The following is a 202,679-nucleotide window of genomic DNA, read 5'->3' as shown; positions in this document are numbered from 1 at the left end:
ATATTCTGAGGAGTAGGGATGAGCCGAACACCCCCTGGTTCGGTTTGCACCAGAACCTGCGAACGGACCGAAAATTTGCACGAACGTTAGAACCCCATTGACGTCTATGGGACTCGAATGTTCGAAATCAAAAGTGCTCATTTTAAAGGCTAATTTGCATGGTATTGTCCTAAAAAGGGTTTGGGGACCCGGGTCCTGCCCCAGGGGACATGTATCAATGCAAAAAAAACTTTTAAAAACGGCTGTTTTTTCGGGAGCATTGATTTTAATGATGCTTAAAGTAAAAAAAAAAAAAGTGAAATATTCATTTAAATATCGTACCTGGGGGGTGTCTATAGTATGCCTGTAAAGTGGCACGTATTTCCCGTGCTTAGAACAGTCCCTGCACAAAATGTCATTTTTAAAGGAAAAAAAGTAATTTAAAACTGCTTGCGGCTTTAATGTAATGTCGGGTCCTGGCAATATGGATGAAAATCAGTGAGACAAACGGCATGGGTACCCCCCAGTCCATTACCAGGCCCTTTGGGTCTTGTATGGATATTAAGGGGAACCCCGCACCCAAATTAAAAAAGGAAAGGTGTGGGGCCCCCAGGCCCTATATACTCTGAACAGCAGTATACAGGCGGTGCAAACAAGACAGGGACTGTAGGTTTGTTGTTAAGTAGAATCTGTTTGTAATTTTGAACTGGTACATTTTTAACGTGTTTAGCTCCAGCCCAAAAATCTATTTTAAGCTTTTTGGAAAACATAGGGAAGGGTTATCACCCCTGTGACATTTGTTTTGCTGTCTGTGCTCCTCTTCAGAAGATTTCACCTCATTATTTGTCCCAATGACAAATGTTTGTGAAACAAGGATTGGTGATAAAGCATCAGTGGAAAGGAGAAATGTTTTTCCCATATTAACTCTTACAGGAGAGAATTTCCCTTCCTAGGGGTAGATTTCATCTCACTTCCTGTTGTCTCCTTCCGTTTACAAGTAGGAGTGGTTTGTAAGTTGGATGTTTGAAAGTAGGGGCCTGCCCTATATACTGAGCAGAAATTTGGGCCTTAGGTGTTGTTGTGGCCACAACACTGTAAGCCCTCACAGGGCCCTGCTGTGAAATATTAGATCAAGAATTGTAATTACATGCCCCTGTTGAACAGGGGCTGAAAAATTGGGCCTTAGGCACTGGTGCTGGTGCCACAACACTGCAACCCCTCACAGATACTCTAGTTGGAACGCAGGAACGAGCCCTGCTGCAAAGTATTGCATCAAAAATTGTAATTACACGCCCCTGTTAAACAGGGGCTGAAAAATTGGGTCTTAGGCACTGGTGCTGGTGCCACAACACTGCAACCCCTCACAGATACTCTAGTTGGAACGCATTAACGAGCCCTGCTGCAAAGTATTGCATCAAAAATTGTAATTACACACCCCTGTTAAACAGGGGCTGAAAAATTGGGCCTTAGGCACTGGTGCTGGTGCCACAACACTGCAACCCCTCACAGATACTCTAGTTGGAACGCAGGAACGAGCCCTGCTGCAAAGTATTGCATCAAAAATTGTAATTACACGCCAGGGGCTGAAAAATTGGACCTTAGGCACTGGTGGTGGCGCCCAGAACCAAAAATGTTCTTACAAGCTATCAGCGTGATCATTGAGGAGAAAGAGGATAATTACTCAGTATAGTCACTCAGCATCAGCATAGGCAGTCTTTGAAGGGATCTGAGATTTCAAAAAAAATTATTCGGTTACATCAGCATCAGGTGCTTGGTAGCTGGTGGTGATCCAAGACTGATTCATTTTTATGAAGGTCAGTCAATCGACCGAGTCGGTGGACAGACGCACCCTGTGATCGGTTACAAAGCCTCCAGCAGCACTGAATGTGTGTTCCGAAAGAACGCTGGATGCAGGACAGGCCAATAGCTCAATTGCATACTGTGCAAGCTCTGGCCAGTGATCCATCCTCAAGACCCAGTAACCCAGAGGATTTTCGGTGGGAAAGGTGTCCAAGTCAGATCTTGCCCCTAGGTATTCCTGCACCATGTAAAACAGACGCTGGCGATGGTTGCTGGAACCGATCATACCTTGGGGCTGCGGACCAAAAATTGTCTGAACGCATCGGTCAGGTGGCCACCTTCTCCACTGCTCCTTCTTTGACTGACCGAAGCCTCAGCAACACGCTGTCCAGAAACAGGAGTTTTTTAACCTCCCAGTCTCTGGGAACGCGTTGCACAGACCTTTCTGTAAGGCCTCCCGAAGATGTTTCATCCTCTGCTCCCTCTGTGATGGCAAAATAAGGTCTGCAACCTTACCCTTGTAAAGTGGATCAAGGAGGGTTGCCAGCCAGTATTGGTCCTTTTCCTTGATACCACGAATACGAGGATCCTTCCGCAGGCTTTGCAGGATCAGGGAGGCCATGCAGCGTAGGTTTGCTGAGGCATTTGGTCTGGAGTCTTCTGGGTCACTAAGGACGACATGGTCCACAGCCACCTCCTCCCAGCCATGTACAAGTCCATGTGTTTCTTGGGACTGATCCCTTAAAGACTGCTGCTGATCAAAAATTCTTGATAAAGCCACCCAACACAACAGAGTATGGCGACCCTGGGTTGAACACTTCCTACCAACGGACATTGCTGAAGACCTAGTATCGCTTTAAGTGGGCATGGGCACCACCCCTAGACTCTATTATGACTCCTGTACCCGCGCGGGCCCGCCGGCATCTCTCTCTCCCCACCCTTCTTCTCCTACCCACAACTCTCTCGCCTATACCCCCTCTACTCTACCCCTTCTCTTTATTTTACCTCTTGATTCCACCATACCCTCCAAACCTAAAAATAGGTAATATACTCTGTTACATGTATTACTTTTGGGGGCCCCCCCATAACTGATGTTGGGGAATGGCCCAAAAAAGGGATCATAGTCCCCTTTAATCTTTCATATATCTCCATGTTTAGTTCCAGCAAGCCGCATGACTTAGAAATATATACGCTACCTTAATACTCAGCTTTCCTTAAACCAATGTTCTCCGACATTATTTTTATGTACACTGCCATCTATTTGATAGAAACTATGTATGGAACTTAATGTAGCAGATGTATGTGAAATTGCCAATAAAACATTTGAAAAGAAAGACTGCTGCTGATACTGAGTGCCAGGCTCCACCTCCATGCTGAAACAATCCTCCTCCTCGTCCTCTTCCTGTGTGATCGGCAGGCACGCAGGAACACTGTCTGGATAAAGGGGGCCTTGAGAGCTAAGGAAGTCCTCCTCTTCCTGCCTCTGTTCTGCCTCAAGTGCCCTGTCCATTATTCCACGCAGCGTGTGCTCCAACAGGTGGACAAGGGGGACAGTGTCACTGATGCATGCACTGTCACTGCTCACCATCCTCGTGGCCTCCTCAAATGGTGACAGGACAGTGCATGCATCCCTGATCATGGCCCACTGGCGTGGGGAAAAAAAAACAAGCTCCCCTGACCCTGTCCTGGTGCCATATTCGCACAAGTACTCATTGATGGCCCTCTGCTGCGTGTGCAGCCGCTGCAGCATGGCCAACGTTGAGTTCCACCTGGTGGGCATGTCACAGATTAGGCGGTTCTTGGGCAGGTTAAACTCCTTTTGGAGGTCTGCCAGCCGAGCACTGGCATTATATGACCGGCGGAAATGCACACAGACTTTCCTGGCCTGCCTCAGGACATCCTGTAAGCCCGGGTACCTGCCCAAGAACCGCTGCACCACCAAGTTAAGGACGTGAGCCAAACAGGGCACATGGGTCATTTGTCCCTGTCGGAGGGCAGAGAGAAGGTTGGTGCCATTGTCGCAAACCACCATTCCTTCCTTAAGTTGGCGTGGCATCAACCACCTCTGAACCTGCCCCTGCAGAGCTGACAGAACCTCTGCCCCAGTGTGGCTCCTGTCCCCCAAGCACACCAGCTCAAGCACCGCATGGTATCTTTTGGCCTGCATACTTGCGTAGCCCCTTGAACGGCTACGGAGCACCGCTGGTTCTGAGGACAAAGCACAGGAAGAGGCCATGGAGGAAGAAGAAGAGGAGGGGGTGGAGGAGAGAGGTGTGTCACAATCATTAGTGGCATTTTGGAGGCGTGGTGGCGGAACAACCTCCAACACTACTGCACCTTGTCCTGCATCCTTCCCAGCTGCCAGCAGAGTCACCCAATGCACGGTGAAACTTAGGTAACATCCCTGTCCATTCCTGCTGAACCATGAGTCAACGGTAATATGCACCTTACCGCTGACTGCCCTGTCCAGTGAGGCCAAGACATTGCCTTCCACATGCCGGTAGAGAGCCGGAAGTGGCGTTTGGGTACCTGCCACTGAGGAACCGCACATTCCACAAACTCACAGAAGGGGGCAGAGTCTACCAACTGAAAAGGCAGCAGTTGAAGTGCTAGGCCAAGCTTGAATTTTGTCAAGCTAGCATTCAACTGCTGGGCATGTGGATGGCTGGGAGCGAACTTCTTTTGGCGGTGCAGCAGCTGGGGCAAGGAAATTTGCCTGGTACAATCTGACGTCGGTGTACCGAAAGCAGATTGCCCACAAGTACTTAGCTGTGACACACCTAATTCTACACCTTCATTCCTCTCAGTGCAGGTCTCAGAGAGGACTGAAGGTATAGTGGGGTTGGAGATCTCAGCTGATGAGGAGCAAGGAGTGGGTCTTTTAGATACGCTTGCCAATGAACTGCATGGCAGGTCAACATATGTCTGGTCAAGCATGTGGTGCCCAAGCGGGAGATGTTTGGGCCATGCGAGATACGCTTGAGACATATGTTGCAAATAGCAGCGGTGCAATCTGATGCACTCATCTCAAAAAAAGTCCACACCAAAGAACTTTTTGAATAACGCACAGAGACTGCAGCGCCCTGCACATGCGGAGCTTTGGGGTGTGATGCAGTCAGTGTGCTGCCCTTAGGCTGGCCCCTGGAGGGCATCCTGCCTCGTTGGTGATGTGCCGCATCCTCCTCCTCTCTCCTATCAGGCACCCACATTGAGTCAGTGACCTCATCATCCCCTCCCTCCTCATCACTGGAGCAAACCTGGCAGTAGGCTGCAGCAGGGGGAGCATGACTGTCAGATTGCTGTCCTTCTTGGGCACCCCCTCTGTCCGTGCTCACATTACTGCCTTCATCTAGCTCAGTATCATCATCAGAGCCTTCCAAATGCTGGGCATCCTCCTGGAGCATGTACCCAACACTGTGGTCAAACAGTTCGAGGGACTCCTCAGGAGGACATGGTGGGGCTAGGGAAGGAGTCACTGATGACATTGAGCCAAGGGAAGAGGCCGCTGCTTTGCCAGACAAAGTACCCTGAGCATGGGTGAGAGAAGATGAGGAGGATGAGGACGGCTTGGTCATCCACTCGACTAAGTGTTCCGCATGTTGCGGCTCAACACGGCCAGCTGCTGAAAAAAAGGCCAAGCGTGTCCCACGGCCACGTGCTGATGAGGATGCACCGTCTCCACGACCAGCACTGTTGCCCCTAGACACAGAGCCTGCTTGCCCTCTTTTATTGGCTTGTGACTGTCTGCCTCTCCTTGTTGGCCTTCCAGACATACTAATGGCCTGTAGCTGCAATAAGCTGGGATATATATATATATGTACTGATACTGCAGCTAGCAAAATCAGCTGCCTGCCTGTAGTATGAGAACACCACCAACCTTCTACAGGTAGCTTTAGCTAAACACTGTGCAGAGCTCGCCAAAAAATAACTTGTAGCTTATTTAGCTGCCTGCAGTAGTGATAGGATCAGGAAAACACCACCAACCTTTTACAGGTAGCTTTAGGTGAACACTGTGCAGAGCTCACACTACACTAACTTGTAGCTTATTTAGCTGCCTGCGGTAGTAATAGGATCAGGAAAACACCACAAATTTCTACAGGTAGCTTTAGGTGAACACTGTGCAGAGCTCACCAAAAAATAACTTGTAGCTTATTTAGCTGCCTGCGGTAGTAATAGGATCAGGAAAACACCACCAACCTTCTACAGGTAGCTTTAGGTGAACACTGTGCAGAGCTCGCACTACCTTAACTTGTAGCTTATTTAGCTGCCTGCGGTAGTAATAGGATCAGGAAAACACCACCAACCTTCTACAGGTAGCTTTAGGTGAACACTGTGCAGAGCTCGCACTACAATAACTTGTAGCTTATTTAGCTGCCTGCGGTAGTGATAGGATCAGGAAAACACCACCAACCTTTTACAGGTAGCTTTAGGTGAACACTGTGCAGAGCTCGCACTACAATAACTTGTAGCTTATTTAGCTGCCTGTGGTAGTGATAGGATCAGGAAAACACCACCAACCTTCTACAGGTAGCTTTAGGTGAACACTGTCTAGAGCTCGCACTACACTAACTTGTAGCTTATTTAGCTGCCTGCGGTAGTGATAGGATCAGGAAAACACCACCAACCTTCTACAGGTAGCTTTAGGTGAACACTGCGCAGAGCTTGCACTACACTAACTTGTAGCTTATTTAGCTGCCTGCGGTAGTGATAGGATCAGGAAAACACCACCAATCTTCTACAGGTAGCTTTAGGTGAACACTGTGCAGAGCTCGCACTACACTAACTTGTAGCATATTTAGCTGCCTGCGGTAGTGATAGGATCAGGAAAACACCACCAACCTTCTACAGGTAGCTTTAGGTGAACACTGTGCAGAGCTCGCTAAAAAATAACTTGTAGCTTATTTAGCTGCCTGCGGTAGTGATAGGATCAGGAAAACACCACCAACCTTCTACAGGTAGCTTTAGGTGAACACTGTGCAGAGCTCGCCAAAAAATAACTTGTAGCTTATTTAGCTGCCTGTGGTAGTGATAGGATCAGGAAAACACCACCAACCTTCTACAGGTAGCTTTAGCTGAACACTGTGCAGAGCTCGCAAAAAAATAACTTGTAGGTTTAGCTGAACACTGTGAGGAGGACGCACTACACTAATTTGTAGCTTTAGCTGAACACTGTGCAGAGGCCGCACTACACTAACTTGTAGTTTTAGCTGAACACTGTGAGGAGGACGCACTACACTAACTTGTAGCTTTAGCTGAACACTGTGCAGAGGTCGCACTACACTAACTTTAGCTTATTTAGCTGCCTGCGGTAGTGATAGGATCAGGAGAACACCACCAACCTTCTACAGGTAGCTTTAGGTGAACACTGTGCAGAGCTCGCCAAAAAATAACTCGTAGCTTATTTAGCTGCCTGCGGTAGTGATAGGATCAGGAAAACACCACCAACCTTCTATAAGTAGCTTTAAGTGAACACTGCAGAGCTCGCACTACACTAACTTGTAGCTTATTTAGCTGCCTGCGGTAGTGATAGGATCAGGAAAACACCACCAACCTTCTACAGGTAGCTTTAGGTGAACATTGTGCAGAGCTCGCCAAAAAATAACTTGTAGCTTATTTAGCTGCCTGCAGTAGTGGTCTCACTACACTAACTTGTAGCTTTAGCTGAACACTGTGCACTACACTAACCTGTAGTTTTAGCTGAACACTGTGCAGAGGTCACACTAAACCAACTTGTAGCTTTAACTGAACACTGTGAGGAGGACGCACTACACTAACTGTAAATAGTCTAGCTGCCTGACTGTGGTACTAATAGGATCAAAAGAACACCAGCAATTTTCTTCAGGTAGCTGTAAATACTGTAACAAGACAAGCCTGCCTGTCAGTAGGAAGATAACAGGAACGGATCTAGCTAAACTGAATACAGTGTATACATATATATATATGCAACACCTGGGATGCATATATATACACAATACACTGTAAGTGCAGCTAACTCACTGACTGTCCTGCCTAATCTAGCTAACTCAAATGATATGACACTGTCTCTCTCTCTATCTCTCAGCACGCCGGAACACACTACACAGGGCCGCCGTGCAGGCGGCCTTATATAGTGTGGGGCGTGTTCTAAACCCCCTGAGCCATAATTGGCCAAAGCCACCCTGGCTTTGGCCAATTACAGCTCTCTCTACCGACGGCGCTGTGATTGGCCAAGCATGCGGGTCATAGTGCATGCTTGGCCAATCATCAACCAGCAATGCACTCCGATGCCGCAGTGAATTATGGGCCGTGACGTGCCACACGAATTTGGCACGAACGGCCCATAACGTTCGCAATTCGGCGAACGTTCGTACAGCCGATGTTCGAGTCGAACATGGGTTTGACTCGAACGCGAAGCTCATCCCTACTGAGGAGTGAGTACCAAGGAATGGAGATACCATATTGTCTGTACAGCAAACGATTAGGATGCTAAGTTAAATTCAGTTACTGTTAAAAGATTTATAGTCCACTTGCAGGTTTGTTAAGATTGCCATGTTAGTAAGGTTGTCTTGTTTTTTTTTTTTTTTTATAAAGAGACTGTCTTGTCTTAATGTCATGTTAGAGAGAGAGTTTCAGTTTTAAGGGGATTCTGTCCTGTAAAATACACACTGCCTAATGTTGAATGCTGCCTGTCAGGGATAGTGGGAGACTGTCCTTTTAGAGGCAGACTGCTATATGCTATATAACAGAATTAAAACGATTATGGGGTTGATTTACAAAAGGCAAATAGATTAGTAAATGAGGCAAGGCTTCACTTTGCAAAGAATACCCAATCACTTGCAAGGAAAATATTTAAAAAAAACAGCATTTTTGCTTGCACATGATTGGATGATGGAAGTCAGCAGAGCTTCTGCTCATTTACTAAGCTCTGGAGCAACTGCACAGTTGCACAGTTTTTCTGCCTTTGGTAAATCAACCCCTATGTAACTCTGCCCTGAATGGGAAGCATGACATAGTCTTTTTATTGCTGTCTATAGCAATCTCCCTCTAGCTCAGAAACAATTTTATTCTTGAGGGACCTTTTAAAACATTTTAGGATCTTGGGCAGGGGTCTACTGTTATACACACCCCGGAGTGTAACCCTAATTCCCCAACAGGACGAAAGTTAATGCTGACCAGTGGGGATCTAGGCTCCACCCTTGAACATGTGGGGTGGAGAGTGGGACCCAGCAACATCTTCCACATGCCCTTACAAGTATCATATCCTTGTTGTTTACCTCCCATGGTCCTCCCCCAGGCATGTACTGGCCATTGGGACTACAGGGAGTTTCCTGGTGGGCCGATGGCTCAGTGGGCCGATTTCAGTGACAGTGGACCGCTGCCTCCCTCCGGTCCTCTGTCCCCCCCGCAGTGCTCACCTCCTCTCCCTGGCTAGTTATGCAGCGCGCCTGAATACAGACATGATGCTCAGGAGTCAACACTGAGAAGCTCATCATACGATCTGGAAGGAGGGCGGCCTCACTTTCCTGCCTAATGTTGTCCCATTGGGGGGGGGGGGCGCCAAACTGATTCTTTGCCCCAGGTGAAATAATGTCTAGCTTCCCCACTGGTACTGCCTATAAGAGAAATAATGTAGAACGGCTAATGGCTAGTGGGGGGGGGGGGGCTTGGGTGGCAAGCCGGCATAGGAGAGACCTGTCAAAGTGGGCCAGTCTGGGTGAAGTCCAGGGCCAAATTTTTGTCCCAGTCCAGCCCTGTCCTCCCCACTTACAAAAAGTCACTTGGGAAGGGCAGAAGTGCGACCACTGCCATCTTGGCAACCAATGGACCAATGAGGGTGAAAGCACAGCCCCCACCATATTGTTGATTGGCCTGGCTGGGTCCAGGGAACCCACACTCCTCTCCCAGTGTCATGGAGCAGTGTCACGCTGAAGATCAGCTGCCGCCATCCACTGTAGACACCTGTTCTTCGACATATTATTGTGAAGGTGTGTAAACATGCACGCACATACATGAACTGGAAAAAAATAGCAGTCACCTTCAAAATAAAAGCGATGCATGTGTATTGCCTGCATGGCATACACTTTTAAATTCTACTTTTCAACTGACCTTATGTGGGCCAGGCAGGGACAGCCCAGGGGCCATAAAATGCCCAGATGTGATCTTGGGGAGATCTTGGGGAGATCAGGGACAACACAGGGGCCATAAAATGTATATACAACAATAATAAAATAGTGCATTCTAATAGCCTGAATGACAGATTTTTTTTTAAAAAGTACTGAATTTCCATTGGTGTACAGTGGTAATATTAACTTTTCATATGTGCTCATTACAAAACTCACCCGGCATTGGTGCTCAGTGCGCCAAAACATTGTTTTGGAAAAGCTTTAACTTTGCATTGGTGCTTAAAGAAAAACTTTATTGATTTGTAATAGACAGACTATCCCTAACAGGTAGCATCTGTTTACTCATACTCACCTTCACAGGGTTGTTGACTGGCCACTAGGCCTAAATACTGCATCTTGGATGGAGGTCATCCCAGAGCTTTTTGTAGGCTATGGCTGCATCATAGAAAAGAGAGCTGAAGAATCAATGCAAAGGTGAGTAGCTCTAAATGGCCAGTGACAGAGTTTGCTTAATTGGTGTCTATATCTGTCTGGAGCTTTAAAGTGCTACCAACAATTGCTTTTCATACCTGAGTAACTTCAGAACATTCACAACATACAGCAAGACAGTCATACAGGACTTGGCCGTGGTAGTTTGATAATTCAGAACAAAGAATAAAAAAAAAAATTCAGTGAGGTCTTTCACATGTCTGAGTTAATGAAAAGAGGATTACAAAGAAAAGGCTGAAATTACCATGAAACGTATTTCTGATTTTCAGCCAAGAATTCTAGTTACTTAACTGTATCATGGTGACAGAAAATAAGCCTAAGGGGTAATTGGCATGCTGTTTTATGGGGGTAGAAATTGCAGGGGGGAGCATGTCAGCAAGAGACAGAGAAAGAGCAGTATACTGATCTCTCCAGTAAATGGCTGTGCAGGGGGCATATCGGCACAAGTCTGACCATGAGAGGACTGGCAGGCTGTGTTCAGAGCACAGCCAGAAAACTGATCACACTGGGATGGGTTAGTTTTCATGCCTGGTGTGGTCAGTTTGAAATAGCAAAGCAGAAAGACTGTCAGGATCACCAAGTATTTCACATAAAGTTAGCAATGCAAAAAGAACAGGATACTTTTTAACACAAATACATGGTACAACAGGCATATATCAGGAATATAAAATATAAAATGTTGTGGTAATAAACACTTTACGTAACCCCTGATCATTAATGCTGGGGGAGGGTTTTTTTTCTAGTCCCACTGACACCAATGATTGGGAGTATTTTTCCGACAACACCAAAAATAGGGCAACATTTCTCTGTGACATCAAGAATAGGAAATCATTCCTTTGCTCTGTCAACAACAATGGGGTACCATTCCATTAGTGCATTTGTTAATCCCAATGTCAGGGTTTTTGTTTTACTCCCACTGACACCTGGGCCCACATTAATATGGGGGCATGTTTAACTCCCACTGTCCACCAATGCAGGGACAACCTTACTCCCATTGATGTCAGGGTATTTTTTATTACTATTGATTATTGATGTTGAAGCATTTTTTTACTCCCATCTACACTGGCGCTTTTTTACACCTACTGATAACCAATGCAGGTGCATTTTTTACTCCAGTAACACCTATACATTTTTGTTATCCCCACTGACATCAGGTGAATTTGATACTTTAATGCCCACCAACGAAGTGGCATTTTTATTACTCCTACCAGTCACAGTCCAACTCCCTAAAACATATATGATGGACAGTGAAGTGTCCATTTTGTCTAAAAACGCTAAGGCTACTTTCACACTGGGGAGTTGGGGGCACCGGCGGTAAAGCGTCGCTATTTTTGGCGGTGCTTCATTGTGGTTTTTGCAGCGGTTTTCGGCCGCTAGTGGGTTGGTTTTAAAAAAGGGTTAAAACTGCCCGCAAGTTTAGTAGCCTAAAGACTCCTGTACTAACCTTCTGCAGAGATATCTCTGCCTAAAACACTGCAAAGAGATAATACCTCAGTATTTCACTGGTATGTTATTAGAGTTGTGTTAAATAACTGTAAAGTGAAGCACTTTAAAAATTATAATTCTATGCTCAACCCAAGAAAAAGTGATAACAGGCAGTTGAGTAGCCGAAACCAAAATGGTGTGGGTATTGCCATTATGATGTACATTGTGAGTAAAAGGGATATAAGGGAGCTTCCTTATATGAGTAATATAACCGACATAGGGGCCTATGATGTTTACTCATTACAGAAATATCTTCCAGTATTCTTGTGACTGTTGAAAGTATAGCACAGATGCTTTTAAATTAAATTACAGAAAGTTTGTTTCACGACACTCATAAGGGTGTTTATAATAACAGCATTGCAACATGAAAGAGGTTGGACTAACGGCATTTGTTTTGTCTAGTATAGAGTCTTACGGATATGGGCTGCAATTATATGTTGTTTGATGAAGTCGGCTTGCAACCCAGCAATGTTTAAAGCACATCCACTCATGCTATGAATATGTGGAAACTTTATGATTGAAGTAACTCATTTTTCATTATATTTGTATTCATTAATGCAAGAGCCAGTGTATTGTCACATCAAAGTACAAAGTTTAGGCCGAAGGCTGTTTGCTAGACTCCAGCAAGCATTATGCAGCAAAGTAAGCACTTAAGGTAAGCACTGTGCAGTTGATCTTTTGCTTAAGCCCTGTACACACGATCAGAATATCGTACAACAAATACAGCTTTCGATAATCTGATCGTTAGTACACAGCTTTTGTCCAAAATTTTCTGATGGGAGAAGCACGATAATTTTTCTCATACGATACCAGATCGTACGATTTCTGATTTAATCAGTACAGTTTTTGTCCGAAAATACAATACATTACATCACTTCCAAATGATTTATTCTGTTGTACGAGAATTTTCGTACTTTAGTAACCTATTCGTTTTCGATATGGGGACTAGCATCCAAAAGAAAATGGACATTCATTCATCCGATAATCAAAGTGATCTCGTGGCGAATCCGCCGCAGAGACCACTTTTATCTGAAACTGGACCGCTCACTGAAGAAGAGGATACCGGGGTTATGATAGCTAGCTACTGCCATAACAACGATATCCCTCTTCAAAGTGCTGACGTATATCAGTTAATATTTCATCATTATGTAATAAATAAATTCATCCATATAAAAAGGACATTTATTCTCATAAATAAAGCAGATGATACACTCACTACCGAAGAAGTCTACGCCTTGACGATACGTGTATAGGGGGCGGATCCAGCGTACTGATGTCACATCGTGGCCATCTCAGGAAACATTGATGTTTGCATGCCATTGCCAGCTAGCATGGCTTAAAGTGCCTTTCTTGTGAGTGTATCGTCTGCTATTTTTATGAGAATAAATGTCCTTTTTGTACGTAGAGCACTAGATTCTGTCCTTTCTCCCCTCACATATATTTCATTTGATGTGAGTTATCAAGGCTGAGTTTGAACCCATAGAAGGGGATTTTAATGCAGAGGATTTAAAGTGTTAACACTACGCCAATTATTTCCATCATCCCTAGAGGGGAAAACTGCTGATTTTGACCGCTGGTGAAACAGGGGTCAAAATGTGAGGTGAGCAGCCTATGACACTGGTGGAGGCGAGCACGAGCACTGTTGAAGTAATTCCTTTGTACTTGTGGGGGAAGAGTACATCTTGAATTTATCACAATCAATCACTGGTCATTACATGTTTATGGACTTTGTTACACACACACATATATATACTTTTGAGATTTATTATTTGTTTTCTGATGATGATTCATTACCAAGCACTTTATCATTAGGAATCACGGTTTTTAATTGATTACTTAGTAGTGTAGCACTGTTTATATTACTTTGTTTACACACAAATATAAAATATAAATATAAATATATATCTATATATATATATATATATATATATATATATATATATACCACAGTACATGTCACAGTACATGTTGGCATTCATGGTTCCTTCAATGAACTGTAGCTCCCCAGTGCCGGCAGCACTCGTGCAGCCCCAGACCATGACACTCCCACCACCATGCTTGATTGTAGACAAGACACACTTGTCTTTGTACTCCCCACATGGTTGCCGCCACACACGCTTAACACCATCTGAACCAAATAAGTTTATCTTGGTCTCATCAGACCACAGGACATGGTTCCAGCAATCCATGTCATTAGTCTGCTTGTCTTCAGCAAACTCTTTGCGGGCTTTCTTGTGCACCAAGGGCAAGGGGTACGCAGAGTGCTCTGTCTCCCGAGTGCTGTCTCCCACACAAATACAGTCCCAGGCTGTAGCTGTGTTGCGTGGCACTGTGCTACCAATGGGGGAAGTGGTCCACCCCATGTGTGTGTGGGGGGTTGTCAATCCAGCGGCGGCAGCTGCCTGAGGACTTCTCATCAATGGAGACCATTGCGCTGCCCGGAAGATGTTTCCCCCCGACCAGGGCTGACTGACCTGGGTCAGTAGGTGGCCCCATGTTCTCCCATCTCACGGCTCCTCCCCCTCTCCAGCGCACCTCGAGTGTCCTGTGTGCCATGTGTGAAGATGCCTGCTGCGGCTCCCTGATCTCCACTCCACACTGCAGACAGGAAAAAAAGTTGAGTCCTGCCTGCTTAGAAACTACACATGCCAGCATGCCCAGCCATCAGTGCCACCTTTCAGTGCCTCCTATCAGTGCCTCCTATCAGTGCCACCTATCAGTGCCGCCTATCAGTGCCACCTCATCAGTGCCACCTATCAGTGCAGCCTCATCAGTGCCTCCTATCAGTGCCTCCTACAAGTGCAGCTTAATCAGTGACTCTTATCAGTGCCTCCTATCAGTGCAGCCTCATCAGTGTCGCCTATCACTGCAGCCTATCTGTGCAGCATCATCAGTGCCTCCTATCAGTGCAGCCTCATCAGTGCCTCCCATCAGTGCCGCCTCATCAGTGCCTCCTATCAGTGCCTCCTATCAGTGCAGCCTCATCAGTGCCTCCTATAAGTGCCGCCTATCAGTGCAGCCTCATCAGTGCCCCCTATCAGTGCAGCCTCATAGGTGCCTCCTATCCGTGCCTCCTCATCAATGGCGCCTATCAGTGCCTCCTATTAGTGAAACCTCATCAGTGCCTCCTAACTGTGTCACCTGTCAGTGCCTCCTATCAGTGCCGCAACATCAGTGCCCATCACTTTCACGAGACAAGGGTATTTAGGATTTTTTTTTTTATTTGCAGGGGTGCTTCGCCATAAAAGGTTGAGAAACACTGATTCACTGCATTAATTTGAATAGACTCCCCTATTATCATTGTTATTCACGATTTATATAGCGCCAACAGTTTACGCAGCGCTTTACAATGTAGAGAGGGGACAGCAAAATTACAGTACAGTTCAATACAGAAGGGACAGGGGGGGCCTCCCCCTAGAAATGACTCTTCTTGTCAGAAAATATCACATTCTTTTACTTTTATTTAAGAAGCCACACATTTTTCCAGCCTTCACCAGTAGGCACCATTGCTTTTTTTGTGGGGAAGACAGATGGCAGTCTCAGACCCCATATAGATAGCTATTGTGTAAACCAAAAAAAAACGTAAATAAAGTAAAAACAATGTATTAGCTGAAAATGTTCTTAGCTTGAAAAGAATGAATACAGCCATGATATTTAAGAACTGGCAAGCTGAAATAGATTACATTTTTGTGCTTGGTTTTATCTATCCTTTAAATTGTAAGTCCAGGCAAAAACGAAATAACTCTAAACCTACTCTCTGCCACATTCTAAAGCTTATCTATCTAACCCTGTAAAGCACTTACCTATTCTGCAGCCGTTCCGGTCTGGTTTCCAGCGGCGGAAGCTGTGTGCAGGAGACAGCCGACAACGGCTGTGAAATGGCTGTGAAGTGACATCATCCATAGACTTACTATGGGCTTCCGTTGTCAGCTGCCTCTATTGCATCTGCCTCCACACTGAAGCCACCACTGACAGCTGATGCTAGGACCGGACTGGATAGGCTGCAGAATAGGTAAGTATAGCAATTTTTGCTTTACAGGGATAGATAGATTAGGTTTAGAATGTGGCAGGGAGTAGGTTTAGCATTAGTTAGGTTTTGCCTGAACTTCCACTTTAAAACCAGGCTCCAGCCATATATTTTTTGTTTAAAGGGCGGGAAAAGTTAAAAGATCTGACAGTTTTTATTTGCTGAAGTTGGCTGAACGTAATAACTAATATGTAAGTGTTGTGCAGTTCATTTGGTATCTAATTGTAGCTTTGTATAGTACACATATATACAGAAATATGATAGTTCTCTATTTTAGCCTTGGTTGAAAACAATATTCTGCTACCTATAGTGTCTCTTTTTGTATCATAGTATACTGTTCTATGGTAGGAATTAAAAACTTGATTTGTTAGGGATGTACCAGTAATTAGTATATCAACATATAAGAAAATACCAAGACCCTAAAAAAAAAATACTTGCACACCCGGAAGAACTAGAATAACCAGTATGAAGTCAGAAGCTCCTACAGCATTCAATCAACACCTAAGAAGAAAAAAGAACTGGAGGGCTTCTGGTCCCTCATCAGCTTTACCTTCAGGAAATCTCTTGTTGACTGTCTGTCTCCAAAGTTCCCTAAGGGGTGGTTTGACATTAGTCACCTCTGCTAGAATTTGACATTTTTATTGTTCCACTGAGAACCTGGAATGCAGCTTTATTGCAACTCATTTTTAAAGTCTGAATACATGACCCTGATCATTTACTGAAGCACCTGTATTATCTAGGTACTCCCTTGAAATTTCACAAGGTGTTTGCAAAAGCTGTAATTCCTATCAATAACAGACCTGAAGAAGACGCCAGTAACTAAAACATGTCTTGTACACAGCCCAATATGTTCTGTTGGGTAAAGAACAACATTCATGGTTTTTGACTAGCAGACGTGTCATCCAAGTAAGGTGCAGGGTTTCTGGCACCAGCCAGCCAGAATACGTCACCCAAGCATGGAGCTTGGAATGTGAGCCTACAAAGTTGCTCAAGTCTCAGTCCCTTAGTGCTTTAGGATATCTAAAAGGTTCATTGTTTTAAAGAGGGTATCTTTAATGAAATGAGTACAATATCAAATATATTTAAACAACTTTAAAGAATGCATATGCCTATCTAATCAGTCCAGTTCTACTGATGAACCTAATTACATGGGGACATGTAAAAAAAATCTGAATCATAAAAACCCTTTTATGATACATTTTGCGTGTTCTAAAATGTATTCAAACCCAAAAACTAATTAAATAAATACAATTAAATATATTGCAGCTTACCATTCCTTATATGCAATGGCATTTGTTTCTTTTTTTCAGTCTTCTTTTCTTTATTTTCACCTGGTAATCAGATTAATAACATACTTCCTGTCCCGGGATGGCTATGCTCAATGACTATACTGTATCTATGAAGGGAGCCAGGGTTGTCCCCTAGGACAGCACTACACACACATCTTACTCTCCTCATTATTATTATTATTATACAGGATTTATATAGCGCCAACAGTTTACGCAGCGCTTTACAATATAAAAGGGAGACAATACAGTTATAATACAATAAAATACAAGAGGATTAAGAGGGCCCTGCTCAGAAGAGCTTACAATCTAATAGAGTGGGGCAGGTGGTACAAAAGGTTGTAACTGTGGGGAATGAGCTGATGGAAGTGGTAGGAGATTAGTTGGAGACGTGATAGGCTTTCCTGAATAGATGAGTTTTCAGGGATTGCCTGAAGGTAGCAAGAGTAGGGGATAGCCGGATAGATGGAGGTAGCGAGTTCCAGAGGATGGGAGAGGCTCTGGAGAAATCCTGGAGATGAGTATGGGAGGAGAAGATGAGAGAGCTTGAAAGCAGGAGGTCTTGAGAAGAGCAGAGAGGTCGATTTGGGTGATTACATACCAGGTCCACTTTAAACCTTGGGTCCATCTAAAAAAAACTACTAAAAAACGTTCTTTCATTTCAAACACTAGCAGAAATTTATCACAAAAATTGTCCTGACTAGAAAAGTTTGACATCTAATGTCATGATGTTTTGAATTATAAAAACATGAAGAGAGAGATTTATTAAAACTGGTGCACACAGAATCTGGTGCAGCTGTGGATAGTAACCAATCAGCTTCTAACTTCAGCTTGTTCAATTAAACTCTGACAATAAGCCCACGTTCACATTGGGCTGATTTGGAATGCAATCTGACATGCCGGAAATTACACCGTCTGAATCGGTTCCCAAAAGTAGTTCCTGTACTACTTTTGGCGACTTCAAGGGCGATTTGCCCGTGCATGAACCAGCACAGATGTCTGTCAAATCACCCCCGAAGCCGGTTTAAAATCATGCGAGTTCAGTTGATTTTAACCCGCATCAGTGTGAACCTGGGCGAAAACCTAGAAGCTGATTGGTTATTATGCACATCTGCACCTGATTCTGTGTACGCCAGTATTAGTAAGGCCACTTTCACACAGACGTTCCGATTGGGTACGCCTGTCCGTTTTTCACGTGAACCCAATCGGAACTTCCATTGCTCTCTATGGAGCGACGGATGTCCGCTGACACCCACCGACATCTAATCCACCAAAAACAGACAGGGATCCATTCTAGTGGATCGGATGACAGCCATATGGAAAAGGGTAGGTGGCCCGTTTCCATCCAACTGCCCCATAGAGAATAGTGGGCTGTGTCCACGTCCGCTCTGCATAGCGGGGCGGACATGGACCTATCATCCGCCTGCTCAGTGGGAATCAGTGAAGAGACCCCTCCACACTCTCTTTCTTGGTGACAATGGTCATTAATACAAATAGAATCTCCGCAGTTGGGGAACAGACAGCAAAAAAATCAAAACAAAAACTTTGCCAACTCTATTCAAAACTAAAATAAAAAGATTTTGCCTAGAGATACACTTTAAATAAACTGAAGTGAGATGAAATGGAAGAACCACCTAAAAGTGACTCTATTCTGATAATTACTAAGACTAAATAAATTAATAAATCAAAGACAATCGCAGCTATTGTAACTTGCTCACGGGTGTAGGAGAAGAATACTATCTTTTCATCAAGTGTTGCACAGAATCATATATATATATATATATATATATATATATATATATATATATATATATATACACACATGTATATGAATCTATAAGGTTCAAATACGAAGAAGAGACTCCTGTTCTTTATGGCCTCATTCACTCGAATGCATTTGTAAAAACTCCTGGCATTTTTCCATGTCTGTTGAGTTGCTACTTGCCTGTGCAGTTGGCAACAGAAGTACTCTAATAAAAAAACAAGCACATGCCTACCCACATTTGGGGAATATGTCATATGTATCATATGCACATGTGTGCATTTTTATGTTGGTGCATGAAAGCATCGGGGTATATCTAATTCAAAGCACATGTAGTCATTCAATTGTATGGCTGACTGTACATGCACCCGTAGCTCCCCGGACATGGAAAAAATGTTAAGCTCGTTTTTTCAGCCTAAAACCACCTATGTGCACAAGGCTTAAAGGATAAAGTTTGAAATCAAGGTGTACAGTAGCTGCAGATTATCAGGTCCCATAGAATAGAAATGTTGTCAACTGTTATGTAACAATACGTAATACTGTATGTCTAAATAAAGGAGAGGAAGCAGAAGGACTGTCAGCATAGTTATTACACCACTAGGGACCAGTGTTAAGTCACCCATTCATGGATTAAAATCAGACTTTTGTACAATCAGCCTGTTGGAAAATAAAATCGCGATTAGCGCCACTGGCTATAGCCGTTGGCGCTGCTCACTGTATTCTGATGGCAGGGAAGGGAGTGGGAGAGGGAGTGGGAGGGACAGTGGGAGGGATACTCCCATCTACATGGAGTGGGAGAGAAGAGGGGAACAGCAGTTCAGGAAACTGACTTTTAACCTTAATTCTGATAACTACCCTGTCCTCAGTGACTCACCAATCTTTCAAAGCATCTTATATCTTAGGGTCTCCTTGTAAATTCTAAGCTCTCCTACCCCTTACATTGCCACAGCAAGCAAATGAGCAAGTGCTGAAGGTCTAGATATAAGTAGATCAAAAAAAGAGATGTAGAATAGATGCCGAAAAGGTGTTTGACAGGGTGGGATGGAGCTTTCGCGAAGAGACATTAAAACAATGGGGGCTTGGTCCACTACTTCTGGATAAAATAATGGCTTTATATCATAATCTAATGGCTAGAATACGTGCAAATGGTGATATATCTGACATAGTGCTTATTACTAACGGAACACGACAGGGATGTCCGTTATCCCCACTATTATATATATTAGTTATGGAACATCTAATGATAGCGATTTGGAATAACAACGATATACAAGGAATAAAAGTGGGGGAGATGGAGTATAAATTGTCGGTGTATGCAGATGATTTGTTATTATACATTACAAATTCGTTGGTGACACTACCAAACTTAATATTAGAATTCAAACGATTCGATGAACTGAGTAACTTTAAAGTGAATTATAACAAATCTGATGCTTTGAATATTACTTTGTCAAATACTATGGTGGAACTTCTTAAAAAGAATTTTTCTTTTAAATGGCAGGCAAATGCAATCAAATATCTCAGAACTTTTATTCCTAAAGAGATGAACAAACGACAGGAATATAACTATCTTCCGATAGAGTGCAAAAAATAACAAAGACACTACAACATTATGATAAAGGAATTTTTTCCTGAATGGGTAGGATAAACATCATAAAAATGGATATACTGCCTAAAATCATATATATTTCAGACGATACCTATATTTCCTTCAACAAACATCTTGAATCAACTTCGTAAGGCTATAGGGAGTTTCATTTGGGCAGGTAAACCTGCCAGAATTAACAGAATAGTATTAAACAGGCTAAAAAAGGATGGAGGTCTAGCTCTCCCAGACATATCGGTATATCTCAGATCAATATTTATAACTAGGATTGTGGATTGGTTTCATAATGCAGATTGCAAACAAATTTGTGAAACTCGAGGAAGAGATCACAGTTATAAAATTGAAATCATTACCATGGATTAAGAAGGAAACCCCTGGATGGCGATATGCCCTCCTTGGTTGTATCAACTTTGAAAGTGTGGGACGAGTTGATAAATCGGGGGATAGGATCTACTTATAGAGGTCCAATGACTCCCCTCTTTAGCAATCCAGAATTCGCACTAGCAGTGGAAACCAAAACCTTCCTTAAATGGCAGACTCCATTAATACGGGCAACTCCAACAATACATCTTCTCCTTGATGAAGGAGTCCGTACTAAATTGACAGAGTTAGAAAAAATATTTTTACAAGAGCATAGACCAACACACACTCTATCTAATGTTAATAAATATTTAATCTCAGAAAATAAAGAGCAAGAGATACATTATATAAAAAAATGGGAGGAAAAGCTAGGGACTGTTATCCCCAGAGTAAAATGGGAAAAAGCAATTATATTAACACATAAATTATCAATCTCTACTAGACATCAAGAAAGAAATTATAAAATCTTAGCCAGATGGTATAGGTGTCCAGTAGATATGCATAAAATAAATTCGGATAACGAAGATGTATGTTGGAGATGTTGCGTGGCAAAAGGCACGATGTCACATATCTGGTACTTCTGTCCAGACGTCCAGTTATTCTGGGAAAAAATATTCAAAATATATATGGCTGTGACAGGGATAAACCTACAATCAGATATACAAGTGGCAGTATTGTCAATGATCCCTGGATCGGTGAAAAGTATAAAGAAGGGAATTCTAAAATATTTCCTAACTGCAGCACGAACCATTATAGCCAGAAAATGGAAAAGTAGAACAGCTCCCTCTATAGAGGAGTGGGAGTGTGAGATGAGCGAGATGCGTTCCCTGGAAGAGAGGATGGTAATGGAAGAAGGTTTAAAAAAACAGATAATAACAACATGGCAAATTTGGGAAGAGTTTAGAGCATCGTCATTGCTCTTGAGGGAAATATAGGATTCAGAAAATTTTAGGCTGAATAGGGGGAGGAATAGGCCGTAATGCCCTTATTCCCCCTATGGGGTTTTTTTTTTCTCCTTCTTTCCTTTTCCTTTTGATATATATGTGAATGGTGTATGATTGTGTATGACTGGTGAGGTGTTGGTATGATGTGTAAAAGTGTGTTAATGAGTAGGGATTTAAGTTAGAATTAATGGAATGTATTTAAGAACATATTCAGTATTAGTAAGCAAGGGTTATAGGGATATGTGTAATGATCTGAATATGAAAGTAGAGGATAACTTAAATTCACTATAGATAATGTTATGGATGTGTATATGTTTTATAAAAATTGTAATAATGTTTTGATAAATAAAGATTATAAAAAAAAGAAGAGATGTAGTAGTATTAATTATAACAACCATGAGTTTTTACATATATGATTACATAAATATAGTGCTCCTACGAACAATTAATCTACTGTATAACCCAATACAAACATCTTAAGGGTACTTACCACAGTACTATTGTGTGAACATCAGACATTCCTGGCCGAAATACGCAAGGGTGGGCTGTATAGCACTATTTTCCTGTATTCGCGCATATGGGCACTGATGAAGTTGCACTGATAGGTGGCACTGATGGGCACTGATAGGCACTAACTGGCACTGGTAGGTGTTAGAAGTTTTCTTTTATCTAATATTTATCAATTAACAAATATTAACAAGAGAATGAATGGATTTGGTCTTTATAGAATGATTGACTTTGGATATATTTGTCTTCCCGATATGGAAAAGTGAAATATATGGATTTTTATATTTATGTGAAATTATACATTTTAATAATAATCTGTGCTTCTCTTTGGAGAGCTCACACATGGTAATAGTTAGGGTTGAGTGAGCTAGCTCTCACCTCCCCCATCACATGAGAAGAAAGGTTTCACATTTCTTAAGATGCAAAAGTTTGTGTGTGTATATATATATATATACTATATATATATATATATATATATATATATATATATATATATATATATATTATAATATAAGTTCTTTATACGATAATATCTCTTGATTAAGATATAAATAAGAACAAGAGCCTTTCATTGAATATAATATACATACTGATTTATGCAACATTATTTGATATATATGATAGATAAAATTAGATTGTATAAGTATATGTTGTACATATGGTTCATATTAATTTCCAGGGATTCCTATGGTATGTCTGCATAGCTTTTTCATCTTGTATTTCAACAGCCAGGGGAGGGGAAGCTATGTCTCATTAGAAGAGTCTGTAGGACAATAAGACTCAGAGGAACTTTAAACCAGCCCTTTTAAAGATAAAGTGGGGGTCAGATTTTAGGAGTAAAAACTAGGTACAGGGGGGCGTGTCTGACTTCCGGTATGTGAGGAAGCTTTTCTCCAGAGCTCCGACCGCGTTATCATCCTGACGAATCCTGACGACCTGTAGGTTGTATCATTCCACCCCAAAATAACCGGAAAGGATAACGGATAGCCTCAGGCACCCAGAGATGGTGAAATACGGGCCGAGTGTGGAACCGACGCCCGCAGAGAAGCTGGCGAAATATGCACATGAGAATTCCCAAGATGGCGCCCGGCGGGGGAAAGCGCGGCCTAGTACAGCAGCTCAGCCAGATCGTGAGTGGACCGAGGGGGATAGTGACTGGCTGGATCCGACAGACCCGCTGGCTCGTCCCCTGCCCTCTCCAGAATCGGAATCTGAGGAGAGCGGCTCCGGCACTCAGGGTGGTGAACCGACGCTGTTACAAATTATGGACACCATTAAGAGCTGCCATGCAGCTTTATCCACACAAATTGAAACTATCAGAGTGGACTTTGCACTGCTCAAAGATGATGTGCAGAAAGTACGGCAGAGAGTCACTCAAACAGAACACAGGATCAGTGCAGTGGAGGATGATCTTAACCCCCTACTGATACAAGTCAGAGATCTGTCGGCGGACAACAAGTCTCAGGAAGCCAAACTAGGAGACATTGAGGACAGGCTGAGAAGGAACAACCTTCGGTTCCTGGGATTCCCGGAAGGCACAGAAGGGAAAAACCCGGAGGAATTCCTGCTGTCTTGGCTTAAACAGGTATTTGGGGCAGAGAATTTCTCCCACTTGTTCGCTATAGAACGTGCACACAGGATCCCATTGAGAGCCCCAGTCCCTGGGAGGTATCCTAGACCTATGTTGGCACGCTTTCTGTACTTCAGGGACAAGGAAACCATCTTGAGAAAGGCCCGCAATCTACCTGAGCTAATGCATAACAATAACAGAATCTCCATTTTCCCAGATTTTTCTGCAGCCACACAGAAACAAAGGGCAGCATTTCAAAGTGTGAAACAGCGCCTGAGAGAACGCAGCTTACCATACAGTATGATTTACCCAGCTAAACTCCGGGTGGTTCACAAGGGACAGACACAATTCTTTATGTCACCTAAGGAGGCGAATAGATGGCTGGAATCCCTGGGACAGGGGTAAAGATGTGATGATCTAGTCGGCTAGAACTATCAGCAAAAGACACATGGGAGATATCTTGGGAAGAAGCGATAAACAGAATCCTGTTGTGCTACAATCTGTACGATATTACCAACGATCATTATACCGGATGGATGCCAGCTTACAAGATTCTGTGAACATTCAACCAGACAGGAACATTAATATGTTTTCTACAAATAACGCGGTTTAGGGGTCAAGCTCTGTGAACCTACGCATACCTATTCCTAAAGCTTCCTGACCGGCTGGTACAGGAAGAATACCCCCCCTTTAGGAAACAATTTTCTTGGAGTTAATGTTAGGGGTAAAAGTCTGTGGGAAGTTAGGGGCTACAGGCAGGGTGGGGGGACAGGGAGTTCGGATCAATTATGTTGATCGCAAAGGTGTTTTTTTTCTATTATGGTTTTTTTTTTTCTCTTCGTTCTGGTTCTGGTGTTTTTTTATGAAACTACAGGGCATCTTGCGGAAACACTGCTGCTTAGGCAATGTGAAGCATGGTTTTGGACCAGGTGCAGTGTTCGCAAGAATGGACTTCGCTCTTTTTGTTCACCTTTTTTTATTTTTGGCTATGCCGTTTGTTTATGTTGCTGCAGGGTACCTTACATATTTAATGTCGCTCAGGCAATGGAAAGAAGGGTATCAGGAGGGGGAAACAAAAAATCTATATCTGTACTTAAGTTTATGGTATCACTTACTGGCACTCATAGATAAGAAGTATATACCTACATATTACTCTATGAAGAAAAATGTAAAGGATAAAGGTGTTAAACACCCCCGAGGGGGTGGACCTGATGGGTTAATACTGCTCCACAAACCAAATTTTGATGTTATTATGCCTTGTTCTTACGATGACGCAGTCCCTTAATATCCTCTCGTGGAATGTGAGGGGTCTCAACTCTAAAATTAAGAGAGCTCTAGTATTTAAATACATCCTAAAGCGAAGGCCACATATTATATTCCTCCAAGAATCACATTTAGTGGGGTCCAAGACGCTAGCCCTTCATAGGGCTTATGTGGGAAGAGCATTTCACTCTACCTACTCCAGTTACGCCAGAGGGGTTTCTGTGCTACTGGCCAAGTCCCTTCTTTACACAGTCAAAACGGTTAAATCGGATCCTATGGGTAGATATGTGGCGCTCGCTATAATTATTAATAACCAACCTTATACCTTAGTGGCGGTATATATACCACCCCCATTTACAATTAAGGTGTGGGAGGGAATGATGGCTGAGGTAATACAAATGGCGGAAGGTCCAATAATTTTGGCTGGAGATTTAAATGCTGTGTTATCCACGGAAAAGGATAGATTCAAGATGGCTCCGGTAGGAGGCTCACCATTAGAGGCCTGTGTAAGACCATATGACTTAGTTGAGGCATGGAGGTGGAAACACCCTGATGATAAAGAGTACTCATGTTTCTCCCCCACCTTTAATACACTTTCAAGGATAGATTTGTGCTTTGTGTCCAGGGACCTATTACCAAGGGTGCTGGATGTTCAATATCTGCCGAGGGCCATCTCGGATCACTCACCCATGCTTCTATCCATAGATATGGAGAAGCCAAGGGGCTATGTGGTGTGGAGGTTAGCCCCCTTGTGGCTTGATGAGGAGTGCTTCGAGAGGTCTACTGCGACATCTATTAATAATTTCTGGTTAGAAAACAGGAATGAGGTTCCGATTGGGGTCACGTGGGATGCATTCAAAGCCACACTCCGGGGATCCATATCAGGTGTAGTCAAACAACTGCAGTCAGATAAAGGTTGGAAGGTCAGAGAGGCGGAACAGAAGGCCACTGAATCTGAAGTAGAATACATTAAAAATCCCAACTCAGACGCCTATAGGATATGGAGGGAGAACATGAGAAACCTAGATTTGCTGATGATAGAAAAAACTCAGAAAAAACTACTTTACCAAAGTCAGAGGATCTTTGAATTTGGAGATAAAAACAGCAGACTAATGGCATACTTGGCGCACTCTCAGCAAGCTCCAACCTCTATCCCAAGAATATGTGACACAGATGGTAAAATCTGTACATCGCATGATGATGTTGCAGATGCATTTTTGTCATTCTACAAAAATCTTTACGAGTCGAGGGTAGACTATGGGTTGGAGGAGGTTCGGACATATCTAGCCCCAATACCCCTGACAGAGCTCACAAGGGAGGTAGCAGAAGAACTGGATGATCAACTTACAATAGATGAAGTATTGTTAGCTATAAAGTCCCTGAAACCTAACAAGACTCCTGGACTGGATGGTTTCCCAGTCGAGTGGTATGGAGCATATGCGGAGACTTTGGCCCCTAAGCTGGTTGAGATGTATGAAGATGCGTTTGATAGAGGTATTTTACCAGAATCATTGAGAGAAGCACTGATAGTGCTGATTCCCAGGCCGCACAAGGACCATAATTTATGCGAATCATATCGGCCTATATCCCTTATTAATGTCGACGCAAAAATTCTAGCTAAAATTCTAGCGAAACGTTTGAATAAAGTGATAGCATCTATTATTCATCCTGATCAGACAGGATTCATTCCTGAGAGGTCAACTGCCATAAATTTGAGACGCCTTTATACCATACTGCAATCAAAAGGCCCTACTCCCGACACTCGGGTGGTGGTGTCACTAGACACCCATAAGGCGTTTGATTCGATAGAATGGCCGTACCTCATAGCGGTCCTTGAGCGGTTGGGTTTCGGCCCAAGATTTGTGAAATGGGTCAGGCTCCTATATGCGGAGCCTAGGGCTAGATTGAGGGTTAACAACTCTATCACGGGAGCCTTCAACATAGCTAGGGGCACACGGCAGGGGTGCCCTTTGTCGCCCCTGCTGTTTGCCCTGGCAATAGAGCCATTGGCGGCACTGCTGAGGGCAGATAAACAGATCAAAGGCTGCAAAATCAACGAATGGGAAGAAAAAACATCATTATATGCAGATGATATGCTTTTATATTTAGAGGAGGTTGAGGGGTCACTACCCATAGCACTAGATAGAATATCTGACTTTGGAAGATACTCCGGGTTCAAAGTGAACTGGAGTAAATCCGTAATGTTTCCCTTTGACTCTGCATATGTCCCGAAGCTCCTCCAGGGGATATCACTGGCTGTGGTCTCCAGGTTTCGATACCTGGGAGTCGAGATACAGTTACCGATAAAATCGTATGTGTCGATTAACTTGGTGCCGGTATGGAAGTGTCTGAAGGAAAGTGCACAGACCTGGGCTAAATTACCCCTAAGCCTCTTGGGGCGAATCAACATATTTAAAATGATTTACCTGCCCAGGTTTCTGTACCTACTTTGGCATGCACCGGTATATATTCCTAAGAAATGGTTTATAGAAATAAATAAAACATTAGTCACTTTTCTATGGGGACCTAAACCTGCCAGAATATCTATGGAAACACTTCACTTACCCATAAGGTCAGGCGGACTGGCTTTTCCGAACCTCAGATATTATTACCTAGCTGCCCAATTAACACATGTGCATTGGTGGCACTTCCCACGGTTGAAAATAGCATCGGTGGCCACTCAGGCAGCCCAGGTTCACTCGTATGAGGCACTAATCAATGTCCTATTTAGAAATGGGCCATATCCAAACAAGGGATCTAATATTTTGAAACTCTCATATAAAATATTTCATATATGTAATAAGTTATTGGGAGGATCTGGCTTAGCAGAATCTCCTAATGCGCCGCTGTGGCATAACCCGCAGCTCTCAGAAATAGCCAAGATTCCGGATGGAGCATGTTGGGCCATCTACGGGATAAAATATGCACGTCAACTGTTTAGGACTGGAGTCTTTAGATCCTTTATAGATTTGAAGACGGAATATGACATACCTAATACCTTTTTTTTCAGATATCTACAGTTGAGACATGCCGTTAGGGCGCAATATGGTGGAGTTGAGGTAAATCTCTCCCCATCAGCACTGGAAAAACTCATTGCTGAAGCTGATCATACAAAATTGATCTCCAAATACTACTCAGCCCTGCTGCCATCTTCTTCTTTCGGGTTGGACAGGGTAGCTATACAGTGGAAAGCAGATATTCCATCCCTTACAGAGGAGACATGGCAGGAGGTACTGGACACTACGGTGTCATCAATGATCGCGGCTAAAGACAAAATGCTTCAATTCAATTACCTACATAGGATGTATTACACCCCAAAAAGACTGCACAGAATGGGAGGGAGGGATTCCCCGGAGTGCCCCCGTTGCAAAGCGGAGGAGGGAGATTTCTTCCATGTGGTGTGGCAATGCCCCCAGATCATGGTGTACTGGGGGGAGATCCTCGCATATATGGAGGAAAAGCTTGAATTCCCTAATATATATTCTCCGGCCAGGTGTCTCCTTGGAGACCTGGAGATGGAGGATCTATCCGTATCACAGAAAACCCTTCTGCGCATATTATTTTGTTATGCCAAGAAGGCTCTGGCCCTCAAGTGGAGGGAGCAGAACCCTCCCTCCCTAGGGGACTGGTTGAAATTAGTTAGCAGTGCCCTTCCAATGTATAAACTCACTTACCAGGCTAGAGGAAGTAATAAAAAGTTCAATAAAATTTGGGGGAAATGGATCACAAACATATCAGGAGAAATTGATGTATAAAAGTTTTTTGGTTAAAAAAAAATGTGTATGTGAAGGTGGGATAGTAGGGTGGCATGAACCAAACCTATGCTAAAGATTTAATAATAAAGTACACAGAGCTGTTGGAAATGTAAGGGACCAACCAAAGAAATAGTACAATGATACATATGAGCAATGTTTTTTTTTTTTTTTTTTTTTTTTTTTTTTTTTCTTTTGTTGTTGTTTCTTTTATTTAATAAAAATGCATTATTATTTGTGAGGCTGACAAATATTGGATATAGACGAATGTTTCCAGTTTACTACATTTTGTAATATAAGCAATTGAACTGTAAAAGTAAATTGTGACATAAAGATGTAAAAACCTGCGAATTTCAATAAAATTTACCCTTTAAAAAAAAAAAAAAAAAAAAAAACTAGGTACAGAAGCACAGTTGGGCAGATTTGCTTCAGACACGCCACGAGGAAGCTTCACACACACACAAAGACACTTTGGATTCAATCTTCATCTTAAGAATATAACTACATTATTGATGTTATTTTTACATTCTACATTTTGATATTGTTCCTGTAATATGTTGCTATTTTATTATTAAATCAATTTTTGAGTTTTTACACAAGAACTGAACAGACTTTCTTGGAACTTTTCTCATCAATATAAGTTATTGAATATCGATAATATTATACCGAAATAACTATATTTAATAGTAGGCGACACTGATAGGCAGCACTGATAGGTGGCACTGATGATGAGGCACTGATGGGCACTGATTGGCAGCACTGATGAGCACTGATAGGTGGCATTGGTGAGCATTGAAAGGTGGCACTGGTGGACACTGCTTTACAATGCTGATATGCACTGGTAGGTGGCACTGGTGGGCACTGGTAGGTGGCACTGGTGGGCACTGCTTAGCAGCAGTGGGTCTGGAGTGTGCAGGACTGATGGCCTGTTTACTCCAGACATTAATTAGGTTTTTTTTTCTCCTCACGCTGTCTGCATGAGGAAAAATAAAGCAGATTACTGGCTCTGTTTACATCACATGATCAGCTGTCATTGGCTGACAGCTGATCATGTGGTATGGGTCCGGAATCGGCCCCTTACTCCGATCTGTGATCAGCCGAGTCTCATTGACTCGCTGATCACAGAGCGAGCCGCGTGTCTCGCAGGGGGCATACAGGCAGCTCATGCACAGGAGGATGTACCTGGACACCCTCCTGGTAATATAGGCCTATGCTGTAGCCGTCTTTCGGTTATAGCGCAGGCCTGAAGAGGTTAAAGATTTTTCTAGCCTTATTTTAATTATGGTGGTATATAAGATTTGTATATGCTTGTGTGTACAACCATCTACCCTTATCTGAGCCTCCCTCTAGTGGTGGATGAGGTTAACACTTCACACCTACCCATGAGCCTACTGTACATTGTGGTTTGAAAAACTGACGAATAAAACCAAGTGTTGCAGAACCTTTCTTCTCTATGGTTCACTCCCGCCATCAGGTCCTCTATAGCTCTGATTTCATCGACCTTACTTATCTACAGGCCCATTGAGGGGGCAGAGGTCACCTTCCAACATAGTGGAAATCAGGCTTTCGCCATGTTAAGGAGATGTATAAGTAGCAACTTCTTATAACATTTGAGAGGCATTAGCGTCAAATGGATTAGAAAGGCGCTCCCCAACTGAACATTGGTCAATTGGAAAATGATCATGAATTTTATTCCAAAAGTCTCATAGAATACAGCAGTCCCAAAAAACATGTAGTAAAACCCTTCATGCGGAATGGCATGAAGAGGGGGATTTTTGACTAACAGTGATCTTCCTCCTGTGACATCAGATGTAAGATTTTATAGGGGTTACTTGTAAGCATCAACTGCTACCTTTCTAACCCCCAGTACTTGATCTGTGTTATCTTCACATACACACAGATTTCTATATATGATTTTCTTAAACAGTCTCCCTAGTGGGACCAATCTCCAACCCCTAGGTCTCATAGCAGCTACATTGACTACTATGGCTATAATTACATCACTGATGGAAATGTTCTTTGGACACCTTCCCATAGAGATTCATTGATGGAGACTAAGAAGGCTGTGGGTCTCATCCTAGTATTTCTGCAGTGCCTTTGAAGTTTCCTACATTTAATGGTGTTATAAAGTGGGATTAAAATTGTTTTTTGGGGGGATTTACATAGTTTTACAAATTACTATGACTTATTTATAAATAAAAAGGGAGAAATAACGATGACACAAAGCAAGCTTTTACTGAGAGTAAAACTGATCGATCGCTGTTGAGCAGGGACTGCCAGACACTGATCAAAATTTGACCAGTCCCTGCTGAACTGGTCAAATTTAGATCAGTGTATAGCCAGCTTTAGAGTCAAATCTAAATTAAAGTCTATGAGGGGCAAATTATGTTAAAGCTGAACTTCAGGATAAGCAAATATTGCCTAAATCGTGTCATATGTATTCTAACTTGCATCTTGGTGTGCTTTGCGTATTTCTTCCAGATCTGTGCAGGTGAAACTTTGCCTCTGTGAAGATACTTCCTGTAATACAGACCGGTCACAGCTGCTCTCTCATCTTGTGCAGGGAGGCTGGTCTCGTCTCTGCCCCTCCTGTAGTTTTCTATAGGCAACCTGTATTGGGGGAAGCCTACTGGGCCTCTCCCACAACTCTGCACAGTCTATGTACAGCACAGAGATGATGTCATCGCTTTAATTTACAAGGAAATGCCTGGGTTTGCAAAAGAGTTTGGTGTGCACAAAGTGGGTTTATATCCTATGTGGTTATTGAGGAATATATATATATATATATATATATATATATATATATATATATATAATTCAGGTTTTTGTGCCTGGAGTTCAGCTTTAAATTCTGTTCATTTTTAAAGCAAACTACTGTAAAAAATTATGGGAAGCTGGACACTGCCATGGGGGACACGTACTAATACAAAAAAGTGACCTTTTCAGAGGGAAGAGCAGGCCTTTCAATGCAGCTTAAAGGGCAAAATTAAAATTGCAAATTAACTTTAAATAAGATGTTTGGGGGGATGCCTTAAAGGAGTTGCGTTTTTTCACCCTAATGCATTCCATGCATTAGGGTGAAAAACCTTTTGTAGTGCAGCAGCCCCCCAGAGCCCCCCTTTTACTTACCTGAACCCGATTGTCCCAGCGACGGGGACGAGCACAGCAGCTCCAGTCGCTGTCTCAGTTCCTGATTGAATAGATTGATAGCAGCGGGAGCCATTGGCTCCTGCTGCTGTCAATCAAATCCAGTGACATGGGAGTGGGGGGCAGGGCCAAGTCCTGCTGTCTGTGTCAATGGACGCAGCAGGACTCAGAAACATGCCCACACGAGTGCCCACATGGAAAGCGGCTCTCCGCGGGGGCACTCGATAAGGAGGAGGAGTCAGGAGCACCGCTGGGGGACCCCCGAAAAGGAGGATCGGGGCCACTCTGTGCAAAACCCTTGCAGAGGAGGCAAGTAAAACATGTTTACAATCACTTTAAAACTGTAAGTGGGATTATGGAACAATCACAGAGACAGCATTGTAAGAACATATTTGATGTTTGCTCTTTTTTATAACTACTGTAGCTTGGCTTATATACAGCAGCAGCACCCCAATCTGATTAATTTCAGTAAAAAATAAAACTTTTTTTCTAGTTGGCCTTAGCAGCGATGTCTGATTTTCCATCAAACTATATTAGACTCACTTGGACTGGCAGACAGAAATTGGCCAGTAGCTTGCTGTGGCTGTCCCTGCTCTCAATGATGCAAACCTGTCCTGCCACTGGCCAATTTTTATCAAGCTCATTAAGGCTGCATTCACACCTGAGCAGAGCAATTTTCAGGTATTTTCTTTTATTTGAGGGTTTTCAAGCATTTTTGTGAGCATATTAAAGCATTTTAGAAGCATATTACAAGCATTTTACATCTGTATTCTAGCTTCAGACCTTTTTGTTTTAGCCAATGGAAAGCACTAGGGGAGGAGACCAGTTATTACAGGCTAAACAACACCTGAAATACCATTGAAAAAATGCTCAAAAATACTCAATTTGTTTTCAGGCATTCCCATTGAAGTCTGTAAGTCCAAAAATGCCCCAATCTGCCTCACAAGTAGCTAATATAGCTTTTGGAGCTTCAGGCCGTAAACTGCAGGCATCTAAGTGGATATATGTGAACAGACACCAATGCAGGCCTCTTGAACCCATTGGGAAAGAGAGCCCTGACTGTTGGGGGCATAACCAGGGCGGAGTATGGTGACTAGGGGTCACGGTGGATTGGTGGGGGGACGGAGTGGGGTTGGGCCTGAGCTCACTAAGGTGGTTGCCCCAGGGGATTCTGGGCCTTTTTGGTGAAGAAGATCGGTAAGAGCTGTGGCTGAACCCCACCCTGTCCCTCCAACCATGGACACCGAGCTCCTTCTGGCCAGGGTCCGAGAGATGGCTCTTCAGGGTCAGGCAGGGTGGCTTTTCTCCCTCCTGACCCCTGGGGATTCCTCTCCTATTCCCACACCTGACCCCCCTCAGGATTCCCCCCCCAGGGTTAGAAGGCGAACTCGGCCGCCTTCCCGCCTCAGCCCCAGCCCCTCTAGGGCCTCCTATTGCCCCCCTCCACATCCGTCCTCTTCTTCCCCCCCTCCTGCTCCTGTCTCTCCCCTGCCTGTTCCGACGGGGAATCACCCTTCCTCTGCCCCCCCCCGTTGTCTTCCGGCACGGAGAAGGTCCCCTGCGCGGGCTAAGGCCTCCACTCGGGCCTCGTCGCGCTGTCCCCGGTCACGCAGCCCCCGCTCCAGCGTTCACCCCGCCCCCCCCCCCTCTGATGTGGGAGGCGGCCGGGCTGGAGCCGCAGCGCTCCCCGGCCCCCTCACTCATACTCGTAGTGCTGCCGCCAGCGCGGGGGGCGGGGGGGTCCTGAGCGGCCGACCCGCTTATTCCTCCGCTGGGAAATCATCGGGCGCGAAGGGGAGGAGGAGGCGGGTCGGTCCGCCGGCCGCCGCTGCGTCCTCCGCAGCTGTCCTCGGAGCCGGCGATGATCGCTCTGCCGAGGACTTGGAGCCGGTCCGGCGCCATCTAGTGGACGGAGTGCTCCCTGCGCCTGACAGGGCGGGAGTTTTGAATATCCACACACCACAGCTGGGTGCTTGGTGCGCTGGGCAGCGCAGCAGTGTGGTGTGTGGAGAAAGCAATGATGGGCCACAGCACTATCCCCCTGCGCCTGCCTGGGCAGGAATGTTAGCACAAGTGCAGGATCAATCCTGCGGAGTTCCTTCTGTGCCCGGCAGGGCAGGGGACATGTATCTTCCTCCCACGTCCCAGGATGCGGGGGTTGACGCGAGGCACATCTCCCCTGCGCCCGGCAGGGCGGGCGATGTGTGGTTGACCCCTCCCCCTCTGATACCCCGTGCCCACCGGCAGCCTCCTGCGCCCCGCAGGGCGGAGGCCAGCCGGGTGCGTTTGACCTCCACCCCGTCGGTGGGGCAACCGTATCCCTACGTGCCTGTCCGGGCTGGCGGTCCTGATGGGATGCCCGCATCGGTTGCCCTTCCTCATCCCCCTGCGCCCGTCAGGGCGGGGGATCTCGGCTCCAGACCCGGGCTGGCGGCGGCATCCGCTCCGGGTCAACCAAGAGGAGCTGGCAGGTGTACCTGCCGTTGCTCAGCCTCTGTCCATGGTCAGTCGGATTCGAACGGGTCCGTGGTTGGACCCCCGCCCTTGGACCTTTCCCTGAGTCGGGACAGCACAGCGGATTACGCAGCCCGCCTACGCTTGCAGTCTTCTGAAATCGCCTTGGAATCGGATTCGCCGCCAGGCCCGATGGCCGATCGTCCATCACCCGCGATGCCTCCTCGACCAAGTGAGTATGACTGCGAGTTAATTTGGGGTAGAGCTGCTGATGCTTCCGTATCGGGCCCGGAGGATCGCATAGCGTCGGTTGTAAAATCAGTTCTCTCCAGTATGGGTGTCTTGGGATCGCCCCACCCCACCTCCGCTTATGGGGGTGCGTTGTGGGCTGTGTCGCCGACGGGTACCCACTTGGCGGAAGAGACAAAAGAGAAGATATGGCGTCGCGAATTCGTCGACTTTCTTACCCTCGTTCCGCCGGATAGGGAGACGATCGACAAATCTCGACGGGTTGACGTATCGGCGCAGGGTGACAAATCCAAACAGCTTCCTAGGACGTTCGGGAACTGGCTGCAGGGGTTTTGTGCCTATGCGGGAGTGCTCAGTGAGCGGTTCCCGGAGTTGGCCACTTCGTTATTTTGCTATTTGGACCTTATTTGGGGTGCATACAAGGTCTATGGGGGTCAGTGCTGGTTTCATTATGACACTCAATTTCGGCAGAAAATGGCGGCACGTCGGGAATTTCGTTTTGATTGTCAGGACGGTAGCCTGTGGTTGCTGCTTATGTGCCCTCACAGGCCTTCGTCCTTTCAGTCCGCGGTCGGCGCCCCTCAGTCCGGAGCGTCGGCCGCTCCAAAGAAGGGTATCTGCTGGCTTTTCAACGAAAGCCACTGCAAGTGGTACTCCGCCTGTCGTTTCAGGCATGAGTGCTCCAGTTGTGGAGGGGCTCACCCCGCCAGTAAGTGTTTTCGAAAGGGAAAACAGTCGTTTTCCAGACCCGGAACCAAGACTGACCTTCTTAAGCCGGAGGACGCCGGTGAACGTCAGAAAGATGCTTCCCTGGCTAGACCGGTACCCCCTTCATAGAGAGGCCCTGATTCTGCGGGACGGTTTGGACCGAGGTTTCTGGATCCCCTTTACCCCGTCGGACGCCCCGACCATGTCTCATAATTTAAAATCAGCGGAAGAATTCGAGTCCGTCGTGGCCGAGAAGCTCTGGAGGGAATTGGAACTGGGAAGAATGGCAGGCCCCTTTGATCTCCCTCCTTTCCACAACCTGAGGGTATCTCCTCTCGGTGTGGTCCCAAAAAAGGCGGAGGGAAAATTTCGCCTCATTCATCACCTTTCCTACCCTTCTGGCTCCTCGGTGAACGATGGCATTGACCGGGAGGAATCCAGAGTGCACTATGCGTCCTTTGACAGAGCGCTTCAGCTGGTCAGGGCAGCGGGGCAGTCTGCCCTTCTGGCAAAAGCGGACATTGAGTCCGCGTTTCGCCTCCTCCCAGTCCATCCGGACTGTTTCCACCTCCTGGGTTGCTACTTTCAGGGTAGCTATTTTTTCGACATGTGCCTCCCTATGGGTTGTGCCATATCGTGTTATTTTTTCGAGCTATTTAGTAGCTTCCTTGACTGGGTGGTCACCCAGGAGGCGGGTATTCAGTCCATTCTGCATTATCTTGATGACTTTCTTTTTGTGGGTCCAGCGGGCAGTGGGCAGTGTCTGCGGCTGCTCACTGTTTTTCAGGATACATGCCGGCTTTTCGCCGTCCCACTGTCCGCTGACAAGACTGAGGGTCCCGTCACAGTCCTGTCATTTTTAGGTATTGAGATAGACACAGTGGCGATGGTTTTTAGGTTGCCTAGTGACAAGTTGTCCAGGCTCCTCTCGTTGGTCCGTTTGGCGAAGGGGGCGAAGAAATTACAGCTCAAACAGCTACAGTCGTTGCTGGGTCATCTGGTTTTCGCCTGTAGGGTGATCCGGATGGGTAGGGCCTTCTGTAGGCGACTGTCATGGGCCACGAAGGGCATCACTGCCCCTCACCACTATGTCAGGATCACCAAGCCTATGAGGGATGACTTGGGGATTTGGCTATCATTCTTGCAGACTTACAATGGACAGTCGTGCTGGTTGCGGGAGGAAGTACCGAACTCACAGCTGGAGCTGTATACCGATGCTGCAGGCTCCTGTGGGTTCGGCGCTTTCTTTCAAGGGGACTGGGCTGCTGAACGCTGGCCGGCCTCATGGGCCCGCATGGATTTGTTGCGCAACCTCACCCTGCTGGAGCTGTTTCCAATTACTGTTGCTGTTGAGCTCTGGGGTGAAAGGTTGCGCAATCACCAGGTGGTCTTCTGGTCGGATAACATGAGTGTGGTGCAGGTGGTGAATAAACAGTCAGCCAGTTCTCCTCCGGTCGTTTCGTTGCTACGGTTTTTAGTTTTAAAATGTTTACATTTCAACATCTGCATTAGGGCTAGGCATGTGCCGGGTACCTCTAATGATATTGCCGATGCTCTTTCTCGTCAACAGTTTTGCCGTTTTCGAACACTGGCTCCGATGGCTTCTTTGGAGGGCCTCCCCTGTCCGGCCCACTTATGGAACCTCGTTTCCGGCGTTTGACTGAGCTCCTCCGGTCGTCGCTTTCCTCGCGGACGTGGGCGGCGTACTGTCGGGTTTGGCATGAGTGGGTCCAGGCGTCGGGCGGTGAGTTTAACATTTATTCTCCGGATGACCGTCGTTTAACCTTATTTGCCTATTTATTAGTTCTATCGGAAAAAGGCGTTTCCGGGTCGACGGTTTCATCCGCGTTATCGGCCCTGTCATTTTGGTTCCAGCTATTAGGGTGGGAGGATGTAACGAAAGCTTTTCTTGTCCGGCGGGTTATCCGGGGTTGGAAGCGGGTTACGCACCTCCCGGATACCAGACGCCCTATATCTGTTCAGATTCTTTTGGGCATCTTGTCTCTTCTTCCGAATGTATGTTTATCGGAATATGAGACTCTCCTTTTCAGGGTAGCTTTTTCTTGGGCTTTCTTTGGTGCCTTTCGAATTGGCGAATTGGTGTCAAAGTCAAAATTGATCCCGGGGGGCATCCTATGGGAGGACGTGGCGTTATCGCATCGCAGTGTCACGATTTTCTTGCGTTCATCCAAGACTGATTGTTTTGGCAAGGGCCGCCGGGTAGTCTTGCATTATTGCGGCGGCCCCTTTTGTCCGGTGTCCCTGGCCCTCTCTTTCGTGTCTTCGCGCCCCCTGTCCCCTACATTTTTTGTCCATGCTGATGCAACTTCTCTCAGCCGTTTTCAATTTTTGCGCGTTTTTCGTCGTTGTCTGGAGATTTTGGGTTTTCCTGCGAAGGAATTTTCCACCCACTCTTTTCGCATTGGCGCAGCGACCGCCGCGTCGGGTTTGGGTTTCTCTGATACGGAACTTCAGCGTTTGGGTAGATGGGAGTCTTCTCGTTTTTCTCTGTATGTCCGACCACATCTGTTGTGTTGATTTCCAGGTTCTTTTCCGGCACAGATTTGGATCCTCGGGGATTCTTTCGTATACTGGGCCGCTCGCCGGGCAGAGATCCGAACTTACGGCAGGAACTTGGGATTCTCATACGATGTGGCGAGGATACGTTGGATCGGGTTGCGTGGGTTACGTTGGACTCAGGTTCTTCAGGAATGTAAGCAACTTCGTGCCCACGTTTCTGGTCCCATCATCCTGGTCATACATGCGGGTGGGAATGACGTTGGATATATGCGATCCGTGGACATCATATCGGCTGTAAAAAGTGACATTGCACAATGTTGTGATTTCTTTAATAACCTGACAGTTGTTTGGTCGGAAATCGTGCCCCGCTCGGTATGGGCGCGTGATGTCCCTGGCCCCCTTCTAGAACATTTTCGTAGGAAGGTCAATGCCCAAGTGGCTAAGTTTGTGCGCCAGATAGGGGGTGTAGTGGTCCGCCACAGGGACCTGGAGGGTGATAATCACGATTTGTTGCGGAGGGATGGAGTTCATCTGAATGATATCGGGCTGGATATTTTTAATTTGGGTCTCCAGAGGGGCGTGGAACAGGCGCTGGCTGCGGTGGGGCGCCAGTCAGTAGCTTACTGACAGGCGGGTGGCGGTTTTTGGTGACCTTGCCAGCAAAACACGGCGGTAAGAGGTACGCCCTTCACGCTAATTGGGAGATAGACGGCAGTCCGGCACTTATGGTAAGGACAGGCCCCTCAGTTATCTCCCTTTCCACCAGTCGGAACTGAGTGCTCACAGTGCTACTGTGACTGGCACTGTGGAATGTTAAATGTATGTTTAAGTTGTTAAAGAGTTGAATTTAATAAAAGCTGTGGCCTTGCCCTTTCCAACATGAATGGTGGTAAGTGGTCTTTATTGGATGGGAAGAAGGGGTTAAGGTCTAAGTTGGATGGATCATGGTATGGACCTGGGTTTATTGCACCTCAGCAGTCATGCAGGCCTCTTGAACCCATTGGGAAAGAGAGCCCTGACTGTTGGGGGCATAACCAGGGCGGAGTATGGTGACTAGGGGTCACGGTGGATTGGTGGGGGGACGGAGTGGGGTTGGGCCTGAGCTCACTAAGGTGGTTGCCCCAGGGGATTCTGGGCCTTTTTGGTGAAGAAGATCGGTAAGAGCTTCCCACCCTCCCGCCCTTTATATGGTTGGTACGTCACAGCTTTCTGCGGTTTTTGGTGACCTTGCCAGCAAAACACGGCGGTAAGAGGTACGCCCTTCACGCTAATTGGGAGATAGACGGCAGTCCGGCACTTATGGTAAGGACAGGCCCCTCAGTTATCTCCCTTTCCACCAGTCGGAACTGAGTGCTCACAGTGCTACTGTGACTGGCACTGTGGAATGTTAAATGTATGTTTAAGTTGTTAAAGAGTTGAATTTAATAAAAGCTGTGGCCTTGCCCTTTCCAACATGAATGGTGGTAAGTGGTCTTTATTGGATGGGAAGAAAGGGTTAAGGTCTAAGTTGGATGGATCATGGTATGGACCTGGGTTTATTGCACCTCAGCAGTCATGAAATACATGGGACACACGAGGCATCTGTAAAAGCCCCTCTGAACACCAGAAAAATGCTGCTTAAAAAAAGTGCCAAAAGCCTTGGACACGTTTAGGTGTGTTTAGGTACATCTAGTGTTAGAATGTTAATGTATTCTCTGGGCAAAAATATGAATTTATTCTGGCCATTGGAATTAATTAATGGCAAAGCGCTAGATGCGTTCTGTGTTTGTGTGTTGGGATGCGCTTAAGCTTGTTACGTGTTTTTTCTGCTCTTCCTCTCCTCTCCTGAATGCGCCTTTGGTGGGGGGTTTTTCAGCCTCTAAATGCTCCTCTTCTAATATGCCTTTAAATAACTTTGTGTGCATAGACACATAGAGGTTGATTACCAAAACCGGAGCATGCAAAATCTGGTGCAGCTCTGCATAGAAACCAATCAGCTTCCAGGTTTTTTATTGTCAAAGTGTAATTGAACAAGCTGAAGTTAGAAGATGATTAGCTACCATGTACAGTTGCACCAGATTTTGCACTCTCCAATTTTAGTAAATCAACCCCATAGCCTTACACAGAGGTGCTTTTACAGGTTGAAAAGAAAAAAATGACCAATACTTGTAAAAGCAGCATTTTTTTGAGAGTTTTGGAGCTTGAAGCCTCAAGCTCCAAAACACTCAGGTGTGAGTTGGGCCTAATAGTTAAGCTGCTGCAGATGATTCCGCAGTGTAATATTGGCATGCAGCAGGACAGTTTTAATAAGGGAACATTGGCTGAAATGTACTGTACTTGTTCTAAGTTAGTGACTCAAAGTATTGAAGCAAGAGGCTCAGCATTATAATAAATATATGAATAGTATTTCCAGAATAAAAAGTCAGCAATAGCAGATTGTATTTTTCTCTCAGGAAAGGCTTCCTTCACCCTCTTTGATGTGAATTCCCTAACTAAGCTCTGATGCAACCAGTTGCAAGTCACATCATGTGTTGAACAAAGGCCATCTGAGTGTACCTAAAGTGTCATGTGATCTCAAAATAAAAAAAGTATCAGTGCGGTAAGAGACATTGAAAGAGATGATTTTATGTTTTATGGCAAATGTACAGAACTGCTGCTGAAATGAAATGGTACACTTTGGCATTTTAAACTGAAAATTACACACGTAAATGCACACATGGGGGTTATTTACGAAAGGCAAATCCACTTTGCACTGCAAGTGCACTTGAAAGTGCAGTCGCTCTAAATCTAAGGGGTAGATCTGAAATGAATGGAAGCTCTGCTGATTTTATCTTCCAATCTTGTGCAAGCTAAAATGCTGTTTTTTATTTTCCTTGCATGTCCCCCTCGGATCTACAGCGACTTTACTTCCAAATGCACTTGCAGTGCAAAGTGGATTTTCCTTTAGTAAATAACCCCCATAGTGTGAAACAGTGAAAACTTTAAATCAGAGGCCTAATAGAGAAATAGACTTCAGCGGTGTGTTCTGCCAAACGGGGAATAATATGGGGCAATGATTCAAAAATGGAAAGAGGTAAATTGTAGCACTTACCCCTGGAGGAGTCGCTTGGTATGATGAGTTTTCTGTTCTTTGCCATGACTCTGAAAACTGCTTCATCCTCACTGACACATCAGGTTAGGTATTGAGATCCTGAAAAACACCTTTGAGCTTCAGTATTAGTATACTACCCACAACTATATTAGTATATAGCAGTGGTTCTCAACTCCGGTCCTCAGGACCCACTAACAGGCCAGGTTTGCAAGATAACTGAAATACATCACAGGTGATATCATTTGCTGCTCAGTAGGGATGAGCCGAACACCCCCCGGTTCGGTTCGCACCAGAACCCGCGAACGGACCGAAAGTTCGCACGAACGTTAGAACCCCATTGACGTCTATGGGACTCGAACGTTCGAAATCAAAAGTGCTCATTTTAAAGGCTAATTTGCATGGTATTGTCCTAAAAAGGGTTTGGGGACCCGGGTCCTACCCCAGGGGACATGTATCAATGCAAAAAAAACTTTTAAAAACGGCCGTTTTTTCGGGAGCAGTGATTTTAATGATGCTTAAAGTAAAAAAAAAAAAGTGAAATATTCCTTTAAATATCGTACCTGGGGGGTGTCTATAGTATGCCTGTAAAGTGACGCATGTTTCCCATGTTTAGAACAGTCCCTGCACCAAATGTCATTTTTAAAGGAAAAAATCTCATTTAAAACTGCTTGCGGGTTTAATGTCATGTCGGGTCATGGCAATATGGATGAAAATCAGTGAGACAAACGGCATGGGTACCCCCCAGTCCATTACCAGGCCCTTTGGGTCTTGTATGGATATTAAGGGGAACCCCGCACCCAAATTAAAATAAGGAAAGGTGTGGGGCCACCAGGCCCTATATACTCTGAACAGCAGTATACAGGCGGTGCAAACAAGACAGGGACTGTAGGTTTGTTGTTAAGTAGAATCTGTTTGTAATTTTGAACATTTTTAACGTGTTTAGCTCCAGCCAAAAAATCTTTTCTAAGCTTTTTGGAAAACATAGGGAAGGGTTATCACCCCTGTGACATTTATTTTGCTGTCTTTCCTCCTCTTCAGAAGATTTCACCTCACTTTTTTGTCCCAATGAAAAATGTTTTTTGAAAATTTGGGTTTTTTTGTGGAACAAGGATTGGAAAGCATCAGTGGAAAGGAGAAATTGTTTTCCCATATTAACTCTTACAGGAGAGAATTTCCCTTCCTAGGGGTAGATTTCATCTCACTTCCTGTTGTCTCCTTCCGTTTGCAAGTAGGAGTCGTTTGTAAGTTAGATGTTTGAAAGTAGGGTCCTGCCCTATATACTCAGCAGAAATTTGGGCCTTAGGTGTTGCTGTGGCCACAACACTGTAAGCCCTCACAGGGCCCTGCTGTGAAATATTAGATCAAGAATTGTAATTACATGCCCCTGTTGAACAGGAGCTGAAAAATTAGGCCTTAGGCACTGGTGCTGGTGCCACAACACTGCAACCCCTCACAGACACTCTAGTTGGAACGCAGGAACGAGCCCTGCTGCAAATTATTGCTTCAAAAATTGTAATTACACGCCCCTGTTAGACAGGGGCAGAAAAATTGGGCCTTAGGCACTGGTGCTGGTGCCACAACACTGCAACCCCTCACAGACACTCTAGTTGGAACGCAGGAACGAGCCCTGCTGCAAAGTATTGCATCAAAAATTGTAATTACACGCCCCTGTTAGGAACCGCACATTCCACAAACTCACGGAAGGGGGCAGAGTCTACCAACTGAAAAGGCAGCAGTTGAAGTGCTAGCAATTTTGCCAAGCTAGCATTCAACCGCTGGGCATGTGGATGGCTGGGAGCAAACTTCTTTCGGCGGTGCAGCAGCTGGGGCAGGGAAATTTGCCTGGTACAATCTGACGTCGGTGTACCAAAAGCAGATTGCCCACAAGTACTTGGCTGTGACACACCTAATTCTACACCTTCATTCCTCTCACTGCAGGTCTCAGAGAGGACTGAAGGTCTAGTGGGGTTGGAAATCTCAGCTGATGAGGAGCAAGGAGAGATCCTCTTTGTTCTTTGGTGTGGGTCTTTTAGATACGCTTGCCAACGAACTGCATGGCAGGTCAACATATGTCTGGTCAAGCATGTGGTACCCAAGCGGGAGATGTTTTGGCCACGCGAGATACGCTTGAGACATATGTTGCAAATAGCAGCGGTGCGATCTGATGCACTCGTCTCAAAAAAGGCCCACACCAAAGAACTTTTTGAATAACGCGCAGAGACTGCAGCGCCCTGCACATGTGGAGCTTTGGGGTGTGATGCAGTCAATGTGCTGCCCTTAGGCTGGCCCCTGGAGGGCATCCTGCCTCGTTGGTGATGTGCTGCCGCCTCCTCCTCCTCCTCCTCCTCCTCCTCCTCTCTCCTATCAGGCACCCACGTTGAGTCAGTGACCTCATCATCCCCTCCCTCCTCATCACTGGAGCAAACCTGGCAGTATGCTGCAGCAGGGGGAGCATGACTGCCAGATTGCTGTCCTTCTTGGGCACCCCCTCTGTCCGCGCTCATGTTACTGCCTTCATCGAGCTCAGTATCGTCATCAGAGCCTTCCAAACGCTGGGCATCCTCCTGGAGCATGTACCCAACACTGTGGTCAAACAGTTCGAGGGAATCCTCATGAGGACATGGTGGAGCTAGGGAAGGAGTCACTGATGACATTGAGCTGAGGGAAGAGGCCGCTGCTTTGCCAGACAAAGCACCCTGGGCATGGGTGAGAGAGGATGAGGAGGATGAGGACGGCTTGGTCATCCACTCGACCAAGTCTTCCGCATGTTGCGGCTCAACGCGGCCAGCTGCCGAAAAAAAGGCCAAGCGTGTCCCATGGCCACGTGCTGATGAGGATGCACCGTCTCCACGACCAGCACTAGACACAGAGCCTGCTTGCCCTCTCTTATTGGCTTGTGACTGTCTGCCTCTCCTTCTTGGCCTTCCAGACATACTAATGGCCTGTAGCTGCACTAAGCTGGGATAGAACACCTGTAATTTTCTTCAAGTAGCTTTATATACTGTAACCAGACAAGCCTGCCTGTCAGTAGGAAGATAACAGGAACGGATCTAGCTGAACACTGTGAGCAGGACGCACTGTACTAAATGTAAATAGTCTAGCTGCCTGACCGTGGTACTAATAGGATCAAATAGAACACCTGTAATTTTCTTCAGGTAGCTTTATATACTGTAACCAGACAAGCCTGCCTGTCAGTAGGAAGATAACAGGAACGGATCTAGCTGTACACTGTGAGCAGGACGCACTGTACTAAATGTAAATAGTCTAGCTGCCTGACCGTGGTACTAATAGGATCAAATAGAACACCTGTAATTTTCTTCAGGTAGCTTTATATACTGTAACCAGACAAGCCTGCCTGTCAGTAGGAAGATAACAGGAACGGATCTAGCTGAACACTGTGAGCAGGACGCACTGTACTAAATGTAAATAGTCTAGCTGCCTGACCGTGGTACTAATAGGATCAAATAGAACACCTGTAATTTTCTTCAGGTAGCTTTATATACTGTAACCAGACAAGCCTGCCTGTCAGTAGGAAGATAACAGGAACGGATCTAGCTGAACACTGTGAGCAGGACGCACTGTACTAAATGTAAATAGTCTAGCTGCCTGACCGTGGTACTAATAGGATCAAATAGAACACCTGTAATTTTCTTCAGGTAGCTTTATATACTGTAACCAGACAAGCCTGCCTGTCAGTAGGAAGATAACAGGAACGGATCTAGCTGTACACTGTGAGCAGGACGCACTGTACTAAATGTAAATAGTCTAGCTGCCTGACCGTGGTACTAATAGGATCAAATAGAACACCTGTAATTTTCTTCAGGTAGCTTTATATACTGTAACCAGACAAGCCTGCCTGTCAGTAGGAAGATAACAGGAACGGATCTAGCTGAACACTGTGAGCAGGACGCACTGTACTAAATGTAAATAGTCTAGCTGCCTGACCGTGGTACTAATAGGATCAAATAGAACACCTGTAATTTTCTTCAGGTAGCTTTATATACTGTAACCAGACAAGCCTGCCTGTCAGTAGGAATTTAACAGGAACGGATCTAGCTGAACACTGTGAGCAGGACGCACTGCACTAAATGTAAATAGCAGGAACGGATCTAGCTGAACACTGTGAGCAGGACGCACTGCATTAAATGTAAATAGTCTAGATAGAAGATAACAGGAACGGATCTAGCTAAACTGAATACAGTGTATATATATATATATGCAACACCTGGGATGCATATATATACACAATACACTGTAAGTGCAGCTAACTGACTGACTGTTCTGCCTAATCTATCTAACTCAAATCAAATGACACTGTCTCTCTCTCTCTCTATCTCTCAGCACACCGGAACACACACTACACAGGGCCGCCGTGCAGGCGGCCTTATATAGTGTGGGGTGTGTACTAAATCCCCTGAGCCATAATTGGCCAAAGCCACCCTGGCTTTGGCCAATTACAGCTCTCTCTACTGACGGCGCTGTGATTGGCCAAGCATGCGGGTCATAGTGCATGCTTGGCCAATCATCAGCCAGCAATGCACTGCGATGCCGCAGTGAATTATGGGCCGTGACGCGCCACACGAATTTAGCGCGAACGGCCCATAACGTTCGCAATTCGGCGAACGATCGAACAGCCGATGTTCGAGTCGAACATGGGTTCGACTCGAACACGAAGCTCATCCCTACTGCTCAGTGATTGCAGTATTCTAGTCTGCATCTCCCCCAAGGTAATACTTAAAATCTGGCCTGTTGGTGAGTCCTGAGGACTGGAGTTGAGAACCACTGGTATGTAGGATTAGGAAATAGACACCAGACTACTTAGTTGTGAATAAAGTAAGTACTGTATATTATCACAAGGCAAGTAAATGGCAATGCACAAAATTCAATGACCAAGTAAATGAGTTGAATGCAGTAAACTAACTGATGTGAATGCTAGAGCATATGTATATTTTCTGAAAGGGGTACCCCTGGGAGGCAGTTGTTCGTTATCTGGCACCTGACCTGCAAACGTCAGCTGGCTAACGGTGGGACCCCATTTGTATGGTGGTGCACTTCTTACTATCCCTTTTTGTCTGCATGCAGTGATCTGTTTTGGAGCTATTAAGCAAATAGGCAGTCTCCTGTTGTACTAAACTACTAAACAGTAGTGAAATAAGCACAGCCACAATCACTCACCAGTTCTGGCATCCAGCAAACCTTATCACTCATCTATCTCTGGTTTTCAGGAGCCTGATCCTCAGTGGCTCAATCCCCCAGCAATTTTGGTCCTCAGTGACTCAATTCCCAGCACTCTGGTCCTCAGTGACTCTCTCTCTCTGGTCTCTGCACACCATGGAGTGTACAGCTCTGGTCCCAGCACAGTAAGAATAGGTTTTTTTCTCTATTGCCAAGGAAAACTGCTCACTCTCCTCTCCTCTTAACGGGCTCTGTTTGGGAATTTAGGTTCATTACCCTATTCACTCTCATGGCAAGGTCCTTTCCCAACCTACATTTCCCACAGTTCAGTGCCACCTGCATGAGTCCTTTCAGTTTCTCAAGTCCAACAACTCCCCCTGTTGGGAGGAGGCTGAACGTGCTGAAGTGGGCATAAGAATCCGTTTAGGCACATAAGGCAGCTGCAACACTATGTCCTTACAGCTGTTCTCTCTTTCTCTAGCCAAGCACTTGGATACAAAAAAAAGTTTGGAGATGAAGGATATTGAATTAGCAATGTGCTTTAAAGAATTCTAAGATTTAATGATGCTAGAACTTCAGAACTGGTAGGGCAAAAAAATAAATAAATAATACAAGTTAGTTAATACAAATTAGTAAACAATGTCCTAAAAGGTCTGATGATCTTGAAAAGACTAACTGTGCTAATATTGTTTCTTTGCAATGCAATATATATAACGTTAGATAAGTGTGCTCTTGATTTATTAGGGTTTGCATTGGAAGAGTTAGCTAAGAAGATCTCAAACCTTCCAGAAGAATAAAAAAATAATAAAATGTACACAGAAAAGATTAATAATAATATAAGTAATGAAGAGAATGATTATAATTAGGAAACAAAAATAACAGAAGAGTGATAAAAGAGACTTTAGATTTAAGATACAGTACAATTGGTTGGAGAGTGACTGCCTGACTGCCATACAGAGCTGTCACACACTAACCTGTAAGCGCCTGCAGGCTTTGGCCCTCCTCTTCCCCACACCTCTACTTGCAGTTGCTTTCAAAAGGAAAGGCATACATGCGCAGTTCCAGAGACGGTCGATTGTTAATCAGCTGAACTCAGCTCAGGCGGGGGGGGATCCGCTGGTCAGGTGCACAAGGAGAGGAGCGAGGAAGAAAAAGCTCAGGTGGAGTTTTTACAAGCATTTTTCTGCTGTTTATAGACAGTAGGAAAACCTGTGCAAAACAAACAAAAAAAAAAAAAAAGGTGATGGTGTTTTCTCAATTATATATATATATATATATATATATATATATATATATATATATATATATATATATATATATATTACATTTCTTCCTTCTATTCACCCAAAGCTTTACAATGAAGCTGATTTACAGAATTATATATTCTCATAAAAGGTGCCTGGTCAACTTTATGCTGATAAATGAGGTAAAATATTGTATTATCCTAACTGTACAGTACAGGGCACAAGACTTGTATTCATAGACCATGGATTATATGCAGACTACCTTCACGAGATTGGACACTGGCAAACATTTGCTAGGCATGCCCCTAGAACACACTCATATAACCCTGCCCATTTTTTGCTAAAGCTTTCGGGATGAACCTCTTCTCCTCCGGAGAAGTATTTTTCTTTTTAAACCATTCTTTTTTGTAAATTCTTTATTTATTTAACAGGGTATATCATGCGGTGATACAGAAGGCTCAACAAGAAATGTTACAAAGACAATACATGTTGTACATCTCTACACCCCTATTATATATAATCCTAGGGGAATCTTTCCCAAACTTCCTTCCCTGGAGCAATTCAGGATGTATGTGTATAGAATAGGAGACCTCCGCCCCCCCGCATGACACCTTTAATTTTTTTTTCCGGCAATCGCCTTATTTTACAGGATTAGGTGTACAGTTGGAGCCGGTTCACCCCCACCCTAGAAAGTCTTAATCCGACGCAACCGCATCGGGTAGGATGAGAAACAGAAATAGGAAATGAAAAGGATAGAAAGAGGGAGATTAGAATGTAGGGAAGAGGAGAATCTGAGAGGAAGTGAGAACATGGAGGGTAGAGGAAGAGAGAGAAAAAAAAAGAGGGGGAGAGGAAAGGGTACATCTCCCCTGACAGTCACCTCCACTCCTGCCGGGCAGTTTTGCAATTATCTCCCTTCATGGGGGTCGGTTTATTAGCTGTCCATATTCCTCGGAGAAGATGAACTCGTGCCAGTAATACCATTTTTTGGAGAATTTCTCATTTAGGCCTTTTTTGGTGGCCACCAAGTCCTCCATTGCATGAATGTCTGCTACTCTTTTCAGCCACACTGCTACCGTCGGTGACTGGGTCTGTTTCCAATACAGCGGGATGCAACCTTTTGCCGCCATGAGCAAGAATGGTAGTATGGATTTCCTGTAGCTCTTGGTTGGGATTTTGTGATGATGCAGAAGGAAGAACTCGGGGGAGTCCGGCAGGTCGTGATCTGTGAATTTCTGGATGATCCGGTACACCTCTGTCCAGAAAGGCCGTATTAACTTGCATGACCAGAAAACATGTAAGAGTGTTCCCACTTCCTCTCCACATCTCCAGCACAGATCTGTGGACCGAGGTAACATTTTGTGTATCTTAACTGGCGTGTAGTACCAGCGGGATAATACTTTGCCTCTTAAATGCAGCTGGTGGTGGTAAGGAGCTAATGTAGTGCGAGAGCTGGATCTTGTGCCAAAAGGAGAGTACTTGCAATGCCGGATCATCTATGATTTGTTGTCTAGTTTTCCATCTCCCGTCTATGAGAAAATGTCTAGCCTGAGATCGGGGTGAGTGGAGAGGGGAGAGGCGCAATAGACAAGTCTCCAAAAACCCTCCAGGCGGTCAGGGCCGGATTTCCCACAAGGCCACCGAGGCCAGGCCTCGGGGCGGCAGTGGTACAGGGGCGGCGCCGCGGCCGCCCACAGGCTATTTTTTTTTTCGGAGTATGGAGCACGGCCGCAGCGGCTTGTGTTATCAGAAAGCCACTACGCTGTGGCATTCTGGGAGCTGTAGTCCAGACGAGCACCCTGTGATTGGCCGAACAGGGTCATGTGCGGGCGGCCGTCATGGGCACCTTTGATTGGCCCAGGGGAGCTGGTCACTGTGGAGGCGGGGCTGCTCTGTGGGTGATCTGCTGCGGGAATCCCGCCTCTCTGCCTGGCGTGCTGACTGTATGTCTTCTGAGGTCTCTCATCTACCCCCTCACAGACAGTCAGTGTACCCTCTCTCTATCAGCCCGTCCCTCTCTCTATGCCCCGCCCCTCTCGGTCAGCCCGTCCCTCTCTCTATGCCCCGCCCCTCTCGGTCAGCCCGTCCCTCTCTCTATGCCCCGCCCCTCTCGGTCAGCCCGTCCCTCTCTGTCAGTGCCCCCCCTCTGTCAACCCCCCTCTATCAGCCCACCCTTCTGTCAGCCCCTCCTCTCTGTCAGTGCCCCCCCCTCAGTGCCCACCCCCTCTCTGTCAGTGCCCCCCCTCTCAGTGCCCACCCCCTCTCTGTCAGTACCCCCCCTCTCAGTGCCCCCCCCTCTCTGTCAGTGCCCCCCCTCTCAGTGCCCACCCCCTCTCTGTCAGTGCCCACCCCCACTCTGTCAGTGCCCCCCCTCTCAGTGCCCACCCCCTCTCTGTCAGTGCCCACCCCCTCTCTGTCAGTGCCCCCCACTCTCAGTGCCCACCCCCTCTCTGTCAGTGCCCCCCCTCTCAGTGCCCACCCCCTCTCTGTCAGTGCCCTTCCCTGTCAGTGCCCCCCTCTCTGTCAGTGCCCTCCCCTCTCTGTCAGTGCCCCCCCCCTCTGTCAGTGTCCCCCCTCTCTGTCAGTGCCCCCCCCTCTCTGTCAGTGCCCCCCTCTCTCTGTCAGTGCCCCTCTCTCTGTCAGTGCCCCCCCTCTGTCAGTGCCCACCCCCTCTCTGTCAGTGCCCACCCCCTCTCGGTCAGTGCCCCCCCTCTCTGTCAGTGCCCCCCCTCTCTGTCAGTGCCCTTCCCTGTCAGTGCCCCCCTCTCTGTCAGTGCCCCCCCTCTCTGTCAGTGCCCTCCCCTCTCTGTCAGTGCCCACCCCCTCTCGGTCAGTGCCCCCCCTCTCTGTCAGTGCCCCCCCTCTCTGTCAGTGCCCTTCCCTGTCAGTGCCCCCCTCTCTGTCAGTGCCCCCCCTCTCTGTCAGTGCCCCCCTCTCTGTCAGTGCCCCCGCTCTCTGTCAGTCCCCCCCCTCTGTCAGTGCCCCCCTCTGTCAATGCCCCCCACTCTCTGTCAGTGCCCCCCCCTCTGTCAGTGCCCCCTCTCTGTCAGTGCCCACCCCCTCTCTCAGTGCCCCCCCCTCTGTCAGTGCCCTCCCCTCTCTGTCAGTGCCCTCCCCTCTGTCAGTGCCCACCCCCTCTCTGTCAGTGCCCACCCCCTCTCGGTCAGTGCCCCCCCTCTCGGTCAGTGCCCCCCCTCTCTGTCAGTGCCCTTCCCTGTCAGTGCCCCCCTCTCTGTCAGTGCCCCCCCTCTCTGTCAGTGCCCCCCCTCTCTGTCAGTGCCCCCCCCCCTGTCAGTGCCCCCCTCTCTGTCAGTGCCCCCCTCTGTCAATGCCCCCCTCTCTCTGTCAGTGCCCCCCCCTCTGTCAGTGCCCTCCCCTCTCTGTCAGTGCCCACCCCCTCTCTGTCAGTGCCCCCCTCTCTGTCAGTGCCCCCCCTCTCTGTCAGTGCCCCCCTCTCTGTCAGTGCCCCCCCCTCTGTCAGTGCCCCCCCTCTCTGTCAGTGCCCTCCCCTCTCTGTCAGGGCCCCCCCTCTCTGTCAGTGCCCTCCCCTCTCTGTCAGTGCCCCCCCTCTCTGTCAGTGCCCCCCTCTCTGTCAATGCCCCCCTCTCTGTCAGTGCCCTCCCCTCTCTGTCAGTGCCCTCCCCTCTCTGTCAGGGCCCTCCCCTCTCTGTCAGTGCCCTCCCCTCTTTGTCAGTGCCCCCCCTCTCTGTCAGAGCTCACCCCTCTGTCAGTGCCCCCCCCTCTGTCAGCCGCAGCAGAGTGCACCTTGCCAGCCAGCCACCCACTGACCTACAGCAGGGATCCAGGCCAGCCTACCGCAGCAGTGTGCACCGTGCCAGCCACCCACCCACTGACCCACAGCAGAAAACCAGCCAGCCACAACAGGAGCAACCCACGGTGACCCACCCACACCAGGGAGCCAGCCAGGCACAGCAGGGTGCTGACCAGCCACCCACTGGAACCAGCCACAGAGGACGTGGGAGTCAGCCACCAACAGGAGCCAGCCACCAACAGCAGCCAGCCACAGAGGACACGGGAGCCAGCCAGCCACAAAGGACACAGGAGCCAGCCAGCCACCAACAGGAGCCAGCCACAAAGGACGCGGGAGCCAGCCAGCCACAGAGGACGCGGGAGCCAACCAGCCACAGAGGACGCGGGAGCCAGCCAGCCACAGAGGATGCGGGAGCCAACCAGCCACAGAGGACACGGGAGCCAGCCAGCCACAGAGGACGCGGGAGCCAGCCAGCCACAGAGGACGCGGGAGCCAGCCAGCCACAGAGGACGCGGGAGCCAGCCAGCCACAGAGGACGCGGGAGCCAACCAGCCACAGAGGACGCGGGAGCCAGCCAGCCACAGAGGACGCGGGAGCCAGCCAGCCACAGAGGACGCGGGAGCCAGCCAGCCACCAACAGGAGTCAGCCACAGAGGACGCGGGAGTCAGCAACATCTGCAGTACCCATAGTTAAGGTAAGAGGAGCGCTACACAGTGCCAATTTTATTTTTACTTTGTGAGAGGTTGGGGCAGGGGTGAGTGTCATGGCACAAGGAGGGTGTCCCATGAGGAACAGAGTGAATGAAGGTGTTCACTGTACACTCTGTTAGATAGAGGCCCCCTCCAGGTCCCATTATACTCCTTTTTAGTCTCTAATGGGACCTGGTGGGGACTCTTTCTAACAGATTCTATAATGGACACTGAATGGGCCTCTGTTAGAGAGACCCCCCTCCAGGTCCCATTAGACTCCTTTTGAAGTCTGTAATGAGGGTCTGTGACGGGGGTTTGTGATGAGGCAGGGGGGATGTGACGTAAGGGGGGGGCTAAGGACACTGATGTAAAAGGGGGTTGTGATGTAAAAGGGGGTATGTGATGTAAAGGGGGGACTGAGGACACTGATGCAAAAGGGGGTCTGTGATGTGATGTGAAGGGGGGGACTGAAGACACTGATGTAAAAGGGGGTCTGTGATTTCTGCACTAGCAAAACACAGGTCTCTCCAAGGGCAATAGAAAACAATTGTTTTCTATGTGTCCTGTTCACACTGCAACAGCGCCACTGCATGCTGAGCAGTGTGGTGCAAAATGCATACTGTTTCTATGCACTGCAACTGAGCTGTGGTGCATAAAAATGAATGAAATGTATTTGCATAAAGAACTAGTTACGATCATCTTTGGGTCAAGAAAGACTGAACAGTTTAGCTTTACTTGCCATTGAGTCAGAACTTTTAAATACTTTGTCCTACGAAGATATTATCGATGAGTTTGCCAAAAAAAGTTAGAACTAAAATATTGTAGGGAGTTTCTTACTACTATAATCTTTAAAAGGCATTTTCTGCATTACAGAGTATTTGCAGTCTGTACAATTAAAGCCAGTTATTTTCAGTGTTCTCGTGTGTGGAGATATGTTTTTAATTGATCTATTGTAGCAGTCATCGATAAAGGACCAGAATGGTGGTGTGGGTGTATGTGTGTGTGGGGGGGGGGGGCATTGAAGGACCCGGCCTTGGGGCGGCAAAGGGAGTAAATCCGGGCCTGCAGGCGGTCCGGATTGTCACACCCACCGTAGGGTGAGACAGTATCTGTTTCGATAACGTTTGCTGGCACCAGGGGAGTTGTTCCAACTGGACCCCCACCAATGAGTTCTCTATTTGTACCCATTGTTTCAAGGTTCCGTGTCTGCTCCAATCCAGTATACGGGTTAGATGACAAGCTGTATAATATAAAATGGCATCTGGGAGAGCAATGCCACCTTTCAATTTTGGGAGTTGAAGTATTGTTTGTGCCGGTTGTGGAGTTTTACCGGCCCAAATTAATTGGGTTATCACTCTATTTATCGTTTTCAAAAAGGTGGTAGGGATTTGTATTGGGAGTACTTGAAAATTATATAGAAGTCTGGGCATAATATTCGTTTTTATTATACTGCAGCGTCCGAAGCAGGTAAATAGGCCCTACTGCCACTCCTTCAAATCTTTTTTTATCTCTTCCAAGAGCAGGGGAAAATTGAGACAGAAATGTCTTCTGTCTTCCCGGGTAGCAGGATTCCCAAGTATTTAATATGTGAGGTGGCCCATTTAAAAGGGAAGTCTGATCGGAACAGTGGGGTTAGAGAGGACGGTAAATTAACATCTAGTGCTTCCGGTTTCTGGTAATTAATACGATAATGTGATAAACCTTCATACGTCTTCAATTTTTTGAGAAGATTTGGGATTGACACCAGGGGCTTGGTCAAAAAGAAGAGGAGATCGTCTGCAAAGGCTGCTACCTTCGAGGACAAAGTGGCGTCTAATGCCAGGCCCTCAATATCTATTTCTAATAGTTCGCAAAAAGGGTTCGAGGGTGATAACAAAAATCAGTGGTGACAAAGAACACCCCTGTCTCGTCCCGTTCGATATTTTAAAAGTGTCAGAAAGGTGGCCGTCGACCTTAACTTGGGCCGAAGGGCAGGAATAGATGGCCTGAATCCAGCACATCATTCTTTCTTTCAATCCTATGCATCGTAGTGTTTCAAATAAGAATGGCCAGCTCACCCTATCGAACGCCTTCTCTGCGTCTGTCGAGAGGAGCAGCATTGGGATCTTCCACAATTTTGCCGCCTGGACCAGATTAATTGCCTTCGCCCTGTTATCACGTGCCTCTCTTGTTGGGATAAATCCTACTTGATCGGAATGGATCAGTAGGGGAATCAAATCGATCAGGTGCATTGAAAGTATTTTAGTAAAGACTTTTAGGTCCACATTTAATAAGGATATTGTTCTATAATTTTGACAGTGTAATGAGTCTTTCCCTTCTTTAGGAAGAACAGAAATGTGTGCTTTCAATGTGTCTCTGGGAAGAACCGTCCCCTCTCCTGCTATATGCTGATAAGAAATGAGGGGGCAGCATGTCTCCGAAAGTCCTATAGTATAGGAGGGAGAACCCATCTGGGCCCGGGGCCTTGCCCAGCTGCATTTGAGCCTGTGCCAGTGATACTTCTTTGGCTGAGATTGGCTTGTTCAATCCCCACAGGTCATCTTCTGGGATTTGTGGGAGGCCTGATTTCCGTAGGTAATCCTGAATTGCCTTTTTTTCAGTAGCTCTATCTGTTTCTGACTGTGGAGATGGGAGATTATATAAGTCTTTATAGTAATCCTGGAAAAGAGCGGCAATTCCCTCTGTGGTGTGGATTTTCTTGTGAGTGGCGTTCAGCATTTCAGGGATAAATGTGCGAGCTTTCTGGATTCTCAAGGCCCTAGCTAACAACTTACCACATTTGTTGCTATGTTCATAAAATGAACGGTGGCATTTAGAGATCGTCTCCTTGGCTTTGATCAGTGCCAAGGATCAGAGCTGGTTTCGCAAAGTGGTCAGCTCTAATAAGGTCTGGGACGCCAGAGATTGTTTATGGGTAGATTCCAGGGTTCTGATTTCTCTCAGAAGGTCCATGATCTCCCGGGCTCTTTCCTTCTTTAATTGTGACCCTATTTTGATCAACAGGCCCCTTATGTAGCTTTTGTGGGCCTCCCACACCACGGTAGGATGTACCTCCGAACTCACATTGGTAGAAAAGTATTGTCTGAGTTCTCTCGACACCTCTGTCACTACTTCTGGGGTCTGTATCAGCGTGTCGTTGAGTCTCCACATCCATTGTTTCATAGTGGGCTGAAGCAGATCCACTTCTATGAAGACTGGTGCATGGTCTGAGAATGTGATAGAGCCAATTGAGGCCGAGGCAACCCTTGATAAAAGGGACTATGGCACCATGAACATGTCAATTCTGGTATAAGAGTCATGGGGATATGAATAGAACGTATAGTCCCTGTGGTTGGGGTGAAGAACCCACCACACATCTACTAAGTGGAATGCATATAGATTTCTCTTAAGATGTCGCAGTGCCCCATAGGAAAGCTGAGATGTGTTTCTGGAGGAATCTATAGTCGAGTCCATAGAGAAGTTCAGGTCCCCCCCCCAAGAGTACTGCCCCTTCCGCGAAGTCTCCCAGTTGGTCATAATTCGTTCTAGGAAGGCTATCTGGTTAGAGTTGGGGAGATACAGGTTCACCAGGGTCGCCCCAAGAGTCCCCTTTACAAAGAGCACTCTTCCCTCTGCTTCATCCCAATGCTCCTTCAACACCCAAGGGGTATTGCTACGTATAAGGATGCTTACCCCTTTTGATAAACCATCCTTTTTAAACCATCTTCTGGCATGTCTATCAAGATTGGGCTACTTACTGTCCTGAGCTATCTAGCAGTTCCCAGATTGGTACCCTTTGTTGTTACCTTTGGGATCATACCCTGAATCCACTGTGTGGAGCTGGCCTGGGTTGTTTGCTTCAGGCAATGGATCATGTGTTAGCAGCTCACCTTTGCATGAAGTGCAACGTGTTTAGTTACTCTTCAATGTTACCTTGGGGACCATACCCAGACCCCACTCTGTGGTCCTGGCCTATATTGTTTAATTCAGGCAATGGATCATGTGCTAGGGGGTCACCTCGGCATAAAGTGCAACATGTGTAATTAAGCGCAGGTTGCTATACAGATTCAGGAACATGGTCCGTTTCTATGGTTCTCAGACCCTGAAGACCGATTCGGGTTTATGCTCACCATGATGAGCAGAGCCTGGATGCTTAGGAGGCCCAGCATCATGTATAAGGAAAGACAGTTTTCCCTGCACCTGGATTTTAATGAGATAGCACATATCGCTTAACAAACAATGCAGTTTTATAGACAGATACATTTGGAGTCACTCACTTATTGTGGCACCTCTTGCCATTTTATCTCCAATGTTTCTCAGTGCAAGAAATGTTAAATAGTTTTTGTCCCCTCCTCAGTCTCAGGAGGATGATGCAGTTGGCGACATCCCCCCAACTGACACATTTCCGCTTGTGTTATCCGCTGAAATGCACACAGCATGTTGCCGTATTCCAGCCCCACAGCTATCTATTTGCCAGACGATTTCTAAATGGACTGGACAACTGAATAGAAGCCAGGAACCTGCCTTTAAGGACCCTGCTCTCCTAAAACAATTACAGTTGATGTGCTTGGCGTGTGCTGACACTCTTGAGAATGTAATTCAACAAAAATGTCCTTTATTTTTGTGCATATGACCCCCTTGATACTAGCGATTGATACTGATGACAGGTGCCTGAGATGCAAAGCCCCTCACGGACCTTATGCACTTCATCCAGAACTGCCTTGTAATCCATACGTTCTGGTTACAGATAATAGCTGTTTTCTTCCACCTTACTGACATAAACCTTGCAAATAACCCAGCCACCTGTTGACCTCATGGCTATTCCCAAGTCTAGATAAAAAGAAATCTTTATTAATCCATCTCCTCAATGCAGCAAAGGCTTGTATCACATGTAAATGGAAACAGCCCAATCTGTCTACTTTAAGCCTATGGTACTCCAAAGTAAAAAACATCATGCATATGGAGGATGTGACCTCTTCTTTGAAGGACAAAAGCTTAAAAAAAATGCAGTCTTTTAGTCTATAGCTGAGGAGGCATAGAAACCTTGCTTTGCCCCTCTCTGTAAGGCCTGTCTACATCCTTTTTTTCAGAAAACGCCTTATATGACTGTTTAAGAGTTTAGGCTCTAATGCGCTCTGTTGCTTGTCTCTCCCCCCCAGGGGGTCTACACTCTATCTCAAATCATAGCAAGTACTACCCCTTTAAAAAAATATTTTCTTTTATTTTTTCCTTCTTTTTTCCTCTTTCTTCTTACATTTTTCCCTTCTTCATTCCCATCTATCCCCCTTCCAATTCTGAGCTTACTCTCCCCTATGACACATTTACTAAACTAAATATTTACACTCTTTAATATGTACTAAAGTGGAACTTTAGCCAGAACATTAAGTCCCGCTGGATAACTTCACATGGGTCCCTTTTGCAGGTATAGCTATGTATAACATTAAAATTAAGTGCCTATACGGTTTAACCACTTCCCCCAAGTGGATATCTTGTGACAGACCGATCTGTGTCTGACCTGCTGCATTGAGGGCCAGAGGAGAGATCTGGAGTCTAAGGCCCCTTTCACACGAGGCGGGCTCCGTTTCTACGGAGCCCGCCTCTGTCCGCCGGCTCAGCGGGAGATCTGTCCGTTGATCTCCGCTGAGCCGGCGGATGACAGGTCCCTCTCTGCTCACTGAGCGGGGAGGGGCTTGTCAGGCGCCGCTGCCGCCTATGGAGGGATCGGACGAAAACGGACAGCGTGTCCGTTTTCGTCAGATCTCACCCGATCCGATCCGCCAGCGACGGATCTGGACGTAGAGCCATACGTCTGCTTTTAGCGGATCGGACGGGGTCGGATGTCAGCGGACATGTCTCCGCTGACATCCGACGCTCCATAGGCTAACATGGATCGCCCGTTCAGGTCCGCCGTCAAAACTGACAGGCGGACCTGAACGGTCCGATCGTGTGAAAGGGGCCTAATAGACCCCAGATGTCTCCATAAAAACGACCTGTCACGACTCATGTTGTTCATCCCTTGTGATAGCAATAAAGTTGATCATTTTTTTTAAAAAAGACAGTGTAAAAAAAGTTTTAAACAAAATGTATAAAAAAATGTAAAAATGTAAAGCATCCCTGTCCCCCTGTGCTTACATGCAAATGTAAACGCATAAGTCCTGCATGCATATGTAAACTGATCACAGCACACATGTCAGGTAAAGTCATGAACATCAGAGCAAAAGCAATAATTTTATCTAAAGACCTCCTGTGCAACTCCAGACCCCCTGTGCAACTATAAATTGCATAAAAAAATTTCTGCGCAAATACCAGGTATTGTCTCCTTTTTTCCTCATCTCATCTTTTTCAGCAGTCTTTATTGTATATGTTTTTTCTTGGCTTTATTTCATCCTCTGTTTTTCCACCCTTTTTTCACTCCTTCCTATCACACCCTCTTTCTTTATTTCCCTGTTTGTCACTACATCACTCCCCTTTTTTACATTTTCCCACACTTACACATCATCACACATGACTGCGATTTTTTCCATCTGGGTTTCCCACATGGAGGTCCGCATCCTACACTCACTGCACCCACCAGCTAAGGTTTTGCCTATGGCGGTTGTTCCCATTCCTGCAGATCACCCTGGCGTTCCGGCGGCGTTTCTTTGCAGCTCTCTGCGATTCTGGATGCGGTCTTACTGGATCGCTGATGCAGACGTGAGTTTGGACGCACAACCTTAATTAATTCTATACAATGAAACTATTCTTATATAAAAAACCTTTTTCATGTTATGGCATTAAGTCTCTTATTATTTTAATTTTTTGTCTTTATTTTTTATGGCTCTTTTTGGGTCCAATCATAGTAACAAATGTACACATGTATATTGATTATTATCTTTGTTCTCTGTGTGACAACGGATCATAATTTATTGTGTAATTTATGTATTATTAATCCATGGTTTATTATATAGAGGCTTGATGCCCACAGCATTTTAGAGGTTGGATGCCCAAAATGTTTTTTACATACCATGGATTATACCAAATAAATGTATTTTGGTCACTTGACCTGCTTTTGTGCTGCTGTGTGCTTCATTTAAAGTCCCACTTCTCTTTTTCTTTTTTAAACCAATGACTGGGATGGAGGCGAGCATCCCTTTGGTGCCAGCCTCATTTAAAGTCCCAAATTTACTTTTCCTTTTTTGAATATATAACCTGGGATGGAAGCACACAGCAGCAGTCACACAATTACTCCCTTTATCCATGCAGGCCGTTGGTACCAGCGGTCCTACAATCAATTTTCCATACTGATTGGTTGGTGTGTCCTGCCAAGTTTGCATCTGCGATCCCTTTGACAGCATTTTTGCTTTCGCTGATCTGTCTGCATTTGCTCGCCTCCGCTAGCTGCGGTGTCTCATGTGGGTCTCCTACCCCTCTCCCTGCCCGTTCGGTGTTGTGGAGGGGGCGGATGCATGGTCCCTCCCTGTCTGCGTCATGCCACATGCTCCGGTCACCAGGCGTCCTTGTGGCGCAGTGTTTCTGGCGGTGTGTCATTGTTCGGCAGACACACTGAGGAGATGGATAGGCGCTAATTGTCTGACGGCTGAGCCGCCCAGGTGAAAGTGCTCCACTCTCAGGTGTTGTTTGTCGACCTGACGTTGGGGATTGGGCCATGATGGAACACTTATATAGGCATCTCCAAGGCTGGGCTTCAAACACTTTACCTTCCTTTCTGTTCAGCATCACACTCATGTGTATGGAATTGTCCACTCTGTGCACACCAGGTATTGTCTCCTTTTTTCCTCATCTCATCTTTTTCATCAGTCTTTATTGTATATGTTTTTTCTTGGCTTTATTTCATCCTCTGTTTTTCCACCCTTTTTTCACTCCTTCCTATCACACCCTCTTTCTTTATTTCCCTGTTTGTCACTACATCACTCCCCTTTTTTACATTTTCCCACACTTACACATCATCACACATCACTGCGATTTTTTTCCATCTAGGTTTCCCACATGGAGGTCCGCATCCTACACTCACTGCACCCACCAGCTATGGTTTTGCCTATGGCGGTTGATCTCATTCCCGCAGATCACCCTGGTGTCCGGCGGCGTTGCTTTGCAGCTCTCTGTGATTCTGGATGCGGTCTTACTGGATCGCTGATGCAGACGTGAGTTTGGACGCACAACCTTTAATTAATTCTATACAATTAAACTGTTCTTATATAAAAAACCTTTTTCATCTCCTGCTTATTTATTGAATATAATTTTTTTTTTTAAATAAAAAAATATTTTTTAGAATCATTCCATGACGTATGCTCCTGATGAGCGGTTGTTATACCGCGAAACGCATAGAGCTTTGAATATTACCAATCTTCCCTTATCATGGAATATCAAGAATTCAGTGATTCCACTTACCTCCATAAGTATCTGTTATGGCATTAAGTCTCTTATTATTTTAATTTTTTGTCTTTATTTTTTATGGCTCTTTTTGGGTCCAATCATAGTAACAAATGTACACATGTATATTGATTATTATCTTTGTTCTCTGTGTGTGACAACGGATCATAATTTATTGTGTAATTTATGTATTATTAATCCATGGTTTATTATATAGAGGCTTGATGCCCACAGCATTTTAGAGGTTGGATGCCCAAAATGTTTTTTACATACCATGGATTATACAAAATAAATGTATTTTGGTCACTTGACCTGCTGTTGTGCTGCTGTGTGCTTCATTTAAAGTCCCACTTCTCTTTTTCTTTTTTAAACCAATGACTGGGAAAGAGGCGAGCATCCCCTGCCAGCCTCATTTAACCAGTTCAATACCAGGCACTTAGACACCTTTGCGCCCAGGCCAATTTTCAGCTTTCAACGCTGTTGCAATCTGAATGACAATTGCGCGGTCATACAACACTGTACTCAAACAAATTTTTTATCATTTTGTTCCCACAAATAAAGCTTTATTTTGGTATTTGATCACCTCTGCGGTTTTTATTTTTTGTGCAACAAATAAAAAAAGATCGAAAATTTTGAAAAAAACAAGTTTTTCTTTGTTTCTGTTAAAATTTTTTGTAAATAAGTACGTTTTCTTCTTCAATGACGGGCACTGATATGGCTGCACTGACGGGCACTGATACAGCGGCACTGATGAGCACCGATGAGGTGGCACCAATGAGGTGGCACTGACGGGCACTGATGAAGGGCACTGATAGGCGGCACTGATGGGCACTGATAGGTGGCACTGATGGGCACTGATAGGTGGCACTGGTATGCGGCACTGATGGGCACTCATAGGTGGCACCGATGGGCTCTTATAGGCGGCACTGATGGGCACTCGTAGGTGGCATTTATTGGTACTTATGGGTGGCACTTATGGGTACTTATGGGTGGCACTGATAGGTGGCACTGATGGGCACTGATAGGTGGGCACTGATGGGCACAGATGGGCACTGACAGGTGGCACCGATGGGCACTGACAGGTGGCACTGATGACACTGGTGGCACTGATAAAACTGATTGGTGGCATTGCTGGGCAGAACTGAAACATAATGGTGCCAATCAGTGCCCATTTGTGGGCACTGATTTGCACAGATTGGGCACATTGGGCACATGTGGATGGCCATGGGGTACATACCTGGCCATCCACATGTTGCCCCTTCCCTGGTGGTCCTAGTGGCGATCCCTGGTGGTCCAGTGTGGTGATCTGAGGGGGGGCTGCACTGATGAACAATCAGCACAGACCCCCCCCTGTCAGGAGAGCTGCCGATCGTCTCTCCTCTACTCGCGTCTATCAGACGCGAGTGAGGAAAAGCCGATCAACGGCTCTTCCTATTGACATCGTGATCAGCCGTGATTGGACACGGCTGATCACGTGGTATAGAGCCTCCGCCGGAGGCTCTTTACCAAGATCGGTGGAGCTGTGTGTAAGGCTGACACACCGCTTCACCAATCGCCGCGATGTGCACCCCCGCAGACGCGCGGTGGCATGTTATCCTGCTGGACGTCATATGATGCCCAGTCAGGATAACAGAACCACCGCCCGGCCGTCATCTGCTATGGGCCAGGCGGGAAGTGGTTAAAGTCCCAAATTTACTTTTCCTTTTTTGCGCAGATACCATGTGACATAAAAAATTGCAACACCTACCATTTTATTTTCTAGGACCAAAATATAATGTTTTTGGTTTCTAAGTAAGAAGCAAGAACAATGCTGGAGGCAATTTACAGCACAAACTAATTTTGGTCGCATGATTATTAAAGTGGAATGTACTGTATGTTCCTTCCTAAAGAACATTTTTCTTCTTGACATACATAGGCTCTTTGAGTTGGTCTGGTAATGGATATCAGTATATATATTCATGTTTTATACTTGTTTAACTGTGCATTACTATGCAAGGGTACTTAACTGAGTGGAACTGCTTGTATATTAGAGCGCAGCGCTGTGCAAGAAGGTATTTAGGATTATAATGAAAAAAAAAAAATTCTGGACACACTGTGCTTTATATGTTCATGAAACAGAGTGGATGACAGTGTTTTATATAGATCACAGGATCTATCACAGGATCACAGGAGGGGAGTGACGGGGAGGAGATCGGCTCTTATTACACAGGCTACTGAGCTGACAGGCAGGGAGGGGGAGAGGGGGAGACTGAATAGTGTGATGACGGAGGGACATAAACTGTCCACTGTATCATGGATCAGCAGCCATGATTACCGTGGTCAGTACATCTAGGTGGACAGGATCCACCAGGTATTTTACAACATAGAAAGGGACAAATTACACAAGCACTATTCTATAGATCATGTTTTAAATGAACAGGAGCATTTTTTTTTAGGGTTACAAGCACTTTAATTTTAGTGTACACAAACACCATGTACTGTAATACCCATTTTGGGTAAGCGATGAGGACGCACAAGGAGGTAATTTTTCCATAATATGTAAGTATGTTCTGCAGTTTACCCCCACTTAGCTCATTTAGTTCCACTTTAACCCTTTCACTGCTGCTGATTTAACTATTACATCAAAGGCAGTGCAAGCAAGTAAACAATGATTTACACACACAGTCATCTCAGTGACTGCCTGTTTAAGGTGCAGGCTCAGGCTGCAGTCACCCCTCAGCGTAGCATCTTTGAGCATTTTATGGCATGTTTTTGCAGGACTTGAGCGTTTGTATGCAGCAGTTTTGGCCTTTACCAATCTTCCCTTATCATGAAATATCAAGAATTCAATGATTCCACTTACCTCCATAAGTATCTGTTATGGCATTAAGTCTCTTATTATTTGAATTTTCTGTCTATTTTTATGGCTCTTTTTGGTTCCAATCATAGTAACAAATGTAGCGTTTTTTTATTAGCCAATAGAGAAAACTATTAACTGTTGCATCATTTGTTGCTAGGTATTTCAGCTTTTTTAGATTTTCCATTAGCTTTTATTTCTTCTTTTTTTATTATTAATTTATTACAATGTTTTTTCCGTTAGGGGTTCGAGTTCAGTTTAGGTTAGGGTTAGGATTATTTATTATTATTTTATTTTATTTATTATTATATGAATAATAATAAATGAATAAATAAATGTAAAATAAATAAAATAAAAATAAAAACCATAAATAAAAAATAAATAAATTCAATAAATAAATACTAAGCAACAATAAATAAATAAATAATTAACCCTTAACTTTAACCTTTACCCCTTAAAAAATAAATAATAATAAAAATAAATAATAATAAATAACGAAACACCCTAACCCTAAAACAAAATAAATTATTATTATTATTATTATTATTATTATTGTATTTTTTTTGTTCGAGTTTGGGTGTTTATTGTTATTTTATTATTATTATTATTAATATTATTAATAATATTAATGTATTTAATATTTTTTAAGGTTAGAGGGTAATTATTTATTAATGCATTATTACATATTATTAAAGTGACACTAAAGGTTCATGTTTTTTTTTTTTAAATAACAAAAATATCATACTTACCTCCACTGTGCAGCTCGTTTTGCACAGAGTGGCCCCGAACCTCATCTCCTGGGGTCCCTCGGCGGCTCTCGCGGCTCCTCCCCAAGTGCTCTCCCGGGGGGTTACCTTGCGGGCGTGCTCCTAAATCCAGGATTCGCCGTCCATAGACGCCAAATGCAGGACTCGGCCCCGCCCCCGGCGGCCGCGTCATTGGATTTGATTGACAGCAGCGGGAGCCGATGGCTGCGCTGCTATCAATCTATCCAATCAACAGCCAGGAACCCCCAAGCAGAGAGGCAGAGCATCCTCGTGGGACAGGTTTGAGGGTTCAGGTAAGTAAAATGGGGGGGCGGCTGGGGGGGGCGGTCACTGACAGGTGTTTTTTTTTAAAAAAACACTAACCTTTATAACCCCTTTAATTTATTTTCCTTATTTATGATGATTTTTAGTTATTTGTGTATTTATTTTATATTTATTTATTCATATATTATTACTATTTTATTTTTAAGTTTTTCATTTGAGCAGAAAATTACACAAAAACGCGCGACAAAACACGCGAATACACACAAAAACGCGCGAATGGCGCGTTTCCTTATGAGAATATAAACGTGCCAAAAATGCCCAAGTCTGACTGATTTGAGCGACAAAAAAAGCTCCAGAACTTTTTTGAGCTTCAGGCAACGTGGAGTGGAGATGTGAACCATCTCCATAGAGAATAATTGATTTTTTACTCCTCCAGCGTATTTGAGCTTAAGGCTGGGTTCACACTGGTGCGACACGACAGCCGTCCTACTTTGGATCCGACTTTGCCCTGCGACATGAAGCCGGCATGCGTCCGGCCTTCAATGAACGGGGATCCGACTTGGATCCCTGCCAATGCCCGGCACTGTGTTTGATATGAATCTTGAGGGGGAACTCCGCGCCAAATTTTAAATAAAAAAAAAACGGTATGGGTTCCACCTCCAAGGGCATACTAGGCCCTTGGGTCTGGTATGGACCTTACCCTACGCCGAAAAAATGGCGTGGGGGTTCCCCCAAATCCATACCAGACCCCTATCCAAGCACGCAGCCCGGCCGGTCAGGAATGGGGGTGGGGACGAGCGAGCGCCCCCCCCCCCCTCCTGAACCGTACCAGGCCGCATGCCCTCAACATAGGGAAGTGGGTGCTTTGGGGCAGGGGGGTGACCCCGCTCCCTTATGCCGTCACAGTCCCCCGGCAGAAGTTCAGGACACCGGAGAGACCTCCGAAGTCGGAAGAAGACCCCGGAGCTGCCTAATAAATTAATTTAAAAACCTGTGTAGTGTGTTTTTTTTATTGACACTTTTTCCCTAGGTGAATGGGTAGGGGTACCATGTACCCCATACTCATTCACATAGGGTGGGGGGCCGGGATCTGGGGGCCCTCTTATTAAAGGGGGCTCCTGGATTCCGATAAGCCCGCAGACCCCGACAACCAACGGCCAGGGTTGTCGGGAAGAGGCCCTTGTCCTCATCAACATGGGGACAAGGTGCTTTGGGGTTGAGGGCATGTGGCCTGGTACGGTTCGGGGGGGGGGCGCTCGCTCTTCCCCACCCCCATTCCTGACCGACCGGGCTGCGTGCTTGGATAAGGGTCTGGTATGGAATTTGGGGGGGGACTCCCACGCCGTTTTTTCGACGTAGGGGGTTCACCTTAAGGTCCATACAAGACCCAAGGGCCTGGTATGCTCTTGGAGGGGGAACCCATGCCGGTTTTTTATTTAAAATTTGACACGGAGTTCCCCCTCAAGATCATCTGAGCACAAGTTGCATGCCGAATTCGGATCATGCGAGACGGCGATCCGACTTTGATCCGACTTCAATGATAGTCAATGGGCTGAAGTAGGATCAAAGTCGGGGCCAAAGTAGTACAGAGAGCATTTCTAAAGTCGGAACGACTTGTGTCGGACCAGTTAGGACGGCTCCCATAGGGAATCATTCAATTTCACACGTCATGCGACATGAGCTCCCAATGTCGGAGCGTTTGTCGGACCAGTGTGAACCCAGCCTCAGAGTCAATGAGCGGAGTATCCTGCCTGGACACGTCACCTGTCATACATGTCGGTGCAGCCGCTGTCAGCATTGTGCTCTCTGCATACTAATGTCCCGTACACACGGTCGGACTTTGTTCGGACATTCCGACAACAAAATCCTAGGATTTTTTCCGACGGATGTTGGCTCAAACTTGTCTTGCATACACACGGTCACACAAAGTTGTCGGAAAATCCAATCGTTCTGAACGCGGTGACGTAAAACACGTACATCGGGACTATAAACGGGGCAGTGGCCAATAGCTTTCATCTCTTTATTTATTCTGAGCATGCGTGGCACTTTGTGCGTCGGATTTGTGTACACACGATCGGAATTTCCGACAACGGATTTTGTTGTCGGAAAATTTTATAGCCTGCTCTCAAACTTTGTGTGTCGGAAAATCCGATGGAAAATGTCCGATGGAGCCCACACACGGTCGGAATTTCCGACAACACGCTCCGATCGGACATTTTCCATCGGAAAATCCGACCGTGTGTATGGGGCATAGGTCTTCTGGAAGCTCTTGTATTAAATGTACGTATGTTTACGTACATTTAACACATCACATTACACATCAGTCGCTGCCCTCCAGGAGCTTACAATCTAAGGTCCCCAACTCACATTTATACATACACATACTAGGGCCAATTTAGACAGAAGCCAATTAACCTACCAGCATATCTTTGGAGTGGGGGAGGAAACCGAAGTACCCGGAGGAAATCCATGCAGGCACAGGGAGAACATAATTATAATACTTTATACTGTACTTTAGTCACCTAGGTGTCACGGGAGTGTTAATTGTATGCTGTAAGCATTTCATGAAAAAAAAAAAAAAACTAGATGAAAAAGTATTTGAAAAAAACGTGTTTGCACAGCACGAATAAAGTCATGTTTCTCTAACAAGAAATTGTAGAATCTAACAGCATAAAAATGTACTATGGGAAGGGACCTGTGTCTGATTTCACAAATCATATGCCTACATGGAATGAGGAAGAATTAGTGATAATTACATTAGTATAGTCTCCTTCAGCTTAGACAGTATGTGTATATATACTGTATGCATGAGATGTAGACAAACTTCTTGACCGCTGTCTTACAACCACATTTTTACCTATATTGATGAGGGCTTCATGTAAATAAGAAAGTGGTTTGTAATCCTATATCTTTATAGAAACCAGGCAAAGGTTAGTGTGAGAAAGTTCAATCCAATCAGAGTACCAACCAGTATTTGCAAGTTGTTTCAGGTGGTGGGGTTTTGCTTAAAGAGGGTTGACTGGTTATTTCCATGCACAGGGTCATCTATCTAACTATTTTTTTATTTGTAAATGCAAATATTCACATAATTGTGTATATCTGAGCATCAGTTTAACCATGTCTTTATGCCACATTGTACACTTTCTGTAATTAAATGGCTCAGGGATGAGTGAATCAACCTGCTCTAATCAGATATTGTGGCGGACTGGGCCAGTTCATAAACCATAACTGACAAGATTAAGAGTTCACATGTTTCCTGGGTCTTTCTTGGTGGGTTTCCTTGGGTTCGCCCCAGGGGTCCTGTGCTATATAAAATTTGGGACAAGGACCCGATCCGTGGGTGCACATAGTGTAAGATAGTGTAAGTCCACAGTACCTATGGATAAAGAGCCTTCTACAGAGTATGGGACCTCTAAGATCTACAATTCGCCCAAAGACACCAGTTCTGGAAATCAGCCATTATGGACTCTGCCGTAATGGACTCTATCCTGTGCAGGTATGCTGGGGCAGCTACAAAGTCTGAGTTAAGGATTAGGGGTGATAGGAAGAGACTGTGCACTTTGGTCAGTATGCTGTGAATTTCCTTGCCTGGTGTGAAGTTAATCAAGGGGTGTAAAGTAACCAACACATTTGGGTCAGTTTGGGTCAGTTAAGCACATTGGGTTATGAAGACAGCAGTGCAAGAGTTAATCCAGTGCAAAGCCACAAGTGGACATGGGCTGAACCCCCCTGTTCGGTTTTGCAGCAGAACTCCCGAACAGGGGAAATGTTCTAACCCGAACAGCGAACCCCATTGAAGTTTCTTGAAGCCAAACAGGAAAAATCATAAGTGGCCATTTTGAAGGCTTATATGCAAGTAATTGGCCATAAAATGGGTATGGGGGTCTGGGTAAACAATCATTTTTTCAGGAGGAGTGATTTTAACTATGCTTAAAGTGCAACAGGAAAAATAAAAAAAATATTTAAATATAGTGCCTGGGTGGTCCCTTTAGTCTGTCTGTAATATGGCGAATCTGTACCGTGTATAGGACCTGCTGCAGCAAAAATGAAATTTCCCCCCCAAAAAGTTGTCAAATCCCATTTAAAATGACTCGCAGTTACAATTTCCAGCACCCGGCTATTGAAAAAAATAAATAAAAAAACGGCGTGCCCCACTCCCCCCAGTCCATACCAGACCCTTCGGGTCTTTTTTTCTTCAGCAACTTAGTTGATGACCCCTACTTATTCTTATGTAGTATTGCAATCGTGCAATACCTGTTTAAACTTTAATGTGCTGTTATTATTATAGGCTGAGGATGGAATCTTGCTGATAGAGTAATGGGGCTGAGGCTTTAACAGGCAGGTGGAGCTCCGAGGAAAGTGGAAGTTTAGGTGCGTAAACGTCCCTCCCTCACATTTTCATTCTGTTCGTTCGTTGATGAAAATCGTTATTGATTTTTGTCATAGTTTTCGTTAATTAACTTAATACGAATTTTATTTTCATTTACTTTTCATCACTGAAAACATTCAGCTGACCAAAACTATGACGAAAATATTTTCATCTACGAACTTAACACTGGTCCGGAGACCACTCTGGGCACCCTGAGTCTGGTAGGAGACAACCATTGTACAAGTTAATCTATTGTCTGCTGGGAACTGTTTGACAGCCAATGTTTTTTTCCTTCCATCAATCACTGGCCAGTGGTAGAGAACTGGGACTGTTATAACAAGCTAGGACTGTCTTTACACTAGTCTCAGACTGGTGCATTCTTAATATAAAAAATGTGGGTCAGTCAGCGCAAAGTACAGTACATATGAATGAATAAAAGCAGCTGTACACTAAAGGTCAATATATAATAACACCTTGAACAGAAATGATAAAAGATGGCAGTGCAGCGCTAATGATACAATAAACACATTCGTTTATATATATTAAAAAGTCCCCTTTGATAAAAGAAACATAGATAAGAAGAGTTGACAGATAAGTTCTCCTCGGCGGTGATAGGGGTGCTCATAGGCATTCAAAAAGTGTGTCGTCAGTGCTTCCTCCGCCATTTAGTCAAACCGCTTCCCTCCACCTCTGGACCCCTGAATTAACAGATAGGTCTAACGGGCATTCACCACTAGGGTGATCACAGATGACACTTGAATTGCCAGGTGATTGGAATACTATGGTTGACCACTTCAAACAACCGCACGTTGTCACTCTTAAATCCGATAAACCAGACCGTGATACCATAAAAATCAATGGAAAATATATAGTGCACACTGCGTGGCTAAAATGTATAAGCTTTATTAAAAGACAGGTACTCACAAAACTAGCACTATTATCCCAGTGCTAGGATGAATGACAGAAAAATTGGCATAAGATCGTTTTTCAAACATGTGATCACGTGACAACGTGCGGTTGTTTGAAGTGGTCGGCCATAGTATTCCAATCACCTGGCGATTCAAGTGTCATCTGTGATCACACTAGTGGTGAATGCCCGTTAGACCTATCTGTTAATTCAGGGGTTCAGAGATTGAGGTGAGCGGTTTAAATAAATAATGGAGGAAGCACTGACGACTAGGGATGAGCCGAACACTGCGAACGGACTGAAAATTTGCGCAAACTTTAGAACCCCATTGAAGTCTATGGGACTCAAGCGTTCGAAATCAAAAGTGCTAAATATAAAGGCTAATTTGCATTGTATTGTCCTAAAAAGGGTTTGGGGACCCAGGTCCTGCTCCAGAGGACATGTATCAATGCAAAAAAAAGTTTTAAAAATGGCTGTTTTTTCTGGAGCAGTGATTTTAATGATGCTTAAAGTGAAAAAAAAGTGAAATATTCCTTTAACTATCGTACCTGGGGTGTGTCTATAGTATGCCTGTAAAGTGGCGCGTGTTTCCCGTGCTTAGAACAGTCCCTGCACAAAATGACATTTTTAAAGGAATAAAAGTCATTTAAAATTGCTTGCAGCTTTAATGTAATGTCGAGTCCCGGCAATATGGATGAAAATCAGTGAGACAAACAGCATGGGTACCCCCCAGTCCATTACCAGGTCCTTTGGGTCTTGTATGGATAATTAAATGAATTAAAAAAAGGAAAGGCGTGGGGCCCCCAGGCCCTATATACTCTGAACAGCAGTATACGGGCGGTGCAAACAAGACAGGGACTGTAGGTTTGTTGTTAAGTAGAATCTGTTTGTAATTTTGAACTGGTAAATTTTTAAACTGTAGCTCCAGCCAAAAAATCTATTTTTAAGCTTTTTGGAAAACATAGGGAAGGGTTATCACCCCTGTGACATTTGTTTTGCTGTCTGTGCACCTCTTCAGAAGATTTCACCTCACTTTCTGTCCCAATGACATATGTTTTTTGACAATTTGGGGTTTTTAGTGACACAAGGATTGGTGATAAAATATCAGTGGAGAGGAGACACGTTTTTCCCATATTAACTCTTACAGGAGAGAATTTCCCTTCCTAGGGGTAGATTTCATCTCACTTCCTGTTGTCTCCTTCCGTTTGAAAGTAGGAGTCGTTTGTAGGTTGGATGTTTGAAAGTAGGGGCCTGCCCTATATACTCTGCAGAAATTGCGGCCTTAGGTACCAATTTTATTCAAGTAGCTTTAGGTGCACACTGTGCAGAGGATGCACTACACTAACTGTAAATACTGTAGCTTCTTGCCTGTGGTAATAATATAGGATCAGAAGAACACCACCAATTTTATTCAGGTAGCTTTAGGTGCACACTGTGCAGAGGACACAGTACACTAACTGTAAATACTGTAGCTGCCTGCCTGTGGTATTAATAGGATCAGAAGAACACCACTAATTTTCTTCAGGTAGCTTTAGGTGCACACTGTGCAGAGGACGCACTACACTAATTTCTAAATACTGCAGCTGCCTGCAGTACTGTACTAATAGGATCAGAAGAACACCACCAATTTTCTTCAGGCAGCATTAGGTGCACACTGTGCAGAGGATGCACTACACTAACTTGTAAATACTGCAGCTGCCTGCGATACTAATAGGATCAGAAGAACACCACTAATTTTCTTCAGGTAGCTTTAGGTGCACACTGTGCAGAGGACGCACTACACTAACTTGTAAATACTGCAGCTGCCTGTGGTACTGTACTAATAGGATCAGAAGAACACCACTAATTTTCTTCAGGTAGATTTCGGTGCACACTGTGCAAAGGACGCACTACACTAACTTGTAAATACTGCAGCTTCCTACGGTACTGTATTAATAGGATCAGAAGAACACCACTAATTTTCTTCAGGTAGCTTTAGGTGCACACTGTGCAGAGGACGCACTACACTAACTTGTAAATACTACAGCTGCCTGCGGTACTGTACTAATAGGATCAGAAGAACACCACTAATTTTCTTCAGGTAGCTTTAGGTGCACACTGTGCAGAGGACACACTACACTAACTTGTAAATTCTGCAGCTGCCTGCGGTACTGTACTAATAGGATCAGAAGAACACCACTAATTTTCTTCAGGTAGCTTTAGGTGCACACTGTGCAGAGGACGCACTACACTAACTTGTAAATACTGCAGTTGCCTGTGGTACTGTACTAATAGGATCAGAAGAACACCACTAATCTTCTTCAGGTAGCTTTAGGTGCACACTGTGCAGAGGATGCACTACGCTAACTTGTAAATACTACAGCTACCTGCGGTACTGTACTAATAGGATCAGAAGAACACCACTAATTTTCTTCAGGTAGCTTTAGGTGTACACTGTGCAGAGGACGCACTACACTAACTTGTAAATACTACAGCTGCCTGCGGTACTGTACTAATAGGATCAGACGAACACCACTAATTTTCTTCAGGTAGCTTAAGGTGCACACTGTGCAGAGGATGCACTACACTAACTGTAAATACTGTAGCTAATAGGACTAATAGGATCAGAAGAACACCAGCAATTTTCTTCAGGTAGCTGTAAATACTGTAAAAACACCTGCCTGCCTGTCAGTAGTAGGAAGAGAATAACAGGAACGGATCTAGCTAAACTGAATAACTGAATACAGTGTGTATATATATATATACACAACACCTAGGATGTATATATATATATACACAATACACTGTAAGTGCAGCTATCTGACTCGCCTGCCTACTCTATCTAACGTAAATCAAATTACACTGTCTCTCTGTCTATCTATCTCTCTCTCAACGCTGGAACACACTACACAGGGCTGCCGTGTGGGGCGTGTACTAAACCCCCTGAGCCATAATTGGCCAAAGCCACCCTGGCTTTGGCCAATTATGTCTCTCTGTACAGACAGCGCTGTGATTGGCCAAGCAAGCGGGTCATAGTGCATGCTTGGCCAATCATCAGGCAGCAATGCGAACGGCCCATATAGTTTGTAATTCGGCGAACGGCCCAACACACGATATTCGAGTCGAACACGAAGCTCATCCCTACTGATGACACACTTTTTGAATGCCTATGAGCACCCCTATCACCGCTGAGGAGAACTTATCTGTCAACTCTTCTTATCTATGTTTCTTTTATCAAAGGGGACTTTTTAATATTTATAAATGAATGCGTTTATTGTATCATTAGCGCTGCACTGCCATCTTTTATCATTTCTGGTGCATTCCTAATGGCACCCCCACGCATCTGAAAACACAGTGCGTTATCGGGTGCATGAAATCTCATGGCTCAAAAGTACCATTCCAGCCGGCGATTCTGTGCACCGAAAGAACAATCATAGCGGCAGTTCAGCCACTCGATCATTCTTACAGGCGGCGGGAGGGGACACCCCCCCTCCTGCCGCCCTCCGGTGCTTCTCGCCCGTGCGATCGGCGAACCGGAGAAAGAATCCACCACCGTCCGTCGGACGTTGATCATAGAGATTTCCGGTGACCAGATGGTCCCCAGTCATCTCTATGACCTTCAGAGGCCCGGGTGCGATGTTATGACGTCTGGACGGTGGAAGTAAACAAAGCTGAGAACTCAGCTGGAAAGAAAGAGATCGTTCATTTTTTTTTATCTCAATCTTTCCAGGCCTGGAGGAGAGATGTGGGGTCCTATAGACTCCACATCTCTAAATAAAGAGGACCTGTCATGCACCATTCCTATTACAAGGGATGTTTACATTCCTTGTAATAGGAATAGAAGTGATAAAAAAAAGAGATAGTGTAAAAAAAAAAAAAAAAAAAGAAAAGAAAGTAAAATAAACAACAAAAAGAGGAAAAAAAATGTTAACGCGTCCCCATCACCGTGTGCTCACGCACAGAAGCGAATGCACACCTAAGTCGCCTCCGCATATGTAAACAGCGTTCAAACCACACGTTAGGTATCGCCACATGCGTTAGAGCGAGAGAAGCAATTCTAGCACTAGACCTCCTCTGTACCACTAAACTGGTAACCTGTAAGAAATTTTAAACCGTTGCCTATGAAGATTTTTAAGTACCAAAGTTTGGCTCCATTCCACAAGTGTGCGCAATTTTAAAGCGTGACATGTTAGGTATCTATTTATTCAGCGTAACATCATCTTTCACATTATACATATATTTTTTAATTCATTAAATTGTTGCACAAATGCCCTGTGACATAAAAAGTTGCAACGACCGCTATTTTATTCCTTAGGGTCTCTGCTAAAAAACATATATAAAGTTTGGGGGTTCCGAGTAATTTTCTAGCACAAAAATTATGATTTTTATTTGTAGGAGAGGAGTGCCAGAATAGGCCCGGTATGGAAGTGGTTAAAATTATCACATGTTGTTGCTTTTCAGTCTAAAATGAAGACATACACAGCTGTATTTACTCAGTGTGACTTGTAACATCCAAGTGAAAAATATAACACGAACATGAGTTGGAAAAAGGATCACCCCCTTGTGCCAGTATTTTGTTGAACCACTTTTTGCTTTAATTACAGCCTTTAGTCTGTTGGGATATGTCTCTACTAACTTTGCACATCTAGAATTTGCAATATTTGCCCACTTTTCTTTGCAGAACTGCTCAAGTTCAGGTAAATTTGACGGTGACCGTTTGTGGACTGCAGTCTTCAAGTTATTCCACAGATTTTCAGTGGGGTTTAAGTTTGGGCTCTGAGTAGGCCATGCAAGGACACTCATCTTTTTCTCCTTCAACCACTGTGTGGTCATTTTTGCTGTGTGCTTTGGGTCATAGTCTTGTTGGAAGGTAAACCCTCTTCCCACTGACAACTTTCTGGCAGAGGGCAGCATATTTTCCACAAGAATTTGGTGGTATTTTGCCACATCCATTTTTCTTCTATCCTGACAAGCGCTCCAGTCCCTGCTGCAGAGAAACACCCCATAACAGGTTATTACCACCTCCCTGCTTTACTGTAGAAATGGTGTTATTTGGATGGATTTCCGACAGACATCTTGTTTGGTGTTGAGGCCAAATAATTTAATTTTAGTTTCATCTGACCATAACATCTTTTTCTATGTGGCCTCAGAATCTTCAAGGTGAGTTTTGGCAAAGCTCAGTCATGACTGCACGTGGCCTTTCTTGAGGAGTGTTTTTTTTCTTGCAACCCTCCCATACAAGCCACATTTGTGGAGAGTTTGTGATATTGTTGTCACATGCACACAATGACCACTTTTTGTCATAAATTCTTGCAACTGCTTCAGAGTTTTTTTAGGCCTCTTGGGAGCCTCTCTGACCAGTTGACTCCTGGCTCTTTCATCCCGTTTGGAGCGACGTCCTAAACCAGGGAGATTCTTTATTGTACCAAATACCTTCCACTTCTTAATAATAGACTTCACTGTGCTTCTAGGAATTGATAAAGCCTTTGTTTTATTTTTTATCCATCTCCTGACTTGTGCCTGTCCACAACCTATCCCAGAGATCTTTTGAGAGTGCCTTGCCACCCATAGTTGATTGTTTGCTTCAGTTGCACTACTAGGGACTGAAATGCTCCAGGAAAGCTCTTTTCATGCTGAGCTAATCAAAATGACCACAGCCGATTACAGTTAAAAGTCAAATGGCTTTGTGTGTCATTGGGAAGGTGATTAGCTACAATTGATTGAATTTACAAGTCATTTTAGGAGGGGGTGATCCTTTTTCCAACTTAGTAATACAGTTTTTGATTTTTTTTCACACTGAATAAAACAAAAACTGTGTCTATTTTCATTTCAGACTGCAAAGCAACAAAATGTGCCTACTGTAAAGGGGGGAGTGATTATTTTCTATACCCACTATATGTACACCAAACCACTAAGTGATAAAAAAAAGAATCCTTCTTAGGCAGCCAAATTAGTTTTGCACAGAATAGAGGAAAGGTTGACTTCAATCATTTATTTACAATAAAAAGCACACAAATGTTAATTTATATTTTAAAATCAAGAGACGTGCACATTTTTTATTTTGCAATAAATTTTCAGTCAATTTCAATAACAATTAAAACATCTTTTCATTTTTTCCCATTTATTTTCACTTGGTAAACCTGAAAATTATTGTTATGTTATGTTTTAATTGCATTATGTTTGCAAGATTGGATATCACATTTAAAATTTTGAAAAACATTAGCATTTTTTTTTTATAAAGTACTATTTTATTTTTATAGCAAATTATGGAAAACACTTTTAGTAACTTCTTTTGGTGTGGCACACTAGTTTCTTGAAGCACATGTTCCTTTCTGAGCACTTCATTACCCTTTTCTAGTACCTGAAACATGAATATTTAAAACCAGTATGTGTAAAACAACCATGGAGTCTGTATATCTAAACTTGTGTCACCCATTCTTGCTCCTCCTCTTGCTAAGAGCATCCAGTGCTAGCTCATCCATTTCAAGCTGAATTTTATATGGAATTCATGTTAGTGGAAGAAAGAATGACATAAAATAAACCGTTTTTCTTTATACTGAAACATGCAAACGTGAAACTTTTTTTTTAATTAGGACCTCACCTGGGTTTGCTCTTCTTTTTCGTACATCTTCTCACTGGCAACTTAATGGCTGTTTTCTGTGTATAAATATATGTGAATGATATATACTTTTTTCACCTAAATAAAGTCCTTGTATTATCTGGGTTTTTCTTATATTTAAAGTATATGCAAATGTTTTTTACAAAGCATAAAAGATATATAATTCAAAAAACTTTAACACCGGCCTAAGGTACTCATTTTTAGATTTATGATACTAATATTCAAATATTATCCCAGTGTATTCATTTTGTGAGGAATTTAACCTAATGAGTATATGTTCACAGATGAAGAAAAGTGAACTGCACACCCTGTAGAAAACTACCGCTTTAGATTCATGTTGGATAGATAGATCACATTTTTGATGGTTGTGCATTCATCTACTGAAATGTGCAATGGAAAAATAAAATAACCAGTGTTTGTGTGATGTGTTAAATGCTCTAATTTGTGAACTCCGGTGCTCTGATGTTTGCTCCTTAGATAGTTTCTTTTGAACTCTTGCTTTTGAATACAGTATGATCATTACTGAATTAGGTAGTCATATACTGTATTAGGCACACAAAACCTATATTACATAAATCCGATTAACTGGATAATATAAGGAGAGGTTGTATTAACATCCATAGATGAATGTCTAACCGTTTCAAGAGATTATTGGAACAGAAAATAAAATTGTGCACTTATCTATCTCTGTTCCTCTTACTTACCTCATCATTTTAACCTATTTAATTGAAATATCAATTCCCTCATGATTTTCTCTCTGTGGCCTGCCTGGCACCCCATACCAGCTTGTTCCCAGTCTTGCATTTTGTCTCAGGCACATGTGTAAGCCTGCCAACAACTTGATGAGCTGTCCACAGACTTTTCATTGAAGCGGAGGGAGTTCATATGCATAGGCGCCAAGGATGACAAGCAAGGCCAGGAGTACTTTGAAGAGTTGCTGAGGAGCCATGGTCAGGCCACATAGCAAAGTTAAAGGGAAAGTTGCATTTCATGTATGTTACTTTAAAGAAATATTGGGGAAAGATAGGAAGCCCTGAGAAGAAAGAGGAAAGAACCCACTAATTAAACTGTTTCCCAAAACAGTTATATTCAAGAAATGCCTTTGGTGGTAACTGTCACATTTGTTAGTGTGCTTATGCAAGCTCCCAACCAAACTTTCAAGTCATCAAATGGCTGGTGTCATAGCTGATTGCTTGTGCAGTACCATGAGAACTGTAGATCTAAATAGAGACTTATGCTGCGTACACACGAGCGGACTTCTCGTCGGACTGAACTCCGAAGGACTTTTCAACGGACGGAGTTCCAACAAAACGGACTTGCCTACACACGATCACACCAAAGTCTGATCGTTTAGAATGTGATGACGTACGAATGGACTAGAATAAGGAAGTTCATAGCCAGTAGCCAATAGCTGCCTTTGTGTCATTTTTGGTCCCTCGGACTAGCATACGGACCAACGGATTTTTCGATAGGAATCGAGTCCGTCGGAAAGATTTGAAACTTGTTATATTTCTAAGGTCCTTTAAATGGGATTTTTGTACTTACCATAAAATCTATTTCTTGTAGTTCATTAGGGCGCAAAGACTGCTGGGATTTACTGCTGCCTACAAGAGAATTTGGGCACTGGCAAAAAAAAACTGTGCCAACCCTTTATAACCCCTTCTACCCCCAGCATGTCTTAGTTTTGTGAAAAAGCAGAACCAGGAGAATGACCATAGACAAAAATAGGTTGGACCTGCATTCTTCAATGAACTACAGGAAATGAATTCCTATTTTTTTTTTTTTTTTTTTTTTTTAGCATTTATCAAGAGACATAGGAATTCATAGACTGCTATAACATCCAAAATTGAGGGGTAGGCAACAGCGACAAAACACTAAAAGCCCCACGAAAACCATAGAACTCGGGACTGCCTGCATCTTAAAGGGACCCATAAAGGACCAAAAGCTGACATGAGAAGATGCCTGAACATCTACCTCTGGAACAGGACTGCAAGTGCCTAAATCTTTCCCTTGATGGTACCTAAGACAATGTTGATCTAGGCCCATTTGCAAAAAAAAAATCCAGGAATAATGCTACAGAGAATGTCCTGGGGTGAAATTCTTTAGCCTCATAAGAAGCTAAGTATGCCTTCCATGTGTAATGGCAGACCCTGTGGAAAGTAGTCTTCCTAGCCTTTAGCATATGCTGTTAAAGCCAGCACCCATGAAGCAGAATGATAAACCAAATCCCTGGGGCAGAGCCAACAGAGTGTCTGTCAGAAGTTTGAGCACTACATCCGCCTGAACCAGTATGGAGCTATGAGTATCACCAAAATGCCCTCCATCTCAATACTGTAAAGCATGCAGACAATAGAACTTTGAGAGAGGAAAGGAGTAGAGCGGGTTGTACTGATCCCACAGAGCCACCACATCCACTGCTTCTGCAAGAGGATTACTTTACCTGGGGACAAACCTGTCCATTTGTTGTTTAACCTGGAGGCCAGGAGGTCCACATATGGCATCCTCCCCCTGTGACACAGGTTCTGAAACACAGAAGTCCATGCAATGAGGTAGTCTGCCTGCTAATTGTTCATACCTGGGATGAAAACATTGGACAAGGCTGGAACATGATGCTCTGCCCAGGACAGGAATCTTTCTACCTATTCTTCTGTGGCAAGACTTCTGGTTCAGTTGGGGTGTCCCGCGCTGCAGAATGATAAAACAGACAATCTGGATAAGCCCTCAAAGCGTCTGGCAGAAATCTCATGCCGTGTACACACGGCATGACTTTTCAGCATCAAACGTCCGACGGTCTTTCCGACGGACTTTCGACGGAGTTACGATGGACATTCAGACGACCGGACTTGCCCCCACACGAACGGACTAAAGTCCGTTCGAAAGGCCTTTGGTATTAATATGATGATGTACGAAGGGACTAGAATAAGGAAGTTCATAGCCAGTAGCCAATAGCTGCACTTGCGTCCTTTTTTGTCCGTCAGACTAGCATACAGACGAACTGATTTTTCGACCGCACTCGTGTCCGTTGGAAAGATTTGAAACATGTTCCAAATCTAAAGTTCGTCTGATTTTTTGACAGAAAAAGTCAGCTGAAGGTCCAATGAAGCCCACACACGGTCGGATTGTCCAATGGATTCGTTCCTTCGGACCAGTCCGGTCAAAAAGTCCACCCGTGTGTACACGGCATTAGGGTCGGTGTAAAACATGTGCCTAGACCAGCCCAGATCTCCAAGGATGACTAGAATGCCCTCATCTTGATCCTGTGGAGTAGACCTGAAAGTAGTTTCACAGGCTGAAGGGCATACTGTAGGTCAGGTTGTATAAACCCCACAGAACCACCAGAGCATCCATTGCTTCTGACAACTAAATTACCTGAAGCTCCAGGATGTTAATCAGGAGACACGATTCCTCTGACATCCAAGTCCTTTAAACCAACAGGGTCTCCAAGTCTCTTCCCCAGCCAAACAGGCTGGCATCTCTTGTAAAGATCTTCCATGAGACCAGAAGAAAGGACTTTCCCAGCACCGGAACAGGATTCCTGAGCCACCAAGCCAGGGACTGGACTGACTTGTCACACAATGACAGGATGTTGTGTTGAATGGGACTCAGGTGGGACTATTCAAATGGACTGCCTCAAAAGAGGCTACCATCGGCCATAGAACTCTCTAAGTCATAGAATTCTCTAACTTTACAAAAACAAAGAGTTGAATTACTCCTTGACTAAGGAGTCTGAGTCAGGAAACAAAGAGTTTGAAGCTGCTCCTGAAGCAGAGAAACTCTGGCTTGAGCCATGACTAGCATGATCTACCCAAATACTCCAAATGGTGAGTTAGTTCCAACACAGACTTCTGAAGGTTCAGGATCCAGCCAAATCTTTGCAAAATCTGGATGATTCGAGGTATGTTGTGTGCCAGAACCTGTGCTGAATGCTCCCTCAACAAAAGATTATCCAGATATGGGGATAGCCTGGGAGTAGAGCAAAGCTGGTACAGGAGCCTGCACCCTGATGAACACTCAAGATGCAGAAGCTAGGTCAGCGTTTCTTAAACTGTGTGCCGGGGCACATTTTTGGGTGTGCTGCTGGGAGCCTGGGAGCCGTCACTGTAACAGTCGGTCTGAGGGTACGGCCACGGCGGCCGGTTGCTGTTGCATTCTGGGAGACGGGAGTCTTGGAGGCAAGGGGCGCAAGGGAGTCGGGATGCATGACTGGCTTGAGCTGCGAAGCTGGGCGCTAACAGCAACTTTACCCCAGGACCAGGAGCATCACCCTCCTAGGAGGCTGTGGCGTGCAAGGACCTGCTGAGCTGAGCTGCCAGGTGAGAGACCCTGATAACCCCCACAACACCCCCCCCCATACACCACATTTGCTCTGCCCCAGTGATCAGGCTGCACTGGTGACTTAATTTATGGGCACTGGTGAGGCTGCATTTATGGGCACTGGTGAGGATGCAATTATGGACACTGGTGAGGCTGCATTTATGGACACAGGTGAGGCTGCAATTATGGACACTGGTGGGGCTGCATTTATGGACACTGATGAGACTGTATTGATGGGCACTGGTGAGGCTGCATTGCAAATCTTTTCAGGTGTGCCACAAAAATTTTTACATCTTTTCGGTGCGCCACAAGACCAAAAAGAAACACTGAGCTAAGTTGAACGAAAAAGCTGAAAAACTGGAAGTGCTGAAAACCCACAGCAAAGTGAATGAATTACTGATGCAGTTAAAAAATGGGGAAATGCAAGTGTGCATCCTTGATATCCACAGTCCAGAAAGTCTCCCTGATGAAGGGGGACTATGACAGACCTGGTGGATTCCATTCAATATTTCTGGGCACAAATTAAGTCATTTAGGGTCCTGAAATCCAAAGCAATGACCCCTTGCTCCAGAAGATTCACAAGAGATGTATATAAATGTACTAATCCATTTGGTGATACTGGTAGGTTGGGGGAAATGAAATGCAGAGGAAACTAGCTAGTAGTCCCCAGAAACCAGTTCCGGAAGCCAAGAATTCAAATGTTCGCAAAAAAAACAGATGTCTCCCCATGTCTCAGAGGACTTGTGAGCAACCAATGGACTTGAGCTTGGCTTTGGAGGTTGAGGCCTGGGAGCAATAAAATATTTGAATCCAAGGAGGAATGAATCCCTTTTCATGACCTTAGGCTGTTCAGCTAAAGTGTCACAGCCAGGGCAGAGTGAAAGGCACGGCCTGCCAAAAAGAACAAGGTTCCTTGTAAATGGGGTTCTTAAGCACAGGTACATCCTCCCCAGAGATTGTTAAAGCTTTGCTAAGACAGAATCCAAAGTGGGGGCATTCCACCTTAAATATGTACAGGGATTCCAGCCATTTGTTAGGAGTGAACAGCTTTTCAGGGTTCTTCCAGTCTCCATAAAGGACAACTGATAACAGCAGGTGATTTAAAGTGGTGAAAACCATGTCAATGAGAGCTAATGCGGTCTCCAAGCCAACTAAGTAATGGCAGCAACCTGTGACTCCTGAATTGTAACCGGGAGAAAGGGGGGAGTTTTGGGACTTTGAATGAGGCACATATACACAGTGTGCCTCCATCCCTGGTACAAAGGTAAAAAAACGGGAAAGTTGGGACTTTGAATAAGGCCATGGACATCGTGGGAGTAAGTTGATGGAAAAATGCATATTTATTGAAAATAAAAAATGTATGAAACATTGTATGCCCCCTGCCGCCGCACTGCCTCATTACCTCAGCTCCCTGCACAGACTACCATTCTGGCCCTGGCTCCATGACTTTCATACCTCCCAGCTTTAAATCCATGTAAGTATATAGGGTAGGCTCACTTGCCTTTCCCTGTCAATTAGTTACCATTAGATTAACTACATCCTACTACACTTTATAGATATTCTACAGCATCCGCCCCTGATGAGTGGTTTACATGAAACGCATCGGGCAATTTGATGATGCAGACCCATGTTCATATCACACCATCAACCAAGAACATGTTTTATATCTTTTTCAATCATGGTTTTACTGTTTTCTTTTATATATCTGTTACTCCCCTCGCCAATGCTGCTGCAATGTACATATATGAATTCATTGAATGTATTTAATAATCAGTTGTGACCACCATGTGGTGCCATGTCGATATATATATTTAATGTACCCTTGATGCCCATGTTGCATGCACACATATTATGTGTGTGTGAACAATTATGGATTGATATTCACTACAATGGCTCTCCTCAAGTGGTTGTGTAATTGACATGTTTCATACATTTTTTATTTTCAATAAATATGCATTCTTCCATCAACTTACTCCCACGATGTCCATGGCCTCATTCATAGTCCCAACTTTCCCGTTTTTTACCTATCCTGAATTGTAACATTCTACGTTATGTACATACGTACATTATGTACGTTATGTACATAAGGGACTTGGCATAAGATAAAGTCTCAGCGGGTAAAAGCTCAGATGCCAGTAATGCCATGGGCAGATATAATAAGGATTCTGCAGGGAAAGGCATGGAATTACTCATAGGTGCTCAGTCAGCAATCAGGCTCTGTAATTGGATTAATAAAACTTCGCAGAACCATAAATCTTCCTGGAATAAAAGGAAGGGGACACACCCAGTAGAGCTAGGAAAGACAATTCCAGGCTGTCAACAACAGGACCTTCAATAGGTGTATTGCAGGCAGCTCTGGAACCATTAGAAGGTCATAAACTGCATACTCATGAACCAGCTGTTGGTAGCGGATAATCAGGCAGTTGAAAGACACTTCCTCAACAATGAATGGTAGAGAAGAGAGCATGGAGTGAGTGCTTGATACGCCACCCAGTGTCTGATGCTAGTGGTCAGTACCCCAGCTCTAATCCATTCTATGGTAAGCTGACAGAAAACAAGGAGTTCAAATGCTGTCCAAAAATTCCTGAAACAGGGTCACACCTGGGGCTGTGCTATGGCTTTGGACCCATAAAGAGAGCCTAACACAGTACACAGGTTTGTAAAGCACCACAATACAAAGCCTAGTGCTAGAAGGTCACATTCCAGGCTAGCCCCACAATCATCCAGTCCTGGTAAGACCTCCAATGCTATTGCTGAGGAAACATCAAACTGAATAGTTGTGTATAGACACCAGCTCAAGCAGCATGTAGAGAAAACTTAAAGTGGTATTAAACCCAAAAGCAAACATTTATTATATTGCAGCTTGCCAATTATTAGATGTGATAACTGAATTTGTTTCCTTTTTTAGGCTTTCTTCTATTTCCATCTGGTGATCCAGCCAGCAAGTCTGTTGCTTTTCAGAAGCACAAGCTCTCCATAAGAATGTATTAAGAGACATACCACTTAACGCTGGCAGGAGTGATTAAAACAATCAGCTTTTATTTATTCATGCAAAACCGTTGTCCCAAAAGAAAAAAAAATGTTTCCTGTAACTGATTATAAAGTTTGAGCTGGAGTTTGGCTTCAGTTTGTTTAATGTATTTAAATCTACTATTACAGTGACACTACCCTCCCCCCAGACTGACAATGCTGCTCTCTGTTGTGCCTCCTGTGTTCATTCATCCAGAGTTTCATCTCACTAACACAGGAGATGTGTCGTTGGCAAGATCACCAGGTCAAAACAGAGGGAAAAAAGCCTAAGAAAAGAAAACTGATATAGCCACCACATTTAATGACTGGTAAGCTGCAGCATAATACATTTTTGGTTTTGGGCTTAATACCGCTTTAACCACTTGCCGTCCGCCCACTGTCAAATGATGGAGGAACAGTGCGGCTCTCTCTCTGGGTGGACGTCATATAATAGCGCCCCAGAACGGCCGCTCTCGCACACCCACAAGGGGAGAGCAGAGCGGTGATCGTGGCCGCGCTGTGTTCCTAGAACACAGAGTCACCCTGATCTCTATAAAAAGCCTATGACATGGTTCTTTAACCATGTGATCGGCTGTGTCCAATGGTATCTCCTCGCAGGGGAGACCAGGGCAGGTAATCCTGATTACAGGAAAACCCCAGCAGTGCCTATCAGTGCCACCAATCAGTGCCCATTAGTGATGCCAGTTAGTGCTTCCATATCCGAGCCATCAGTGCCCATCAGTGCGGCATATATCAGTGCCTCCTCATCAGTGCCACCTAATTAGTGCCCATAAGTGCCACCTCATCAGTACAGCCTATCAGTGCCCATCAGTGCAGCCTCATTAGTGCATATCAGTGAAGGAGAAAAAATACCTATTTACAAAATTTACTGACAGAAACTAAGAAAAACATTTTTTTCAAAATCTTCTGTCTTTTTTCTTTTTTTTAGTAAAAAATAAAAAAAAAACAGCAGTAAGTAAATACCACCAAAAGAAAGCTCTATTTGTGTGAAGAAAATGATGAAAAAATAATTTGTGGAACAGTGTTGCATGAGCATGCAATTGTCATTCTAAGTGCGACAGTGCTGAAAGCTGAAAAATGGCCTGGGCAGGAAGGGGTAAAAGTGTTCTGTATTGAAGTTAAAGTTAAAGTAAAAAGCTCACCCTGCAGGGCACTAAAAATAAGGCATGCTGGGAGTAGGAGGTGATATATGAGACTGGCAGTGTTTTTTTTTGTTTGCCAGTGTCTAAATCCTCTTGTAGGTGGCAGTATAACCCAATGGTATATCAATTTCTGTGTCCCTCAAGGAACGTTAAAGATATCAAATTTTACATGTACAAAATGAACACTAAATAGAATTAGGGAAACCTCAACAAAACAAGTTCAAATGCCTTTGCCACCTTAAAGCAGAACTCTGTGTAACCTAAAAAATAAATAGTCAAGCTGCCACTTGCAGTGCTTCCTCTCCTCTGCTATATTGCCAGTCTACCAAACTTAGGAACAACCAGCATCATTAAACCTACTTCTTCTGAGCCTAGGCTGTCATTGACCTACCCATCATCATTGATCCTGCGCTCATAGTAGTACTGCCCCGAAAAGTGCGCACACATCATTACGTAAACACCACTTAGTCCACAAGGAAGAATTACCATCACATTGTCACGGAAGGTGAAAAGGAAGGACCAGTGAAGTCACTGTGCTGGGGAGTGGGGGGGTTGTGTAGGCTTAACCATAAACTGGAGTTCTGCTTTGATGCTGGGAAAAATGATATGCATTTATTTCCACATTAAAAGCTTCATATAATTATGATTGTGTTTGGACTTTCAGAAGTAGATGCTGAGATGGTCAGGTTTGATCTAAGTGAAGCACTAGACGCAAGATGTAGCCCAATACAACTTTTGCTTTCCTGGTTGCCTTCTTATGCTGGAATCCATTTCTGGTTATTATTGAAAAGAAATGATTGTTTTCCTAGGTGATCAGGATTGTAGGATCCTGTGGTGGACAAAAAAAAAAAAACAGGAATAACACAAATATCAAACGATGGAAAGTTACAATGTAATTCTTACACATTCATGTAAATATTTCCTTGCCATTTCTCACATCAAGTCTCTTCAAAATAAATACAAACAGAAGAATAGAGGTAGGAATGTAGTGTGGTACAAATACTTTCTAAAGTATGCACTTCAAGATGAAATCATTCTTTTCCTAAGAAGCACCCCCTCCCAGTGAAATCACACCTCACTTACTGGAAAGGTATAGTCAGATTTCCCCATGTTAAATGGAAACTATGATGACTTTGAGTTTTTAGTTGTCTTCTCTTAAGTTTAATAGCTCAAGCAGATTTTTAACTTATATACACAAGCTTTGTTTTACAAATATATAGTTAATGCAAGACAAGGGATACTTATAGCACAATGGATTACCTAAAAAGACAGCATATGCTGCCTGCTTTGTCTGACTGAAACCTCAAATGGGGTAGTCTCAAAAAGATATAAGTCCCTGTTATATGCCACTGATCTGTGTGTAATATTTCAGCGTAAGCTATTGGGTTATGGAAACAGGTTTTATTACACAGTAGTACAAATAGAGAAAAATGAGAAATGGCCCCAAAATCATTTTTATACTTATCTACATGAAAAAAAAGCATTTTTAAAACAATTGTTATGAAAAGATATCAGCCACACTCCAATCTTAGCTCTTCTTGTTATATTTATTGATTTATTGGGTTAGCAAAGTGACTGCATACAACATGTCTCCACCCGAAAACCAACCTTCCTTTCTCGGGTGGAGACATGTTGTATGCAGTCACTTTTCTGACAATCAATAATTCAATAAATATAGCAAGAAGAGCCAAGATTGGAGTGTGGCTGATATCTTTTCATATCTTTTGATAAGGAGTGGAGGCAGCCTACAGGAGCCAGCACCGGGTTTGTCCTGGTATGTTAAGAGAAGTGAATCTTGAGCAGAGCTATGGTTATGGATTTGGGTATTTTTTTAGCTCTGAACATGTAAAAATGTTTTTTTTTTCTTTAAAAACATACGTTCCTGCCTAAATTCGGCACCGCACTCAGTGATTAGGGTGTGCCCAGGCACACCTGGCATGCCTCCTGCGCACGCCTATATTTAGGATGCATAGATTTCTGTTTGTGAATGTGCCTTCATTATCTGCTCACAGATGTGCCTTAATGATCTACTCATAAACATGCCATCATGTTCTGCTCTTGTACTCTTGCTCAGGTTTAGCCAATAGGAAGGGTAGGAGAGATGGAACAATATAGGGAAGACACTCCTGCAGTCACATCTGTATGAGAATTTAATGTAAAAGTAAAAATTGGTCATATGATAGCCACAAAGGTCAGACTTTAAAGGCAACATAGACAGCGGGGGATATATAGAAAAATATATTTTATTTATAACAATACATGGCACATAAAGCAAAAAAGGTGTAAGGAGTTAAAAACATATACATAATACAAAACAAAAATAAGCATGCATAGTATACATAGTAGTGAGTCCCCGTGCGACAACGTGTTTCGCTGTCTAGCTTCGTCAGGACACACTCAGGGATTGTTGGAGAAAAACAGGTCTCACTATCTACAATGAAAACATATAGATAAAACTTCATACAGTGATGACGTATGTTAAAAATAGGTTATCATTATATCTGAGCGACATATACGGCATACAAAAAATACCTTGCAGAGGGATACATGAAAGATAGTTTCACCCATAGAACTTCAAAAATTCTCATCTATAGTATTCCCAATACTTGAGTGTTCATACAAGAACGCCAACTAGAACACTATACAGTACCAATAGCCATTAAAAAATTGAAAGAACAGTAAAAATATCAAACGATGGAAAGTTACAATGTAATTCTTACACATTAATGTAAATATTTCCTTGCCATTTCTCACATCAAGTCTCTTCAAAATAAATACAAACAGAAGAATAGAGGTAGGAATGTAGTGTGGTACAAATACTTTCTAAAGTATGCACTTCAAGATGAAATCACTCTTTTGCTAAGAAGCACCCCCTCCCAGTGAAATCATACCTCACTTACTGGAAAGGTATAGTCAGATTTCCTCACGTTAAATGGAAACTATGATGACTTTGAGTTTTTAGTTATCTTCTCTTAAGCTTAATAGCTTAAGCAGATTTTTAACTTATATACACAAGCTTTGTTTTACAAATATACAGTTAATGCAAGACAAGGGATACTTATAGCACAATGGATTACCTAAAAAGACAGCTTATGCTGCCTGCTTTGTCTGACTAAAACCTCAAATGGGGTAGTCTCAAAAAGGTACAAGTCCCTGTTATATGCCACTGATCTGTTTGTAATATTTCAGCTTAAGCTATTGGGTTATGGAAACAGGTTTTATTACACAGTAGTACAAATAGATAGAGAAAAATGAGAAATGGCCCCAGAATCATTTTTATACTTATCTACATGACTCATAGTGTCCAAGTCCATATCACCACCCCCCATACCTTCTTTCTTATCCGGCTATGGCTCTTTCATTTGATAATACTGGAAATATACTTGCCACAGAGTACTTATTGCCCAGTGAGTATTTCCTACTTTCTTCTTTCGAACATTTGTACTGTCTTTCGATTTTTGAATGACTATTGTTACTGTATGAACACTCAAGTATTCGGAATACTATAGATGAGAATTTTTGAAGTTCTATGGGTGAGACTATCTTTCATGGATCCCTCTGCAAGGTATTTTTTGTATGCCATATATGTCGCTCAGATATGATGATAATCTATTTTTAACATACGTCATTACTATATGAAGTTTTATCTATATGTTTTCATTGTAGATAGTGAGACCTGTTTTTCTCCAACAATCCCTGAGTGTGTCCTGACAAAGCTAGACATCGAAACGCGTTTACGCACAGGGACTCACCTGTATACTATGCATGCTTATTTTTGTTGTGTATTACGTATATGTTTTGAACACTTTACACCTTTTTTGCTTTATGTACCATGCATTGATATAAATAAAATATATTTTTTTATATATCTCCCACTGTCTATATTGCTTTTAAAGTCCGACCTTGGTGGCTATCATATGCCCAATTTTTCCTTCTACATTGAAGGGTAGGAGAGATTAGAGTGGCTCAAGTAAAGACTGCCAGGAGCTCTTTTTACTTCATCTCCTGCCACCCCATGCCACCCCGGAGCTGAAAGGGGAAAGAAAATTATGACAATATAGTCTATAAGACCAGTACACCAAGAGCACTGGCAATCTAACTGATCAGCATAAAGATATTTGCCAAGCTATAATCAACAACATGGACTGGGGTAGGCTAGTTTCTTTACTCCAGAAGATAACGCAGGTAATAAATATTTTTTGGAAATATCAGTTGCATTAGGGAGCACGGGAAGCAATGTAAATCTTCCTTTTTAGAGTTCTTTCTTTTTAACGCAAGGTCTACTTTATATTGTAGATTTTTAAATAAAATGATGGCATTCACCTCTTTGGCTTTTTTGACATACTATATATCTATTGGATAATCCAACCAGAACACTTTTTTTATTAAGGATTAGAATTACTATCAGTCTTTTATGACAGTTTGTGCCCAGTTTGAGAGGTGCCCCTCATTTTCTGTCCCAGTAAAAACTGCCCTCCTTCCAAACTTTATCAAAGAAAAACAGAATGCTTAATTAGACAGAGCTTACACCATGAGCTAACAGATCATTTCTACATGGCAAACCAAATATAATAAAAATAACAACTCATTTTGATACATAAAGATGCATTGATTAAAAACAAAACTCACATGATTTAATATTTATTAAGCATAACAATAGAAGGTTCCTTATTAAAAATTAATACAATGGTTAATATTATGAAAATAAAAATGTAATGGTCAATAGTATTATAACTTCTGCTAGGCATTCCTTGCCAATTCATTTTCACTCAAACAAGCTTACTGTGTCCTGTGCATGTTGGTTATAAGCAGTGATTTCTCAGGAAACTGGTATCTTCTTGTTTGTAGCAGTACAGGAGAGCTGTTAAAGTATCACTAAAGGCAAACTTCTTTTTTTTTTTTTAGTTTTAGATAGAGTGAAGATGGATTATAATACTTGTCAGTTTATTGTTTTTTTTTGTTTTTTGTTTTTTTTAATTGTTTTTTTTTTATTGCTGTCCGTGTCCCCATTAGTGAGATTTACCCTCTCTGTTTGTCCTGTTTACTGTTATAACCAAGAGTAAAATTAAAAGAAAATGTCAAATTATGGGTTGTCACCAGAACAGGAATAGAGTGAAAGTCTTCCAATATTTCTGGTGACAACCAGGGATTCCCTCACTTTGGAGGTATTTTCTTTCACTTCCTGTCCTGACTATGGGACAGGAAGTGAAGTTAATTCTGCCCAATGGGACACAGGGGACAAAACTAAGCTGACAGGGGTTAAAACCAGTGGCAGCTGGTGCTGGGGGGGCACAAACTCCTCCAGATCCATACTCACCTTACAAATGGAGCCTTCCAACGGTCACAGCTCCCCTGATACCCAGCCCTGCGGCTTCCGTGTGAACCCAGTCTTCTTAGCGGGTTCCAAATCTTCAGCCTCCTGTCGTGATTGGCTGGGACAAGAAGCCAGAAACCAATGGCAACCTAAAGCAAGCCAATTAAAGCCTCTATTAGGCTCTAATCATATGCTTGTAAAAAAAATGATGGACCTAATAGAAACCTATTAGTCTGGCGCCCGGTACAGTGCACAGCCACACATAGAATACTTGATTTTTCAATAAATGATAATATGACTAACATTTTTCAACTTTAAGATGTTAAAAAATGTTAGTTATATTATCAAGTTATTTAAAAATGAATCTTTCTATGATTAGATTATGCAAACTGGGGGGAGGGGGGGGGTGCACCATGCTGCCCCAGTGTGAAAGAACTCGGGCTTTCACACTGGGGCGGCATGAGAGGCAGTTTTCAGGCGCTTTACAGGCGCTATTTTTAGCGTTAAAACACCTGAAAACTCAGTGTGAAAGTACCCTTATGCTGCATACACACGGCCGGAATTTTCGTCAAAAAAAGTGTGATGGGAGCTTTTGGTCGCATATTCCGACCGTGTGTATGGTCCATCCAACTTTTTCTGTCTGAAATCGTGTGTACGGGGCATAACTCTTTCCAAAGTAAAAAAAAAAAAAAAAGTTTTGTCTACTTTAGGGCTCGGTTCACACATATGTGGTGCGAGAACCTCTGGGATTCCAGTGCGGGTTCCCATATCGCATGTCACCCACCGGCGGTTCACACTGCCCTATGCGGGCCTCTTCGGGGATCAATATAAAGTTAATGACACCCCAAGATCGGTTCGCATATCGCAGTGTGAACTGTCAAATGGTGCAGGAATCGATCCAATTCAGGTGTGGACCAAAAAAAGGGTCCTGCACCGTTTTGGTGCGAATGCTATGCGAATCCAGCCATACAATACGGTGCAGTGCCATTCACATGCAATGTCTAGCATCGCTCAAATGTGAACCCAGCCTTAGCAGATTTTACCTGCAGAACCAGCCGCTGGTACAAGCATTCATTGTGGCATATCTATAAAATAGCAACATTGTATTAAAATATTGCATGGCAATGGTAAAAAGAAGCATAAGGTCCCCCAGAGGTCAGGCACCCTCTGTGGTTCTGGAAAGGGATCACCGCTCCAGGTGGAAAAATGTGGATATAGAACTCTCCTCGGAACTGGAACACCAGGTGCCAGCTAAGCATATAGCAACATGAGGCAACAAGGAAGTTCTGGACAGCCGCACTCCGGAATATAGCCTTTATTAGTAAAAGGTCCAACAGATACAAGCCACAGCAAAAAATTAGACAAACGAGCTGACGTGTTTCACACTTAACAGTGCTTAGTCATAGCTGCCCTCTGTGGTTCTACAATCAAATATCGAATCAAATATGGAATGCAAAGAAAATGTGGAATTTAATCTACAGTGACAGCAACTGTTAAAAATAGAAAGTAAAGGAGAACAGCAGGTTAATAGTAGGTATGTGATTTTAATATTAAGGTACAGTAGGTAATCTTTAAACTACAAACTGCTACAGGATCTTTTTTTATAAGACAATCACAATTTGTACTCACCACTAATGTGTTGACAAAATATACAGGCAATTATGAATTAAAAAACTCAATTTAGCAATAGTAAAACAGTACTATAGAGCAAATGTATGTTTGCCTTGGATACAATATGCAACTAATCACAATACTTATCAAAATGTTATTGTAAATTACATGGAACAACAGGATGTTGTGTTAAGCAGGTGACTTGCTGCTAAAGACTTTGAACTGGCTCTCTTTTGGATGAGTCAGCTCTATTAAGTGACGAGGTACAAAGGTATGACCACACACGAGAGTTCAAGAATATTGACAATGAGCTGCGCATTGCTTTTCTCTATTATTTTTTTTACTAAATTCAAAGTAATAAAATACACTAAATTCTAAAAATATTTTAGGCATGAATGTCAAACTTTCCCTGCTACCTTGGTAGCCTAAGGCATATGTTAAATCTAAACTCCAGGCACAAAAACTTTATTTCATATATATTCCTCAATAGCTACATAGTTTCTAACTTTGTGTGTAACACATTTCTTTGTAAACCTAGGTATGATCTTGTAAAAGAAGCAGTGACATTACCTGTGGGCTATACATACCCAGTGCAGAAAGCACAGCCATGGGACCCAACAGGCCACACCCACCACAGGCTACCCGAAGAAAACTACAGAAGGGGAGGAGAAAAGACCAGCCACCCTGAACAAAGGAGATAGCAGCAGTGAGCAGTCCGTATTACAGGAAACTCCTGCACACAGGAAAAGTTTCATATTGGAATACTGCTTAGATCTGGAAGAAATACACACGACAACTGAGGGACTATTATTGTCTTATGCCCTGTACACACGATAGGATTTTCCGACAACAAAACCGGGAATTTTTTTCTGAAGGATATTGGCTCAAACTTGTCTTGCATACACACGGTCACACAAATGTTGTTGGAAATTCCGAACTTTAAGAACGCGGTGACGTACAACACGTACGACGAGCCGAGAAAAATGAAGTTTAATAGCTAGTGCGGTTCTTCTGCTTGATTCCAAGCATGCGTGGACTTTTGTGCGTCGGAATTGTGTACACACGCTCGGAATTTACAACAACAAGTTTTGTTGTCGGAAAATTTGAGAACCTGCTCTCAAACATTTGTTGGCGGAAATGTTCTATGGAGCATACACACGGTCGGACTTTCTGACAACAAGCTCACATCCAACATTTGTTGTCGGAAAGTCCTATTGTGTGTACGGGGCATAATGTTGGATTTGGACAATGTTTTCTGATCTCGGAGCTCCGCTTTAAGTTAGAAAATCTTCATGTGCATTGTATAAATAATCAGTAAATAATGTAAATCCACAATAAATGTCACTCCAAGCAAGGATAGTGTTCAAACTATACAAAAGAATAAAGGAATGTTAACTTCGGATTTTCTAAGGTGCCAATAATCAACAAAACATAATTTGTATAAAACATTTAACAAAATTTATTAGTGGTTTCTATAAAAATTCATAAAAAACATCTAAAGAATGCATCATTTAAAGTACAAAGCATGTGGCTCTAAGGAATTTCTTTTAGATGTTTTTTCTAAATTTTTATGGAAATCACTAATATATTTTGTTAAGCGTTTTATACAAATTATGTTTTGTTGATTATTGGCACCATAAAAATCACAAGTTAACATTCCTTTGTTCATTTATATACATATAGGGATGTGGTGCCCTTGGCTCCCTATCTTGTCCATACTATTTTTTTTCATCCAAATTATACAAAAGCTTAAAATGTATTTACACAACGAACCTGTGGGACAGAGTTGCTAAACTACCAGTAGGGCCATACAACTGACAATGTAAAGTATCAGCGCATACATTTTAATTTAAAATAAGGCAAAAATAGTATTTTTTTTTTTTTTTTTTTTTGCATTCACTTTAAAATCCATTTTTCTTTTGTTCAGAGAAGGACACAGCATAGGTTTTAAATCTCATGGACAGGGAAGGGAAAGGTTAGGCCTAGTACATACTAGTAGTTTTTTTGTCATGGCTGAAGGAAAAAAAAACTCACAGCTCAGGAGGAGCTGCTGTACTAACTATCCGATATTAGTACAGCAACCTCCCCTGCTGTTCTATTGTGTTTTGATAGGGGGACGCCCCCCACCAGAACACTCCAGTCAGCGCTCTCAGCCATTGGCTGAGAGCACTGATTGGGAGCTGATTGGCAGACGCTTTTCAGTCATGCCTCTTTAACAGAAGCCGGCTGAATGTCCAGCTTCTGTCGGACTGACTGCAGTACACATGGGATTAATGTAGGCCACTTTCTATTGAACCGGGCCGATGCCGCTCGACATTCAGCCGGTGTGTACTAGGTTTCAGACTCTGTTAAGTTTTTAGTGCTGTCTGTGTCCCCAGATTTACCTTTTCATTTGTCCAGGTTGTCACCAGAACAAGAGGGGAGGATAGGTCATCCGATGAGGACAACTCTTCCAATGACAAATGTATAATAGGGGAATTCCCCTAGCTTTGGGAAATATTTTTCTCACTTCCTGTTGTATCTCTGGGACAGGAAGTGAAGAGAAATCTTCCCAAAGTGACAAAGATGACAAGAAAATAACATGACATGGTTTTTACCTCTTTCTTACTCTGTCATAAAAACTTAAAAACTGTTTTTGCTATATATACACTTTAATGCCCCGTACACACGGTCGGACATTGATCGGACATTCCGACAACAAAATCCATGGATTTTTTCCGACGGATGTTGGCTCAAACTTGTCTTGCATACACACGATCACACAAAGTTGTCGGAAAATCCGATCGTTCTAAACGCGGTGACGTAAAACACGTACGTCGGGACTATAAACGGGGCAGTAGCCAATAGCTTTCGTCTCTTAATTTATTCTGAGCATGCGTGGCACTTTGTGCGTCAAATTTGTGTACACACGATCGGAATTTACGACAATGGATTTTGTAGTCGGAAAATTTTATAGCAAGCTCTCAAACTTTGTGTGTCAGAAATTCGAATGGAAAATGTGTGATAGAGCCCACACACGGTCGGAATTTCCGACAACAAGGTCCTATCACACATTTTCCGTCGGAAAATCCGACTGTGCGTACAAGACATAACAGTTGTCTTACAAGCAACGATTGAAACCCTCCTTAGACCCCATACACACTATTGGATTTTCTGCAGATTTTTGTCTTCAGATTTACCAAAAATATATAATATGAGGTCAAACCTTAAGAGTTTCAATTTGTATGCAATCAGGCAGGCCCTTGCACTACATGGTTTTGGTAAATCTGAAATCGAAAAACTGACCATATAAAATACAATCCTTTTGTACAGTTTCTGTACAATCATCTTTAGACTGACCAAACTATGTAATGTGAAGACCTACCTAAACAATCAAATTCATTTATAACCAATCTTGTACCACATTGTTGTAGTAGGTCTAGAGGAGATTGTACAATCAGATTGTAACCTGCAAGGCCAGTTTACAGTATATATGGAAGTTATGACTTCCTGAAGGTCATTATTTACACACATACAGTATATATACTGTATACACCCTCTGCACTTCACATCACATGGCCCGGACCTGCTTGTAGATCGATCAAAACCTTTAGACATTTCATTGTAGGCTGGGTGCAAGGAGTGTGCGTACATTGTTAAACATTACTAGGAACTTGGGGAACAGCATGAGGGCTTTGTGCAGAACTGAAGGGTCTAATGATAAACCCTCCTCTGATTTAATTTAAAAAAAGCGAATGATAAACAAAAAAGTCCCTCATGAGCAATATTTCTTTATTATAGGCAAAAAGTTGAAAAGAATCTTGCTGCATTATTTTTCAAAGAAATCAATGGACAGGAAGTCAACAATGTGCATCAATATATGCCCTCCCCAGTAATAACATTTTATCAGAAATATTAGGTTCTTTATTACCCCCTAAATTTTAAACCTTTTTTTCTGTAAGCTTCTTTATGTTTTAGCTTTAGTGACAATATTACAATAAAAGAAAGCTACTAAGCCATTCTCATTTAAATTTTGTTTTTTTAAAACTAGTCATAACATGATTGTTATTATATGCGGTGTGTACATACAGGTATCACCCTTTTTTTATGATTGTTTACTTGGAAAAATAGAAGGAAGAAGATGCATCAATCACTGGGTGTGCATTCTGTTTTGACAAAGGAGTTGCCTTACTTCCTAAAATGTGACTATACACAAAAGAATCCAAATTAATATATGCAAATCTTGCAATCTTTGTATCCACCTTTCAAGTGGGTCATGGTGTCACACCTAAAGGAGGACATTAAAATCTATATTACTCTTGGAAAAAAACATACTGATGGCTTAGAAACAGCACATCATTTAATTTATATGATGTATTTTCTACTCATATCAGTATATCTTTTACAAAATATTAGCTGAGAACATAATGCAAAAACTAGTTACCAACATTTCAAAAGGATTCTTAGGAATCAATAATTATGGCAAGTTTATACCAAAAGGAATTTAGGCAGTATTTTGGACTTACAATTCTAAGTGCCAATAGCCCAAATCGAAAAAAAAAATATTAAAGTAAATTAAGAGGTTGAAATAGCTTACATTAATACACTGTACATAAAGGTCCTTTATGATGCAGACGATCAGAACTAAAAGTTATGTGTGCTTCAAAGGACACACTATCAGAAGCAGAATGGTACTTGGAAATTAGACACAATTGGCCAATATAAAATAGGACCAGGTCACATTCGACTATTTAATGCCAGCAGATTTTTACACGGAAAATTAAAGCAAGTAAATTCCTCAACGAACTGTTGATCATTCTAACATCTCATTGCGAAAATTGACAAGAAGAACTTGGATTCTGTAAGACAGGTGGAGGTCATGCAGAATTCTTAAGAAAATTTTATATTTTCAATAATAATAAAAAAAAACATCAATATCTAATTTTCTGACCCTAGCTAAGGGTTTGACATTAGTTTGTAAAGTCAGCTTCACACAAGTAAACAGACGATCACAACAAGGGAGTAGAAAAGTGTTTTATAGAGTCACCACTTTTATCCTAGTCTTTATTTTTTTTAATTCAGTTAAAATCTACTTTATATTTGTAAGAGAATTGTCAGTAGATTCTGGTGGAAAAACACAGAAGCCAAGAATAGATTCCATTAATAGGGCTCAAAAGTAGAGGTGTTCTTTCTTACTCCACTAACTGCTTATTGGCCTACATATACAGGTAACTTCCACTTGTGTGACCACACTAAACTGCCTGGAAACATAAAACAAAGTACATAAAAATGGCCAATGAGTCAATGGCTGCGAGCACTGATCACTGTGTTGTGGAGGGGGCAGTCCCCCTGTCAGAAAACATTAGCTCAGCAGGGAGATCGCTGCGTTAACATTGGATATGTTAGTACAGCGATCTGTAAGGTTTTTTTCATTCAGCCCACTGGGTTGAACAAAAAAAAAAACTTCCCGTGTGTACCCAGCATCAGACAGAAGTCAGGATAGCTGGCAGACAAACAGCACAAATAGCAAAGGACCAGAAGGAATCTTTATACTTGTCATATGGTAAGAGCATAGGTACATTTGAATGTATGGATAAAGGGGGGTGGGGGGTGGGACTTTATATGAAGCACATTACAGTTATATAGTCACACTCCTGAATGCCTGTATCTGAAATAAAAGGAAGAACTTTATATGAAGCACGTGACACAAAACTTGGTAAATTGGTCAATACACGATAACAAATTAATTTTTCGTACATAAACAAATAGCGTAGTATATTGCAATTTTTGGACACATAGATATTAATTAATTTATATATATATATATATATATATATATATATATATATATATATATATATATATATATATTTATTTATATTTACTGATAATACATGGCATGTAGCAATATATATATATATATATATATATATACACACACACAGATATCATCGTAGCACATTGTAGTATATGATATTGTGAGCCTATTTATGCTCTGTGTCATAGGATCATTTATAATTGCAGAAGTTTCATAATGTAAGCTAAAATAAAAATAAAAAGGTATGTTTAAGACATAGCTGCATACAAAAAGCTTGACCTGTTTCGTGGATTAGCACCACTTCCTCAGGAGCGGATGCATGATGCGTGTCTGTAAAAGACATATAAATACCTATAGTATGATGGTTGACCCAAACAACAGGGAGGGTGAAAGAGGGAGGAAAAAAGATATTCACCCCTGAAATGCTTACAAACCGGCTCCAAGTTCAAACAAGCAGTGCTGCCAACTGGGGGCCGCTGGGAGAGTCTAACCCGGGAGCTGTGGTGATACAGAACCACGGAAATCAAGGCGCACACATACAAAACCCCAGGAGGATAAGGGTCTCCATGTTATAATCTGTGATGGTGCAAAATAGTAGCTCCAAGATTTTCTATAAAAGTAATACATTGTGTGTAACTATTATATATTGAATAATGCTGCTGCCATGTGTGAATATAACCACTGACCATTGGTGACTTCAGAGAAACAAAGAGCGAGTGTGGGTTAAAGTATATGCAAAATAAACCATAACCCAAGTGCAGAGAAGGAATGAAAATAGTATATTAAATTGTTGCAAAAGTCAAGAAAGACACATTGCTAAAGGGACCCTATTCGCAAGGAAACTCCCAGAGTGATTACCTGGTATTCTCACATGGAAACATGATCCAAATGTGGTGTGCACTATACTCAGGATAAGAAGCTAAAAAGACTGTCTGTTCAAACTGGGGGTATTATATGCACCAGGTGTGACCACAAGTCCCGCCCAGAGTCACGCTGGCATCATTGATGAGGAGAGGCGTCCTCGCCAGAGCAGCAGCCGTCACCTGCAAATGGCGCCAACATATCTCCTTCATTGGAGATTAATGTCATGTGTTCGGGGTGAGGCGTGGCACCGATGCACATCAGGTGATCGCCTGCCCAATCCCCCGTGTCCAGAGAGGGCAGACGGGAAGGTGAAGGCGCCTGGTGCGCATCGCAGCTCCCGGGTGCAGAGACAATCAGCCAGCCCAGCAGAGTCAGACCACATGAGAATGAACAAAATAGTATAACCATGGGGCAAGGCAAAGTGTTAAGTAAAATAAATGTAGAGTCTATGGGGTTGATTTACTAAAGGCAAATAGATGTGCACTTTGCAAAAGTGTAGTTGCACCCTGCAAGAGCAGTTGTTCCAGAGCTTAGTAAATGAGCAAAAGCTCTGCTGACTTCCATAATCCAATCACGTGCAAGCAAAAATTCATTTTTTTTTATTTTCCCTGCACGTGATTGGGTATTCTTTGCATAGTGAAGCTTTAGCTCATTTACTAAGCTCTGCAGCAACTGCACTTGCAGAGTGCAACTGCACTTTGTAAAGTGCACAGCCTATTTGCCCTTAGTAAATCAACCGCTGTGTGTCCTATAAGGCTATGTTTCCACTAGTGCGTCCCCAAAGTCGCGCGATTTTGCCGCGATTTTTTACCGCGATTTTACCGCGACTTTTTACCGCGATTTGAAGCAATGCCTGTATCTATGGACCTCAAGTCGCATCAAAGTGGGACCAAAGTAGTGCAGGGACTACTTTGAAGTCGCTGCGACTTGAAGTCGCACAGATATGAACGGTACTCATTGGAAATCATGGGAAACAATTTGTCATGCGACTTTTCAGTCCCAAGTCGCATGAAAAGTCGCACTAGTGGAAACAGAGCCTTAATCCTCTAAATAGGTACAGACCGAAAAGTAAGGTCTGCCATCTGTAATAAGGATACAAAAGAATTCATTGATGGTAGTCAAAAACTACATACCAGCCAGTCACGTACCTCCAGCCCTATATTGAACACATGGATAAAGGTTTTTTTTTAAATAAATAAATATGTCATCATGTATTGATCAATTTACCAAGTTTTGTGTCACATGCCTCATATAAAGTCCCAAACTTCTTCCTTTTAGTACATCTGGCTGTGTCCCTAAAATATGTAGTATGTACTGTAATGTACCATTACAGTATATACTCATTCTTTATCATACAACTCCATACAACTGGTCTCCTCAGTTGACAGACATTTACAGAGTGTTATTAAAAGTAGGGGGGATGCTACACCATGTTAAACATGACACTGTCCTAACTTTTTTGAGACATGTTGCTGCCATCAATCTCAAAATGGCCTTATTTTTTTCTAAAATGGTCCATTTTCTCAGTTTAAACATTTGATATGTTTTCTATTTTAGATTGTGAATAAAATATGGGTTTATAAGAATTGAAAATCACTGCATCCTGTTTTTATGTAGATAAACTTTTACACAGCACCCAAGCTTTTTTGAAATTGGGATTGTATGACTGAGTCCACGTTCCAACTAGACAAAGCATAGCCTCAAAGTAAGCCTTGTTCTTCAGTCACAACATCAGGGTTGCAATGGCAATACAGTAGTTATTTTTGACAATCTAATGTAAACTTACTTGAAAAATCGCCTTTCAGGTTGTGAGTGCTGCCTGCCTGCTGGTCATCTGTTCAAATAACATCCCCGGATTACCCGTATGCCTCTTTTCTCTTATGCCCCATACACACGGTCGGATTTTCTGACGGAAAATGTTCGATGGGAGCTTGTTGTCGGAAATTCTGACCATGTGTAGGCTCCATTGGACATTTTCCATCGGAATTTCTATCACACAAAATTTGAGATCTGGATCTTAAATTTTCCGACAACAAAATCCGTTGTCGTAAATTCCGATTGTGTGTACACAATTTCGACACACAAAGTTCCATGCATGCTCGGAATCAAGCAGAAGAGCCGCACTGGCTATTGAACTTCATTTTTCTCGGCTTGTCATACGTGTTGTACGTCACCGCGTTCTTGACATTCGGAATTTCCAAGAAGATTTGTGTGACCGTGTGTATGCAAGACAAGTTTGAACCAACATCTGTTGGAAAAAATCCATGGATTTTGTTGTCGGACTGTCTGATCATGTGTACGGGGCATTACAGTGAACAAATCTGACCTCATAGCCAATGTAAAACTATTATTTCCTATATTTGAAGGACAAGTGTTTAGTATTAAACACAACCAGGATTGCAAAATGTAGAGCTTACCCAAATTCATCTTTGCGCAATAGACAGGTGTCTGTGATGTCAGGTGCACAGGTCAGAGCTAATTTGTCTCATGACTGGTCAAGACATCTTTGAACTGTATACCTGAAAGGTGATTGCTTCTTGTCAGAGAAGACAGAGTACTAAAAGCAAAGCACTGAACCAACAAAATAGCACTAATGAAATTGCCATGCACTTCAGTAAACCCTAAGGTAGGGTTCAGTAAGTGCAAGCCTAATAATTAAAGTCAAATACATGTGGGCTTTTCCTTAAAAATCTATCTATAGCTTAATACAGAAAAAAACAATATAGTGAGTATGCAATTATGTTTTTTTTCTTACTCTATGTCTGAAAGAATAGTGTTTTTTAACTTGCCCTTGATGTGAGGGACAACAGAATGTCCTTAAAGCGGACTTCCCCCCATTTTTTAAATTTGCAATGTATCTTATGGCCATTGCAAATGCTCTTAACAATGGCAATTGTTTGTTTTTATAAATACCTTTTTGCTTGTATTCCAAGCAGCACTTCCGGCTGTGGCCGCCTAGGCGATGTTGTCACTAGGCGATTCGCAAGGACTCCTGGGATAGCGGCGTCATGTATCCCATGAGTCCAAGCGAATCGCCTAGTGATAAAATCTTACGTTATTTCCAGAGAGAGCGCCGTGCAGTGGCATTACTGCGCAGACACGAGACCAGGAGGTGCATGCTGGGTAGCCAGCTGCACCGAAATCCTGAAGATGAAGAGAAGAGGGCTTGAGCTGCCCACAGCTAACCTACCTGCTTCTGAGATCTGGTTAGCAATCAAATATTTTAATATAAACTATACAATGACCACACACATATGACATGTTGTAAATGTTGTTTAGACAAGTACTGAGGGGTGTTTTAAAAAAAAAAAAATATTTGGGGCACTGAAACTCTGCTTTAAGTACCTTCCACACTATAACTGTAAGTAGGAGTTATGGCCTAATTATTCATCTAATGTATTTTCAGAAATAACTGTGTGCTATTATATAGGCACTATTATTGCAACATTTCATTTAAACTGTGTATGAGAAATTGCCTTCTGCTGTGAAAGTTTTGGGGCCCTGTTTATAAAGCAGCAGCATGATCCTACATCACATGTCAAAGTCATGTGAATGGCTTCTCCTCAGTTTACTGAATTCTCTCTTCAGTAATAACCAGAGAGAACTCTGTTGAACCCCACTGCCTGCATTTTATGAATTGAATGTAAAAATGAAGCCATAGTGTGAATTAAACACTGCGCTATCCAGGATGGAGTAGGTAGCGCATTCGCCCTCTGTTATAAGTAGGGCCCCTGGTGTTGTGACCTGGAAAAATCATCCATCCTACGTGTCAATAGTCTTGATTTATGTACCATTGCCCTAGTTTCCAGATTCTTAAGGTTTCCTAAAAGTGGGCTTGTAGGCAGGTACCTACTAAATGGAGGTAATGTTATGGTATTATTATTGTTGCACTGTTTAGTTAGGCTGCCCTACTAAGCTAGTGCATCCAGGAACTCATGGGTTAACTATGCTGATCAGCTTTCGAAGGCATTTTGGCAGTACCACCCTCTGCTGGGGGCAAGTAGATAAAAAGAGAGAACCATTTTGAGATTGTGGAACTGGAACAGGAGATTGCTGCACAATTAAATTTAACAATTACTTGGTCTTTGTATATCCCCTTGGCAGGAACACAGTCGGTGTTCCAGGACATGGACCTATGGACTTGTACAAGAACTCTATGGGCTTTAAGGACTCTCTCTCTGTAATTCAAATGCATGATTAGCTCAATGGGCAGGGGCACCAAGAGGCACTTTGTAAGAGGACAAGAATGTATGTGACAAGCTAACTGTGACATTCTATGATATTTAAACAACTTCCAGTAAGATAACTTAATTGTTAAAGTTATCTTTTGGCCTGGTCTGAAGTAACATGAGAACACACAGAAAGGGGTACATGCAAGGTGTATTACACAAATGGCTACACCAGGGAACAGGAAGCTACAAGAAAAGATGCAGTACCTGATTAATGGTCATGCTAACCAAAAAAGGCTATATTGCCATTGTACTACAGTACTAGAGACTATGTGCATATTGCAGCCAGCCAGTCAGAAAGCTGAGGTGACTTGGCAAACAGTAGGCGATGGAAGGTTAAAAAAAGACAAAAAGTCCATCTAGTTCAACTAATAAACAGGGGGAAACAAAACAAAACAAAACAAAAAGTTTACAATCCTATACCCACAGTTGATCCAGAGGAAGACAAAAAACCCCAGTAAAGCATGATCCAATTTGCTCCAGTAGGGGAAAAAATTCCTTCCTGATCCCCCATTAAGGGCTATCAGATTATCCCTGGATCAGCTTTACCTATAAATGTTAGTGTCCAGTTATTGTATGCACCCTTTAGGAAATAATCCAGGCCTTTTTTAACCATTTCAATACAAGGCACTTTCACCCCCTTCCTGCCCAGGCCATTTTTCAGCTTTCAGCGCTGTTGCATTTTGAATGATAATTGCGCGGTCATGCAACACTGTACCTAAACAAAATTTTTATCTTTTTTTTCCCCCCAAATAGAGCTTCCTTTTGGACGTAGTTGATCACCATCATCAGAAATGAGGTGTGTCAGAGCAACACACTGCACCACTGGTCAGCGCCCTGCGCGCTCACGTGGGTGTGCACAAGCGGCTTCTTCTGCTGGATGTTATATGACGCCCAGTCAGAATAACACAACCACTCTGCAGCCATCATTCTGCATACAGTGGGCTGGAAATGGTTAACACAATCTACTGGACAGAACCAGCTCATGAGGGAGTCTAATCCTCATTTTTACAGCTCTTACTGTGAAGAAGCCTTTCTGTATTTGGATATTAAATCTCCTTTCCTCCATACGTAAAGAGTGTCCCCTTGTCCGCTGTGATGACCTTAAAGAGGAAGTAAACTTCCTGTGCTTCCATTTACCTATAGGTAAGCCTATAATGAGGCTTACCTATAGGTAGTGAAAATATCGTGCACCGTTTAGGACATATTTATATTACATGCAGCCAGTGATATCACTTGCGCATGCGCTCTGAAGAAACGGGTACGGGTGCTGTTCCTTTCCGAGCCCTGTGCTGAGAACGGCGGCTACCGTGCGCATGCGTGGGAGTGACGTCATCACGGCACCACCCGATCACAGCGCCGGAGCCCACAAATCTGGAAGTAACTTCGGGAGAGATGTCAGCCATGTCAACGGTGCGCAGGCAACAGCTTCGTTCTAAGGTAAGTATTACATAATGGGCTAGTATGCAATGCATACTAGCTCATTATGCCTTTGTCTTACATGTTTTTTTTTGTTTTTTTTTTTCAGAGTATACAACCTCATTTAAAGTGAATAACTCAACACAAAGTTCACTATATGGACCACTTATGTATTTATACATGTTGATCATATCTCCCCTTAACCACTTCAATACAGGGCACTTTCCCCCCGTCCTACCCAGACCAATTTTCAGCTTTTAGCGTTGTCACACTTTGATTGACATTTGCACAGTCATGCTACACTGTACCCAAACAAAATTGTTATCATTTTGTTCCCACAAATAGAGCTTTCTTTTGGTAGTATTTGATCACCACTGGGACTTTTTTTTTTTTTTTTTGCTAAACAAATAAGAAAAAAAAAGTTTTTCTTTGTTCTTGTTATAAAATGTTGTAAATAAGTAATTTTTCTCCTTCATGGATGCGCTGATGAGGCTGCACTGACAGGCACTGATAAGGCGGCACTGATGGGCACTGGTGAGGTGGCACTGATGGGCAATGATGATGAGGCACTGATATGCAGCACTGATGGCCACTGATAGGAAGCACTGATGGGCACTGTTAGGTGGCACTGATATGCAGCACTGATGGGCATTGATAGGCGGCACTAATGGGCACTGTTAGGTGGCACTGATATGCATCACTGATGGCCACTGATAGGCGGCACTGATGGGCACTCATAGGTGGCACTGATAGGTGACACTGATGGGCACTCATAGGTGGCACTGATGGGCTCTGATAGGTGGCACTAATGGGCACTGATAGATGGCTCTGATAGGCAGCACTGATGAGGAAGCACTGGAAGGCTTTATTGCGTGGCAATGATTGGCATCTACAATAGGCACTGATTTGGCAACCCTGGTGTCATGGGTGGGCATACCTGGTGGTCCTGGGTGGCATCCCTGGTGGCACTGGGTGGGCATCTATGATCAGCATCCCTGGTGGTTCTGGGTGGCATCCCTGGTGGTCCTATGTGGGCATCCTCGGGGAGGGGGGGGGCTGCGCTGATAATCAATCAGTGCAGACCCCCCGTCAGGAGAGCCGACGATCGGTATTCCTCTACTCTGTCAGACGCGAGTGAGGAAGAGCCAATACACGGCTTTTCCTGTTTACACCATGATCAGCTGTGATTGGACACAGCTGAGCGCATGGTAAAGAGCCTCTGTCAGGGGCTCTTTACCCAGATCAGAGATGCGGTGTGTCAGACTGACACACCACATCAACGATCACCATGCTGCGCGCCCCCGGTGGGCGCGCGATAGCTGGTTATACTGATAACGTCATATGACGTCCGATCAGGATAACACAACCACTTTGCCGACATCATATTGTTATATGGCGGGCGGGAAGTGGTTAGTCTCCTCTTGTCAAGAGAGAATAAATTCAGTTCCTCTAATGCCATGTACACACGGGTGGACTTTTCGGCAACAAAGGTCCGACCGTCTTTCCGACGGACTTTCGACTGACTTTTGACGGACTTCCGACGGACTTTCGAACGAACGGACTTGGCTACACACGATCACACCAAAGTCCGACGGATTCATAAGTGATGACGTACGACAGGACTAAAATAAGGAAGTTGATAGCCAGTAGCCAATAGCTGCCCTAGCGTCAGTTTTCGTCCGTCAGACTAGCATACAGACGAACAAACTTATTGACCGGACTTGAATCCGTCGGAAAGATTTGAAACATGTTTCAAATCTAAAGTCCGTCTGATTTTCGACCGAAAAGGTCCGTCGGAAGTCCGATGAAGCCCACACACGGTCGGATTGTGTGAAGGATTTGTTCCGGCAGGCGAGTTCGGTGGAAAAGTCGCCCGTGTGTACACGGCATAATATTTCCCCATAGCTGAGCTCCTCCATGCCTCTTATCAGTTTGGTTGCCCTTCTCGGTACTTTCTCCAGTTTCCCTTTTTGTGATTTGGTGCCCAAAACCAAACTGCATATTGCAGATGAGGCCTTACTAATAATGGGTACAGAGGCAAAATGATATCTCTCTCTCTGTAGTCTATACCTCTGTTAATGCAAGAAGGGATTTTGCTCGCTTTGGAAACCACAGCTTGGCATTGCATGCTATGATTAAGCTTATGATGTACCAGAACACCCAGATCTTTCTCCACCATTGATACCCCCAGTTGTACTCCCCTTAGTATGTATGATGCATCCATATTCTTAGCCCCAAAGTGCATATCTTTACATTTATCAACATTAAACCTCATTTGCCACATATTTGACAAATTAAACAGTGCATTGAGGTTGGCTTGTAAGTTGGAGACATCCTGTAAGGACATTATTCCACTGCATAGTTTGGTGTCATCTGCAAAGCCTGAAATAGTACTTTAGCCCCAGACCCTATATCATTTATAACTATGTTAAAAAGTAAGGGTCCCAACACTGAACCTTGGGGTACAAGCCCGATAACCTTAGACCATTCAAATTGTGTTCTTGCTTTCCTTCCTTAGTGATCAGTACTCCAATCTGGATCCCACTTGTGGTATGGTGTGTCCTTAAGGGACCCATTCTGGATGTCACGGAAGAGGGAGAGAAGCTTTGAGGGAATAGCAAGCACAGGTTATGTACAGAGTTGAGCTTCCTGGGATTCAGGTTTAATCACGAGTGGAGTAAAGAGTTAAACATACAGTTCAGTGTAACTTAGCTTGTGGAGTCCGGTGCACGTCAAGCAGCAACCGGCTCGGAAATGCTGTAGAGAGAGAAGTGGAATAGGAATTATTACCTGTCGTGTACAGTGAATAAGGTTGAAATAACTGTGCCAAGGAATCTAAGAATTAAGACTACTGTCTGTGTGGAGAAGTGTTGTTCATTATGGAGAGTGCCAGATCGAACACGTGGTTCGACATATGCCTCTGGCAGTCTGCAAGGGTATGAGCACACACACTCCTCACTATCCCCAAATGGGAACCACCCACAGGACTACTATGTTCAAGTACAATATAATTAGATAGAGCTTAGAATATTTCAATTTTGAAAGACTGGTAGTTTCACAAGAATTGTGATGGCCTTTATAGAAATCATATTGTTCTCATGAATCTAAACAGCTGAGCACTGAATTTAATTTGTTGTGATTGTTCATTGTTTCTTACATTTTGTTTTGTCCAGTCAGTACTACTCAAAAATATATTTCTTGGGGGGGCGCTGACATATATACAGGTGTTTGTGTGGGGGCGCTGATATATACACAGGTGTGTGTGTGTGGGGGGGCTGAAATATATACAGGTGTGTGAAGGGGGGCTGACATATATACTGGTGCGTGGGGGGCTGACATATATAAAAGGTGTATGTGAGGGGGGGCTGCCATATATACAGGTGTGTGTGTGTATGGGGGGGCTGACATATATACAGGCGTGTGTAAAGGGGGGCTGCCATATATACAGGTGTGTATGTGTCTGGGGGGGGGACTGATATATATACAGATATATACAGGCTGACATATATATACAGGTGTGTGTGGGGGGGGGCTGACATATATACAGGTGTGAGGGGGGCTGACAAATATACAGGTTTGGGGGGGGCTGACAAATATACAGGTGTGAGGGGGCCGACATATATACAGGATTGAGGGGGGGCTGAGCGCTTACAGGTGAGGTGGCCAGTGTGCGGATTCGGTAGGATGGCCTATAGGCAAGCCCTGGGGAATGTTGGTGGTCAAGCTCGGGGGGGGGGGGGAGATCTGGGGGGCCCAGGTCTAAAGCTGTGTAAGGGGCCAAAAAATTTCTGATGGCTGCCCTGCTGTCATCTCTAGGTCACAACATAGCATTGCACAAAAAATGGAACAAGGAGGAGCAATTGCAATACTATCAACTAGTATTTGTACTTCTCTAGTCATACAGATTATCAAACTGTTTTTATAGGACAAAGATCTATTGTACTGTGCCACATACTGTATTCTTTTCATACAGTCACTTAAAGACATCAACGTTAAAAAAACAGTGCTGTACGTTTTCAGAGGTGAAATGGTTAAGCTCCCTGCAGTTAGAACATTACGTGCCTAAACAGCATTCCTTCAGAGAATAAGCCATGTATTCTGGAAAGCACTATCTTATTCTGACATCTTCACACATTCAGACCTTAAGGGCTATTGCAAGATCTGCCAAGGTGGAATGTCAACTTTGAAGAACTTTAGTGTGATATTAGTACTGAAAACATTATTGTGAGTGGATTAGTATCTTGGAATGCCCATGAGTCACATATGCATTGGGAGAATATATAGATGGCAGTGCGTCTGGTTTCTAGCATAATGCTCCATGCTGAAAACTGATGTGCTGTCATTAACTGATTATTAAGCCTTCACTCCATCACATATTTTGACCTTAGTCACAACTGTTAATACAGTCAGCACACTCACTGTGACTTGTTCTGAATTCACAGGAACACTTCTATTTTTGTCCTGCTGCTACAAGAAAAATGCAAAGAAGCAGCACAATCACAGTGATCTCACTATAAATCTATAAACACTACATAAAGTGATGTCATTGTTTAAATGTATTTAAAGCCAAAACTTTTTCTATAGTCTTGTTGTACTAGTGTTACATTTCTGTCAAGTTCAAATTGTTAAATTACAGAAATAGCCAGCATCCTTAGGACCGGTTCACATCAGAAATCGCACAGGAACATGCTAGCGTGTTTCTGTGCGATTCACATGTGATGCAGTGCGGTATGATTTGAGCATTAATTTTGAATGAGCTGGATTGCACCAAAAGTAGTGCATGTGCAATTAAAAATGATGTACCCAGGAAGCCGCCCTCCTATATCAGATAAAGAGTCAGCTATCAGTTCACTCACATACAATGAATAAACTGAAAAAAAAAGTGCAGCGCTCATATCCACTTCAGCTCCAGGCCATTTCTGGCACTATTTGTTTACATTTATTAATCAGTATTTTGCTAGAAAATGTCTTAGAACCCACAAACGTATATTTTTTTTTTAAAGCAGAGGCCCTAGAGAATAAATTGGTGGGTTTTGCAATTTATTATGTCACACGGTATTTGCGCAGTGGTTTTTCTAATGCAATTTTTCGGAAAAAATACACTTTTTTGAATGTTAAAAAAAAAAAAAAAAAAATACATAACCCAATTTTTTTGTAAATTTTAAAAGATGATGTTACGCTGAGTAAATTAATAACAAATATGTCATGCTTTAAAATTGCTCACACCTGTGCAAAGGCAACAAACATAAATTGTACTATCTATAGGCGATGTTTAAAGCCTTTACAGGTTACCACTTTAGATTTACAGAGGTCTAGTGCTAGAATTACTGCATATGATTTGACGTTTGCGGTGATACCTCAGATGTGTGGGGCGATCGCTGTTTGCGTGCATGCGTGACCAACGCACATGTTTGCCTTTGCGTGCAAGCACAGGAGGATGGGGGTACCTTAAAAAAAAAAAATATATATATATATATATATTATATATATATTTTATATATATATATATATATATATATATATATATATATATATATATATATATATATATATATATATATATGTAATTTTTTTTTTTTTAAACTGTTACTTTAATTTTTATTTTATTTTTTATAAATTTTATTGCTGTCATAAGAAATGTAAACAACCCTTGTGATAGCAATAGGCATGTGACATGTACTCTTTATGGAGGGATCTGTGGTCAAAATACCCCAAATCCCCCCTCTGCATTTAAAAGCATTCAAAACACCAAGATCTGTGCTTTTGTTTTTTGGAAAATAGCGCCGATGACATCTGGGTGCACCAGAAGTGGTTTCAATTAATCGCTTCTAGGTTACTGGCAGACATGTCAGCTGGTTATTCGGGTCTCCTAATGGGACGGAAGAGCCAGAGCGAGTCGTGAAAAGTGGCGGGAGGGGAGGACGTCCCCTGCCACTGCTTTAACAGCAATCGAGCAGCTAGTTAGCCACTCTGATTGCTCTTAAAAGCAAGCCGACCGCCGACAGTGGCAGGCATCATCCCACTACAACCACTTGAAGTCAAGCGACATACCAATACGTCAATTGGCAACAAGTGGATATACAATGATATATAAAATATCAGGTGATATAACAAAATAGTGAATGCCATGCTCTAACAAAAGCATACAAAATAAAATTGAAAAACCTAATGAAAACCTAAAAGGCAAATGCAAACTATATCCCAAAAAGTGTTTGGGGTGTCGCTACATTGACACCCACTACAGATTGCATGCTTCCTCAAGGCCCCTCTGCACATATTGGTCCCTGCCTCTAGACTAGCCTTTTTTAACCAGGGTGCCCAGGCACCCTGGGGTGCTTTAAGGTTTCTTCAGGGGTGCCTTGGCCTAAAAATTGATCAAAAATTGTATACAAGCCAGCAGGTGGATCAAGCCTGTCTTTATGTTACACAAAGCCACAGGTTTTCATTATGCACCATTATAACCAGGGCCGTCTTTAAGGCAGGGCAAAAGGGGCAGCTGCCCTGGGCCCTGTCATTGTTGTGGGCCCAAAGCAGCTGCCTCATACTTGCCAACTATCCCAGTTTAAATTCCCTTGTCCTTTGAACTTTTAGTCCTGTGCTGTGTCCCGATATCTCAGTGAGAAATGCTGGTACTAATGCTGTCCAGCTCTGCCCTATTGCCATGTACAGATGACTCACCTGCAGACCCGTGTTTACATGTAAATAACCAGCATTCATATGTAAATAGCGGCGGCATTACTAAGTAAACAGCTGAGGCCGGCAGCATTGATATGTATATATGTATATAACCTCTAGCAACTAATCAGGGAGGGAGAAGAGAAACATTGGAATACTAGTTAGTACCAGTGTACAAAAGTGTATTTGCACAGCTATTAACAGATTAAAGGCAGGTATACCTGAAGGTAACTAATTCCTCATTAAAGTGGTTGTTAATCTCATCTTTATATCATCTCCTCTGTCAGATAAAAACCTGTATCCTAGTGCCTGTGCTTAAAAAAAAACAAAAAACGATTTCTACCTGTTTTTACAGCGTCTCCCAGTGATCACATGACTCCAGGCTCTCTGCTGTCCCCGTGTAATATCTTGAGTGGGCGGGGCTGAGATTCCCCTGCTGATGTCAGCCAGGGAGAAAGGGAGGACAGGAGCTGAGAGCCTGGAGTGATATCTCCAGTGGGCGGGGCTTAGATTCCCCTGCTGACGTCAGCCAGGTAGGAAGGGAGGACAGGAGCTGAGAGCCGGAGTCATGTGATCGCTGGAAGACACTGTTAAAACAGGTAGAAATAGTTTTTTTTTTTCTATAAAGCACAGGCACTAGGATGCAGCTTTTTATTTGACAGATGTGATGATATACAGATCAGTTAGTTTTGAAGCAGCAGGGAGAGGAGAAGATCAGCGATAGTGAGAGATGACAGGCAGGGAGGGGGTGGGGGAGGAGGACAGAGAGAGACAGAGAAGAGCTGCAGATAGCAGCGTATGATGGAGACAGGTACACTGACAACCATGTCAGGGCTCAGCAGCCCTGATATATTATGGTCAGTGTACAGAGGGGAGGTAGAGAAAGGCAGGATCAGCCAGGTATTTCAGGTGATACAGGGGGGCAAATGACACAGCGCAAGCACTGTGCTGTATAGCACAGGATTTTTATTTTTATTTTTTTTGGGTTAACAAATGCTTTAAAGATGCAAAGACACACCAAGGCAGTATGACTGCCACATAGATTTGCAAAGCCACACTGCTACTAACACATCTGCTATTAATGAATAGTGTTTAAAGTGGTTGTTAAGCCACTCTAACCAGTATACACAATCAGCACTGCCTCCTATTGTAGTATCCCCCTCAGTGTGTGATTAATAAAAATAAATGCTTCAAATACCTAATTTCACTGCTGAGATTGTGATCACATGACTGGCCAGCTTTCTCCTTTCATCCTCTGAGAGATGCAGCAGGCAGGGCTGAGATTCCTCTGCTGATGTCAGTCTGGAGGGGAGGAGGAGAGAGCTGGCTGGTCATGTGATTGCAATCTCGGCTCTTAAATGAGGTATTTGCAGCATTTATATCTATAAACCATTCACATTGGGGGCAATAGGAGGCAGTGCTGATGGTGTATACAGGTTAGTGTTATGGGAGCAGCGGGGGGGGGGGGGGGGGAGGGGCAGCTCACACACAGACAGAGAGGGAAGAGTGGAGGAGGACACAGGAGCAGAGAGGAGAGCAGATAGCAGGCTGCTGATGACAGAGGCACGTAAACTGACCACTGTGTCTGGTCTCAGCAGCCACGATACACCGTGGTCAGTTTACAGAGGGGTGGGGAGAAACTGGCAGGATCAACCAGTTTTATTTAAGGGTTACAGGGGGCCAAATGACACAGGACAAGCACTGTATCATATAACATGCTTTAAAGGAGCAGGGTCTATTTTTTTTTGGGCGGGGGAGTTAACAAATGCTTTAAGGATTGCTGTCTATTACTTTAAATTGGATTGATATAGTGCCACTGTTAACCATGCACCCCTCTATATTAACTTTGGGGGAAAGTGCGAGACAGGATATTGAATGTATTGAATGTTAGGTTTGAATTACTGTTGATGTCCCTCTTGAAAAATTTTACTGTCTCTATTATCTTGGTGCTTGTTTTTCTAGAACTGAAAGTGAGAGAAAATCTAAACTGTTACAGTTGTAAAGAGAATAGAAGAATTTTTGTACTTACTGTACAATTATTTTCTTAGAGTTTATCGAGGGATGCAGGACATCTTCAAGTAAAATGCTGCTGCCTAAAGGAGGACTGGACACTGGCTAGCAAAAAAACTGTAGGCCAGCCCAGGACAACTCCTCCCTACTATCAGCGTGCTGTAGATTTGTGGCAAAGCAGTACCAAGAGCATGATCACAAATACAGCAGTTGGATCAGTGTTCCTCTACAGACTTAAAAAAAAGGATTTTTTGGTGAGTAGAAAAATTTTGTCCATTGAGGTCTTAATTCTTTGGGACATCCAAAGGCCGTCCAACAGAAAACCAATGCTAACAGACCCAAGAAAAGAAAAACAAAATGGGACTGTCTGCAGTTCAAAGAGCTGCCTAAAGGGCCTTACACCCAAAACTGGCATCAGGTAAGTCCACTTGCTAGAACTTAGAAAACATACACAGAAGATCAGGTGTTAGCCTTAAAAATCTGGGAAAGAGTAGCCCAATGACAAAAAGCCCATGAGGCTCTCATAGACCTACAAGAGTGGGACTTAAGAGGAAAGAGTTGAACCCAATTCTTGAGACCATAGGCTTGAGTAATGGTCTGTTATCCACCTAGAAATGGTGGAGCAAGAAGCTGGTGTACCCTTATGGGTATCACCTGGGATGATATAGAGGGAATCAGTAGCTGAGAGCTAAGACTATCATTTTATGAACCCCATCTAGACAATGGAGGGAAATCTCATTTTGATGAACCGGGGCCAGATAGAGTGATGGAAGAATGATGCCTTTGTTGAGCTGAAAGGCCAAAACTACCTTAGGTAGGAGGGAAGGCCTTTACCTCAACACAACCTTGTCTTTTTTGCAATATCAAAAAGGTTATTTGCAGAATACAGCTGAAACCAAAGATACTTTCCTCACAAAGGTGATGGGTACAAGAAACACAGGCACACCTGGAGACAAACCTGTCCAATTTGTTGTTGAACCTAGCAGCCAGGAGGTCCACATCCAGCATCCTGCAAATGAGATAAAAGTCCTGGAACACTTTCAGGTGTAGGGATCATTCAGTCCAGGCGCTGCGACTGCTTATTTCCCAGGCCAGGAATGTAAATGGTGGAGGGAAGGCTATAATGTGAAGTTCTGCCTAGCACAGAATCCCCTCTACCTCTCTTCCCATGGTGAGATTTCTGGTTCCTCCTTTATGGCTCCTGTGGCTTAGTCCTATGGAATCAAGATCAGCAGCATAATCCACCACTGGAGGGAGAACCAAATCATCAATCATGCATTTTCAGGATGTTGATTTATAGACAAAATGTCTCCGTCATCCAAGTCCTAGGCACTGATGGATTCCTAAGCCGCCAAATCAGGGACAACCTGGTCCTCAGTGCCAAATGAATTGTTCTGTTCAGGGACTGGACTAAGACAATAGAGTGTTGCATTTTAGGGGCATAGAGTAAAAATGGTCAATTGGGACTACCTTGAAGGAGACTACCATGCCAAAGCGTAGAGGCAAGGACTCCTGGACTGAAAAGCATGAGTTTGGTTGTGGAGAGTTTGAAGTCTATCCTGGGGGCATGAGCTGTGTCTAGGACCAGACCACTGGAACTGTGTTCTAGGATTTATTTGACCTCAACAGAAGGTCATCTAGGTATCCCACATTGGGGATGCCCCAAGAGCAGCAGGACATGTACTAGGACTAGAACGTTGGTAAACACCTATGTAGCAGAAAAGAGGCTGAATAGCAGGGGGCCCACATAAAGGAAATATGTGACATCGTTGATGTCCACTGAAGTCAAGATGTCTCTCTGTGAAGGAAGGTGACTACAGACCTGGTGGATTTAGTACAGAATTTCTGAGTTCGGTGGATGCCTCGTTAGTGTTTGGGAACCATTGAATAGGTTAGAATAAAACTCCTAAAACCATTCTGCCACAGGAAATGGGTCAATAACATCTGGATCCAGAACTCCAGAGAGGTCTGTTAATTTGAGCAGTGACAAACAGATAGACAGATAATAAGTGCTTGGGTGAGCAAACGTCTTGTCAGGATCTTTCCAATCTTCATAGAGGAAGACTTGGAACAGCAGGTGAACTAGAAAAGACTTGGCAGTACACGGGCCGAGTGTCGGGTGACATCGGCCGGTTCAATAAAAACTGTCCGATATTTGGCCTGTGTGTATGGCAGCTCGGCCATACACACAGGCAGTCAGTGTGAAACCTTGTATCAATGGATCAAAATAAAGAACAGATTTTGGAATGATGGTGTACCTTGTCCTACTGATCAGATGGCAACAATGTTATCAATTTTATATCTTTCCAATGAAGATTAAACAATATGTGATTTCTGATAAGCACACAGTTACTCTACTAACCTGGACCAGGTACATCTGCTCCAGAAGCATCTCCAGCCCATCGACTTGTGTTGGATACAAATGCAGAGCTGGAAATGTACTGTTTGGGAGGTCCCTCATAGTCCACAAGTTCATAATATCCAGGGCCTGGAACATTTGTTGTCTTGGGAACTGGTACTGCTGGGGCTGAGAAACAGAGGTAATGTTTCCTTCTGAAATACAACAAAGGTTTCTGTTAGAACTGGCCAGTATGAAAACCTTTTTGAGGAACAGAGAAATAACATTTACAACATAATAAAAATCACGATCAATATAATAAAGAAAAATGTTTTCCTCTCTCTTAAAGAAGTGTTCAGAAATTACAATAAAAATGGGCCAGGCCAACTCTTTTTGGACTTAGATTTTTTTTTCACAGAGGAATGATATGTAAAAACAAGGACATTTCTGCAGCTATTGGGAATTCTCTGATATATACTTTTTTTTTTAATTGCTTAAAATAGTATTAAACCCAAAACCAAAAATGATAATACATATTGCAGCTTACCACTCCTTAGATGTGGTGGCTGCATTAGTTTTCTTTTTTTTCCCTCTGTTTTCACCCAATGATCTGACCAATAACATACCTTCTGTATTAGTGTCCCCCCACTCTGGATGAGGGCCTACAGGGATACCTTTGGAAAGCAGCATTGTTATTCTGTGGGAGGGTAGTATTGGATGGAGTAGCAGATTTAGATACACTAGCAAAAATCCAAACTGCAACTCACACTGCAATTACACAAGCAGCTTTTTTTTTTCTTTTGGAATACAGGTTTTACATGAATAAATCAAATCTACCCATTGTAAGCACTCTCAGTGGTAAATGCTTTGTTTCTTGACTGATATAATTGCAAGTGAACTTGTTCTCTTGGAAAAACAAAATGGTTACTGACCAGATCACCAGGTAAAAATAAAGGAAAGAACTCCTACAAAAAAGAAAACAAATGCAGCCATCGCATCTAATAATTGGTAAGCTGCAATAGAATAAATGATTGCTTTTGGGTTTAATACTGCTTAAGGCTGGATTCACACCTATGCAGTTTTAGTGCTTTTTGCATTTTGCAGATTTGCACTACAGTCCATTTAACATGGTTTCATATGGAACACGTTCTGTAGTGCAAATCTGCAAAAAGCACTAAAAATGCATAGGTGTGAATCGAGCCTTAGGCTCGATTCACACCTATGCATGTTGCTTTTGAGCGTTTTTGGAGTTTTTTTTGTCATGCTTGCCACGTTTTTGAGCAGCGTTTTTGTAGCATTTTTACAGCGTTTTTGCTGCATTTTTGCCGCTTTTTGTGCTTTGTGGTTCTTTTTTAATTTTTTTTACAGTTTAAAAAAAAAAAATAAAAACAAACGCCAAAAACGCATCAAAAACGCTATAAAAAAAATGCTTATCCATTGAATTCTATTACATGCAAAACGCTGCATTTTGTATGAAAAAAAGTCCCTGACCCTTTCCAAAAATGCAGAGAAACAAAAAGGCATTGATGTGAACATGTTCCATAGGAACCCATGTTAAAAAATTCCCATGCATTTCTGCAAATTGCAAAATGCATCAAAAAACGCGCTAGTGTGAATGGAGCCTAATAGAATTCAATGGACAAGCATCAAAAACGCAAGTGCACCGTTTTTGCAGCGTTTTTGGCGTTTTTTTTTTAAAAACTGTAAAAAAAAAAACGCAAAACGCGACAAAAACGCCGCACAAACGCTGTAAAAACGCTACAAAAACGCTGATCAAAAACGTGGCAAGCATGACAAAAAAACCTCCAAAAACGCTCAAAAGCAACATGCATAGGTGTGAATGGAGCCTTAGGCTCCATTCACACTAGCGCGTTTTTTGATGCATTTTGCAGAAATGCATGGGAATTTTTTAACATGGGTTCCTATGGAACATGTCCACATCAATGCCTTTTTGTACCTCTGCATTTTTGGAAAGGGTCAGGGACTTTTTTTCATGCAAAATGCAGCGTTTTGCATGTAATACAATTCAATGGACCAGCATCAAAAACGCATGTGCACCGTTTTTGCAGCGTTTTTACAGCCTTTTTGCAGCGTTTTTGATGCGTTTTTGGCATTTTTTTTTTCTAATTTAAAAAAATTTTTTTTTTAAACTGTAAAAAAAAAAAACAAAAAAAAAAACCGCAAAACGCGGCAAAAACACCTCAAAAACGCTGTAAAAACGCTACAAAAACGCTGCTCAAAAACATTGCAAGCATGACAAAAAAAACTCCAAAAACGCTCAAAAGCAACATGCATAGGTGTGAATCGAGCCTTAAAGCTCATTATTTTGTTAATTAACATGCCTCTATGCAGCTTTGGGTCTTTCAGCACGTCTCAAAAGACTCAAAGCCAATATATTCGCACCCACAGAAATTCATTTTTTCACTTTACTCCTAAACTATAACTGAAGATTTAAAAAGAAATAGATACTGTCAGGGCTAAAGTTTTGTTATGCTTTCACATGTCTCCCATGCCTTATAAGGGTACATATGCATAAAAGTTATTTTTCTTAAACCTTTCTTTTATAAATGCTTGCAGATACCGTGATAAGACCTTGCTTTGAAGTTCCCAGCTCTGCCAATCAAACCCTATGCTTATGATATGATTATACTATAGCACAATTAGTTTCAGCAATAATGCAACCAGTCTAGCTATGCCTCCATATGTGCCTGAGAACATTCGTTTAAAGGGCAGAAGGACGAGTGGGTAACCTGATACCTGATCATTTTAAGGTTCCAGTGGGTAAACCTGGTGGCATCCACCCAAAACTGAAAAAAAAATCAGTTTTAAACCGACTTTCCCTTTAAAAGCCTCCACAGTATTAGCAATAGTAGGATAGGTCAAAAATGTTTAGCATGTTGAAATCTCAGAGAAATGGCGTGGACTTACATCATCAGAAGAAACACAAGGTACAGAAAATAACTGAACCTAGGTCAAACTTACTGTTGTGAATGTGATTACGCAGAAAGCCATTCCTATACAACAACATATGTTTACAGTAACAAACTAAAGGTAACATATTAATGACCTCGGAAATTGCTATTTGGGCTTTACTGAATGGCAAACCTTTTACTAAACAATCCGTTATAACTGTTGAAAGTTCCTAATCTTGGAATGATTTTGTTAAGCAGTTATTTCCGTGCCACCATTGTCAGCAGTTCAAATGTAAAAGTATCTAAAAATTTGTAGAGAGAGATCACTAAGTTTGTTTGCTTAGATAATCGTATTTGGCATTACGCATATCAACATGTGCCACCACTTAGTGCAGAGTGTAGGCTGTGACATGCCTAAATAACTGCAACTGAGTAATAAAGCTTTGTAATTACACTATCAGGCAACAGTGCTAGAAAAGGATGGACATACCCAGAAGATGGTACATGCACAAATCACCAATCTCCAATAGGAGTAGCTCTGTAGTTCTAGAACTTACTCTAGAGCAGCAATGGGTGTCTTAAATAAATGTCTACTGCTTTATATCATGTGTATGGCTTCTGTCAGAGAGTAAATGTACCCATAGTCAGTAGATGGCCCGAGCCAAATTTTAAGAATGGGTGATCAGTTGTCTAGAAGAAGTATTCTTCAATATGGAGACTTTCTGAATCCAGGCTGCCCTCAACTTGTTCTAGCCTGTGACTGGACAGTGAAAAGAGAAGCTGCGCAGTCAACAGCTCATCACTGTCACTGTTTTCTCTTCCTACAAAGGACTACAAGAAGCTGATAAGAAGAGAACATGTTCTATATATTTCCAACGGAACAAATTACTATCGGAAAAAACGCTCGTCTGTATGCTGTTCTGACGTATGCTCTGAAGCAAGTACGAGACGGAAGCTATTGGCTACTGGCTATTGAACTTCTGTTTTCTAGTCCCGTTGCACGTGTTGTACATCACCGCATTCTGGACAGTCAGAATTTGGTGTGATTGTGTGTGTGCAAGACAGCTTGAGTGGAATTCCGTCAGAACTCCGTCGTAGTGTTTACAAGTTAAAATCTTTTTTTTTTTTGCTAGAAAAGTTACTTAGAACCCCCAAACATTATTTTTATTTTCACCCTAGAGAATAAAATGGCAGATGTTTAAATACTTTATGTCACACTGTATTTGCACAGCGGTCTTACAAACGCAATTTTTTTGGAAAAAATACACTTTTTTTATTTAAAAAATAAGAAATCAGTAGCCAAATTGTTTTCTATATTGTGAAAGATAATGTTACGGCGAGCAGATTGATACCCAACATGTCATGCTTCAAAATTGCGCCCGCTTGTTGAATGGCGACAAACTTTGACCCTTAAAAATCTCAGTTTAAAAAATTCTACAGGTTACCAGTTTTGAGTTGCAGAGATGGTCTTTTGCTAGATATATTGCTCTAGCTCGTACGATTATGGCGATACCTCACATGTGTGGTTTGAACACCGTTTCCATATGCGGGTGCGACTTACATATGCGTTCGCTTCTATGTGCGAGCACATAGGGACGGGGTGCTTTAAAAAAAAAATTCTTATTTATTTTACTTTTTATTGTTTTCATTTTTACACTGTCCCTTTAAAAAAAAATTTGGATCACTTTTATTCCTATTACAAGGAATGCAAACATCCCTTGTAATACAAAGAAACATGACAGGACCTCTTTAATGTGAGATCTGAGGTCAAAAAGACCTCAGATTTCACATTTACACTTAAAAGCAATAAAAAAAAGTTTTTAATTTTTTTTCATTAAAAAAATTATACCTTTAAGGCCATTGGGCGGAGGTGAAGTCGCTCCTATCATCCAATGGCATAGAGTCGGGTGGAGGCTATCATTCCCTCACTAGACTTCCTGCTCATCAGGGAAAAGCATCGGATCGTCTTTGTCGATACCAACGGCTCCAGTAAGTGATGGAGACGACCAGGACCTGGCGGCGGGGGGGCACCTCTCCCGTCACCGATAAAAGTGATCTTGCTGCGAATCCACCACAGAGACCACTTTTATCTTAACCACTTCAGCCCTGGCAGGATTTACCCCCTTCCTGACCAGAGCACTTTTTGCGATTAGCTGACAATTGCACGGTCCTGCGATGTTGCACCCAAACAAAATTGACGTCCTTTTTTTCCCACAAATAGAGCTTTCTTTTGATGGTATTTGATCACCTCTGCGGTTTTTATTTTTTGCGCCATAAACAAAAAAAGAGCAACAATTTTGAAAAAAAAAGCAATATTTTTTACTTTTAGCTATAATAAATACCCCAAAAAATATATAAAAAACAAATTTCTTTCTCAGTTTAGGCCGATATGTATTCTACATATTTTTGGTAAAAAAAAATCGCAGTAAGCGTATATTGATTGGTTTGCGCAACAGTTATAGCGTCTACAAAATAGGGGATAGATTTATGGCATTTTTATTATTAATTTTCTTTTATGAGTACTGGCGGCGAGCTGCGATTTTTATCGTGACTGCGACATTATGGCGGACACATCGGACACTTTTGACACTATTTTGGGGCCATTGTCATTTATACAGCAATCAGTGCTTTTTTTGGCATGCAGCACCAATCACATGTTTGAAGGTGTGTATCCCATTATCTGCACGCATCTTCTTCTGCAAAATTATTCCCTGCTGTGCCTTTTTCTGAGCCGCAAGATATTGATTACCCAGCCTCTGCTACTGAGAAAAGTTGTGCTGCTTGTCCTCCCTCTTCTGCCTTTCACAAACTCTTATTACTACTCTTCCACAATGCACTGCATTCTGTATATAGGCAGAGGAGATCTTGTCATTCAACAGTTCCTCCTCCATTTACAGAATGCAATAAATTGCAGTAGACTAGTAATACAAGCAATGTGAAAGGCAGAAAGGGCAGAAGGTGGCAGGTGCAACTTTTCTCAGTAGAAGTGGCTGCTGTTAACCTTCATAGCCCAGAAAGACAGCTTCTCAGGACAGTATCTGGCAGACATGAAGGAGACACCTAGGGAGAATTTTTGCCAGAAGCAGCCGCCTGTAGGTACTAGGATACACACTTTACACATAACCAATGTGTTTGATGCTGTATCCTAAAATAAATGTACGCTAGCTTCAGCCTTAAAGTAAATCTAAACTCAATTACTAAAATCTCATACAAGTTTTAAAATGCTAATGTAATTCCAAAAGTTGTTTTTAGCCCTTTCACTGCCTCAGCTAACATCAGCAGCTGCAAGGGATTTTACACACACTGTAGCAGCCGGGAATGCATGTAAATTTCACAAGTCAACTGTTGGCTTTCAGATAGAAGTGATTGCTTCCACGGATCCTCCAAGCAGCCCGTGTCCTATTTCCCTGGCTGCACTGTCCCTCCTGCAGACCCAGGATTGGCAAGGCAGGTGTCGCTGGGTAGAGGAGGAGGAGATCAACGAATGTACATTTACTGACCTTCCCTAGCCAGTAAGAACCCAGAGGTGATGATGATTACATACACTTATGGTTTTAGGTGTCACTTTCCCCAGCTGCTGCGGCTGGAGAAGAAGTAAATGAAGCATAATCTGTGCTCCATTAGCTTCAGTGGAGGACTGGGGAGACATTAGAGTTCTAATAGACCCCTGATGTCAAGGTAAAGAGAACCTGTCACAGCAAAATGCTATCACAAAAGGGGCTTGTCAAAAAAGTCTAAAGAAAAAATGTAAAGTACACCCAAACACTAAAAAACCTTCCCCCTCAAATGTAAAGCACCCTCCTACATACACGCACATATGAAAACACAAGTTGGGGTTGGCCTATGTGCAAAAAGGTTACCTGTGCTACACATGTTACTCAGCGCTGCATGTGTCACAGTGAAAGCAATAATTCTAGGGCTATTTACAGTTAACTCTAAACTTATGACTTGTATAAGCTTTTAAAAGCAACGCATGTAGGTAAAATGGGTACCGAGGTTTGTCCCCTTTTTGAGGGTAATGGAAACAAGGGATACACCGCTCCAAGTGAATGGAATCATGAGTGCACGCCTCAGCTCGCCTGCCATAGAATATCTATAAGAAAAGAAATGACTGCACACCGAAGTGCCGAAAGTCCATTTATTGCATCATCCCAAAAAAGGCATGACATTAAAAAAAAAAAAAAAAAAACTACCACTGTTCTGTACAACCTATATCTATTATTTTTGTGTTGCATTGAACCGGTTACTATTGTTTTGATGTATGCTGACATCTAGTGGCAGTTTTGGGCTACTACATCTTGCTTACTTGATTGTTTTCTCCTGCTGCCCTCCCCTCCTATTTAATGTGGGTTAGTTAAGGTGGTTCTAAAGGCAGAAGTTTTTTTTTATCTTAATGCATTCAATGTATTAAGATAAAAAAAACTTCTGTGTGCAACAGCCCCCCCCCCCCCCCAATACTTACCTGAGCCCCATCTCGATCCAGCGATGTTGCACAAGAGTCCCCGCTGTCCGTGACACTCAATCTTCATTGGCTGAGACAGCAATTGGCGCCCGCTGCTCAATCAAAGTCACCCAAAGTCAGTGAGCCAATATTTGTAGAGCCAGCAGGAGAGACTGTGATGTCATGGGCAGTGAAGATGGGCAGCTGCAGCCAGGTGGGCTGGCAGGGCCTGAATAAGACAGACTGGAGCAGTAGTCCACCAAGGTCAGCTAGCACTAAAGACTTTTCTATTTTTGCTGCTACACTAAAGGGGCCCGCGGGCCTGCCTGCAAATGGCAGTCGCTAAGGCCTGGCTGGAACCAGAGTCAGGCCTAACCATGTGCTAGCTGTACCAGGAACCAAGTATTGTACAGGGGAGAGAGGAACAGTCTACAAATAAGTGTTTTGCTGGAGGAGACTGGAAGACTGGAAGTGTAAATAGAGGTTCCAACTGATCACCTTATTGATTCCATTATTGATTCTGGGTATCCCATGATTTTTCTTATCCTATACAAGTTCAGAAATCCCTCAATAAAATACAAAACAAACATATGGACGACTGTTCATTGTCTCAAGAGTGACTGGGGAGTGAATGCCGGGCTGAGGCAGGGTGACAGGTGGATCACAATATCCAGCATCCCATATGGGGGTACCGCTACATTTGTTATATCGGATTGAGGTCAGGATTCTGTGCAGGCCAGTCAAGTTCCTCCACCCCAAACTCGCTCATTAATGTCTTTATGGACTTGCTTTGTGCACTGGTCCAAATAGGTTGGTGGAGGGGGGATGATGGTGTGGGGTTGTTTTTCAGGGGAGTCAAGTCAAAGGAACTCTAATGCCCTGTACACACGATCGGACATTGATCGGACATTCCAACAACAAAATACATGGATTTTTTTCCGACGGATGTTGGCTCAAACTTGTCTTGCATACACACGGTCACACAAAGTTGTCGGAAAATCCGATTGTTCTGAACGCGGTGACGTAAAACACGTACGTCGGGACTATAAACAGGGCAGTAGCCAATAGCTTTCATCTCTTAATTTATTCTGAGCATGCGTGGCATTTTGTGCGTCGGATTTGTGTACACAGGATCGGAATTTACGACAACGGATTTTGTTGTCTGAAAATTTATAGCAAGCTCTCAAACTTTGCGTGTCAGAAATTCCTATGGAAAATGTGTGATGGAGCCTATACACGGTCAGAATTTCCGACAAACAAGGTTCTATCACACACTTTCCATTGGAAAATCCGACCGTGTGTACAGGGCATTAAGGCGTCAGCATACCAATTTTGGACAATTTCATGCTCCCAACTTTTTGGGAACAGTTTGGGGATGGCCCCTGCCTGTTCCAACATGACTGTGCACCAGTGCACAAAAAAGGCCCATAAAGACATGGATGAGCGAGTTTGGGGTGGAGGAACTTGACTGGCCTGCACAGAGTCCTGATCTCAACCCGAGAGGAACACCTTTGGGATGAATTAGAGTGGAGACTTTGAGCCAGGCCTTCTCGTCCAACATCAGTGCCTGACCTCACAAATGCGTTTTTAGAAGAATGGTCAAATATTCCCATAGACACACTCCTAAACCTTGTGGACAGCCTTCCCAGAAGAGTTGAAGCTGTTATAGCTGCAAAGGGTGGACCAACTCAATATTGAACCCCACGGACTAAGACTGGGATGCCATTAAAGTTCATGTTCATGTGCATGTAAAGGCAGGTGTCCCAATACTTTTGGTAATATAGTTTAATTGTGTGCAGAGAAATGGGTGCATGGGGTCACCTCAGAAGTTGTGTGCAGAACATTCTGACAGAATTTTCAGCAAGTCCTGTAAGCATTAGGGCAAAGAAGAAAGAAGACAACCTCCAGAGCATGGTCTGAAATAATATTTTCACAGTTGCTTAAGGTAAAGAAAAACCCTGCTTTCGTCAAACAGTAACACAGTTAGTCATGGCAGAAACAATAGACATACAGTATATAAGGAGTAGGGGGTTATCTATGATATTAAGGAGAAGATACAGTTAATGATTTTGGTGCACTGATATGCAGTGGGAAGTGGAATACCCCCGTCCCCAACATAACCAATCATATATTGCATAGCTGCAGCCAGTCACACCAATGAGGAAAGAGTGGTTAGATTCTGAAAATACAGCTTTCTGATAACTCACGGGAAAATAGTCTTCTTTCCTATTTCGGGGCATCCAAATGGGTCATAGCTGGCTGGTCCTGGGTTATTCAAGGCAACATTCAAAATATCCCGAGTAGTCTTTGACTTGAAGCATGACACCAGAACCTTAGGAGACTCTTTAGTTAGCGAATCATTGACTGTATAGTGACCTAAAACAACATAATGTTCATTTATTTAGGGTTTACTCTTGGAATGTTAAGCCAACAGTTCTTTTTTGTCTTTAAGGTTTGCCCACATTTTTAAATGATAGCTTTTCAGAATTCAGGGCTTTGTAACTTTGGTACTAATTTAGGTGAAACTGTACTTATTTATTATATTTGCTATGCTTTCACTGCCAAATCTGTAGATGCACATTTATTTTCGAAGGATTGTATTTGTATTAAGCAAACAGCCGCATTGTGGTGACAAGTAATGTTTAGAATGGACTTCCTACTATAAGCATCCAATATAACCAGAATTATCAGCATGTCCTAAAAAAAGAATCACTAACCCTATCTGACCCTATTAAATTCTTGAAAACCAAGTTATACAGAAACCATATTTATTTAAGGCGGACCTTCACCTGGACTATCACAAACAAAGTAAAGCCACCGTACAAAAGGATGTTAAAAGACATCAAAAAAGACATACTGAGGGAATTTTCACTTGGAATCATAAATTTTCCCAGAGCTTAGTGAATGAGGTGAAGCTTTTCGGACTTCTGTCTTCCAATCCCCTTCAAGAAAAACATTTTGTTCCATTATTTTCCTTGCACTCAATTTGGTATTTTCTGCAAAGTGAAATTGTACCACATTCAATAAACTCTGGGGAAACCTCTCATGCAAATGCAACTTCCCTTGCAAAGTGCAAGTTCACTTGCAAAGTAAACAGCCTATTTGCCTTTTAGAAATCAACCCCATTTATTATTACATAGTTACATAGTTACATAGTTGGTGAGGTTGAAAAAAGTCCATCAAGTCCAACCTGTGTGTGTGCTTTTATGTCAATATTACATTGTCCAACCCTGTATGTTGTGGTTGTTTAGGTGCCTATCTAACAGTTTTTAGAAAGTATCTATGCTCTCTGCTGAAACCACTGCTTGTGGAAGAGAATCCCATATCCTTTCCACTCTTACAGAAAAGAACCCTCTACACAGCTTAAGTTTAAACCACTTTTCTTCTAATTTTAGTGAATGGCCACGTGTCTTTTTATGTTCCCTTGCGTGGAAAGGATTTATCCCTATTGTGTGGTCACCAGTACTGTATTTGTACATTGAAATCATATCCCCTCTCAAGCATCTTTTCTCCAGAGAGAATAAGTTCCGTGCGCGTAATATTTCCTCATAACTAAGGTCCTCTAGTCCCTTAATTTGCTTTGTTGCCCTTCTCTGGACCATCTCCAGTTCCAGCACATCCTTCCTGAGGACCGGTGCCCAGAACTGGATGGCATACTCTAGGACCAGAGTTTTGTAGAGTGGGAGAATTATCGTTTTATCCCTGGAGTTAATCCCCTTTTTAATGCATGCCAATATTCTGTTGGCTTTGCTTGCAGCAGCTTGACATTGCATGCCATTGCTGAGCCTATCATCTACTAGGACCCCCAGGTCAATTTCCATCCTAGATTCCTCCAGAGGTTCTCCCTCTAGTGAGTAGATTGCATTCATATTTTTGGCACCTAAATGCATTATTTTACATTTTTCTACATTAAACCTCATTTACCATGCAGTTGCCCACCCCATTAATTTGTTCAGATCTTCATGCAAGGTTTCCACATCTTGCAGAAAAATTATTGCCCTGCTTAGCTTAGTATCGTCCAAAAATACTGAGATTGATCTATTTATCCCATCCTTCACATCGTTTATGAATAAATTAAATAGGATTGGTCCCAGGACAGAACCCTGGGGGACCCCACTTCCCACACCGAACCATTCTGAGTACTCCCCATTTATCACCACCCTCTGAACTCTCCCCTGTAGCCAGTTTTCAATCCATGTACTCACCCTTTGGTCCTTGCTGATAGACTTTAGTTTGTACAGTAAACATTTATGGGGAAGTGTATTGAATGCCTTTGCAAAATCCAGAAACACCACGTCTACGGGCCTTCCTTTATCTAGATGGCAGCTCACCTCCTCATAGAAGGTTAATAGATTGGTTTGGCAAGAACATTTCTTCATGAATCCATGCTGATTACTGCTAATGATACCATTTTCATTACTAAAATCTTGTATATAATCCCTTATCATCCCCTCCAAGAGCTTGCATACTAGTGACGTTAGGCTAACTGGTCTGTACTTCCCAGGGATATATCTTGGTCCTTTTTTAAATATTGGTGCTACATTGGCTTTTCTACAATCAGCTGGTACCATACCAGTCAGTAGACTGTTCATAAAAATTAGGAACAATGGTCTGGCAATTACTTGACTGAGTTCCTTAAGGACCCTCGGGTACAAGCCATCTGGTCCCAGTGACTTATTAATGTTATGCTTTACAAGTCTATTCCTAATTCTATCCTCTGTTAGCCATGAGGGTGCTTCCTGTAATGTGTCATGAGGATAAAACTTGCAGTTTTGGTTACTGAAGCCCCCTGTTTCCCTCGTGAAGACCGAGAATAATAAATTCAAAACCTTTGCCATCTCTCTATCCTTTGTAACCAGATTCCCTTCATCATTCTTTATGGGGCCAATATGATTTGACCTCCCTCTCTTACTTTTTATATGCTTAAAGAATTTCTTGGGATTTCTTTTACTCTCCTCCGCTTGCTTGTGCCTTTTATGTTCTATCTTAGCCGCCCTGATTGCACCCTTACATTTCTTATTGCATACTTTGTAAAGTTGGAATGCTTATAATGACCCCTCAGCCTTGAATTTTTCGAAGGCCTCCTCCTTTGCTTTTGTATGCATTTTTACATTGGAGTTAACCCACCCAGAACTTTTATTAGCTCTTTTAAATTTATTTCTCATTGGGGTGCACTGGCTAATACCCTTATTTAATATGCTCTTAAAGCACACCTATTTTTCTTCTGTGTTCAATGTTCCCAAGATTTTATCCCATTTAATATCTTCTAGCAAGGAGCTTAGTTTATGGAAGTTGGCTCTTTTGAAGTTCAGTGTCTTTGTATTCCCCTTATGTTTCCTATGTTTGTGATTTATACTGAAACGTATTGACCTGTGACTTCTGTTTCCTAAATTGCCCCGTATTTCCACATCTGTGATCAGGCCTGTATTGTTAGTAATCAGTAGGTCTAGTAATGCTTTGTTTCTTGTTGGTGCATTTACCATCTGACCATGAAACTGTCCTGCAAGGCATTTAGGAGGATTTTATCTCATGTAATACATACTGGGATGGATACAGTAGAGAAGGATAAAATCCCCTGTCAGTTTTTTTATTGCAAATAAAGTGGTAAAATTATTTAATACGAAGAATAATGCCAACTCATAAGTCAGTGTGGTGCCTGCAGCTTATATATTAATACAAAAGAAAAAAGGTGACTAGAATACTAGGCAGAGGGAAGCTGCTTTCACAGGACACACATGGTGTATCAAAAACAACCAAATTGAATTAAGTAAAAACAAAATATCTTTATAAATGTCAAATATTGAATGAAAAGTCATTGCCTATCAGTAATGCCTATCATTGCCGCCTATCAGTGCCACCTATCAGTGACCATCAGTGCCCATCAGTACCGCCTATTAGTGCCCATCATTGCTGCCTATCTGTGCCCATCAGTGACACCTATCCGTGCCCATCAGTGCTGCCTATCCATGCCCATCATTGTCGTCCATCAGTGCCACCTATTAGTGCCCATCAGTGCCACCTACCAGTGCAGCCTCATCAGCATCCATCAGTGCCACCTGATCAGTGCCCATCAGTGCAGCGTCATCAGTGTACATCAGTGAAGGAGAAAAATTACCTATTTACAAGATTTTATAACAGAAAACATTGTTTTCAAAATGTTCGGTATTTTTTCATTTGTTTAGCAAAAAATGTTAAACCCAGTGGCGATTTAATCTCACCAAAGGAAAGCTCTGTCTCAAAAAAATAATAAACATTTTGTTTAAAGAGGAGCTCCACCTTAAAAAAATTATTAAAAGCCAGCAGCTACAAGTACTGCAGCTGCTGACTTTTAATAAATGGACACTTACCTGTCCCAGGGTCCAGCGATGTCAGCAGCCGAAGCTGATCAATCGCTCGGCTCTCGGCTGCCCCGCCGCCATCCTCGGTCAGGGAATCGAGAAGTGAAGCGTTGCTGCTTCACTGCCCGGTTCCCTACTGTGCATGCGCGAGTCGCGCTGCACCTCTGCACTGGTCCCCGTTGTGTTCTGGGAACTGTATGTTTCCCAGAACACAACGGGGGGGGGGGGGCGGGCATCTGCGGATATTCTGCGGCCTTCTAAGCCCGGAAGTGGCTGCAGATACCTGTATTAGACAGGTATCTGCACCCCCTCCCCCTTGAAAAGTGCCAATTGTGGCACCGGAGGGGAGGAGGAATCCGATGAGAGGAAGTTCCACTTTAGGGTGGAACTCCGCTTTAAGTACAGTGTTGCATGACCGCGTAATTGTCATTCAAAGTGCGACAGCACTGAAAGGTGAAAATTGGCCTGGGCAGGAAGGGGGTAAAAGTGCACAGCAGGTAAGTGGTTAGTAACCAGCTCTAACAATTCTGTATTTTTCTGGAGGTCCTGGACTGGTGTGGTTACACGTGGTCTGCGGTTGTGTGGCCGGTTGGATGAACTGCCAAATTCTCTGAAACACCTTTGGAGACGACTTATGGTAGAGAAATGGACATTCAATTCAAGGGCAACAGCTCTGGTGGACATTCCTGCAGTCAGCATGCCAATTGCACGCTCCCTCAAAATTTGCGACATCTGTGGCATTGTGCTGTGTGATAAAACTGCACATTTTAGAGTGGTCTTTTATTGTGGCCAGCCTAAGGCACACCTATGCAATAATAATGCTGTCTAATCAGCATCTTGATATGCCACACCTGTGAGGTGGATGGATTATCTCGGCAAAGGAGAAGTGCTCACTAACACAGATTTAGACAGATTTGTGAACAATGTTTGAGACAAATAGGCCTCTTGTGTACATAGAAAAAGTAGTAGATAGATACATAGTTGTAGATCTTTGAGTTCAGCTCATGATAAATAGGGGCAACACAAAAGTGTTGCATTTATAATCATGCTCAGTGTATATTTATAACTATATATACCCAGGTATATGTGCACAATTCCACCAGGACTCATGTCAGGCCCTTTGTTGATATTACCTTTTTGTACATTGGATGTATGTACTATTATTACCTTTTAACACACGGTCGGATTTTCCGACGGGAAATGTTGGATGTGAGCTTGTTGTCGGAAAGTTGGACCGTGTGTATGCTCCATCGAACATTTGCTGTCGGACAACAAATGTTTGATAGCAGGTTCTCAAATTTTCCGCCAACAAAACTTTGTTGTCAGAAAGTCCGATCGTGTGTACACAAGTCCGTCGCACAAAAGTTCACGAATGCTCGGAATCAAGCAGAAGGAGCCGCACTAGCTATTGGAGTTCCTTTTTCTCGGCTCGTCCTACGTCTTGTATGTCACTGCGTTCCCACGTTCGTAATTGTTGGCCAACAATTGTGTGATCATGTGTATGCAAGACAAGTTTGAGCCAACAACCTTCGAACAAAAATCCACGGTTTTGTTGGCAGAAAGTCCGATCGTGTGTACGCGGCATTAAACTTAGCAAAGGTTCTGGTTCTTTTATTTGCCTACATGTTTAGTGCACTATCCTGTTTGGGGAGGTCCATATCTCATACCTCTGCCCAAAAGAGGGCTAAAATTCTAAGCCAATTTGCTGCATTGGAAGTGCAAACTGAACATCAATGTTTGAGGTGAAATTTGCAGATTAAATGATAGTACTCGTGTATTGTAATTTTAAACTTTTCAAAAAGCATGCTGGATTGGCTTTCATGTCAACTAGTTCATTGCACTTGTGAACAATAAGGTAACGTATGTGGGATCTATAATGGATTTATATGTTCAGTGGAGGCATTATAGAGTATCCAAAATTTTGAACTGCAGAATTTGAGATTTAAACGCTCATTGGCCATCCAAAATAATCACCTTGTTTTAATTGATATTAATATACTAATTATTTCACGGAAAGCATAACAATCATTCTAAAACTATAGGTGACCTGTTGTAAAGGTTGTTTTAGAGAGATTTATAATATATTCTGTGTCTTTTCTAGTGTCATATGTTAAAATATTAGGATGGAAATCAGTGCCAGCCGGTGGTAATTTTTTTCGGTGGGGCGGCAAACAGTATAACCCCCCCCCGGCCGGTCAGCCGGCGGTCAGTCAGGTTGGTCTGGTGCACTTTCTATGGTGGGCAGCGGCTTCACCGGCGGCTTTACGCTGCTCTCCACGGGTATGGAGGCAGCTTCCGTTTCCTTCCTCCTCCTCGGTGGCCAATTGGGACTCTTCTCTTTTCGGCCAATCGAAAAATGGGTCTCAGACCTGCTTCTGATTGGCCAGATTGAGGATCAGTGTTTCCAAAGCGAATATTTATTCGCTGTTGTAACACCTGGGTGAGATCCTGGCGCAATGCTCTGCAACACCAGCCCACCCTATTTTGAAGCCTATTAGAGCCTCTGGCTCTAATCAGGTGCTTAACCACTTAAGGACTAGCCTCATTTTGGAATTTAGGTGTTTACATGTTTAAAACAGGTTTTGTTGCTAGAAAATTACTTAGAAGCCCCAAACATTATATATTGTTTTTTTTCCAGCACCCTAGAGAATAAAATGGCGGTCATTGCAATACTTTTTTTCACACCGTATTTGCGCAGCAGTCTTACAAGCGCGCTTTTTTTGGAAAAAATTCACTTTTTTTAATAAAAAAAATAAGACAACAGTAAAGTTAGCCCATTTTTTTTTATTGTGAAAGATAATGTTACGCCGAGTAAATTGACACCCACCCGCTCGTGGAATGGCATCAAACTTTTACCCTCAAAAATCTCCATAGACGACGTTTAAAAAATTCTACAAGTTGCATGTTTTGCGTTACAGAGGAGGTCTAGGGCTAGAATTATTGCTCTCACTCTAACGATTGCGGCAATACCTCACATGTGTGGTTTGACCACTGTTTTCATATGCGGGCGCTACTCACGTATGCGTTCGCTTCTGCGTGCGAGCTCGTCGGGATGGGGGGGTTTTAAAAAAAAAAATTGTGTCACTTTTATTCCTATTACAAGGAATGTAAACATCCCTTGTCATAGAAAAAAGCATGACAGGACCTCTTAAATATGAGATCTGGGGTCAAAAAGACCTCAGATCTCATATTAACACTAAAATGCAATAAAAAAAAAGTCATTTAAAAAAATGACACTGAAAAAAATGCGCCTTTAAGACATATGGGCGGAAGTGACGTTTTGACATCTCTTCCGCCCTGCGGTGTCATGGAGGCGAGTGGGAGCCATTTTCCCCTCACTGGTCTCCAAGGGCACAGACGCAATCACCTCTGCCGCTACCGACGGCTCCGGTAAGCGGCGGAGGGCACCGGATCGCGGCGGGAGGGGGGTGGCCCTTCTCCCGTCACTGATAAAAGTGATCTTGCGACGAATCTGCCACAAAGACCACTTTTATCTGAAAGCCGACCGCCGCACGAAAACGGGGATACCAGGGTTATGGCAGCTAGCTGCTGCAATAAAAATGATATCCACCTCCAAACTTTGGACATACATTGGCGCGCGGTGGTCGGCAAGTGGTTAAAAAAAAAACCCCGCCGCTGTAATTCACGCGCCCGGCATCCTGAAAGGGGCCGGACGCATGAATAGGTGGTGGTGGTGTCCTGTCAAAATAGCGCCCATGTATAGAGCATGGGGGTGGTGGCCGTGGATAGAGGGGGCGGTGGTCCGGCGCCCCTAATGGACGGGCCGCCACTGGTGGTAATGCATTTGGAGTAGTTAAGACAACATACAAATGCTTTTCTTTCTCTTGTTTGCTGTATAAAGGGCTTTACTTAAGGAAAAGATCCCAGGAGGTCTGCAGGGACCCCTCTCCAAGGAAATTGGAAATTACATAATTTGTCTCTAGCAGAACCACACGTTGGTTAATATGGCCGCACAATTACTAAATGGTGTTCCTGAGAACTAATATATCTAAATTTTTAGACTTTAGTGTACCAACTTCATGGAAAAAGCAAACGAAGGGTTCTTGTGAAAGGCAAGGGCTCCTCCAAGCTATTTTATAAATGGAGACCAAGAAGAAATGTTTTTCTAGTTAAAATTGAACTTACTTAAAAAAAAAAATAGATTTTATGTGATTTAATGAAAGCTCAAAAATATTATAATAAGAAGAATAAACACATACACACTATAACTACATCAAATAGAAAGCTCCCCAACTGTATTATCACCATTATCATCAAATCAATAGAAAGCAATAATAATAATAAGCAATCAAAATATAAAGGTACTGTAAACTGACAGCAAATATTAGGAATTGTATATTTAATGATTTAGTTTAGAGTTTAGATTTAGAGTTTTATGTTTTAGTAATGGGTTTCTTGAGCTAAATGTACACGCATGTCCTTTCTTAAAGTCCAACTAAGGCCCCATTCACACTTGAGTGTACGTTAGGAGATTTTGAGATGTTCAATTAGTGCACCACTACACGTTTGTAGGAGTGATGTGTTATACAGGAGCTTCTTTGGGGCAGGAATGTGTGTTTTGGCCTCATAAATTTATTATCAGAGCAGCAGAAAAATGTGCATAAGGCTTCATGTACGTTTTAATTACTTTGACCACTGGCCGCAGGAGAACTCAAACGCCTCAAAATCGTGCTGCAGTGCTGTGATTTTGCGCGTTTTTTTTGTGATTTTGCGCGTTTCGCGTTTTTTGCGGCTGGCGGTCAAAACGTTCCTACCCTGAACACGATTATTCCACGTTCAGGAGAGGGAGGTTAGGGGAGCTTAAAACTCCCCTAACCGCAGCAGTTTGGCTCCTAAATGATACTCATAGCCTATGTGTACATAGGCTTTTAGGGAGTTGAAATTAGGAGCTTTGGCAAAAAAAGCCAAAAGCTCCTAAACTCAAGTTACATGAGCCTAACACTAATTTTGGCATTTTTTGTGCACTCCCATTGAAGTCAATGTGGTTAAAAACATCCCATTCTCCTTCAAAAGTAGCTCGTGTACTTAAGCTACAAGTGCCTGAATGCTCAAATGGGACAATATAAAAAGCATAAAATCATAGTATTTTGCTTGTTGGGTGATTTGGAGCGATGAGCAATAAAACACTCAGGGGTGTGAATAGGTGTTTAATGCTCCTGTATATCTAAACAATTACAAAATCCAGGTACTATGTGATGCACAAGCCTCAAATTACACAACAAACATTCTGAGACAAATTCTCCCTCATTGAAGTCTCACATGTTCCTCCTCCCAGGCAGGGGCGGATCCAGGGGGGGGGCAACAGGGCAATTGCCCCCTCCGAGAAATTCATGATTGGCAGGCCAGTCAGTAAATGAGTGAGCGGGCGGGAGCCGGAGGACGAGTGTGCGGGTTAACGAGCGGGCGGGCCAGTCAGCGGGGGTCGGCAGGTTAGAGAGAGCCTGAGCGGCAGGTCGGCAGATGAGTGAGGGGGGGTTGACAGGTGAGTCTGCGGGCGTTCAGGAGCAGCAGGACAGACATCGAGAGAGGGGGCGGTCCGGTCCGCAGGTGAGCGGAGAAACTGGCCAGTCCAGAGATGTTGCTTGTGACATCATCTGGGATGGACAAGAAGATAGGAGGAGGAGGGGCCGCCGGGGGGAGCAGTAGCAGCGTGACATGAGAGAGAACTTACTACAGAGGCTGCCTGCGCTACTCTGCATATGAAGAAAACAAGTAAACGCTGTGCCCTTATTTTACCCTATGAGCCCTGAATGTGCCCTGATGTGCCCTGAATTTATCCCATGTGCCCTGATTGTACCCCATGTGCCCTGAATGTGCCCTGAAAGTACCCCATGTGCCCTGAAGTACCCTGATGTACCCCATGTGCCTGATGTGCCCTGAATGTGCCCTGATGTACCCTGATGTACCCCATGTGCCCTGAATGTGCCCGATGTGCCCCGAATGTACCCCATGTACCTGATGTGCCCTGAATGTGCCCTGATGTGCCCTGAATTTATCACATGTGCCCTGATTGTACCCCATGTGCCCTGAATGTGCCCTGAATGTACCACATGTGCCCTGATGTGTCTGATGTGCCCTGATGTGCCCTGAATTTATCCCATGTGCCCTGATTGTACCCCATGTGCCCCGAATGTGCCCTGATGTACCCCATGTGCCTGATGTGCCCTGATGTACCCCATGTGCCCTAATGTGCCCTGAATGTGCCCTGATGTACCCCATGTACCCTGATGTGCCCTGAATGTGCCCTGAATGTGCCCCATGTGCCTGATGTGCCCTGAATGTGCCCTGATGTACCCCATGTGCCCTGATGTACCCCATGTGCCTGATGTGCCCTGATGTACCCCATGTGCCCTGAATGTGCCCCATGTGCAAGTGACAATCAACAACATGTGGCAGGTGATGTGGCAAGTGACAATCAGCAACATGTGGCAGGTGACGTGGCAAGTGACAATCAGCATCTGGTGGCAGGCAAGTGACAATCCGCAGCTTGTGGCAGGGACGTGGCAAGTGATAAGCTGCATCTGAAGGCAGGTAGACGTAAAAAGTGACACACTCGGGGCTCCCACTGATTCTGCATTATGGTGAGTTGAACCATTTAATTTTATGTTAAATGTAATAATAGATGCGCTTCAATCATCCTGACACCATAACAACCATGGTGCCGTGATGATGAAAGCGCCAACACCAGCCATTACCCCGATAAATTGGCCACAAAAAAACATATTTTCTGGCAGTGCCCCTCCCGAGACTAGACTCTGGATCCGCCCCTGCTCCCAGGTACTGTAATCCTCAGCAAAAGACAGTGGAGTCAATCCAATAAGAAGTGGGCAGGACTAGTTGTGGCCAGGTGCTGATTGACAAGCTACAGGCTTGTCAATCAGCAGTAACAATGCTGATAGCCATGCCCCTTGCAAAATTTTTGCATCACACTGTAATGCAAGGAAGCACAGCCTACATGAGAGTGGCAACTCTGCTCTGAATACAGGAGCAATGCAGCTGCATCGTTGCCACATCATCACAACTTTGCGGGGGGGGCAAGAGAAAACTGCAAGTCCAGATGTAGATGTGTTGCGCCACATATTTAATAGGAAGCCACAGTTTTACTTTATTTAAACCTGCCTACACTAAAATGGTAACTCCAGTAATGGTCTGAGTGTTGGCACTGTACCAGCTCTTACTGTAAAGTGGTATATGCTATTAGCAAAGAAGTAAGCCAGGACAAAATATTTCCGGCTCTTGCTCTAGGAGCAGCTCCCCTGCCTGCTCCCACCATATATACCCAAGCTGCTGCCAAATCATGTCCCTCTGGTCTTTCAGAGCAGTTCTGGCTATGTGCTACCACTGATGTCTCAGGGGGAAAGAAGGAGGCCAGCACTGAAAGACTACCTCATACCCCACTATCAGAATATGCCCATCTTAAAGCAACTTGGTCACAGCAGATAGAAGCATAGTCCAGAAAAGGCCAAACAACTTTCATTAAATAACAAGGTAGATAAGATACAATTTGCTGTTTAGACATCAATTTCTGGGATGCCTGAGGGATTTCTAATGCCGCGTACACACGATCGGACTTTACGGCATACTTGGTCCGGCGTACCGGATTTCGTCGGACAATTCGATCGTGTGTGGGCTCCAGCGGACTTTGTTTTCTCAAAAGTTTGACAGACTTAGATTTGAAACATGTTTCAAATCTATCCGACGGACTCGAGTCCGGTCGAAAAGTCCGCTCGTCTGTATGCTAGTCCGACGGACAAAAACCGACGCTAGGGCAGCTATTGGCTACTGGCTATAAACTTCCTTGCTTTAGTCCGGTCGTACGTCATCACGTACGAATTCGTTGGCCTTTGGTTGATCGTGTGTAGGCAAGTCCGTTCATTTGGAAAGTCCGTCGTAAAGTCCGTCGATAAGTCCGCCGGGCAAAGTATGCCGTAAAGTCCGGTCGTGTGTACGCGGCATTACTCACTTTTTGCTGGGACTCAAATATCAGTAAGCCCCTTCCCTCCAAGTACTGTAATGCTGTACACTTTATTTTTATGCATATTTTATGTTGGCATGAAGATGCTTCGTGTTCAAGTAGAAGAAGGCCAAGCACAGACTGCACACATACCAACACATGATACCTACAGTGGGTAAAATAATTATTTGCTCCCCTGCAGATTTTGTAAGTTTGCCCACTTACAAAGAAATGAAGGGTCTAAAATTTTTATTATAGGTGTATTTTAAATGATAGAGACAGAATATCAACCGAAAATCCAGAAAAAAAAAACACATGATACAAATGTTATAAATTGAGTCGCAGTTCAGTGAGAAAAAAAAGTATTTCATCCCCTAACCAACAATAATTCTGTCTCTCAGACTGGCTACAGTATGTGCTCATGTGGTACACAGATTAATCCTGTCAATTTAAGAAGTTGCTCCTAATGATAACTCATTATGTGTATAAAAGACACCTGTCCACAGAATCTCTTTCTTCCATTACAACCTCACAATCATGGGCAACTCAGCCCTTCCTTCTCTGAGCTGGCCACTCAGCTGTCAGCTAATTGCCAGCTCCTATCTCTCCACAGTGACTCACCTGTTGATGATATCCTGCTCGCCAGTCCTGCCTACTTAAGCCGTCCAACCCAGATGATCTCTGCCTTCGCCTTGGTCACATCTCTAGAGATGCTCACCTGTGTTCCTGTTAAAGACTTGCTTGGATGACATTCCTTCTGTCTCCAGATCCTGCTTGCTGTTCTACTACACTCATCTCTGGCCCCCTGACATTTTGGCTTGTCTGACTATCCGTTACGGTTCCTGAACTCTGGTTGTGTTTTGACTACGTTTAAATTTTTTTTATTATTATTAAACAAGTGAGATCTAACTGTACTTCTGTCTCAGTCTGATTCATGGTTTCTGACAGCAACACCAAGCTGTGAAAGGATGTCAGGGAAATTATTGTTGACCTGCACACGGCTGGAATGGGTACAAGACCATTAGCAAGAAGCTTGGTGAGAAGGAGACAACTGTTGCAGTGATTATTTGCAAATGGAAGAAATACAAAATAACCGTCAATCGCCCTCAGTCTGGAGCTCCATGCAAGATTTCGCATCATGGGGTAAGGATGATCATGAGAAAAGTGAGGGATCAGCCCAGAACTACACGATCTCAAGGCAGTTGGTACCACAGTCACCAAACAAACCATTGGTAACTCAATAGGCAGCCATGGATTGAAATCCTGCAGCTCCCGCAAGGTCCCCCTCCTTAAGAAGGCACATGTACAGGCCCATCTGAAGTTTGCCAATGAACATCTAGAAGATTTAGAGAAGGATTGGGAGAAAATGCTGTGGTCAGATGAGATAAAAATTAAGCTCTTTGGCATTAACTCGACTCGCTGTGTTTGGAGGAAGAAAAATGCTGACTAATGACCCTAAGGACACCACCCCTACAGTCAAGCATGGAGGTGGAAACATTATGCTTTGCGGCTGTTTCTCTGCTAAAGGTACAAAGGCCATGTATTGTAAAATCTTGAATGAGAACCTTCTTAGCCCAGTCAGAACACTGAAGATGGGTCGTGGATGGGTCTTCCATCATGACAATGACCAAAAACATAACACTAAGGCAACAAAGGAGTGGCCTAGCCTATAGAAAATATATGGAGGGAGCTAAAACTTTGAGTTGTCAAGAAAGATTTAGAGAAGATCTGTAAAGTTGAGTGAACCAATATCCCTCCTGTGATGTGTGCCAACCTGGTAACCAACTACAAGAAATGTCTTACCTCTGTGCTTGTCAACTAGGGTTTCTCCACCAAGTACTAAGTCATGTTTTGCTTGGGGACCAAATACTTATTTTACTCACTGAACTGCAACTCAAATTATAACATTCGTATCATGTGTTTTTTTCTGGATTTTTTGGTTGATAAAAAATATTGACCCTTAATTTATTGTAAGTGGGCAAACTTACAAAATCTGCAGGGGATCAAATAATTATTTTCCCCACTGTATCTTCTGGTGTTGGTGGTCATGAGTTTTCAGCCATATGTAGGCTAAACATTTCTAATGCTGCAGGAATTATTGTTGGGTGGGGTTGTGTACTGGGATGAATATCATTCTCTTTAAACATTTGCTCTATGTTTAAATGGAATGCAGATGCAATGAATCATTTTATAAAGAGAACTTACAAGGTGAAGGTACTTTAAGAGGGTTTAACTGTACAGCCTCTCTCTTTGTTCTTGAGACAAAAGCAGCTTGAGCAGATACATTGTTCTTGGGAAGACAACAATTTATAGATGCCTGGAAAAAAATATTTTTGTCAGAATATACGGTATACGTGGATATTACAGGGGTATCATATGTTTTCTAGCTTCAACGGTCAAGCTTATCAAAATTGGAAATGTTATTTCAAGTGGCCATACATAGCTGACCACATATCATCTTGAAGAATGTTAAAATTGAACTAAAGGCAAAACCTTTTTATTTTGCAAAGTGTAAGGAAAGGTTATAACCCCTGTCAGTTTTTTTTCTCTGTGGCAATTTTGGTCCCATTGGAGAGATTCCCTTCACTTCATTTCCCTTGCCCAATACACAAAGTGAGGGCAAATCCCTCCAAACTGTGGAATCCTAGGTTGTCACCAGAACTAGTGGCCCCATTGGAAGATTTTCCCTGTACTCCTGTTCTGGCGGCAACCCACAATTTTGGATTTTCTTTCACTTTCACTCTCAGTGATAACGGTAAGCAAAACAAATACAGAGGGTGAATCCTCCTCAGAGGGACACAGACAGCAATAAAACCCTGACAGATGTTCTAATCCCTTTCCACTCCAAAACTAAAAAAAAAAAGTTTTGCCTTTAGTTATACTTTAAAATACATTCCAGTTTACACTATGTGGTTTTCAAACACCAGACACATACCAAAACTATGATTTAAAGTACGGTATACATTGTTATATAAATGCAGTTATATAAATACAGTAGATAGACTATTACAAACCAGGGAACCATTTATACTGTACATTTTTATTTGCAAACTTAGTATTTCCCTACATTCTGCCATCCAGATCTGCCCTAAGGGACCTCATCTGTCCATAAAAAAGGACTGCTCTATAGCTCTGAAAGCTGGAATAAAATCTCTGAACTTTACAATCTAATTGTGCAATCTACTTTAGATCTACCAACAACTACATGTAATGCAGTAGCCTGCTTGATTGAATACGTATTGAATGTATTGTTTAGATTTAGGTTCTAATATTACATGCTTTAGTAAAGCTAAAATGTGACATTGTACTGTGTAGGCTTTATAGATCATATCACGGCTGTAGCTGCCACTGGCTGCTGTCTAAGATTATTTGAAGTGAGTACTACCAGCTACTGCATTGTTAGCCAAAAAGAGCAGGACCTTCCTTTAAACCAGTGGTTCTCAACCTTGTCCTCAAGTACCCCCAACAGGCCATGTTTTGGGAATTTCTCTTATGCCGCGTACACACGACTGTTTTTTTCCCTCAGAATAAACTCTGACGTTTTTTCTGATAGAGTTCTGACAGAGTTCCGCTGAAACGGACTTGCGTATACACGATCACACCAAAGTCCGATCGTTTAGAACACAGTGACGTACAACACGTACGACGGGACTAGAAAAAGGAAGTTAAATAGCCAGTAGCCAATAGCTGCCCTTGCATCGTTTTTGGTCCGTCAGAATAGCATACAGACGAACGGTTTTCCCGATAGGAATTGAAAGATTTAAAACATGTTCTATTTCTAGGTCCGTCAGAATTTTCGAAAGAAGAAGTCCAATGAAGCCCACACATGATCGGAATATCCGATGAAATGATTCCGTTGGACCTTTTCTCATGGAAAGTCCGGTCGTGTGTACGCGGCATTAGACAAAATAGCTGTCCAAAATACCAAGCCATTGACTGATTTAAAGCACCTGTGCAAGATAAAAAAAAACCTGCAAATATGACCTTTTGGGGGTACTTGAGGACAGGGTTAAGAACCACTGCTTTAAACTGCTCAACTTATAAAAAACGGTAACCATAAATTAAATATGGGTAAGCTGTTTTTAAGTTCGGCATTTAGGCTGGATCCACATCTCTGCATTTTAGCTTGATGCATTGTCCATTGAAATCCATGAAAACACGGGGGGCAGGAGGCGGAGCCTAGCGGAGCAGACATGCATTGTTAGAGCTCCACACCGCTGAGGAGAGAAGAGAAGGACAAAGCGGAGCCTGCAGGCTCAAAAGGTATCCATTTGAACCTTTTTGCCCCAGGGAACAAACTGTGAAAGTTTGGGCAGGAAATATGGTACTGGGAGGAAACCGTGGCAGAAATAAAAATCACCTCACAAAGAGCTCACAGGCACTCACTGCAGCTGAAGCAGCTCCAGTCACCTCACAAGATACAGCATCAGGGCGCTCTCACAGACAGAAAATGTCACAGCAAGACTCTCCATTTGAGCCAGATACAGAACAAATCCTCTCACAAACTTCTCCACAAGCCTCCTCAGTATCCCCAGTAATATTATTACAATTTGAAAAGATGCTTCATAAGGCTTTAAAACAAACCTCAGACCAAATAACAAAAAGCCTAACCAAAGAAATAAGAGAGCTGGGAAACCGCACCGCAGCCTTAGAAATAAAAATGGATGAAATTGAAATTACAACCCAAGAAAATATAACAGAATTGGAACAATTAAAAAAAGAGAATTTAATACTTCAAACTAAGCTTGAAGATTACGAAAATAGAGCCAGACGTTCAAACTTGCGCATAAGGGGAATACCTGAAACTGTGACAGACCTGCAATCTACTATTACTGCTCTATTACAAGAACTAAAGCCAGATATCCCTATTGAACGTTTAGAACTGGACAGAGTACACAGAGCCCTCACAGCCAAAAAGAAAGATGGACCCCCACGTGATATAATCACAAAATTTCATTATTACAGAACGAAAGAACAAATATTAATTGCTGCAAGAGAAAAAAAGGAACTTAATTTTCAAGGACACAATTATCAAATTTTTGCTGACCTATCCCAACTTACTATTACTAAAAGACGATCCATGAAACCCCAACTAATGGAACTGCAACGCCACAACATTATGTATCAATGGGGCTTCCCCTTTTCAGTCAGATTTAACTACCAAGGTACAATTTACAGAAGCAGATCAGCAGATGAACTACAACAAACCCTTTTAAAACTAAATCTGACAGAACCCACAAGCAGCAACACTCCCACACGCAGAAGAATGGCATCATCTTCACCTTCAGGCAGCACCCAGAAAATTTCAGAACAAAATGGGAATCATCATTCTCACAAAAGAGGCCGTTATGCCACATCATTCATGGACCAAGAAGATTCAATGGACTGACATCCTAATTCCTGATATCTCTTCATTTATTATACTAAGAGATGGTTCTCTATAAAAAACCTATATTTATAACTGAATGTAACTGCATTCTGATAGTCACACACTGTGTGGGATCATGTTACATTCCAGTTATATTTCTTATTACTTCTGATTCATATAGCCTTAGAATATATAAGTGAAATAAGGAAATTCTTGTTCAGTTATATATTATCAGGTAATAACAATAGATTTATTACTTTTTAGGACAAATATGTTCAATAATCCAGAAGTAATGGAAGCTTTTTCTTTCTTTTCTTAAAACAAATATATTATTACCTAACTAGTTCCTAGAATTATGTTTTTGTTAATTCTAATCTGAAGCAATACAACCTCAATTTTATGAGTTAACATATCTAAACAGTTACATATGAATAAAATATGTAATTGTTTACTCTAAAAGGGTTAAAATCCCAAAATAATTCAAACTATCTTCATCAATACCAAAGTTATTAACAGTACCTTTCTAACTGAATTATTTAGCCTAGGGCAAGAATAACCATATACAACCACCCTGGAATAAATAATTTCAACAAAAACTATATTCTGCACTCCAATTAATGAAACATCATTTTGATGTCTTTTGACATAGCACTTCTCTCCTGTAAGCGGAAGATCCGTGTACCCCCATTAGCCCTCCTCATTCTCCCAACCATATTATGTGGGAGTGTGACGAAGGCACTTATTCCCCTGAGAGAGATATTTATTCTCTTTCACGGGTAAATTGTGATTTCTTGCAAAAAATAATTTATACAATGTATCATCTAATCTCATATGTTTTTTGTTTACTCTTTACTCCAGAATTCACTGGTTTCTTTTCTATCTATTCATCTCTTCAGTCCACACAGGTTGATCTGCGCAGTCAGCTCTGCATAACAAAAAGTAAGTCAAAACTATTTGATCTATTGCCATGGCACCACTGAATATACTTTCCCTGAATGTTCAGGGAATAAATGTCCCTCAAAAAAGGACCAAAGCCTTCCGTACTTTCCATAACAAGAAGGCTCACATAGTATGCCTCCAAGAAACACACTTCACCAAAGATTCTACTCCAAAATATATTTCTCCTTTTTATCAACAAATTTACACGGCTTCTGCCTGTACCAAGCAAAGGGGAACTCTAATTGCATTTCACCGATCCACACCATTCACCTTATCATCAGAAATTAAAGACCCAGAAGGTAGATACCTGATACTCATGGGTTATATAATGGATACAGCAATCACGGTGATTTCCTACTACGCTCCTAACAAACAACCTACACCATTCCTCTCACATATATTACAAGTGATTAATACACACAAAATAGGAACAGTGATAATGTGTGGGGATTCGAACCAGGTCCTCCTCCCATTTCTAGATAAATCACCTTTTACATCTTCCAAAATAACCTCTGGATTACCTTTTTCTCAACTTCTTTCCAAATACAATCTGGTAGATTCATGGAGAGAAAGTAACCCAATGAAAAAGAAATTCACTTATTTCTCGCACCCTCATCAAACCTTCACCAGAATAGATCATATTTTTCTAACAATAGGAATGATACCAGAAATTATTGCATCAGATATAATTCCGATTCCGTGGTCTGACCATAATGCAGTATACACTACTATAGCCTCAGCCATACCAAAAGCGCATGACCCAACGTGGTACTTACCGGACATAATGCTCAAACACCCACTACATCAGATGGCCATTGAACAAGCTTTAAAGGAATACATATCAATTAATAATACAACAGACATCTCCCCAATAACACTGTGGGAAGCTCATAAGCCTGTCTTGCGTGGTACAATACAAAGACAAATGGCACTATTTAAACGGGAACGCAAAAATCTAGCAAAAAAACTAGAACTCAATTTTAATGCAGCCTACATATCATTTCAAGATAATCCATCTCATAGTACAAAATCTCATCTGGAAAAATCTAGATTGGAATACGATCTATTTCTCACTGAGTCAGTTGATAAATCCCTCAAACGCTCCAAACACAATTTCTACATGAATACAAACAAACCAGGTACATATTTGGCTCGGGCATTAAATTCAACTAACAAATCTTTCAAACCAATACGTTTGAAATTATCAAAAAATGTTTACACTTGTAATCCAGTTAAAATAGTCCATAAATTTCACTCACATCTCGCAACTTTATACAAGACAAACAATGAATTTAATCCTACAGAAGCTGAATCCTTCTTCTCAAAAATAACCTTACCTGAGTTATCTCAGACTCAAAAAAGCAGTTTGGATGAGCCTATAACTATAGATGAAGTTGCTAACGCCATAAAAGACCTAAAACTTAACAAAAGACCAGGCCCAGACGGCTACTCGGCTTTATACTATAAAACATTCTCAGAAATACTCTCTCCCATTCTCACTGAAACTTTTAACAAACTTCTAGATGGACATTCTTTTCGGCAAGAAACGCTAATGGCAATTGTTTGTATGATCCCAAAACCCCTTTCTGATGATACTTCCTGTGTGAATTATCGGCCTATCTCTCTGTTAAACCTCGATATTAAATTATTAGCAAAAATAATAGCAAAACGCCTCAATAGCATTATAGGAAAATTAATACATAGAGATCAAGTAGGCTTCATGCCAAATAGACAGGCAGGCGATAATATACGCAGGGCAGTGTTATTGGCACATATTGCTAAAAAACGGAAAATCCCTTTATGTTTTCTATCTCTCGATATTAAGAGGGCATTTGACACAGTATCCTGGCAATATATGCAATATTCATTACAAAAATGGGGTTTTGGACCCCACTTTTTAACATGGATCAAAGCATTATATAATAAACCCAAAGCCTATATAAAATATGCTGGATACAAATCTGAAGCCTTTAATATCGAAAGAGGTACCCGACAGGGTTGCCCATTATCTCCCTTATTATTTGCCCTTATACTCGAACCCATGGCCCAATACATCAGAACAAACCAAACTATAACTGGCATTGAAGTAGGAGGTATTACACACAAATTATGTATATTTGCAGACGATATATTACTTTTTCTATCATCACCACAGGTCTCTGGTCCTAACTTAATACCAGCTCTTGATGGATTTGCAGCCCTATCCGGCCTTATGATTAATCCTAAGAAATGCCTAGTGCTTAATATTTCACTCACAAACATGGAATTGATCCCGGCTAGGGCTGCACTCCCATTCACATGGGCAGAAAAATCAATCCCATATCTTGGAATTCATTTAACAGCATCTCATTCTGACTTATTCTCAACCAATTATCCTCCTGTATTAAGACAGATCACAAATCTAATAAAACAATGGTCGCAACTTCCTTTATCCTGGATAGGGAAGATTAATGCAATCAAAATGACTATTCTACCCAAATTGCTTTATCTATTCAGAGTCTTCCCTATTCCAATTCCTTCCTATTTTTTGAGAATAGTACAAAAAAGAGCAACTTCGTTTATATGGGGCTCTTCTAAACCACGTATACCTATACACACACTACATCTTCCCAAAAATAAAGGAGGCCTGGGATACCCTAATTTTACTAACTACTACAGAGCAGCACATTTGGCCAGTCTGTCCAAATACCATGCAAAAAAGGAAATCCCATTATGGGTATTTATAGAGGCTTCAGAAAATGACCCTCTATTAATATCAAATTTATTATGGCTTGATCCTAAAGACCGCTTTAAAATTCATAATCCCATAACTAAACACTTCTTATCTCTCTGGGATAAACTAAAAACCAAATATCAGTTACAATCTCCACACAATCCTCTCCTTTCTTTTATCAGAAATCCGGCCTTTTATCCGGCATGCATCTACCCAAATTCTTTTAAAGCTTGGACAACATCAGGCATTCAGACACTAAATGACTTCATAGCATCTAAATCATTCCTTTCATTCCCATCGCTTAGAGAAAAATATGATCTACCAAACTCTGAGATATTTAGATATCTCCAAATCAAAAATTTCTATACACCATTCCTAAAGGGGGATACACCATTATCCCAATTATCCATTTTTGAATCAATCTGTACAAAAGATCCATTTGCTAAAGGTACAATTTCATCACTTTATAATCAATTATATGGAGTAGCAAATCTTAATAGACCCTCTTACGTTCAGAGGTGGGAGGAGGACCTGGGACGAACTTTAGAAGACACGGACTGGTCTAACATATGGCTCACATCTAAGTCATCTTCACCCAACATCTTAGCACTGGAGACAAATTATAAAGTCCTAACTCGCTGGTACCTTGTACCCGCTAGAGTGGCAAAATATTCACCTAATACCTCAACTCTTTGTTTTCGAGGATGCCCAGAAATAGGCACATATTTACACATATGGTGGACGTGCCCAGTAATCCAAACCTTCTGGAAGGAAGTCTTCGTGATTGCATCTAAAATATTTAAAAAAATAATACAACCAGATCCATATTTAACTTTACTTAATCTAAAACCGGAATGGTTAACACTCTCTCAATTCAAACTTATGATCCAACTAATAACGGCTGCAAAACAAACAGTGGCCAAGGCATGGAAATCTCCTACATTGGTACTAGCAGAAACAATTCACAGAATGAATAATACAATGTCCCATGCTAAGATGGTAGCCATCGATCAAAATCAAATTCCAAAATTTGAAAAACTTTGGCATCCTTGGATAAAACAACAGTTCCTGTCAAACTTCAATGACTCTGTCCTGTTGCCATGGTAACAGATTAAATGACTTACAGAGACACCCATTCTAAGGTTTCAAAGAGAACTAAAAAGAATAATAAACTGACGAGCGGGACAACCTTGTGGACCATACCTCTACCTTTCTTTGTCAAAAGAAGTTTATTGAGTATACAATGTTATAAAGATACATAAAGTAAGTTTACAAGGATCTATAAAGTAAGCTCATTGTTTTACAGTAGGGTTTATATAGGTAAATATCATGAAATTTCAAATATTAAACATTGGGTTCACGTAAACCTAAATTAAAGATATATATCATTTCCTTAGTTACTTTTGTAGGTATTTAAATGATTTATACCTACTATACATATTGTTTACAAGTAGAGTGTATATAGGTTAAATAAATTCTGATAATGAGCTTTAATCATAAGGTGGAGAAAAGGAAAGAGAAAGAAGAAAAAGGGTTGAAAGGTAGAGGTATGGTCCACAAGGTTGTCCCGCTCGTCAGTTTATTATTCTTTTTAGTTCTCTTTGAAGCCTTAGAATGGGTGTCACTGTAAGTCATTTAATCTGTTACCATGGCAACAGGACAGAGTCATTGAAGTTTGACAGGAACTGTTGTTTTATCCAAGGATGCCAAAGTTTTTCAAATTTTGGAATTTGATTTTGATCGATGGCTACCATCTTAGCATGGGACATTGTATTATTCATTCTGTGAATTGTTTCTGCTAGTATCAATGTAGGAGATTTCCATGCCTTGGCCACTGTTTGTTTTGCAGCCCTTATTAGTTGGATCATAAGTTTGAATTGAGAGAGTGTTAACCATTCCGGTTTTAGATTAAGTAAAGTTAAATATGGATCTGGTTGTATTATTTTTTTAAATATTTTAGATGCAATCACGAAGACTTCCTTCCAGAAGGTTTGGATTACTGGGCACGTCCACCATATGTGTAAATATGTGCCTATTTCTGGGCATCCTCGAAAACAAAGAGTTGAGGTATTAGGTGAATATTTTGCCACTCTAGCGGGTACAAGGTACCAGCGAGTTAGGACTTTATAATTTGTCTCCAGTGCTAAGATGTTGGGTGAAGATGACTTAGATGTGAGCCATATGTTAGACCAGTCCGTGTCTTCTAAAGTTCGTCCCAGGTCCTCCTCCCACCTCTGAACGTAAGAGGGTCTATTAAGATTTGCTACTCCATATAATTGATTATAAAGTGATGAAATTGTACCTTTAGCAAATGGATCTTTTGTATAGATTGATTCAAAAATGGATAATTGGGATAATGGTGTATCCCCCTTTAGGAATGGTGTATAGAAATTTTTGATTTGGAGATATCTAAATATCTCAGAGTTTGGTAGATCATATTTTTCTCTAAGTGATGGGAATGAAAGGAATGATTTAGATGCTATGAAGTCATTTAGTGTCTGAATGCCTGATGTTGTCCAAGCTTTAAAAGAATTTGGGTAGATCCATGCTGGATAAAAGGCCGGATTTCTGATAAAAGAAAGGAGAGGATTGTGTGGAGATTGTAACTGATATTTGGTTTTTAGTTTATCCCAGAGAGATAAGAAGTGTTTAGTTATGGGATTATGAATTTTAAAGCGGTCTTTAGGATCAAGCCATAATAAATTTGATATTAATAGAGGGTCATTTTCTGAAGCCTCTATAAATACCCATAATGGGATTTCCTGTTTTGCATGGTATTTGGACAGACTGGCCAAATGTGCTGCTCTGTAGTAGTTAGTAAAATTAGGGTATCCCAGGCCTCCTTTATTTTTGGGAAGATGTAGTGTGTGTATAGGTATACGTGGTTTAGAAGAGCCCCATATAAACGAAGTTGCTCTTTTTTGTACTATTCTCAAAAAATAGGAAGGAATTGGAATAGGGAGGACTCTGAATAGATAAAGCAATTTGGGTAGAATAGTCATTTTGATTGCATTAATCTTCCCTATCCAGGATAAAGGAAGTTGCGACCATTGTTTTATTAGATTTGTGATCTGTCTTAATACAGGAGGATAATTGGTTGAGAATAAGTCAGAATGAGATGCTGTTAAATGAATTCCAAGATATGGGATTGATTTTTCTGCCCATGTGAATGGGAGTGCAGCCCTAGCCGGGATCAATTCCATGTTTGTGAGTGAAATATTAAGCACTAGACATTTCTTAGGATTAATCATAAGGCCGGATAGGGCTGCAAATCCATCAAGAGCTGGTATTAAGTTAGGACCAGAGACCTGTGGTGATGATAGAAAAAGTAATATGTCGTCTGCAAATATACATAATTTGTGTGTAATACCTCCTACTTCAATGCCAGTTATAGTTTGGTTTGTTCTGATGTATTGGGCCATGGGTTCGAGTATAAGGGCAAATAATAAGGGAGATAATGGGCAACCCTGTCGGGTACCTCTTTCGATATTAAAGGCTTCAGATTTGTATCCAGCATATTTTATATAGGCTTTGGGTTTATTATATAATGCTTTGATCCATGTTAAAAAGTGGGGTCCAAAACCCCATTTTTGTAATGAATATTGCATATATTGCCAGGATACTGTGTCAAATGCCCTCTTAATATCGAGAGATAGAAAACATAAAGGGATTTTCCGTTTTTTAGCAATATGTGCCAATAACACTGCCCTGCGTATATTATCGCCTGCCTGTCTATTTGGCATGAAGCCTACTTGATCTCTATGTATTAATTTTCCTATAATGCTATTGAGGCGTTTTGCTATTATTTTTGCTAATAATTTAATATCGAGGTTTAACAGAGAGATAGGCCGACAATTCACACAGGAAGTATCATCAGAAAGGGGTTTTGGGATCATACAAACAATTGCCATTAGTGTTTCTTGCCGAAAAGAATGTCCATCTAGAAGTTTGTTAAAAGTTTCAGTGAGAATGGGAGAGAGTATTTCTGAGAATGTTTTATAGTATAAAGCCGAGTAGCCGTCTGGGCCTGGTCTTTTGTTAAGTTTTAGGTCTTTTATGGCGTTAGCAACTTCATCTATAGTTATAGGCTCATCCAAACTGCTTTTTTGATTCTGAGATAACTCGGGTAAGGTTATTTTTGAGAAGAAGGATTCAGCCTCTGTAGGATTAAATTCATTGTTTGTCTTGTATAAAGTTGCGAGATGTGAGTGAAATTTATGGACTATTTTAACTGGATTACAAGTGTAAACATTTTTTGATAATTTCAAACGTATTGGTTTGAAAGATTTGTTAGTTGAATTTAATGCCCGAGCCAAATATGTACCTGGTTTGTTTGTATTCATGTAGAAATTGTGTTTGGAGCGTTTGAGGGATTTATCAACTGACTCAGTGAGAAATAGATCGTATTCCAATCTAGATTTTTCCAGATGAGATTTTGTACTCTGAGATGGATTATCTTGAAATGATATGTAGGCTGCATTAAAATTGAGTTCTAGTTTTTTTGCTAGATTTTTGCGTTCCCGTTTAAATAGTGCCATTTGTCTTTGTATTGTACCACGCAAGACAGGCTTATGAGCTTCCCACAGTGTTATTGGGGAGATGTCTGTTGTATTATTAATTGATATGTATTCCTTTAAAGCTTGTTCAATGGCCATCTGATGTAGTGGGTGTTTGAGCATTATATCCGGTAAGTACCACGTTGGGTCATGCGCTTTTGGTATGGCTGAGGCTATAGTAGTGTATACTGCATTATGGTCAGACCACGGAATAGGAATTATATCTGATGCAATAATTTCTGGTATCATTCCTATTGTTAGAAAAATATGATCTATTCTGGTGAAGGTTTGATGAGGGTGCGAGAAATAAGTGAATTTCTTTTTCATTGGGTTACTTTCTCTCCATGAATCTACCAGATTGTATTTGGAAAGAAGTTGAGAAAAAGGTAATCTAGAGGTTATTTTGGATGGTGTAAAAGGTGATTATCTAGAAATGGGAGGAGGACCTGGTTCGAATCCCCACACATTATCACTGTTCCTATTTTGTGTGTATTAATCAGAGGAATGGTGTAGGTTGTTTGTTAGGAGCGTAGTAGGAAATCACTGTGATTGCTGTATCCATTATATAACCCATGAGTATCAAGTATCTACCTTCTGGGTCTTTAATTTCTGATGATAAGGTGAATGGTGTGGATCGGTGAAATGCAATTAGAGTTCCCCTTTGCTTGGAACAGGCAGAAGCCGTGTAAATTTGTTGATAAAAAGGAGAAATATATTTTGGAGTAGAATCTTTGGTGAAGTGTGTTTCTTGGAGGCATACTATGTGAGCCTTCTTGTTATGGAAAGTACGGAAGGCTTTGGTCCTTTTCTGAGGGACATTTATTCCCTGAACATTCAGGGAAAGTATATTCAGTGGTGCCATGGCAATAGATCAAATAGTTTTGACTTACTTTTTGTTATGCAGAGCTGACTGCGCAGATCAACCTGTGTGGACTGAAGAGATGAATAGATAGAAAAGAAACCAGTGAATTCTGGAGTAAAGAGTAAACAAAAAACATATGAGATTAGATGATACATTGTATAAATTATTTTTTGCAAGTAATCACAATTTACCCGTGAAAGAGAATAAATATCTCTCTCAGGGGAATAAGTGCCTTCGTCACACTCCCACATAATATGGTTGGGAGAATGAGGAGGGCTAATGGGGGAACACGGATCTTCCGCTTACAGGAGAGAAGTGCTATGTCAAAAGACATCAAAATGATGTTTCATTAATTGGAGTGCAGAATATAGTTTTTGTTGAAATTATTTATTCCAGGGTGGTTGTATATGGTTAGTCTTGCCCTAGGCTAAATAATTCAGTTAGAAAGGTACTGTTAATAACTTTGGTATTGATGAAGATAGTTTGAATTATTTTGGGATTTTAACCCTTTTAGAGTAAACAATTACATATTTTATTCATATGTAACTGTTTAGATATGTTAACTCATAAAATTGAGGTTGTATTGCTTCAGATTAAAATAAACAAAAACATAATTCTAGGAACTATTACAAGGTAATAATATATTTGTTTTAAGAAAAGAAAGAAAAAGCTTCCATTACTTCTGGATTATTGAACATATTTGTCCTAAAAAGTAATAAATCTATTGTTATTACCTGATAATATATAACTGAACATGAATTTCCTTATTTCACTTATATATTCTAAGGCTATATGAATCAGAAGTAATAAGAAATATAACTGGAATGTAATGATCCCACACAGTGTGTGACTATCAGAATGCAGTTACATTCAGTTATAAATATAGGTTTTTTATAGAGAACCATCTCTTAGTATAATAAATGAAGAGATATCAGGAATTAGGATGTCAGTCCATTGAATCTTCTTGGTCCATGGATGATGTGGCATAACGGCCTCTTTTGTGAGAATGATGATTCCCATTTTGTTCTGAAATTTTCTGGGTGCTGCCTGAAGGTGAAGATGATGTAATTCTTCTGCGTGTGGGAGTGTTGCTGCTTGTGGGTTCTGTCAGATTTAATTTTAAAAGGGTTTGTTGTAGTTCATCTGCTGATCTGCTTCTGTAAATTGTACCTTGGTAGTTAAATCTGACTGAAAAGGGGAAGCCCCATTGATACATAATGTTGTGGCATTGCAGTTCCATTAGTTGGGGTTTCATGGATCGTCTTTTAGTAATAGTAAGTTGGGATAGGTCAGCAAAAATTTGATAATTGTGTCCTTGAAAATTAAGTTCCTTTTTTTCTCTTGCAGCAATTAGTATTTGTTCTTTCGTTCTGTAATAATGAAATTTTGTGATTATATCACGTGGGGGTCCATCTTTCTTTTTGGCTGTGAGGGCTCTGTGTACTCTGTCCAGTTCTAAACGTTCAATAGGGATATCTGGCTTTAGTTCTTGTAATAGAGCAGTAATAGTAGATTGCAGGTCTGTCACAGTTTCAGGTATTCCCCTTATGCGCAAGTTTGAACGTCTGGCTCTATTTTCGTAATCTTCGAGCTTAGTTTGAAGTATTAAATTCTCTTCTTTTAATTGTTCCAATTCTGTTATATTTTCTTGGGTTGTAATTTCAATTTCATCCATTTTTATTTCTAAGGCTGCGGTGCGGTTTCCCAGCTCTCTTATTTCTTTGGTTAGGCTTTTTGTTATTTGGTCTGAGGTTTGTTTTAAAGCCTTATGAAGCATCTTTTCAAATTGTAATAATATTACTGGGGATACTGAGGAGGCTTGTGGAGAAGTTTGTGAGAGGATTTGTTCTGTATCTGACTCAAATGGAGAGTCTTGCTGTGACATTTTCTGTCTGTGAGAGCGCCCTGATGCTGTATCTTGTGAGGTGACTGGAGCTGCTTCAGCTGCAGTGAGTGCCTGTGAGCTCTTTGTGAGGTGATTTTTATTTCTGCCACGGTTTCCTCCCAGTACCATATTTCCTGCCCAAACTTTCACAGTTTGTTCCCTGGGGCAAAAAGGTTCAAATGGATACCTTTTGAGCCTGCAGGCTCCGCTTTGTCCTTCTCTTCTCTCCTCAGCGGTGTGGAGCTCTAACAATGCATGTCTGCTCTGCTAGGCTCCGCCTCCTGCCCCCCCATACCTCTACCTTTCAACCCTTTTTCTTCTTTCTCTTTCCTTTTCTCCACCTTACGATTAAAGCTCATTATCAGAATTTATTTGACCTATATACACTCTACTTGTAAACAATATGTATAGTAGGTATAAATCATTTAAATACCTACAAAAGTAACTAAGGAAATGATATATATCTTTAATTTAGGTTTACGTGAACCCAATGTTTAATATTTGAAATTTCATGATATTTACCTATATAAACCCTACTGTAAAACAATGAGCTTACTTTATAGATCCTTGTAAACTTACTTTATGTATCTTTATAACATTGTATACTCAATAAACTTCTTTTGACAAGGAAATCCATGAAAACACATTACAACGCATCTCAACAAATGCATTATGTGCGTTGTAATGTACATGGACTCATCGTAATACACGTAAATGCTCTAATGCGTCAACAAGAGTTGGATGTGTGTTTTGGATGTGTTGGATGTATATTTTGAAGCCTATTGACATCCAATATAACATACTGCAGTGCATGCTGAAAACTTGCAACAACACACGTTCATGCACATTGGTGCTAGTTGTATGCTTCCATTCATTTTAATGGAACACTCATCAAGGGGATGTGAATCCAGCCTTACACTATTGGATATGTAAAGAAGCAAAATCATATTTTAGAAAGCAAACTTTATTCCTTGCAGCAGTGGCAGTCCATTACTGAATCATTGAGTATATTAGAAATCGTATTTTAGGGAACATTCACATATGGGCCAAGATTGTAATTTTTCTAGTGCAGAAAAACACCAATCTCCACAAGGGCACACAGAAAACAATTATTTTTGATATGCCTTGCTCACATTTCAGTGCAGCCTTTGGGTGAACTGTGGTGTGGTATGGAAATCTGCAGCATGTCTGCATTTTTCTGTTCCACGCCACAGCTCCTGCACAGCTGCGTTTCTGGCTAAACTGCAGTGCATAGAGATGAAAGAAATGTCAGTGTGTGACATTTCGATAAAGTTAAAAAAAAAAAGTAAACAGCGCTCTGCACTTTAAAAGTGCAAGGCAACACTGACCAGAATCAATACTTTCTGTAAGCTATAACATAGCACAGGGATTGTGAAGCAGCCCGTAAACTGGTAAATGGTTAGGAGAAAGTGATCTGTCCCATTTGGATGAAAATAACTGACAAACACTTACATTGTACTGATTTGGAGCTGGTGTCTGAAGTTTTGTGTCTTCCACTTTTATAGCTATAGGCTGATGGAACACGCTAGAGTTGCTTTTGTTAAAATCCTGTTTTGCAAACAGGGCATCTTTTATGTAGTATGAGTTCGGTGCAGGGGTCCGACTGACTCTAAAGAACGTACTTCGGGGTGCCTAAAGAATAAACAGTGCCATAAATATTTTCTTTTCTTCAATACTGGCTATCAGAACAAGTCAAGTATACAGTATCAAATTATTTTATCCATAAACTAAAATATATGGTGGATGTCTAACTAAAGCTTTTGCACTCAGAATATGTAAGAGTACAAATACTGTACCTGTTGTGTAATGCCATATCATGCACAATATTCTAAAAAAAACAACTGTAGGGGCTGGCCTACAGTGCATGTTTGGTGGTCACTCTACACTACAGCATGATTCACATTTAGAAGAGGCCTACACCTTAAACGTAACCCATGCTGTTAAAATAGGCAGGCTACCATTGCTGAATGCTCATTTTGAAAATGCTGGTTCTCTGCCTGTTAAATTGGCCATAAAAGGCTTTAATACTTTCTGAGTCACCAATCTGGAAGATCAATAGTTTTGATTTTCATCTGACTTTACTAGCTCCCTGCTCATAGCAGGTAACGTTTTAAAAAAAGTACTTAGCCCAGAGGTAGCCAGGCAGCTAACCGTATGTGTGCCACCAATATTCAGGATAAGACTAATTCTTCCTGACCTCCTAGGCCAAACTGTTATATGCTGCCCAGCACAGTCACTGTAGAAAGGCAGCAGGAACAGATGAAAGATCAGAGTTCCACATGGCTCTTTGCAATGCAGGAGCAGCAGCAGGAAGATGCTTCCTCGATGCTGAATGGCAGTAAAGAGAGTGCAAAGCACATGACACTCCTTTCAGCAGATGATGTACTCCTTGCTGGTGGGAAGCAAGCAATTCAAAGGAGCCTAACAATCCAATGAGGTAGCTCCTGATGCTTGGCCCATTTGGCATTCTAACATAGTGAATCTTCAGACATACTACAAAAGCCAGGCTAAGGATAGGCTGCTTCAGATAGCTGCAGTCATAGAGACCAGCTTTAGCAGTAATGTAGGAATCCTGATTGAACAGAAAAACTAAGAAAAAAGAAGAAAAATGCTAGCTAGACTTTTCCCAACAGAACTGAAAAAAATGCATCCATCGTCCTAAGGAAAATGGTAAAACACTGAGGCATGCTGGTTGTAGGAGGGGTTATCCTGAGCTGGCCTAGAATTGTTTGTTAGCCAATGTCTCATCCTCCTGTAGGTGGCAGTATAATCTTTGTCCTCAATTTAGTAAATATTTTGTTATTCATGGAAAGAAAATTATGCTGGCAGCACAAATGCATTTTTTAGGCAATTTCAATACTTGTCCAATTGCTTTTGACCATGCATAAAAATAAATGAATCAGGGCAACCTACAACTTTAATTTTGGATTCACTCCCGAAAAGACTTAATATTTTGAGGCTGACTTAGTAAAGCACAGGGGCGACCCGTCCATTAGGGACGCCCGGGCGCCACCCCCCCTATCCACAGCCACTACGTCAATCCATGCATCCGGCCCCTTTCTGGACACCGGATGCATGAATTACAAAGGGGGAGGGGTTTTGAGGCACCTGATTAGAGCCTGAGGCTCTAATAGGCTTCAAAATAGGGTGGGCTCGGGTGCGCTACAAACCCACCCAGGTGTGTTACAATAGTGAATGAATATTTGCTATGGAAACGTTGATCCTCCTCCCAGCCAATCAGGAAGCGGGTATGAGACCTGTTTCCCGATTGGCCGAAAAGAGAAGCATCCCAATTGGCCGCCGAGGAGGAGGGAGGAAAACGGAAGCCACTGAGAGCAGAAGAAGGGGAAGCCACCGCAGCTATGATGCCCGCAGAGAGCAGGGTGTGATGCCCTTTATCGATAAAGGGTGTCAAGACAAGACGGTTTTTACGATTAATTTTAACTTTCTTATACTATGTATCAATTTATATTGGATGTATGTTGTTTCTCTGTATCCCATTTATTAATCATGATTACTGTGATTTATATGTTCATTAATCATGCTCATTGTTTACTGATTAACTGTAATGAATATTTTTATGATCCTTAATTGATATGTTAAGTATCTACACAATAAAAATCATGTTACTATTATTATTATCATTATTATGATTATTTACACTATGATTATCATTATTGCCATTATTATTATTATGTATTCATTTACCATATGTCTATCAATCATGTATATCTTACGTGATTGTGTCACTAAATTGACTATTCATTATGATTTTGGTATATTGTGTGTCTATCAATCATGTGTACATTTTATGTGATTGTGACATTCAATTGAATTAGAGTTTATCATTTGCTTTCTATTTTTGTTTCTCTTGCAAAGACATGCCCCATGTAAAGTCCCAACCCTGCCTCTTTTTTATGCATATTCATTTATTTGGGATGGCATGCCTTTGCTAGCTGTGCCAGGTCACTTCTACTTTTTAATTGTCCATTTAGTAAACCAGTCTCATATGTTGCAAAGTGAGCATAGGTGCACTCTTTTTGAAACTTTTTGGGAGTGAATTTGAAACTTATAATTGTAGGTTGGCTTGATACCTTAGCACAAAGATGTTGTGCTATAGCAGATGTGTCCAACCTGAATGCGGCCCAACACAAAATCATAAGCTTAATTAAAAATGTTGATTTTTTTGTGGGGGAATTTTTCTGTAAAATACATTTGCACCTAGCGAACACATATGCGGCCGACAAAAAATTTTGACAGTGTCTCTTTACTGAACTTTTTTTTTATATATATACGTTTTTTTTTTTTTCCCAATGAAAAATCTCCCATTCTTCGAACCAGATGTTGATGCGTTCGTTTATCAAAAACAGTGTCAAATATCGCACTCATTTTATGTTGCCCACTTTTACATTTATAATAAAAAGATATTCTGAAAAAATTAAGTTTTAGGTACATTATCTATATCAGTGATCTTTAACTTTCCTGGTGCCCATCTCCATGAAAATGAAAAATTCCACCCTGTCCCACACTCAAGCGTCAAATGCAGGGCTGTCTTTACTGCAGGGTCAAAGGGGCAGCTGCCCTGGGCCCTGTCATTATTGTGGGGCCCAAAGCAGCTGCTCACTGAGCCCGCAACTAGTTTTCCCGGTGTAGCTGAGCAGCCGATTCCAGGGGTGGACTGACCATTTGAACACTGTTTGCGGCCAGCAGGGGGCACCATAAGAGGCTCTTGGTTTCTTTATTGGGTTGCCATGCCATCCGGTGGAAAAATAGAGAGCTGGCCATGTCCTTCCCACCTGCCTCACCACCACTACCAGCCCAGACTCGCTCCCGCGGTCTCCGCCTGCATGCATTATGGCAGTCTTCAGTCTTGTGACCAACGGTGGGCCGGACTCAGATGTACACATGGACAGGACTCACGGGGAGAAGGCTGCTGGACTCATATTACAGGTGGCTGTCTGAGGGTAGCAGGAAGATGGTGGCCTGCAGGTGAGATGTGTGCTGTTGTTGCTGTTCAGAGAGGGAGAGCCGCACCCCAGAGGAGCTTGTGAGTGTCACCCAACCCCCATCACACTATGTGTACACCCAGCCTGCATCTGTCACCACCCATCATATGTCTGTATTGTGTACAGTCACACCCAGGGCTCTGTCACCTTCCTGTCAGCAGCAGGCTCTGTCTTATCATTGCTTGTTCTTCTCCCTCCCTGGGTTGCTCCTAGCTACAGGGGCCCGTGTAGCCCTCCTGTCCTATCAGTGTAGCTGAGCGATCTCCCCTCCCACCGCTGCACGGGCCACTGCAGTCTCTAAACGGCTGTGCTATGACAGGGAAGAAGTGCAGTTGAGGGATCTCTGTGTACTCACAATCTGTTTGCCACTCCCCACCTCCTACTATCAGCAGCCGACTCTGTCTAATCGCTGCTTGTTCTTCCCCCTCCCTCTGTCTAAGCAGAACAAGCAGCCAATCAGAAGAGACTTGGGGGCATGATGGGACATGTAGTTCCCAATGAATGAACTATTCACTAAAGTCCATAGTGCATAAATATACCTTTCTTTTAAAAAAGGAGGGAGCAAGATTTGCCCAGGCAAAAATTCACCAGGACAGTGCAGTGTTCTGTGGAGTTAGTGAGAGGAACATGTGGTACATATCCCCCCAGAGAGAGACTGATCTGCTGAAAAACAAGCAAGCACCATGTGGGGGAAACTGCAAGAGCGAGAGGACCATGTTGCTGAGCCACTGCCAGGCTACAAACCTTGCTCTACTGCTTACTGTAGTCATCCAAAATCCTCATTGAAGGGACCACTTCTGCTGTGTCACTGGATCTGGTAAGAGTGCTTTGGAGGTTACTTGCTACCAAAACTAGAGAATGAGCCATTAGGAACTACCTAACCATCTACCTTATAGCTGTGGTACCAGTAGCAGAACTCCCAGGATCACAAAGGTCGCATTGTGACTGGGCCCTGGCGTTCCACCACTGTGGGGTGCTCCAGATGGCAGGAAAGGGGCCCCCTGAAGAACATGCTAGGGACAGATCCCCCACCCCAGCAGTGATCAGGTGGCTCCCACTGGAGTACTGATCATCCCTGAGACAGAGCCTTCTGCGAGGATCGTAGTAATTGGACGGAATTCGGGAAGGGTTGCAGGAAAGAAAGCCGGGGGGGCCCAAGAAAATGTTTGCCCAGAGTCCAATCATTATTAACAACGGCCCTGGTCAAATGCTTGTTATGCCTAAAGGTTATTGTATAAGAGGCTTTACTTTCCCTACATGCCCACTCCAGCCAACTTCAGTGCTCCCCTTCTTTGCCCAAAGCTCCAGTCTGTGGGTGGAGCCTCAACATCGGCACATACAATACAGCAGCATTAACTCTGTATTGTGTGCTGAGGAAGCTGGAGAGTGACAGAGGCTGGAGAGTGATGAGGCTGGAGAGTGACAGAGGCTGGTGAGTGATGAGGCTGGAGAATGATGAGGCTGGAGAGTGACAGATTCAGTCGCAGCACAAAGAGCAGGCTGTGGGGGACCGGATGCAGCAATATAGGGAGCCCGAAAGGGTAGAATTTTTTCATCTTCCTGGAGTTGGGCTTCAAGAAAGAAGCGTTTTTAAATTCATTGTTTGTCAGAGAACTCACAGTGTTAGTGCCCATCTCCGTGCAGCAGTAACTAACGGCCATGCGCAGTGTCCCCGACGGAGACGAACGAGTTCCGGAGCGAACGTTCACACCCACGCACCCGTACGAACGTGTGCGCGCATCCGCACACCCATACGAGCGTGTGTACGTTCTCACGTACGCACATTCACACCCACCAATCCCAGCGCACAGCGCCATATATAAACAAGGTCTCTGCCTGATACCAGTGCTAGATCGTCTTCAGCTTGTTCCTGAGTTTCTGATTCCTGTGTGACCTGTTACCTTGCTCCTGACAACCCGGCTTCCTTGACTACTCTCCTGGATCACCCCTGCCTGTTACCTACCTCTACTGATTATACAGACCTTGGCTTGGACCTACGGCTCTGCTTCCTGACTTTGTACCTCGCTGCCCGCCCATTGCCAACCTCTGCCTGTCCTTGACTACGAACTTGCCTTCTGTTTAGATACCTTATTGCTAGCCAGTTGCCAACCTCTGCCTGTTCCTGGCATTGCAGTTGTTCCTGAATCCATACCTACCTGCCTGGCTTCTACTGAACAGTTCTGGTGATCAGTCTTCTCGTCTTACTCCAAGAGGATCCTGTATCTCCAATTTCCAGCTTCCAGCCGCAGGCACCTGCACCCTTCCATGCCCTAGCACTCCCTGTCCTCACTACCAGGGGTGTTGAGACCGGATCCGAGCGAGAGGCCACCCTCGGCATTTTAGACTCCGCTGTAAGGTACGTGACATTGTTAGAAAGGTACACTTGTTCAATAAAAATGCTGTCAGTTTTCTTTTAGAAACCTGTGTCTGGGTAGGGAGCACAATGGTTCTATCCTCCACAGCTCCACCCCATCTAGTGAAAAGTTATGTACTGGCTCTGCTTCCCCATCCACCGATGTTTGTTGAAGCAGACATGGGTTGAAAGGGGCAAAGCCAGTAAGAGGTGTCCAAGAGGTAGCACAGGCAAGTGGCTGCCAAACATATATTTCTGCTACAGCAGGCACTTACCAATACCTTTTCTAGATCTTACACCATTAAAATGTGGTATTTGTACACTCACGTTGTTATTCCAATACATATGTCTTATATATCAATTGTATACAATATTATACAGAAATTAATGCATCTCTGACCTTAAGTCAATATAATACCTTTGAAGGAAAGCCTCCAGTCCCTTTTGCTGATAAAGAGACATTGTTGATATCTGGTCCATTGGAAATATTATAGGATCCTGGGCCGGGATTTTCATTCTGGTATAAAAATAAACTGCATTATTGCATTAACCTTTTGAAAGCAATATACCTTTATTTTTGATATTTGATGTGTCGTATGGCAATACGCAAAGATATATTATTAAAAATGTTTTATATAAGTGCTAGAAAAAATATAAAGTGGTTGTAAACCCTCAAATATACCCAGTGACAGTGGCGGCTGGTGCTAAACTTTTATGGGGGTGCCAGGAAACAAGCCCCCCTCCCCAGATCCGCACTCACCCCTCCTTCGCCGTGGCTTCCCCGAATTCTCCTACCGGCCAACCCGGTCTTCTTCAGATCTGCCTCCTGTCCTGATTGGCTGGGAGGAGAAGCTGGGAACCAATAGCGAATATTGATTCGCTAGTGTCACAAGTGGGTGGGCACTTCCCCCCTGAGCCCAACCTTTATCAAGCCAGTTAGAGCCTCAGGCTCTAATCATGTGCTTGAAAAAAAAAACCCATAGAAAGCTATGAATCTGGCGCCCCACATGCACACTGCATGCATACTAGAGGGGCGGCGCCCCTGTGCCCCTTATGGACCGGCTGCTGCTGCCCAGTGAAGTGAACAGCCACAGATGATATAAGGGATGAAACAAATCCACATAAGTTTTACTTATTTATCTGCAGGTGACATGCTGATAACAGGAACAAGCACCAGAGAGAAACCACATTTAGAGCTTTGGAGAGAGATAAGTAAACACTACAGATATGTGTACTTTGTTCAGATTTGATGACTGAGGTTTACAACCACTTTAAAGGGTAAGTAAGGTGAACTCACACAGAACCCCCATCTCGCCCCTCCTGTCCCGCTGAACTGCATGGTGGCGATCACCTGTTCTGAGTCCCGGTATAGCCACCTCACAGCTTCGGGGCTTAGAAATCCCAGAAGCTTAATCTCCTACCAGTCAGAACCCGCGTAGCCCATCCTCTCAGCAGGGTAGAAGAAGAGAGAAAGCTGATTTCTAAGCCCTGGAGCCATGAGGTGGCTCAGAACCGGTGATCGCCGCCATGCAGGTAAGCAGGATAGGGGGGCGAGGCGGGGGTCCTGTGTAAGTTCAACTTACAGACTTTTCTACAGCAAGGACACAGCAAACAGATAAATTATAGCAAGGACTATACTTTACTTTATTTACTGTAAAAACAAGCAATGGGTGTAGAGAACAAATTCTCTTAAATCCTAGGGTAATCCTAACTTAGGAAAATGATGCCCCGTTCACATCAGTGCGGTGCAGTTATTCATATCGCATTTTTATGAGCATTTTACATGTTTGTTGCATCTTTAATGCACATTCATAAAGTAATACCCCAAAATGATGTATCACAATTCTCAAAAAACATGAACAAAAACAATGTGCATACAAAAATGATATAAATATACAAATAAAGTCCAATGAATATCCAAATGTGAAAAATATCAAAAAACAATATCCAGCTTGAATGCACTTTAGTCACCACTGTGACATGTCATACGCAAAGTAAATCCACCATCCATGTAGATGAGCCTCTCACCTCACTGACATGACTCCTGCATTACCAGTAGGTCTCACCACGCATTTTTCCCTCTCTGGGGATGAAGAAAACAGCTACTGTATCTAATGCTTCTCTGCCTCTTATTCGGATGGATGGATGGGTAGATATATCTCAAATCCTCACAGCACGCATGAAGAAAAAGCACACAGACCTAGTGCTCACCGTTTAAAACTCACATTAAAATATTGCACTTACAAAAATGGCACTATAGGCAGTGCTAACCGTGGATCGCTTGTCTCTCATACACAACCGCAAAACAGCTAGATGCAGAGATGGTCGCAGCCCGACATCAAAAACGAGATTCCTTGTCCTATACACAGGTTACGTCCAATCATCTGAACTTCCTCAGGCTTCCTCCCCTACTGAGGAAGTCCCGATGATTGGATGTAACTTCCTCCCCTACTGAGGAAGTCCAGATGATTGGATGTAACGTGCGTATAGGACCTATCAATTTATCCAAATAAGAGGCAGAGGAGCATTGGAGACAGTAGCTGTTTTCTTCATCCTTAGAGATGGAAAAATGCATGGTGAGACCTACTGATAATGCAGAGGTCATGCCAGTGAGGCAAAAGGCTCATCTACATGGGTGGTGGATCAATTTTGCGTATGACATGTCACAGTAGTGATTGAAGTGGATTCAAACTGAATATCGTTTTTTGATATTTTTCACATTTGGATATTCATTGGACTATATTTGTATATTTATATAATTTTTGTATGCACCATTGTTTTGCACATTGTTTTTGTTCATACCTTTTGAAAATTACGCTACATCATTTTGGGGTATTAATTTAGTCTAGTAAGTTCAGAATCACTTATAGGTGTTGGCCAGCAACTGATTTAGCACTTATTTGGTTTGTTTAATAATCGATTGCACAGATATAAAGTGTGCATTCTAATATAGTTTAATAACAGCGCAGCTAAAAATGAATGTAAAACCGGCATAAAAATGCAACACGGACAAACTGCACCACACTTATGTAAATGTGGCCTTACACCACTTTGACAATTCAGCAGTCTGGGGCCCAGCTGTTTTGTCGGAGCACTCTGGATAATGTTCCTTTAAACACTCAAGGACTTGGTCCTATTTTTTCAGACTTGGTGTTTACAAGTTAAAATCCCTTTTTCTTTTTGCCTAGAAAATTACTTAGAACCCCCAAACATTTTTTTTTCTCGGACACCCTAGAGAATAAACTTGCGGTCATTGCAATACTTTGTGTCACACTGTATTTGATCAGTAGTCTTACAGCCGCAATTTTTTGTGGAAAAAATACACTTTTTTGAAGTAAAAAAATAACACAACAGTAAAGTTAGCCCAATTTTTTTATATTGCGAAAGATAATGTTACATCGAGTAAATTGATATCCAACATGTCATGCTTCAAAAATGTGCCCGCTCATGGAATGGCGACAAACTTTGACCTTTAAAAATCTCCATAGGCGACGTTTTAAAATTTCTACAGGTTACCAGTTTTGAGTTACAGAGGAGGTCTAGTGCTAGAATTACTCTCGCTCTAACGATCGAACGAGTAAATTGATACCCAACATGTAACGCTTCAAAATTGCACCCGCTCATGGAATGGCGACAAACTTTGACCCTTAAAAACCTCCATAGGCGACATTTTAAAATTTCTACAGGTTACCAGTTTTGAGTTACAGAAGAGGTCTAGTGCTAGAATTACTCTTGTTCTAACGATCTAACGAATGGTATTCCACTTCAAACAGCCGACATACAACTGTGGCGAGCGGTCCTTAAGTAGTTAAACTGATGATAACACTGGTTCTGGTCCCTTTAAGCTCTGATAAAGTCACTGGCTCTGTGATACTTGAAGATAAAACTTTCCCATCTTTTGTCAAAGTGTAATGTGGATTTGGCCAATGACCTCTTAACCACTTGTGTTAACAAGTGGTTTCCACTGTATACTGGGTGAAACGCAGCCAGTCTGTGCCTGCAGCATCCGTCCCCCTTAATCAAGCATCAGGCTCCACCAACATCTGTGGCTCTCTCCATTGTCTTCAGATATGTGTAGCACTCTCCTAGATAGGTGCTAATATTAGTTAGAGTTAATTCTGGCTCACTGTGTTCAGTGGAGCTGTATTTTTGGTTCTAAATTAAGCTTGTCTCACTGTAACCAGTGTGGCTGCAATTGCTGTGTTAGGTAAATTCAGTTGTGCTCACTGTGATAAGTGCAGCTGCATGTAATTAGTTAGGTCTGCTCAGTGTTTCACCTGCTGCAGGTTTGATTGTTTCCTCTGCTTTCCAGAGAACTATAGAACTCTCTGGAACATAGATGTGGAACAATGCAAATAACAGCATGAATAATTATACAGCCCTGGCCAATCCCCAGGAGGATGGCCCTGAAGGCTGCTGGGAGTCTGTATAAATACTCTGAGTCACTGAGCTTTTAGGTCTATTCCTTCAGGGAAGAAACAGCCCCAGTCTTGTAGCCCTTTAGGGCAACTCTGCCATGTGCTTGCTGTTCGTGAGACCTCAGGTTGGGTGACCTGAGGGCCTGGATGCTGAAGCTACAGAGACTTTCTTAGAGACTTTTGGACTACTGCCACCCCTCGTGTTAGAGAATCAGCTGGGTGTTTGACCAAAGAGGACATTAGCTGGACAGAGGACAGAGCTCAGTCTATCTAGTTATTTGTGTAGGGACTCTGGTTGCTCTAAAGATAGAAGCATGTGTGCTCTTAGCTGCTTCTGCTAAAAAGCAGTCAACAGTTTGCTTTTGCAAGGATTTCTGCTTCAGATTTACAGAAAGGAGTTTACTGTTCTCAACTTGTATATGAATTGTGGTGTGTGGGGAACAAGTGTGCAATTAAATTTACCCCTAGAAGGTACCATCCCCAAAAAACATGTACAGACCCCTGGAAATAAGTGGGACTTTAGATGTACATTCTAGGTTATATTAGACACACTAGCGTTGCACTTTTATTTTAAAATTTTCTTTGTGCCTGATATCTGAGTTAAAGTGCTAAGCTGCTGGCTATTTTATGTACTAAGGGAGGATATCTCTTTACACTTATATTAGACACCAACTCATAAGATGTATACAAAAAAATTACAATTTTATTCAATATCATAAGGGTTAAAAACATATACTGTATTAAGAACATATTCACACAGACAGTAGCCATATAGATCTTCGTCTTGGCCTTGGGATCCAGTATGTGGGCCAACGCGTTTCGCGGGCTGCCCTGCTTCATTAGGGCCTTGGATCCCCAAATAGTACTATATGGTGAATGTATGAAACGCAACAACTAGTCTGCCAGGTCCATGGGGAACACAATCCAATCCTCCAATGCCCACTCCCATCCATAAAGGTTAGCAGGTGTAAAAATCCAAACTTAAGATGCAAGAGCCAGATAGATGTTGTATATCACAGATGCAATCCATATAAAGCAAGTGAGCTTAGGTCAAGTGGGTGGTGCATTGTTATATCTAAGTAAGTTTATCTCCAGCAAATTGGAGCTATAGCAGACTAGCTTGTATAAAAAGGTTATTTCATACAGCATGGCATGTGGTAACGACGACCTGCATTTGAATCTCAGCCGGTTAAGCAGGGACTGGCCGAAATTCAAACCATGTATGGACAGGCTGATTGTACCCAAGTTGATTAATCGATTAATTGATCAACATGGGTACAACCAGCCTGTCAGATTTTACATGCATTTTTTTGCCAGCAGGAGTGTCAGAAACCATGAACCAGACCGAGATAGAAGTACAGTAAAATCACACTTGTTTATTAATAAAAATAAAGAGGTAAATAGAGTAAGCGTAGTCAAAGCATAGCCAGAGTCCAGTAACCGGATCGGGTAGTCAGCCAAGCCAGAGTTCAGAAACCAGATCGGGTAATAAGCCAGGCCAGAAGTCAGGGATCCAAGTAGAGGAACAGCAAGCAGGATAAGGAGCCAGAAGGGATGTCAGCAAAGCCAGTCTTTAAACAGGAACGCAGGAGATGGTTTCTTGTGATGTGATCAAGGCGAAGGCAGGAATGAAGTGAGCTGGAGATCTTTAAGTAGGGGGGACTGACGAGCAGATCCACAACAGCTGGTTAACTGTGGAGAGAGTTGAGAGCTGGCAATTAGCCAACAGCTGAGTGGCCAGCTCAGAGAAGGAAGGGCTGAGCCAGCCCTGACAAGGAGAACACAATAGCTCCGCAGAAGGATTCCCCCATCATCACTGCCTGTGTTGATTGGATAATTGGGCAATCTTCTTTCCTGTAACCATCTATGATCAGCTTTAATCATGTCCCTTCAGTCCATCCTAATTTAAAACTTTGAGGTCCTTAAGGGGCCTACATTGTAGCTGAGCTACCTGCAAAACTGGCAAATATTATATCACTACTGTACCCTACCTGCTCCATCTGCTGTGTCAAATCACTGCCAGTTCTTCTCCTTACTAGACCTGATGCCACACTGACACAGGAGCTGAGAGTATTACCTTAATGATATTGCCAGGGCATGCAGCCAACAAGGCAAACTGAAACAACTGCCTCAGTTGACATTCTGTGATGAGCAGCAACTGAGCTTGAAGTGTCCATATGGTACACCATCCTCACTGCAGTTCAGTAACATTGCCTTTATACACAGGGCAGAATTACTGAGCTGGTTGTTAGGATACTTTGGCCACCTGTACCATAACAACCAACTTCTTGAATGATCCTGCCTTGAATCTTGTTTGTCTTGAACCTTGAACTCTTTGCTCCTCCTATAAACTTCCTAATTTAAGCCATGTCTCTGCACTACCCCTTTGCCAGATTATTATGCTCACTCTAGCCAATATCTCGCTTTTGTCTCTCCCATCGCCATCCGTATCTTCGCTACCATTCGTTACCGACCTTTGGCTTGTTCCTCGACAATGCTTCTGGTTTATCCCTACCTGCTATATCTGCTACTGGACCCTGGCTTGCTCACTTCCTGGTTGGGCAATCCTGAGGGCCACAACCTGGTACTAACACGCAGCAAAGCCCATCTCCACCATCAGGAGCTGACCATGACAGAGGGGATGGCAAAAAAAGCTACATGGGGTGGCTTCCGGAATGTCCAAGAGACACGGTATAGCAGGATGACCAGAAACGTACAAAAACTGATACAGTCTCTATGTTTGCATGTTGTTTTGTGGATTGTGGGTGGGTTGCCACCGTAAAGGGGACACATGTCAGCAGGGCCGGACTTATCATTGGGCTTGACTGGGCTCAAGGCCTTGGGCCCGCCTAATAGGGGGCCCCGCGGGCAGGGCTGGATCCACAGCAAACTACCGCCCGCTAGCCAGCCTGTTTCACCGGCACCGCTGCTTATTATGTAACGGGGACCGATTGGGCTCCTGTACTCTCACTTCCTGGTAGCGGTGGAACGCAAGATAGAACCTCCCATGTCTTGCATCATTTCTGGCTGATTACATCACGTCTGCCCTATCGTGCGTTCCACCGATACCAGGAAGTGAGAGTACACAAGCCTGATCGGTCCCCGTGAAATAAGCAGTGGTGCCGACAAAATGGGCTGGCTAGCAGGCGGGAGTTTGCCGCCCCCCCGAATGTTAGAAATCATGGGGCCCCCGTACATCCTACCTGACGGGGCCCCCTTCGACCTGGTGGCAGGTGACATGGCAAGTGAGACACTGCATCCGCTGACAAGTGACACCCTGCATAGGCTGACAAGTGACGTGGCAAGTGACACCCTGCATCCGCTGGCAAGTGACACCCTGCATCCGCTGACAAGTGACGTGGCAAGTGACACCCTGCATCCGCTGGCAAGTGACACCCTGCATCCGCTGACAAGTGACGTGACAAGTGACACCCTGCATCCGCTGGAAAGTGACACCCTGCATCCGCTGACAAGTCACGTGGCAAGTGACACCCTGCATCTGCTGACAAGTGACACCCTGTATCCGCTGACAAGTCACGTGGCAAGTGACACTCTGCATCCGCTGACAAGTGACACCCTGCATCCGCTGACAAGTGATGTGGCAAGTGACACCCTGCATCCGCTGACAAGTGACGTGGCAAGTGACACCCTGCATCCGCTGACAAGTGACGTGACAAGTGACACCCTGCATCTGCTGACAAGTGACGTGGCAAGTAACACCCTGCATCCGCTGACAAGTGACATGGCAAGTGACAATCCGCATCTGAAGGCAGGTGACGTTGGCAAGTGACACGCTCAGGCTCCGACTAATTCTGCTTATGGTGAGTTGAACTATTTTATTTTACATAATAATGTAATAATAGAAATATTGCACTTCAATCATTTTTTTTGCGATACGCCACTGCGTTGATTTAACTGACAATTGCGCAGTTGTGTGATGCTGTACCCAAACACTCGGCTACTCTCGGCTCCGCTCGGGACTGCGAGAGGACCCGAGAGCCACCAAGAGGACCCGAGAGCCGCCGAGATACAGAGGACTCTGTATCTCGGTGGCGCCATTTTTAAACTTCAAGACTGCAATGACAAGGCTGCAAATGACACTGGGGCAAGGCTGCAAATGACAAGGCTGCAATGACACTGGACAAGGCTACAGATGAATGGACAAGGCTGCAGATGGACACTGATGAGGCTGCATTGATGGGCATTTAAATGTAAGTTTTTTCCTTAAACTTCCCTCCTAAAAGTTCTTTTCCTTAAAATTCCCTCCTAAACTTGGGGTGCGTGTTATACGCCGGAGCGTGTTATACGCTGATAAATACGGTAATGTATAGAAGGTAGGGCCCGAAAGTGACTCAAGCCCAGGGGCCCCCACCACCCTAAGTCCTGCCCTGCATGTCAGTCACACCTTTTTTTATACTTTTTAATACATTTAATACATTTGTCTATTAATATACAGCAATAGTATACCTGGTATTTGTTACCAGCACAATAGTGCAAACTAGTTTTAGGGCACTCGATTCACATTTTTCCTATGTATGGAATCTAAAGTCAAAGTACACGAGTCAGTGTTAACAAGAAAATCAACATAAACACACATGGTGGCAAAAAATTCAGATATGTGAACAGTGAATAATTTCCTTTTTCCTCACCCCATCTGACTCAGATCTGCTTCAGGGCTACTCTGCAAAGAAAACAGGGAGGGATATGAAACAAAACAAAATTCAAACTCACCTTGAATTCTGCACATTGACAGCTTAAGCTTTTAATGAAACCTGGATTCACGTCACCAAGGAGGAAGTTTCAATGGTATGAACAAGCAGGAACAAAAAACACCTGTGTGTTTCTTAAAGCAGACTGCACTAATGCTGTACTAGGCTTAATGACAAGATGCTCAGATTCAGGCCTTTGTTTCATAAGAAAATTTCTTAATGAGAAAAAGGTGTATGTCATTGGATACACATTTTAGGTTGCTATTGTAATTTTTGATCCAAATTTTTGCTTTCTCACTGTATGTTGATGTCTGCATTTCAGGTGTGAGTTTGGAGGTTCTTACTGTAGTGTTTCTCTCTGTATCTGGGAACATAATCAGAAATCTTGCTGAAAGACTGTTGAGATAAATTCAGTTAGTCACATAACCATACAGGACACTTACACTGATTTAGAGATTATTAAACTGCTTAGCTGCTCTAGCTTAACAGACTTCATCAACTGCCAGTGCACCACTGTTCTTCCCCATGAAGAACAAAGGTTCACACAGACCGATAAAGTTTTTTAGGGACAATTTTAATTTTATTATTGCGTAATTTCTTATAAATCTGATAAAAAAGACCAATCTATGTATTAAGATCAACTCCACAAAAAATAGGATGGCATCAAGAGTACAGCCCAGCATTCAGAGTAAAAATACAACCTCCTAACTATAAAGCAACCCAACTTGGGCTACACCAGTTTTTAAGCCTAGTACACATGGGCCGGATTGTTGAGCGGCAATCGGACCGTGTGTACTGCAGCCAGTCCGTCAGAAGGCGGCTGAACTGGGCATGACCGAAAAAGGTCTGCTGACCGGAGTGTTCTGGTAGGTGGGTGGGGGCAGTCTTCCTGTCAGAACACAATAGCACAGCAGGGGAGATCGCTATACTAACATCAGATAGTTAGTACAGCGGCTCCTCCTGAGCTGTCAGTTTTTTTCCTTCAGCCCCGCTGGGTTGAACAAAAAAAATAGTAGTGTGTACCAAACTTTAGCCTAATGCCGCGTATACACGATCCGACATTCCGACAACAAAATCCTGGTTTTATTTCCGATGGATGTTGGCTCAAACTTGTCTTGCATACACACGGTCGCACAAATGTTGTCGGAAATTCCAAACGTCAAGAACGCAGTGATGTACAACACGTACGACGAGCCGAGAAAAATGAAGTTCAATAGCCAGTGCGGCTCTTCTGCTTGATACCGAGCATGCGTGGAAATTTATGCGTTGGAATTGTGTACACACGATCGGAATTTCCGACAACAGATTTTGTTGTCAGAAAATTTGAGAACCAGCTCTAAAATTTTTGTTGTTGGAAATGTCCGATGGAGCCTACACACGGTCGGAATTTCCGACAACAAGCTCACATCGAACATTTGTTGTCGGAAATTCCGACCGTGTGTATGCGGTATAACAGAACTTGTCTACAACGGCATTCACATGCTGGTCCTGCAGTAATTGTATCTTTAGGTGTCAGCCTGATCAGTGCACCTGCTGCTCTCTGGCACTACATTCTCCTCTGGAGGGTGGAGCCCTGAAATCTACTCAGTTACCATACCATAAGGCCTGTGCACATCTTGTGAGGTAACCATCAAAATGTGGACCCAGGGTAGAAGGCATTACCCTACTCAATACTCTACAAAACCTCTGGGCTCCAGGACCCAATCCAGGATTTACCAATCCTGGAGAAAAGCTAAAAGCCAATTTTTCCTAATGAGACACATCCTGGAACCCCTCAACCTGCATAGGTGAGAACCCTGGTGACACCAAATCCTCTCTACACCATGACGCAACACAGCCCTGTAATTCAATTTTGGGTTTAAGGTAAAAATTATACCTGTCAATATCACACATACTTCCAAAGTTGAATTCTGCACATCCCTTGCGCTACTTCCCTAGTATTTGCTGCTCATCCAGAACCTGAAATGACCACTGTTTTTGAAATCCCTAACAACGTGGTGCTCTGTAGAAAATTATATGGGGGATGTATGCTGAAAGAAGTCAACTAAGGCCCCTTTTACACTGGGCCATTCAGCTGTAGTGTGTCCCTTCCTACAATTTAGTAGGCCCGGCAGGGACAGGTGCATGGTCCAGCCCCACTGAAGGCAGTCTGTCAGTCTATGGTGGGTTGTGGCTGGACAGGGCTGAATGCTATACTGAATGGTAAGGCTTAGGCCCCCATTCGTTCAAGGACAATATCTGTGAACATACAAGGCCCTTAACATTGGTACCACTCAGTAAAGTGTTCAGCCCTGTCCAGCTGCAACCTGCCACGGACTTTGACAGGTTGCCTGAAGCAGGGCTGTACACTGTTTCTGTCCCTCTCAGATGCACTAATGTGTCGGGAGGGACATGCTGCAGCTAAACAGCCCTGTGTGCAAGGGGCCTTAGGGTTCAAAAGTTTTCTTAACATATGAAGCCACTTCCGATTTCTCTGCTTATAAGGCAAACCTATGCTGCTTCCACAACACAGTCTGATTTTAAAAAGTTTTAATAACAAAATTACTTAACGTGGTAGGTAATGAAAATTGTAGACCCTGTATTAAACAGTGTGCTTTCTAAAAACGACTAGGATACTGTGTTTAAAGCAAATGCAATGGGGTTGCTTTAATTCCTCCTTACCTCTCAAGCACATACTCATCTTTCCTTTGCTTCCCCATTGCTCTATTTAGTGATGGGAGGTAAAGGAAATGCATAGTACTCCTAGGCTCTAAAGGGGAGGTAATTCACTTTATTTGACAGCTGTGGGCCAATCAGTGCTATCACATGGGGATTTCATAGCCGTGCTGAGCTATGACTTCAGTGACATGTAGTGGAGGAGCAAAATAAGTACAGGGGGTCCCCTAGTTACAAACATCCGACTTACAAACGACTCCTACTTACAAACGGAGGGAGACAACAGGAAGTGAGAGGAAATCTACCCCTAGGAAGGGAAATTCTCTCCTGTAAGAGCTATCATGGGGGAAAGGTACCTCCACTGATGCTTTAGTACCAAGGCTTGATTCAACAACAACCCAAAATTTTCAAAATCCAATTGTCAAAATGTACCTGTTCCAACTTACAGATTCAACTTAAGAACAAACCTACAGTCCCTAACTTGTTTGTAACCCGAGGACCCCCTGTATATGTGTCTTTAAAGGTGATCTGCATTAAAGAGGATCTCCTAACAATGAACCCATCAAAATGTTCTTGGAATGGGAGGTGGACTAGCAATTAGCCAGGAGTAAAGTAAACCCTATTTCTTCATCAGAGTAAATCATGTCCTAAATTGCATTATCTGCAATAATGTTATGTAATTAAAGAGGAAAAATCACAACTTCCTCTCATCACCAAAAAGTAAGCCCTCATTATACTCATGATATGCAAAACTAAAATAAGGATTTAAATGATATCAAACTATGAACATTACATTTCTTCATTCCTTTGCTGTATTTCTGTATGTTATAGTTTATAAGATCGATATGTGCTCTGAAAGAATGCAAAGATAAAAAGCCTGTATATCCTTGAGAAGGATGCTGCATCCTCTCAGGACAGCTGCTATTAAAACTGAACAGGTGAATGATCTATAATTACTTAAAACTAAATGTATCTTTAGAACATTGGAAATATAGTAGCTAGCCCTTAGGGCTGATTGCTTAAGAACGTAAGAAAAAAAAAGTCACAGGGTGTTGCCTCAAGTACTGATTCAGCTATCTGTAATGAAAGATTGATTGATGAACTCTCTTTTGAAATGAAGAATCATATATAAATGATGTAGGCATTATTTTAGGTATAAAAATACATTTGTTACATGAGACTATAAATGTTAGAAAGGATCACTGAGCTAGTAAATGTCCAATTTAAGCTCAGTTTAAAAAAAGTAATTCATATCATTCATTTTACCACCCCAATTTTTTTAATTCTATTCAGACACCCTTGAGATTTACACACCTCTGCCATGACCCTCTAAGAACTCTTATGGAGATTATATCAATGAAGATATGGTGACCTATAAAAAGCCAGCATGTGATTTAGTTTGTCAACAACGATATAAACAGAAATATCTCTTTTGAATTCAGTTGAACTTGGTCCCATTCACATCTGAGCAACGCTGACGTGGGAGCATTGCATTTTTTGCGCTTTTTTTGCTTATTTGTTTAGTGCATTTTTGGAGCAACACCATTCACTTCAATGGGCTACCCTCTGCTCCAAAGTATCTTCTGTACCCTTTTTTGGAGTGGATTTTGGCACACTTGAATAGTTGTGCCATTAACAATGAATGCCACTCAAATGTACATTGTCTGTTTTTTAGCGAGTTCCAGAATCGAGGGCAAAATCGCTTAATTTTGCCCACACTTCTGCTACACTCAGATGTGAACAGGGCCTAGATATACAAATAGAAAGACCTTGAATTTTATCCACACGTTTCATAAAACAGCAAATAGTACTTAAATATTAACATACAGTAGCTATACTAAAAGTATATTGCTGTTACCTGATTTAGATTGTAGGAAAATCTCAGTGACCTGGAGTTGAAACCTTTCTTTTCTGACTCAGCAATAAACACAGTCTGGTGTTTTGTAGGAATTGAGGAAGGAGTGGTAGGTATCTTGATCCCTTTAATGACCAGAATAAAAACACAAAAGAAGACAGAGGAAATAAAAACCAAATGTCCAAGTGTCATCCCACAATATGTACATATCATTGTTGACCAGTTGATATAGCCATTTGAGAATCATTTTATGTTACTGTATTTCTTGCATCTATAGCATATAACTTTTGTAGATGTTAAAGATGCAACACCAGACAACAAACAACATCAGCTGAACTGTCAGTTATCTAATAAACCCTGCAAACTCACTACAATCAGGGCCGTCTTTAAGGTAGGCCAAAAGCGGCAGCTGCCCTGGGCCCTGTCATTGTTGTGGGGCCCAAAGCAGCTGCCTCATACTTGCCAATAGGGATGAGCTTCGTGTTCGAGTCGAAGCCACGTTTGACTCGAACATCGTGTGTTTGGTCGTTCGCCGAATTACGAACGATATGGGCCGTTCGCGCCAAATTCGAGTGGCGCTCTTACGGGCCCATATTTCACTGCGGCATCGCAGTGCATTGCTGGCTGATGATTGGCCAAGCATGCACTATGACCCGCATGCTTGGCCAATCACAACGCTGTGTGTACAGAGAGCCGTAATTGGCCAAAGCCAAGGAGGCTTTGGCCGATTATGGCTCAGGGGGTTTAGTACACGCCCCACACTATATAAGGCCGCCTGCACCTCGGCCCTGTGTAGTGTGTTCTGGCTTGAGAGAGAGATAGACAGAGAGAGAGACAGTTTCATTTGATTTAAGTTAGATAGAGTAGGCAGGTTGAGTCAGTTAGCTGACAGTGTATTGTCTATATATATATATATATATATATATATATATATATACACTATGCGTCCCAAGTGTTGTGTATATATATATATATATATATATATATATATATATATATACTGTATTCAGTTTAGCTAGATCCTGTTCTTCTCTTCCTAATATACTGACAGGCAGGCAGGTGTTTTTACAGTATTTCCAGTTACTGTACTGTGTACCCTGCACAGTTGCACCTACAGTCAGGTGCTTGTGTAGGCTCTTGAAGTATTTCCAGTTACTGTACTGTGTACCCCGCACAGTTGCACCTACAGTATAGCTACCTGCAGCCAGGTGCTTGTGTAGGCTCTTGAAGTATTTCCAGTTACTGTACTGTGTACCCCGCACAGTTGCACCTACAGTATAGCTACCTGCAGCCAGGTGCTTGTGTAGGCCCTTTGAAGTATTTCCAGTTACTGTACTGTGTACCCCACACAGTTGCACCTACAGTATAGCTACATGCAGCCAGGTGCTTGTGTAGGCCCTTTGAAGTATTTGCAGTCACTGTACTGTGTAACCCGCACAGTTGCATCTACAGTATAGCTATCTGCAGCCAGGTGCTTGTGTAGACTCTTTGTACAGTATTTCCAGTTACTGTACTGTGTACCCTGCACAGTTGCACCTACAGTCAGGTGCTTGTGTAGGCTCTTGAAGTATTTCCAGTTACTGTACTGTGTGCCCTGCACAGTTGCACCTACAGTATAGCTACCTGCAGCCAGGTGCTTGTGTAGGCTCTTGAAGTATTTCCAGTTACTGTACTGTATACCCCGCACAGTTGCACCTACAGTATAGCTACCTGCAGCCAGGTGCTTGTGTAGGCCCTTTGAAGTATTTCCAGTTACTGTACTGTGTACCCCACACAGTTGCACCTACAGTATAGCTACATGCAGCCAGGTGCTTGTGTAGGCCCTTTGAAGTATTTCCAGTTACTGTACTGTGTACCCCACACAGTTGCACCTACAGTATAGCTACATGCAGCCAGGTGCTTGTGTAGGCCCTTTGAAGTATTTGCAGTCACTGTACTGTGTAACCCGCACAGTTGCATCTACAGTATAGCTACCTGCAGCCAGGTGCTTGTGTAGACTCTTTGTACAGTATTTCCAGTTACTGTACTGTGTACCCTGCACAGTTGCACCTACAGTCAGGTGCTTGTGTAGGCTCTTGAAGTATTTCCAGTTACTGTACTGTGTACCCCGCACAGTTGCACCTACAGTATAGCTACCTGCAGCCAGGTGCTTGTGTAGGCTCTTTGAAGAGTTTCCAGTTACTGTACTGTGTACCCCGCACAGTTGCACCTACAGTATAGCTACCTGCAGCCAGGTGCTTGTGTAGGCTCTTGAAGTATTTCCAGTTACTGTACTGTGTACCCCGCACAGTTGCACCTACAGTATAGCTACCTGCAGCCAGGTGATTGTGTAGGCAGTTGAAGTATTTCCAGTTACTGTACTGTGCACCCCGCACAGTTGCACCTACAGTATAGCAACCTGCAGCCAGGTGATTGTGTAGGCTCTTGAAGTATTTCCAGTTACTGTACTGTGCACCCCGCACAGTTGCACCTACAGTATAGCTACCTGCAGCCAGGTGCTTGTGTAGGCTCTTTGAAGTATTTCCAGTTACTGTACTGTGTACCCCGCACAGTTGCACCTACAGTATAGCTACCTGCAGCCAGGTGCTTGTGTAGGCTCTTTGAAGTATTTCCAGTTACTGTACTGTGTACCCTGCACAGTTGCACCTACAGTATAGCTACCTGCAGCCAGGTGCTTGTGTAGACTCTTTGTACAGTATTTCCAGTTACTGTACTGTGTACCCTGCACAGTTGCACCTACAGTCAGGTGCTTGTGTAGGCTCTTGAAGTATTTCCAGTTACTGTACTGTGTGCCCCGCACAGTTGCACCTACAGTATAGCTACCTGCAGCCAGGTGCTTGTGTAGACTCTTTGAAGTATTTCCAGTTACTGTACTGTGTACCCCGCACAGTTGCACCTACAGTATAGCTACCTGCAGCCAGGTGCTTGTGTAGGCTCTTTGAAGAGTTTCCAGTTACTGTACTGTGTACCCCGCACAGTTGCACCTACAGTATAGCTACCTGCAGCCAGGTGCTTGTGTAGGCTCTTGAAGTATTTCCAGTTACTGTACTGTGTACCCCGCACAGTTGCACCTACAGTATAGCTACCTGCAGCCAGGTGATTGTGTAGGCAGTTGAAGTATTTCCAGTTACTGTACTGTGCACCCCGCACAGTTGCACCTACAGTATAGCAACCTGCAGCCAGGTGATTGTGTAGGCTCTTGAAGTATTTCCAGTTACTGTACTGTGCACCCCGCACAGTTGCACCTACAGTATAGCTACCTGCAGCCAGGTGCTTGTGTAGGCTCTTTGAAGTATTTCCAGTTACTGTACTGTGTACCCCGCACAGTTGCACCTACAGTATAGCTACCTGCAGCCAGGTGCTTGTGTAGGCTCTTTGAAGTATTTCCAGTTACTGTACTGTGTACCCTGCACAGTTGCACCTACAGTATAGCTACCTGCAGCCAGGTGCTTGTGTAAGCTCTTGAAGTATTTCCAGTTACTGTACGCTTGCACAGTTGCACCTACGGTATAGCTACCTGAAGACAAGTGCAGGTGTTATCATACTAATAATACTACAGGCAGGAAGTTGATTCTGCTAGCTGCAGTATAATCGGTATATATATATACATCCCAGTTTTGTGCAGCTCACTGCAGGCCAATAGTATGTCTGGAAGGCCAACAGGGAGACGCAGACAGTCACAAGCCGATAAAAGAGGGCAAGCAGGCTCTGTGTCTAGAGCCAACAGTGCTGGTCATGGACGCGGTGCATCCTCATCAGCACGTGGCCGTGGAACACGCTTGTCCTTTTTTTCGGCAGCTGGCCGTGTTGAGCCGCAACATGCGGAAGACTTGATCGAGTGGATGACCAAGCCCTCCTCATCGTCCTCATCCTCTCTCACCCAGACTCAGGGTACTTTGTCTGGCAAAGCAGCTGCCAATGTGGCCTCTTCCCTCGGCTCAATGGCATAAGTGACTCCTTCCCTAGCCCCACCATGTCCTCGAACTGTTTGACCACAGTGTTGGGTACATGCACCAGGAGGATGCCCAGCTTTTTTAAGGCTCCGATGATGGTACTCAGCTAGAGGAAGGCAGTAACTTGAGCCCAGACAGAGGGGGTGCCCAAGAAAGACAGCAATCTGGCAGTCATGTTCCCCCTGCTGCAGCATACTGCCAGGTTTGCTCCAGTGATGAGGAGGGAGGGGATGATGAGGTCACTGACTCCATGTGGGTGCATGATAGGAGAGAGGAGGAGGAGGCACATCACCAACGAGGCAGGATGCCCTCCAGGGGCCAGCCTAAGGGCAGCACACTGACTGCATCACACCGCAGAGCTCCGCATGTGCAGGGCGCTGCTGTCTCAGCATGTTATTCCAAAAGTTCTTTGGTGTGGGCCTTTTTTGAGACGAGTGCATCAGATCCCACCGCTGCTATTTGCAACATATGTCTCAAGCGTATCTCGCGTGACCAAAGCATCTCCCGCTTGGGCACCACATGCTTGACCAGACATATGTTGACCTGCCATGCAGTTCGTTGGCAAGCGTACCTAAAAGACCCACACGAAAGAACAAAGGGGACCTCTCCTTGCTCCTCATCAGCTGGGATCTCCAACCCCACTATACCTTCGGTCCTCTCTGAGACCTGCACTGAGAGGAATGAAGGTGTAGAATTAGATGTGTCACAGCCAAGTACTTGCGGGCAATCTACTATCGGTACACCGACGTCAGATTGTACCAGGCAAATTTCCCTGCCCCAGCTGCTGCACCACAGAAAGAAGTTCGCTCCCAGCCATCCACATGCCCAGCAGTTGAATGCTAGCTTGGCAAAATTACTAGCACTTCAACTGCTTCCTTTTCAGTTGGTAGACTCTGCCCCCTTCCGTGAGTTTGTGGAATGTGCGGTTCCTCAGTGGCAGGTTCCCAAATGCCACTTTTTCTCACGGAAGGCGATTCAGGCTCTCTACTGGCATGTGGAAGGCAATGTCTTGGCCTCGCTGGACAGGGCGGTCAGCGGTAAGGTGCATATTACCGCTGACTCATGGTCCAGCAGGTATGGACAGGGACGTTACCTAAGTTTCATGGCGCATTGGGTGACTCTGCTGGCAGCTGGGAAGGATGCAGGACAAGGTGCAGTAGTGTTGGAGGTTGTTCCGCCACCACACCTCCAAAAAGCCAGTACTGGTGATTCTGACACACCTCTCTCCTCCACCCCCTACTCTTCTTCTTCCTCCATGGCCTCTTCCTGTGCTTTGTCCTCTGAACCAGCGGTGCTCCGTAGGCGTTCAAGGGGCTATGCAAGTACGCAGGCCAAAAGATGCCATGCGGTGCTTCAGCTGGTGTGCTTGGGGGACAGGAGCCATACTGGAGCAGTGATTCTGTCAGCTCTGCAGGGGCAGGTTCAGAGGTGGCTGACGCCACACCAACTTAAGGCAGGAATGGTGGTTTGCGACAATGGCACCAACCTCCTCTCCGCCCTCCGACAGGGACAACTGACCCATGTGCCCTGTTTGGCTCACGTCCTTAACTTGGTGGTGCAGTGGTTCTTGGGCAGGTACCCGGGCTTACAGGATGTCCTGAGGCAGGCCAGGAAAGTCTGTGTGCATTTCCTCCGGTCATATAATGCCAGTGCTCGGCTGGCAGACCTCCAAAAGGAATTTAACCTGCCCACGAACCGCCTAATCTGTGACATGCCCACCAGGTGGAACTCAACGTTGGCCATGCTGCAGCAGCTGCACACGCAGCAGAGGGCCATCAATGAGTACCTGTGCGACTATGGCACCAGTGACAGGGTCAGGGGAGCTTGTCTTTTTTCCCCACGCCAGTGGGCCATGATCAGGGATGCATGCACTGTCCTGTCACCATTTGAAGAGGCCACGAGGATGGTGAGCAGTGACAGTGCATGCATCAGTGACACTGTCCCCCTTGTCCACCTGTTGGAGCACACGCTGCGTGGAATAATGGACAGGGCACTTGAGGCAGAACAGAGGCAGGAAGAGGACTTCCTTAGCTCTCAAGGCCCCCTTTATCCAGACAGTGTTCCTGCGTCCCCGCCGATCACACAGGAAGAGGACTAGGAGGAGGAGGATTGTGTCAGCATGGAGGTGAAGCCTGGCACTCTGCATCAGCAGCAGTCTTTAAGGGATCATTTACAGTCCCAAGAAACCCATGGACTTGTACGTGGCTGGGAGGAGGTGGCTGCGGATCATGACGTCCTTAGTGACCCAGAGGACTCCGGACCGAATGCCTCAGCAAACCTATGCTGCATGGCCTCCCTGATCCTGCAAAGCGTGCGGAAGGATCCTCGTATTTGTGGTATCAAGGAGAGGGATCAATACTGGCTGGCAACCCTCCTTGATCCACATTACAAGGGTAAGGTTGTGGACCTTATCTTGACGTCGCAGAGGGAGCACAGGATGAAACATCTTCGGGAGGCCTTGCAGAAAGGTCTGTGGAACGCGTTCCCAGAGACTGGTAGGTTACAAACTCCTGTTCCTGGACAACGAGTTGCTGAGGCTTTGGTCAGTCAAAGAAGGAGCAGTGGAGAAGGTGGTCGTCTGACCAATGCGTTCAGACAATTTTTTAGTCCGCAGCCCCAAGGTATGATTGGTTCCAGCAACCATCGGCAGCGTCTGTTTTACATGGTGCAGGAATACCTAGGGGCAAGATCTGACTTGGACACCTTTCCCACCGAAAATCCTCTGGGTTACTGGGTCTTGAGGATGGATCACTGGCCAGAGCTTGCACAGTATGCAATTGAACTACTAGCCTGTCCTGCATTCAGCATTGTTTCGGAACACACATTCAGTGCTGCTGGAGGCTTTGTAACCGATCACAGGGTGCGTCTGTCCACTGACTCGGTCGATCGACTGACCTTCATAAAAATGAATCAGTCTTGGATCACCACCAGCTACCAAGATCCCTTTAAGACTGCCTATGCTGATGCTGAGTGATTATCCTCTTCCTCCTCCATGATCATGCTGATAGCTTGTAAGAACATTTTTGGTACTGGGCGCCGCCACCAGTGACTAAGGCCCAATTTTTCAGCCCCTGTTTAACAGGGACATGTAATTACAATTTTTGATGCAATATTTTGCAGGAGGGTACACTGCTGCGCTCAACTAGAGTATCTGTGAGGGGTTGCAGTGTTGTGGCACCAGCACCAGTGCCTAAGGGCCAATTTTTTAGCCCCTGTTTAACAGGGGCGTGTAATTACAATCTTTGATGCAATACTTTGCAGCAGGGCTCGTTCCTGCGCTCCAACTAGAGTATCTGTGAGGGGTTGCAGTGTTGTGGCACCAGCACCAGTGCCTAAGGCCCAATTTTCAGCCCCTATTTAACAGGGCCGTGTAATTACAATTTTTGATGCAATACTTTGCAGCAGGGCTCGTTCCTGCGCTCCAACTAGAGTATCTGTGAGGGGTTGCAGTGTTGTGGCACCAGCACCAGTGCCTAAGGCCCAATTTTTCAGCCCTTGTTTAACAGGGGCGTGTTATTACAATTTTTGATGCAATACTTTGCAGCAGGGCTCGTTCCTGCGCTCCAAATAGATTATCTGTGAGGGGTTGCAGTGTTGTGGCACCAGCACCAGTGCCCAAGGCCCAATTTTTCTGCCCCTGTTCAACAGGGACAAGTAATTACAATTCTTGATCTAATATTTCACGGCAGGGCCCGTTCTAGCGCCCACCAAGAGTAACTGTGAGGACTTACAGTGTTGTGGCACCAGCACAACCACCACCAAAGGCCCAATTTTTCTGCCCCTGTTCAACAGGTGCATGTAATTACAATTCTTGATCTAATATTTCACAGTAGGGCCCGTTTCTGCACCCACCAGGAGTAACTGTGAGGACTTACAGTGTTGTGGCACCAGCACCACCACCACCAAAGGCCAAATTTTTCTGCCCCTGTTAAACAGGTACATGTAATTACAATTCTTGACTTAATATTTCACATCAGGGCCCGTTCCAGCACCCACCAAGAGTAACTATGAGGACTTACAGTGTTGTGGCACCAGCACCACCACCATCACCAAAGGCCCAATTTTTCTGCCCCTGTTCAACAGGGGCATGTAATTACAATTCTTGATCTAATATTTCACAGCAGGGCCCTGTAAGGGCTTACAGTGTTTTGGCAACACCGACACCTAAGGCCTAAATTTCTGCAGAGTATATAGGGCAGGCCCCTACTTTCAAACATCCAACTTACAAACGACTCCTACTTGCAAACGGAAGGAGACAACAGGAAGTGAGATGAAATTTACCCCTAGGCAGGGCTGGACTGGGACAAAAATTTGGCCCTGGACTTCATCATGGCCGGCCCACTTTAATTTTGAATGTACCCAACAGCATCCCCCTTACATCAGAGAGTCCCCATCAGAAGTCCCCTTCACATCAGAAGTCCCCTTCACATCAGGGTGTTCTCCCTCTCCTCCCCTTCCCACATGTACTTACCGTTTTGAAGGCAGCTTCTCATTCCTCTCTCCAGTCATGTGATAACAAGTGATAAGGGGAGAGAGGAAGGAAAGTCTGCTGTTGGTCTATCTCCCCCTGCAGGCTGAAGGGAGCATAACACCTAATGCTCTCTCCAGCAAGTGACGGAAGCTGCTCCTCCTGACAGGATTGAAATCACTCGCTGTCAGTGAGGAGCGGCTCCAGGACCGCACCTGACTGGCCCACTGAGCCATCGGCCCACCGGGAAACTCCCGGTAGTCCCGATGGCCAGTCCATGCCTGCCCCTAGGAAGGGAAATTCTCTCCTGTAAGAGTTAATATGGGAAAAATGTTTCTCCTTTCCACTGATGCTTTATCACCAATCCTTGTTTCAGTAAAAACCCCAAGTTTTCTAAAAACATTTGTCATTGGGACAGAAAGTGAGGCGAAATCTTCTGAAGAGGAGCACAGACAGCAAAACAAATGTCACAGGGGTGATAACCCTTCCCTATGTTTTACAAAAAGCTTAAAATAGATTTTTTGGCTGGAGCTAAACACGTAAAAATGTACCAGTTCAAAATTAAAAACAGATTCTACTTAACAACAAACCTACAGTCCCTGTCTTGTTTGCACAGCCTGTATACTGCTGTTCACAGTATATAGGGCCTGGTGGCCCCATGCCTTTCCTTTTTTTAATTTGGATGTGGGGTTCCCCTTAATATCCATACAAGACCCAAAGGGCCTGGTAATGGACTGGGGGGTACCCATGCTGTTTGTCTCACTGATTTTCATCCATATTGCCAGGACCCGACATTACATTAAAGCCGCAAGCAGTTTTAAATGACTTTTATTCCTTTAAAAATGTCATTTTGTGCAGGGACTGTTCTAAGCACGGGAAACACGCGCCACTTTACAGGCATACTATAGACACCCCCCAGGTACTATATTTAAAGAAATATTTCACTTTTTTTTTTTTACTTTAAGCATCATTATAATCACTTCTCCCGAAAAAACGTCCATTTTAAAACTTTTTTTTGCATTGATACATGTCCCCTGGGGCAGGACCTGGGTCCCCAAACCCTTTTTAGGACAATACCATGCAAATTAGCCTTTAAAATTAGCACTTTTGATTTCGAACGTTCAAGTCCCATAGACGTCAATGGGGTTCTAACGTTCTTGCGAATTTCGCAGGTTCTGGTGCGAACCGAACCAGGGGGTGTTCGGCTCATCCCTACTTGCCAACTATCCCAGTTCAAATTCCCTTGTCCCTTGAAGATTTAGTCCCGTGCTGTGTCCCGATATCTCAGTGTGAAGTGCTGGTACTAATGCTGCCCAGCTCTGCCCTATTGTTGTGTACAGATGACTCCCCTGCAGACCCTGTGTTTACAAGTAAATAACCGGCATTCATATGTAAATAGCAGCAACATTCATAAGTAAATAGCTGCGGCCGGCAGCACTGATATGTAAATAAAGGCGGCATTCATATGTATATCATGCCCCCCCCCCCCCCCCCCCGCAGTGAGGAGATGTGCTGTAACCTCTAGCAACCAATTAACAAGCAGAAATCATTTGCTGTAACCTCTAGCATCTAATCAGTGAGCCATAATGTGTGCTGTAACCTCTAGCAACTAATCAGTAAGCAGTAATTATATGCTGTAACCACTGGCAACCAATCGCAATTGCTGCCTGATCTGATACAGTAAACTGATTTTAAGTCTAGCTGCTATTTATTGTATGTCTTAGAGCAGGTGGAGAGTGAAATTGCATTGGGGGGGCAAGAAAATGTTTGCCTAGGGTCCAATCAATATTAAAGATGGCCCTGACTACAATCAGAAAATCTGCTCAGTCCTTCTGCTGCCTTCCTTCATGTGTCAGTTGCTCAGAATCTGGCCTATATTTTTGCAGGCTTGGTTTCAGGGTATCCATACCCATTATAATTCAGCCTGCATTCATACCTGAGAGTATAAGCAGAGCATATTCCCAATGATTTTGATGTTCTCTTTTGGGGCGTATTACAGGTATTTTACAAGATTTGTGCAAGTGATTGCACGTGTCTCAACCTTCAGGCATTTTTGTATAGATATAAAATAAGCATTATAAATACCTTTTTTCCCTTTTTTTTATAAGTGATAACATTTCCTCTGTCCTCAGCTGCATAAGAGCTGGGGGGGGCAACACACTGAGCTCCCCAGTGAATGGCTGTGCAGCGGCGGCGTGTCAAGTCTGATCATTGGAGGAAAGGACATGGAATTTCCAGCATAGCTAGAGAACTGACCATGGTATGCTCTCCTGCTTAGTGTGGTCAGTATTTAATAGGAAAGCAGAGGGACTGGCAGGAACACCAGGGATTTCACATAAAGGAAGCAATACAAAAAGAACAGGATACTTTCTCATACAATTATATGGTACAGCAGACACATATTAGTGGACCGTAGACCCGTAGACCCCCATAACCACCGGCTACGGTTGTGAGGATGAGGCCCTTGTCCCTATCAACATCCCCCATCCCCCTTTGCCCAGAAGCACCCACCCCCCCATGTTGAGGGCATGTGGCCTGGTATGGTTCAGGAGGGGGGGCACTCATTCGTTCCCCCTCTTTCCTGACCTGCTGGGCTGCATGCCTGGATAAGGGTCTGGTACATATTTTGGGGGGCCCATGCCATTTTTATAAAAAATTTTGGCATAGGGTTCCCCTCCAAATCCATACCAGACCAGACCTTTTTAACGGGCACTTTTTCTTTTTATTGTTCGACTGTCAGCGGAGAACCCCATTGGCAGCTGATGACTCATCGGTTGTTAAGGACGCTGCGGTCAGCTTCCCGGCCCCACTCCTTAAAGCTTACACTGTGCCTGATTGGGCAAAGCTTTGTCCAATCAGGGCGCAGAATGCACTGTGCGGCGCTCAGTGCATTGCAGGATGTTCGTCAGGGTGAACACCCTGCAAATTCGGGTGTTCGGCGAACGGCCTATTCCTAGTATTTAGTAAGAGGCATGGTGAGTTTTTTGAAGTTGTAATTTTTTTTCATAATTTTTTGGAAAAGAAGAAGAATACATTTTAATATATATATATATATATATATATATATATATATATATATATATATATATATATATTTATTTTTACATACTGTCACAAGTGCAGTACAACATTATCATATAACTTGTGTGGCGGTGATAAGGGACACTGACTGGTGACAGTATGAAAAAAAAATACATTTCTTTTTTCGTTCGGGATGCCTTTTAATGGGATGCCATAAAGTTCATGTGTGTGTAAAGGCGGGTGTCCCAGTACTTTTGACAATATAGTGTATATAGCCCTGGGGCCAATTTACTAAGTATTGTCCTAACAGGCTACTTATTTAACATCCAGCTCCATTCATGTTTTTTTTCCAGTAAAGTAGAGTTGAGTTTTTAATCGCTGGTGAGATTTACCCTCAACTCATGTCTTTCAACATATTTTTGCATTTTTATTTTGATATTAATTAATTATTTTCAGGTATGTAAATCATAATATAATTTTCGCTTATTGCACCTCTGCAATTTGTGATCTGTTGATAAGTTGGTCAGAAAACAAAACTTATTCGAGAAATGACCCATGCATACATTTCTGCTTTGTCATACTAGGCAGGCTGTAGGAACAGTAGATGGAGAGCAAGGGTAGTAGAAGAAAGGTTGAATTCAAATACTTATCTTTCCCTGCAGGGTATTTTGCTACTCTAAAATGTTCTGTTTAGCTGATCTTGATAATAAATCATAATGTCACATTCTTGTCAATGTAAACATTCTGATACTTTTTCTTTGGTTTTTAACATAGGGTAAAAATAGTTCCAACCCTTCCCTCTAGTGCCCTCTAGTGACAAGTAGGAAATAATATAATATTGTGTATATAATATACTCTCTTTCTTTTGTAGTCATTTTTGCCAGAAGCATATGTTTAGAGGTGGAAATTGTGTCAAAGTGATTTACATTCCAGTTGTCAACCACTCCGAAAATGAATGGCATGAGACTATAAGCAGGTGGAATAAATAGTTACATGATATATATTACTGAAAGAGATCCTACTACCATTCACAACACATGTTAACATATCTATACAGAAATTGTAATAGTTCACATTCAAATAAAATTGCTGTTCAGCCTTTGCTCCATGAAAGCAGGAAGAGGCGACAAAGTGACATTGGGTAATTTTCCTGATTAGTGGACTGGAAGTCAAGTATGTGTTGGAAAATATTCCCGCCACCACTACCACTATACAACATATATTTTCTAGAGATTCTATAAGGTCCCTAAGCAAATGGAAATGGCACTCCCCTGCAATGGAAGAGGTAGTATACTCACTTTTTGGCGTTCAAAACTTCTGGGAGAGTTAGACACCTGCATGTCCGACCACATGCTGTGACTACAGCCTCTATTTGCTACAGGACACAGCAGTGATGTTGCGTTAGAACCACAGCACGTGGGGAGAACAAGCATCTGACACTCCCAGGAATGCCGAATGCCAGTGTCTTATGGAGATTGCATAACTAAAATGGAGGTTAGGTAGGGGACATGGACCACCAGAGAGGCGAGTTTACCACTTCTTCTAATGTGGGGAAGTGCTGTTTGCATTTGTTTAGGGCAGGGGTCTCAAAAGTTTCTAAGCAAAGGGCCAGTTTACTGTCCTTGAGGCTTTAGGGGGGCCGGACTAAGGCCTGTGGGAGTAGAAAATTCCCAATATCAGTGCCCCATCATTGGTTTTGATGGAAGAAATAGTGCCACATTTTTTTATATCAATGAGAAAAATAGTGTCCCATTGATGGTGTCAGTAGGGGGAATGATGCTCCAGCATTGGTGTCAGTTGGTGGAATCGTGCCCAAGGGCCAGATAAAGGCAAGCAAAGGGCCACATCCGGCCCCCGGCCACAGTTTGGAGGCCACTGGTTTAGGGGCTTGACCTGGCCCCTTTAAGTTATTTTTACCAATTCTATAAGCCACTTTTAAAAACTTCAAAACTACACAATCCACTTATCAAGATTCCACCGTTTGTCTTGTCTCCTGTTTAGAGCTATCCCAGCAGGAGCCACTTAGTAATGAGGATTTGTAGAAAGAGACAGAAGCAAAGGTGCCTTAAGGTGCCTCTGCTTCTGTCTTTTTCTACATGTCCCTGGAGTGTGCTTCTACTTCATTGAGGAGGCTTTCCCTAAGCTGTGGACTGTCCATCTCCGTCCCAGCTTTGCACCAGTACCATCCTGTTGTTGGTAATGTGGATTCCCTGTTCTGCACCTCGATTCCAAGAACAACCTCAGCCCCTCTGACACACCTGCTTGAATAAGAGTTACTGTAGCACTTATAAGAACAGGAGTATAGATACCTTTAACTCAGCTGTGAATTAGTACCAGGAAATAGACACAAGGTTGTTTAGCGGTAAATGAACCCATTGTATTGATACGGGTTAGAATAAATTGTGGTTTGAGCATAAATTTACACACAGTAAGTAGGTTCAGACACAGTCCGCTAGAGATTATAATCACTAATGCCAAGGTAACTTAGAATAAAGTTCTATACCACTAGTCTGGGATTAACTCATGAATCAGCAAAGTCAGCAATAAACAGTGCATATAAGCATTAACTGCAATGTGAATAATAATACTATCTCTAGCCTAGGGTGCACCCTAGGAGAATGCTTAGGACATGATGCAATGTCCCCTGAGAGGTACCTCTTAGCATAAGCAATTGGTGAAGGTCTTTGTGAAGCAGCTATAAATGGCCGGTCTTTAGTCCTAACTCTTCAGCTGGCTAGTGTTGGGGCCCAGTTGTATCATTGGTACACAAGGGAATAGTCCCAGTCAAGCCTGCAGGCAGTAATACGGCTACTAGATGGCTGTATGGTCAGTTCCTAAAGGGCTTAGTCTCTCTAGCACCAGATAGTATATCCCCACAGCAACAGTTTACCATCCGGTCACATACAGAAAGGCACCTAGGTGACTCTGGCTGTTGGCACATCTGGACTCCAGATCCTCAAGCAACCAATATTCAGCAGTGGTGGTGCACATGGAACAGCAATGTGCACTCTCCGGACTCCCTCATGGCAAGAGGAAGCTGTTCTGTACAGCTTGAGAAGATGCAGCTCTTTTCCCTCCTGGCAATCTCACTCTGAGAAATGCAGTTCAAAAGCTCTTGATTACAGTAGAGTCTCTCTCCTCTGTACTACAGTTCCCACAGTGCAGTGCTGCCTGACTCAGTCTATTGAACTGTTCTTGCTCAGCAGCTCCCTGCTCACCTGAACCAGAACTAAATGTCTATAATGGAAATCAGCATTCTATAAAGTCTGCAGGGGCCAGATCAGGGGAGTATGGTGGATGACTGACAACAGGTACGCTACGCTGAGCCAAAAATTGGTTCACATGGATTGCACAGTGCGTAGGCGCATTATCGTGCAGCCACATCCACTGTCCAGTCCTGCACAATTCAAAGGAACAAATTTCTTATGGATGATGCCATCGTTGTCAAAGAAGGAGATAGAGTCAGTCGCCTATCTTGTGCCAGCATTTGTCGCACTCGCTCGAACATGTCTGAGGTTCTGCTTGTCAACAGCCGACCCGAACGTGGCTCATCCTCAGTTGTTTCCTTCCCGTCACAAAAGCGTTTGAACCAGTCAACACATTTTCTGCTCACGGCTTCAATCACGTATACTTGCACCAACATTTCATGCGTCCCCATCACCATTTACCCGAATTTGTAGCAGAACTTTATGTTTACTCGTTTCTCCATTGCACTGTGACCCTACCTCTCACACTAACTATGTTTGACTGCCCGCAACAGGTTTACCATGATGGTCACGTGAACTCCGCGCTAGGTGGTACTTCTCGACGTGTCTCTGGATAGCCATGTGCATGCGCACCTGGCCCATGTTGCCATTGAGATATTAGACCATTCATTTAACTTTTTAGACACACCATGTATATCATAGTTTGTAGACGCAATAAGTTTCACATAAACCAATTAATATATTCATATTGGAATTTTTTTTAACCAAAGATATGTAGCAGAGTACATTTTGGCCTACATTTATAAAGAAATTAGATTTTATTCGATATATTGTATAACAGAAAGTAGAAAATATTGTTTGTTTTTCAAAATTTACAATCTTTTTTCATTTATATCACAAAAATAAAAAAGACAGTGGTGATCAAATACCCCCAAAAGAGAACTCTTATGCCACGTACAGATGATCGGACATTCCGACAACAAAATCTTAGATTTATTTCCGACAGATGTTGGCTCAAACTTGTCTTGCATACACACGGTCGCACAAATGTTGTCAGAAATGCCGAACATCAAGAACACGGTGACGTACAACACATACGACGAGCCGAGAAAAATTAAGTTCAATAGCCAGTGCGGCGCTTCTGCTTGATTCCACGCATGCGTGGAATTTTGTGCGTTGGAATTGTGTACAAACGATCAGAATTCACGACAACGGATTTTGTTGTTGGAAAATTGGAGAACCAGCTCTCAAATTTTGTTTGTCGAAAATTCCGACAAAAAATGTCCCATGGAGCCTACATGGTCGGAATTTCCGACAACAAGCTCACATCGAACATTTGTTGTCGGAAATACGTGGCATTATTTGTGTGAAAAAAAATATTAAAATGTCATTTTTGTACAGTGTTGTATGACCACGCAATTGCCTGTTAAAAGAGGAACAGTGCTGAATAACAAAAAATGTGTCATGAAGGGTGTAAAACCTTCCAGGGGTCAAGCGGCTAAAGGAGGATTAAAAATTATTTGTTTATCATGTTACCTTTCTGCAAGTGTTCTGCCCATAGGTGGTTTTTCTTCTTTGTGCTCCTCTTTCTTTGAGTTCTTAGACAGGATGACATCATGCCTGTGCAAAAAAGTTACAATCCATTAAAATACAGGTGTACTTAAAGTTTCACATTTCATCAGTGTGTAATTGTTTTGCAAGCTTTCCTAAAGCATCTCTGTCACTATATATATATATATATATATATATATATATATATATATATATATATATAAAACTTTAAATCAGCATCGCAAGTCAAGAAAAGGCTAGAGCCCTGTTCACAGTTAACGATTTGGAATCGCAGGCAGAATCAGCCCGATTCTGCTCCACGATTCCAAATCATGCTAAAATTGCATCAAAACATGCAATGTACGTTTGGGTGCTATTCATCCTTAGTGGCACCTCAAACACGGTGCAATATCTGCACAATTGTCGCTTGACAAAACGCACAAGAGTCACTGCAAAACGCGTGTGTAAAAGTGAATGGGCTTCCCTATGCGTGAAATGCGGAAGAGCGCGTGGATTGCTAAAAAAAACGCAAGTAGGGACACGCAAAATGTGAATAGCACCTTAGCTCTACAGGCGATCAAAGACTGGCGGTGTGGGACAGGTAAGCTTTAATTATCTTCTTTACATTTTTCATCAAGTGACAGTAAGTTTAAATTATATCCTGTCCGTGAATAGCAGGTGCCTCAAGGTCTCTGCACACATATTCAGTACCTTTGTAGAGCACCAGTGAAGTTTGAAATCCTGGAGTAAAGAAATTTTGACCAGCACCACTCCTTCCCCACACTTGTGGCTTAGTAAAGCTACCCTACCCATCACATACTGTATGTTGCCCAAACTGTATATCCAGGTGGCAGGATGCGGTGGGACTACACAGTAAATTATAATCAAGGTAAATTATAACCATGCAAGCTCTGTTTGTATTTTTCTTTATAGTGTATCTAAGAAGTTCAGGTTACTTCAGAGGCCCTACAAGAATACGAGAATAGGAGTGTGGCAGTGGCAGTGGGAGTTGCCTGGTGCTGCCCACCCAACCCTCTACACAGAATAGTTTTTTAAACCCTCCCTGCTGTAGCCATTTAACAGGTGGGGGGTGGATTTCCTGATTACATGACCACTGTGATTGGCTGTCACATTGGCCAAAAGAACCTTCCTGCGCACTCTCAGCACAGAAACCCAAGCTCCCATGGACACATATGTGTGGTGTGTGGGTGTTTTAAGGTCCACCCTCCTTGCCACCGTACATTTTTTTTTACAGTGAACTGAAACTGCTGTTTATAAGTTCCGGAGGTTCTAAAAAGCAAACACATAAGAGACCTGGTAACAGTTTAGCAGCCTTTTTCAGCCAGGGTTCCTTGGAACTCTGGGGTTGCTTCAGAGGTTGTTTGGAGTTCCTTGAGCAATGAACAAATTCTGCCTTTTAGATAAGAATCCACAGATACCAATGTTGTTTTTAGCTATCTGCAAGAGAGGAATTCTTCCCACTGACCACAAATGTAGGGAACATTCTTCCGAGTGACCAGCACACGAATGTACTGTGAGCTGTACCTATAGTCAGGGCTTTTTTTCTCGGAGAATAGGTGCAGGAACTCCCCCCGTCTGAGTCACGCCTTGTCTCTGCCCCCTACCCACCTCTGACCACCGTCTCTTGCTTCCACCCCCTACCCACCTACTAGTACTGCCCCTTTTAGAGAATACAGAACCAAGTATAATTTTGTGGTGTTAAATCATTTGTATAGAACATGTTCATTATAAAAAGAAAAGCAGTAAAATAGATCCCCTGCATCCAGCAACAATAGAATCCCAGCAATAGATCCCCACACAATAGACTCCCCCAGCAACAATGGACTTCACCTCAACAACAATAGATTCCCTGCAGCAACAGTGAACTACCCACAACAAAATATCACACCCAGTAACAAAATATCAACCCAAGCAACATTAGACCCCCCCAGCAGCAACAACAGATCTCCCAGCAGCCAGTATCAATAGGTCCTCCAGCAGCCAGTATAAAAATAGACCTCTCCCTCTACAGTAGATCCCTTCCAGCAACATAAGACCCCCACCAGCAACAATAGATTCCTCATCATCAACAATAGACCCTCAAACAAAATCAGATCCCCACCAGTGACAATAGATCCCTCAGCTGCCAACATCAATAGACCCTCCAGCACACCCCACACCCCATGCTATTACATACATTCAGTGCTGGAGGTGCCGGAACTGCATTCCCCCGCGTTTCCGCTCAAAAAAAGCCCTGCCTATAGTAATTATTAGATAGATTTCCCGAAGACCAGAAACTTATTTCAGACTTATTTCCTCTGTGTTAAAAAGGTTGAATAAGGCTGGTTTATAGGCTGATAAGTGTAGAACTACCCCCATAGGAGTTGCTGAAGTCAAGGTTCCCCACTGCTGCACAACCAGTCACTCAGCATTTCTTTCTTTCATCTGGACACAGAAATCAGTCTTTGGCTTGTTTTTGTAGTTTTATTAGGGGATGATAACTTGGATAGGGTAAGGGGTTATGGGATGCCCAGTATGACAACAATAATTCAGGGACACTTCTTCCCTATTTACAGACTACTCTTCTTCTTCCTTCCACCTGCACAAACTTGGTTCCTCTTTGTACAACTTCTGCTGGTTCACTCCTGAGGGAACTAGCAGTATATTGTCAGCAACAGCCCATTATAAGCAGGAACTCTCAGTCCATTAGCAAAGTAACACATAAGGAGTGAACAGCACATTACATTACCTTCTGCTTTCCTTTGGCCACTGATCCCAGTTCCACTGCTTGGAGAAGTTGCTAGCCCACCTGGCTGTCTTCCTGTTCGTCATCCTGACTGACATGCACATGGAGACTCCCCTGGGCAAAGTTTGATGAAGACTTGGCACACCACTGTCTTCAAGAGAGCACTACTACAGCTGGCAGTCTCTACCATTGTCTGTCCCCCCGGTAAGGGGTACCTCAAGGGCTACCGACAGCTTCCCTCAGCACTGCTTCTCCATCTTCCACCCGACTCCCCTGCTGGCATGGCTCACGTCTAGTAAGGGCTCCTTGACAGGCCCCCAACCTGGGGATTGGCTAAAGGCCCCTAAATATTCGAGGTAACTCCTCTTAGCTTCCACCCACTATTTTCTAGAACTTTCTCAACCATTCTAGAAATGGGGTGGCACCAGAGAGCTGCCAGGATAAGTCAGCAAGCCCTGGCCTCTAATAACCTTAACCCAGATTTAGTGGGTTTATCCCTGGGCCAGACTATAGTTTGCCTACTCTCATTTCTAGTAGCACACAGTAGAGGGTGCTATATAAGAAAATGGTACATGCTGTGACTGTATAAAGGGAAAACTTACAAATGCCTGCAGTAAAAAAAGGATTTGATACAGACATATACAAAAAATTCTGAAGTGCACTTAGCGAATAAGTACAGGTGTCAAGAGATACTTCCAGGATATAGGAGAAGTGATACTATCCAGACACAACTTCTTTTTTCTTAAAGGATAAGTTTACCTTTCGTAACATGTATTATGTTACACCCTTATTTAGGGTGTAACATGTTACGAACTGCCCCCGCACATCCCCTATTCCCTGACAGCTAGAGGGGATCCACAAGGTTGTGAGCGCTGTGGTAGTTCATTCGCTCTTCCTGTCAGAATGTATTGGTTTCCTCGTACGAGGTACAAGGAAGCCAATACACTGACATATCTGCAGGAGACCTGCATGGCACCAGCAAATCGCTGATCACTGGTGCAATGCTTTCCAGGCTCCTACAACAAAAAAATAATAAATGCACATTTGTTTGCCTGCAAAAAAAATTGCATTTAATATTTCTTGTGAAAAAGGTGAACTTTTCCTTTAATTATTACTATTATTATAATACATACTTTACATAGCACAGTTTGTGCAGCACTTTATGAGGAGTGAGGAAGACAATGATTACAATAAAATTCAATATAAAAGGGTTAGGATGACCCTGCTAATGAGAACTTACATTTATAGTGTCATTATGACTTTCTCCAATCATGGCTCTGAGAGTTCTCTGTGCCCTGATTGGCCAAAGCCTTCATTGCTTCAGCCAGTCAGAGCTTAGGAAGCACTGTGAGGTGCACAATGCTCAGTCCCAACCGTTCACCCAACAATATTAAACATGAGCTCTGGTGCTAGAATTATTGCTCTCAATCTGACATTTGCAGCGATATCGCACATGTGTGGTGTAACCACCCTTTATGTGCACGGGAACTACATGTACATTTGCATTTGTGCATGTGCATGAGAGGAAAGGGATGCTTTACATTTTTTCTAAAAAAAAATATATTATTTCTTTTATTTACATTTTTTACACTTTATTCTTTTTCCTTTATTTCTATCAATGTGGCAGTGACAGGTACTCTTTATTGAGAGATCAGAGGTCTATAAGAGCCTTGGTCCCACCTCTGCCCTCCAAAGCATCTGATCAAACAGGAATCGGCTTAATCAGATGCTTGTCTGGCTGGTAACAGCCAGTAAACACACAACTGAAACTGAAAGTGGCAAAATCCTCATTACATTTTTCACAGAGGAGGGGGAGGAATAAATGTTCCTTCTTCTCCTTTGCGCTCAGCATAAAATTGGACAGCTATAGAGCCACTTGGATCACTTTCACCTGAAAGCTGGTCACCAGCTATAAAATTTGATGCCAGGATCATGGCTGCAGCTGCATCCTAAGGGCATTGTGAAATAAATAAAAAGATGTTATACTTACTTGTTCTGTGCAACAATTTTGCATAGAGAGGCCCCTTACCACCTCTTCTGGAATCCCCCACCAGCACTGTCTGCTCCTTTCCTTCTTCATTTGCCCCCTTGGCAATCTGTGTGCCTCCTGATCCAGGCTGTGTGCATTCATAGACACACACTTTGCTGGATAGCCATGCCCCCTAGTCTCTCCTCACAGTAACTGACTGACAGCAGCAGGAGCCAATAGCTCCCACTGCTCTCAGAGTGTCCTGTGAGTAGAGGAAAAGAGAGCAGCAGTGCTGCAGCCGAGACAGCACTGAAGCATGAGAGAAGATCAGTGCTTTGGGGTTGGGGGGGGGGGACAGGTATTAGAAGTTTATTTTTTAAAGTATATATTTGCAGCACTTAAACCACTCAAAATTATAACTCAATAATCGCTCTCCACGGTAAAGAGGTTGTAAACCTCCCTTTGCAAGTTGTACCTAGAGGTAAAGGTTTAAAAATATTTGAAAAAACCTTGCGCCAACAATTAGAGTGAAAAAAATCTGAAATAAAAATGACTAGTAGAGCTGCTCCCCTTAAACTGTAGACATGCTAACTTTAGTAATATTGAACAGAAGTGAGGGGGCGCTAGTGATGTGAACACAATTGATTGAACAATAACATAAAATGCAATTAATTATTTTCATAAACAATAATAAAGTGCAACGTGCTCTGTAATATTAAATAATTAAGCAGTCCTTTGTGAAGTCCATAGATTATTCAGTGATTGATTTTCAAAGTGACATAAAAATGATGGCACCTTTACCATATGGCAGTATATCTGCAGAATAATCCGATGTGCTTGATACAGATTTCCTACTTACGAGACGAATATGACCTCTTTAAATAAAAACAAAGGTCAATCAGCGCTTTAGTGGGTAGGGTCTTTTAGACTTGCTTGAACATCAATGGAGATAACAGAAGACTTTATGTTTATATCCACCTCTCTTCCATGATATCCATCAAAAATAAGAAAAGGAAGAATCCATAGCATAACATTTTAATTAATAATTGATAAAAACAAGTAAACAGAATGCATGCATTGATTTGTGCCTTCTCCCGGCACTGAGGATAGCCCACATGTATCACTAAGCAGGAACCATCACTGCCCAGCTCACGCTCGGGAATCGGCGTGCGTTCCACTGCCGTGGTTGAGATAAAACCAGAAGTGTGGGACCCAGAATAAAGGTGACCAGAAATCGCCTCAATGTGCAATAATCAGATAAAACCTGACCCAAATATTTAGACCCTTTTAGAGAATTGGGTCATAACAAGCATATTGTTAGATGCAATAATGGCCATCAGATGTCACTCTCCTTCTTCTTTCCACACTAAACACTTCATGTAAATTAAAGAAGAGGGAGAGTGACATCTGGTGGCCATTATTGCACCTAGCATCATGTGCAGCAATTGGCCAACATGTGGGCAGGATGATTAGAGGGGGAGCAAGTGACCTTAGTTGTTAAAAGTTGGGACTTATAGGGCACAGAATAGCACATACTGTGTACTACTTCTTTCACAGGAGTCTGAATGGTCAGTTAATGATGATGTCAGCAGCCACCATTTTAGTTAATTTTACCCTCAAATTCTTTACATCCAAAGAAGATGCCATCTTGGCCCATTTGATAAACAGTTGCCATGGTGCTGCACACGCAATCAAAAGCTGAAAATGGTGCCTCTTGAGGCAGACTACTGGCCAATTTTAGTTTATGTGGAAAAAAGTATTGTACTTACTGTATTGCTAATTCAATAAGTGTTCTAGACTTATTAAAATAGTAATTTTTAAAATGAAAGGTGCCTTTAACCTCTTCACGTCCTCGCTATAGCCAAATGACTGCTACAGTGCAGTCGCACATTGCCGGGAGAGCGACATATGACCTCCTCCCTTGGTTGCGTTTCTTGCGCACCCCTGTGGCACGCATCGACAGGCATCTGTGATCGCTGTGTCCTTGGGACACAGCTGCCCACAGATCGTGGTCAGGGCCAGATTAACATTCAGCTCCAGGCCCCTTCCTTATAGGGTAACCACATTTCCAAACTGCCATTCAGGGACACCCCCCCCACACACACACACACACACACACACACACACACACACACCCGTGCCTGCCCAAAAAAAAGATGTTTTTTTGATACTTTTTTTGCCAATTTTTGGAAAACTATACTGCAGCAGGTCAGCACGATCCCGCGAACCGTTGTAGCTTAACATCGGCTTGCGGGATCTGGATAGCAGGCTGCACTGCGGGGGTGCCAATACTCGTGCCCGGCGGTCGCAATGACCGCCACCCACCAGCGATCGTGGGCACGAGAGGCAGAACAGTGACGTGTGTGTGTAAACACACAAATCCCTGTTCTGTTCTGTGAGGAGTGACAGATCATGAGTTCCTACTAGCTAGGAACAACGATCTGTCATTTCTTCTAGTCAGTCCCCTCCCCCTACAGTTAGAAACACACTGAGGGAACATAGTTAACCCCTTGATCGCCCCCCTAGTGTTAACCCCTTTCCTGCCAGTGACATTTACACAGAAATCAGTGCATTTTTATAGCACTGATCGCTGTATAAATGACAATGGTCCCAAAAATGTGTCAAAAGTGTCCGATGTGTCCGCCATAATGTCATAGTCCCGATAAAAATCGCAGATCGCCACCATTACGAGTAAAAAAAAAAAATAATAATAATAAAAATGCTTTACAGGCGCTACAGCGCTTAAAAATAGCGCCTGCATAGCGCCTGTAAAGAGCCGCTCCTGTCTCTCCAGTGTGAAAGCCGGAGGGCTTTCATACTGGAGCGGTACGCTTGCAGGACATAAAAAAAACTCCTGCAAGCCACATCTTTGGAGCGGTGAAGGAGCTTTGCGGGTCATTTTAACCCTTTTTTCGGCTGCTAGCTGAGGTTAAAACCACCCCGCTAGCGGCTGAATAGCGCCGCTAAAACAACGGTAAAACCGCGCTAAAAATAGCGTGGTTTCCTGCCGGCGCCCGCACTGCCCCCCCAGTGTGAAAGGGCTCTTATATATACACAACGATTTTTGTAATCCTTGTTAAACATTGTTAAAAGCAATACAAGATTGCATTGCAAGCATGCATGTTCTCAATATAGTGAGTAGTACAAACCTGTAAGTTTGGCTGGGGGGCCCCCCTCAGGCACTCAGTCGGGCGGCTTGGGTGACAGTCACGGCCCTCGTGGGTGGGAGGAGGCTCAGGAGAAAAGTTGGGCTGCTGGCAAACGGTGGCAATTGGCTGCAGGCAGAAGGGAGTCTGCCCCAGCCGGGAATGAAGGTGCCCACTGCCCAGGACACAAATTTGAATTAAGGGACAATCCCGGGCAATCCAGGACACGCGGGCACCCTACTTCCTTAACATAGGCCCAGCCCAGTGGTGTGAGTGACTTACTAATGCTGTGTTACTCACTAAAGATTGTTATGTTGTTACATATGATTGTTAAATTGCGGCGGCATTAATATGTAAATTGTTAGAGCATTCATTGGTATGTCAAACTCCCTATGCCCTGGTCCACCATCATCTTTGCTGAATGCTGCCAACATTGGGGATGTGTAACAAGCCCTGCCTGCCACAGTCAACAAGCCTGCCATCAGCCTGTACTGCAAAAGGTGAGCAGGTGGATGGGGGGAGTTATCCAGAGATAAACAGAGAAGGAATTACAGTTTAGAGGGAAAACATGACCAAAGATGGGGTGTGCAGGGGGGGCTGGGATACAAAGATGAGCAGAGGCATGTGGAGTTTGGGGTGCAGAGGTTAGTAGGGGGATTTAGAATGTACAGGTGTATTGAGAGGAGGTGGATAAAGATGCAGAGATTAGCAGAGGGGCAGGAAAGGGTCTGTCACAGTAAGTACCCCTGTTACATGGTTGGTAAGTGTAATGCCGCGTACACACGAGCGGACTTTACGGCAGACTTTGCCCGGCGGACTTTTCGACTGACTTTATGACGGACTTTCCGAATGAACGGACTTGCCTACACACAATCCACCAAAGTCCGACGAATTCGTATGTGATGACGTACGACCGGACTAAAACAAAGAAGTTTATAGCCAGTAGCCAATAGCTGCCCTAGCGTGGCTTTTTGTCCGTCGAACTAGCATACAGGCGAGCGGACTTTTCGACCGGACTCGAGTTCGACAGATAGATTTAAAACATGTTTCAAATCTAAGTCCATCCAACTTTTGAGAAAACAAAGTCTGCTGGAGCCCACACACTATCGAATTGTCCGACGGGCAAAGTCTGCCGTAAAGTCTGCTCGTGTGGACGCGGCATAAGGCTCCATTTACATCATACATCACGTGTAGGACAGACCCTCTCACTCTGCAGCCTGTTAGTGCTGCCTGTCATTGCTCATTGGTGCTGCCTGTCAGTGCCTATCAGTGATGCCTATCATTGCTGCCTATCAGTGCCTGTCAGTGCCACCAATCAGTGCCGCCTATCAGTGCTGCATATCAATGCCACCTATCAGTGCCCATCAGTGCCACCTATCAGTGCTCATCAGTGCCACCTCATCAGTGCCCATCCGTGCAGCCTCAACAGCGCACATCAGTGAAGGAGAAAAATTACTTTATTTACAAAATCTTATAACAGAAACTAAGAAAAACGTTTTTTTTTTTTAATTTTCAATCTGTTTTCCTTTGTTTAGCAAAAAATTTAAAAACCCCAGTGGTGATTAAATGCCACCAAAAGGAAGCTCTATCTGTCTTAAAAAAAAAAATTATAAAAATGTAATTTGGGTACAGTGTTACATGACCGCAATGTCAATCAAAGTGCGACAGCGCTGAAAGCTGAAAATTGGCCTGGGCAGGAAGAGGCTAGAAGTGCCCAGCAGGCAAGTGGTTAATACCGCTTTAAATAAATACAAAAAAACGAAAATCATAAAATCAAATCCACCGCGCACACACCTAGGATGTGCGTGCATGTGTAAAACAAAAAAAACAAAAAAAACATTGCACAACACGTATCTCTGCACATACCAAAGCGTAAACGAATGAGCTGTCAATGTTTTAAATGTATTACAATTTTATGTATCGTAGCTTTTTCACAGGTGGACTAAATTTTGGAGGTTTGACATAATCTATTTTTATCAACTCAATATTGGCAATTATATTTAAAGTAGAATTATGGATTATATTGTGTTTGTTCAAATTCATTTTAGTGTTTGTTTGTTTTTTTTAATGTAATGATTTCATAAACAATCAGTAATATGCATCTTAGCATGCAGGTCAAGTGGATCAGCAGTGACAGGGTTAGCCACCATAACAGCATATGCCCTTTCTCCCTGAAATACATTTTGGATATGTATAAACAACAGCACTTCCATTCAGTGCATAATACTAGTAAACATACAGATCTTTCCTGTATTCATACCTTCCATGCTGCGAACGGTGGTGGAACTCTGAGAATATCTGCTATTACAATTTTGTATACTGGTTACTTAGCAACCACCAAGCAGGCATGTGCTGTACAAAGCCAGCCATCTTGCTACACCCTGATCTTTTCAGGCTCAGTAGAGAGTGCACAGTTCATACACAAGAAGAAGTTCTTAGTCCTATTGATTCAAGTATGACATAGATGTGTTAAAGCAATGTTACTGCCTATATAACATGAGCTCATTTATTTATAGTATATACAGTACAATACATATTATATATTTTATTTATCCACCAATAGAATGCAGATGATGTCATTTTGTGACTAGTTGGACCAGAAAATCAGCTCTGCTTTCTTGTGCTCCATCCTGGCTCTCCTCCCCAGCTCTCCCCCGCCTCGCAGACCGATTTAGCTGTGCTTTCTTTTTATTCAATGACATCTGAAACAAAAGGGGCTGTGAATGACAGATCTATGGGGTGTGGAGAGAGCAACACGAAAACAGCCCAGAAAAGGATGAGCAAGGGTTTTGGTGATACATATGCCATGCTGGAATTTTTTTTTTTTTTTTATTCTCTGTCAGAATAATATCATACAGCTGATCTCTTCTGTAGCAGATTAACAGTTTAAAAATGAGAAAGTAATACAAAGAACTTTATTTATGTACTATAATTTAACTGCCTGAAACAATTAACATATTATCATTATTATTATACAGGATTTATATAGCATTAACTTTACAAAATGCAATATGTGGAACCTGGGTAAGAGATTGGAAGAACAAATATGACTGTAAAACATAAAACAGGACAAAAAAGACTATAAATCCAATTTACCCTAAACAACTGTGACTTGAAGCACTTGAGGTTTATCCGGATACAAACAGTACACCCAAGTTAGAGAGAAAGTGACACCATTAAAACCCCCTGTCAGACTGAAAAGACTGCCCATGTACTCCAAAGGGTTAAAGTGATATTGAACTAAAAAAACAAAGTTATATACTGCAGCTTACCAATGCTTAAAGCGGAACTAAACCCTCCTATCCTTTACAGCCAAGGAAGCTGCCATCTTAGCCTCTGTTTGATCTGCAGTTGCCATGGTGCTTCACATGTGAGCAGCTATGACACCAGGCATTTGATGGCTTGACAGATCAGTTGAAATCTAACATAAGCACCAGTGGTGGCTGGTGCTCAAAATGTTTTGGGTTGTGCAAACAAACTAAAAAATTCAGAAAAAAAACATCAATTGCAGCCACTGTGACATAAAACGCAGCCACTGTGCCATCAAACACAGCCACTGTGCCTATCAAACACAGCCACTGTGCCTATCAAACACAGCCACTGTGCCATCAAACGCAGCCACTGTGCCCATCAAACGCAGCCACTGTGCCCATCATACGCAGCCACTGTGCCATCAAACGCAGCCACTGTGCCATCAAACGCAGCCACTATACCATCAAACGCAGCCACTGTGCCCATCAAACGCAGCCACTGTGCCCATCATACGCAGCCACTGTGCCATCAAACGCAGCCACTGTGCCATCAAACGCAGCCACTATACCATCAAACGCAGCCACTGTGCCCATCAAACGCAGCCACTGTGCCATCAAACGCAGCCACTGTGCCATCAAACGCAGCCTCTGTGTCCAATGACAGCGCCTGACGTTTCAGCCAATCAGGTGACAGGTAACAGACCCGAGCACCTGATTGGCAGAGAGGCGGTTCAGTGTTAGGAAAGTGAATATTCATTTGCTGTTCTAACACACATGGGTGAATTGCGAGTGCCAAACATGGCGCTCGCAGGTCACATTTTGTGACACCTATTAGAGCCTATAGGCCTCTAGAGCTTCTAATCAGGTGCTTCAAAAACACCCTCGCCGCTGTAATTCAGGCGCCCAGTGCACGAAAGGGGGCCAGGCGCCTGAATAGGGGGTGGCAGCGGCAGCTATGGACAGATTCATGCTATGCATGAATCTATCCATTAGTCATAGAGGGAGTGGCTAGAGAGAGAGGATGGCACCTGTGCGCCCTTATGGACGCACCACTACTGATAAGCACACTAGTAACTTTAACAGTTATCATCTGAGGAATGCTTTGAATATAATTGTTTTGGGAAACTGTTAAATTGGTGTGTTCTGTTTCATTGTAAATGTGGTGGGTGCATTCATTTTCTTTTTTAGGCTTTTTTCCTTTATTTTCACCTGGTGATCTGGCCAGTAGGTAGGTTATTATTATTATACAGGATTAATTTAGCGCCAACAGTTTGCGCAGCGCTTTACAACAGTAGGGCAGACAGTACAATTACAATGCAATTCAATACAGGAAGAATCAGAGGGTCCTGCTCGTTAGAGCTCACAGTCTGATACGAAAGAGTAATAACTGTGTGGGATGAGCTGATGAAGAAAATAAAAGAACAGTTGTTAGGTGGAGACAGGGTAGGCTTCTCCGACGAGAAACGTTTTCAGGGATTGCCTAAAAGTAGATAGATTTAGAGATAGTCTGACAGATTGGGGTAGGGTATTCCAGAAGTCCTGGAGGCGGATATGGGAAGAGGTGATGA

General features: G+C 43.1%; 1 protein-coding gene across 2 annotated transcripts; it reads right to left on the bottom strand.

The window, feature by feature from the left end:
• Nucleotides 1–82,355: 82,355 nt before the first annotated feature.
• On the bottom strand, nt 82,356–200,252 carry STPG1 (sperm tail PG-rich repeat containing 1). 2 transcript variants are annotated; one of them, XM_073615481.1, is made up of 9 exons: nt 200,121–200,252; nt 189,985–190,068; nt 173,804–173,925; nt 160,582–160,680; nt 154,257–154,436; nt 138,666–138,777; nt 124,355–124,523; nt 114,819–115,009; nt 82,356–85,366 (listed from the first exon to the last, which is right to left on the bottom strand). In XM_073615481.1, exons 1-9 carry the CDS (start codon nt 200,125–200,127, stop codon nt 85,293–85,295), a joined length of 1,038 nt encoding a protein of 345 aa, XP_073471582.1. In that variant the 5' UTR covers nt 200,128–200,252; the 3' UTR covers nt 82,356–85,292. The 2 variants fall into 2 exon arrangements, with proteins under 2 accessions (XP_073471582.1, XP_073471583.1); XM_073615482.1 differs by lacking the exon at nt 154,257–154,436.
• Nucleotides 200,253–202,679: the final 2,427 nt, after the last annotated feature.

This window comes from Aquarana catesbeiana, linkage group LG02 (assembly GCF_042186555.1).
Source record: "Aquarana catesbeiana isolate 2022-GZ linkage group LG02, ASM4218655v1, whole genome shotgun sequence".
In the NCBI taxonomy this organism is placed as follows: Eukaryota; Metazoa; Chordata; class Amphibia; order Anura; family Ranidae; genus Aquarana; species Aquarana catesbeiana.
The sequence above is the reverse complement of the archived record's forward strand: the minus strand, read 5'-3'. Positions and strand labels throughout refer to the sequence as shown.

What these genes read in the sequence shown, in the direction of transcription:
- STPG1 (XM_073615481.1), bottom strand. An exon ending in GGCAGAACACTTGCAGAAAG is followed by an intron (nt 173,926 to 189,984) that starts GTAACATGATAA and finishes TGGTCATTAAAG; the next exon opens with GGATCAAGATACCTACCACT. An exon ending in CTGGAGGCTTTCCTTCAAAG is followed by an intron (nt 154,437 to 160,581) that starts GTATTATATTGA and finishes TTTATTCTTTAG; the next exon opens with GCACCCCGAAGTACGTTCTT.